This window comes from Neopsephotus bourkii, unplaced genomic scaffold (genome assembly GCF_033783945.1).
Source record: "Neopsephotus bourkii isolate Nb327-2 ecotype Australia unplaced genomic scaffold, CSIRO-AGI_Nbou_v1 NB_1189, whole genome shotgun sequence".
In the NCBI taxonomy this organism is placed as follows: domain Eukaryota; kingdom Metazoa; phylum Chordata; class Aves; order Psittaciformes; family Psittacidae; genus Neopsephotus; species Neopsephotus bourkii.
In genome coordinates, this window is record NW_026901674.1 from 2187857 (window position 1) to 2433226 (window position 245370).

The following is a 245370-nucleotide window of genomic DNA, read 5'->3' on the forward strand; positions in this document are numbered from 1 at the left end:
CACTGATAACATTTCCATTGGCGATAAGAAGCAGATGGACGGGGAAATGATGCTGTCAGCCCGTCCGCTGGTGGAAAGGGTAAAGCGATACATGCCTGCAAATGCCCTGCCGGGAATACAAAGTGATGCCGAGAAATTCCCCTTGGGAACACGCCTCAGGGACCCGAAGACACTGGGAGGCGTCTCCCGGCCCCCTTCACTGCACCCGAGGTGCTCGGAGCCGCAGGGTGAGGTGGGTACCAGCAATTAGCAGAAGGTTGATCAACCGAAGGGAGAAGAGAAAACAGCCTTCAGCCTTGCCCCGGGAGAGCTGAGCCGATTTATCTGTGCAACTGCCAGAGCTGGACAGAGGCCTCTGCGCCCGGTGCTCATCAGCACATAGAGGGTGGTTTGAAAAGCGGTTTAATTACACACAAATACTTTCCGAGGGGGGAAAAACCCATCATTTCCAAAGCTAACAGGGGAAAATGCAATAAGAACTAATAGCGGAAATCGAGCAGAGCCAATGTTTTAATTACAAGCCGACTGAATTCGTCAACCAACCAGCAACCTGTGATGATTTAAGTCAATCTTTACCAGGCACTTGATAACCAGGGGCCTGATGAACTTACATTAGGTGAGATGAAAGGCTGTTAACTGTTAAGTTGCCCCATTCCTGGCAGTGTTCAAGGCCAGGTTGGACACAGGGGCTTGGAGCAAGCTGCTCTAGTGGAAGGTGCCCCTGCCCATAGCAGGGGTTGGAACTGGATGAGCTTTAACCTCCCTTCCAACACAAACCAGTCTGGGATTCTATGAGCTGCCACTAAGAAATGGAGGATGCCAACAACTACAGTAACACAGACGAATACAAAGTCTTTTCTGCTACAGAACGTGGAATAACCTTTAATGAGGAGCCACATGAGCAGGCGGAAGCAGCTTCCCATGTGTCAGAATTCAAACCTAATTCTTCCAGGGAAGATTATAAAATCAAACTGGGGCCACAAAATCATTAATGTGGAAAACTGACTTAACTGCTTGGTTTGGACCTGAAGGAGGGAAACCATGTAGATACCAGTATTCCCAGTGAAAGCTCCACCATGAATCCCTCACGTCTGCTGTTTTCTGATAACTTCAGTGCTGCACAAGAAGGAGATGTCAGGAGAACTGCTTGATTTCAGAAGTGACAAAGTAGTAATCAGGAACAATTCACAGTAAATCTGCCTTAGTACTAACATCATGAATGTTAAAAAGTCAGAAAAAGGTTGAAAATATTTACAAGTTTAAATATTTTTAATGTGTATACATAAATAAAAACTTGTATATTTGGATAGATATATCTAAAAACATAGAATAGTTAGGGTTGGAAAGGACCTTAAGATCATCCAGTTCCAACCCCCCTGCCATGGGCAGGGGCACCTCACACTAAACCATCTCACCCAAGGCCTTGTCCAACCTGGCCTTGAACACTGCCATGGATGGAGCATTCACAACCTCCCTGGGCACCCATTCCAGTGCCTCATCACCCTAACAGGAAAGAATTTCCTCCTTCTACCCAATCTAAACTTCCCCTGTTCAAGTCTTAACCCATTACCCCTTGTCCTATCACTACAGTCCCTATATAATATAATATGTCTCTATATAATACAGATATATAACACTGGATAAATACCAGTGTATATATCAATTTATATATTTTATATTAGGTATCCATATTATACATATGTTTATATATTGTACATATTTAGATATATATTCTACACTGTTATGTATCCATATTCTATATACGTTTCTATAAACGTATAGAAATCTATAGTATATATAGATAAAAATATATAGAATATGGATTCATAACAGTATAGAATATATAAACATATATAAAATAACAATAGATAACTGTATTTATAAACATATAGTATGGATTTGTAACTATATATCTAATATATATATAAAATACGCATGCATAACAATATATCTAAACATGCATATATAATATGGATGAATATTATGGTAAAGCAGTTCCAAATTACTGTTTATCCATTACTTACTTGCTATTTTTAATAAGCTTCAGGGTTCATTTGGGGTCTTTTTTTTTTTTTGTCCTCCTTTACTTTTAAATAAAGACAAGTCTTTAAGGAAAGATGAGCAGTTTTCAGTAAAAATAAATATTCACAGGTTTGGCAAACCTCTTAAAAACTTAAAACTTTGGAAGCAGGAGCAAAATACCCAGAGACTGATGAACTGTTGTGAGGTTTGGTCCTACCCCACCAGAAAGGCTCTCAGCTTTTGTATCGTGTTACCTTTGTCAGGGAACTTGCTGTGAAGTGACGGGAGCCTTATCCTCATAGGTAGGAGCAAATTCCATGTGGTGGGAAAGCTCCCTGTTCCGTCATCCTCTCTCCATGGATGGCTGTGTCTTTTTTAGCTTGGCATCCTCTGATATGGGTCACTCTTGGGAGCAAAGGCAAGGCATGGATGAGGCTAACTTACACTGAACTCAGCTGTTCAGCTCATAAAGTCTACACATCTTACGCTAAATATTGAACTGGTTCAAGGACTACTTCAAATGTGGAGTGTTCTCACAGAAAGTTTGAAATACCCATTGTGTTTATGTGTCTTTTCCATGATGCAGGATTCTTTTTCCTGTATAATTCACCTTGCTTCAAGCTCCTTTACAGGCTACTAAAGACCTATAATGCACCAGCCAATATTTCTTCTTAAATAGCAGAGAAAAGGGATGTACATTTGTTGATAGTTAAACACTGCAAAGGGAATAAAATAACTCCCAAAGCGTTATCTGTGCAGAAATGCCTTACACTGAAAGGCACTATTAACACACAAGGAGAAGAGAAGGCTGCGTGGAGACCTCATAGCAGCCTTCCAGTATCTGAAGGGGGCTTATAGGGATGCTGGGGAGGGACTCTTCATTAGGGACTGTAGTGACAGGACAAGGGGTAATGGGTTAAAACTTAAACAGGGGAAGTTTAGATTGGATATAAGGAAGAAATTCTTTCCTGTGAGGGTGGTGAGGCACTGGAATGGGTTGTCCAGGGAGGTTGTGAATGCTCCATCCCTGGCAGTGTTCAAGGCCAGGCTGGACGACGCCTTGGGTAATATGGTTTAGGGTGAGGTCTCCCTGCCCATGGTAGGGGGTTGGAACTGGATGATCTTAAGGTCCTTTCCAACCCTAAGTATTCTATGATTCTATGATTCTAAGTTATTATACCTCTCCCATCGCAATGTATTCTCACAGAAGAGCTATCCAAGCTCATGGGCATTTATCAATAGCCAGAGAGGCCAAAAATGTGCTCTGACAAATACTTGCACTTGAAAGACTTGCTCATGAAATATTTCACCTCCTACTTTTCAAACAGAACTGGATGATGGGAGGCTCCATCTACAGATCACAGATACTCCTAAAGGTGGGAGCATTTCAATGGTGCCGCCAAGGCTCTGGAATTTGCCCTAATGTTCACAAACTGGTTTGTGTTGGAAGGGACCTTAAAGCTCCTCCAGCTCCAACCCCTGCCACGGGCAGGGACACCTTCCACTGGAGCAGCTTGCTCCAAGCCCCTGTGTCCAACCTGGCCTTGAACACTGCCAGGGATGGGGCAGCCACAGCTTCTCTGGGCACCCTGTGCCAGCGCCTCAGCACCCTCACAGGGAAGAGCTTCTGCCTAAGAGCTCAGCTCAGTCTCCCCTCTGGCAGGTTCAAGCCATTCCCCTTGGCCTGTCCCTACAGGCCCTTGTCCCAAGCCCCTCTCCAGGTTTCCTGCAGCCCCTTTAGGCAGTGGAGCTGTTCTAAGGTCTCCCCTTCAGGAGCCTTCTCTTCTCCAGGCTGCCCCAGCCCAGCTCTCTCAGCCTGGTTCCAGAGCAGAGCTGCTCCAGCCCTCGCAGCATCTCCATGGCCTCCTCTGGACAATCCTGAGCAGGTCCATCCCTCCTGCAATATGATGGTGTGCTACAGAAGTAAGCTTTCCTGGGTGCCACCTTACCTGAAACGTATCATGTGCAGCCTTCAGGATCTGGGTTTAGGCCAGCAGCAGAATGCTTCTTGGTAGGAGCTGCTGCCTTCAGTGGCTTCCTAGGCAAATAAGGACGTGAGGGAAGCTGGCAGCACTTGCCACAGGATCCTTGCATTCCTACTGTACATGGTGAGTAAGGAAATGGCTTTGGAGGGAGCATCTGGGCACACCTGGAAAGGGGTGGGAAGGAAGAAGCAAGGAAAGGGTGGTAAAAGATGACATTTGGCAGGAGAGAAAAGGGTTAACATTATAGTCTGGGACCAGAAGGATGTTGGCCAGAAAAGAGAGGATGGGGGAAGTTTGGGATGGCCAGAAAGCCGATGTTCTGAGCAAAGTAAGCAGCTTGGACTCTGTGGAAAGCTTCTCTAGGTTTATTATGCCTGTGTTATCATTTAGCTTCATTCGCTGATGGCTTTCTCCCAGTTTCTGGCCAGGATTTAACATCCTACCCCTACCTCCAAAACCCAGGACTTCTCTGTCTTGTTAAATACCAACCAAACTCAACCCATCAAACAACATAACCCCCAACCTTACTCCTTAAAACCCAGTGCTGGATTCATTGCAACACACCAAGGAAATGCTGTTACTTTGGAAAACGGCAGCAAACCAGGGGATTTAAACAGCATACTCTTCCAGATGTGAATTCAGCCCTGGTGCTTGACATGTGCAGCTGTTGGCATAGTGTACGGAATACAGCAAAGGTCGGAAGTGTCTTTTATGGATCCTCAGAGGAAACCAAGCAATGTGGCCTGATAAACTGATGCTCTGAAACAGTTAGATATGGAGTTGGATTTCCCTTGGTGTCAGAGGGCAACCCTTCAACCAGAAGTATTGCACTATGGGCAGGGACTGTAAAACAAGCATGGAAACTTCATAATGAACCTAATGTTAACTTACAGCAAACAAGTGGACTGCTATGGGAACCTGCAGCTGACACCCGCCTATTGAGAACAGGCATTTCTCTGGTGTCCCGCTCAGTTATCATTAAGAGAATGGGGACAACAGGAATGTCGTGCAGCAGAGTGGTTGAAATTCCTAAAAGCTGCGTTCACTCTGCAGATCTATGTGGAAGATTACAGTGCTGACAGTCATTTCAAATGCAAATCCCTAATTACAGTGCCAAAGGTGGCACTTTGAGGAGCGATATTCCACACTACTACAAACGAGTACCAGGTTCTGGTTCTTGGAGAGGCTGCACAGAAAATCTGCCATGAAGCACCACAGCACTGATGGACATGATTCAGTTGTGGAGCAGGATCCACACGTCATTGCTTCCATGGAGGTATCATCTCAGGAGTTCTTCAGCAGCTTACTGGCTTGGAGCATCGAATAGTCACAGAAGTTGTGCTCTAAAAATATGACGACATTAAATGGAACTGATGAAAGGTTAAAACTAAACAGCACAGAGGGCTTCAAATCGGTTTTATTTCATTTAACTTTTAAAGTAAAAATGCTCAAACCTCCTCTTTAATTTCTTCCCTTTTTCCCACCTCAAATTAATACAGAATCTTTACAGCAACAGTTCTGTTGCACACCTTCCGAGTGCACACTTTCAGTGTGCTCGCTGATTTCTCCATCTGTTGTAATACAGATTTCCTATAGAGCCTAAAACAAATTGGTCTTTAGACAGCAATATTTTCTACTAATAGAGCCTTTTTTTTGTGATAGGAAATACACACTGCATTGCTGTATGCACTTTTAACTTAGGTCTGTATAGAATTGCAATGTCTTAACCTAAATAAACAATGGCAAAACCTCAAAGTCCAAAAGTAAGATGATTAAAATGGCAGCTGAGTTAGTAAAGAATGAAGTTTCAAACTGGTTATGTCCTGTCCTTCAGTCTGGAGCTCTAATTACTCTGGTTTAGCTCCAAGTTTCTATCTTCGTGTTGCATTACCTTGCCTACTAGAGATGCTTCCTTCCCAGTCTGGTAGTTGAAGAGTCTGTACTCACCTGAGACAGTGTAAAGGTCCTTCTGACCAGCCGCATCACTCCGGATAACCAGTTTCCCAGGTACATCCTGGAAACTTTAAACTGCAGTGATTGAAAGTCAACAAGCTCAGCTCAGGGACTCGTAGTGCAGCAAGTTACTGCGTTATGCATCTCTTCCAAGCCATAATTCATGTTTTGAGCCTGCACATTAGGTACCAGATACCTGCTTCTCATTCAAAAAAGGCTATTTGCATCAGACTGAATTACTACCTAGCTGTTTCCACGAGGCTTCCCTTGCACTGGTTATCGCAGGGAAACATGGGATGCCACCTAGAGGAACATAGACAGGCTCAGGAACTGGGCTAACACACCCCCCACGCAGTCAACAAGGCCACCTACAAAGGTCCTGCATCTGGGTCAGGGCAGTCCCAAGCACACAGACTGGGCAGAACCTGGATGAAGCAGCCCTGAGGAGAAGGACTTGCGGGTGTTGGTCAATAAGAAGCTCCCCATGACCCGGCTTCAGTGTGTGCTTGAGCCCAGAACCCCCCCATGTCCTGGGCTGCACCCCCGGAGTGTGAGCAGCAGTCGAGGGAGGGGATCCTGCCCCTCTGCTGTGCTCTGGGGAGTCCCCCCCTGCAGCCCTGACCCAGCTCTGGGGCAGCAGCACAAGAGGGACATGGAGCTGTGGGAGCGAGGCCAGAGGAGCCCATGGAGATGCTGCGAGGGCTGGAGCAGCTCTGCTCTGGAGCCAGGCTGAGAGAGCTGGGCTGGGGCAGCCTGGAGAAGAGAAGGCTCCTGAAGGGGAGACCTTAGAGCAGCTCCAGTGCCTAAAGGGGCTGCAGGAAACCTGGAGAGGGGCTTGGGACAAGGGCCTGTAGGGACAGGCCAAGGGGAATGGCTTGAACCTGCCCGAGGGGAGACTGAGCTGAGCTCTTAGGCAGAAGCTCTTCCCTGTGAGGGTGCTGAGGCGCTGGCACAGGGTGCCCAGAGAAGCTGTGGCTGCCCCATCCCTGGCAGTGTTTAAGGCCAGGTTGGACACAGGGGCTTGGAGCAAGCTGCTCCAGTGGAAGGGGTCCCTGCCTGTGGCAGGGGTTGGAGCTGGATGAGCTTTAAGGTCCCTTCCAACACAAACCATTCTATGTAGGGGCAGTTCTTAAATTTCTTCTGTTCCAACTATCTTTTAGTATCCTCTCACTGACTCCAATTGCTTTCCAGTCAGTAGCATCATAAGAAACCCCCGACTTTCATTATGCATTGGACAAGTTAACAGATTATTCACTTTCTCCCTGTAACATCACAGCTTCCTCAGGAATAAACTGGTGTAAACAAAAACAGCAGGAGAAAGAGACGTTTTGATGTCTTCCATTTGCTTCCATTGCTATTCAAAGCTTACAAGGAGCAAGAGTTTAGAAGAAAACCACCACCAAACCCACAACAAAATAACTTGGAGTGGTCCAATGACTTAACTGGGGTTTCAGGATGGATTTCTAAGACTCAAGAGATGCACTTGAGAATTAAATGCCCGAGTTGAGTCATGTTTAAGGCTAGAGCATGACCTCTAGGTGGTGCTGACATCCTGTTATTCCATGAGGTTACGGCATATTCCAGCATAACAAAACTATATTCTGGACCATTGCCTTTTGGCAGTTACCTTCAGGCACGTGGATTGTAGATTTAGCAGAGTTTCTCTGAATTTCTTATTGCAACACAGTGGGTTTAAATCTATGACCAGAAAGAATAACTCAATTCCCTCTTCAGTAAAGGGGCAACAAGTACACAGTGAATGCAGACATGCGAGACAGCACGTAGTAAGACAGAGCATCCAAGTTGTTCCAGTGACCACAGCTCGAGTCTCAACAGGCTGGGAAAAGTAACAAAGGTTTTGATGAAAATAATAAGGAGGACCAAAAAAGCTGAAAGCTGAGCAGCAGAGATGCATGTGGTAGGGTAAGTGAACTAGAACCGGTGTTTTCAGCCTCTTTAACTGCATTTGAGTTGCAGCCACTGATTGTATTTTATTCTGGTTATTTATTACTGGGAACTATTAATTGTATTGCTGTACATGGATTAGTAGCTAACTTGGTGTACCAAGGACCTTACTGGAACATCAACTCTACAACCCTGCAGTCAAGCTGCTTTTGGAACTTGGTGATGTTATGCTAAAGCTGAAAACACCTAATTTAAATGGAGATGCACTACTGAAGGCACAATTAAATCCACATTCCACACCAGCTCTGGCCTGTGCCACTGGTGAAAATGGAAGCTTCAAGACACTCAGGGCAGCAACTCCTCTAGAAGACGCGTGTCAGGGAGCAAAATGTTTGGGGCAAGAGCACACACATTGATACAAGTGCAGCTGCAGATGTGCATGTACTTGGAGTAATTCACAGTCAGATGTCGCAGTGGAGCTGGAATTTGAGTAACTGCGTTCAGCCTGTATCTTACCTCAGTTCCTGTTCTTTAGCTGAAGCTTGTGTACTGTTGGGACAGACTGAGTGTGCTGCTTTACAACAGGGAAAAGGACTTGGGAAGTGCAGTCACTCAAGTAGGATGGCATCACACCGTCTACCATACAGAGAGGTGTTTCCAGATGTTATCCAGGTGGTGTTATTTCAGGAAAGCATTTTGGAGAGGGAACCTTTCCCATACAACACTATAAAGCCAGAAAAACACATTATATTTTGCTCTTCTGGGGCATTCTGGGTTTTTCCCCCTTTCAGATGGTGCCTGATAGTTTCTGAATGGTTAACTTGACATTACCTTGCCTCATCTCTTCCCTTCCACTGATGCAAAAGAAACCTGATTGATTTCCCTTGCATAACATGTAAAACTTCCACAGAAGACACCAAGAACAGTGTAAGAAAAACAGCGCATTCTGTTCAATTTCTCTTAGGCTACACAACCTGATCAGATTTGAGGAATTAAGACATTATAGCTGAATAAAGGATAATTTGAGCTTTTATATGCTACAAAGAAATACATTGTTCTGATATTTAACAAGGAAACTGAGCCAGATGTTAAGTTACCCAAACTGATTTATTGACAATTTCAATGTGACATATTTACAGCACTGTTTCTAAAATAATTTAACAATTTTCATAGATTTATAAAAGTACTGATAAATAGGAGACCCTGACAGTTACCAACCACAAATATTTCCCTATGCTACTGAACTACAACAGTAGTTCTTTTTTCCTCTTCTTTTCTTTGCCCCCCTCTTTTTGTAAGTCCCATAATGGAGCTGCTTTACCTCCACCCAATGTGTAAAATTGCCAATACCAAAATATAATAGAATGAACATGCAGTGTGAAAGCTGTACCAGAGCGGGTGATTTCAGATGTTAGACTACAGTAAAAAATATTTCAATGCAAAGTGTCTTCCACACAGAATGTACTTGTGAAAAAATAAGCTTTTAAAGAGCTATTATCTGTATAGAAGTTAAAACCTACAATACTAGTACAGACATTTACAGGAACTTCCAATTCTGTGCTAGTTTTCACATATATCTAAAGAGTCAAACAAAACCAGTCATTTACAAAGACCACTGCCTTAAGACAGCGGTTAGTTAGCTTATGGATAAACAAAAAGATGAAGGTGCTGATAGAATTTAAGGTTTTGAAGTTAGATATATTTCATTCTTCTATGACACCAATTAGTCTATCCTTGGATCAACAAATTATCATGGTAAAGCCATCCATATCTCTCAAGCAGGAAGTCAGTTTGGAAGCTGGAGAGAAGATGGACTTGTATGATATGCATCTTAGGTTCCAGGAGACCAAAAAACCCAAAGTATCACCAAGCTGGACAATCTGAATCACACTAAGCAGCAGCATGAGATATTTGTGGGGTTGGGATTAAAGCAAACATTTCTTTGTCAAAAATGATGAACAGGACACACTCCATCTAACCCAATACTTGAAATGTAAAGGTTCTTCCCATTTGCATCACTGAAGCCCTGTAACACAGTGTACACAAAGAACAAATACTCTCCTTTTAAACAAAACATATATTGCACAGCTAGCAGGTGCAATACCAGAACACTGGTATCCCTAGCGTAAGTTTCCTGCTTTAAATCCCTGTTTCAGACTATGCTACTCAGACCAACTCCCAGCCAACGTTCAAAACCATTAGGAATGGTTTGTGTACATAACTAATCCCAAAGTGTTTCAACAACGTGAGAAAAAACACAGGCACTTAAGATTCTTAGTGCACCGAAAGTTATAGGCCACAATTGCATGACTATGAACAGCTCAGTACCAACAATGACAAAACTAACCCAGGTCTTCCACTGATAATAGACAAGAACTGCTCACAAAGCACTGGTAAGAAAACCATTCTCAAAACAGTTATCAAACGATACATTTAGACATTTAAGAGAAATTAATTGCTGCAAAGCCTAATGTAACACAACAGAAACCCTACTTAGTTCAAAAGATCTAAAAAGTGTCCAAATTCCAAAGTCCAATTTCTCTTCTCCCCACCTCCAAAACACTGTGACATGCAGTCCTTTGAAAATCCAATGTGCAAAAGGTTATAACCCACCTTCAGGAGTGCATCAAAAATAGGCTGACTATTCAAAATATTATTTTAGTGGACATTTCACAGCACCATAACTAGAATTCCATAATTCAGAATTCTGGGTCTGATAACAAATCAGTTGACACTGTTGATCCTAAAGAACAGAAGACATTTTCTGTGCATTTCCTATCTGAAAGTCACGGAGAGAAACAATCCTCATCTATGCCTAAAGTCTTACTGCAGTTCAAAATGATATTAAATAATCACATTGTTGGCAATAAGTTCTCCACAATGTAGCATTAGTTGTGAATTTATTAAGTGTGCCAGATTAGGAATGAAGAGTTGCTGGTACCTTGCTTACTTGCACGAGTACATTTTGGTTTTGTCTTTTTTCTCCTAAACTGTGCAGTGTCCCCTCCCTAGTAAGTGATTTACTATCAGGCTTTGAGAAAACACCTCAGGTCCGTTTCTGACCCTCAGCTGAAAGGCAATATACTACACCTTATATATGCACATGTGTGCACACAAACACACACACATCCATATATATAAAAATCAGTGTTCCGGTTTTTGTGTTCTCATTTCCTATAATTTTCTTTGGTTCAAAGTCCGAGCAAGGAAATTAAGAGGACCAAACGAATGGATCATTCTCCAAACACTTCCATCACTACACATCACTAACTGGAAGGCTTGCATCATCCAGATCCACAAGGCCAGGATCCTGTTCCTGAGTGCCATTTTTACTTTGGGGTTCCAAGAAGCCCCGTTCAGTCACTTTGGAAGCTGATTCTCTTGGAGTGACAACCTGGATCTTGTAGCTCCCTGGCCTGGCCTTGGTAAAAGACTCGTGAAATCCTCGCTTCTCCAAGGCAGGGTATTTGGTGTGAGGGTTTGGGACCAGAGGGCTGCCGTGAGTGGCTGTGGAATGTGAGGAGGCTGGGGCTGGGATGGCAGAACGGAGAGCATGGTTGGGTTCGGAAGAAGACTCGGGATGCTCCTGGAAAAAGAAGAGCAGGTGTCAGATGAAGCCATCGATATCACCCTGGAAAGATGCAGAGTTTGCTCTCAGAGAAAACATTAAAATCAACACAGAAAATACACAAAGCGAAGCATCAGCCACAGCAGCAGGAGGCAGGTGCTTTCTCAAGGCAGTGTGTTATTAAATGTGAGCTTACAGCAGTATGTGACACAATGTCAGGTTCTTCATTTGAAGACATTACATTTCTTAAATCAAGTTCAGCAGCTCTTTAGACTGTATAACAGAGTCCAGCAAATTGAGGCTTCTCATTTTACTGTGTTAAGTAACCTTTTGAAGATACACATTTGAAAGTGACACCTTTCCAAGAGAAAAATGTATTCAAACATACCCATATACATCAGGCACTCCCATGCTAAATCCTAAAGTGATGCACATTTTACTGATCCCTCCTCATGGGGTTGCAATCTCCCCAGGGACCAAACAAAAATACTAACTACTTTATGCTATCAAGGTTGTGTAACAATTTCCAAAGTTAATGGAGCAAAAAACTGATTTTGAAGCTATTCCTTCTGATTGCCAAGTTATTTTCTTGTGTTTAATATTATTAACTGCCATTCTGTTGGCCTTTACATAACTGTTAGATTGACACTGAGGAAAAAATCATCCACCATTTACTTAACTGATAGAAACAAATTCCCAGACTACCTAGGAAGCATTTAGAGGCCTACAGCATAGGCACAGAGTGCCATTTTACATGTCTTACAGCTCCAGAACAAAACATTCCTTAGGATCTGCATCACATCTATCAGTTCTGTCAGGATGTCCCAGATACCTAGGGATACCTAAAGCAGTGCTGGATACAGTTTTAAGTGATGTGAGTAAGTGCTGTGTGTGATGATGCAGTGAATACTTCACTCTGCATGCCACAGGGGCTGCAGCTGCTGCCACTTCTGCCATCACCAGCATCAGGGCTTGCAAGTCACTTTTCAAGCACATATATTAGCAAAAAAACCCATCATAGATGCGTATCCAAGATGGAAATACGCATCCTAAAATGAAATACTTATTCTTTCACAGCAGTTTCCCAAGTTTTAGAATGCTATGACACAAGGTCATGAATGTAATCATATTTCATAAAAAGAAATACAGTAATCCTTGGCAGAATCCAGTAAGTAATAGTTCACTATTGGGTTCATTATAGTGAACAACAGTTCACCACTTGTGCAACTTGTTTTGGACTTCAGTTTTGTGCTGACTTTCAGTGAAGTCTTTCACATTATTTACATTGCCTTATTTCACACCTGACTTGATACTTCAATTCAACAAAAACATCATTCAGTGATTTACCTACTATCCTTATTTTCAATAACTTGAGTTCAACAAATAGCATAAAAGTAAGGCATGTGAGGACAAGATGTCTATAAATTGAGGTGATTTGGATACTCAGATTTTACTACCCACACTGACTGTAATTTCACAGTTAAGAGACTATGCTGCTGGATTACTCCTAAAATGGACTGCTTTGAACAGTGTACCAATTACATGGTGTAATGCTTCTACGCTGGAATGCATCATTTCATGCAGAGACTTAGAAGCCATGCAAATCAGGCTACAATATTATCCTTCCAATTGCCAGAGTTACAGCGTGCATGTTTTTCTGTGCACGCATCTGTATTAGTTTGTGGGTAGCTTAAATCTCATTTTGCTTTTGCGTAGTTTCATAAAACAAATGGAAAGTAAAATGGAAATATGAACTCTCATGCAAATTAGGTTTAATACTTTCCTGTTACAATGACATCACATAACTTATGTTTAAATATGCAATATGCTTTGAAGTATAATGACATGGTTTTGCCAGTTTTAATTCCCAATTATTTTAAAAGCAAGAAAAAAGTGAGAATCTGTAAGTGAATGAATGATATAATTTATTAGTTAAAGTAATGGGAATGACAACAGGTAGCCATACTTTTAGTTTTTTTTTTTATAGTGCAAATTAGCCTCTAGCCCTCTGTTAAGAAGGCAAGTTTACATGAGAGCCCACATACGTGCTGCATTCACCAGTTCTTGATGTATACCTCTGTATACAAGGATTCGACAGCCTTCTGGCCTGCCGCATCTGGAACACAGTGCAAAGCTAAGATTAGAGTAACCTATACTTGGGGAAAGAAGAGAAGAGAGGGAAAAAGAAAGAAGTGATGCAGACAGTAATAGCTAGATTGCTCAGTTAGCCCCATAAAAAAATAAGCAAACACAAAGAACAGTTATCTGCATATCTTCATTCCCCCCCAAAAGAAACAGAACTTATGATGGGGAGTTGTATTCCAAAGCGTGAAGCAGCTCCTGGCTGCAAAAACTAACTGAGAGCTTAGAGTTAAATGAAACACTGAATCAATGCAAATGTGCAATCAAAAGCCAGATTTACATTCTCAGATTTCAGATGATGGGAGTAATATGTTCAGTTTACTACAAAACATCCCATAGCCAGAAAGTGAAAACCACAGCTTGCAACATCTGAACTGTAAAGTACTCAATGTGTTAAATCTGCATATACTTGGAGACACTGTGACACCACAGAAACCTTTGCTGCTTATCACAAGCTCATGTACTTGTACTGAGCATCTCATGCAGTTTAAATGCATGAAGAGCTGGCATCCACATGGCTTCACAAATATTAAGCTTTGTCACAGTGTCTCAGTTCAGTAAAGCTCGGTGATGTTCACGCTACGTTTCCAACCGTAGAAACTAATTCATGCGAGCAGAGATCTCTTAGAGGAGTTGCTTTAAATTTGACTCTGTATCTGCATATACAATAGACTATCAACAACAGAAAATGACAATTTAGTAGTGAGAGTTCTTAAAAACAAATTAGGATTTTGTCAGTTGATCACAAAACTCAGCAATCAGCAGAAACACCTCGCAGGAATTAGAACGTTTCAATTTCACTTCCAAACTAGTAGTAGTGACAAAGATCCTACTGAACTCAGAAGCCTTTTTCTAGGTTAGCAGTTGCGTTATCTACACGTTCAAGACAATACAATGCACATAGTTATATATATAAAGTAAGACTTAGATATAAGTGCCCAATTAAAAAACACAACATATTCTATGCCAGTGTGTATGAAAGTTCATGCAAAGATGCCATGTTACTACAGGACAGGACAGAGAACAGGTGAGAGGGGAAAAAAAACAACAATTAGAACTTCATGTGCACAAGGGAACATCAATTAATCACATTTTCTCTGAGGTTCAGAGTAACATACGGAAGCCGCTGATCTTCCAGGTCCCCGCTGTGCTACAATGGCCCCAGAAATTGCTTTTATCCAACTGTGCATGTCTTCTGGACTGTCCGCCTGGATCAAACAACATGCATTGTATTTAACGTGATCAACCTGCAAATGTCCCAGTGTCCTGACCATCTGCATTACGACAGCCCTACTCTACTTCAGTAGTCCATGATTTAAGAAATGGAAGTCCCTGCGGCTTTAACCATGATTTCTTAAAATCTTACCCTGAATTTACTATACGTATATAGTTATGTACAATATTAAGCAAGAAGTATTTTTATACTATTTGCATACTGAACTCAAATCTTTACTTCCAGCAAACAAAAAAGTTAAAGCACCCACACAAATCGTTACAGATCTGACTGCTCTTAAGCAGTTTTTGGCCAGCAACATAACCTGTACTCCTCAGTCACTGCTGCACTTTACTTCTGCGAGGTATTTACTGAAGAGCTGCAGTCAAATAAAAGCCAGTCTCTGTTGGGGGTCAGCTGTACATTTACTCAGAATAACAATCCAACATAGATGAACACTGGATACGAAGGGTGCACATATCTGGGATACAGGCAGATCAAAAGCTAAAGCTATCTCCTAATTAGGTTTCTGCTTCATTAAACTAGCACATCCACCCAGCATTAAACATCTGCAACATGTCAGTTATATTCAGCTTGTAACTCAGCATCTGGCACAGCATAGTATTAGACTATACAGACCTTTCTGATCCTACAAGGGAAACTCCAACACTATTTCCAGTACTATGAGCATCACATTCCCACGTAGCTAGGAAAAGCAAGTCTTTGTGATTTTTAGATGACATGGAAAGGATGCAACGGATAAAGTACACATGGATCCATATTACTAAATAGGTATGGATATCTAAAGGTTGCTATGTTTTAATAGGTATTTTGAAGTGGAAACTAATTTGAATCTGAGAAACCTATTACTAGAGCTAAAAATTCAGTACTTCAAAATAAAAGACTTAATATACTGAGTTGATCCAACAGAGTCTGAAGATGCACATGCCGATAAAATCACATTAGGATTTATTGTTCAGTATTTTCATACACTACCAACACAACACTTGCTGTTATGTGGAAGATTTCTTATATGCATCTTTCTGAAACATAATAGAAATCACATTCCTTCTGAAAATCACAGCATGGTCAAGCACACCTTTAAAAGCAAAACAGCAGCACCTCTCTGCTTTGACTATGGTAGTCTTTGTTTTGCCCAAAGTATAAACCCCAGACATTACCTGTACATAAAAGGTTCGAGAAGTTGTTACAATTTCAAAGAGATTGTCTCTCATCATTATATCACTGCAAATGAAGCACAAAAATAGTTCAACAGCAAGTTCAACTTTCCCACTTTATTTCACAGAGACTCTAGGATGTGCAGAGATCACTTGCTGTCTGAAGATCTCTGCCTTTCCTTATTCCTCTACTGTTGTTTCTTTGGTAAATACTAAGTAAAAAAAAGCAAACCAGCATCCCTTGCTCACTTTACTCCTAAGACTCTTTAATCTACAGTGGCATGTGTGATACTATATCCATTTTTTCTTGGAACATTTTAAACCATATCATGTTATGTTGAAAAATATTGATTGTTCGAATTTCTGCAAGTTTCACATATATTTTATGTCTTCACAAAGTGTTAGTCCTAAACAGTAGCCTGGTTAAAAAAAAAAAACAAAATCCGTATCCATCATAACTACTACAAAGGCAATTCATTCCTTTGTATATTGCCATTTGGTGGGAGGGAAACAGCAGGAGGAAGAGTGTTCTCATCTAAATTTAGATGAGTTAATGGCCTCTAAAGGTTTAGAGATTACATAGCCAGAATAGAGAGACTCCTAAAATTGCTGCCCCAAATCAGACAGCACCTATGCATCTCCAACTCCTGACTGTCTGAAATTCTCTTTCACCCTTGTCCAATGTGTCTACACTCAACTGAATGTTACAAGTTTGAAACACATTAACAGAGCCATCAAAACCAGTTTGATGCACAAAACTGCCTGCTGTCCTAGAAATAATGTATCACACATGCATACAACAACTGAAGGAATCAAAGTTCTCTGTTGCTTCTAACTAGCAGTCTGGCCATGACAAAGCAGGATACTACATCCCACATAATGGCATCAGTGCTTCTCTACTCACCTTTGTTTGCATTCCTGAACTTTATGGACCTCCTTAAGTGGTATAACCCTGAGAGGTTCCTTTTCCTGAAAATAAGGCAAAGATACTTTAGTAGAGTATATCTAACAACTACATGACAGTCAGAAAACCAGAGGTCAGGACTAGCTGACAGCAGCAGAGTTAGATAAATGAGACTTTCAAGGCAGTATTTTATGCAAAAGGTGGTGTCAACCTAAATTGAAGTTACTTTTGTTAAGTATTAAACTAACAATGGCACTTGCAATGAAGAGGAAGCCAAATTAAGTAAAAAACCCCAAATCATTCATTCACCTTACTGTAAGGGAGACAATCACCTCTAAGCAGATCGTAAAACTGAATCTGGCCTCAAGCAGCTCATTTCAGTACAACTGTCACTAAATATATTTGCTATGAATTGCTACAATACAAGATACTTTGTTAATTGTACTGACATGGCTTTAAATAAGATTAACTGTATACTATACTCAATATAAATAGAAATAACACACAGAAATCAGTGATACCAAACCCTGTAACAGAGCAAGAATTCTTAAAGCATATGAAAATCCTGTTACTGCAGCAAAAATAAGTGCTACAATTCTGTCAAAGAGGGAAAAAAGTGAGAACATTCTAACAGAAATACTTTCACTTTTGCCATGACAACATGATGTCACACATACTATTATATTTTCCTGTGGTTGTCGCAGTCAAACACAAACCCAACTTATTTTACCTCCTACTGTGTTTTCTTTAAGCAACGTTACAATGAACAACTTCAGTTGGCTTCAGCTTATGAACAAAACAAAAGCTGTCAGCTCTGAATGACTTTCTCTATAATATCTATTACATATGTTTAAGAGATTTATGTTGTTATAGCAAACAGTTAATGTCACCTAAATATAACCAACCTCAAATGCCAGTTTTCATTAGATCACTTATCGCTATAGCAGATCAATGTACGGAGCTTAAAACTCAGTGTTTTCAGTTATTTTGCCCCTCTTTCCCTCTCTCCCCTCTCTGCTCCTTCCTAGGTTCACTCATCCATTACAATAGAGTTTTTAAAGTAATAAATCGATTGTGAACTGCAGGATCATGCCAGGAATACAGACACCTGATGCAGGGAGCACCTATTTTTCCTGTCTTAATAGAATCATTAGACAGTTTGGGTTCTTCCCTGTGAGGGTGCTGAGGCGCTGGCACAGGGTGCCCAGAGAAGCTGTGGCTGCCCCATCCCTGGCAGTGCTCAAGGCCAGGTTGGACACGGGCTCAGAGCAAGCTGCTCTAGTGGAAGGAGTCCCTGTCCATGGCAGGGGCTGGAACTGGATGAGCTTTAATGTCCCTTTGAACCCTAATCAATCTGTGTTTCTATAAAACACTAAGTGTATGTATTGCTACCATCTTTCTAGCATATTATCACACAGTACAATTCTTCACTAAAGGTTCTGTTTGCTTGTGAGCAATCTGCGCTCAGATATATATTTTTGTAAATAAAAATAGAAGGTTTATTATAGTCAATGAGTCAGAACTGTGTTATGCTGACACAACGATAATGATGCAAGACCAAACTTCTGCTACTGTTTACTCTCTCGCCAAAATAAAGCAAAAGTTCTCTTCAGAAACATCCTAAAATTTGGGTTCTTGACATTTTGCATCTTGCAGTTGGCCTCTAAACTCAAACTTCCATAATTCATAATACGCTACAACTCAAGAATTAATTCCTTAGCTACACATTTTTCCATGTTTAATAAGTGTGGGATTCCATTTCAGGGAAAACAGACTGATTCCAGCATCAGCCACTTAATGAAGCCTGAAGGCACGTAAGATTTGATCAAAACTGGTCAAAAGGTTGAAGAGTGATGAGCAGGGAAGAAAGATCATGAAACCAAAGCAAACTCTGTAAGTGCTGCTGCTGAACAGCAGTTTTTTGCCTGTCTTAGCTGCAATGGTGACATGAGTGAAGGGAAAAGATCCCATCATTTGTATGATAAACCACCCCACCATTCTAACTTGAAATTCAGAACAGTAAGATGATAGTTTTGTCTCTCTGCATAATGATCAGCTATTTCAGGAACACAGTGAGTACAAAGTGACATAAAATACTAATACAAAAATCAGGGTGATTGTAGAATACAGCCTATTCCTGTTCATCAGTGCCCATCAAAAAGATTCCCCAAACAGAAGACTGAAGTCCAAGTTAACAGCTACTCTATTAATTATTTTCCTCTTCCCAATCACAGGAAGTTATTTGAGTCCAGAGATGCAGGAGCAGCACAGCACATTTTTCAAATACAAATGTATTCCTTTTGATATTCTTGCAAGTATCACTGGAAAATAACACATATTGAAAAACTTACCAGTTCAGACTTAAAATACCCTATTGTGTTTTCATCTAACTGAAAGTATCTTCTCTTCCAGTTCTTCATCTGTTAAAGGAAAGAATAAACATGTATGTATTTTATGACAAGTAAATATATTTGTATCTTATGTATTATGCATCAATTTATAATTTCAACTTCTAGTTTATATTTCTAATATATGTTATTGCATAATTCCTATCTAGTTAAGTATTAATGTATAATGTTTATTTTTAATATATCACAGACTGGTTTGGGTTGGAAGTGACCTGAAAGCTCATCCAGTTCCAATCCCCTGCCACAGGCAGGGACACCTTCCAGTAGAGCAGCTTGCTCCAAGCCCTGTATGTGTGATGTTTACTAATATAGTGTCCCCAAAATAATTCTGCAAGATTCTGCCCTATTTAAACTGCTAAAATTAAAGATTCTGGAAGCTATTTCTGTTGTAAGAATTATTCAGCAATCTCCTTTGAAACTGTAGCAACTCAACGGCACAAATACCCACTGGGAATGTTAAAAGACATTAAAGGTTTTTAGTTTATTTTTTTAAATTTAAAAATAAGAAATGTTATAGAAGCAGCTTCATAATCCAAGATAAAATTAGCCTGAAAAGTCACGAAGCATCTTGCTTAATCTGAACTATCTGTTCCTTCTATTAGCAAGGCATCATGTGAATAGCTCCACTTGTGTTAGTCAGTCTGGCAGGTTGTATAATTCTTCCTCTGAGCTGCAACATCAGCTTTTTTTGAAGCATTTTAGTGATTTAAAAAGCATGCAGGCATTGCACTTCTGCCTTAATTTAGATGTTCTAATATGGATCTCTATATAACTGCAGGACAGAGTAATTCCTAGCTGCGTGCACTAACCATGATATGAAAGCCTCTGTGCACACACTTTTCCTCTCCAAACATCTCCAACAACATAACACTGAAGAATGTTATGAAAAGAAGTAACACAGTAATGAATTACATGCTACTGGAGGATGAGTTCTCTCTTAATAGTGTTGGTTGTGCTAAAGTTATCAGCAATTATGTCTTTTTTCTTTAAATCATCTATTCAGTAAGTAAAACTACCACCTTAGAACTTTTGTTATCAATTAATGAAACACACTGATCTCAAATACTTACCACTGCTCCTTGTTTTACACAGTAACCAGCTTTGATAATAGCGTTATCTGGGGGATGCTTAGCAGAAAAATAAGGAAGGTGACTTTGCGACCGTTTCAAGTAATTACTGTCACCCCCTTCACTGCACTCACTGGTTTCTTCTTTCTAGAAAAAACAGGAAAGTTCAGAATACTCTCAGTTTTTTCTCTAAAGGTCAAAGAATAACTGTACTAGTTGTAACAGGGGAGAACTGCATCAGCCCATGCTCACAAATCCCATTTCTAATTTGTCTGAAAGGCCAAAATACTTCAACTGATATCTAAAGACAAGTAATGAGACTTTCCAAAGGCTCTTGCCGAATACCTGGCAAGCTCCATTTAGAGACTAAGCCAAGAAAGTGCTGGGTATCCTCAAACAATATTGACAGACACTCAATGGAGAACATTACAGACATAAACCCAAGATATATCCATGTATTTAGTGCAAACACACAACACGACTAAGGGTAAAACACTAGAGGTGGCTACATTAGAGAAAAAGCTATGTCTAGGACCATACGACACATCAGAATTCACCCACTTAAAAATCAGTTCAGGTGTATACATGTAATTTACATGATATTGATCCAGCCTGTAACTTGTCAGCTCAGGGAACTTCCAGAAACAGATATAGGTCTGTATCTTTAACACTGCATACATTCTTCTTCCACAAGCTTGCCCACTCTCATACTCAGGCATCCATCCCATTTTTGGCAAGGAGTACCTTATGTTTTATTACTCACTGAAAGAAGAATGTCTTTCCTTTGTTTCACCTGGTTACACCATTAGCTTTAGTTTAAAAGCCCGTAGCTCTCATACTGGAACAGTTACACATGGACCAGTTATCCTTCAAATTTTACTCTGAACCTTTCCAGTTCTTGTTTTTAAGGCAAAACCAAAACTGCTCAAATATAGGATTTATACAGCAAGAAAAACATTTGCTGTTTTGCTCCTTCTTTTTCTAGCAACTCCTGGTATTTGTGGGGCTTCTCCTCCACTGTTAGTGAACATTAAGATGATGTTTTTTTAGAGTGTAACTGTAAATCTTACCTCTCAAATGGAAATGGTTATTTCACAATCGAGTATTTTCTATAACAATTAGGATTGTTTTCCCCAACATCCATTACATCATATATATTTTCACTGAATCTCACTTCCTATCTTATTTGCCCATGCAGGCCACCTCATAAGGCCCTTCTGCAACAGCTTAATTTGCTGTCATTCTTATTACCTCTAATAATACTGTGTACATATAAGCAGCTGACATAATCCATTGACATAATCATCTCCTTTTTTTGCACACTTTTCCTGGCAGTTAAATGAAGACAGAACTTTGGCACTGTTACCACCACCAGTTCATTTTACATACACAAGATGTTTTTAGCATCCTAACCAATATCTGAGCAAAACCACCCCAATACTCAAGCAATTATTTGTAGTCTTGTATAATTCTTGTGTAAAGGGAATAAAACCTTCTATAAAGGGAATAAAGTCCTCAAAAAACCCCAGCGAGTATCAGTAAGAGATGCACATCAAAATACAAGTCCTCAGAGCAAGCTATATTGTGATACATAACCTATTTGCCTGTCAAACAACAAAGCTTCCCCTGTCAAATAACAGCCCACTTGTTTTAAGGGTATTACCTGGGTAGGTGTAATGATAGGAACACCACCAACAATTTCTGTCCTATATGAGACTTGCTTCTTTCCACCTGGGCTTTCAGCTTGACGATTTGCATTATCCATCTGACACAGAGGATCGGACTGCTTTGGTACCTGAAAGTAGAAAATGACAATTAACATAAGCTGTATGAAGACTTAAAAAAGCTCTTACCATTATTCAAGAATGTTTCATTTGTCTTTAAGGAGGATTTAACAAATGTTCTGTAATTGTAAAAGGCTAGGAACAGCTTACATGAACACTTGTTGCCATGGCTTTCGCTCTTGGAAGATCTGGTGGCAATAAGGACATTTCACCATGTGCCTTGACATCTAAAAAATCTATTCCCAGCTTTGCCATAAGTGCTGTAGTTGATCTTCAAGAAGCACTGCTAATACACAGAAGAGCTAGTTCTTTATTTTTCACTTCCTTTCAGTTTTAGTAGCAATTGCTTTAGACTGGGGATGCCCCACTGCCTGCAGAGCCAGCACAGTAAGGCCATAAATATGGACTTACAGCACTGAGTCTTGTGTCAAATAGGATGCCTGACCAGTGTGACATATGCACTCATATTCCAAGACTTGGCATGATGACTGTGTGTACCCCCATGAATCCTGCATATATTGCTAAATTCTGTCCAAAATGAGCCTAACTAGCTTTAATTCTCTCAAACTTGGAACTAAAGCAATCAAAACACCACAGGAATTTAATTTCCCAATAAGTGTTTTGATCTAAAAAGTTTACTCAAATTTCTGAGTTTATGCAAGAAGTAAATATCTGCAACCCAAGAAATGCACTGGCTGGCCACCTATGACATTTTTATTTATCATCTCCTTTCACCCCTAATGTTAATATAGTAAATTTGAGTTCAACAAGTACAATGACTTCAACAAGAAGAGATCAAGAGTCTCACACCAGAATACCCTAGCCAGCAACCTGCTGGATATTTACACAGGACATCAGATTCCTTCAGAAAGAAGGGATATGCAAATTGTCTTTACACAGTGAATTACCATCCAGGAGTGTGGCACATTCAAAACTTGAAATTGAACTGCTCTAGACAAAAACAAAACTACTTTATAGTCTGCTGTGGTTCTAGTTCCTATGCCCAGGACTGCTTATTTTACAGAAAAACAGCCTGCAAAGAAGTACAAACAGTCCTGAGAGCACCAATGTCAGCCTGGGACAGCTTCCCCCTGGCCAAGTGAAGGTGGCACTCAGCAGCTTGCTCAGCTGTGGCACTGGGCTCATTCCTACTTCCACCCTCCCCATAGCCTTGCACAACACCCAGCTTTGCCAGCACAGGTGAAAGGACCTCATTCATAGCCAAGTTTGCTGCTTAAAGAGAAGATTTTCTACTCCACACAGATCATGGGCCTCAGCCTTTCAAGAGAAGATGGTTGTAGCCTCAGCTTTATGGGTTAAGTGCTTCAGTTGTCACAAACTCTTACTTAAAACTGTTACAGACCAACCCCACAACCACCTTCCGACAGGAATGCACTTTCAAACAGCACTCAAACAGGTACACAATGTGCTAGGCTGCAGAGGCTCATAGTTGTTTGGAAATTACCAGCACTCAGAATACTGAAAAATGCAAGAAATCTTGTAGGATTACAATCTACAGCAAGTACTGCTCTTGTGAAAATTCAAAACTGAATGATCTTGGTCCTTCAAAGACAAAAAATACTAATGACTTCACCAGCCATTTTGAATGCAAGTTAAACATATGACAACTAGGTTACATCTAAATTCTAACGTGATACCAATAATTCTTTATTCACCCTGTTTCTTGAGCTGGCAACAGCTCAAGCCTGGTTGTGGTTTGTCCTTATGAAAAACCCAAGTGAGAAGGCTCTGAGATTCCATTCTTTTTATTTATTACTAGTAGTAACATTTTTATACCTCAAAAGAAAGGGCTGCATTAAAACAATGCAAACAACTCACAGAAACATCCTTAGATAACCTAAAAATGAGAAAGTTGATGATAACAAACACGAGTGCGTGCATCCACGCTCAGAATCCCTTCTTTGTAAGGGAATGCTCTCAAAACAGTTGTCATCGCTTCCCAAAACTGACAGAAACAAAACCATTTCTTCTGCCTCCTGCAAAGACTGAGGTAGTATGTGGGGTTTTCTGTCATGTGATAACCAGCTGTCCTGATGCAAACCAGGAAAGTAACTTAATACTTATCAGAAGAATGCATTAATGTTTCCTTGACTGGATGTTACTTGAAATAAGGAAAGAGCCTTTGGAATGTGGCATGATGTGTTTGCTCAGTATTTTAGTGATACCTTAAGAAGCATTTTTGACAGCAGGCAAATGCATGTGTATCTTCTGCCTGCCTGAAAGTGTCTGCTGGATATTTCAGTTAATACTAAATGTGTAGTTAACTTTAAATTATTAAAACCATCATATGCTGTAATGAAAACAATAATCACATTTTTGTCCAATTTCCAAAGCAAAAAGTAAAATAAACTCAAGTTTGGGGGAGTTCTGCACAGTCTTCCAAGTCTTGGAAAGCCAAGCCAAGACTTGCTTGTAGGCACAAAAACTACTGTATCAAAAGAAAAATGGAGGCAGAGCACATTTAAGCATCTTGAAACAGTCACCATTTGAAAGCATTGCTAAAGCACTTACTGTGATTTTGGTAGCTTTGTTCAGAACATTCACCCATTCAACCAGGTCCTGCTGATCATTGGCTTGTAGAAAGTATTTTCTCATCCCTGCATTCATAACTGTTGAAAGCCATTGTGAAAAGTTAACAAACACTGACATTTAAGAGCAAACTTAAGAACTTCATAAAAGATTTGATTTCAGATGGAAGATCCACTTGTATTTCTTCCTAAAAAGTCATTTTAAGATATATCCACTTGACAGGTTTCCTTTATTCTAAAAGAACCCCTATTTTTCTTTTCTATTTTCTAAGCATCATACAGAATTTGTTCAAGTCTTTTTATTACATAAAAACAGCCTTGAATTTTATCAGAGCTTTCCACAGCTCCACTTCCCTTTTCTCAATTTCTGTAAGCAACAAAGTTTTATACTTGGGGACTTCTACAATTTTTCCTGTTAATCCTCTGACCAGTATCTGTTCTCCTTTGCAAGAAATTCAATGTTACGATGATCACTGACTGATTTTTTCTTTAAATGTGTGGAAAAATCAGTACTGATTACTAAGTATATGATGCTCAGGACCAAACAACTTTAAAATAGCCAGAACATAGTTTATTTTACTTGAGTAACTTGCCAGAGAAAGTGTATTCTTAGTAAGTTTATTTATCTACCTGGCAACACCTAGCATACCTTTATCCAAAAAGGATAAACATGTTTCTGTGTACCAGTGAAAACATCATGGTTAATTTTCTCATAAATTCTAAGGAATTCTGTTGAAATTAGTTTTAGGGTGAAAAGTGGCTAAAACCTTCCCAGAACTTTACAGTCTGCTCTACCTATAACATAACAGTTCTTCAGGTCATCGTTAACAGCAAACACATACCAGAAACATGCTTTTTACTCTTCTATCACCTTTCTGCCCCAAGTGGATGAACCACACATTATAAACTTAAAACACAGAACTGTATAATGAATTAACTGAAACAATTCCCAATATTTAAATAAAATGACAATAAATGTATTTTTTTCCTCTAAAAGGCATCAAAACCACTTTAATAAATCAGAACTATTCAAAGCTTTCAGCTAGCATCTTGCATCATTAAGGCTTTTTAGAGCTGGCCCACTGACAAGAGCAACTTTACGCCTGATGAAGACAAACACCTCTCCACATGCATGTGCAGAGGAATCTGTAGACGGCACTGAACTAACATGCTAGGCGCTAGTCTAGAATCCCTGAAGCCTTACACACAGGTGTGATTAGTATTTTATGGGCTTCAACACAGAGACTGCATAAGTCTGGTGGAGGTGCCTTCTCTCAGCCTGTACAACACTCCACATGGTAAAGGACACCTTAAGTAACTATCTTAAACCTTCAGGCATTTTTAGTACCTACACCTCAGCTAGAAGTCTTCCATGAATGCAGCCACAGAGAATGGCTATTCAGAAACAGAGCAGGGGGTGATTTCAGTCTCTACACATACTTTTGTGACTGCCAATTGCTTGTCAAAACCCATGGAATTATATTAAATTCTATACAAATTACGTATAAGGGGGTTTTATGATTCTCTAAAACTTTACTCAAGTTTAAACAAGTTTAAGTATCAAGAAACCTAGCAGGTACCCCAAAAGCAAATTATTCTTCTTCAGTGCAGCAACAGAGGCTGAAATTTAACTTAAGAGCACTGGCTGACTGGATTTTTAGACGGATTAACTCTTTTATGAGTAATACAGATTGAAATAGCTAAATTACTTGTCTTCAGAGCTGAAAGGCACGCCATGCTTCTGAAAGCACCCAGCATTTTCCATTAGCTTATTAATGCCTCAAAAATGTCAAGCATCTGAAAACCAGCTCTCACCTACTCCTCATTGAACTGCAACACAAAAAGCCACTAAAACACCTTATGAAGAAGCCAACCTCTCCCTCATGCTAAAGAAGAAACAGTGAATATAAGTAATTTTAAAACTATACACTACCAGCTGTACCTAGTGAATTACAGAACATTGTATTTGGTTTTGAAGAACATACTTGATGCACACGCTGTGTGCAAGAACTTACCAAAACAGAACTCTGCCTTTGGCCTTAGCTTAGTTGCATCGCTCACCTAGTAAGGAAATCCAGATTATAAATACCACTGTGCACACAAAATGTACATCAGATATCACGTTTTTCTCTTTCAAGTGGCTACATTTGAAGATTAGCAACATAGCAAGTTTGCAAGATATAAAGATACACAGACATAACAAAATATACTACATAAAATTTAGTTCAAGATGTGCAACCTATGGTAAGAGACAGCTTAAGCCATATGTTCCTGTTCCTTAAGTTGAAGGATTCATTACCAAATGCTAAAATCTGGAAACATAGCACTTCTACTTTTACCACTTGTATTTTGAAATTTTACATCTCAGCTGAACTAAAGATTCAAGGACATTTCATACTGTCAAGGACACCAGTTGTATTTTGGTTCATTAACATGAAAAGAATAGCAGCCACTTTCAGGAGTCTCTAAAACGTTGCAGTGTTGGGGTAGAAGAGAAGCTGAAGTCTTGTTTTGAGAGAGGCATTGGCATTTTTACGTTATAGAGCACTTCTATCAAGGGTGAGGGAAAAGGCAAAGCAGCCTCTCACATCAAACCCCTTTTGGGGGGCAGAAACAGGAAAAAACACATACAACATAACTACAAGAACTATGGGAAGTTAGAGCATCCACCCAGGAGGCACATTTGAGCTGTGGCAAAGGTGCACACAGGCACAGGCTCCCATTAAAAGTGAGACACAAGGGTACAGATTTCTGAAGGGAACAACAGTGAGGTGTGGGGCAAAGAAAGCCCAGAAGAAGGAAACCAGGAAGGACATAAACAGGTCTTCACAGACATTTCTGTACTCATGATATAAGCAGCATGTATATCTTTTACAAGAATAAGAAATAAAATGGAAGGTGGGAAGATTCAGTATGACAACATGAAAAGCAAAGGAAAGATGAGAAATGAGCAGAAAACCAAGAGGAGGTCAATTATTTTTCCTCGACTTATTTGTTAATACAGTTCCCACTGCAAATTTAATAATGGAGACTTTCTTAGTTTTCTTTCAGACATATTTGCATGTGAGTGTACATAAAGTGTAATGAACTAAGTAAAAGTTAGAAACCTTGCTGTTCTATTAAAGAACATTATTACTTGCAAATTATCACACCCAAAGACTTAATCTTCCACTTCATAAAGAGCCTGTCTTTTGTGGAGGACTAATTGGAATTCAAATACTCATAAAAGAACTGAAACATATGGTTCAGAAATATTAATACCATGCAGCACAAAGAGCTGCCATTTGGAACCACAAAACAGACACAGACAACAGGGTAATTAGTCTGCTCTTATTTTAACCTGGTAGCATTGAAGTGTCTGTAACACTTCTCTAGAATTCAGCAGCAGCAGACAAGCAAAAGTCTTCCCATGCGCTATGTAAAAGACATTTAAAGCTGTCTAAAGTTGAGGACTTCAGTAGTTCTCACTAATGATTTAGCACCAAGTGTCTTATGTATTAGCTTACCTTTGAAATATAGGTAAGTTTAATGACTCCCACAGGTGGAGATCCAGAGGGAAGATTCTGCAACAAATCATGTTACAAAGTGAAACTAGTTTATTCTCATCTCACAGTCAGTGTTTATGCATAAAAAGCAAGTAATTGCCCAAACAAAAAGAAAATCCTATGTGTTTTTATAGACAATACACAATGTATGCTTGGAACAGGATCTAAACTACTTGTTTATTGTACACACATCTGTTAATCAACTAAAAACAGAAAGACTGCTAGAAACAATACAAATAGTAATTGTTTCAGAAGTTTATGTATTTTATTGGAGGAAAAAGGATTCTTGCAGGTCTGCATCCAGGAAATCCGGAAAGGATACTTTTTCCTTAACAGATGGTGGAGTTTTATGTATTTTGACCAGGGCAGGCGGAAGGGACAAGAAGTGACATTCATCTATTATGTCAGATACTTCAAAGGCTGTCTCACATATTTTCCAAACAGATTGAAAAATCACATCTTTTCATTTAATCCTGAAGTCCTTGCAGGAAAAGACCATGACACTTCCCAAAGCTGCAGTAAAGCCTCAGTATATATATCCAAAAAAGGAGCTCTCTCGTTTTCACATCCTCGCTTAACATACTATTAGTCTTCACATTAGTGTTCACAATCAGCTAGTAGCTTACAAATACAAGAGTTAAAGAACTGAGTAACACAAAACATGGTTAATACTTTCATTCACTCTGATGGAACAGTCTTCCTTATTCCTTTAAATAGAGTGCTGTTTTCCATTTACTTTTTTCATTGAATCCTAGAATTTGGGTTGGGTTGGAAGGGACCTTAAAGCTCCTCCAGCTCCAACCCCTGCCATGGGCAGGGACCCCTTCCACTAGAGCAGCTTGCTCCAACCCCATGTGTCCAACCTGGCCTTGAACACTGCCAGGGATGGGGCAGCCACAGCTTCTCTGGGCACCCTGTGCCAGCGCCTCAGCACCCTCACAGGGAAGAGCTTCTATTATTTAATCTAAATCTCCCTTCTGTTACTTTAAAGCCATTCCCCTTTTCCTGTCATGGCGGCCCTTTATGCTGTAATATCATTCTTCCCACTACAGGCCTCCCTGGAAGCCCTAAGAATGATACTGCATCTGCTCGCTGATCCTTTCCCTAGCTGAAGTGCTCTTCCCTATTCCATAGCACCTAATGTGCATCCCAAAGAGGAGCCTTAATGCTACCTACAGTCAGAAAGACAGATGCATATTGGTTTATACTCCATGTGTATTTCAACAGTAAGAAGTAGGTTCTCACTATAGGCTTACCATACACTGGTACCACTGAAATTTATAAAAAATAATTCCTTTCATTCTGCCCAAATAAATTAAACTTTTACTTTATCCAACATATTTATACCCCAGCACATACCAGTTTTATATTAGGACAGTAGTGTGGCTATTGGTGGGCTTAAAACCATTATTTTCACAGCTACAAACAGAGCACTTCTATCACCAACAAAGAACCCAGTGAAGTTCTGCACACACTGTAGACTCACATGAAGAGTTTCATCATTTCAAGGATTGAGTTGTCTTCAATACAGTTGCTCTATAAAAACCCCGCTGCTCATCAAAACTAGAACAGTGGAAGAACATCAAGCAGCTTCAACGTGCCTCCTGCAAGGCACCCTTTCATTTGTATTTGGATGCTAATATTATAAAATACATAAGAAAGTTTACATCAAAACCTCTCTGAGGTGTGCAATGCAAATATTAGCGTTAAAACCCTGAAGAATTTCTATTTCTACAGCATTTCAAGTTTTTGCCCACATGCCCTGCTTAGATCACAGGAGAAAATGAAGAAAAGAACTGCTTCGTCTCATTTGCTGAGATCAAACATTTGATCTCAATGTTTTATCTCTTCTTTCCTGAAATTCTTTCTTCTTTCTCCTCAGTAAGAACTGCTGAATGCTTCAGTCACAAGTCACATCCATGGGGCTGCACGCTGTTTAAACGTCTTTTTTTGCTGTTTGGTTCCTCTGAGCAGTAGATTTCTACTGTGTTTTAACTCTGGTCTTCCTGGCAGAATGGTACACGAGTATTCTGGCAGAGTGACCCAGATCCTGTGCTTTCACTGTCTCTGTACCCAAACCTTAAGCTATTATCTGTTCTCCTCTGTGCTAGAAAACACACTGATGCATTTACACTGTAAAAGCAGCTTTTACATAAAGGATGCTTCATCATGATGGATACAAGCTTTCCTCATTCATCTATCATTCATGCTGTGCTGAAACTGGAACATCATTAGAAATTGCTTTTCAATGACTGGTTTTCTTGAGGTAATGTGAAACACATAACAGACCCATGTAAGGAAAACTGCATAGCTCCACAAAAGGTTACAGGTGAATTACAAGATATGTGTAGTGAAACAAGTATGTATCATACAGCACTAACTAGTGCCTGAGAGAACCTGTAATAAACAGTCAAAGCACTTAATATATAGTACATCAGGATTCAAAACTAATGACCGATTTCTACATGTGATCAAATTCAGATTCCTGTCTTATCCCTAAATCTCCTGTCAATATTTAGATTCCACATACTGGGAATTCACTGATGTTCATAGAATCATAGAATGGTTTGAGTTGGAAAGGCCCTTAAGATCACCCAGTTCCAATCCCTGCCATGGGCAGGGAAGCCTTACACTAGACCACGTTGCTCAAGGCAATGTCCAACCTGGCCCTGAACACTGCCAGGGATGGAGCATTCACGACTTCCTTGGGCAACCCATTCCAGTGCCTCACCACCCTCACAGGAAAAAACTTCTTTATATCTAACCTGAACTTCCCCTGTTTAAGTTTAAACCCATCACCCCTTGTCCTATTGCTACATTCCCTGATGAAGAGTCCCTCTCTCCTTGTAGCCCCTCTGCAGAAACTGGAAGGCTGAACTGAGGTCTCCACGCAGCCTTCTCTTCTCCAGGCTGAACAGCCCCAGCTTTCTCAGCCGATCTTCATATGGGAGGTAATTCACTGATGCTCAAGTTTCTGTTAATGTTTTACTACTAAGTGCAATTGGTAATGTTTTACATAGAAATATGAGCTGTACTTTTTCCTTAGAAGACTGCACATACAAGAAACACCAATTTACAACTATTTCATTTATGTTACATTTTCCCCCCTTGCTTCCAGGTCCATAAGACAATACTAAACCCCATTTTTCTTAAGTAAATTTGTTCATCTGAAAACATGGAAATGGGGAGAGAGAGCGAAGAAATTCCTGCCAAGAACACCTCACCTGTGGGTTATCCATGTACCACACCAGACTGTCTTCTCGTGTGTCCAGAATGAAGTACCGCCGCAGAAACTTCCCACTATTCTCATTTTCTTCAATATCCAGGAATCCACAGATGCGATTCTGGCGATCCACATAAGGCATTTCTAACCCTGGACATCACACTGCAGAACAAAAAGCGGAGAAATCAAGCAAAGTTCCTCCTTACTAATTTTAAGCCTGTTCTATGCCTACTCATGACATTTTGAGCAGTTTCAACTTGCAGTTAAAGGAGTTTCTACAGAAGAGTAAGTGAAGCGTAGCTGTTTCCCCCCCTGCTATTACCACTGAGTTTTCAGATAGGTCTCTCCTACTTCTTTGAAGCATATACTTAGGATATCTAATACCCTAAGTGCAAAGACACAAGTGGTAAGTAGTTGATAGGCATCAAGACTAGCTTCTAAAAGATCACTACAGAGTAATCAAACATTCTCCTGCACAACTTGCACAACGTTGAGCTAATGCTTGGTTTACACTTCCTTCTTCCACACTGCCTTTCATGGTCAAGAAAAGATCTTTGTCAGCAGCTCTACTGCCAGCGTTGATTTCTCTTATTTTGCTTAGGCAAATTCAACAAAAAGGCTTTTAGAAACATTGCTCACATTTTTCTCCTCTCCTACAAAGAGAACTTCATGGCTAACGATGTCTAGGAACAGCCAAGTTTTCATCCTCACACATTAAATAATAATCAAAGTGAAGTTGTACATGCAGAAGCAAAGATGTGAAGGCACTTGCTAGCTCAAAACTGAACTCCTCCATATCCATGTGGTACTAAGTTTGAGGGTTGTAGGCTTGGGTTTGATTTTATTTTGGGGTTTGGTGGGGGAGGTTTGCCTTTTTGGTCGTTTTCCTTTAAAAAATAAGAGCTATAAATTTATCCAGCTGACCACCTTCCCCCATTTTGCCTGCTTCACCTTTTATGGCTCTGTCTTGCTGCAGGCTATTGCATCATGGTTTCTTGCTTCCTTTTATTTTACAGGACAGTCATTTTACCTTCAGAGCCATGTAAGACCAAAGGGAAATTTGCATACTCAGCTAAAAATGGCAATAAGTCAACATTTAAATATGATAAAAATCAGGCTGGTGCCAATCTTTCTCAGGGCAGGGAAGAAACATTTCAGTCTTCTTTCCATTTTGTTACAAACCCCAGAAATACAGTACATAACTCAGAAATACTACAGGTCAAAAAATATTAAACATGAGCCATAGGTTTAAGTACTTCACGCTTTTCATAACAGCTTCCAGCTTGCAATGTGTAAGATGGAATTTCCTTTTTGATATTCCTTAAAATTGTCTACCTTTACTATTTCCTTAAAGTTATTTGGTTTAAATATAGTTATACACACACACACGAGGCAGACACCTGATAACTCTCTGTAGCTATTGATACACCACAGTAAAACATGATATATGGTTTATAAAGTGGCTGGGGGAATCAGGTACACAGATAAGCATACATTTATTTTGGGGGGATCAGATATACAAACATACAGATATACGCTTGTTTTTACAGCTCTCATTTTATACGACTATTTAAATCTATTATGATTTTGATACCATACTGCACAATTTTAAGTCATTTAACTCAATCTGTAAACTAAGCCTTTTTGTACCCAACACCAAACTAATCCTCTGATGCATCAGGGCATTAAGTTTGGCATAAGGGATCAGATCTACCAATCTCAATTCAGTAGCTGAAGAGATTATATTATCATGGTGATGGCAGACTATTAGAAACATTAGTGGTTTGAATATTTTTTAATATAAGCTGTTAAATTCTGAAGTTAAATACATTCTTGTGTATAACAAAGTTAACACACCTTGTATTGAGATGCAAGACATTTTCTATATAGCTACATTAGTTGTGTATAACCACTCCATTAAGTGCCTCACTGCTTTGTTTTTCTTTCTTTCTCCATAAGGTTGATCTCCATATTTAATGTCTGCATTTAGGTTTAAATCTTCAAAGGCATAGGGCTGTTCAATAAAGTAACAAAATCTTCTAAGCTAGTCTAAATTTTTACTGCTATGTTCCTCACAATTTAAACACTGCAGATCTAAGTTAAGTTCTGTAACCAAGTTGTAAGTAAACCAAACCAAAACACTTGAGCACTCTTAAGAAAATGGCATAATTATAATGAACATTCAACCGTAATCCACATGCTGGCTCTTGGGATCACTTCACACTGAAGCAACATCTCGCCATAAGCACATCTGTAGCTAGGGGCAAGCTTAAGGGTAGAGGTTCTCTAAATGATACGATACCTCTGAGCTGGCAGAACTTGGCATCTCACATTGTTTCCATTTAAATGACTATCTAAATTGTCACTTACCAGTATTGTCCTAAGCTGTGTCCGGTGGTCCCTCAACCAGATATACAGCCCTGCCAGGACACAATTTCAGCCTAATATCAACAGCTTCTGAAGCCCATAAAAGCACTGTGCCTAAAAAAAAGCCAATATTCATGGCTGGTTTCCTGTTTGAGCAGGCTCAAGCTGTGCTGTCTGCAGACGTGAAGAAAATGAAATAATGAAAACTTGGGTTTGAAGTAAGACACAAATTGATTTAGGAGTTCTTGGAGAAAACCAACTGAATTTTCAAAGCACTTTTCAGCTATAGAAGAACCTTAGTTTCAAAAAACCTTTTAAGATAATGAAAGGAGGATACTCATAATGCCCCATTTTAAGCATACACTTAGCTAAAGTTAAATTACTCCAATAGTTAATAGGACAAAAGACAAAAAACAAGATGCTTTCTCTTCTTGGTCAATAAATCAATTTTCATAGGAAAAATACCCCCAAATTCATACAGGCTTTCTATTTCAATAGAAACCACTTCTAGCCTACAAAACGACACTATTTGCAGTTCCTCTGTCCTCTAATGAAAATACAGGATAAACTATCATGAACTGCAAAATTTCAGTTGTATAATACTGTTTTCTTCAGATTAGTCTGAAATTCCCCATGGGATTACTGACCTCTACTGGACTGATGCTCTTGAAGAATAAGAGAGAAGAAAAAAACCTCTAGCTTTATTATGAAATTCAAACCAAACAAAATCCTGCAATTGTTTTCCAGTTTTAAAAGTCTGCTTCCACCACATCACACCTTGGCAGGATTCCACTGTAAATTAATACCAATTCCATTCAGCATTCATTAACCAACCACAAGCTGTAGTGCACATATAAGACAAATCAATTTGTCCCTTTCTTCCAGTTCCTAAAGCAACTGAACACCCATGACAAAACCACCACAATAAATGCCCTTCCTGGCAACTCCAGAGAGACCAAAAAAGTGGCAATGATGGAATTACCACGTTACTTCTAAAGATTCACAAAAGGAATTGCAGAACTCTAATGTTAATTCCTCAGGGTTGGAAATGTGGCTGGAACAGCACCAACCTAACAACTCACTTGAAAGGGTCTTCAGGATAAAGATCCTGTCTTACACAGAGATTTATTTTTAATGGAATTATTATTTCAGGTGATTATAAAGCTGAAATCTCCAAGTCTGTGGATGTTTTACAGCTCTTATCACATGCACAAGTAGTTATTTTCTGCAGCACAGAACAGCGCAGTAACTCTTCTGCCCACTTTTAAATCAAATATTATAAAATATCATGATTTCTTAGAAAGAAAAGCTGCAGGCATTGAACCTGTAACACATCACATACAATTTCATTGTATTTTGCCTTCCCTCCCCAGGGTGCAGGGGAGGGAGGAGATGTGGGTCAATGACATAGCGCTACTTCACAAGAAGTATCCCTGTGGCTCATTCCTTCTTGGTTCTTACCCTAATCCACCAGAAGCTAAAACATTGTGTGTATTGACACTGCTATGTAAGAATTCAGAGAACTCTCAGCTCCTTAAAATCCCTTCTTGGAGGGCTGTGCTCTAATCCAAACAGGTCTCATTTCTGAAGCCTTACCTCCCTCTTTCCAGCGGCAATGTATTAATATAAGTAGGTACATACCTCACCAGCCCAGCTTCTCTCCGATTTCCCCCTTCTTTTAATCTGAGAAAAGATTTCTCAACATTTCTATCACAAACTGAAGGCTGCCCAGCCTCCTGGGCACCACTCTAAATAAAACCCACAGCTCACCTTCTCCCTGTCTCTCGCTGTGAATGCATGACTGCACAAGCAGAACCTGCAGAGGCACACAAGCATCTCGCTTTCACCATTTATAACACACTGCTTCAGCTCTCTACATTAACTTCTATTTTTAGTTTCACACCAGCACCTGTTCTTGAGTTCACCTCCTTCACAGACTGCAGCCTCTATATCTCTTCAGTACAAAGTCTATACAAGGCTATTAAGTGGCATGCAAGGTAATATTTCTACAGCCCAATCTCTCCTTTGACAGCTAAGGCTCAACTGGGGCCTACAAGGATGCTGAAGAGGGACTCTTAATCAGGGACTGTAGTGATAGGACAAGGGGTGATGGGTTCAAACTGAAACAAGGGCAATTTAGGTTGGATACAAGGAAGAAGTTCTTCCCTGTGAGGGTAGTGAGGCGCTGGCACAGGTTGCCCAGAGAAGTGGTAAATGCTCCATCCCTGGCAGTGTTCAAGGCCAGGTTGGACAGAACCTTGAGCAATATGGTGTCCCTGCCCATGGCTGGGGGTCAGAACTGGATGGTCTTAAGGTCCTTTCCACCCTAACTATCCTAAGATTCTATGAATTCCCACAAGTAAGCATAACCCACAGACCACGAGCTTGCTAAAGAAAGTGGAACTTCATACAAATAAAAGACCATGCAATAGGTTTTGCACTACCCACCTGAAAGCTTAAGCAATAAAGCAAGATGAGCACTGCCCCTTAATACCTTTTAGCTTTATTTTACACTTGCTTTCCCCAAGCTTTGTGTGTAATTTTATCATCATTATTTTTTCTTTACAGTAACACTTCTACTTCCTGCTTTATTAGTGTATGGGCATCCTGAACTTTGGATTTAACCTACCACGGGATGTGACTTTGGGGTTCCTTTTCTATGAGCTAAAAAGATTAAGAAACATACATTACCTACTTAGTCATCTCTTTGAAATGATGAACAGCATTCATAAAACTATGACTTGATAAATATAAAATGATGCCATGAGTCATGCCCATCCCTCCTCCCCACCCCCTTTTTAAGCTCTGCTATTGACACTAGCTCCATGGCCCCAAAGGGAAGGCAAGCAGCATTCCAGCAATCCCCAGGCCTTCCTGCACTTCTAGGGACAGCTTCATTATTGAGTGCTCTTGGCTTTTGCCTAAGCAATTACTATCAGCTTCCTGCTGTAAATCAGCTACTCTCCAGTTGGTCATCTCATTTACTGGCCATTTACTCCATTTACTGACTCCCAAGGGTAAGGGATGAGTTCAGACTGTCCTGCTGATACCCTGAAGAGCACAGCAATGAAAGCTTTCTTCTTGCATGCATTCAGGACAACAAAGAAGGAAGGGAAAAAAATCCAACCCTGAGATAAGCAGCTCAGAACAGCCTCAGAAAACAAGTCATATAAATCTTCCAGGACAGTTGTTCAAACTCCTTCATTTTCAGCCCCTTGAAACCCTTTGAGGAGAGGCAGAACACTGCACAGATAATTTAAACTGAGAGACAATGTCTCTGTTCATCTTTCACAAACCCCTTAAAGACACAACCTGCTAAATACACAAAACATGACAGAAAAACACTAATCCAGGAGCTGGAGAGATGATTTGGGTGCATTTCTGATGACAACTAAAGATAATTTAGAATCATAGAATAGTTAGGGTTGGAAAGGACCATCAAGTTCGAACCCCCCTGCCATGGGCAGGGACACCTCACACTAAACCATATCACCCAAGGCCTTGTCCAACCTGGCCTTGAACACTGCCAGGGATGGAGCATTCACAACCTCCTTGGGCAACCCATTCCAGTGCCTCAGCACATTAACAGGAAAGAACTTCCTCCTTATATCCAATCTAAACTTCCCCTGTTTCAGTTTGAACCCATTACCCCTTGTCCTATCACTACAGTCCCTAATGAAGAGTCCATCCCCAGCATCCCTATAGGCCCCCTTCAGATACTGGAAGGCTGCTATGAGGTCTCCACGCAGCCTTCTCTTCTCCAGGCTGAACAGCCCCAACTTTCTCAGCCTGTCTTCACACAGGAAGTGCTCCAGTCCCCTGATCATCCTCTGGGCTGTGAGCACACAGTGCTGGCTCCTGTTCATTTTCTCATCAATCAACACCCCCAAGTCCTTCTCCGCAGGGTTGCTCTGAATCTCTTGTCTGCCCAGCCTGTAGCTGTGCCTGGGATTGCTCCAACCCACTAGGACTGACAGTTTTAAAAGTACCCAAAGATCCTTTACTAAATCATTTTTATTCTGGAGGGCACTACAGACACTGTGTGCTTCTGTTAAGCAGAGAAGACATGACTTTGATTCGCTAGAAGTGTATAAAACTATTAGTAATGATTTAACTACATCTACAAATGAGAACTGGAAGTCTCCAAATTTAGATTCCAAAGTGGTCAAGAAGAAGGAAAAAAGCAGCTGCAAAAGGCCAGTATTCACCCGGAAGAGAATTCCAAAGCATAAGAAGTTCACATCCAATACTAAACAACATGAAATAGGTACCAGTAGCACTAACCTCTCCTATCCCTGATCAAGCTATGAGGCATATCAAACAATGCATCCCTGTTCCAGCACCTGACACAACCTCCAGCCAGGCCACAACATAGAAGAATCATAGTTTGCACTGATGAATCATCTAACAAACTAGCAGCCTTTATCTTGCACTTAAGTCTGTGTAAGACATTACCTTGTCCTCAAAATGTATCCGATCTGATGTTTTCCTCAAAGACTTGCTAAATCAGGGTAAGCCAACTATTTCCTCTTTTTAAAGTGTACTTCTTCAAGTCAAAAGACTGTAATTTTATTCACAGAATCACTAAATGGTTGGGGTTGGAAGGGACATTAAAGCTCATCCAGTTCCAACTCCCTGTCACAGGCAGGGACACCTTCCTCTTGACCGGACTGCTTCAAGCCCCATCCAGCCTGGTCTTGAACACTGCCAGGGATGGGGCAGCCATATTCCATATTATCTACTACCTAAATTCCACAGCATTAATCCCAGCTGCTTTCACCATGCATATTTAACCAACTTTTATTAAAATATGCTTTTTACAACAGAAATGCATCAAACCATACAGCTGATACATCACTACACACTGAATCCAGTAAAACCTGCAACATCCCAAGACCCTTGGTATAATAATATGTCAATAAGAAACACTTGGCCCAAATTGAATTGAGATGAAGTTATTGTGCACAAAGAATACATTAACATAAAGCACCACCTCCTTTCCTAATGCACTGGCAGTTAAGGTTTTGCACAGTCTCCCAACTCCAGATGCTGCTCAGAGAGCCACAACCACTCACCACAGAAAATGACATCAAATCCATGCACAACCCTTTCATCCTCAGACTAAACTTCACTAAAGTTACCTTTGTCCAGGTAAAAATATCATTACGTTTTACCGGAAGATTGGAATTCAAAGGAAAACATTCTGAAGTTGCCCAAATCCATCATCTACTGGCCCATTTCAAATAGTGACCTGTAGGCTTCACAATGGAGCAGACGGGTACTTCCTCAAAAACATCTGCAGGAATTTCTGTAAGTGACGCTTCATGCTCTTAATTTAACTCTTTCCCTCCATTTTTAGGTATCTGCAATAGCAGCCAAATGCTCTGGGATATGGTGAAACGAGGAAATACACTGCACAGGATGCAAAATTCCTCTCTATCACTGATCTCTTAAGAGCAATAACAAAAACCTTATCTATTAATGTTTTCTTGCCTAGATAAACCAAGTATTGTAGCTGTCCCTCTAAACGCACTGAGCTAATGCAAATTAAAGGAAGCCTCCTGTGCACTGAGCCCATTATAAAAGACACTCTTGAAAATGTATCTATTAATAACTTATGAGTGATGACTCTAGCCTAGAAAGCAATAAAGTAAAATAGCAAAGTTAAAAGACAATGAAAAAGTATGTTCCATAAGGCAAAGGTTTTACAACAGTCAGAAGTACAGTTTCACCACTTTATATTGAGTTTAGGTAATCCAAAGTTACTCAAAATGAGATACGACCAGAGATGAGGAAAACAAAATACAGTTATGCTCATCCACTTGGACTTATATAATCCTCAAACCCAATTTCTAAAGCTTATTAATTTCAGTTACAGACTTAATGCTTAATAAAAAAGCAGGTTCAGAGTTCATTATTAGTTACAATTATTTCTAATGTTATTATGAGCCTTTTAAAGAAGTGCTGTATGTGAAACTCTAAATATGACAAATTAGATCCTTGTTCTTGAAAATGCTTACATGCATTAGTCTATAGAAATTATTCAATTCCTTACAACTAAAGCATATTAAAAATTAATCAGGGAATAAGCACATTACTTACTAGGATTACTTAGTATTATTACTAGTTACTCATTAGTAAAAAAACCTGTTTTATTTCAGCTGCTGGTAACTGCTTCATCTGGACCAACCACTCTGAGAAGTCAGATTCCACACAGTCAGTGCCAGCTATTTCAAATTCAACCCAAACTTGTCTTGAAATGTCAAAGGCCAAGAGTCTCAAAATCACTGCAATGAATTTGAAGCCCCAAAACTACCTCCATAAATCTACAACTCCCAATGAAGCTTGTTTTACTTGAGAAAGTTTAACACAAAAAGAAGGTGAGGCTGGTTAAAGAATAAGTTTGCTGTTTTTTGAGGCAGTGTTGAGGATTCTCACTCCAAATCCTGGCTACAGACTCACCAGCACAAACAAACACAGACCTTCTTCCTGTGAAGTATGCAAAAAAATGAAGAGGCCAGCTGGTTAGGAAATTCACAGGCTGGAAATATCTTCTTCAGTTTTCACAGCATACTCTTACATTGTTAAAGAAATAGCAGCGTGTGCATAAGAGCGTGTTCATACTGAAAGCACTACTTAGAAAATAAAAATCATCTGCCTCAGTAGCACCAAAACATTCTGCTGAAAGCACTGGATAGAAGCCAAACAGAGGGAAACTTGTGAGTGTTGCAGTAGTAAAAGATCACCTTTTACATACAGATCCAAAGGCAAGTTCCAAATTTAAACACCAAAATATAAGGAAGAAGCTCTTCCCTGTGAGGGTGCTGAGGCGCTGGCACAGGGTGCCCAGAGAAGCTGTGGCTGCCCCATCCCTGGCAGTGTTCAAGGCCAGGTTGGACACAGACTTGGAGCAAGCTGCTCTAGTGGAAGATGTCCCTGCCCATGGCAGGGGGTTGGAACTGGATGTTCTTAAAGTCCCTTTCAACCCAAACTGTTCTGTGATTCTATGAATATCATACTCAGACTAATTCCATTGAGCTGTACATATTTAAGACACTCTAAATCCAGCTCTGAATAGCTGAATACCTGTGAAGGGTGATTTCACATCACATACGTCTACTAGTAGCACAGCATATTAGAGGGGACCTGAACACATTTAACAGCAGTGAGCTCAGAACAAAGCAAGCAAGCAGGTATTTTAAACACTCCTAACCAAACTGTGGAGTCTAATAAAGCCTGTAAATAACTGATTTTTTTTTTTCACTTCATTCAAAGTATCAAATAATGAAAAGAACACTATCAGATGAATACCTGGTTTGACCTTTTTAAAGAATGTATAAGGATTTAATGAAACCAAAGCACACAAAGTAACTGAGTATTATCAAGTTTGATTTTACAGACCTAATTTAGCAAATTCAATGTATAAAAAAATAATTCAATGATTTGTTTACTTTAACACTTTGGGAAGGAAAAATTATTGCCATGAAGATTTCACCTGTGATTTTTACACTGTGGGACTTTACAACACAGATCACGTTCAGTTCACTGCATGCACCACTATGCTAGCCGGAATGCCCAGTACACCAAAGACTAGATGCCTCCTCCAGAACAGAGCTTATTTATCAACCATACCAGGATTCACAGTGATTAGGACCAATCTCAGAGCTCTTCAGTATGTGCAAGTTTAATGAAAGCTCTTTAGGAGGAAGAAGTCTTTGTCTGACTCATATAAGTGAACCAACACTCATTTACAACACATGCCAGCTCCTGCTTACCGTGGTGGGAGAAGAAAATTGAGCTCACATCAAATGGCAAGGTTTTGAGGTCATTACCTTCCCCCTCTGCTTTTTTATACTCCTTAAATTAAGAAAATGAAATCCCACTCTGGTATTTTTAATAAAAGTCTCACCTGACACAGAGAGAAACTCCATAACATAAAAGCTTATCTGCAGTGATAGGTTTTGAAATGTGGTTCCAGCACACGCTTGAAGCACATACTTCACTATGAATTCTCATGCAATTAACTTCCAGCAGCCTTCCTCCTTGGAAGCAAGCTGTGAGCACAGGGAATTGTCCTTGCATCAGGTATAGCCCATATCTAGTTGCTGATGTTCCTTACCTTCCTTCTTACTTGTTCAACGACACAAATACCAGTTTACAGCACAGCTGTTGTCCTACATGGACACTGGTGTTTCTCATAACATAAATTACAATGAAAATGGAGAATAACAATGCTCCACCTACAGAGTAATCCCAATATTAGCAGGAAGTCATCAGGCTCCTGGCGCTCGTCAGGATTGCTGCCTGACCTATACACAGAAAGGCGGAAATACTCCACAAGAATCACAAGTCCCGTGTATGTGTAACAACATGCCTGGAAATCCTGAATTTACCAGGAGTATGCAACAGGGTGGCTTTCAACATACTGTACTGCAGCCTTCCCCCAAGAAAGGAACAAATGGAACCCCCTAAAAAAGCCTGCTCCTCCACCTGAACATCAGGGCAAGGCAGTGTAAGTGAATTAAAGGAGGAAAAAAAGGTTAATGAGGAAAAATAAACATGACCAAATCCTGAAGTCCTGAATAAGGAGGAACACTTCTGAAGCAAGAACACAGAATCACAGAACAGTTTGGGTTGGAAAGGACCTTAAGATCATCCAGTTCCAACTCCCCAGCCATGGGCAGGGATACCCCAAACTAGATCATGTCACCCAAGGCTCTGTCCAACCTGGCCTTGAACACTGCCAGGGATGAAGCATTTACCACTTCTCTGGGCAACCTGTGCCAGCACCTCAGCACCCTCACAGGGAAGAACTTCTTCCTTGTATCCAACCTAAATAGCCCTTGTTTCAGTTTGAACCCATCACCCCTTGTCCTATCACTACAGTTCCCGATGAAGAGTCCCTCTCCAGCATCCTTATAGGCCCCTTCAGATACTGGAAGCTGCTCTGAAGTCTCCATGCAGCACTGCCTCCTCACTTTGCAGCACTACCACAGCCAGGCAGTAGAAACACTAGCTGTAGAAATAATTCACCAGATGAATTATTAGTATAGCCTAAGTTCCCATCTGTTGTTATACACCTCCCTAAGGAGTTAACCAATATATTTAACAACATCTTTTGAAGTGCAGTTTAAGAGGGCTGCTCGAACAAACCTGCCATGTAACTGTTTTAGTGCTTAACAGCAGAACACTTAATTAAGTCACTAGTCTGAACAAGCTCAAACACATTTTCTTGGACATGGGATGTAAATCTGGTGGGTACCAAAGCACACACATCAAAACAATTTCATACTAAACTAATGAATTTATCACCTATCTGTCAGTAGACAGAGATTGTTCTGGGAGTGTTGACTCTCAACAATGAAAACACATTTGCAAAGCTTGATAATAGCTGTCTAGTCTGAGTTTTAATTTTCAGTTTACAGCAATGACAATACCATTTAATATTTCCAACAGAAGGATTTTTAAACCCAAAATACTTTTAACTCTATCAAGTTACTAAAGAAACTACGCTTTAGAGGTGGCTGCAAACTCTTTTTCCCTTTGGGGGAGTGGGGAGGTAGAAATGATACCTTTTCTCAACCTTTTTCACGTGAAAAGTCAACAAATCAGACTGAATTAAAGAGATTCTGCCTATCATGACAGAAGAACAAATGAACAAAACTGATGTAATGGTTAGCTAGTATGGCATTAGATTTTAATGGAATTAAAAGCACTTTCTAAAGAGAACAGTCAAAAGAGGAACAGAGACAGCTTTGCTATTGTTTCCTGTGTGGCAGAATCATAATAGAAAAGATCTGCCTGGTTCATTCAGGTATTTAAACCCTGTTTTTATTCTCTGTTAAACAAACACAGCAATGCAGTGCACCAAAAAGTTCTAAGGATTTGCTATCTCTGATTTTAAGTGATCCATGAAATTTCCAAGGCAAAACTTTTTTCCCCTCCCTGTTTTTCTGATACTGCTCTTCCTCTATGGAGTTTACCCTGGCTTTTCCCTTGGGCAGTCTTTAACAGCCTCTCCCTTCTACCACAATGGAGCTGCATGCCCCATGTTACTACAGCACTTGAACACATCAAAACCTGACTGACATTCCTTGTCGCACTTGTTCGATGCAGAGAGCTGCTACTGCTCTGCAGTTTCAGTATGAGAACAGAGGGACAGAGAAGCAGCTTGTCCCAGGCCACACAGGAAGCTTTTGGCAACACAGTGAGCTGAACCTGTTTCCCAAGTCCCAGAGCAGCAACCTCACCATTGAACCACCTTTCTTCTACATAAAATACTTGAAACTATTCAGATTTTCAAGGCAAAGGCATATGTTCAAACCTGAAAACTGTTTAAACTGTTGAATGCCACAAATGTCTACCAGCCCTGCAACTCCCTACTAGTGCAGATAACATCTGTTAAAAGTAAGTGGCTCATACAGTTCTGCACCAGAAAGCTTAATAAGTTCCTTCTCCAAGATTAAAGAAACACCTACACATTCTAGATGCTTCTGCAAGTCCCTGGAGGGAGAAAATGCTGCTTAGTGCAGAGACAATGAACCAAGCTTCCTTCCTCAACAGCAACAAAACCCTGCTACTCTACCTAGTGCTGAGGAAAGAGTTATTTATAGAATTGAGCCATATATGAAATCATATCAGTGTTTCCCAAAGTTAGGCTGCAGCACAGATCAAGATGACCTTAGACATATACATTTTCAAAGTCCTAATTTGGGAGATCAGTGTAAAACAAATTTTGACACAGTTCAAATGTATCTCCCATTCCATTTCAGGCATCCTCTGCATTAAAGTGTGACTTCAAAACCTGAACTTGAGCCATATCCTGACCTCTTCAGCAGGCAACTTATTTTAAAGCAGCTACATTATTTCTGTGTGGCACAGAAGCACTCTAGAATTTTTATATTGATGTTTCTTATGTAATGTTCTAAAGCACTGAAAGCAATGCTTCCAGCCATGTGTTGCTGCATTTAGGCTCAAAACCAAAAGAATACATACACTGACTGTTGTATTTCTTGTATTGTTTGTTTCCTGACGACATATACAGCACTCGGTCCACTTCTTCAGCATTTTACGCTAAAGCCAGTTACTTACATTCCCATGTTTTGGCACTGAAGTTATCCTGTATTTTCACACAATTATGCACAAAGGTTCATTTGGCTCCAAACCTCATTAAGTATTTTCTAAGAATGTTTCTATTGTTCATAATTATCACAGGGGGGGAGGGGGGAGGAACTTGCAAGAATGATATGTGCTCGTGTATCCCACTGTTCAGACAAACACTGATGTATAGCTGGATAGGAGAAAGCGCACACCACAGCATGGAAGGAAACTTCTCACTTTAATATACACACTCACTTCCCAATTCTGCTGGCTTGCTGCATTCTGAAGGAACTACATTTACTGTGATAACTGTCAGCTTAAATAACCAGAAACATTTAGTTATAAAGACACTGATAGAATTCTAAATCTACTAAAATAGATTAAGAATTTTGCAGGCCTGGCAGTTTGGGCCAAGTCCAACATCACAGAGGAGGCTGCATTACAAGTGGAGATCTGTTCACATTTCAGTAATGTCCTCCAGTTCTTTCTAATCTCTTACAGTCAATAAAAACTGACTTTTGCATTTCCTCTCTTCTACACTAACTCTCTGACATCCAGTCAACCGTTATTATTTCTGCTGTTACAGCTCCCTTGTCATCTGAAATCAGCCACAGCTACCTGGAAAAACCAAGGCCTTTTCCTCCATTCAGATCTTTTCCTCATGTACGTGCCTTCCTTATTTCCCATATATCTGTCTGTCTCCTGTCACTCAGCTACTACTCCTAAGGAAGAATAAACACAGGGAGAGTATGAGCAAAGCATTAAGATGCTTCATTCACTAGTTGTTATTTGTCTGTTTTCTACTTTATATGAAAACCTCTGCTCCTCTGAAACATTTAAACACTGCAACATACATATCAGTGACCTACTGTGCATCTTTATTTCTGCCCTTGAAATGCACAGCTAAACAGTGGAACATAAAGTCAGTCATAGTTATAAGACACAGAAATAGCTTAGGAAAATAATCTACTAACTCCAAATTAGATTTCCTATACTAACAAAATAAAATCACCAATATTTAATAACTGCAAAAATAACACAAGAGGGTCATGCAAAGTTCTGCTTTACTGCTGTCTCCCAGTTTTGTATTCAGTGAACTCGGTGATACACAAATCCCCCATGTATTAGCTCTTCAGTTATCACTTTCTGCAGCATCAGCGCTTAAATTCATTCCTGAATGAAAAGGCTCTCCTCCAAATATCAACCAGGCTGAGAATCTCTCTCTACCATGAGAGATTTCAGCCCACTTTTTAACACTTACTCATGTGACAAACAGGAAAACAGCTCTGCCACACTCCTCTGCTTTACATACCCAGCAGTTTTATGTATTGTTACTTGTGTGACTCTCCCTAGTAAAAATAACAAGAAATAGAAGATGAGACTGAGGGACCTAAAAGGCAAGTCAATAGTTCCAAACCCACTGTTCTGACTTACTAGAATACAGCAAGTGTCCTGTAAATGTATCCAATGTGGGGCCTCATAAGAACCAGTGATAAAACTTAAAAAAGAAGTCTTCCTATGCATAACTGGAATTGGACCTTCTCAAGGACTACTGAATTTGCTTGTAAGTTGCACCTGTAACACAGTTGTGAAATAAGCTGATACAAGACTTCATCATACTTCATGTAAGCAGTTTCAAACCAAAAACATTTAAAATACAAAAGTATTTAAAAACTGCATCCTTAAAAACACAGTATAGTAAATCCATTAAGAGAGAATAAGTCATGTCAGAGCAACCAGCCAATGTTGCATGCACAGTTCCATTTCAGTAAGGACTGTATTTGTGCTGCATCATAATGAACACAGCCCAAATATAAGAAGGAAAAGGACAAATCAAAGTAAAAACCCAAACTCTGCTGGATTCAACAGTGAAAAGCTAGTCTTGGCACGTCCTAGGCCCAATCTGTGTGAACAACCATTGCTGTCTTCCAACCTCATACATGGAAATGGGGAATAGGAAGAGAACAGAAAATGTATCTTTACAGACATTATGGCCTCTTTTAGTAAAGTAAGTAACTTGCCAGAAGGCAACAAAAGAGCTGATGCCATTCAGCTTACTATATACAGGGTTGTCTCTGTAAAAGTACTGTGCTTTTATAAGAAGGTGAAGCATCGAGAGATCTAGCTTTTAAGGATCTAAAAAAACAACCCCAAATAAGTAATTTTCTCTCTCAGCTTTACTCAGATAAGCAGTGCTATTCTACTCATGCCTAATTCATCATGCTCAGCCTAACAAATTAATAACTGTTTCCCCACTTAAAGCCAGACTGTTCTATTTGCTTGTTTATAAACTGAAACAGTACACTGATTAGTGAAAAACAGACCTTTATTTAAGAAAGGCCTCAAAAGAGAAGCCTACTCCTCAAAGAGAAACTGCTGCCCTCTTGATGTTATTTTGCAAACACTTTATGCAAAAAGACAATGCCTTTTATGAAGGTTATGCATTAGTTACACCTAAGGGAACTGCACAATACATACAGCATATAAGTCTGTATTAGGTTAATAGCACATTAACTACCTATCTGGAATTTCACACCTCCTAAAAACTGCTAACATAACAGCATCAGTTACAGTTTAACATTCATTTATAGTCAAGTTATCCAGTTGAAGACACTGTTTCAGCAAACAACCAGCGCACTAAACTAAAACACCAACTCTGAGGCACAGGCTTGCACCGACAGCACAGGCAACAGCTTTGCAAAGCAGCCCTCTTCAGAACCAGCGCCTTTAAGAGGTAAAAACACAGTAGTAACGCTCAGTGTTAGCTGTCCCAGTCACACTCAGGTCTCCCTGAAGCTGCAGGTTGAGATTTCAACACCAAACGGGAGCACAACCGAGAGGCCCGGACTGGCAAACAGGGTGCTCGGGGAGCCCACACCCTCCCAGGCACCATCACTGCAGGGCTCTGCCCAGATAAGATCGCTCCTTCCCATCATGCTTAAAGACCGAAGTTGAGAAGAAGAGGGGAGAAGAAAATAGTATATGTATTTATTAGGGGTAATGAGATCATCCTCTTACCTCTGGGGATGTGACAGAGCCCGGACTGCATTACCAGGGCAATTATGCCACGGCCTCCTATACACTGCCCCGAGGTGAAGCCCCCACGCCAAGGCAACGTCGAAAGAAAACGAAAAGGAAGAAAAAGGAGCGGGAGAAGGGAAGGGAAAAGCACGAAGCGGTTACGGCCGGCGAGTTACACAAAGGCAGAGGCGTCGAGGGAACGGGACAGTGCCCTGCCCGGTCAACCACCAGGCAGCCGCGGAAGGAAGCGCATCAACCCACAGGGCCTGGCCGGGACGCCCCAGCCCCCTGGCCACCGCCTCAGCGTCTCCGCCGCTGCCGCCCCGGGCCCAGGCACTTACTGGAGTCCAGGGCAGTCCGGGAGTCCCCGTGGGGAGAGCCGGGCCCGCGGGGACCCGCCGCCTCCTGCCGCGCTCCCAGCCCGGCTTGGCTTGGCTTGGCTTGGCTTGGCTCAGTTCGGCCCGGCCCTTCCTCCGCCCGCCCCTTCTCCCTCCGAACAAACTTCGCCGCCGCCACTGACCGCGGCGACACGGCCGAAGCCCCCGCCCCGCCTCACCTCACCCCAGCGTGCGCATGCGTTGAGGCCCCGCCTCCAGGCGGTGCGGCGCCGCGGAGCCTTCTGGGAAATGTAGTGCGGGAGGCGCAATGCCTGATGGGAGTTGTAGTCATGCGGTCTCTCCCGCTCCCTTTCGCAGCTTGGAAAGCTATTACTTTGATTTTCATATTTCATTTCATGGAGAGGGACCAGCAGGAAAGGAATTAGCTGCTGGGATTAGTGGAGGCTCGTCCCCTACACTTCTCCCCTCACAGAAGGCTTGGCTATTGCTGCCTCAGAGCTTTTTGCCAGCAGTCACTGTGGTCCTGGTGGCAAACAGTGATTTCCAGTAATGACATTTAACCAGTTTTAATGGGAAAGCTGACTTCTTTTCTAAGCGTATACTAAGTTTATAGTTAGTAGTTTCTGAAATAGAGGGTTTTTTCCTAGTTTAAAACAGTGTTATGGGTGCTGAGGCGCTGGCACAGGGTGCCCAGAGAAGCTGTGGCTGCCCCATCCCTGGCAGTGCTCAAGGCCAGGTTGGACACAGGGGCTTGGAGCAAGCTGCTCCAGTGGAAGGGGTCCCTGCCCGTGGCAGGGGGTTGGAACTGGATGAGCTTTAAGGTCCCTTCCAACACAAACCATTCCTGGATTCTATGATATCCCTAAATATAAAAGCCGTTTGAACTCAGCCGTTGCCTGTCAATACCTCTTTGTTTCAAGCTGGCGTTTCACAACTGTACTTCACAACGAAACAAAAGCTGTAATCAGGGCACAACAATAAAAGCCAAAGTCAGCCGCAAACAATGCCTCACCATTCCCATGGCAACTTTTCCCTATCAAACCCTGGCGAGGTCACACGCTCCGCAGCTGCACGAGCCAGAAGCTTTTCAGCCTGCTCTCTATTCACAGTTATTCATACATTTCTATGATGATTTTCACTTAACAGTGTTATACTGGAGTTAATGTAACACAATCAACAGTAGCCTGCACCGCATCCTTCCCCGCTTAGGTCCCGAGCTGACATTTCTGACAGAACTAACTCACTGAGTGCCTGCAGGATGTGGCCTGCCCTTGCACTGAACAGGGAAGGGCCTCTTGGAGAAAGCAGATGTCCCTTTTGCAGTCAAAAAGCTGTGCAATCAAACGCCTTTTCATGATGAATGTGCAAAAGGTGGCACATGAAAACCACAGCAGTCTATGGTTTGCTATGCCTTGACTTTCTCCAGCCTCCCAGACAAGGTCTGAATTACCATGAGTTGTGATAATAGGGCTCAGAAAAGGAGGAAAAATAAGAGATTATTACATTTAAAAGGGGGAATATATCGATAGAATCATAGAATGGTTTGGGTTGAAAAGGACATTAACATCATCTATTTCCAACCTCCTGCCATGGGCAGGGACACCTCCCTCTAGACCTATTTCATTGGAATCAGCAGACATATTGTAGTTTACCATAGGTTCCATCATGGAAGACCAGTATGACCTTCCTTTTGGGGTGGCCTAATACTTCCTGTGTTTGCAATTTAGCAAGGAGACAATTCTGTATAGAATGCACTATATTTGCTTAAGATGACATGCAAACTTTTTAAAATAGCCAGATTCTGTAAGTTGCACTGTTGGCAAAAGTATACTTATGAACTATGCACGTGGTGAGCCAAAAGATGAAGAGCTCAACCACAAACCAATGTGAGATGGAGAGGTCAGCTGCCACCAACGTGGATTTTCCCCTATGAGTTACACAGAGAGTGTGGGTGAGCCCAACAGGGTACATCTCAGCTCTAAACCCTTTAGTTATCAATCTTTGTGCATAGAAACATAACTATAATCATGCCTAATGCCTTGATTTAAGGCAAAACTTACTTTCAGTAGGAAGATGCTAGTAGTTCTAGTGTTACACTGTTGTACGGGTACCCAGGTTACTTAAAGCTCAGCTGAGCTCACTGACTTTGAAGCAATTATGTATTTTCAGTATTCCTTTCTGTGGAGTGTGCAAATGTAGCAGTTGAAAGACACTGTGGTGACAAACAGGTACACTTCAGCTCTGAAGGGATGGGATCACGCGGCTGCTTTCCCGTTCTTCTGCAGTACAAACTAGGTGTGCAAAGCTTACAAAGGACAGAATCTATTTTTTGCCTACCCTGCAATGTCTCAAAGCTTTCAGGGAGAAAGTCTGCACTTCTGCCCCATGCAGTGCCGCTGCCTGCAATTTAGAGGTTGGCTCGGAGCCCAGGGTATTCCAGCAGAATTCTGAGACAGGCACTCATTTCCTCTCCAGTTGCCTCTATTCGTAGTTCTCAAAAGCTGGCAGGTATTCTCACACCATCTTCATGCCTGGCAAAAGTACTGGCAGGCCCCTTCTGTACTGATCCTTTACTCAGGAGCTACTTGTGATTCTCAGCACTGAAACGGGTGAGTTTGGACATTGATTCCTGCTGGGATTCCAGTTACTCAAAATATAGGCTGCAATGAATAACATTTGGTGGGTGACCTGCGGTGATACACACATTTAAGAGCAAGTGTTTATTTCACAAGGTATGGAAACTCTAACACACATGTGTGTAAAAGTAATACCCAAAGGAGTCATATATATCTCTATATGTGTGTATGCAAATACACAGATGTAAACATGCATATCACATATATACCCCATATATAATATCACATCTTGCATGTCATGGCAACAAAGCAGAAATACTCAACAATTCCAAAATATCCCAGTTCTTAACTTTTCTAGTTGTATTTTCATGATGGATAATTTTGCCCAGCAGAGGAAGTTCAGCAAATTTATACATAGGCAGAAATAAAGAGCTGTGAACAAAACCTCACTTCATTGCTCTAAAGAAATTAATTCTGCCTTAGACAAAACGGTTTTGTTAAAACTAATAGTTATGTTACAGTGGAAAACAGGAAAAAGCCTGGCCAGTGAATTACTAAGTGTAGAGCAAAATGCTTTCACTATATGCTCTTTTTTTATGGTTTCAATATTGCAAATTCCATCCACATGCAGTATGCCTCCTGTGCACTATTTTAAGAGGGGTGTTGCTGACTCAGTGGGACTGCTTTTCTTAAAGGCTATGAGCAGGCAAGGTCATCACTCTGCTGACACCTTCAGCATTAGCAACCAAGGAAAACTATTCAGTCATTAAACTTTATCCCAGAGGATGAATGTCTGAGTTTTCTGCAGTGATTGATTAGGTAATGTTAATTAATTAAATTATTTGCCATAATGCAGAGGTAGACAAAAGTTCTATGAGGTTCCTGTCAATAGGGCCTGGGGAAGAACCTCCCTTCATACTCCAGGGTTGCTGATTGCTGTGACTTCAAACACATGACTCTAGATAGACTCTAGGTAGACGCTAGGGTAGACTCTAAGAAATGAGGCTGTCTTCTCCACCTCAGGAGCACAACCTTCAGTTACAGACAGTTTCTGAAGCTTAAGAAGGTAACACTGATCCCTGAGCCATCAGTAGATAATGGGTAAACTCCATCCTCTCCATCCCTGCAGGTGATTAGCTAAAGTGCTGAAGAAGGAGGTTTCCCTACAGCCATTGCCTTATAGTGAAACCATGTGTGTAATGGGCATCTTGAGGGCAACACAGACAAACCTCTTCATACCTCCCAGAGGGAGGAGAGGAGCAGAAGCATTAAAATCCCTGCATATATAAGCACAGAGTTTAATTCAAAAGAGTATTTGCAATATGATTCTATGATTCTAATATGCAGCCTCTAAGTGAGAGCCAAAACTTCATCTCTTCTGCTGTAATTATGTTGACAGAGCCTGGAAATTTAATCTCACATGGAGGGTGAATTCATTCAGCTTCAGCTGTCAGTCACTGGATCTTGTTATTAATGTGATACTGAGGTAGAAAAGCACCCTGATGTAATTGCTGTGTTTAAGTGCTGATACACAATGATGAAGTAATTTCTCAGCCTTTTAAGTACTTCACTGCCCTGAAAGTCATAGTTAAACATTTGAAGTTTGTTAGCAGTAGGAATTTAATATTCTTATGTTGCAGTTGTTTTCCTCATTCCTATGTGCATAGCATTATGCTAAAATACATATGAAGATTCCTTATTTTCCATCAAACAATGAATTTTTATTTTCCTTTCCTCAGTTTTAGATATAAAGTTTATTACTGGAAAACAAAAAGCCCTTTCCCCCTTACTCTGTTTTAGCCCAAAGCCATTCCACAGCAAAAAAAAAAAAAAAAAGTGAATTGTCTTTAAAACACAGTGTCTTTGCAATAAAAAGTGTGAAATGTTTTCTTCAGTTGGGGACTATCTCTTTCATTGCAAAGCTTAAAAGAGGAGAGCTTAATCTTCTTCAGAAAAGGGCGTATTCTCCCCTGAAATATATGCAAACTGCCTGGAGGGCTTTCAGCTTGCATAGTGGTTGCAGCCACTTACTCGGCTCAGGATGGTGCTTTGCTTCTGTCTGTGGCCGGGCTTAGCAATATACACCTCTTGTCAAGGATCTGAGGTGTACGCATGAAGGTATACAACAGTGTAAAGATGATTTATTATTATTAGAAGTGATACCCTATTGAAGCATGCTGAATGTGAGACAGAGGTAATGAGATACACTATTAAATGAGTTCTTCACTGTGCATTATATTACAGAGATAATTTACATTTATATTATATAGTATAGTGCAGAGCAAAGCAGATGGTTCTACTTTCACCTGGAGCCATAACATTATACTTCACCGTAACAGCTCTGAGTCTCAGTCACAGTCACAGTCCAGGATGGGTGGAAGTAAGAAATATTTCATTCAGTTGTAGCAAGATCCCAAAGTACATTGCAATGCCCTGCCCTTGGCACACCCTTCTGACTTAACTGTGGCTAACACTTCCCATGCTGGGGAATTCCTTGGTGATGGCACTTTGGGTTTCTCCATCTGGCCGTGCCTGGTGGCAGGTTGAGGCAATGTGCCAGGCAGTGAAAACCCCACTGTTTGTGCCTCTTGTCAGTATCCACTTATGGATGTGCTCCTTCAGCATGGAGCAGTCCCCACCAGGATGCCCACATAAATGGCAGAGTCTTAGACCAAGGATCTGCAGATGGAGATCCAAGCAGCAACAATCTGAAAATCAGTAATCATAGAATCCTGGAATGATCTGGGTTGGAAAGGACCTGAAAACTCACACAATTCCAATCCCCTGCCATGGGCAGGGACACCTTCCACTAGAGCAGGGACATGCTGAGGCACTGCAGGAGCTGTTCTCCTTCGGGAGCAAAACTCAGCATTGCCTTCAGCATGGAGGACACAGCTTTTCCTGGTTCAAGATTGATGTGCCAGTTTTGTAAGCCTTTAAGGATATATGCTTGAAACAGTTTTACTTTGAAAAGCGAAGAGCTTTCTTCTTTTCTGTAGTCCGGGAGCAATTTGTAGGGCTGGGAAGTAACTGATATTGGTGGCTGTTAAGAAATGGACAAGAATTGATGTGTACTGAGCCCCTTGGCTAACAGTTAACATTGTAACTTTTAAGCTTATAAAACAAAATGAAAAGGCAATTATTAAAATGCTGTTAAAAGTTACAGATATCTCTGTAAAATCCACTGTATTACATTATACAACCACAGATAACGAGCACAACAACCCTGTGCCTAGATTTGAAAAGGAAAATAGAAACTTTGGTTGCCATTTCAGAGTATCTGGAAAGAATGCAAAATGTTTTTGATATTCAGATTTAGAAAATGTGTGAAATCATGAGGTTCTGGTGACATTCCCAAATTCTGGCTTTTTAGCCCATTGGTATCTCCTTCCCAGGTTGTTCCCTGAGCGCTGTTCTACATCTCCAGCAAAAACATTTTGTAATGTCTTAGGTTGGTTTCTGAGCAGAAGAACTGAGATCATTCCTAATCACTCTTCTAACTTACTTGGGTGATGCCTGTCATCCTTCTAGAACAGTCCCAGTTTTCCCACCTCATTGCTTCTGAGGAGCTCCCAGTATCACCCAGCATGATTTGCTTTTTATAACTCCTGTTGTGTCCTCCTGCAATTTCTGCTGCCTCAGTAATGCCACTTTCTATTTACATTGGAGGAAAGATTAAAATTGACCTTTGCAATTAAAGCAACCAGAAATTTGGTCCTGAACTCAACCGAACCTAAGTGCATTTAACTTTAAACTGCTCTAATTTTTAATATAGGAAGGCAAAGTCTTTGCACATTGCACACAGTGAGTTACTGATGTGAACTGAGAGCAAATATTTTGTCATCAAAAGCTGCCCAGCTGGAGTCTTAGCAATTTAAACTACTTGTATCTTTATTCCATTCTCTCTAGGATTTACACTTTCATTGAAGTCAGTGCAAGAATAAGGCTTTTTTATCATGTCCTCATGGTAACAATGCAGTTATGACACTACCCATAAAATCCCATTGCCAACAGTACATGTCCAGAAGCCACCCTGAACTGGCGATGTGGGGGACCTGGAGCCAGTGCCAGTTCCAAGGTGGGGAATGGGGTTTTGCACTGAGATATTAGCCCCTGTGCACGTGGCAGAGTGAGTACCTACCACAGGGGGTAATAGTGGCCTCTTCTTGGCCACCAAGGCCAAGGTTTTAGGAGATAGTTTTTCTCTGGAGCCCTTTTTCCAAGCCCTGTAGCCATCAACGTACACTCATAGCTGAACATGGATGAAGTTGGACCACTGCTAAAAATGATTTAACTGACAATGCACTCAGCACTGCTCCAGATACAGCTCTAGCTTGTCTGGCTTTTCAGCATTGCCTTTCTCTCCACTGATTTTCCACTCTTGCTAAAACCAGCTCCACAGGTTGTGGCAATAGCTTCAAGGGGTTGTGCAAACAGCAGCATTGCCAGGTCATCTGCAGCTCTGCTCAGCCAGTGGCAACGCCGGCATCTCTGCTAGCTGCAATCTGTCATCCTAAAGCAGACAGATGCTGACAGATGTTCTCATGCCTAATGCTACCTTTGCTGTCAAACTGCTGTGCTCATCCAGCCATAATTTATCTAAGTTAGCCAGGTAGCTTCATATTTCAAAGCTAGAGACCCTATTTCCATGGTAAGTGGATTGGAGTGGTTTTTTCCCCTGATACCTCCTGACAATTCCACAGGGTGCATTGGGATGCTCTGTGGTATTTTGAGCAATTGAGGACACTTGGTGTATTGAAATGTGTCCCTGCTTATGGCAGGGGGTTGGAACTGGATGAGCTTTAAGGTCCTTTCCAACACAAACCACTCTGGGGTTCTATGAGTCTATGTTTCTCATGGCACATGTTGGGAGAGAGCAGAGGTGAACCTAGGGAGCAGCCGCAAGCCACACTGGGACACAAACCTGCCCTGAAGGGAACAGCCCTGCGGGGTTGCCTGATGTAGTTGCAAGTAGTGGCACGCTTATCTACCAGCTTCCAAGCCTGGAACTTGTTTTACACTTTGAGGGTAGTGGATAAAAAAGTGTTTCATTCACTCAGCAAATGGATCCCTTGTTTGGAGTCATATGGTCATTTATCATTTTGCACCTCTTTCATCTGAGAAATTAGCAATGGACACAGGGGAGCTTCAACATTGCTTCTCCTGGGAGAAGCCTGGGATCATGTTATGGCTCTTTGATCTGCAGGAGCAGTGGTACTCACAGCCTGGACCTATGCCTGCCTGCTGGGGAAGCATCCGCCTCCTTTGAGGTTAGAGAGCCTTTGAGGTTAAGGACTCCTATGCCCTTCATTTAAGCTTTTTAAATGAAGACACTCCTGTTAATGCCATAAAAATGCTGTTTACTAAGAAATCAAGGACTAGCGGGCCATGATAGGAAGCCGGTTTAGTCCACAAAATGCAAGAGCCGCGATAAGGAAGAACAAAGGACAGAAGGAAAAAAGGCAGAAATCATGGCTAACAATTACATGACTAACCCACTCACTCCTCTGCAGCGATTAAATATTAAACTCCCACAAGCTAAGTAAACAACAAAAAAAGTACCCTCTGAATTTCCCCAAGGCTTTGTCTTTGCAGCAAGGTCTGAACCTGAGGGACGAGTGCAGTCGCATCCTCTGCTGAGCCCCCTTCTGCAATAGGGATGCCTGTACTGGGGGTGTCTCTAACGAGGGTGTCTGTACTTGGGGTGCCTGTAATGGAGGTGTGTGTAAAGGGGGTGTCTGTAATGGGGGCATCTGTGGCCAAGCTGGTTTCAGCCTGGGGTTGCAAGCGCTCTGTGCATATAGCTCCTATACCATACCTATAGATGCAGCAGGGTATCAAAAGCTCTGTCCCTCTGCAGAGCAAGGGGCTCTACCTTATCTGCATGGGTTCTAGCCCAAAGAGGCAAAATGGTACCTCTTTTTTCTTCATACAAAGCAATCACTTGAGTTTACACCTCCTTACCTGTTATAACCCCACTAGCTTGTCCTCCTTTAGCTTCATTTTATTCATCAGGCAGATCCCAGGCACATGCAGATTGCCTCTAGCCTGAAATTTGACTTTTGCTACATATATCACCTCTCTGTTTGCCAGCACCACTTTAATTATTCCAGCTTCAAAAAGCACAAAGAGATTTTAAATCACCCCAGATTACAAAGCAAGGAGCTGAATTTACAGAGCAGCCTTGCCAAAGCAAAGCCCGCAGAAGGGGTTCTCTCATAGGTGGACTCAAACCACCACTTTATCAAAGCAAAGAACGGAGCAGCCGGCTTCCCACGCGGCTCCCGTCCAGGCTCTGGCTCCTGTCCCCACAGGAACCCAGCTTCCCTCGGGAATGCAGTGCCTGCATGCACAGGCATGCCAGAGCGAGCAGCGTGCAAACAGATCTTTCTTTCCAGGGTCCCACAATGTGCTTGCTTAACGAAAAGCTCGGCTTCCCACCTCCGCTTTGGTCTGCCGCCCGTGTTTGTGTTGTGGGCTGTAAACGGGGTCAGCAGAAGTTGCTGAGATTGTGATTCAGTTTCTTCCTGGGGACAGCAGTGAGTCACTGCAAGGAGGGTAGGGGATGGATTACTGGCAGGGAAGGCTCTGAGGTGGTGTTATCCCCGAGGAAGGTGACTGGGGCAGCTGGAGAAATGGGACTGAAAGTCCCCAGTGGTGACAATGAAGACTTCCCCACTGGAGCATCTCCACTGTCATCTGAGCAGCAAAGCAGCAGGCAGGTACCCAGGGAATTCTGGCGTCATGATGAGACTCTGTGAAAGAGCTAGGATATGATCCCAAGTCACCACTTTTATGCATGTAGAGTAGGGAAACGGAAGTGTCCTGGCTGCACACCTGTTCACAAATACCCCAGCTTTGTTAAATCACCACGATAAAACCAGACACATGAAAAATCAGATGTGCAAAAAGGATTTCTGTTTGCAAAATCTCTATATATCCCACTTCCAAATCTCACCTCTGAACACCACCACTTGGAAAGAAACAAGGCATCTGAAATCAAAATGGAAAGTATGTTGTCAGAAATGTTTATTTCTTTGTGGCCAAATCCATGTGGCACTGACCAGGATGGGGCTGTAGCACAATGAGACTATTGCTCAGCAGAACTAAAAGCAAGACTAGCCAATTGCACCCAGTTGAGTTATGTCTAATAAGCTCATTCAACCACATGTAAGGCTATATTAAAACCTATATCATATTTTTCATGTTTGCAATAAACTATGGGCCTATTTGCAGCTGAGGAATATGATTCAGTTAATGAGAAGTGGTATATTAAGTTCAACTGCTTAAACAAATGTATGTGCAAACAACAGTGCTGGATTAAGGATTAGTTTTAAGGAGTGAAAATGTAGAGCTTTAAGGGATTTAGAGGCTGAACATAGAATCATAGAATCAACCAGGTTGGAAAAGACCTTTAAGATCATCCAGTCCAACCGTTCCTCAGCACTGCCAAGACCACCACTAACCCATGGCACTGAGGGCCTCGTGTACACGGTTTGTGAACACTTGCAGGGACGGTGACTCCAGCCCTGCCCTGGGCAGCCTGTTCCAATGCCTGAGCACCCTCTGGGGCATGAATTGTTCCTCAGCTCCATCTAAACCTGCCCTGGTGCAGACTGAGGCCGTTTTCTCTTGTCCTGTCTCCTGTTATGTGGGAGCAGAGACCGACCCCCACCTCTCTCCATCCTCCTGTCAGGCAGTTGTAGGCAGCGATCAGGTCTCCCCTGAGCCTTCTCTTCTCCAGACTGAACCCCCCAGGTCCCTCAGCCCTTCCCCATCACACTTGTGCTCCAGGCGCTGCACCAGCTCCGTTGCCCAGAGGAAAAGTAAACAGAAATTGAAGCTGTGGCTGCCCCATCCCTGGCAGTGCTCAAGGCCAGGTTGGACACAGGGGCTTGGAGCAAGCTGCTCTAGTGGAAGGTGTCCCTGCTCGTGGCAGAGGTTGGAACTGGATGAGCTTTAAGGTCCCTTCCAACACAAACCAGGCTGGGATTCTATGAAAAGGTAAAACAGGAGAGGAAAGGAAAAGGGCAGGGAGAAGTAAAAACAAATAAAATAAAGAAAAGGAACTTACAGAGCAGACATAAAGCCAGGAGTTTACCAGGAAGAAAACAAAAACAAATGGAGACTCGGTTGTCCCCTTTCAGATGGTGATGGTGAAACAGTAAAACCTCACTGGAACCCAGCACGGTCACTTCAGTTCATCTCCCCTGGAGAGCCTCATAAAACCAGCACTATGTACCCAAAGATACGGAAAACGGCGAGTACCAGTGAGTGTAATCTGTTTTCTGTCATCGGATGGAGGTCATGACTTTGATATTTTCCACCAGACTGGCCCAGTTTGAGTGTCAGGCTGTTTGTTTGTTTACAAATAGAGAACTGTCTCCGACATCTGTCTGCATTCTCCTAGCAGCTACCTCATGTTTCTTGCAACTTCCCACCCTTGCCCACAGACCTTTCTTGGAAGGTTAGTTTAGCTTGTGTTCATTAGAACACCCTTCAGCTGAGCTCACTTAACACAACACCAGCATGACAGAACTGCAAGGGGTGAAAACTGCCTTAGCCTTTATGTAATGTTTTGCTAATTTTAACAAACAGGTTGAGTGGTAGGAGCTGGTGGGGATGCTGAAAAGCCATGAAGAGATTAGTTATTCGTTAGATTATGACATAGTCAGATATTTCTGGAAACGTCTGGATTTCTAGAAATACAGATGAAATCATAACCAGATCAGAGCGCAGCTGTGCAGAGAAGAGGAAGCTCTGTTTTCACCTCCATCGTCAGGCCCAAATTAGTCCAACACTAGTTGGAGAAGTGATGTGTTCACTTGGCTTTACACCAGCTAGAGCAGAAACCTGTGAAATGGCCACAGGCTGGGGCTGGGTACTGAGTCCTTGGAGCACCTCCTAGCTCGTCCCTGTGTGCATCCCACAGCAGGGTCAACCTGCAGCTCCCCTCCTGGGGCATCCCTTGGGGTTACCTAGTGCTGCAGCAGGAAGGAAAATTAACTTGGGAAATACACAGAAACCACCAGGTCAAAGCCTTGAGTGGAAACTTTGCAAAGAAACAAGTTGTTCTCTACATGGCCAAGTAATCCAGCTTACGTATTTGTGTCTGACCCTTACCCTCACCCACTGTGGGGTTCCCATGTCCTCCTGGCTGTCCCCTGGGGCGGGCAGCCAAGGACCACATGTCCTCACCACCAGCATCCCAACACACATCTCTTCTCACCATCCCCTGCCAACTTTTATCCTATAGGCAGGGATGTCATTATCTTTGGGATGTCTTGGGCTCTTGCAAATTTGATCTTAATTAGCTAGCAGGTTCTGATAAAAGGTATTTTAGCCTTAATTCTGCTTCAAAATTGGCTTCTGTGTAAGAGCACGTGAAAAATTGTGTGTGAGCTTGGGAGCTTACTGCCTAGACAAATATCTACTGCTATCCCTAAATGGTTTACATTTCCTACAACATGTCAATGTTGTAACTGTATGACAAATTGAACAGGGGGTTTATCGAACTGTCTCTAGGCACAATTTACACGTAAATACTCAGCCAACTGCTAAAGCCTCTATAGAAATGATTGCCTTAAATTTCCTTTCAAAATTGTGATTTAGTGCAAACACACTGCTATTATTTTTAATTTAGCAAGCAAAAAATAAACTTTAAGCTGCAGAAATGTGCACATGCTCTTGGGCTGACTGTTTTCCTGACCTCAGAATTACTATGAAACATGTATTTTCAATACTAAGAATCTTGAGACTAGATGTATTTAGAGGAATGAAAGCCTGACCAGAATGATAAATGAATCAGGCTTAATCAGAAATAAACAGTGACCTATTCATAGCAGTTTCAAAAAGGCAAGAATTTTGCAGATGTTGTTAGGTCAAGTTATATAAAAAGACAGTTTACAACGGGCAGAATGTGTGTGCTAGAGTCAAGGGAAGTCTTCACAGACACATGTTTTTCCCATAGCTACGTGACTTTATTCCCCAGTAGCCTGGCTTCATTTGGATACATGCTCCTTTTCATCTCTGACCATTGCACCATCCCCTTAGTGGTGGGATTGCTGGAGAGCACAGTGAGTACTTGGAGGGACACAGGGAGTTGACATTTAAGCTTAAATCCCTTAAGACACCCCAATCCATATTTATGGGAGGGGTGCCCAGTGCGGAGTAAAACCTGCCCCAGGAACCCTTGTGATGGCCAGCACAGGGGTGATGGTTGCAGTGCCCTGATTTTGAGCAATGTCAAACATTGTTCTGATGTTTCCATCAATGCCTCCATGGTGCCTGCTCCTTGTGTGTGGGAAACACTTTCCCAGAAGGAAGCTCTGGCTCCCATGGGCAAGGCCTGGAAATGAAATGTTGAGAGCCCTGTGTCTGGAGTCCAGCAGGAATGAAAGCTCATCTAGAGCTGGAGCCCAGTTTTCTCCCATCTCAAGCGATGGGAGAGTCAGGCAAAGGACTGCAGTTCAAGCAGCTGGGGTAAAGCCAAGATGAGCTTTTAAAGTGCCCATGAATCGACATGGGTTTTCATTTGAAAACTCTGATTATAGAGCATCTGCACCGAAGCCCAGAACACCAGAACCTGTCCACTGGCTTGGAGCCCAACACATGCTCCATTAAACCCCATTTAATTTATTCTAAATAAATAAGTGGCATCCTTTATGGCACCATAATATATCTCAGGTAGTGTCTCTGCTGTTTTTAAAGTAAAAGAAGAAGGGAGGGAGATTGATAGCTGATGTTTCATGCGCTGAAAGGCAGAATTAATCATAACCCAGGTACAGGATGGCACTGCTGCATCACTTCTGGCTGAGCCTGCCTTTATGTATATCATGTGTTGCACAATATTTCAGCTGCAACACCAACACTTTGGAATACACTTACCCTGCAAAGAACAATCTATACCCAAGGTGTGGATCTAATGGCATTAAACAAGATCCCTGGCTCTGAAACAGGCTGTGTTTTGTCCCCTCTGGAGCCAGAAGGGTTGCATGGGTGGCTGCAAAAGTCAGACCTGCAAGGACCAGAGACAGCCAAGAGTTGTGCACTGAAGTTCAAAGTGTAGGAGTGGGGTAGGAGGACGGGACATAGGCTGGAGGGTCAGAAAGGGTAAAGATTATCATGCAAACTCATAAGGATTTACAAGAACAGTTACACAAATGATCTACATTAGGCTCATTCATGGGTTTTGTCAAGTTAGAGCCCACTTGCAAAATCCTCAGTCAAAAAGAAATTAGCAAACTGTGGCCCTGTGCTAGAGCTGAGTCATGAAAAACACCCCCAAACTTTCTCTTCCTACAATCTAGAGCCAGGTTTTGTCATCCAAGCCCAGGACTTAATGCAGAGGAAATTGCCAATTTTCAGCAAGAGCCTACAGGTAATGGAAATGGACTGGTGATCAAATTGACCTTTCAAACGAGTGTGACACAAGGATAAGCTGCAGTTGCTTATTTTCAGTCTGTGACAAACATGATTAGTGACTAAACTGATAGCTCCCACCTTACCGACCGCACCAGGTGCTAAAATCAGTTCTCGTTCAAGAGAGGAAACAATAGGACAGACTCAAGGAGATGGAAGAAGGTGAGCATGGCTGGAATGGATGGATGGGAGCCACGCTTCACCGGCTGCACCCAAACCAGGTGGTATTAGAGGAATTTATCTAACTGTAGCTGTATTAGAGGAATTTATCTAACTTATTAGTAATTTAAAATTCTCAGATCTAACTTATTAGTAATTTAAAATTCTCAGATGACTTCTGGCTATGCATTTGCTTTGGCAAAACAGCTGCAATCTCATTGCTTTGAACTTGAAGCAAAAAGACGGGTTTGGGTTTTCTTAAATGAGGATGGGGTAGCTCTAGGCACTTTGTTTTCCTGCCATGAAGCAGACAGGGTCTAATCTGTACCTGACATCTGAGTTTTGCAGACAAGGTGAAAAGAAACACATCTGACTTCTGAGTAACTGTTCAAAAGTCCTGACGCAGACACACACACAGAGGAACCACAGACAATGTCTCTGAGAGAGCCCTTTGCAAAAGCTACGCAAGCAATTCACAGGTCTTCACAGGAACTTGGTATTTTGCTGGGGAGCATAATCTTTTCTAATACTGTTAATTTTTATAAGCCTTTTCTTGTCTGGTGGTTAGACCACAGGTCTACAAGTCATAACACAGGCATACCAGCCCCCCTCTTCGTTAGCCTCGTGTCTCACCTCAAGCAAGACACTTACATCGTTACATTTCTCTGACCCTTCAGCTCTAAAACTATAATATATTTGCCTATCTCTGTTGCCCAACTGAATTAACATCTGCAGAGTGCTTTGGGCTGTCAGAGGAGAGACATCATTTATTAGTGTAATTTCTGATTCGGTTACACCCACACAACCTGCTTGTTCATGTGGAACGGCGTCATTTCTCTGACTTCCTCTCTGTGCAAAGGCTTGGTGTTATCTGCGTTAGGAAGTACGATTAAGGAAAGAAGTGTGCCTCTTTTTAAAGTCTTTTTTTGAAGATATATCTACTTATCGTGTGCTTTCCCTTTCACAGAAGTCGTTCTAATTTAGTCTAGGCTGAAACCCTTTTTTCAGTGAGTTACCTTCCTGAGACAGCCAATCAACATTTTCCATGAGGCCTGGAGTCCATGTGCCACCAATATCTTCTCTGAAGTGCAAAGCATCTCATTTTGACACCAATGGCAGTAAAAATTAAGGGAACTCAAATACTCCAAATTGGACCTTGGGTGGAACGATTCTTGTGGAAGTTGTCTATGCTCTGGCATCCCTTGTAGAAAGCACTGGTGTTGATGTTCAAAGTGTTTTATTTACAGAATCCGTGTTTATCAACCTATCAGTCTAGCTAATAGTGACCATTGGAATACTCTGTATCTTCTAGAAAGAACCAAGTTAATTTAATGGTCATCTGCAGACATGAGGATCAATGGAAAATGACCGAAGAACTAAGTTTAGCAAAGAAACATGTCAGCAGTCTGTTGAATCAGCTCTGTAAAACAAACTTCTGGATGTTGATATAAGGTTTTGAAGTCTTACGTGCTGACAGGCCCTGGTGTTTGCCTACTAATGGCAAAAGCATTGTATTTGTCATCAACTGAAGAGCAATAATTGGAGACAGCATTTTTGTCATGGACTCCATAAGTGTTGCAACAAGGCTGATGTTTCTCTGGTACTCCGTGTCTGCCATCACATTTTAAAACTCATGGACTATGACAGTTTTTATGTCATATCACAGCCCAAGTAATTTCACATGCAATAAGCATTTACTTGCCACAAATTCCATCAGTGTTTAGATACAGCAAGAATAACTGTGGGAGAGTTCATCCTTTTCCAAATGCCTTTTGCAAGAGGGCTGTCTCACTGGATTTTGGGTGAGCTGATCAGTACCTGTCTGTGTGGCTGACTCTCTGAAGAGGCAATGAATAAAATTCAGGCAAAAATCTGTAATGCATATGGGAAAACTGACTGCCAAATATTGTGTGAACTGGTAACTGCAATTTAGGTAGGGAGATTGTATCCCCTAGTTACACGTGGCTTTTTTCAAGTATAAACAGAGATAAAGTTCTCCACAGTGTTTTCAGTGGGAGTGAAAATACTAAGTGCCATGCCAAGGTTTGCAAAATGCATTTGATTTCCCTACCATTTTTGCTGCTAGTTCAAATTAATGAGATGCTGTAGATTTTGACCCAGGATCATGGCATTCTGCAAGCCTGTTGTGTGCAGGGTAAAGTAGACTGTGTTTCTGTGAAAAGCAAAAAGATTCTCTGATAGGGATTTCCATCCCTGCCAGCAATGCTGGAAAACACATTGGTGAGGACCAGGCAAACATTTTCTCTACCATTCTGAATGAGAGATGCACATTCCAAATCTGGACACCTCACTGGTGTTTCCAGGGCTCGTACCACACCTAAACTTGGCTCTGCAAATGCAAATTATCAGATGCTTGGGTAAGAAGGAAGATCACTTTTGGTTGAAAACGTATCTCTTCCATGCTGCTTTGGTGTTCAGCCTCCTTTTGAACTACTCCTGTGCCAGCCCAGCCCTGTAAGCACAGTTTCTCTTGGTGAGCATTGACACTGAGCCTAAGTACCAAGACGTCTGGAAACCCCCGAGCAGCAGCAGGCTGGCAGCTCAACCCATGTGCTGCAAAGGAAACCTATTCACCACCATCACCAATATTATTAATCAGCCCACGTTTGCTCAGACAGGAAATTGTTACTGACCACTTTAATTTTACTAAACAAATGAAACCACCCCATTACTCATTCAAATCTAATAAACCACAGAACGCAGAGGAGGAAGCGAGCACTTGAAAACGGCTTGGAGAAAAGTTCTCACTTTGTTTTGCCATTTAATTAAAGCCAGGCTCTTTACAGGAAAGGGAATAATTAAACGGCAGCAACATGTGTGCTTGGATAATCTTCTCCATCGGCATCTCAACATGCCACTTGCTATCGAAGGCAGAGGGGCTTTTCCTGCTGATCTTTACATTCCCATAGTGTTACCTGCTCTTCAGGAAGAAAAGAATTAGAAAGTACATTGAGTACCAGAACAGATCTCTTCTGTCATGCCCTGTTAGGTGGTATGGGGCTTTCTTAAGAAGAAACTTAATGCCTACAGATGTTCAAAAGGCAACTTCCCAAAGATGGGCCCTGGAAAACACCTGGCATCCAGCTGTTTCATCAATGCTTTGGCATTTCCTGACCATCAACCGTTTAAAACATCAACAAAATATCATTGCAGTTTTAATATTTGCAGTTCTAGCACTAGTTCAATATGTGATATGATTTGTATGCTTATGTAAATATTGCCTTTGCAGACAGAAGGCAGAAAAAGCATGAATGTACTTGCACCACAGAGAGCGACTGCTGTAATTGTTTGCCTTTCTTCTCAACATCAAATTACTACTTTAAATGAAAGTAATTTCACAAACAGGCAGAAATGCTGTTTTTTGCTATGGGAATTCTTACTTCAGCATAAAAGCTGTGTGATGAAGCTTCATGTTTAACTGATTCTACCTGAAAGAAGACATCATGAATGGGAATTATTCCTTTGTGGGGTTTTTTCTGCTCCTAAAAGATTAAAGAAATAAAACCCTGGTACCAGATAATCTCAATAAAGGGCAAATACCATAGAATCATACAATCCTGGAGTGGTTTGTGTTGGAAGAGGCCTTAAAGCTCATTCAGTTCCAACCCCCTGCCATGGGCAGGGGCACCTTCCACTAGAGCAGCTTGCTCCAAGCCCCTGTGTCCAACCTGGCCTTGAACACTGCCAGGGATGGGGCAGCCACAGCTTCTCTGGGCACCCTGTGCCAGCGCCTCAGCACCCTCACAGGGAAGAACTTCTTCCTAACATATAATCTAGATCTACCCTCTTGGAAGTTTACAGCCATTCCCCTTGTCCGGTCATTAAATGCCCTTGTAAAATTCCCTCTTCAAAATAGCACAATGAAACTACCAAGCCACATGTATTTGTAGTGCTGCAAAGGCCATGAAGGCATTTCCAAGTAGATACAAGTTTGTTCCTGTCTGTACAACACGTCCTCTTTGGGATTGCTGGTGTTTGGCTTCTTCATGCTCAGGGGGACAGACAGTCCTTGCCAATTTGGAGCTGGCATCTCACCTGGTTTGCTGTACACAATCTACTGCAGTCTTAATCCAACACCCACGGGAAGGAAGTCAGCAGGAAGATGTATTAATTGCATTGCATATGAAAGAAGCCCACGTATTTGGTCCAGGATGAAGTGGTGTCTGATAAGAGAAATCATTTCTGCTACCATGCATGGGCCATGTTATCCACACAATGCAAGTATGGAGGCCTCTTTCCTTCCCCACCATGAATATGCAGCAAAATGGGATGCGATCTGCTCTACTTCCCATTCTTCAAAATATTGTCCCTACCACTTCAGTTAGTCTTACTTAATTTGTTTTGCTCTTTGGAAGGAATTACAGATTTGACATCCTAGAAAACAGCTGTCATTTTTACAGGAAGAAAAAGTATGTGATTCATAATTTTCCAGAAATATGCACATTACACATGTAGCATATTGGCACCTCCTGAAAACCACGCTAAATCTTGAAACTTGGACCGTATTGTTTCTGTTTCTCGGCTTTACGTACCTGTTCAAACACACACCAAATCTCCCAGATCACAATGAAAAAGTCTTTGTTCTCTCTCGTCCCATCACCATTCGTGGGCTGAAAGGAATGTGGTGCACCTCACAAAGAAAAGGGTTTAAAACAGTGCCATTTTGTGATGGCATTTTCCAGTGGCACAGAAGGTCCAAGCTGATGGAGTGTCAGGAGCTGCAGGACAGATTTTTTGCTAAGCCAGAACATGCAAACGAAGTTCATAAAGTAATTCTAATTCAGTGCTTAAGTTCAGTAATAACTTTCTTCTTGTTTGGTTTTGTTTCTTTTACGTATTTAAAAGCAGCATCCTCAGCTCACCTCACCAGAAGCCATTGGATAAAACACTCTGGTAAAACCTGTACGTTGTGACCCTTAGGAAGGATGGTGAAGAACAGCAATGGTTCTTTGTCATGGCCAAGACGACGCTCGGCTCCATCTTTGTTCTTGTCAATTTGGGAAGAGAACTTGCACATGTTGTACAGCGTGAAAAAACCCTCACAAATACTGGAAAAAAAGCATTAATAATTAAATACAGTGAGTGTTTCATAAGGTGCCAGTGGACACACTCAGTCTCAGAAGAAATAGCTGGATGCTTTGAATAATGCATTCTTCAGAACCTTCAAAATTATTTATGAAGTGCATGTAAGGACAGCAGTAGTCTATCCACTAAGCTAAAAATGGCTTGCTGTCTGTCCTCTACTTTTTAGCATCATTTGCAGGATACCCTGTACCATCAGGTGTATCACCAGAGCTATTTTGTACATGCAATAGGGAAGTAAAAGCTTTGCAGTTCAGAGGTTGTTTAGAAACTTCTTCTGGCACAAATTTCACCAGCACTTCAAGGCACTTTGGAAGGATGAAATGCAAAAAGCAGTAATCACAGAACCCCAGACTGGTTTGCGTTGGAAGGGACCTTAGAACTCCTCCAGTTCCAACCCCTGCCACAGGCAGGGACACCTTCCACTAGAGCAGCTTGCTCCAAGCCCCTGTGTCCAACCTGGCCTTGAGCACTGCCAGGGATGGGGCAGCCACAGCTTCTCTGGGCACCCTGTGCCAGCGCCTCAGCACCCTCACAGGGAAGAGCTTCTGCCTAAGGGCTCATCTCAGTCTCCCCTCTGGGAGGTTCAAGCCATTCCCCTTGGCCTGTCCCTACAGGCCCTTGTCCCAAGCCCCTCTCCAGGTTTCCTGCAGCCCCTTTAGGCACTGGAGCTGCTCTAAGGTCTCCCCTTCAGGAGCCTTCTCTTCTCCAGGCTGCCCCAGCCCAGCTCTCTCAGCCTGGCTCCAGAGCAGAGCTGCTCCAGCCCTTGACTGTATTTGTGTTTCAAGGAATAACCTCCAACATCTGCTATTTCTGTTCTGCAAATGATTCTCCCATCTCACTGTCTAGCTCGATGCCACCCTGACATCCTGTGTTACTACGTATTATTAAGACAGTGGCATTTCCTTGATCTGAAACTGTATGTTCCTATCACTTCTTGCTGAAGAGTAACTTTGGTGCAAGTAAATAGCAGCCTTCAAAGGGAGATTTCACTGCTGAGCTGTTTAACCTGGCTTGCTGCAGCTCTGGAAGTCCCTGAACACTCAGTGCCAACAAAGCAGTTTCTCACCTATTTTTCCCTACAGATCCTTACCCAGCCATGCTTTCAGTGAAGGGGACAAGGGAGCCCCATCTAGGCCTGGTTTCCCTCTGTAAATGCTTTTTTGCCACCCCTGGGCTGCAGGAGCCTGTGAGGGCACTCCAGCAGCACAGGTAACAGATTTACCAACACGAGAACCTCTTTATGCAAGTGCTGAGGCTCCTCTTCCTCTCGCACCACCTCCATAGCAGTTACAAGGAGTGATGGTATGATGGTGTGTAGCCTTTAAACAAAGAAAAACCACCAAGCCCCAACTTTCAGAGCATTTTTGGAATCCTTTCCAGTGAACCTCATCCTTCATGTTTGCTTTAACAATTGTTTAAGCAGTTTTTGCTTGCTTAAGCAACTAGATTTATATCCTGGATCTGTAAATAAAACTGTAACTGTGCGCTTTCCTATAGCTACTTCTACCATGATTACTGCAACATAAAACAAGTAGGGGAAAAATCACATGAGCACAAAGAAAGCTTGTGTCTTTAATGAGAAAGATCAGAAATTACAGATCTGGCTTGATGGACACATGCTTAGCTCCAAGATTTACGTTTAGAAGCATCTCTTTAAGCAAAATGATATCCAAGTGAGAATGTAGATGATAAAATATGAACCCAGAAAGTCTGTGGGTTAGATTTCACAGAGATTTGGCTGGAGCTCCTGGATCGAGGAGCTCTGTCTCCTCTGGTTTAGACATTACACAGCAGAGCTTGTGATTTTTCCTCTGTTCTGGAATGCAACTTTGCCATAAATACTGGTTCTAACTACAAGGTGCAAAGGGATCTTTGAAAATACACTTTTACACTGTCCACCTGTGTCCAGAGCAGGCAAGAGTCTGGATGGAAAGTGCCCCCCTGCCCAGGAAGGAGGCTGCAATAGGAGCTGTGCTGCACACAGACCTGGAACTGGCACTTCAAATCTTTCCATCTGAAAATAGGCGCTGGTAAGGTTTAAATCACGAACACACAATAAAACGTACTTGAAATGAGGCCATGTAAATGAAGGGATTGAAAAACAGCTCTGTATCTCTCTCCTATTTCCCTTTCCAGGAAGGAACATCTCTTGGGTAATCTAAAAACAAAACAAAGTAGCAGAAAAACTTTACTTAACCTCAAGGTAATTTCCTATCCAGCCTAAATTTAGCTGTTTAGATCTTGTTTGGTGTGTGTGCCTCCCAATGTACCGACTTTGAGGGATGTTTGCCTAAAGCAACTGTTACAGCACCCTGGTTAAAGCTGCCTGGTTGAATTTCACATCTTAGCATTAATTTCTGACACAAAATGTCACTGTGTGTCTGGAGACAGCAGAGCTGATGGCTGGAATTGCGCTCACTGGAAACCCCAACCACCCACATAGCAAACAGCTGCTGGGAGCTGCCTTCCAGTGACTCCTATCTCTCAACAAGGAGGCAAGAGCGTAAAAACGTTATCATAAAAGCTTCTCCACGCTTATTTTGACACAGACAGTCATTAATTGAAGGAAGATCAAGTCCGGGACCAGCCCAGAACACTTGGATTATTTTTCCATGAGTCAAGAGTTATACTCAAAACAAAAATCAGCCTACAAATACCAAGGCCACGCTGGTGCAGTGAGCATTTCCCAGCACAGGTCACTGCTGCCAGCCTCCCACTGCAGGAGAAGACGTGATCTGACAAATGGTTTGGAAAGCGTTTGAAACTTTATTCATTCCATCTGTTGCAGTCTTTCTAGAACCTTTAATTTTAAGGGCAGAAGTTATTTGTACTGCTGTAAGCTCAAGGTCTATCAATTCTGGAAGGAGGATAAAAGAGTAACAAGTACATTTAGAAACTCAAATTGAGAGCAAGAGGTCCTTCTGGATGTAAGGATATGGAGAAGATGGAGATCACAGCAAAGTACTTCTTGTACCTGACTGAGGATCACATGGTCTTCATGGTGTGAGTCTTTCCAGGGTAAGGAGGTACCAGGGTACCAAACTATCACTGTAACGATGACTAGGTAGTGCTGCTGCTCACCTCAGTTCAGTGACACTGGACGAAGAAGAGAAGATAAGAAACTATTTTTAAGCATGTGAATTAGAAAATAAAAATAAATCACAAGTAAAAGGTAATGCCTTTATTAAAGCACTGCTTGAAGATAATAGTAGAACAAACACTGTCGTTGACCCTGTCCAAGTAAAGTGATTGAACTGGAATGAGAAATGCATCCACAGCCTGACTAGAAAAGGTCATTTCGGGCACGTTACTGCAGCACGTCCCCAACAAATACCCTTTGGGCTGCCCTGCCACATCCCTCTGTGGCACAGGTTCACAGGTCAGCACTGCTGCACTTCTGTGGCTGGCTTGGTCTTCCAGCTTTCCAGCCCAACATCCAAGGTCCCTGTTTTGCTACAAACCAGAATCTGAATACTTGAAATGAAACAGCAAATAAACTGAGAGGTACAGATGTCTTTTCCTGTTGTGCTGGAAGGAGCACTGTGAGGCGCTGGCACAGGGTGCCCGGAGAAGCTGTGGCTGCCACATCCCTGGCAGTGCTCAAGGCCAGGTTGGACACAGGGGCTTGGAGCAAGCTGCTCCAGTGGAAGGTGTCCCTTTCTGTGGTGTGAGGGTTGGAACTGGATGAGCTTTAAGGTCCCTTCCAACCCAAACCAGTCTGGGGTTCTATGAGCAGCACTTGGCACAGACACATGCACACTGATACTGAGTATCCCACTATTGTCAGAGAAATCATTTTTTCTTGTTCTTTTTTTTTCTTATTTATAGGTAGAAAACAATAGAATCAAAGATTAAATTGCATAAACCACCCTTGTTAAATTGGACCTTTATTTTCTTCATGAATTGAAAAATACATTTAAGATTTTGCTATTCATAGATCCTTAAAGCTCATCCAGTTCCAACCCCTGCCATGGGCAGGGACACCTTCCACTAGAGGAGGCTGCTCCAAGCCACATCCAGCCTGGCCTTGAGCACTACCAGGGATGAATTGTCTGGGCTGTAAATGAAAGGAAATCTGTACTACACATAATGCCAGCAATTTTGCCTTCTGTAATCATTAACACTCTTTTCTAAGTCCTTAGTTGATTTACTTTGCTCTTTTGTTGTTATGAGAACGTAGGGCCTTGTCTGATTTACATACGTGTATAGCCTCTGTTAGATGAATGGGACTGTGCCAGATGCAAGTCAGGACTGAAGATGATTTAAGATTGTTTCCACTCTTACAGCAGTCGCTTCTCTTTCTCTCTCTGTCATTAACAAATAAACACAATTATAGGCAGGACAAGGAGCAGCAGCTTGTTACTAGTACAAAACAAAGTGATAAATAATTAAAACAGCTCTAGGAAGGAAAGAAGTAAAACATTGTTTTACTGCAATAGTTACATTTTCAATCTGGCAGGGATTTGTGGAAGTTGATTCAGGACTGGGTTTGGAGTTAAGTGCAGGTGGTGTCAATGACTTAAAAGAAAAGCTATGAATAATGCATAACTAAACTTTTGTCTAGTAGTTATTAATAGGAAACATGATTCGAGATAAAGAAGTCTCTCAGCTGGCAGAAAGTGGTAGAGATCACAGTAACACTGAAGTTATCAACCCATGGTGCTTAGATGGCACTCAGCAAAAAAGGAAATGTATTTTCTCTGCTATTTCCCCAAGTAATTGTGAGCAGAGCAAATCAACATCCACACAAAGCAAACCCAACTCTTTCTGATGCAACTTCCCATATGTTTTCAATCAGAGTTTTCCATATGGCGCCTTTTGCTGGTGCATTTTAAAGCTATTTAAATGCTCTGATTACAAAGAATGATTATCTATATATGTATTTATGGGTCAGCTGAACACCGCCACTGCTGCAGCTGCTGAAGGAAATGAAAGAGGAAGGCTGATCATTTGGTTGTCCACGTGGCTCTGCATCCGTGGGTCCTGGAAACACAGGTAGTATTTTGCAAAGGGCTCATTACAAATGAGGAACAAGCTGTAGTTCCATCGTATCTCCTCCTCCCCTGCGTTCTGAAAGGTCACCGTTGGCTGGGCCCCATTGCAGCTCTGCTCAGAAAGTGGTAAAGGAACTCAGATGTTATTTTTCCCACCAAAAGAAGCAAAAAGAACAATAGTGCACCACTTCCATTTTCTGAAGAGGAAACACTGATGTGTCTCAGCCGTGCTACTCCCTGGGAACTCAGCAGCCTTTGGTAATAAAGGAGTTAAACAACAAGTTCATCTTAACGCTGGAGGAAAACATGTTGTTGAATTGCTCCTTTCCAGGGTAAATAAGCATTAATGCTTCCAAGCACCTTTTCTCTTTGAGGTGTGCTGTGGCTTGGCTGGTTTTTATTGACTCCCACCTCAGGTCTCACACAAATCAAGTGCCACACCTGAAAGATGCAGCCACGCCGGAAAATCTCAGCCGAAGGAAAACAAGAACCGCACTGAAACGCTCTGAAATTCAGCCTCCTGAGCAGACGTGGATCCCAAAGCACAACTTAATTGCATTATGTGGGCTTGGCCATCCAGTGAGCTGTGGAAACCCAGACGAGCATCCAGCAACTGGGTTTTTCACTGTGACCTTTTAAAATCTTGCAACAGTGAAAGTGTCACTGGAAGAGCCCCAGATCCTCTTTTTCTCTTTTGTTCTGAGCCAGCTCCTCCAAACCATACTGCTAAATAGCACTCCAGGTCTAAACACAGATCTGTTCTGTCTCCTCAGCACGAAATTCTATGCAAAAGCTGTGATTTTGACGAGTCTTTGCCATTATTTACTCTTTTCCACCCAGAACCTCAGACCCGCATATCTCAGACAGTAATGGTACATGTGCTGATGATGGCCTGGTCCCTCTGGATAGCATCGCCTCTCCTCGTGTGGTTATCGCAACTAGACATAAGGGAAGATACGCACAAAGGCACATTAAAATATGGAAATGGGTTAAGAATACTCCAAAAGGGCACTTGTTCAGCCTTAGATCAGCCTTGCATCAATCAGCCCAATAAAGTGCAACTCCATGATGCTACTTTTCCTTTGTCCTATGTGGCACCTGCCTGTTTCCCTGCAATGGGTGGACCTTGTCTGGGCATGGACCTTACTTAAGCTTGCTTAGGATTACCTGTAACAGTTGGTGCCTTACATAGTTTGAGTTAACCAGTTCCCTGCAGATTCACCACTTATTAATGGTCATCTTCATGCAGACCTCTGATTCAGAACTCCAGAGCTGTCATTAACTTGTTCTACCTAGGGTTAGCTGAAGTTGTCAAACAAACAAAATGCTCCATACCTCTAAATCCTCTGACAGAGCTCCACATCCGAGGCAGCATCTAAGCAGAGGAGGTGGACACTTCTGATTCATTTCTGTCCTTGTTACCCTGAGGAGCTGAATCTTCACACCTCAAATTGGTGTGAAAGTACGTTATTGATAGACATCTGCGATGTTCACTGGGCAGGACTGAGATGAGAAGTATCATTAACTTGATAGTGACAGTAAGTATCACAATCTTGAAAAAGTGCTTAACAGCATATTGCAAGATGCAGTAGGCAACGAGAAGACAGAAAGTGCAAACACCTCATTTTTGAGCTCTTTTCAGCTCTGCCACAGGGGTGTAATGACAAAATGGTTCTTCAATTACTTATTATAAGGCTTTATTATAATGTTTATGCCTGATTTAAGACTGCTTAGGAAGTTTTAATCATGTCATTTCATTGTTTTTGTGGACCTGACTTTGCCAGTCCAGTAAATTCTTCCCTGTAATGTGCATCCTGTACTCACAGAGCATTTGATTGGAGCCAACTGTTGGCTTTACAAAGCAAACTGTGTGAAAAGTCTGTATTTATCACTGCAGTAACAATGAACAAAACCCCAGCTCGCAGGTAGCAATATATACACTGTTCTACACATTGTTCGTGTTCTGAAAAGGAAGAGGAACGGGGCTGGGCTGCTTCAGAAATGAGACAGAAATGCCATTGAGATCTCATTTCCTGTGCAGGGGCTTGTGAGAGCTTCTGTTGCTGCAGTCCTACGTGGGTTTGAATCACAGAATGGTTTGGATTGGAAGGGACCTTAAAGCTCATCCAGTTCCAACCCCTGCCACAGGCAAGGACACCTTCCACTAGAGCAGCTTGCTCCAAAGCCCCTCCAACCTGGCCCTGAGTACTGTTGTGATTTGTATGGTCTTATACATCTTCCCAAAATCACTCAGTCAGGAGCAAGAATACTAAAAATGGGCTTGCTTTTAATTAGAAAGAGCCCTAACAGCTCAAGGAGATAGAGCTGAGAACAGTCCCTTTGAATGGGGAGCAGAGATTTTAGCACTCCTGATGAGTGGGAGAGACCTCAGGACACTTCAGCAGCTAGAGCAGCCTCAGTAATTAGGAGATTGTCCCTGATGCATCCAATGATGGTCAACAGGCCCCTGGTCTCCTTGCCACAAGCAGCTCAGCATATGCCCAGTTGGACATCAAACCCTTCTGAAGAAACTGTTTAAAGCAGTCTCAGCCAAGCAGACATAGGAAAATGTTAGATGCTGTTTGCCTGCTGGTTGTACACACTGCCTTCAGGATCATTAATCAGACTCCAAAACCAGTGGGATGGCTTAAGATGTTGTTTGTAAATTACAGTCCAGGGCCTCTGCTAGTTTAACTCTGGCTTCCTGTGTTTCGAGGTATTTTAGGATGGTACATGGCGATCTTGCTGCTTTCAGGGTGCGAGGCTTTAAAACCCATTCTTCCTCCCAACCAGAAATCATACATCTTTTGCTGAAATTACAACTTGGCAACAATGCACAGATATTGAGTGGCTTTTATGGGATGTCATTGATAGCTTCTACTTCCCTCCATCTGCTTGCATCCAGCATAGAAAGACAGTCTCATTGCACAGAGTCTTATGGTTACAAGACTATTAGTTACATCAGAAATGCCACCTGCACTGCAGAAACACATCTTCAAATGCAGAAGCCCTCCTGAAAGCATAAACAGATAATGTTCACTTCAACAAAGAGAAACTATTCTGAGCAATATTTTAGTTTATAGATTCCTAACTATATTATGGCCTCCTCTGGGAAATTAATCTTCTCTTCCTCCCTTCCCACCAGAAGTGATGGCCACCATAAAAGAGACCTTCTTGATCCCAGATGTGTTCCATTTCCTGCAGTAAAAATTAAAGTCATTGCCCTTTTCATCTGTCTCTGCCAAGGATGGAGATGCACTGCCTTACTTAGGAACTTTCTGCAACTGCTTTAGTTCCAAATGAATAAATCATTAGGATTTGATGAGCTAGCCAGCATTTTCTAATTTGTTTCTACTGGCAGAAGCGCTGCAGTGAGTTACATCCAAACAAACTCGGTGGCAGCATCGGCTTTATTATGACCTAAATGTCTAAATCTAATTTTAGAATGTGACTTGCAAAGGGTTCAAGCAAGGCTTTCAGAGCTTGGTCCCAGTTTTATTTTCACTCCTTTAAGTGAAAAGCTGATTCATGGCATTTACATAGTCTTTATATTCTGTTAATGTACGGATCCACAGCTGAGTCCTAACTCGAGCAGAGCTGAGACCCATATACAGTCATGCATGGGGCAAGACCCCCACATGTTTAGGGAAGCTGCTTGTGATGGAGATGGAGGAGGATCAACCCCTCAAAGCCACAAACGGTTTAACATGGTGGGAGGAAAGCCTGTAGGGAGAAAGACACATTTCAATATCTCACCTGAAAGCATTGAATAAAAAAGGACAAACCTTCAGCAGTTGTATAGCTCAAGAAATCCTGTCTCCAAGCAGCCTTTGATCCCAGGACTAACCTTTCCAGGTACATTGTACAGGTAGCAGTGGTTATGTTTCAGCTTCTGGGCTTCCAAGAGGATTTTGGTGGATTTTGCTGGGCTGCTTTCAGGGTCCATCCATTGGGCTTTAGCTCAGGCAAATGGCACTGCTGGAATTGTCTGGCAGCTGCAAATGCTTATATAGAATAAAGAAAGCCTGGCTCCAGAGCAGAACTGCTCCAGCCCTCGCAGCATCTCCATGGCCCTCCTCACCTGCAGTTAATATCCTTTAAAACACCACTAACGAGAAGACCTCCATATGATCCTTCTTAACCTTTTTGCTGGGGCTCTTCCAGCTGTCCCTGATGGAAGTGGTACCTGGGGCTCTGCCCCTGGCAATTGGATCAGATTTTGGTTGCCAGGTTTTGGTCTGATTTGCTCTTTTATCATCTGGAATTGGTTTATTCCAAATTTGGGTTTCTGAGCTTAGGTGGGCTTTAGTGCCCAGGACTGCTTTGTTTATGTATATCCATATGTTTTCCACATCCAGACTATATAGGTATTTAAAAAGTGCCTTATTATGTTGTATTGTACACACATTAAAGAATATAAATTCACAGACAATACCATGTTTCTGAGTCATATGAGAAAATACACTCCTGAAGAGTCTTTTAAATAACTAAGATACCATTCTAGAATAAAATTAAATGCATTAATAATCCTGATAAAATGTAAAATCAGTGTCAAAAGGGACTGTTACTGTATATAATGTAAAGAAGCCATAAAAGAGCAAGTTTAGTATCTTGGATCACATTGTAGCTTTGGTCTTGTGTTTTAGGGATTTCACTGTATGATTTTCTCTTCTTTTAAAACTAGCGGTAAAAACACATCTCGGGTCAAAATAGTAAATAATGAATCACCCACAAATTCAGCTCATTTCCTATCTCTCGCTGCAAAAATGTTGATTCCAGGCATGGGAGCAGAGCTTGGAGCCAAACAGTAATTTCTTTATGGTGTGCGTGACTCATAGGAAAGAACGCCTCATGGGGATAGCAGCAGAAAAAACCAAATAGCAAGAATAAAAAACCAGAAGTAAACTTGCTTTAAAGGAACAAGCATCAAGTAAAGGGCAAAAGGTCAGAAAGGGCCCTCTCAGCTGCTTTTGCATTGCTTCTGTGGTCTTCACAATGTCCTCCAGTTCCTATGCCCTGAAATGAGCTCACCTTTCCCTCATTGCTCCCCACTATCAGAAGGGGCAGCAGCCCAAGGAGGAAAGGTGTGTGTCTCCATGGGATACCTCACGGTCAGCCTAAGCTCCTCAGCTGGCTAAAGAAGCCCAGAATCAGACTTATGGATTCATTTACAAGATACTGGGAAGAGATGTTTTGTTTTCAGTGCATGTCCATAGGTTGTCCATGGTGTGAAACCCTGGGACCTGACCCCATGAGTTACAGAATCATAGAATCATGGGTTGGAAAAGACCTTAAGATCATCCAGTTCCCACGGGCAGGGACACCTCACATTAAACCATGGCATCCAAGGCTCTGCCCAACCTGGCCTTAGGCACTGCCAGGGATGGAGCATTCACAGCTTACGTGGCAGTGCTCCATGGTGGCGTGCAGGGCCAGCAGATAGCCTTTATTCCTTTGGGGTCTTTAACATCCAATACCTTTTTAGTAACCTTAAGTGTCTCTTTTACATTAGTCTTTCCTTACTCACAAATGTGAATGAGAGCATTTTATCCTCCTCCGTAGTTGCTTTGTGATCTCTTGATGGGCCTTTAATTATTACAAATATACCGTGCCCCCTCTGGGACATGTCTCCTCCCTCAGGCAGATTTATTCAGCAGGGTAGATCGATATTCATACACCCTATTTCATGAACTGATTGTGAAATGAAACAGAATCAACTCAGCTTTCAGCAGCAATATCTCACCTGATTTCCATCCCTTTTCCATGTATTTTTTGTTCCCAGACTGCTAATGGATGATTAACTCCAACAAGTATTGCCCTGTACATTTGCATAATTATTTATGAGTGATTAAAACATCTTGCCTCCTGTTCCAGAGTCAGTATCACGGGGCCAGGAATGCAAAACGAGACAGTGATGCAATGTTAAAATGTAGGGTAGCTTGTTCCTGTAGGGTAACTACATGCTTCTTTAATGTCACGTAGTTAAAGCTGTGCTCAGGACCAATTAATTTCAGCCTATGAAGACTAAGAAAATGATTTGTATTATCTCAGTGCAGATCGCTCCCGTCTCCCACGCATTGTAGGAGCTCTCAAAAAAATGCAGTTCAGGGTCCAGCAAGATATAATTTGGGGCCTGAGGCTTATTTCCTGTTGAGCACCTCTCCTTCATAGGGATGCTCCAGCAATGGACATCTCTATGCTGTGATTGCTATAAGAAATAAACCTGTTTTCTCTGGTTCTCTGTGAATACTTGAAAGATGAAATAAAAATGTGCGCTTTTGAGCACTTATTTGAGAGGTAGTTGTTGATGATGTAGGAAAACATAGTACAAAATTAAAATCTGTATTTTAAAAACAGCTTGAATTGGAATTGAATTAATTTCTTTCCACTCAAATTCACTTTCTTACCTGCTGAAATACAGCAGAAGTGTTTCATAAGCTGGAATTATCTGGACAGATATTCCACCAGAGAGTTGTTTTCAGTAGGTGTAATTCACAGAGTAAATAACCTGTGGGAAGAAAAGATTTGTTAATAAAAGATTGGCATAAATGATCTATTCCATATTACTATGCAGGGAGAGATAAGCCATAAGCCACCATTTCCAACCATGATACATTCAGAAATGGTAGGAGGGGAGTCATAGGCTGGATATTTGGGAAATCCTAAGACTGTATATCCACCGTGCCTCTTGCCCTGGGAGGTGTAATATGGATCAAAGGACTGATGTCTCGCCACACGTCTGCTTATTGAAGGTTCCATCTAAAATACACTTCCTGTTGGACACCAAACTCTCCAGCACCAAGGAGCTTCTCACAGACCACAAGTGACAGCCACGTGTTATCCTGGTTCTGGGTTGTCTTGCTTTTACTTGGCTGCAGGGGTGACAATGCCACCTAGAAGACACTGAAAGAGCAAGGGTAACAAACCTTTAGTTTCAGACAGAACTGCAGCAGCAGCACTTGTACCACCCCCTTGGTGCCCATGGCAGCACTAGAAACTCATTGATCGCTCACCAGCCTTAAAGCTTGTTGAGCCCAGAAGGCTATTTCATAGACACACAGAATGGTTTGGATTAGAAGGGACCTTAAAGTTCCAACCCCTTGCCATGGGCAGGGCCACCTTCCACTAGAACACGTTGTTCCAAGCCCTGTCCAACCTGGCCTTGAGCACTGCCAGGGATGGGACAGCCACAGTTTAATCAGGTGTCCTGATCAAAATGATAAATACAATAGATTTCTACTGTGCCTTCATAGATACTAGAGACATATGGCCTTGCTTGCTTATTAAATTGTGTTTTCCTTCAGTATAAGAAATAATTTCAATTTTATATATGGCTGCCTGATTAACAGGGAGAAGAAAAGCGATAGATGATTTACACATTAGAAGGCAAAGGAAAGCAGCTAGAATAGTGAGACTTACACCATGAGTTGCCAAGGGTGAGAGGATTCCAGATTAGCCAGGAAGGAAGAGTGCAGACTATGGGTGATGCATTTTGGCATCAGAAGGATACTGGGAACTGCAGGAGAGAGGTTCTGACACAAGCTCAGGCTGCAGGTGATGAAGTGCTAGGAGCCTTGAGCTAACTCAAGAGGTAGAAACCAGGGAACTCATCTGATCTGGAGCAAGCAGATTCTCTGTGTGAGCAGTCTCAAGCCAGAAGACAGAAAATATCCCTGGATGAGCACAGGGAAACCAGGCCTGGCCAGAGAAACCCTATGTGCCAAGGAGACTGCTCCAAAGGTGAGTGTGTGTGTGGAGGACTCCAGTGGCCGCGGGTGTTTGTGATGACAGCTGGTGTCAAGGAAGAAGAACTGATTTTTCCAGTGGAAAAGGCGACGTCAGGATGAGTTACATCAGAAGCTGGGAAAAGCACACTTTGTAGTGGAGGAACCTAACAGGAACAGCCATGTATTTATGGGTTTGCTTAACACTTGGTGTTAAAATTGGAGCATTTGGGCTGGGGAGGAGAAGATAATCGATATAACTGGTAACTGTCACCTTAAGAGTCTGAAAGAAATGGTAACCTCTGCAAAAGGAGGTAAAGGGGGGTGCACAGCATCCGCAGACAATATATAGGTGTTGGGTCCTTTTGAATTAAACAGCTGAACTGTATTTGCCTGTGACTGCAGTAACCCACGCTTGCTGCCTTGAGTGGATCATGGGATGGCAGGAGACCCACAGCCCTCATTACAGTGAAGGAGCAGAGGGGCTGGTAAATGACATAGGTGGACTTTAGCATCAGTCTTTACTTGGGTATCACTGAGATCAATGAGGATGCTGCATTGCACTTTTGATAAAGTTTGACTGCCTACCCTTTCATTTCAAGTTTATTAACATGCATGTGAATATTACATGGATTAGGGGGTGGCTCTTGTTTACCAGAACTTGGGCTCTGTTTATCTGTCAAGACCATTCTCATTTTACTTACTTTCAGATCCTCATTAGATATTAAAAGGAGGAACCTGAGGGGAAAAAAAAGCCCTTTATGATATGTATCTTGTGATGGAGATGGAGGTAACATGTACCTTAACTCAACATTTGTGATGAGCAGGCTATAGCACTCTGTAATCACTGCTAACTTTCATTAAATGTTTCTTTCCTATTAGAGCAGAATTAACCAGATGGGATTTCATTAGAAACAACCCTTAATACCAAAACAGTGCAGCTGCAGGTGGAAGAGCTTAGAAACAACAGCTGAGGACTCTGACTGTCAATATTTTGAACCTTCTACAAACCGGTTCATTTTAAAAGGGCAGCAACAACAAACCTCCCAGAAGATTTTGCTTTCATGTTTCCATGCCCATCGTCATTTCTTTGCTGTTTGTTTGTTTTCAAAGGCTCCACTGGTGGCCGTGGTATGCTCTGTTACAACACAGCCTTTCCAGACATGGAGGAATGTTTACAAATCCATGGGGAAAGATTTAGCTATCTTTTATAAAGAAGCTATTTCTGTACCTGGGTGTCAAAGACAATGTTCCGTTCAGAGCCTTGTCCCCTCTGCTCCCGGTCACTGCGGTCATGTTTACAGGGGAGATCTGGAACTGTTATTTTATGGTGGCCCCTGTTAGCTGGAAGACATGACCATGAACTTCAAAGCTTTCATAACAAGTAAACTCTTAGCGGTGCCAACAGCACATGGAATAGTTGTAGGAGATTGAAATACTGCTGGGTGAAACAGCTGAACAGAAAGGTTTTACATACGTACTTATTGAGGTAAGATATTACAATCAGTGCAGTGTAAGGGTTATGACTTTGAGCACAATCCATTACACCTGTCTTACATATTGATGTTTTATTTTGGCCATTCAACAATGTATTTGCCTGATTCAACTTTATTGCACTGGCATAAAGACAGAGTCATTTTGCGTAAGTGAAAAACCACAGTATAACTGGTCCAGACACCAGCCTGGCATCTCTGCTGAAAGCATAAGCTCTAAAGAAGAGAAGGAGAAAGCCACAAACCAGTCCTCACCCCATGAAGAAAGGCTGGTGCATGTTTGCATCCCCAGGGCAATGCCATCCTGTCTGTCCTAGAGCTGAACTGGGACTCGATGTCTACCAGATCTCATATTTGCACACATTGGCAAGGAACAGGTAATAAAAGCAGGCACCTGATTTGGGAAACAGGTCTTCTGATTTAACTTTTGAGGGAGTGCTTGCAAGGTCAGGCAAGGACAGAAAGAAATGGGTTGCTTTATGATGTAGCCCATCATTATCACCCTCCTAAAGAACCTTGAACACCTGCAAATGTAGTTTAGGGTTTTTGGGTAGTAATGCAACTCATGACCTCAGGGTGCACCAGGGGACATTTAGATTGGAGATCAGGGAACATTTCTTCCCTTTAAGCACTGGAACAGGCTGCCTGGGGCAGTCAGTGGTGGAGTCACCATCCCAGGAGGTATTTAACAGAAGTGTAGATGTGGCACTTAGGGACATGGTTTAGTGGTGACTTGGCAGTGATGGGTTAATGACTGGATTTTAAGGGTCTGTTCCAACATAAAAGGTTCTGTAATTCCTTGATTTTATGTGGGGAACTAGCTCCTGAGTTCAGCCCAGGGTCCTATTGGAGACAGCTCCATCCCTTACACTTGTACAGCACTAAGCACATCAAGGCTTGGCTGTGCCTGGCTTGGCTCAGGCTGGTGATGGCTACCATGAGGGTGATGCGTGTTCAGCAGATGATTGCTTTCACAGGATGCAGTAGAAATGGCCAACACACAATGTATTTACCATGAAGCATTACTTCTGAGCACAGTAAAATAACGTCACACCTGAAGAAGACGGACCTACAAGCTAGTCTGTGCTAGGGGATACAGCACGCAGGGCATTAAATACTAGGGCAGGTTTCTCAGTCTGGTTTCCAGGGTTGCTGAGGAGCAGGGTTCATTTTAAGCAGCCTTTTGAGGTCTGCTGTGTTTGCTGGATGAATAACTAACAGAGAGCGCAGGCCCCTGGGAAGAGGTTTATTTGCAAACCCCGGGTACCATCTGCTGGCGGGTGATGGGAGCGCTGCCTCTGCCCCATCGCAAGAAGCATCATTTACTGCCGAGTTGATCTCATCACATCGGTGATGCTCATAAAATTCAAACTCCATAGAAAACAAATTCATCGACCGAAAAGGTCTCACCCCGGATAGACATCAACTGATGGGCGAATTATTCAGCATCTTAAATTGGGGGAGATACCATAGTTAACAGATTTCAAGCCTGAGTTTTGTCAAGTAACATAATACAAAGTCACATAAAGTGGTGTTATATGCAAGTCAATGCATGTAAAAGGATTTCCCGAAGAGCTTCGAGGCATCTAACAGCAGTTTGATGCTGGTCAAAGCATCAAACGATCCCAAGTGAAATGATCCCAAGCCAGTCCCTGGTTTTGTCACCTTGGCAATACCCACCCCAAGGAGTGCTTGCAGACCACAGCAGCACCTCTATATCTCGTCTATCCAGCAGCTACAGATGCAGCTGAGCAAACTCCTCACTTCTTCATCATAGGCTGACACCTGTGATGCAGAGGAAAAAGCAATACTTTTAAAGCTTATAGAATCATAGAATAGTTAGGGTTGGAAAGGACCTTAAGATCATCAAGTTCCAACCCCCCTGCCATGGGCAGGGACACCTCACTCTAAACCATATCACCCAAGGCCTTGTCCAACCTGGCCTTGAACACTGCCAGGGATGGAGCATTCACAAACTCCCTGGGCAACCCATTCCAGTGCCTCACCACCCTAACAGGAAAGAATTTCCTCCTTATATCCAATCTAAACTTCCCTTGTTTAAGTTTGAACCCATTACCCCTTGTCCTATCACTACAGTCCCTAATGAAGAGTCTCTCCCCAGCATCCCTATAGGCCCCCTTCAGATAATGGAAGGCTGCTATGAGGTTTCCACGCAGCCTTCTCTTCTCCAGGCTGAACAGTCCTAACTTTCTCAGCCTGTCTTCATACGGGAGGTGCTCCAGTCCCCTGATCATCCTCGTGGCCTCCTCTGGACTTGTTCCAACAGATTCATGTCCTTTTTATGTTGAGGACACCAGAAATGCTTCTATTTTATAACCAGAAATCATGAGTTTAGAAGGTAATTGTAATAGTTAAATTGGAATGGGGGAGGACTCTGGTTACTAACACCTGTTTGCCAATAAAACATTCCCTGGCATTTGGAAAACCATTTTGAGGAAACCTCAAAAGATCTTTTCCCATTACCAGCCTCCAGAATGGGTGTTAGGTTTCCTATTATTGTAAGCAAAGCATGGGAAGCTTGATACCCTGCGTGGGAGCCAGATGCCAGGCCAAGCCCTGGCAGCAGCTGAGGAACAGTTGAGCAGTGACCAAGCACTGTTGCCAGTTGGAAGAAAGAAGGAATTCCTGAGAAAAAGGCGTTTTCATAAGGAATTTGAAGAGGAGTTGGGGTGACAGGAATATAAATGAGTGGTGCCCTGATTATTTTAGTATATGGCAGGGAAAAATGGGGAGGGGGGAAAATGTTTTAATGATACTGAAGATACCAAAGAGACTGGGAGTAACAAGAGAGGGGCTGAGGAGAGGGAAGAGATGCTCTCCAGAACAAGTGCCCCCAGTAATCCTAGGGAAAACAGAGAAAGGGGGAAGAAAGATGTGTGAGATGGTCTGAGCTGGAAGCGAGGTGTTTGCCTGAGGAGTTTCCAAATCCTTGGATGAAAGGTGCTTCTTTAACCTTGTTTCTAAAACATAGTATTCCATTCCCAGGACCAAACACATGACCCCGTATAAAAAGTCTGTCCCATTTTCTGATATCATCAGCATTTATTTCCTCTATTTAAATGTCATCAGTATGAAAAGGGAACACAAATCCTCCAGTTCTTCAGCCTCTTGGATGGTATCAGTGGGTACCTATATTTATGTTACCTTGGGTGCCATGGTTTAATGTGAGGTGTCCCTGCCCATGGCAGGGGGGTTGGAACTGGATGATCTTAAGGTCCTTTCCAACCCAAACTATTCTATGATTTGTCCATATATTCCTCATGTTTATATATGATTTTCCAGAAGGATTGATCTCTTTTTACTTAACTTGAGCCTGAAAGCTCCTCTAATACCCCTCCTGTCTGGGAAGCATCAGGCAGCTGTGAGGTAATGTAATGAGCCAAAAAGAACTGATTGCTGATGATCCTAGTCACTCAGTCCTCTCTTGCTGTTTGGTATCTTGCTCCGTCAAAGGAACAAATCATGAATGTGCAAATTAAGTGTGATTTAAGGACATTTAAATCTTAACAGAATGGGACTGCAGATGGGATTGTGGTGCCTTTGATTCTTAATTTTCAAACTTCCTGTCATTCCTTGTCATTGGTGCCATGAATTGGATGTGCAAAATGAGGCTTCCAAACCAGACAGCTGAATAAAGCAAACAAGGCAAATGCAGATATATGAGACGCTGATAGTCACTGTCTGTAAAAGAAGTCAGGCTGGTCGCTGCTTGCCAAGAAGTTTTTGTACGCTGATAATACAAGAAAAACATTAAAACTTGAAATATTTATGTGTTACCTCTAGGTTAAATATTGGAAACCTGGAGAGGGGCTTGGGACAAGGGCCTGTAGGGCCAGGCCAAGGGGAATGGCTTGAACCTGCCCGAGGGGAGACTGAGCTGAGCTCTTAGGCAGAAGCTCTTCCCTGTGAGGGTGCTGAGGCGCTGGCACAGGGTGCCCAGAGAAGCTGTGGCTGCCCCATCCCTGGCAGTGTTCAAGGCCAGGTTGGACACAGGGGCTTGGAGCAAGCTGCTCCAGTGGAAGGGGTCCCTGCCTGTGGCAGGGGTTGGAACTGGGTGAGCTTTAAGCTCCCTTCCAACACAAACCAGTCTGGGGTTCTATGATCCTAGGAAATATCAAGCCAAGAGGACTTGCTTCATGCCTGCTATCAATATTTGTTTTCTTGTGCTGCAGCAAGGCAATAGAGACAATCATTTTTTGTGGTTCTCTCACTCTGGAGATGCTGTGGGTGAGGCTGTCCTGCAGAGAGACCCAGAAAATAACCCCCTGAACAGGAAAGTAAAGTAAGATCTGGTCTGTGGGTCAAAATGCCTTTCAGTTATCAAGGTCCCTACAGTAGTACAGAGGTGTTAGCACAAGTGAAGTAGCAGCAGCCTAATTTGTATCTCAGGGACAGCAACATCTATAAAGTACCATGTGTATGATGGTGACCAAATCTGCCAGGTGGAAGAACCATATCAGTTCAAATGTTATACAGATGCTGTTCATACTCACTCGGGTTTAGCGTGGTCATGTGGAAGAGTGCTCCCAAGAAGGATGCCCACACGTATGTGATAGACATCTTCATCCTCCACAGCAGAGCTGTAAAATGGCCTAACTGCTCTTCAGCCCAGCAAGAGGTTTTGCAGATTCTCTGATGATAACCTATGCAAAAAATAGGCTCATACTCACACTAATTCAGTCATTAGAATAAGATGAAGGTTTATCTGAATTTGGTGTCTGGATTTAAAGTGTTTCCATTGATAACTTCACACTATAAATCAGATCATTCCTTCCTTGTAACGAGGTAATTGATGAAGATTGTTTCACAACATGCAGATTTTCTTTCTGCTGCTGCTTATTCTTCTTTTTAATTCAATCATTTTTTAACTCAAAATATCCCCAGCTTTCAGAAACAAGACGTTGCATCCCTTTTAGTCAGGACATAAGATGCTGGGAGAAAGGCAGGGATTCCTTTTCCAGCCTGGGATGTAGATTTGTAGCCTGCTTTCATTCCTGGGCTAGCTTTAAACCATAACAGAGCTATACTATATCATTGCATATATGAAATTATATGCCTCGGCTATCTTAAGAGAACAGCTTGGCTGCAGGATTGGAGGTATTGCTGGGAACTGGTCCAGCTAAAAGCGTTCACGGATGCTGAGCACAAATGACTGGCTAGCACAGCTCCTGCTGCCTGCCAGCCCTGCTGCGGTGATGGGTAAGTGAAAACTGGTTATTGCTGCCATAAATGTCCCTCTGTGTCATTGTGGTCGGTTTTGCTGTGTGCAGTTCCCTTGCCATTAGTGAGATCATTGGGCTTCGCATGGGTTAACGCATTGCTTTGTGTATGCTGCTATGTTTAAAAGCAATTAAAAAGCTGAGTGGTAACACGCAGCACGCTCCTGTGGGCCTCTGCTAATCAAGGTGGTACCTTCAGCTAACTGCAGCAGTTTTGATTCCACGGAGATACACAGTTCCAGTTCAAGTAAGTGTATTATTTGAATGACATTTTACAGTCAAAAAATACTACAGGGCAAATATCTCTTCCTGAGAACCACCTCAGTTCAGTGGCTGAAAGCTCTTTTCATTTTGTCCTGGCTGGAAGCCCGGATTATATTCTGTAAAGGCTCCAGCTTCCGTGCCCATCCTCCTCCTTCTTAGCCCTATTTCTCCTGGGTTTTGTCACAGCCCAGTGCTGAGGATTAGCAAATCAAGCATGCAGCTAACACCTCTGGAGGTCTGTTAATGTATCCTGCCCTTCTGCAGGTGTGAGAAGCTGGGCTGCTCCCATTTCATAGAATCATAAAATTGCATAGTGATTCAGGTTAAAGGGACCTTACAGCTCATCCAGTTCCAACCCCCTGCCACAGGCAGGGACACCTTCCACTAGAGCAGCTTGCTCCAAGCCCCATTCACTTGAAGATAATGCAGTAAGTTGAGCAACAGCCAGTCTTTGACATGACTTGCAGCCAATATTCCAGAGTAAGTTGCATCACAACCCACCACAGCCAAACCTCCACCAAACTCATGCTTGAATGGGCCTTCCCTAACAGCTGGTTCTATGATAAAAGGAAAAAAGCGCATTAAAGTCCTGCTACTTGGATCAGGGAAAATAAAGTGCAATTTCCATGGATCATCTTCTCTCAGGTCACTGTTTCTGACGTGGATCAAGGTCTTCTGTGATCTGCGTGTGGGTAAAGAAGAGTTCCTTTGGATGGGATTTCTGAGTACATGACCTTAGAGAAGAAAAAAAGAGGAGGAAAACTTATACATTAAGAGCTTTCAGATCTGCAGAAGGACTTATGTGCCTGTTTCCTTTTCCAGTTTTCTTAGGTGGCATCAGTATAGACTCACACTGAACCCTAAACCCCAAACCTTGCCTCACCTCTGCCTTTATTCTGTCATTGCTTTAAGAGTGTTACCCAAAGCTAACCAGTTATATTTCTTTTCCATTGCAAATTTCTATTGTTTCAATATGCAATTCTTCTATTTTTCCACAAACAGCAAAACCATAAGGTATATTTGTGTTACCTGGCCAGCCTGGAGGCCACAGTAGTACCTGCAACTGAAGAGCTCATCCTGTGTGTGCCAGCCTCACCATACTCCCTGGAGACACCACTGTGCCTAACCTAAAGGGCTGGAGATGAGTTTTCTGTTGACTAAGTGGAAGTCTATTGATTAAGTGACACCCTGAGGAGTTTCTCTTGTGAACTATGCAGCAATGCAATGAAGGTGATCTCACACAGGAAGAATAAAGAATGGGCGCGCTGATGCTCAACAACTCCCTCAATGAGCCCCTGATTTGTCACTGCAATGTCTTCGGTCTTCTCATGCAGAACTAGCAGAGCCTAATCTGATTTAAAATGAATCCAGATTCCCAGCAGCATCCGGCAGGGAAGCAGGACAAAGCTGACATCCAGACGGCCAGCTCTGAGAGGGAACCTGGAGCAGAGACAGGGCTGAGACTCCTGAGGGTTGGTGTCTGTCTGCAGGCACCTTGCTTCAACCAGGGCAAACTTCCAATGGCACCAGCACCGCAAAACCTCGACCCAATTCCAGCCATCGGCTCCAATCCTGTTTCCTCTGCCTGGCTGGGGCTTGTGGCCACCTTGACCTCAGTTTCCCAGTTATGAAAACAGCATGAATGAAAACGCTCCTGTAGTTGCTGGGTGAAACTAGAGCAGAAGTGTTTAAGGGAAAAAAAGAGAGAACTATTTTAAGAGCTATTTTAAGCTCTGTGGCTGACTCTGCATTGCTGGAGAGCAGAGCAGCCCGCAGGCCATCTGTCTCCTAGTAAACTGGGCTCTGAGTCTGGGCACAGAAAGATCCTCGAGCACGCCATGACTTAGAAACTAGCTCCTGGTTGGGGAGGACCGTTCCATTTGCTGGCTCAAGACAGCCTGTCCATGGGCTCATAATCCTCTCTTCATCCTCCAAGCTGAAAGAGAGGATTTGCCCCAGATAGCTCGGGTTTGTTGTGCACTCTGGAGCCAAGGTTTGGATAAGCATAAAAAGCTTTGGATAAGCCGTGTTAAAGTGAAGGTCAGATGAGATCACTGCACTGCTGATCCTTCATGAGCAAGGGATCATTGCCAGTTTCCACAAGGGATCCTGACTTTTGAGGGGACAGAAAATGGCTTTTTCAGGGACTGCTTCTCTCCAGTGTTAACAGAAAGTGTCAAACCAATGTTTTCTTTCCATCCCCTACCTGTCAGCATCCCCAGAAGAGTCTCATCGAGGCCAGCTCTAAAAGCCTTCTTGGCTTGCACAGCACCTAAAGTATCACAGCTGAAATCACCAGCAACTGGAGAAAACTGCTTTGACTGCAAAACCACCCTCATCTCAAGAGCTCTGCACCCGCAACACACATGGGTATTTCTCACACACATACCCATCTTGGGTTTTGACCCTGTGGCTGTGAAGGGATTCAAAGGAAGATCTACTAAATGTAGAGCTGCATCGGGAAGAGTCTTTAGCAGAAGCTCCTCCCTGTCCTAAACCTTGGGGAGAGCTATAACCAAACCAATGGGACAAACCATTGGGTTTCATCTGCTGCTCAAATACAAAGCAGCCTGGTAGAGCTCTCTTTTCCATGAGCTTCTCTTACACTGGATCACAGGAATGCTAATAAACCCTCTGCCAGTGCCCCATGGGCACAGCCCTGCTCAGATGACTTCCCAATGTGCATTTTTCCTGGCTCAGTTAACTGCCCCACTCAGGGATTTGGTTCGTCCTGCTAACTGGTTTGCTCTTTCCAAACTCATATTCAATGAAACTGAATATGTAACAGAACCAGACATGTTTATCCAATACGAGGAGTCATAGCTGGCTGGGAGAATGTGGAAACTTCAGGGATGGAGACTGCCAAATCCTCATAAGCAGCGTTAATGGTACAGTGCAAAGGAAATGTTCAGAAAGACAGCTCTCAGAAGTAAATCTTAACCCTTAGAAGGACTAAATGAGGGAAGAGATGAAGGCAGAGGTTGTCACTAGCTGCTCTTACCTGCATATGTACAGCTGGTGGTGGCAGCTTTCACAGATGCAGTGCATTAGAGATGAGATCAATCGAAGCACCAAGGCCATTTCACACTGCAGAGGTGCTCATTCCTCTTCTATGACAGTGCATTGCTTTATAAGTGTGCTCTAACCTTGCTCCTGCAGCCCCAGCGAGGCTCAGCTCTCACAGCTGACTGTGATTTAAATGCATCCTGCTTTAAACAGAGCTTCTGGGTCTCTGGCTTGTCTGGTGGTGGGGTGGGAGCTTTCCTACTGATGGCTGATACGGGAATTAGCCATTAAGTTTTCATCTGCTCAGCATAAAATAAAGTAAAATATGCCATGCTGATAAAGGCTGAAACTAGTAATCATCATAGAGGGGCAATTTAGGGATTATTGTGCTATTAGAAATGTCATTTCAGAGACATCCATGTGAGAACTTGAAACTAATAAATACACACTTTTGGAGATCTTCTTGTTTGGTGAAAAGCTGAAAAATGGCTTAAAAACAAGCTGCTAAAGGGAGATGAACATCCTCAGGATAAAAAGAACAAATCTCAAAGACAGTTCTGTAGACATGGACCCATTTGCACTGAAAATCAGAATCTGAGGGTGAGTGGCATTGCCTGAAATCAGATGACAGACGTGTCAAATGAAAGCAATGGGAATCAGTGACCGCACTTGAACACTTGATCTTTGGCCAAGTCTCTGCCAGTGTTCGAACGCCTCCCTCCCTTGAGTGTTTTAAGCAAAAAATGGAAACCATTTTGGTGAGGATAAAGGGCAGGAAGTCTTCAGAAAAGGGAAATGACTTCAAGTGAGAAATTCCCCTTCACCTTTAAACATCATCTCATGCTTATGAGTCTTCTGAGCTAGCAGCTAGGTTTTTGACAGAAATGTTGCTTGCTGGGCTAGGTACGGTTGCAAGAAGAGGTGCAAGCAATTTCAGCAATAGAGAGCTCCTTCACAGTGCTAAGTATGCAGCAAAGCTGCCCAGAGAAGCTGTGGCTGCCCCATCCCTGGCAGTGCTCAAGGCCAGGCTGGACAAAGGGGCTTGGAGCAAGCTGCTCTAGTGGAAGGGGTCCCTGCCCATGGCAGGGGTTGAAGCTGGATGAGCTTTAAGGTCCCTTCCAACCCAAACCAGTCTGGGATTCTGGGATTCTATGGAAATGCTCAGCCCCATCCTCCCACTCTCATTCCTATGCTTTAGTTTTGCTCCAGAGAAGTAAATTATGTGTTTCCCATGGAAACCTGTCCCTATGGCAACGCATGGGACTATCTTGATGCAGACATGCCAGCACTTTGACAGCCCCTTCTTTTTGCGACACTTCTGATAACACCCTGAGGTTGTCAGAGAGATGATGGGAGACCAACTGTGTCCAACATACCGAGAACTTGGGTTTGCAGGCTGCAGTTTTTAGCTCTTCCAGCCCCTGAACTCTCAGCCTGTGTATCACGACTGCAATTCTGTCTGAGACGTGTTGCAAAATCGGTGTATTTGCCTTCCTCAGCAAAAATCCACAACTCAAATGAGATGTTTTTAACAAGACCTACTTTCCATAAAGCCCTGTGCCAAGCACTGCAGGCTGCTCCTGCGGTTTGTGCCGAGCTGAATCCCCGAGTGCCTTTTCCCTTGTTTTGTTCGGATGCTGATGAAGTTTACTTGTACCTGCTCCCCCAGCATGATGAATTTCTAGCTAAGCTCTTCATACACACTGCTACTTGTATTAACAGTTATTTCTTTCCACTCTGTTGTGAGTAAATATCCTACATGGAAGCACATCATAAATTCACCAATTTAAAATGCCCTGCATGCTGCTGGCTCCTGATGATAAGGAGTGCGTTTGTATGTGGGTGATAACCTCAAGCACCATGAACTGCAGTCAGGACTTCTGATTTCAAAAGCATAAAACTACCTCCAAGGGCAGTCACCAGCCACAGCCTACAGCCCCAGGCAACACCCTATACTATAGGGTCCAGAAAGGGTGAGAGCCTTTGGGGTGATGCTGACAGTGAAATCTGTCATGGCAGGGCTTTGACTAAGACATGAGGGCACAAGATACAAGGGTGTTCTTTGGCTTAATCCCTGCAGAACAGAGCCACACGACTATATCTTCACATGAAAAGAAAGGTTAAAAAGAAACCGTGGTCTGTGACCCCAAAATGTAACACTTCTTTCATTAAATAGCACAGCCAGCATTGAGGTAAATCTTCTCCAATGCAGATTTTAAAGCTAATAAGCTTCCAGAATTGCCTATTCCTTAACAAGAACAAGAGACAACTAGAAACTTTGCTCTCCCTATGGGAAAGGCAGGCCTGGATGAATATTGACACAAATTACATGATACACTTGCATGTACGCTCTTTGAGAAAGAGCAGGGGCACTTCCTCAGATCTGCCCTCCTGGTAGGTCCCAGAGGCTATTGCTGCCTCTGAGAAGACTAGGAAAGTAAGGGAATGCTGTCTGCACTGCCAAAACCAAGAGGATATAATGAGAAACCATGGAAAATATGATTGGGGCTGCCTGTGGGCCCAAGTTATAACAGAGACAAGGGGGAACAGCTTTAAACTGAGAGGGGAGACTGAGATGAGCTCTTAGGCAGAAGCTCTTCCCTGTGAAGGTGCTGAGGCGCTGGCACAGGGTGCCCAGAGGAGCTGTGGCTGCCCCATCCCTGGCAGTGTTCAAGGCCAGGTTGGACACAGGGGCTTGGAGCAAGCTGCTCCAGTGGAAGGGGTCCCTGCCTGTGGCAGGGGGTTGGAACTGGATGAGCTTTAAGGTCCTTTCCAACCCAAACCAGTCTGGGATTCTATGATGATTCTATGATTTTCTTGCTTATAAATCAGAAATTACAAACCTGTTGCTTTCAGATCCTTTCCTGAAGGTGAGAGAGTAACATTAAACTCAAACCCAACTGATGCACTACAGTGATTTGACTCAAGATAAAGAAGTCCTGTCATTTTCTGTTGCAGCAGAAGGCATTTCATTATTGGTTTCTGCTCCTTTTGTCCCAACTGTCTGTCAGCATTAAGGAAGGCAGATTACACCACTGTTGCAGGAATAATTATATTTCAGAACAATCAAACTAAATGCAATCACTTTCTACTCACATATGACTGGGAGTCGCTCTGCCCAGCCATGGCAATGGAAACTTCATATTTTTAGTAGAATTTAAAACATATTCCTTCTTTTTTGTCCCATTTTCTTCTGAGCTTGTCTTCCTGATAGGGTTTATGCCAAGAACCATTGTGGAAGCCCTCTGATATCATCCATCCATAAATACGGTTTATTATTTCTAGGTCTATACATGCACACTTCAAGTCCATCATTAGGCAGGAAGAATGTCAGCCTGTAAAGGCAAACATTACATTATGCTGGGTGGCAGAATCAACCCAAGGCAGTGGGAGGCTGAAGATCCAAGTCCTGGCTGCAGTCAGGAGCGACAGATGGTGTTTGTCAAGAGGATAGAGCCTCACCTTCGTGGTTCATCAGGAAATATCACAGTAAGAAAACCATCAACAGTCACTATTTTGTCAAACAGATTTAAGAAATACATCTCACAGAAAAAGAAGCTGGAATTCCTGCTGGAAAATGGGATGCAGTGGGAAAGCCCAAATAGAAGATGCAGTTTTGTCTATCAAGAGACATTGTCAGCTGTTGCATGTATTTTATTTTCTCCTTAAGGAAGTGCGCTGAGCATATACAGGGATGACATTCAATATGGGTTTATCATTACAGAGCAGTCAGAATATAAGGACATAATCCTGCAGCAGAACAGATTGAAGGAACTGGTTCAAGCTGAGATGAAATGAAATGAAAAACACTCAAATCAACTTAAGTGGGTTTTACACAGATACTTAGTCTAAATTAACATTCTGAGCCAAGATCTGCTGCATTACTGCAATTTCTGTATTCAACAGATTTATCAGACTTGTGCCTAAGTACTACAGAGAGACCAGAAGTGCCTCGTCTGAGAGCCCATTGAACAAAACCCCAGAGTAACAGTCCCAGTCTGAAGCCATGATCTATGTGGGATGATGGAAGGATCCCTGGAGAGGAACAGGTACAGTGAAGCAAGGACAGTTTGGTCCATGTGACAGGCAACAGCTAAGGCAGGCTGGAGTTATGCTCTACGTGGAGGTTTCACTGATTTCACTTGAAGAAGCTCTCTAGAGTTTGCAGCCTTCGTGACATCTCTGTGAACGTGCAGGATTCTATGACACACTGAATTTTCAAAGAATCGTACCCCCAAAAAAGTCACAACACAAAATCTAGGAGAAAAACCCTACTTTGCCACAGATTTTGTGAGTTCCTTAAACTTGACAACCAAATATTTCCCCAAATGGACACTTAAAACTAGAACTCGAAAGACTACCTCTACTTCAATTACACCGGCTGGACTTTAGCCCGTTCTATGCATGTTTGGTGTCAGAGGTAAGACCAGATCATTACTTTTTGACATTAAAATCTACAAATTTCATTCATCTGCTTGCCTGTCTCCCTGAGTTTTGAATGAAAGGAGGTACCACCCTGCTCTCCAGCATCACAGAGGCAAACCCCTGCTAAGTGCTATCACATTGTGTGGCATGTCACTTCCAGTTTTGCCTTTTCAACATAACTACCTCAGAGGACCACCTGCCTACTAGCTAGTGATGCACTTTGTGCTGGAAGATTTTAGCTTGTTTTGAATGTCTGCCAACAGTAAGCAGCATTTGGAAGATTGGTCCTTTGCCCTACTACAAGGGTACTTGCAGCTAAGATTTCTCCTTCCCTAAAGAGTAGGAAAACGTGAGATTTTCATAGAATCGACCCCTTACTTTAAACAAGAAGAGGGCAGTGTTTCTTACATATAGAAGACAATTTAGCAGATGGAGCAACTTCTATCTGGACATCTGTCAGGTCTGCCTACTGCTTTTTGCCTACTGAGAAATGGACATGGAGTAACATGGAGTACACAGAGTAAGTGATTAGGAAATATAATCATTCCTTTCTAAGAAGGCAGACTTGTTGCTTCAGGATACTCTTTCCCCCCACCTCATGTCAGCTTCAACAATGGGTGCCACAGCAATGTGAAGATGAGGAGAGAGAAGTAGCTCATGGAGGTGGTGACCCTTGAAGCCAGGCTCCTTGCATTGCAGTTGTTCGAGTAGCAGCACTGAACGCTCACTCCAGGCGCTTTGGATCCATCCCTCTTTGCCCGTTCGCAGAAGGACCTGAACGAACAGGACTTCATAATGCCACCTAAAACAGAGACACAGTGAACCAAAAGGACCTTCATGGTCATGGTCACCCTCTCTCTGCATCCCCTCAGCAGGAACCTGATCATCCAACACCGAGCAACAATATTAGGTTTGGCCATTCCTTAGAAGTAAATTAATACAGTTGCATCAGTTTACAGCACACTAACCAGCTCTCACTTAAGTTAAATAACTAATTTATCTTAGATGCAAATACTGCAGCTTACATATACTTGAACGTGCTCAAGTGCAGTGCCTCATTAGTTTCTTTTCCTTCCTGATTTCCAGGCAAGTCCTTTAACTTATAAAGTCCTTATAAACAACAGACTTAAGTGAGAAGTGAGTAATACTTAAACTGCTTTTTTACAGCTTTCACATAGCGTGGTTACAGCTCATCATGGCACATCATACTCAGTGGTTTTATATGATTTCTGCTAAACCAATAAAATTATGGATTGAGATTTATTAATAGGGTTTCATAGATTCCTAGAATGGTTTGAGTTGGAAGGAACCTTAAAGGTCATTCAGTTCCAATTCCCTGCCACGGGCAGGGACACCTTCCACTAGAGCAGGCTGTTTAGTTAAGAGAAACATTTCTCTCTGTTTTTCTCCTTAGATTACTGTAAACTCTTCCCTTTCCAACACTGATTGCTTATTTCTACTATGAAATATGTAATGAGTCTGAACCTACTTACTTGCTTGTCCTCTAATGACCGCACATGCATCTGAATGCCCTGGACATTGCTGAATTCCTTGTCTGTTACAGTCTTCATCACTAGAACCTACACAGGTGTAACACTGCAGCGCTTCGCCTGGCATTAAGGAGAAAAAGACCACTTGTAACAGTAGGGTTTAGAGTTTGCAGAATGTATTCTAAATTATAAGCTATACAATCTTCCTAATTTTGTATGAGTAATACAGAAAAAGTTGCAAAAAGGTTTAAAAAATATAAAGAATTGCAAATTCTATCAATATTATTTTTTTATAAGTGGTCTAGATACTGATTTTAAAGATTAAAATAAAATTAGCCATATATTACTTAGCTGTTACAATTCAAATAACCTGAGAACACCTGATGTTCTGTAATTGCATCCACACCTTCTTGTAACATCTTTAGAGCAGAGGCCACTGTAAGAAGTTGGAGCATCATGTTTTTCCTCCCTCCTTCATGATCTTTGGTCCACAGTACCATAAAATAGGACATTTTAAACACAAAAAAATATAACTATGATCCAGATTTCATTTTCTCCTAAAGTATAAGAGCTCAGCTGGAAGGCACACTGCACATTACGTTTTGCTTTTGCCTAAACATTACAACCATAACGTAATCCTCTTTCTTTCCTTGGTTCCAGCTACACAGTAGTTTCAAAGACAAGCATGAATTTGAAACCCATTTCAAATACCATACTTGCAACTTGCAGAGCAGAAGGCATACTTGCTACTGTTAACATAGATACTGATGCTTATAATTCACAGCAGAGGTGACATTCTGAGCTGCTAACCACATCCACAAACTAATCTCAAACCAAGCAAAGCCGGGAGAGAAAGCCCAGAACAGCAAAGATGCTCAGCCATGCTTGAAGTAGGAAATGAAAAAGAATTAAGGGAGGAAAGAAAAGGGAGTTGACTTACTTTTGAGTACAAAAAGGGAGGTGACAAGAACCAGGCTGAAGACTGTCCACATCATGGAAATGCAAGAGATGCACCATTAAGCAAAGAAAGCAGTTTGTTTGCTATTAAAGCCTTAATGCTTCTCTTACATACCTAATCCTCTGCAGAGGATAACTCACAGGATAAAGAGGTGTCCAAGAATGCTACTTATCGAGCTTATTCTGGTTGTACTGCTAAGCACACGTACTTCATCTCCACAAACCCGGCAGGCAAGTGCTTCCAGGGGCAGGAAGAAGAAAATGCATCCACCTTTCAGTGATAGATGTGCTTAAAAACCACTGTTCCACCACCGTGTGTCACTGCCTTTGAGTTGTGCAAAGAGCCTCGTCACATCTCCCTATGGGATTTGTTGGATCAGCGTCAGAGCATTAAACATTTTGGAGGATTAAGTCTGTGCTTGAGACCTGAGTGGTCCAAATCTAGTGCATACATATATATATATTTATAGAGACAGCAAGATACAGGCACAGATATGTGCACATAAGTGGTATATCCTCATGCCCCACGGAGTGCTCCAAGTACTGAATGGCCCCCAAAATGCTTTCTGCAAAGGAATTCATTAGTAAGAGCTGCACAAGAAGTAAGCCACTGAAGTCCATAAACCAGAACCATTCTCATCTTCAACTTTCAACGAAAAAATTTATTTACAATAGAGAATTTCATTTCAGTGACATGCATTTCCTTTTTTTTCTTCCATTTTTCATTTTATTTTACAAATCAGCAAATGCAGATAAAGTTTATGCTCCTTAAGGCAAGAGTCCCCATGCAAGTAATACATGTTTATATTAAATCCAAAAGACATCCAACATGGGAACTCATGTACAAAGGGAAGGCTAGGATCAGCAATTTGTAATTAGAGAACTTGACAATCTCCCTGATACAGGAACTTTGAGATCAACTTGCTATGAATTATACTATGAAAATGCAAACAATAGCAAGAAATTCTGATAGTCATCTGAGTACTGCATACAATTAAATCAACTTTATTTAGAAAGAAAATACAGTAGTGCATACGAAAAAGTGAAAATATAACCTGTCCACATAAATGTATGGACATCAGTGTGCCAATGGTCATATTGCACTCAATATGGAAGTCCAGAAATTTGGTTAGAAGTTAGCTTTTCCCCATTTTGGCAATCAGTTCATCACAAATCTTTGTTAATTCTTCTATCTCTTTATTCTGGAAAATAAAAGGCATTAGTAAGTGTTATGAAAAATAATTGTTGCATTAAGATTAGGTTTTGGTTTAATTATCTAACCTTTGAAAAAAGTTGGGAAAATGAAGTTTTCTCCAGTGCTGAATATCTCTACATATGTGTGTGTGCATACACATTATGTGTGTGTGCATATATATTCTTCTCTACATGTATATATATTCTGTATTGATTGTCTGTAGATATATGTATAGCTATTAAGTACAGAATATCTATGCATATAAACATACATATGTATAGATATATACATATAGAGATATATATGCATACGTAGTACAGATACCTATACTTCATTTAAATACTATTATTACCTTATTTCCATATACAGCTCCTCTGACTTCAGTAACAACTTAGCTCTAGAGCAGACAGCTTTACAGAAGTCACTTCTAGCACACGATAATAATACATAGCATAAATGTGTTTCTAGGCTGCACTTCTACAGCATTACTTTCACCCTGTTTTCCAAGGGCTCTAAGCAAGTACAAGCTGTACTGTACTAAAAGCAAGCTCCTTTGCTGTGCTGGAGAACAGGAGGTATAAACAGGGATATAAACTGGAGATATAAACTACATCCCTTTTTGCCTTAAACTGTACAGATAGATGTATCTGACCATTTTGTCTGTTAACGGTGGAGTAACGTAAGTCAGCACTGAAATTACAGTGTTTACTTAATTACAAAATTAAGCAAATTACACTTGAGTTTGGTCATCCCATTGACGTCTGTATTAAAGGAGCTGAATGGCTGCTTACCTTTTGTTCCAGTGTTCTTTCCAATGCGTCCACTTTGAGCTGCTCTTTACGAAGGCTGGCCTGGTACGCTGCCTGCTCTTGCTGAGCCTTGCCTCTCACTTGTGCAATTTCAGCATTGGCTCTAGAAAAGCAGAGGTTTGTGTCACGTCAGGCTCCCTACAAGGAACGACAGGGGGTACTTTGGTACCCCTTTGGGATGGACCACCTCTTAACTGATGCCTGCCTTTCGAAGTATTGAGAGACTTGTCTCTAGAGGCTTTTCATGACTCCCTCTCTTGTTTAGTGTAGGCTGCAGAGCCTTTTCTTAATGCTTCTCTCAGGTATCTGTTGGGGTGACATCACTTATGTAGAAGTATTTTATGGCAGCTTCTAAACATGATCTCTAGTTCTTATTAGAACTAGACTTACTAGTCTAATTCTAGTTCAGTCTAGTCTAGACTCACAGCTGGGACAACAGCTGGAAAGCAAATCCAAGTTTTACTTTGTTTTAGGCACTGATCAATCCTTTGGGAGCATCTTCTGGGTCTACGGGATTGTATATGAGTCCTGACTGGAATTCCTACAAATGCTTAATTGGCCATTACATGGAAGCATATAGAAATAGATCAACCAGAGCTGCCTCTTTCTGGCACTGTTCTCTTTCTCTAAATGACTATTCCTCATCACCCTCTGCCCAAGTCAGGCTGATCCAACTCAGATAACTGATGTTACTGGGTAGAGACTAATTCTGCATTGAAAGGGCTGAGCTGCACTTACATGTTCTGTTCTGCTGATTGATGCAGGGGCACTAATACAGCACGGGGGCAATAGCAAATCTCTGGGGGCAGGAATACTGGCTGCAGGTGCAGGCATCTGAGCACAGCCCTCCACAGCTGCACAAACCTAGCTAACGGCTTCCTTCTCCATCTTCCCTGGAAAATAGGATCATAGAACAGTTAGGGTTGGAAAGGACCTTAAGATCATCCAGCTCCAACCCCCTGCCATGGGCAAGGACACCTCACACTAAACCATATCACCCAAGGCCTCGTCCAACCTGGCCTTGAACACTGCCGGGGATGGAGCATTCACAACCTCCCTGGGCAACCCATTCCAGTGCCTCACCACCCTTACAGTAAAGAACTTCTTCCTTATATCCAATCTAAACTTCCCTTGTTTAGGTTTTAATCCGTTACCTCTTGTCCTATCGCTACAGTCCCTATATAAATAAGTTAAAGAAACATGAAGACATTTGTTGAAGACAAAAATTTAAGGTGTTCAGTATGGTCAGGAGCTGGTAGAAACACCAGCACATCACAGGAATCCTCATTATGGTGTTTCATTCCACCCTTCATCCCAGAGCAGCCTGTGCTCTGTGTACTGAGGGAGCAGGTTTGGGATACAAGGTCCAGCTGCAAGAATACTCCTGAAGAGAGATGTGTACAGTCCCTTACCTGTCCAGTTTTTCCTCAGCGTGAATTTTGAGTGCTTGATACCTCTGCTCTTCCTTCTTTACTCGTGACAAATACTCCTGCGCACATTTCTTTAACACTTCTTCATTCTAAAATGAGAAGATTACATTCAATGTAATCTAATACGAGAGGCTGAAGTGAAGGACAGACACCTACCTGTGGGAGTTACACTCAGGGCTGCAGTCTAACTCTGACACCCCCCATGGAACAGCTATCTGATGCACTATTACACAGCGCAAAAAGCTTTACAACTCTGCATTGATACATGGCTGCAATCCTTCACTGGAGGATAATGTTGTATCACACACTTTAGACATAACCTCTACCTGAGGAATTCACATCTGAGGTTTGAACAGAATGCTCAGACCAGAAGCCAGCCCTGGCATGGGCTCAAGTCATAGAATCCCAAATTGGTTTGTGTTGGAAAGGACCTTAAAGCTCATCCAGCTTCAACCCCTGCCATGGGCAGGGACACCTTCCACTAGAGCAGCTTGCTCCAAGCCCCTGTGTCCAACCTGGCCATGAACACTGCCAGGGATGGGGCAGCCACAGCTTCTCTGGGCACCCTGTGCCAGCGCCTCAGCACCCTCACAGGGAAGAGCTTCTGCCTAAGAGCTCAGCTCAGTCTCCCCTCGGGCAGGTTCAAGCCATTCCCCTTGGCCTGTCCCCTTGTCAAAAGCCCCCCTCCAGATTATGGGTCACCTACTGCAATCACAGTGTCACAGACGGAAGCAAGTTGCTCTTATGGAAAATCTCCATCTTTTTAAAGCTGTTCCAAAGGGAAAGCACAAATGAGCAGTCATGTTCTCCCTTCCCAAGCACACTGCCCTCTAAAGTACATCAGATTCAACTGGAAACGAAGTCCTGCCTTCCATTAAGCAGAACTGGTCCACATGAGACCCTGCTCCACGTTGCTCTTTGAAGGAGGGGGCTTTAACAGGACTCACCTTCCGAAACCCCTCCAATACTTCTTTCATTTTCTCGTATCTCCTGAAAAGATCTGCCAGTGACTTCTCCACTGAGTTCAGATCTGCCAACGCTTGTTCCTTCTCCACTATCAGCTGCTGAACAGTGTGATGGGAGACAGATTTCTCTCTCTGTTCATCCTCTGTTAGAAAGAAGAGGGGGGAGGGAAAACAGTGATCTTCAGAAGGGTAATAGTAGTAAGAGAACACTGATTTCACTGTCATCTATAGTTTCAACTCTACTGTGCTCTGTGTTGTGGATTAGTAAGTTTGGAGGATCCAAATAAAAGTCACTTTTATAAAAACACACAATCCTGTTTTGGAAAAAGGCTGCTAAATACATTATATCTAAATGTTTTGATGGTGGGGAAAAATGTGACTGTAACTCTGTACTGTTGATTTACTGCACTCTGAACTCCGCTGTTCCCATGAGAAAGGCTGATGCTGGATTTCCCTCACTGGCCTGAAGATGCACTAGCTGAAGGAAAGGACATTTATGCATATTACTAGCTCTGGCAATAAATTATGGGCCATTGCTGACAGGTGCTTCTCACCTCCTGGCATCTCTCCTAATCTTTACAAACAAGGCACTTTGTTTAACGGAACTCAATTCTTCCCTTGGAAAAACAGTGTTTTGCAAACTCATTCTGTAGCAAGTGGCAGGAAGGAAATCTAACACTAGACAGACTTCCTAAGTTCTGGTCTGCACAAAGCATCTTCCAAGCCTCTCCTGTGTATGGTTAAATTTGAGTCAGGGAGAGAGGGAACAGGAATCCAAATCCATAAGGAGGAGAACTTTTCAAAGGAATTGACCTAGTAGTAAATTGGAATACCCATATGACACTGGAAGAAAAGGTCTGGCCTTGTCTTCCAAAACGCATGTTTGTTTCATACCCTTAAAAGTGACACTTGTGTCCATCTTTTAAGGGCTACTTTAAATGATACTGAAATGAAATCCCACCCGCAAAACACAGCAGCTTCATATTAACATTTTCCTTTGTCTGTGATGGAAACTAAAATAAGTTCTCCCGTGTAAAAATCACAGGGCATTTCAGAGGCTACAACTGTTCATTCAGGCCTTTATATTCTGAAATATAAAGAACTAACCAAGAGTTTATATTCTTATTTGAATGGAAATCTTAATCTGAGTTAAGTATTTCACAGTGCTGCTCAGCTCTGAAATCTCAGAGTTGATGCTGTCAATTCCCAAACTGAGATTAATCTCTTCCTTTTGCATATTTACCCCTTTTATACACCTTTTTCCTAGCCTAACCCATCCCAGAGCAGTGGCAATGCTCACGTTGGCCACGTTCTGTGCTCCTCTGCACACTCTCCACAGCATCTTGCTTGGATAGAGCCTGACCTGAGCTTATTTTGCTCTCTGTGACATAGGAGACCAGAAGGACCATAGCAGCTCTCAGGGTGCACTGAGTCTGCAGCACTGGAAATCGTAACACCTTTATTTTACTGGTGAACAAACACCCTGAACAGACAAACCCAGAGCCCTGTAATGCTGTGTCAGTTCGATAACGTTCAACATTTCATAGTAAATAAACATTCTTTTCTCTGTTGCTTTCTTAGAGGCACCCTGTAACTATAATGTTAGAGACATGTAACTATAATGTCAAAATTAAGGTATTCTCAATGAAAATGTGAAAACCATTTGTCATCCCTTCATTCCTCTAAACCTGAGAAGTCGTCACCTTGTGTGTGCCAGCACGAGATTTGGTTAATCACGCTGGAGATTACACACTCTCTAGCTTAATTCCCAAACGCTTCCTGGCAGGATCCTGCTCTCTGGCAAGACCTCTGCTGTCACAGATCCCTGCAGAAGGGATCCATTTGCATGATCACGTAATGTACTTAAATGCCTTTAATGTCACAGCTTCCCTTTTTCTGCTGTCTGTGGTATTTTAGCAACTTCCTTCTTTTTTGTTTCTAGGACAAGTGACACGTCCATGACTCCCTCAGAACTACCAAGCTCTTCCTGTTCCTCCCAGTGCATCCTTCTTGCTCCTCAAATACTCATCCCAGCCCCATTTCCACATGGGAATTAGGGGCAGGTAGCATGCAACGCTCCCTTTCTCCTCTCCCTTTCACTGCATCCTAAAGGTGTCCATGGAGAGAGATGAGGCCCTTATTAAAACTTAAGGAGAAAACTGGAATTTATATTGGGGACATATAAACTGAAAAGAGGGAAACTTTCATATAAATTGGAAGTTTCCAGTGAGCCTTAGGAAAGGGGCATCTGATAAACACAGTTAAGAAACATTTAAACCCAAAGTGGTTAAATACTACAGAAAACAGAAGCTGGCATCCAGCTGGATGGGGACAGGAAAATCTATGTGATATTTTCTAAGCTATAGTTCAGCTTTAATGAGAACGCTGCTTAGTGGAGCAGCACTGATTAGATTCTGCCAGTCAAATCTTAGTTAAGCAGTTACAGATACTTATTTATAAAGATATTTATGAGGTTATGTGCTTAAAATAGTTCAGTTCAATAGCTCTGACATCTGCAACACACACTGTCCACTGCTCACCAACAATAACAACAGGGTGCTCAGGACTAACACTATCCAAACTGACAGAATCAGAGCACCACCGCAGCAGATCCGCTTTCAGGCTCAGCTCAGAATTACTTACATTACTTAATGGGAATGAAGCAAACAGAGAACAAAAGCAAAACAAATGAAAAATGCCAAATGCAGGTGTGAAAGTTGGTGAAAAGCTTTACTTACCAGGCTTGCCTGTTTTGTTTTTGCAAGCAAATAGCAAGAAGCAACAGAAACGGAAGCAAAACAGAAAATCAGGAATTGTTAGGAAAGCAGAAAGTAATGCAACAATTTGTAATGCACAAAGCATAACATCTGTTTGGTTTTCATAATGGGAATTTAATTGTATATTTCAATGTACAAGGAGAAGGACACGTTTTTAACAGGAAAAAAACAACCCCAACATTACAAATCCATCAAGGAAAGTGATTTTGGAAGGGAACTGTGACTGGCTGTGACCCAGGTGTGTGCAGCATGGGGTGCAGTGAACACTGGGGTTCCACAGGCTCTGGTCCACGGGGCTGTCAGTGCCACGCAGCAGTGAGGGCAAACCTTGGGCAACAGTCAGCAAAGCAGTAGCACAAGCAGCAACAGCCTGCAAAGCCTGTTGTTTTCAATACCCAGTCGTGAGTAGAAACAAGAATGTGTTGGGGGTTGGGGCAGTGTAAGAAAAAAAGGAAAACCAGTGAAAGCACCAGTACAAGACTATGCAAAGAGCCACTAACAGCGGTGTATACACCGATAGCTTGCAAGTGCTGGCTGTAGAGAGTGGCATCAAACTAATTGCATAGGCTAAGTCAGGTAATATGGGGTTCTATAGGTGTATGACAGCAAATACTAGACCTTCTATGGCCCTTGAAATCAAAGGGAAATGGTTTGCAATGCACACTTTCGTGCCTTTTTAGGCAAACATACACAATCATATCACAATAATTACCTTTTAGCAGGCTTCTAATACCTAAACGGGCTGCAGGAAAGCTGGAGAGGGGCTTGGGACAAGGGCCTGTAGGGACAGGCCAAGGGGAATGTCTTGAACCTGCCAGAGGGGAGACTGAGCTGAGCTCTTAGGCAGAAGCTCTTCCCTGTGAGGGTGCTGAGGCGCTGGCACAGGGTGCCCAGAGAAGCTGTGGCTGCCCCATCCCTGGCAGTGCTCAAGGCCAGGTTGGACACAGGGGCTTGGAGCAAGCTGCTCCAGTGGAAGGGGTCCCTGCCCATGGCAGGGGTTGGAACTGGAGGAGCTTTAGGGTCACTTCCAACCCAAACCAGGCTGGGGTTCTATATATTGTTAATATGGAATATTTTTAATAGCCATTACATATACCCATGGCAACCTATCAACCACCCTGAATATTCATTAAAGGGCTTTGTGAAATGGGTTCACTCTGTAATGCCCTCCTAACAGGGCTGTAGAAACAGCTCAGGAGGGTTAAATGATAAATAAACAGCACAAGCATTTCTTTTGTTAAAATGCATATCTGCTTTAGCAGTAAGGCATTATTGTGATAATAGTTCAGTGAATATATGCAAATAGCACACAGACAATCACTGTCCTCCACAACGTGGCATTTGGATGAACAAATCCCTTTAGCAGAAGTGACAGTAGTTTACAACAAATGAGAGGAGAAAGTGGGACAATTAGATCAAAAGTTTACATTAAATGCAGGGAGAAGAGGCCTCACATTTAATGTAGAATTTGCATATGGCTCTAATTAACACATGCTTTCTGTGTCACTGGTGTTGCTTCAGTTCCTTTGCAAAGGGCAGCAAATCACAGTATTTATAGCCACAGCTCTTAAAACCTTGCCCTAGATCATTTGAAAGTCTCTGACTGATAGTCTGAATTTGAAGTTTAAAGATTTTTCTATTGCCTTATTGATCAATGCCCCAAGGCTTTAATTATCTTTGATTTCTTTGCACCAAGAGGAAACAGTAATGGTCAAATTTACTATGTATGCCTTGGCCTTAGGACCCCTAATCTACACCTTCTTATCACACTGTGTCCTCACAACCTGATTGTTTTCTTTTTAATCTGTTTCTCAAAACCAGACTCCGAATTGTTATCAAAACCCCTTCTGCTGCTATATGCATATGCTTGGGAAAAAAGGAGACCTCCTGTGTTTGCCCATATGAATGGCCAGCCTCAGGGATGAAGCCATAGTAGCGTACATTGAGTGTAAACCAAAATGAGTTAAGTTCTTTGCATACTCTGGATGCTCCTTCTTTAACACTTGCATGATGAGAACGACAGACACTACGTCAGAAGGCAGGCAAGTTGGCTCAGTTGTACATAGAGAAAGCAGCAGAGGCATATAACACCATAAAGAATGAAGCCAGGCATACTATTATTATATACCATACATTACTATGATTATTGGTATTGCTGCTATTATGATTATTAAATTGTTTTATTTATTTATTTATAGACCCATTTTTCCCTTCACTTAAAAAGAGACTGAGATGTCTACCATCATCCAACAGATGCAGGAAGGCAACAAAAGCACCAGATATTAAACTACTTTCCCCCCTTTCTTTATATAAATATAAGCAAATGTGCTACAAACATAAATACAACTCAAGTATTAATTAAAGAAAAAAAAACCCAATTTAAAAGAAACAACAAATTTGGGGGTCACATTGTACTGACTGCAGATGAGGGGACCACCAAATCTAAAAGGGGCAAACCAATAGGGTACACTGAGAGCTGTACTAAAAATCCTTCCTGTTCAAAAGCTTTCAGACAGATGCAGGTGTGCCCATTGGGCTCCTGGCGTATTGTACCCTCAGTGACAGCTCTCTCAAGGGGAATAGGAGGAATCACATCTTTCTGTTTGCCAATAGACACAGTGCAAACAAGCTGCATTCATCACACTCCCTGCCCATGGGTGCAATTCGCTTTTCTCCTGCATCTCACAGCTCAGGTTTAACTCTGAGGACCCTCCCAATGGCTTTTAATGTTTCACAGCTCTTTGCTGCCTTACTGGAATTTGTCCAGATGAGCTCAGTCCTGCTTTCTCCTCAGCCACTGCTTCTTTTCCTGCTTTTCCCATCAATTTTGGCCATAGAGAACTCATGACCCCACTCAGCTGGGAGACAGCTGGAGCTGAAGCAGCACAGGGCAGCACAAGTCACTGGTGCTTTCCATAGCCAGGCTAAGGAAAAGAGCTTTGGAAATCTTATGAGGAGGCTTTAAAATCACATCCCAATGGCCCGACTTCCTGTGCCAAGGAAGCACGAGTCCTGCAACAGTTGGTTTTGAAAAGCTACTTCACGTAGTGTTTTTATTGGTGGGGTATGCTGTTAACAAAGGTGTTTTCTAATTATTGTGAGGCCACATATGTCATAAAATAGACCTTAAAGGAGACCCCTATGTCAGTAAGTAAGTGGGGAGGTGGATTGGCCTTTCATAATCTCTCAACTGGGATTTGAGTTAATCTAGGTTTTGGTTTGACCAATGCACTTAGCACAGATAATCCTGGTTGTTGTAAAGAGCTAAGTTAGTATCTCCCATTAAACAGCCAGGATGACTAAAGGGTTTTTAGGTCACTGACAGTCTCCCCCTGAGATACCCATGAATTCTGGGTAAAGCATTTGTAATGTTTCTTATGGGACTGTTTGCTTTGACGCAGAAGAGAAAGCCCTGACCTTTCTGTATTACCTGGACTGCCTCGGGGCATACTTCCTATAAAACAAAGCCCTGGCTTTCCATCACACCCTGGCAGCACACACTGGTGTCCTCAGATGCATTCCCAATTCCCAGCAGCACCGGCAGATGTAGCCAGCATCAGAATGAAGCCCACAGACTGCAACCACATCTCTAGGCTCTCTTCAGAAAATCAGAGTGGAGGATAGCATGTTTCAGAGCAGAAACACGTACCTATCATCTGAGCAATCGTCTTCTCGTATTCTGAAACTATTTTCCTGTAAGAGGAGAAAAACAAAAAGCTTTTAGCAAACATCACAGAGTTCATAAACATCACAGAACACCGGAACTGCTAATGCTTACTTAGAAAATAATGCTGCTCAGCAACTGAACTACAGTACTTTAAGAGGAGCGTATAAAAGTTAGACTTTAATACCTGAATAACAAATAAAACTAGCAGTTCAAACATTGAACCTGATTTTTAATTCTCCATGTAAATCAATACAGTTTGGGGCAGAATAAGCGATTGCTTTGAAACGAATCGCGTTACTTGAAGCATGCCCATTACCAATCATGACTTTGATATAAACATAAGCACACTGGTCTAATCCAAGAGTTGCAGAGTCTGAGTTTTCCATCACTCTCTCCCCACTTCTCCATGCTTGCGTTTGCTTATTTCAAAAGTAAATGTTAAGCAAAGTTATAATCTGTAGCAAGTAAACCCAACAGAAATATAACTGGACCTCATCCAACATATATCTAATCTTCCACTCTCCAAAAGTAACTACACGATCCATTAGCACTTCAAAGAACAAGACCAAAATACCCAATTATGTAGGACACGATGGATTTTGTGCTATTTCCCAAATCTGTTTCTGAAACAGAAGTGGCAAAGTGTAACTTTTGAGACTATTTTATTTCGTATACTCACGGCAAGCTTTGAATTTCCTTCTTGAAAAGAGGTTAGCCAAAATAAGCAGATTAAATGTGATTTAGAAAGATGATCCATCCCTTCCCAGAGCCAAATAAAGCTAATGAAATGAGACTAGCTTGATCCGTGCTTTGATTCATGAGCCACACAGGACTATGAAAAACAAAATTACCCTACACTTCATCTGAAGTGGATATTCAAAATAGCTCACTGGTATTTGAATACGTCTCTTTTGAAGTCTTAGCTTGCGTTCACTTGCTCCATTTTAGAGAACTTGGTGGGGTTACAGAAAGGATGTGGTAAAAAGCTGAGACAAGTCAGTAAGGAAAGGAGAAACCTGTGGAGCTCCCAGATAACTGATGCAGTAACTCCAGCACGGCACGAATATGAACCACAGTCAGTCAAGAAGCCCCCTGGGAAGGGCACTTGACCCAAAGGTCAGTAGGGTCTCACTTGCCCTGGTTCTGCAGAACACTCAGCAGAGCAAGGGCCTTACACCTGCACATCCCCTGACCTTGCTCAGGCTTCAGGTAGAAACCATTTCTGGTACTAGCGCAAGAACCCATCTCTGCACAGCTACAGCCATTGCCTCCACTGGGATCTTCTTGGATGCTGTTCTCCCTGCTGTTGGTCCTGTTGTTGTAACTTGCTTTTTTCTATTTTTTACCATAAATGACACTTTTGAGAGCAAAGATAGCTGCAAGGGTTTTTCCCCTAAAAGGTAGGGATTGGTTTCATGTCCAAAGAGGATTACCTCAAAAGCCTGCTGTAAGCAGCAAGATTTTAAAGCCATGTCATATCCTTGTAACACCAGACACTTTTAGGATGTTTTATCATGTTAGAAAATGGAGCCAAGGACTCAGGGCAATGAACATGACATTAAACACTTTCCTCACTACAGCACTTCCCAGCCTAGATTGAACTATGGCAGTCAGCATCGAAGTGAAATAACATCATGTTTCTAGCTTCTTGTCACCCAAGTCCTTCTCCCCAGGACTGCTGCATCTAGTCTCCCTCAGCCTGTATTTGTGCTTGGAATTGCCCCAACTCAGGGCAGGACCTTGCACTTGGGCTTGTTGGTCTTCATGACATTCACACAGGCCCACCTCTCCAGCCTGTCCGGGTCCCTCTGGATGCTATTGCTTCCCTCCCGCGTGTCGACAGCAACCACACAGCTTGGTGTTGTTGGCAAACTCGCTGAGTGTGCACTTAATTCAACACCAGCCTCTGAGGGAACCACCGGTCTCCACTTGGATGGTGAGCCATCGACCACAACTCTTGGAGTGCCACCATCCAGGCAATTCTTTATCCAATGGGTGGACCATCTATCAACTTCATATTTCTCTAATACAGAGACAAGGATGTCATGCAGGACAATGTTGCATACTTTGCACAAGTCCAGATAGATCCCTTCACTCCTTGCTTATCATTATGTGATATCTAATTGCTACATCTCTAATAGCCCACATGTGGACAGTTTCAACATTTAATCTTCCAAGAGAAATCTTTCTTTATGCACACATGCATATTTTAGCATTTTGTGACAATATTACTCAGGGTTTTTTCACCCATGTGTTCCAGGGATGCACCTGTGGGAAATTTGTCTTAGATAATCTGTTTTTTCCAAATCAAAAGTTATGGAGGGTTTAGACACACAAGCAAATTGCTGTGAGGAAGAGGAAGGCACACATCTACATTGTGCCAGCCACTCTTTGTCAGCCCCTGCTCTCCTTTCATTAAGGAATAAGCAACCCCTGTCAGTGCCCACTGACAGCCAGCAGACACGTGCACCCAGAGAACAGACCAAATACTGCACTCAAGTGTGTAGTGAGCGCCGAGACATTCCTTACACAGCTCCTAATGTTGTTCATTCCTTGTTTTGCTTCCTCGGTTTGAGTGCTTGCAGCAGCTCCCTTCCGCTCGGCCTCATTATGCATTTGAGGGCAATGCCAGGGTTTTGTTTCCTTGCCCAAACAGAGCACAAGAGGGGAGAGAGCTCAGCAGGGTGCTGAGATGCTTTCTGAAAGAACTAAAGCCCTTGCCTTCTGCAGATGCTTCTCTTAAGTTCTGGCTCCAAGCCCTGTGCCGCACTATTCAAATCTGCCATGTGCCACTCTTGGCATCCATGCTGGTGTTCGCTGAGTTCTGCACCACAGCTCCCTTTTACCCTTACTCCCTAAGGGCAGTTTTCCTGGATATAAGCAGGAATTACATATGCAGGTCATCACTTGGCACGGCTCATTTGCTTTAGCTTTAAACCTCCAAGATATTAAATTTTAGGTGCTAGAAGTGATGTTGAAGAAAATTCTGTCTCAGAAGCAATTGCAGACATTATTACTGAAAAGAAGGATGCTAAAATATTCTAACAGTTTCCTTTTATTTATGAATTAAGAAGGGGATGGCTTTTCTGTTTGTCTGAAAGTAGAAAATAATAGGCTTTAAAGACCCTGTGAAATACTTTTATACATTCCCTTTTGCAAGTGATGATTTTCTCCAATTCACATTGATGAGCAGGTCAAGCTCATTGGTAAAATGAGCAAAATCCAAGGTAACTATTGCTTAACTAAAATCAAGCTTTGTGTGTGCAGGAACTGAAAAATGAACTCAGTTCGAAGAAAAGGGTGCAGAATCTCCTTGAAAGTCAAGACTTGGACGCCAGTGTGGTTCCTTTGCAAGAAATGGTTTTCTACAGGCAACTGGGTTCTTGTTAATATCCTCATACCTATCTTTAGACCTTCACAGTTTTTCTCTGTTGGCAAAACTATTTGCGGAGAGTGGATTTTAAATTAGCATGTGCATACCTCTGCCAGTCCTGTAGGTGGATTCATCCACACAGGAAACAGAAACATCCCCGTGTATCCATGAGAGAATTCACAGCACAAAGTGGAGGCAATTCTTTGCTATTGTTAGATTAAGACCTCTCCTATCTCAGTATTCTGATGACGTAAATGAGATTAGGAACATAGAAGTTTGCAATGACAACCCTAAACACTGGTGCCCACCATGCCACATAATGGGTGCCCACCATGCAGAGCAAAGATGAAGTTATCAGTTTAGGATCATCCCAAAGCCTGCAGGTAAAAACAGCTGAACAAATTCAGCTAACCCAAACAGTTGTACAATCATGGTACTCTGTGTGCTGTCTGCAGGCTGAAAGGAGACTCAGTGTCAGTGTGTGATCAGTGACAAGTTAATAACCCACCTCATTTCCATCACTTCCCTTCTGCTTTCTTCGTATTTCTCTTTCCACTCAGATACTTCCCTTTCCTTGGACACAATCTGAAACAAAGAAAGCAAAGGGGAAAAAAAACCCACAGTAAAATCAAGTGATCTGTTAAAGGGGAAATTAAATAGCTGTACAATATTTGATTTAGTATCAAATCCTCATTAACACACGTACAGTTTCAAAGTGCATAATGGGTTCAAATATAAGCATCCCAATGGTTTTTTGCTCTTTTAAGGGTGCAATTAAATAAGTTTGGATGTGAAATCACACTCAAGTTTTGAAAAGCTAACTCAATGTTCTTGTTTCATATTTCATTCCTGATTATAACAAGGACACGTGTCAAGAAATACTATGCCACACTACACTGTGTCTGCTTTGACCTCGTGCTAAACCTTAATCATTTCTGTTACAGGGGTTTGGAACATCTCCCCTGGTTTGTCCTCCAAGAGGGCTCTACTGCTTCCGTGTGTGTATTTAGGGCTAATAGCCCATGACATTTTATACCCAACGGTCTGTGTTTCTTTATGCTCCTTTCACACAATCTATCATAAAATTTGGAATACTCTAACATTAGATTGCACCCATTTTTAAATTGCTACTATTAGCCAGAATAATCTCATATGTAGCTTTGTAAAATACACTATTTTACACCTATTTCTAGTGCCTGACTATTTTCATATAATTACACAGCAATATCAAGATTCACAGAGTACACATGAGGTTAAGCCCAATACAGATTTATATTCATATAGTGTCTGCTTTTCACTAATATCCCATAAAGTAAAACCTACAGCACAGTGCCTTCTGCCTCTAGCGTGGCTTTAGCATGGCGGAGAATGGCTTCAAGAATAGAACAAGCGTCCATAATACAATCGAACTGGGAGAACACAGGAAAGAAGAAAACCACAAGGGGCACATATTTCCTCTCCCTTTCCAAATTGGGAAGAAAATTACCTCTGCTCTGGCGAGTCGTAGTGCAGAGTCTAAGTCTTGCTGTGGGTAGAGGAGACCCGTGGTGCTTTCTGCATCCGTGGTGCCGATCCGGGAGTACAGAGCGCTCTTAGAGATGGAAACATCTGCTGGGATAGCAGGTTCTCTCTGTGTGTTTGTTTTTTCAAATACAAAGAAATGAACCATTAAATACGTGTTTAGCTCATGTGTTCTCTGCCTGTGGTGCCAGGTACCAGGGTCCTGGGCTTAGGACTGGACACCTGCGCACTACTAAGTTTTATCAGCAATAAAACTGACAAGGAACTTTGAATTTAGCAATCATAAAATACACATTTAAGAGGCATAGTAAGCACCAAGAAAGCCATATTATCCTTATAGAGGGGAAATAAAGGCAGCACCTTGCCACCAATATTTTAAAGTCCTGTATTAAAAAACTTACTACTTTCTGATGTGGAAATGTCACTGAAGCTTCCACAAGGAATGCATGACAGCAGAGGGAGTTAGAATTGGAGGCAAAGAGCTTGTTAAGAGGAATTCTGCATCCATGTAGGTAGAGTAAGAAACCAGAAGCAAGAGGAGAGCTCTATTACATCTGACCTGCCAATATACTGTATCTATCATAAACAGTATTACATTAAAAGTGTGAATATACAAGTGACATTGCTGCACCACTGGTATTTACCATGCAATTAGTAAGTTAAAGGAGGTTTTATTTGCAGCTGCCAATTTTGCTCATGTCCAGATTAATACAGTAAGAGAGCAGCATGTGAAATGAAAAAGAGAGCAGAAAAGAGTTATGTGATGCACGAGATGTCTTGCCAACAACTCTAGATGCAACCAATCCGAGTTATAACACATTCAACTCAAGGAGACTATAAAAGACACTTAGGAAGATACTAAACAAAAAAACCCCACATTTTAGACCCCATCCATAGCAAACCCCTCTGCAGCAGAGGCCCCACCACAGCTGTATGTTCCCATCTCTCCTGCCTATGCTTTGCATGACACCATCAACCAGCTAACCCAGGTGCTTGTCTGGGTATTGCCATCGGAAGCTGTATTAAAAACTACATACAATGCTCATTTGAGATAAACATAGGAGTAGATATTCCAGATACCACATCTGTGGACAACATGGAGAAACCACACCAGCAACATTAAAAGACTAGGCAAGCAAAGTTAATTAGAGCAAGAATAAACTAAACAGTGCTTAAACCCCATCACACTGTGTCTATATAAGAGGCTTTCACTAATTTGCTTTGTATTTTTTGTTCATTTTTAAACCTGGGGGGGAATTGACTATTGCTTCTCCTCTTTATGGAGCAGGCCATCCCTTCTTTGCTACATTTAGCCATGAACACACAATATAATGATCGACTCCAGTGTAATTATCCAGTGGATTTTCCTGCACAAGATCTATCAAAGTTATGATAGATAACTGTATAATAACAGCCTGTATTCTTGAAAGTGTCTCCCAATATACAACAACTGTACAGGAAAAAACACAGCTGGGACACAAGCTCAGACATCTGTGTAAATGCATAAATACAAAGACACATGGTGCTGTCCACAGATCTGAGTAAAGGTAAAAGGGTCAATAAATAAGACTACTGATGGCTCAACTCAGTGCCCCAACTTTCAAGAAATGTACTTTGTTTCCTTCTCAAACATAAGGCAAGAATAACTGAGAGATAAAAAAAGAGCCATTAGATCATCAAAGCTGTCCTTAAAAGAAAGGCCATCCTGAAAAGTAATCTGTTGGACTGGGTGTATCCTATTTCAAAAGCCTCCTGCAGCTCCATTTGCTGGACCTCATAAAGAGATTGATGGGAAATATTAATTGTGGCAAAAGAAACACGAATTTCCTCAAGTTCATGTTAAAATGTGTCAAAGTAATGCCAGGATGATGGACATTTTTAAAGAAAACAGAATATTTAAAGCACTGAATACATATTTATATGGTGCTCAAAGCATCTCTAATATTTCTTTAATTCTCTCTTGCATTTGAGTGAATTGCACAAAATAATAGCAATAATGACATGCAAAACTACTTAAAATTTACACAGATGACTGCAAAAACTCTTGGAATGTAACCACTGAGCAGAAATGCTTGTGGCCGTGACCCAACCAGGGTTGTCCTAATGCTGGAAACGCTTCACACAAGGAGGAACCAGTAAAAGACCTCGTGGTTTCGCTTCTAAAACCAATTTTACACAGCTCCAAACCAATGCACGATTCAGGGGCTGTTGTTTGCTGCCTCCAAATATTCTTATCCTGAGAAAATAAAGTAACCTGATCAACAGGATGATGTTATTACGCAAAATAACTGTCAATGCTTCAAGCTGAACACTTAATTGCTGAGAAGGTAAGCAGTTAACTGGTGTAATAATGAGAATAGGGATTTATAAGTCACTGAACCTCACACAGAAAGATTAAATTCTGCAGGGGAATTGCTACTAAATGTAGGTCACTGCAATCTTAGTGTAAATATATGAGAGCCCAACACGATGCTGCTTCTCTTCCCAGCATCTTTCACTGAAACCAGATATCTGGCCCGAAAGGGAATAAATGCACATTGATGAACCAGCTGCAGTTACCTCAATTCCAGAAGGTCAAATGCAAAGAAAATAGGGAAAAGCACTAGAATGAAAATGAAAACTCATTTTTATCATACAGTTCATAGGAATATGTATTTAGCCCTGAGGAAAACTGGCTTGCTGTTTACAAGAACTCGGTGCTGGGTGCATATAAAGTGATCTACTCGTTTAACTAATTGATGTGTGTGCAGACAGGTCAAGGGAGGCAACACAAGACCTATTTGTGCTTGCAAATATGTTGAGGAGCAAGCAAAGTACAAGCATAAAATTCTCTGCCTGCAAAGTTTCCCTATGAAGAATGATATCCCTCTTTGAAGGAAATACTCTTCCTTCACTACCACAAGAGCCCCCAGAGCTGTGATGCACTAATTACATTTGTGTCAATCCCTTTCCCTTCAGTTTCTCTCCTTTCCTTAGATCACATTTCACCACCCAACTCTACATCACCTCAGCACTTGTAGAGTGGTGGACACAAACACTATCACCTTTCTGTTCTGTTTCTGTTTTCTTTCCTTTCCCATCCCTGGCAGTGTTCAAAGCCAGGTTGGATGGGGCTTTGGGCAACCTGCTCTAGTGGAAGGTGTCCCCCTCACGGCAGGGGTTGGAACTGAATGAGTTTTAAGGTCCTTCCAACACGAACCAGGCTGGGATTCTGTGATTCTCTGATTCAAGTTGCATCGATAAAAAATTGGCCATGGGATGTCCTAATGGAGAGTGTTTAATATAGAAGTGTCAAATAGTCTCAGCGCTGGAAGAAAGAAATCTGTCGAGTGGCCAAATAACTTCCCTCTGCCTCAGAACAACAAACTGCACATCCTTATTCTCAGCCCTAATCCTAGCAGAAAATGCTTGCATTTTGCATTGACCTAACTTTCCATAAACAACTGCTTGTGTCCTTATTTAGCATCCTATTCTTGTTACCCGTCCCGTAATGGTTTAGCAAATGTTAAATGTAATTATACAACATTAAGAAAAGAACTGAGGGCAGCCAACCAAAGGGAACTCTGCCAGTTAGCATCCAAATTTAAATCACCGTCATCATCTGGTGGGTTCTGCTAACCTTAATCCAGGCCATTGGCTCCTGCAGGTCACAAGGGCTGTCATCACAGGTTAATTTAACATTAGCAACCACCCACTGAAACAGTAAAGTTATACAAGGACAGGAGTCCTTCCCAGCCCAGCATGACACCCACAGCACCCAGCTAAAAGCATTCCTATGACTGGACCAACATGGGGCTTCATGAACATTCAGATGCTGCTGATTCCCCTTCAGAGGGTGAAGTTTTGCTCGTTCTTCTCTCCTTATCTCTGCTTATCATTTTTGCTATCTTTGTTAAGCATTTTAATGGCACTTCCTAAAACATACAATCCAGTCCCTGTTTCTAAGTTATATGCAGTTCATAAGCTTGTTCTAGATAAAAGAAAATGCTTTAATGATGTTAAAAAGCATCTTTAAAATATAACTGCACCAAATCAAATACACATTATAACATTTTTGCAGCTCAGAATCTTCCCTAGGTAACACACAGGAATTCACAAACACCCAGACCTACTCTTTTCAGTCTAAAATTGTACAGTTTGTGAGTTTCTAAACTGCTGCCCAGTAGCAAAAATGCAGATGTCTAAAAAGAAGTATAGCGTATAACCTTTAAAGAGCATCTAGGTATTATTGTGTGTCTCATCTCGAGTGTTTCCTGGTGCTGGAGGTGCTGCTGCAGCACAGCTCAGGGAGGACAAAGAGTAAAGAGAGAATAGGGAGGTAGAGAGGTTCCTCCCTCACCCTCTTCTGACAGCCAGGGTGATGGAGCAAGGGAATGCACTCACAGAGTGGCTAGTCCTCACACAGGAATATGGTACTTAGTTCTTACTCCTTTGTTTTTTCTGTTCCTAACTAATGAAGTTTGGTTTCTAATGGAGACAATGGCACTTTTTTCTTGATTAAATAAAAGATTCTAGCCACATACTTTAAAACACCCATTAATCTGCAAGGAATTGGATGCCCCATCCCTGGCAGTGTTCAAGGCCAGGTTGGACACAGGGGCTTGGAGCAAGCTGCTCTAGCAGAAGGTGTCCCCCCCTGGCAAGGAGTTGGAACTGGATGAGCTTTAAGGTCCTTCCCACACAAACCATTCTCTGATTCTGTGATTCATGAACACAGACACATTGTGTTGGGAGGCCTTTTTTTTCCCTTGGGAGCTCTATGGCCCTTTAAAACATACTGTAGTCCCTTTCTTCAGATGCCTGAAGGCAGAGATGATTGAGTTTCTCACTTCTAGGCTCTGAGGGGTCAAAGGGTCTGATTTCAAGCTGAAAATACCAACAAAAGGCAAAATATCCCTACGGGCAAAATCTGTATAAGCTCTATGAGAAGCAGGTTTGGTATTGCTTTGCCATCAAACATCTTAGGACAGATCTTGCTGTAGACAAAAGACAAACAGCCACCTGGATTGCAGAATCTGTCTCCTGCAAAAGGTATGGGCCTGCTTCTTGCCTTCAGATTTGCTTTTGGTTAACCTGGCGGTAGCAGTACTGTGTGAGCAGAGCAGGTGACAGCATTTCTGTGTGCAGCACTGCTTTCAGCATGCTCTTTGGTGTCACACTGGGGTGCGCACAGCTTAGCACTGCACTCAGAGAGCCTGAGTTACCTTGTTAAAGACAAAGCAGCACTCGGTTTCTTAGTCTGTGCACACTCACACACACATGGCAGGCACAAACCAGATACCTTGGAGCAGAAAGAAGACGGGGCAATCTGCCTGGCTAGTTTCAATGCTTCTATCCTCATTGCAGCAAACTCTAACTCCTCCTGTCAAGTGTTTGGTTGTGAGCAATCGTAGAAGAAAAAGTATTAAGAACATAGCAAAAATGTTTTAACACATCTGAAAATGGAATATTTTAATGTAAAATTCTGACAATTCCTGGGTGACAAACATATCCCATATTTCTTTCATGACTGGAACATTGATACAAAACTCCAGTTGCTGGCTAATTTTGAGGTAGCTGAATAGACAAACAGCATTAGGGTAAGTATGAACAAAACTTCGGGTAAAATAAATGTTTTCCAAAGGCAGAGCTGTTTTTCACAGACTCCTCACCTTTCATTTTCATTTTGTGTGGATTTATACCAGCTGCTGCTCTCAATTCAACCTTTGCTGTCTTAAAATTTCACCATATATACGCTAGAAAATACACCCTGACATACAAGTCTGCAGATCAATTTGCTTTTCCTAAAAGAAGCCATGCCAAATTCTGCATTAGATTACTAGGAAAATAAAGCCTAATTTTCACTTCAGCAGAATTAGGGCCTGAACTCTGCATACAGACCCACTAAGGCCAGGTTGCAAGGCAACCCTCCACATACCAAGTCCTGCATTCAAGCTTAAAAGATGTGCTTTATAAAGACTTCTGCAAAATAGACACATCAATGGTATAGCTGAAAATGTGGATGAAATTTAGGATTATGTATTATATGAATGAAATCAAATATCTCTGCTCCTTCCATTCCTGAAAGGCCAAAGTTACTTTGGAAAGAATTAAACCACTGTTCTGCTTCTATCCCACCTCCCCTCCAAGCCTCCCCCCACCCCTTTCTATAGCAGTGAATAGAGAAACTTAAAGACAAGTGACACTTATATTTCTGCTACAAACCTGAAGTTTCTGAGCAAATACTGGGGGGTTCTTTTCTGCTAAGTCAGGATCTAGATACTCAGGCTGCTCACAGATTGAGGTTTTCTTAGATATCCTATTGAGAAGAGCATCAGCAGAGACAAAGGAGTCTTCAGGAGATGCCTGAAGGGTAAGGAGGATATAGAATAAGCAACAGAGACTTTGCCCAAGTAGTTCAGGCCACAAGCAACATAGGTGTTTGCAAACCTTTGATTCCTAGTAATTTCATGCCCCACTGAAGATTACTTTTGAATACATCATTCATAGGTAACAGATGAACATCAAGAACAATTCTTCCTAATTAAAAAACTGAGTAAAATTTCCAAGACTACCATGAAATAAGCAATATTAGGACCTCTAAAGCAATGGCTCTCAAACCATGGACCACAGCCCACTCTTGACACATCAAGTTCTCAAAATTACCATAGGTTTTATTCATAAATCAGCTTATGTTCAGCTCAGGCATCTCTAAAGCAGTCCAAAAGCTTTGAAGACCACCAGAACTGAGGGGATCCTCAGTCTTCACAAAGTCTTCTGCTGCTTACTGGGGATAAACTAAGTTATGTTCACAATCATAATGTGATCAGGATAAATATACAATAAGAGACTGGAATTAGAATGACACAACCAAGAGTAGTGGGATTTGAGTACCCAAAACTCCCTGCAGTGAGGAAAGTGCTCGAAGCTCATAAAAATTGTTTTGTGAGATGGTATCAACCGCATCATTAATACAAATTAAGCACAGTATTTAAGTCAGCTTCTTCTTGTTTTGACTCCCCAGTAAATATATTGTCATGTAGCTTGGCATGCCTAGTGCTGTAGGCATTTGTAAAACAAGTTTGCCTGGAAAAGTGGAAGCCTGGAGGGAACCTTCCTGGATTTGAGAACCAATGCTCTGAAATCCGTACACAGCACAGGTGGGAAGCAAGGAAGAGCTCACCACTAATTCAAGTCCAACCCAGAGAAAAAAAGTGAATCCAACCACTGAAAAAAAGTGATTTAACTGGAAACTGGAATGAGTTCTGATGATCAAAAAAGTGAATTTTACGTTATCGGATGACAGCAATACAGTTAACAGTTCATAGGAAAATGTGAAAGGGTACCTGTCCTTTACCAACAAAATCTTGCAATTTCACACTACATGCAACAATCATGTCTCTATGTTCATATCAATCAACCCCTTTATTTTATATACGAAATATTGCTTCAAATATTGGGTTAAAGCACATTGTAGAAAGGCCTGTGTGAGAAAAAACCCCAACACTTCAAAGTACCAACTTGGAATCAGTTATCACAAGAACATGTTGACTTACAGTAAGAATTCAGAAAGTTGTTTTGAATTCCTCCAGTTCCATCAGCTGGACTCATTTGAGTCCCACCACATTCTGCTACCAAAATCTTTAAGCATCACATTGGGTTTCACTCTGCTTTCAAGATCCACCTTGACATGACATGAGAAATTTCTGTAGGAAAATGATTCACAAACCCTTATCATGAATTACTTACTATTTCAATAGCCTCTGGAGTCGTTCCTAGGGTCATAGGCTCTAGGTCTTTCTGCTTTGACTTGTCAGGTGACTGTAAGTGTGCCTCTTGGCTGGCAGCTAGGACTCGGGAAGCTGGATGTTGTATTTTCATCCCAGAGGATTGCTGGGCTTCAGGGTCTTCAAAACTTGACCTGGAAGAAGATTGTGTATGTGTTTTCAGGGTGGAGCACAAGGCTCTTACAATTCCACCCTGGTAACAACCAAGCGAGTCTTCTTCATGACTTACATGTGTATATCTATATATATACTCACACTGCTTCAACTCAACTTCATATCATATCTCATAACACTCTGCAACACCCTTTCCAAGCATTGCACCAGAGTCATCTAAATAAAGCCAGTTCCATCAGAAAGGTTACACACATTCCTTACATATTTCTCACTTGCCTTTTCACCCTTTCCTCACTGTGCCCTACCCCCCTCCCAACAAACAACTTGTACGAACAAGAACAGATGTCCTTAACAAGCAACATTTTTGGAAGTAAACACAGCCCCCACATCCTGTTCTTATGAACCAGGCTCCTTGTTCAGAAAACATATCTAGGAAAGGCCAAGGGAAAAGTTGCAATTAGGAGATTTCTTGATTGATAGAGAAATGACCTCAGTATCTGGAATAAAGCTGTGAGTAGGAAGCCATTGTCTAGTGAAACAGTCGCCCCTGTGAGTCTATTTAATAAGAATATTAAGTAGAAATACATGCCCTTATTCCTTCCCATTATAAAACTTCTGTACGTTTGCCCTCTATTCTCTGTCACATATGAACACAGATGGAAATCTATTTTTAAACAAACAAGTCAGCAACACAGAGGCAGAGAGAGGAAGGATTGCCTGTGTATGTGCTGTGGTGTTAGCCCATTTCCCTTCCATCCTTTTCCAGTGCTCAATTTGCTTGCAGAGACATACCCTGAGCATGGTGTTGTGGAATCAGACAGCCTGATGGGAGGTGATTTGACTGGGCTCTCCTGCTGGGCATCAAACATTAGGTATAAAGACTGCTTCTTCGGGGTGCTGTCATCCTGCTGGCAACAAGAAAAGAAAGAGTCATTAAGCAACTCAACCAATCTCCATTAAAGCTAATTCAGGTCAGTGAAGCCCTAGGTGACCAAAAGACTTGACAGACAACTAATAACACAGGGGTGTAATACAGTCTATGCTAACTGACACTGAGATGATCCCTTTAAGGAAGAAACCATTAAAGAACAACACCTAAACACTTCACTCTTCGTAATAGCTTTTCTTCTCCCACTTTGGGGTTAATCAGACTTCTGGTCCTGTCAGGCAGGAGGCATCCCCTGACTGAAGTGTTACTAAAATATTCATTGAAACTTCTCATCAGTTTAAGCACCTGACATGCACGCTTGACTTTCTAACTTCCCCTGTGGATATAGCCCCATTGGACGTAGTCAAGCTGTCAAGCCCATGATTTAAATAGAAGGCAAAACAGCTGATAACACATAGAACTGCATTCCACAGTCCACATTCATTCTGTATTTTCTCCTTCTTTCAAGTTTTACTCTCATTTTCTTGAGACAGTTCAATAGCTGCTGTAGACAGCTCTGCACTCTACACTGCTGGAAATGCTGATCTGCTTTTCATCTCCAGGAAGAACTACTATGATGCTAACTTAAAATTAAATAACAAACTGGAACAAGCTCTACAGGACACAGGACAACAAAGCACATGCAATTTACCCCAGTTACGCCAATTCAAGGGAACTGGTTTGGCAAATCTGCTGCAGGCACATTATAATTAAAGAGGTAGTGAGGCTGGTGGCACTATCAGGATAGTATATTATGACATGGGAATGCAAATGAGAGTGAGAACTTACAGGCACAGAGGAGCCTATTTTCTCCATATATTCTATTTCATATGAGTTGCCATATTCCAAGTCTGCAACAGAAACAAAAAAGAGCCATTAAATATGTGAAATTACTTTTGCAGAAATAAATGAGATCTCCTCTCATTCACAAGGACCACCTCCATCCCGCTCCATACTCTGCCATGAGGTATTAAAAATAGCATGTACAGAGAAAAAGCAGAAGAGGCACTGATCTTCAACAATGAGCCTGGGACATGTTTTAGGCAAATTCATTTGCCTGGAAAATTTCAGCTTTCTCAATTTGCTGAAGATTCTACCCCAGGGGCCAGAATATTAAGAAAGTTGCAGGGTGCTTTCAGAGCACAGATAACTTGGCACAGATAACTTTCTTCTATGACGCTATCTCATCACAGAAACCACAGTTTTCAGTAACTGGTGATGCTGATACCAGTTTCCTTTGATGTACACAGAAAGATTCAAAAAGCTGTTGAGAAATTAAATCATTTCTATTTCTTAACGCTTATCACCCATTTCTTAATTAAGAAGAACTACTGTGGTATCGCTTAAGATCCAAAGATACGTAAAATACCTGCATGCTCATTGAAGGGGTGAGACAACAGCACAGCTTTACTGGGCTGTTTCCATGTTTTACATTCCAAGGAAAAGCCTAAGGCAGCAAGATTTACAAAGAACCCCAGATCTAAACCCTAATGAAAATGCAAATCTTTATTGCTTCTCTACTACTATCTCCTAATTACACTGGAGGGAATAACCAGTGTTTCTTTCCAATCCATGGTCACCCGGTAGCTGATACAGAGGCAGATGGCACAGGGAAATGGGAAAGAGAGCAGACCTTCCTGCACCCAAAGAAATGCAAAGACTTTGGTCAAATACAACTTGATTTAAAAATTAAAGACATAACTGGTTTGTCCTAATGCTCTATATAATGTTTCCCTGAGTTAAGTTCATAAACCACTGCATGCGTTCATTTCCATTGTAGAGAAGTTCCAGTGAATGGCACACTAACATTTACTTTATGACAAAAGTTAAGTGCTCAAATTCTGCTAGATTTGGGCAGCTTTTCAAAAGTAGGGCTTGTATCAGAAAGGCATCATTAAAACGTTTGCTTTCTAAAGACAAACCAAACCTAAGGACAATCTCTCACCTGTTTTGTTAAGAAAAGGAGAAAGTTTAGAAGGGCACAATGTGAGGTTATAACGCTCAATATTTTTTTACAGTACATTCCACAAGTCTATCTATTTTGTCAAACAACCACTGAAGAGGAACAGCCACAAACTCTTAGTACTTGACATGTGGGAGGTAAAACATCCAAGTGAAGAGAATGCAATAATAGCAGCCTCCTCATGTTTAAATTCCTAGCACCACGTTTTTGATGGTAACAGGGAGTCAAGAAAGATGGACAACCTTCTGGTATCATATACAAGCTCCTTCCTAGCAAGAGCCAAACCAAACCTGAAACCATGAGATTTAAACCACCTACTAAATGCAGAATTGCAGGAGAAAGCATGAAATACCAGATAACAGCATCCAGGCTTTAGTAACTGCCTTTCTCTATTTCATTTACCTACATATAAACCCAATGAGGTGCATCACGAATGTATGTGGGGCAGCTTTACAACCCCAGAGATCAAGTGGCGAGTGAGGGCACAGGTATGCTCATTAGGCAGGAGATGTACCGGCACTGTCCTCTGCTGGCACAGAAGTTCCAACCGCCTGCAGGGCTGGTAGCAGCTTTGCAATTGCAACCTAAGCTGCTGTTTTGGGACAACACATACTTAACTTTGCTGATTTAAAAGTCCCCAGCAGGACACAGATGGAAATACTTCAGCTAGAAACAAAGGGAATAATGCGGCTCGCTAAACGCGGACTGCTCTCAGAACTTGCCAGCATACTTAGACTCTACCTCCTCTCCTAGGTTTCTGCTCTAAGACATTATCTCCCCTCCAAAATCTTAGGATCTCTGGTTATCTCTATACATTCATAATAACAAATGCCCAGGACACCCCATGAATAAGATAATTACCTTTTAGAAATACATACAACAGACTTACTAAGTGATGTCCTCCAACTCCTCCTACAAATAGCTGCAAGATTGCATCAGCATTTTCTGCTAATAATTACTGCTTATTTCTGGTCTCTGCACCCGAAAATGGCAGCAGTTACAAGCAGCGTACGCAACAGATGAGAGCTGGATGGAGTGGCTGACTCAGTAGTTGGGCTGTATCCGTGTAAAAGTCGTGTTAGGTTACAGGGTAACACTCATACTGGTGTCTGGGAGGGGTAAAAATACCCACACGGAGGAACAGCCCTGGAATTACTCAAGGATTTCTCAATGCCTCAGGAGCAAGACTGTCAAGGGTGTATGGGGGGGGAATTATTATTTGTAAGAGATGTGAAAAGCTGAAGTGCTGTTGATTATAATTAGGCAGTAATCTGAAACTTGCCTGCACCATGCAGCACACAGGAGACAAGACAATTAGCATTTAATTAGGAGCTTTGCTCACTTTCTTCTACCCACTTTGATAGCTAAAATGATTCCCTTAGAGTATCTCTCGCTAGTCTTTTGTTCCATTTCCTTCCATAGCATTTCCTTTTTCCCAGATTTGGGTGACTTTCCTTGTTGTTTGTTTTTAATACAAATTAAATGAATTTGTTACCTAATATTCATGATTTGACAGCAAAGCCAAATGGATTTATTCAGACTGAAATACTCCTCTGTACACAGATAAGTAACACATTTCCACAAAGCCCAGGCTATGCAAACACACAAGGACGTGCATGCGAACACATGCCGTCCCGTTAAAACCAGTGTGATTATTCCTGCCTTTTAACGTCAAACACATTTGACCTAGGAGTCCAGCACTTCTTCATTAGGCAAAAACTCCTCAGACCCAGTGTAAAATGGCATCAAGTAGCTTCAATGGCAGACTGGGACATGGGTTGAAAGGTTGGGCAGGGAATAAATCGTGATCATGAAGAACGTTTCAGCCAAGTTGAAGTCATACATTCTTCCCACCCACAAAGCTGAAAAGCTGCCCTTGGAGCAGAGCAGATGTTGCAAAGCTGTATTCCCCCGGGGAACCCTAAGGAAGGCCACACACAAGTTTCCTAAGTTCTAAGTTCTCTCTTTCCACATTTCACAGACCTGCAGTGACAGTTCTCGTAACAGGAACCTCCAGCTTTAGCTCACCACTGCTCATAGGAAGGTACAACAGGAGAAATCTGAACCAGCTGATTCACAAGGAAATCTTATCTGGCATGTGAATGATAACTATCTTACGCAAGGGATATCCTGGGCATTTTTGTGCATAAAGATACCTGGATCCTAGGAACCTGGAGGAGAGATGGCATGAGAAAGGCTTTAAAGCAATACGTAAGCTTTGAGCAGGGACTGTCTCCTGAGACCTTCTCCTGTTCAGGTTAGAGGAACAGGCTCAAGCAAAACCAGTAGTTCAGTGACTCTGGATCCAAGAGCACTAACTGAGGGCAATATCAGACCACAGTCTCCTGTGAGGGCACAGAGAGAACAAGTAGCACGTGCAGAAGAACACAGCATGTCTACAGTTAACCATACAAAGGAAGCGAAAACCTTTCTTTGAAGACTCCTTTCATTTTCCTTCGATCTTCCTCTCTGCTCTTCCTTGAGAATTCAAGATCAGACTATTGGGGTCTTACACTCAGCTCCCCATAACTAACAAATTCCCTGGATTGATCCAAAGAGCATAATTTTTTGGGTTCCCAAATAATACAGTTTCTATTCAGCAAAGTACATAGAATCATAGAATAGTCAGGGTTGGAAAGGACCTTAAGATCATCCAGTTCCAACCCCCCTGCCATGGGCAAGGACACCTCGCACTAAACCATGGCACCCAAGGCTCTGTCCAACCTGGCCTTGAACACTGCCAGGGATGAAGCATTCACAACCTCCCTGGGCAACCCATTCCAGTGCCTCACCACCCTTACAGGAAATAATTTCCTCCTTATATCCAATCTAAACTTCCTCTGTTTAAGTTTTAACCCATTACCCCTTGTCCTATCACTACAGTCCCTAATGAAGAGTCCATCCCCAGCACCCCTATAGGCCCCCTTCATGCCACCATTCTCGAACAACCCAGACCTTCTCAATAAATACAGCATCAGCTGGATGCAGACAGTCCTTTATAAAGCATACCCTCTGTAGGAGAGCTGAACTTGGTCTCATTCACAAATGTAGACAGATCAGAAGGCTGTGGATAATCCTGCTTATCCGTGTTCAGGTCCACGGTCATGCAGGTCCACTTCTGGCTGGTCACTGAAGATGCCAGCTTCTCCTCATCTGTCGCATGAACCACTGTGGATATGACGGGAGGTGTTTCTGGAGTAGGCAGTGGAGTGGGATCCTGCAGAAAGCAAGTGCCAATTAATTCTATTACCTTTTATTAATGTGTTGAACTCTCAGAATCCCTTTGCCTGACCACAATCATCTTTTTAATTCCATACTCTTTGCTGCAGCTCTGTATATCTAATACTTAACAGAAAATATGCAAGTACTTCATTTGGAACTCTACTAGCAGCAAGTTTTCCAAGCATAACTAAACTCTTTGATGATACACACTTGCATTGCAAAGGTTCCTTGAGAACAGGGAAGAAAGAGAAACCAGAGCTGTTTAAAGCTGTTAGGTGCTTGACATAAGTGGCACACATCACCCATGACTGAAGTCTTTGACTGCCAAAACTGACTTTTTAGGCTTCCCTCACAGGGGCAAACCTTCACAGGTCTGCGAGGTCACAAGCCCTTTCTTCACTTCTGCGCTGCCGAGCAGCACAAAGAAAAGCATAACAGGATAGATGGATAACAGGAAGATGAACAGCAGCATGGAAGGAGCTGTGGCACATCAAAGCAGTGAGGCCTTTGTAAGGCAGAACAGCTTTTGTTAACTTCTCTTCCAAGAAAACCACCTGCAGGTAGTTTACAACAAGGAATAAAACCATCCAAGCACACGTTCCTGGTGGATCAGCCCACTTGGTTTATTTCTATTTCCCATCCAGCCCACCAATTTGAAGCATTTAGTTTCTTACTTTCTGATGTAAAAGTTCCAGGATTCAGAGCTATGTCTGTTTTTCAGACAACTGAAGATATTTATTCATATCATCACTCTATCGTAACATAGGGCCTTCTGAAGTGTATTTACTAATACTCTAACTGGAATTCCCAGGGCAAATATTAGATCTAATATACATCGTACACACAATTCTAGAGACTAAAATGCTAATACCTTATGATTATAGCCCAATGCGCTATACTTGAACATTAAAATGCTCATATTCTTGACAAAAGACTTTTCTATTATTAAATGCAAAACTCTACAATTAAATAAATCAAGTTTCCCTTTATTTACCCTACAAGAACACACATTACATGCATCAGAATAAGGCAGTGCTTTACCTGAGAAGGAGGATCAGATAGTGGGGATCTTTTTGGTGATTTTTTCACCCTAAATGTATCACTGAAAATAAAGTTAAAACCGTTAATATGGTAACACCAGCGGGAATCAGGTCATTTCACACTCAGCACGAGAGCCACAGACAATGCAACCTCTATAAGCCCATCTGCTTTAAAATCCCATCCATTAGGCAGCAGCAGCACAGAGAAACATGCCACAGGTACATATTATTGTCATGCATTTGGAACAGGCCTCCATTCCCCAGAAGCTGAGAAAAGCAGGATTGCCATATTTTTCATGCTAAGCACCGACACATTTACAGAACAGACTTGCTGCTTGATTGCAATTCAAATCCCTGCTCCAGCACAGACATCCTCAGCGCCCTTAAGCAAGTTATTTAGCTTCTGTCTGCTTCAGTTTCCCATCTGAAAATTAGGTCTAAAGCACATCTTAACCTAAGAAATACAGTTGTGATGAAGTTGAGCAGTTAGTATCAATGATCCCATAAACCGCTGAGAAAAAAATTGGAATGTTCTGGATGCACTGCATGAAACCAGCCAAGGGAGATGCTGTTCTGATCAGAACAAAGCTCTATCGTTATAAATGTGCACAACAGAGCCTTTTTAAAACAAATACAACAACAAATATGGCAATTTTGCTTCCAGTTCCCTTGACAGCTCAACGTGCAGACTGGGAGCACAGACACTGGAGCCCTTCAAACCCCACAGGTTTCAATCAGGCAAAAGGAATGAACATACATTATGTCCTGGTGTATAATTATGAATTTTGCCTTTATGCTCATTCACAATTGGCTTAAAATATTTTCTAACCAGGAAATAAACCAGTTATCTGCTTCTTCTTTTGATGCATTTTGCCAGAGTTATTTAGATACATTTTATGTTACTAACTAGGAAAAGGGAGTAAAATATCACAGCAAACTCACTGATAAAGACTTTATGTTTGAACTGAGATGCAGTGGCAAAAATTTCTGCCCACCAGCCTATGCCTGGTCAATGACAGCAAGATCAACACTAGAAATGATAATGGCGGGTTTCAATCAGCAGAGAGTAAATCAATACCACATCTAAAGGGGAGAATAAATTGGACAGCGCAATATTGGTGTGTTCAATGCTACTCATTATCCAGTTTTGATGCTAGAATTATTCTTTATTATTCCTTTAATCAGGAGAAACAGTTTATACAGTATTTACAAAAGACCAATTGTACAGGGATGTTGTACAATGGTAGAAATACAACTATCATATTTTAGCTAAAGATACAAAATCTATACAGTTCTTAAAAGAGGACCTTCTTTGACAGACAAACAGATAAAGAGCCAATAGCTTCCTCAAAATCATTCACAGCCAGGCATCTTACTGAAAACAGCTTTCACATGTGCCAGTGAAAAGGAATAGTTAACATAAAAGCTTCATGCTCAATAGCAACTGATCATGCTGCAAATTAAATAAGTAAAATTAAAAAGCCCATAAATCAAAGAGGAAACTTGAATTGTTAGCTTAGAATTACTTACAACAGAGAACATACAGACATCACATCTTCTACCATCCTAAGACAAATAAGACAAAGAAAAGAGAGACAGACAGAAGGAACTGACAAAAAAGATAAACCTACAAATACTTGGTTAATGTTAATGTGTTAAGGCAATCTGATCATGCATATTTTCTACCTGTATAACCTTAACCTCTACTTTTATTGTGAAATACATGGGGAGAAAAAAAACATTCAAGTCCTTCATTGTTCCCAAATTCAATGTTACACTTTTGACCCGCTTTCATCTTACAAAGCACATTATTCAAAGCTGTCGCCTCCAAGTTCCTTTCAACATACTAACCATCCCTGCCTTCCCTGATGGAAGCCACCTGCTTTCATTTCAAACCACAGTATTTGTTATCATAAGGGATGTAGAACTATTTTTCAATGGTAGCTAAGCTTAAGGAAAGCACATAGTTAGGCAAGGGCTTCTTCATGCTTGCTGATTTGTTATGACAGTACAGATAAAGCTACTTGACCACTTCAAATCTGATTCAAGAAAGAAAAAGACATTTCAAAGAATCATAGAATCCCAGACTGGTTTGTATTGGAAGGGACCTTAAAGCTCACCCAGCTCCAACCCCTGCCATGGGCAGGGACACCTTCCACTAGAGCAGCTTGCTCTAAGCCCCTGTGTCCAACCTGGCCTTGAACACTGCCAGGGATGGGGCAGCCACAGCTTCTCTGGGCACCCTGTGCCAGCGCCTCAGCACCCTCACAGGGAAGAGCTTCTGCCTAAGAGCTCAGCTCAGTCTCCCCTTGGGCAGGTTCAAGCCATTCCCCTTGGCCTGTCCCTACTTGCTCTTATAAAAATTTCTTTAAACCCCATCTATTTTAGCTCTCACTGAATCCTAACGGTGTGCTGTGACAGAACAAATGGATTGCTTCAAAGCCAGAAGCAAACCTTGTCAAACAGTTAAGGCTAAGAAAAGTTTTCTTCTACTTATAAGCTTGGCAGCTTCTGTTCAGTTCTTCTCACGTGCAAAGCTCTTGAAAGCTGGCACCTTGTGCTTCTAAACACAGCCTCCAGTCATCCAGCAGCTTCGAGAGCAACGTCTATACAAGTCACTATTTTTACCCTTCACTATAAACAGGCGCTCAGGAGGCATCAGCTGCTCTTTGTTCAGAATCATCTGAGCAACATGATCTATCTCAGAGCAGCTCAGCACTTAGGTATACAGCTAGAGAGTAATTTGTGTTGAGCTGTTCTCTTCGAAAAACCTCATCTTTTCACATGGAGGTCAATGCTTAAACTGCTGCAGGTTGCATTCAAGAATAAAACCTGGTTATTTTTCTTGATTTAACACAGGTAAGACCTAGCATATGTCACAGAATCCAAACAGTAAAAACTTAGCATTGCTATTCTCATTATTTATGCCTGGCTTCTTTGCCTCCTACAGCTCTGGTCTAGGAATTGCTGTATTTCCATATGAGACACAGATTTTCAAACTGGTCCACAGCGTTTTCTTTCTGCACCTCCCAACCATACTAATAAAAACTCCTGGCTTTGTAAATTTAGGTTTTAAGTTCCCTTAATCAGGGTTTAGGAGTCCTGGTGTATTACAGTTCCATTTCCTAATTCAAACACCTTCCTTTCTGCCCCCTGGATCTGAAGTGGTTTGCAGTGCCTTCTCTCCCCTGTCCTACCATGGGAGCATTGCCAAGGGTCTTCCACCCCAACTCCCTGCCTGGCATGGTGTTCTCCTGCACTGGACCCTCCCCCCCGAGAAGAAATGCTGAGGCCCCTTTTGAAGGAGAAGAGACACCAGAGAGAGGCAAAGATAAATAAAAGCCACTGCTTCCCCTGGCATCCCCCAACATGCTTTAGGGTAATTTCCTTCTAGAACGTATTATGGCTGCAGGCTGCCCTGTGTATTAACATGCAGATTCTCTCCCTTTGAGAAACCACTTGTAGAAGTAGGTTACGGGGCTGCATTAAGCAGACACACAACATGATGCAGTGAAAGCAGTCCCAGGGAAGGGCTGGGAATCCCTGCAAGCCCCCTGACCTAAGACCCTGCAAGCCCTGCTCTAGGGTAATTTCACTTCTTCCACCACAGTAAAGCCCAGCAGTGAGCTTTGTAGAACAGGGTTCTCTCAAGGACAAACGTGTTTTAGCAAACCTCTTGTAAAAACTCATGTTTCCCCTAAATTAACAACTTGGGAATTCATTCTAATGTTCAAAGAGGATGGGGGGACACAAGAAGTTTACACCGAGGGTCTGTCAACTCCCCTGCAGCTACTGGAAGGCACAAGGAGACTTTGGCTGCCTGCAAGTATCAGACCTAAGGACCTGGTCATACTAAAATTACCCTCTCTCCATCTGCTCTTGCCCAGTCAGGATTCAAATAGTTCCTTTCTTGCAGGCAGACTTTGAAGTCTTCTTGGTTTGGAGCAAGCTAGCTTGGAGTGGAGGCTTGAAAAACATGTCAGCCTAGCATGCGTCTCAATTCCTGCCTTAACTTCCACTAAATTTCAGGCATACCTGAAAATCACAGAATCATAGAATAGTTAGGGTTGGAAAGGACCTTAAGATCATCAAGTTCCAACCCCCCTGCCATGGGCAGGGACACCTCACACTAAACCATGCCACCTAAGGTTTCATCCAACCTGGCCTTGAACACTGCCAGGGATGGAGCATTCACAACCTCCCCGGGCAACCCATTCCAGCGCCTCACCACTCTAACAGGAAAGAATTTCTTCCCAATATCCAATCTAAATGAAGAAAAAATCACAAAAACCAACATTCTTCCACAAAAACCAACTCAACCATACTGTGGTCTATACTTCCCCTACGTCAGAAATGCCCCTAGAAAGTTAAAAATGGCACAAGCTTCCTCAAATCTGGCAAGAGAGGTGAATTAGAAGCCTAGAGGTCAGCAAACTGTTCAGAAACAACTGAATAATCTTCACCTCACTCCGTAAAGGAGGTCATATTTTACACAGACTCATAGAATGGTTAGGGTTGGAAAGGACCTTAAGACCATCTAGTTCCAACCCCCCCTGCCATGGGCCAGGACACTAAACTTCTTCCTTATATCCGATCTAAACTTCCCCTGTTTAAGTTTTAACCTTTCACCCCTTGTCCTCAACCATGTTATCATCTTCAAATTGTCAGGCTTTTTACTTTTCTAATTCACATTCTTGTTAGGTAGCTGAAACACACTATAAGGGGACATGCACTGAGATACTTCCTTACACGTATACACAGGATTCCGATTTCAGAGAAATGGGACATAAACTTACTAACTACCAGCTAGAAATAACCATGTCTGAACAGAGAAACCAACAGGCACAGCAACAAGTTAACCATGGAACCAATGCAACTAGCCATTGAGGTTTTTAACCAAATATCTAAACACAGCAAGCTAGAGAATTTATCCTGCAGTTTGTGTCTAAAAGCTGGATGTTTCCGTAACACGTAATACTGATGATTTAAACCCTTCTGCAAACTGTAAGCTCCTTCACAGAAAGGAAATTTTTCACATGATTAGTCTTGTATGTAAAAAACCAGAATCCAATCCTGCATTTTCCTGTTTCAGGTGGTTTTCTTTTAAATGCCATAAGTGACTGCATAAAGCCATCTTCCTGCTGTGTATAATAGATCTGTCATTGCCTTGCTACTTCACATCCCACTCTCAAAAACTACGATTCATAAAATGGTCTTTACTGAAGACTCTGATCATCTTAAACAGTATCAAATCCCCAAGATGAGGTCACAGAAAATTTGGCACAAAACTGATAGAATTAGCAATTGATCCAATTCAGAGTTTAAGGTCCCTTCCAATCCAAACCATTCTATGATTGTATGAAAGATACACTGAGCCACAAGACTTCTAAAATCCAATCTCCAGACCAATGTCTTCATCTGGTCTGATGTTGCCCTGGTTCTCTGCTTTGGTCTGGAAACATCAAGCTATTGAGGAAGGGAATATACAGACCCCCAGCATGAGTCCGCTTGTGTGGCCATCAACACTCAACATCACCTTCCTTTTTCTATTCAAATATAACCAGAGTGTACCTGTGCTAAGGGGGAGGAATATGCTTCTTCTAATCTAGAAATAAGAGTGCCCTTTAACTTACGTTTTTAATGGTGTCTTCTTCTTCTTTGCAGGTTTATTCAAGTTGTCTCCTTCTGTTCCATTTGTTTCATTGGCACTGGCTGGTATCTCAAAGGAAGCTGGAGATTTAGAGGGCGAGCTGGCTATCTTAGAAGAAGACTTGAAAGGGTCAATAGAGTCCTCGCACATGTCTGGCTCAAAACTGTACGTTTGCTGAGGCAGTTTGGGTGATTCTTGCATTTTTGTACTAGATGAGAAAGGGTTAAAATTGGGATCATCCCACTTGTCAATATCAAAAGTGTAAGAGCCTTTTGTGATAGGGATTTCGTTTGGATCAGTGGGTGACTTAGTTGGTGTGGTAGGAGCATTGTCAAGCTTTTCCACTGACTTTTTAGTCTTTGGCCTCCTTAGTGGCATTTTAGCACCAGGCTTTTTACCTGCTTTTTTGGGAGGAGGAGTACTCTCCTGCTGGTCTTCACTCACCCCTTTCTCTTCAGAGTAATCAAACTCCAGCCTCACTGCAACACCTTTGACTGGAGGGTCTTCTTGTCCTCCAGTATCTGGTGGAGTCACCTCCTCAGCCTCCGGTGCCGTTGTAAGAGGTAGTGGTTTCTTATTGGCAGGGGGAGAGTTTTGTACCTTGCTGCCTCCAGTGCTAAATGCACTAATCCCTTCCAAACTGTCTGGATCCACAGGGTGGGATCCTTCAGGCACAGGTGGAGCCTCCTGTTTCTCAGCAGAGATTTTAGAAGGTTCAGTACATTCAGGCCTTACTGAATCAGCCTTAGCTTCAGATGCTGTTTTATCCTCACCTGGGTCACAGTCAGCTTGGCCAAGGTCAGGTGGTTCTTGAGGTGTTTCCTTCACCAGAGGAGCATCCAGAGGTTTTTTGGCTGGCTGCTTCTTTTTTAAGGAAGCTGGTCTGGATTTCTTTGTTCTCTTAAGGGTACTAGAAGCACTGCTTGAACCAGTACCATACACATCTGCTGCCGGTGCTAATGTCTCACTGTTGCCAAGATAAGATGCTCCATCAAAATCACTAGCTTGCAAGCTAAGAGATCGAGACAACGTAGATTTGGAAACTGGGAGTGAATCAGTAGATTTTCTTCGCACATTTGCTTTGGGGTCACGATTCTTTGATTCTGGAGAGCTTGGTCCTAAGGCATGGAGAGAATCAACCAACTCAATGTTATCGAAGTCCAAGTTGTAAGTTCCACTGCTGGCTATTGGCTTGTCCTCATCGAAGACGGTGGAAAAAGAGTGGGAAGGGGGACGGAAAGGGCTTTCTTCAACTGATTCACTGTGTGACACATCAGTTACAGGTACAGTTTCTGAACATGATCCTGTGGAAATAAACAGAAAACTGTGAATTTTAAACACGTTTTTAAAACTGGAGCTTAGTAAGTTTTACTAAAATCTAATATTACTACAAGTAAAAAGGAAAAAAAGGGTTAAAATCATACAAATGGACTAAGCAATGATTACAGGACACACAAACTAAGGTGACGTTTCCAACATATGAACTAGATGAAGGGAAAAAGTAGTTCTGTTCTCCCCAGAAAAGGATTCAAGGCAAGTTTCATGGAAACACAAAATATGCATCTGCAACAGCCTCTACAGCATCTCTGCTAAACTAATTATCAATTAGTTAAAGAGATGGGGATTACCATAACATGCTAAATATGCCAAATACCAGAAAAAATTAATATCAAGCAATTTATTACTCACATTTTCTGCTGTTACAAAGAGTTCTCACAACTGTGCCAGAGCTCTAATGCAGTACATTCCCTGTAAATCAACGGGTGCTTCAGCAACTACATGTTGATCTTAAGATTTGTTTCCCATGTGCTATTTTCACCAGTTTTCCCAGAGGAACATGGCTTCCTCTCCACAACCCATCAATGCTGCTCCCAAGGAGTCAATACACTCTACTTAGCCCTCATCATTCCAAGCTCATAATGAGACATGACTCATTGAGAACTTCACATGAAATAAATGATGGTAACGGTAAAAAAAGTCAATTAGACTTTTTTTTTTAGTCAATTAGTACCGTAGAAAGGGTCTCAATTTAAAATCTTCCTTTAAGAAGACCACAGGAAGCTCCCTCCAGATATTTATAACAGATTTCTCCAAGTGTAGTTCTAACTCACTGGTGAAAGGAATTTTTTATAGAGGGAATTACATGCTGAAACTGTTAATTCAAGCAGCTTTTCATTGTAATTAAAGGTCTGCTTGGTGAATGGGATCATAAAATTATTTACAGGAGCCTCCTGACTTGGGATATAACAAGTATATTGAAAAAAGTAGAAAAAGATACAATGCATATAAAAAAAGTAACAGAAAATATACAGGTAGGAAAGGATTAAGATTATGGTCTTTGCTGCCTTCCAGCTCATTAAAGTTGACTGATCAAGTGTTTTATAAGCTCTGAACGTGGTTTCCTCCTGTCACTACTACTATCTGAACGTCACACAGTCATCTCTGTTTTTGTGTGTGACCCAGTCAGAGTATAAGAGATGTGGGAACTCTCTCTCTAGCTCATAGTTCAAGCTGGAGAGCTCAAGCCAGCTCCTCTGAGCTCTTACTCCTGCCCCCTGGAGCAAAATGCCCCCCTGTTTCCTACTGAAGCAACACAGCATTCTTCATGTTGTCATTTTTATAAATTATGCAATTATAAAGAAAATCAGCCAAACAAAACTGAATGCTTTGCTTATCCTTAAATGATTTCAGGGAAATTTCTATGCATCTTTTTCTTTCCAGTTCTGACATGTTTTGCAGAATAATTCCCATTTTGCCCAACTATCTTCATCAACATTGTTCATAAAAGCTTTACAGTCAATCACTGATTTTAGTCAGAAGCCATGAATGGATTAAGAACAGGAAAGAAACCACGTTTTTCCTTTGTTTCAGAAGAAATTATGTCTCCATAGAGATTGCAAGGATTATTATTTATGGACGTAGAGGACAGAGAGGATTTAAGGAAATCGGACACAATTCCCAAAGCAACACCTTCAAGCAGTTGAATGTATTTCCAGAGACTGTCAAAGAATGACAGCTACACAATTTCTCTTTTAAGACCGTGGAAGTTTACTAAGTCACATCAATTAAAATGATCTTTTAATGTGCTTTTTTCTGCTAAATGAATGCCAAAAAATGTGGCAGGACTTCACGAGAGTTTCTTTTTCTCCTTAATTACCACTGGGTCAAGCTTGGGTTTAGCCAGGCTGGGAGGACATTAATTAGACTTGATTTGGCAGCTGAGCTGGTGCTCACTTCCCACACACATCACTTTCTGACACTGACAGGTCTTCTACAAGGGGGCTGCTCAAAGAGTGTCATAAAACTCCAGCATTAGGATAATCTTACATTGTACAATGAAATGGGAATGGAAGGTGTTTTACAGGAGTACATGACAATAAACACTGGCGTAGCTCTAATACATCGGTGGAGTACAAAAGTAGGTCAGCATGAAATGAAAGGGGGATCTGAACAATAACTTGTCTGCAATTACTCGTTGTTTTCATTCCAGTGCGCACCAAAGGCCTCAACAGGACTGAGGCCCCTCGTTCAAAGTCAGTACAAACACGCATTTAAACAAAGTAAAATCAAACAAACCAAAGCAGTGCCCTGCAGGACTTGGACTGTAAATAACAGGCATGGCAGCGCTGAGGTAGGGAATGCATCACAGCAGCAGAGGCTGCTGTACAAGGCTTTCTAGTTACTCAAGGCAAAGTAGGACTCAAATTTGGTGTGCTCCACATAGTGCAGAGCTTTAATCTTAATTGCTTATTTCACAACTTCCTCCTAATCAAATCCTTTACTTAAGAATACACATTGCTGCAGAGCATCACTTCACTCCCCACAGTGATATTTTTATTGTTTCTTTATGAAACAATATGTGAAATTGGCCCATAAAACACAGCTTTTGGTAGGAGGGAAATGCTGCTGTTAGACTCTTCTGGCATTAAAGCAGAACTGGCTCAGTACTAGTAAGAGCAGCAAGTCTGGTGAGGAAGATATGAATGGTACTCACAACTGCAAAGCAGCACGGCTTTACTACTACAAAGAGGCATGTAGTCCATTCTTCACTGGCATTAACAGCACTGCCATTTGTCCTTTTACATCACAGTTTTTGAGCTATTTAAAAATATTTTTGTCTTTAAATTATAATAAATTTCCTTAATGGTGGAGTGCAGAGATATTGTTCAAGTATCTCTAACACAAGGGGAAATCCAAGAGGCTTGAAAATGGAAGCTGCTCCGAGGTCTCCCCTTAAGGAGCCTTCTCTTCTCCAGGCTGAACCAGCCCAGCTCTCTCAGCCTGTCAAGAGAAGCTTCTGAATTTACAAAATCATTTAGTAGTGCTTTGTAAAACACTCCTTTAAAAATACTTCTGTCATTTATTCTGAAAGAAAACTGCCATATAAAGGTTATTTTCAATTCTTCTCTGTCAGGATTCAAGAGCATAAACACTGAAGAAAGATTTCCATACCAAAAAATCAGTTTGTTTATGTCTCGATCATCATCTCTCTCTGTTGGAAAGCCTGACCTCATTTTCCATTGGCACAAGAAGGACTGAACATAGTCCCCTGTATCCTGACTAGCAGGCTGTAATGCATAGAGGGGACTCCAGCTTTCACATCTCCCCTGTGTATACAACCTGAATTCATTAATCAATTGGATAAGGTGTTAGGGGGAAAGAGGCAAAAGAGATGCCCCTGCTTAGGCAGGAATTCCTGGCTAGAAACAGGGAATATTTGGGAGAAAGGGCATGGGGCACTTTCTGGTGCTCAGATAGCTGGAACAAGGAACAGAAGAGACTGCTATGAGAAGCTAAGACAGACAATGATAGTTTAAAATACCACCAAAATATTAATAATACCTAAAAAAACCCTCAAAGTCATTTGTCTTAAGAATATAACCCACATTCCCACAACTAACAAACAAGTTATGAAGGAATGGAAGGCACTAGTGACACTTTGGGGTTCAGAGGCAGCTTCTATATATGCTCCGTTACTCATCTTCCCCTCCAGACTTGCCTACAGACCAAGTCCCCCCTCCTGCTCTGCTGCTGCTGGACTGGAGCCATGCAGCAGGTTTTACCCCACCAGGAGCTGGCACAGCCCCAGGATGAGCCTAGCTGTATTTCCCTTTCATCATATTTACTAAGCCTGTGTTGAAGACAACCTAATTAAAAACTCTTCTCTTGCCTTTCCAGCAGTGGGGTCCAGCTGCTGCGTTAATGATATTGCACAGCACAACTGCAGCCGTCTGCATGAGTAATTATTATCAGATATAGATGAAACAACCCTTTAAACACTTCCTATGGTCCCTCCTTCCACGCAAACACGCTCTCTGTCACCAGCCCCATGCAGAAGACAGAGCCATGTAGCTGGTGAACCAGAAACCCAGCTGGACATCCCTGCCTCTCCCTGTGTGTGCCAGGCTCTCCAGTTGCCCATATTCCTAACTCTTCTTTTATTAAACCCTATTTATTTAGCTGTATGGTATCAATGAGGAACTTTACTCCCACTACCCATAACCACAAGGAGGGGACTTATTCTCTCTGTGTGCAGCCACACATATAACCTATGAGGTAAATAAACTACAAGATAACTGCCACTCGAGCAGCTTATCAAGCAGAAACTGCTTAATTCTTTCCTTGAAGAAGCATGCAAACACCTAAGCTATAGTGTTAGTACCAGTCATTTCTTCCCAATATTTCCCAAATGAATGCTTTGTGTTGCACTCCTACAGCTGAATTTCTTCTGTATTACTTGACTTCTTTCCCTCAAGTCACCCTGTTGTATAACTGCATTTTGCAACGCTGAACATAGCTCAGTTTGTGGCAATTGGCCTCCCATGGACATACCTTATTTCCAAGTGAAATGTTTTCATCTCTGCCACGCAGTGGCCTTCAGTATAGCTCACATCAGCTAAGAACAGATATATTCAGTTCCCTACCTTTGTCCAGAAATAGGTCAAAGAAAGGAGGGGAGATATGGGATATAGGGAGACAAGAGGTACGTGTGCCAGGGAAGCACATGTGTAATCAAGGGTTTAAGGATAATCTATTGCAGTAATTAAAACCACACTCCAGTCCTGTTTAGCATATGCGCTCTTTTGTTCTCTTAGCGCTTATTTTGTGATCATTAGATTGCAAAAGATTAGGAAAGGGAAAGAAGATGGAGAATGAGAAATGCTGACGCAATGAAGAGGGAACTGCAGCAGCAAGAAGGAAGTGTCAGGATGTCTCAGTATTTAATGCCTGTTTGTGGAGCCAGCTTGTTGAAGATCTTTCCAGCTTCTTATAAACTTGTCTCATAAATCATGCTCTTAAAATGGGTTCCTCAATGCATAACTCCCAGAGATGCTTTAGGTGGCTCAAGACACTTGCAACGCTTGTTTGTCCTGAAGGTTTCAATCAAAGCTGGACAGCCTTTATAACACACACACACCAGCCCTGGACATTGCTCAGCTGCTTCTGGAGTGGAAATGGAAGCGTTAAAACGCGACCTGGCAGCGCTGTACAACTTCCCAAATGAAACACAAGCAAGCTTCAGTCTGCTGGGAGGAAAATTACCTTTATAGGATTTAGCCAGGTGGTCATTGACTTTCGGATAGGAAAGAAGACAGCACAATGGGGAACTCGATGTTAAACTGCTGAGCTGTCATCTGACAGCCCAAACAAAACTGGTTTGGGCTAAGGGAGTGCTTTCTACTCCCTCATATTCCATTACTCAATTTGGAGAACAAAGAATACTTTTTTGGGGAAAGGATTTCTTTGGGTTTTTAAACATGATATTCACATTTGAAAGGTCATTTTCCCAGTGTGTACCAATTTTATGTACGTATATTATATGCATATTCACACATACTCCCACGTTCCTCCTATAAATCTAATATCAATATTTCTATCATTCTAATGGGCTTTTTGTTCATCTTCTGCTTCAGGTGACAATGCATTTGAAAATAACATTATTAACTGTGCTAGTTAACAGTGCTCACCCAGATACCTCCATCTGTAGCTCATATCTCTTTTTTTCTACTCATCTGACTCTGTAAAGATCCTATGGACTGAAGTGTGATTCAAAAGGAAGAAACATTTTTCTACAAAGTGCCCTTTTTCTTTAATACCTGTCAAATGGAGAGATTCTTTATCCCAGGAGGTGACAGGGTTGTTCCTCACAGCATGGATAATGCCCAGCATACACTACCTAATCCTCTAGAAGATATTTTATCAGCATCAGTCCTTTGCCTGTGCTCCCACAAACACCTCCCTGCACCTTCGCCCACCTCAGTAACCTGTCCCATACACTACACGCTCCTTACCTGTGTCTTCCAAGGGCAGCTGGGGCTTGAGTTCTTGTTCTGCTATGTCAGCTACAACTGCTGCTGCTTCAGGGGGTGGCTGTGGAGGTGACGGTGGTGCCTTTACCGGTGTAGTGGACTCCGGGGTCTCAAATGCTTCTTCAGAGTCCGAGCTCCTGGGGAAAGGCAAATGAGAGACTCATGAGCAGGGTGAAGATGAATGTTCATCACACTTACAAATGCAGGGCTGTCCAGCGGATGGCACAGACCTCAGCTATCAGGCTAGTTCTGCATTTCCCAAAGGAGATTTCACGTTGCAGTATGGCTTCCAGAGCAGAGTATCATGGCTATCACCTTCCTCATATACCAGTATTTATGTCGTGTTGCAAAAGGGAACACACACTTGGAAATAAATCTGTTCTGCAAGCCTGATTTCCAGTGTGAAGGTGGCTCAACCACACAGACACCACCACCAACTGCCCTGTGGTACTGTCCACAACTTCCCCTGGCACAAAAAGAAGAGAATATCACAGGTTCATCAAAACCCCCATCCAAAATAGCATCACATTTCTGTGTGTGCTCCTACAGGTGAGAAAGCAAACATGGAGATACCTGAGGTGCAGCAAATCCTTGTGCATTCTTCCCCATGGAAATACCGCATTCTATTTTTAGCAGTATTTTACCATAGCCCTTCTCAAACAGTAATTGTATGGCTTTGTTACACAAGGTGAGACAACCTGTAAAATGCACAGAGCCCTGGTATCATCAATAACCCTTTTGTAGCACTGTGTGCTCACAAAGGCACAAACCCCATAGGGACCGCAATAGGTTGGTGAAAACCCAGCAAGGAAACAGCAGCACAGAAAATGGAGCCATTCAAATGAAATACAAGGTTGAGAGGAAGCAACTATACAAAACGATGGGTAACCTAAACATTAAGTGAACACTGAAACCATACAAGGACAAAGCATTTACTCTTACTGAAGAGCAGTATTAGAAAATGTACTTCTACATCTGAAAGTCATAGAATCATAGAACACTTTGCATTGGAAGGGCCCTTAAATCTCATCCATCTCCAACCCCTGCCATGGCCAGGGACACCTTCCACTAGAGCAGCTTGCTCCAAGCCCCTGTGTCCAACCTGGCCTTGAACACTGCCAGGGATGGGGCAGCCACAGCTTCTCTGGGCACCCTGTGCCAGCGCCTCAGCACCCTCACACGGAAGAAAACTATTGACCTTATTTGTTCTTAAATGAAACTAAGACCAAATTTTAGCTTTTAAACATTTCTTCTTGAAGCCTATTTTTGGGAGCAAGCAGTGCAGTAACAATGGTATCATATTCAATATGAGCTGAACATATAGTGAGTATACATTCAATCAGTTTGTCAACTGGGTGCAGACTTTTACTACAGGTGTGTAACAGAGTGAATTGAACACGGCAGTGCCCCAAAGGACAGGACTGATTTGCTTATTTCCAGCAATTCTGTGCATGGCTGCAAGTCTCCACTGCCCCAGCACAAAGGGGACAAAATCTGCCATGAAATGAAAAGCCATTTCATCCCCCAGCAGCACTGTCTGAGCCATCCTGAATCAGGGACTCCTCTCCTTCTGTTCAAGTTAAAAGATAACTCTGAGCTGACAGACTCCGCTTGGTTTCCTGAAGCTCATGGTTATTTTAAGCAGCAGAAGCACAAGTACAGGGTTTGCATTTGATTACACTTGCCTAAATCGACCTTAGCACGAAGCAAGCTGGGGAAGAAAAGACCTTGGTGTCACCCCTGACAGCTTGAGGAGCACAGTGGACGTGATTCTTACTGCTGCCTCTGCAAACTCCCAGTGAGAGCTCCCACCTCTTCACACATCATCAGGGCACACACTGCAACCCAGCCCTGAGCCCTGTCTCATCACCTCTGCTCCTGTGCAAAGCAAAAGGATTCCTACCAGCAAATAGCTTTGGATGTTTGCTTTACTTGGGGATACTGGGGGCTTTTCTTCTCACCAAACGTATGACAAAGTACCTCCTGTATGAAGGGAGGCTAAAAAAGCTGCGGCTGTTCAGCCTGGAGAACAGAAGCTGCATGGAGATCTCAGAGAAGCTTCAATGCCTGAAGGGGGCTACAGGGATGCTGGAGAGGGACTCTTCATCAGGGACTGCACTGATAGGACAAGGGGTGATGGGCTCAAACTGAAACAGGGGGGATTTAAGTTGGACATAGGGCAGAAGCTCTTCCCTGTGAGGGTGCTGAGGCGCAGACACAGGGTGCCCAGAGAAGCTGTGGCTGCCCCATCCCTGGCAGTGCTCAAGGCCAGGTTGGACACAGGGGCTTGGAGCAAGCTGCTCTAGTGGAAGGTGTCCCTGCCCGTGGCAGGGGATGAGACTGGATGAGCTTTAAGGTCCCTTCCAACCCAGACCAGTCTGGGATTGTGTGATTCTATGTCACTGGAGGACCTGTTCAGAAACAGCGTGTCTGGCTTTCGATTACATCTGTTGCTGCAGCTCCTCAAAATACCATCTTTGTGTCATTGTTTCAACCATAACGTTCAGCAGGTCCCAGAACAATCAAATTGGAAGAAGCAGCCTGCAGCATTTTCAATTATATCCTTTCAAAGATGCACCGTGGTTGAAGCTCTATATATTTTAAGTTAGGAACAGCTACAAATAAAAAGCTTCTGTAAACAAAGCTGCACAGCAGGTATTCAACAAAATAATGCTTTCTCCTCCTTCCAGAGCTGGTTCAGGAAACGTCCAAGTTAGAGAATCAAAGAAAACCGGGGTTGTGTGATATTTTCCCAGTAAAGAAATGTTTCTTGTGTCATAAAAATAAACCTAGAAAGTTATCATCTAAACCAGCAAAACAAAAGGTAATTCATACCGCTCAGGCGTTCACATAAGGCGTCATTGTGCTATACTTAGTTAATGTTTTACTCTCTTCATTTTGAACTCAAAGTGTTGCTCTGTAATACTAAAACAATAATGTTTAGACTCCTTTGTTCCAACCTGCCTGTATATAGCAGAGGTTACTCACAGTAAATATCTAAATATATGAAATATAAAGGAAAGGGGGAAAAAAACTCTGTTTTCATGTCCTATTCCTATTTGCAACTGCTTTGTTAAACTGCCTTGATAGAGCAGTCCTCCTTTATGCAAAGGATGGAAAGACTGCACACGTTTATCTCCCTTTTAAACAAGCTACCTTTACTTGCTCTCTTTTTCAGTTGAGTTGGGCATAAGCATTTGAAGTAAAGAGAAATGTCTGTTCTTTTTTGCTCACTGTATGAGCTTCCCCTCTGGAGAACCTCCTGAGTCCATGCCCAGATTGCTGTGGTGCCTGAGCTCCAGCACACGGCTTCATTTGGCTAATATTTAATAATTCCCCAAAGACTCTGATTAAACACTCCTAATTTTCAGCAGCACCCCTCTATAAGCAGCACTGTAATCAAGTCAGGCCTGCCTTAACCATAACCCAAATGCTGCTGAATTTGTTAGGGGTAGCAACTGTGCTGGCAAAATATGGTATTTAACAAAGAAATAGAAAGGGAAGCTCAATAATAGACCAACATTGTCATAGCCTGGAATCTGGGAGAGAGCATAAAGCCTGGAAGCACGTACCAGGACTACGCTCCAAGGTTTATGTTACATATATCCTGGAAAAATCAGATCCTGTGTTCTGATTTCCTTAGTGAAAGCACCGATGGTCTCACTTGCGTAGGGTATTTTCTAAAGACTACTTCTAAGACTACTTTAAACTGCAAGAAAAGTTTTTCCCAGAACAACAGGATTTCCTGTGAAAAGGAAACTACATATTTGAGCCAGTTCTATTCATAATGTGTTTTCTCTGAGAAATACAGGGAATACACAGAACAAGAAAGTTGTAAAGTTCATGGGGCAAAACAGATTGCCAACTTGTGATACGCCGTGAGAATCAGCAGCAATTCAAAGCTACGCAAGGAGCAGCCACCACGGATCCAGCTGTTGATCCAGCAGTGGGCACATACTACAGATCCAGCTGTGGGCAGATGATAACAAGGGCTCTCACAAAAGGAAGAGCTCTTGTACCATCTACAGTATTATTCTGAAGCTCCAGCCAAGGATGCAGCAAGTTGAGACAGGAAAGGTGGGTTTTAGAGACTGAGAACTCATCTGATGGCCCCAGCTCATGATGTTGTGGAGGTGGGGATGCATGTGTGGAGTCTGAGTCTGTAGGACCAATCTGTGGGCCAGTGATGGAGTAAAAGCTACAGGAAGGAACACACGTTTATGCATCTCTTCAGCCAGCTTGGGGAATTAGCATGAGCCTGCCTTCATAAAGTGGCACATCTTTCTATTCTCCTCCCCACCACCCCACCCCAGCACAGATATTGGGCCCAAAGATGTTCAGTGTCTTCATAAGCAATCTTGATGATGGAATCATCCAGATCCCTTTATCCCCATCAGTGTTCAAGGTCAGGTTGGACAGGACTTTGAGCAACCTGGTCTAGTGTGAGGTGTCCCTGCCCATGGCAGGGGTGTTGGGAATAGATGACCTTAAGGTCCTTTCTAACCTAAACCATTCTGTGATTCTATCAAATGCAGCCTGATTAAGTTTGTGGACGATACCAAGCTGAGTGAGGAAGTGGATACTTTGGAAGGGAAAGCCACCCTGCAGGATGACTTGGATAGGGTGGAGGAGTGGGCTACCAAGAACCTTATGAAGTTCAACAAGTGCAAGCTCTTACACCTCGGTTAACACAGTCCTGGAGTGCAGCACAAGATGGGATCTACCTGGGGAGAGCAGCTCTGTGGGAAGGGACCTTGAAGTTCTGGTGGACACAAGCTCCACAGGAGTGAATAGTGTGCAGCTGTGGCAAAGAAAGTCAACAGGATGCTGGGGAACATCAACAAGGGCATCACCAGCAGAGAAAGATGTCATTATCCCATGTACTCAGTGCTTGTCAGGCCACAACTGGAATACTGTGTTCAGTTTTAGTCCCTGCTGTACAAAAAAGATGCAGAAAGGCTGGAAAGAGTCAAAGAAGGGCCACAAAGAGAATCAAAGGACTGGGAAGACGTATGTGGAAAGGCTGAGAGAGCTGGGTTTGTTCAGCCTAGAGCAAAGGCAGCTTAAAGGAGATGTTATCACTGCGTTCCAGTATTTAAAGGGTGGCTACACAGAAGATGGAGACTCCCTTTTCCAAGGACTCGCATGGAAAGCATGGTGATGGGCACAAGTTACTCCTGGGGAGATTCCTACTGGACACAGGAGGAAAATTTCTCACAGTGAGAACAATCAGCCATTGGAATAATCTCCTCCCCAAATAATGACCTCCCCAAAGCTGGACATTTTGAAGATGTGGGTGGTCAGAGTGCTGGGACATGCAGCCGGTCATGCTTTGCCTGAAAAGGTTAAACCAGATGATCCCTGCGGTCCCTTCCAACCTGGGATTCTAGGATCCTATGATCTGTATTCTTTGTTTTTTGTAAACAGGCACAAAAGTTATAGATTGTAGAAGCTACAAAATGATTAGTTGGTAGCAATAGAGTACAAAATATTCTTTCAGCCCATCTCTTTCACCTCCCTTCTCAAAAGACAGCCAGTAAACAGCAAATGTAACACACACAGATGGGGGTTGAGAAGCAAGGGAGAGCTGAGAAGCCAAGATCGATACCAGACCAATACAAATCTGGCACCACCGCATCAGCTTGTGGAGCAGGAGCACTCCCACTCTCAGCTGGACACTTTGAGGTCTTGTCCAGCCTGTTCAATAAATCTCCAGAAGAAATACAGACAGGAATCACTAGGGTTGACTTCTCTTCTTCACCTTGCAGAAGTACAGCCTCATAAGTTACACAGGCCTTTTTTGTAAGCCCCAGATGCTTATAATTTTATGTCCTGATTTCAGAGTGAAAAATTGCCCTTTGGTCACTGTAGCTGGAAGCACACAGTGGGCAAGAATGGGATTTCTTCATTCCACATCCACACTGCTTGCCCTCTTTAGCCACCGGAGTGAGGTCATTCCAGTTGTCACTTGGAAACCTGATTCATTAAGTAGTTTACAACAGAGCTGTGGCCTTCAGCAGCATCAGGAACCCTGCCATCTGTCTCAGGTTGTTCTGGTATTCACACTACAGCAGCGCAACCAGCGCGAGTGTGCACATCAGATTTACTTCACAGGAATGAGTCTTTAGACCTCATAGCAGCATTCCAGTATCTGAAGGGGGCTGGGGATGGACTCCTCATTAGGGACTGTAGTGATAGGACAAGGAGTAATGGGTTCAAACTTAAACAGGGGAAGTTTAGATTGAATATAAGGAGGAAATTCTTTCTGGTTAGGGTGGTGAGGCACTGGAATGGGTTGCCCAGGGAGGTTGTGAATGCTCCATCCCTGGCAGCGTTCAAGACCAGGTTGGACGAGGCCTTGGGTGCCATGGTTTAGTGTGAGGTGTCCCTGCCCATGGCAGGGGGGTTGGAACTGAATGAACTTAAGGTCCTTTCCAACCCTAACTATTCTATGATATATAAAATTAATGTAAGAGCAAGGCACTGAAACAAGGGCTGAGGTTCATCAGCATCACTTCCTATGGAGGGACACAGGGGAACAAACCTGGAAGTGGTATGTACCAAGGGACCTCGGCAGGATTTTGTGGAATTATTTCACTTACAGTCAGATCTATAGAGTTTTTATTTACATATAGCTTCAGAAGAACACCCAGAACATAGAATCACAGAACAGTTAGGGTTGGAAAGGACCTTAAGATCATCCAGTTCCAACCCCCTGCCACGGGCAGGGACATCCCATGCCTAGCTACTTCATGGAGCACTGACATATTGATGTGCAATATGGATAGTCTGGAGAGGAATGGGTATGTGGTATCATGAATTTTTCGGGCCAGGAGCTGGAACTGCATTATGGAGAAGAGCTTCCTGTGCTGGGAGTGGGGAATGGGCAATGGAGTCAAAAGAGCAGCTTTCCCCAAGGTGGGGTTGTGAAATCATGAGTAACAGCATAAAGAGCAGCTTAAGGGGAATTTACTTCATCAGAGCTAAGGTGAACACTGCTGTTCACCTGTATTTAAATTTGTATACATTCTTCCAAGCTTTGCACTTGGAAAGAATTGTGTTACATCTGTCTTATTAGTGGAATATGTCTCAGAGTAATTGAGGTCTCTCATACCTGCCACTGATGCCCAGGTAGCAATCCATAAGCTCATCCTTCTCACTGGTACTAAGAAACTCTACCCACTAATTAGAATCCCAGAATCCCAGCCTGGTTTGTATTGGAAGGGACCTTAAAGCTCATCCAGTTACAACCCCTGCCACAGGCAGGGACCCCTTCCACTAGAGCAGCTTGCTCCAAGCCGCTGTGTCCAGCCTGGCCTTGAGCACTGCCAGGGATGGGGCAGCCACAGCTTCTCTGGGCACCCTGTGCCAGCGCCTCAGCACCCTCACAGGGAAGAGCTTCTGCCTAAGAGCTCAGCTCAGTCTCCCCTCTGGCAGGTTCAAGCCATTCCCCTTGGCCTGTCCCTACAGGCCCTTGTCCCAAGCACCTCTCCAGGTTTCCTGCAGCCCCTTTAGGCACTGGAGCTGCTCTAAGGTCTCCCCTTCAGGAGCCTTCTCTTCTCCAGGCTGCCCCAGCCCAGCTCTCTCAGCCTGGCTCCAGAGCAGAGCTGCTCCAGCCCTCGCACCATCTCCATGGCCCTATGGCCATAAAATATCCACTAAATGGATATTTTGTCTTCCTTTCCACCTCATCTTCAGCACAAGGGAAAAGGGCTGCCCAAGCACATCCATCACCTCTCACCATCATCATGGCCACATAAAACCACACTCGAGTTATCCGCAGATGTGTTTCCCTGGGCCTTAAGAGCCCAATGACAAATAAGGGCACATGAGGCATCTGCTCCCAGGAGGCCACCACACAATGCTCAGTTCCCATAATGAGATTTCAGTGCATCAGAGGTACAAGCAGGGCTCTGAGGCAAACACGGATTCCAAAGCCATGCTTTGGAAAGACCCAAATGAGCAAACACTGCTCTGTTGGTACATAAGCACCACCTATGGCAACACCTAAAGGTGACGCACAGATTCCATCAACCTGGCCCTCCAAAGCATCTGTAGCTGTTGTATCGTAAAGGTAAGGTATAAATTTCACATGAGCATGTACTGAACAAGTTATCATATACAGTAAGATGAATCTAAATCAGGGAGGAACAAATCCAAGCCTCTTAAAACGTTCAATTTAGTACTGAAGATGAATTATGATTTTCATTCTTGTAAATCCCATGGGGAGATGAGCTGGAAACAAAAAGGAGGAACAAGTTCTGTAGTCGCACCTCCATCGATCCTTTTCAGAGCCGATCCTCATAAAACCTGCATGAATAATTCAGGTCTGGTTTACTGATGAGATCAGAACCAAGGACGCAGGACATCCTTCCATTACTTCTGAGGTCAATCTGGTTTGCGTGTTACTTAAGCAGGCACATAAACTGCCCCGGGAAGAGCCACACTGGCTGATAGATTTTAATAGACACTCGGTACCATTACAGTTTCTAAAGACAGAGAAGCAAGGCACTCAGAAATGCACATTAATTTCAGTCTAAGCTCTTTCACTGTACACAGTCTGATATAACCTTTTCAGATATCCTAGTGCTATTTTCAATGGTTAAACTGATTTTTCCATATAGTTCTTTAAAAACCCAAAACCAAATAAACAACAACAAAGAGAACACCGAGGCAGGATGTTTCAGCAATACATCTCTCCTGATGAAGATCAATCCTACTCTCAACTCTGCCACTCATCTGCTGCACATACATACTCTTGGTCTGTTCAGTTCTGTCTTACTCACTCAGCCTGGGATCTCTTAATGGCATGAATGGCCTCTTGCTATGGATGTGTGTAGACTCCAGAGTAGGGGAAAAATACTGCTCAGCACATATTACATTTGAGGGTTTTCTCCTTCGTTTATATAAAATTTAATAACTGACAACCTCATAATTCATCTTGTGGCAACACTCACATTGCAGGTGCACAGTACGGTAATACACAGATAAAACCAATCTTTCCTCCTTTCTCCCCCCCTTATTTCTCCCGACTCTTACAAATACAGCTCTGGATCATAACTCAGAATCAGCAATACAGCCTGAATGGTAACTCCTTTCCTGTAGACCCCATTACCCGTTCAGGCCAGCAGCCATTAGCTGACCCAAGGGCCGACTCACAAGTACCACGGATATTCTATAACTACAAGAAAAGGTCATATTTTCATCCCAGCACTAGGTTAGGATCATTTCAAAGATGTGTCTGCTTTGCATGCTATCGTTTTTCTACAGTATTTGCCTACTCAGTGACTTCCACCTAACATGACATCCCACAGTAATTAGCTTCTTTTAACATGGTTGTTACTCGTGTCATTGCTCACCTACATGGCTTGAATATAAAACATCCCTACAGATGTTTTATATTCAATTTTACAGACTTAAAGTCTTAATATTAAACCTGTACAGTGACATACAGAAAGCAGGGATGCGATGGTAGATTCATCAGGTTATTTTGGGTATTAAATATTAATATTTGGTGACTGAATTAGCCTACCTATCACACCCAGCATCCAAGCATCTGCTAAATGTATGGTATTAAAAACCAACAAAAATACAGTGAGAGGCATAACCCTCACAATCAGTACTGCCCCTCTCTAACAAAATACACCACTGAAACGACAAAACTTCTCCACAGAATCCAACAGTACAGAAAACATTTTGCCCAGCATAGAGCAAAGGCAGTAACCTCAGCCCAGCCTATCAAAGCTCAAGGGTAATGACTTCTCAAGGACCACTGAAAGCCATCTGCCTTGCGCCTGTCCTCCCATAGGGAGTGTTCTCAGTGCTGGATCTGATGCTTACATTTAGTCAAGAGCCAGGGGAGGTACAAACGTGTCACTTACATGTTACCAGACTCCATTAACAAGACAGTGCCTTTAGGGACGTATTTCTGACCATTAACTATTAATGGACTTCTCTCGCACTGTTGTATGTGTGTGGAGTGACAAGATCATCTACCCTGTAATTACATAAACTCACAAAACTGCTGTACTGTAAGGAGACAAACCACAGAAGAGGTCACAGGAAGAGGATGCGGAGATAGAAACAGATCACCAACCCTGTCTTCAGCTCACAGCCTAACCCAGCTGTCCCACTGGAGCATTACTACCGATTTGCACCACAAGATGAGAATCAAGCCTTGTAGATAGAATAAAATCATGTTTGGTAGCCCCAAGGTGGCCACAGAGTGACTACCAGAGTGTAACCAGACTGCACTGGTCTCTGAGGTCTGGTCCAGTTAAATGCTAAATGCTCCAGACTACATCAAAAGTCAGTGGGAATTCACAGTTTTGTAGTGCTGAGTCTGTACTAAGCAAGTCCATCACCTTACGGGGGAATACTTTTGCCTGCTATGAGATTGGTACAGCAATGTACAGAACATGTATCCTATGTGTACCAGAAAAGGCAATTACACCTTGTGCTGCTCACCTGCACTGCAACACCAGGCCCATGCATTATAGATTTCTGACTTGGAAAGTCTGATCATCAAAACAAACCCACAGTTTCATCACAGGATTGTTTCAGGTTAAACTGAAATGATGGAGAATAATTTTAGTCTTTCTTTAGAACATTCACCATTGTTGGCCTATAGAATTCTCCATTTTTACTTGAAAACTGGAGATGGCTCAATGAAAAAATACATACAACTCCAGCTTCTTTAATCCCAACAATTTAAAACCATTGTATGGACTAAGTTAATTTCCCAGGTACCTTCATTCTTTACCCTGTTATCTTTCTGATGCATTAAAGCCCTAATAAATATGGTATTGCAGGGCAGAAAAACAGATAGCAATTTAAGAACACATCCAATCAAAGATGGGAGGTTTAAATAGGAAGTGTGTTTTCTATTCATGGGTTTCCGAGGCAAAAGCAATATTCCACAGATTCACCACAGTTTGTTCCTCAGCAGAGGCATTCCCAAGATAAGAGCAGGATGAATGTCACATGCTCATTTGATGGCCTGAGCTACGATGCAGCAGAGAAGCATCTTTTGCAGTTCTCACTTAAGAATAAAGCTTTTATCAACTAAAACCCATTCCACCGAAACAACAAAGAGCTACTTTAGTGCAATGCAATTACAGAAGAATTCACATTGACATTGATGTGTGCAGAAAGCAGGGCAGGCACTCCTCTCCAGAGAAGGAATTTAATATTATTTCAGCATAAATAGTCCTACAAGACCCATGGAAAACATGGCTCCCTGGGAAAATAATTGCTGCCACATTGAAGGTGACACTTCCTAGTCCACAAGTGATGTGTCATGACAGGCACGATGTTTAATATAGAGACACAAGGGAGGAAGATCATTCTGCATCATGTGCAGAAGCATCCAGAGCCCTTCTCCTGCTTTGTGCAGCTTTCTGCTTCTCCTCCATGCTGTGAGCCCAAGGGTGCAACATCCTCTGCTGCCCCAGCACATCTGAGACAGTCCAGCTGAAGGGTTGATGATTTACACCAGTGTAAATGTGGTGTGACTGGGGGAATATGGCTCAGTTAGTGCTGCTGTTCACTGCTCTTCAAAAGCATTCAACCTTCAACATCAAGCCCATGGAGAACTTAGTGTCTGAGCCGAGATACAGGAATCCTTCTTTACATAGGTGAGGTAACAGAAATAAAACACTCTGGCTCCCCTTCTTACATCATAATGTGGGACTTGAACAATGGAAAATACCACCTCGCATGTTATCCAAACCACACGGATCTGTTTAGAAATGTGTCTCCCAGAATGGATTGCAAAAAGCAATTTGTGAATCCCCAAAACATTAATCACTTCCTCTAAAAAGGCCAATTTTTCCTCACAGGATGGTTATATTTAGAGAACAGGATTAGAACTGCAAGCGGAGAAGAATTAAAACAGCCTGATCATCTTAAACATAACGTTGATTTTTGGGTTGCAGCCTATTGTATTCCAAGTAATCTTCCTACCATAACTGATATGGGAAGAAGGAATTATTTTTTTCCTGCTTTTTCTGCTTGTTTATTCAGCGATTTTGAAAGCATTTTGTGCAGAAGCCAAATTCACACTCCCCCAACAAAAGCCATTTCCTGCTTTCACACAGCAACCAGAAAGAAATGTCTTGAGCTGTGGGAAACCACATCTGAAGGGAAAAGAGGCTGCGGGATATAACATGCCATACTTACAGCAGCACTTCAAACTACTTAAATCATTTTTTTAACTGGTTAGCAAGAAGTTCCCCACATTGCTTTAAATCACGTTCAGTTTTTCTTCTCTAGTGCTTTTCCTGGGTGTGGTTTTCAACACTACTGATAAAAATGAATAATGAAACAAACCCCCATCCTTTCTGGCCTGCCTGCTCTTGCCTTTTACTGGCTTCAGCCTCCATAATGACAACATCGATGTTACAGAAACAGGGCTCAGCACGGAAGATCTTTTTAATCCCTTCTGCTCTTTCCAGGCAGATGCTTTGTTCTCAGAGGACCAACAAGAAAACACCACTTAATTAAAGGCACTCATCTTCAGACACCACAATAGCAAATACATTAATGTGTCCCTAAGTCACCAGAGGCTGCTGCATATTTGAACACAAAATCTCTGAGGGAATGAGAAGGAACAGTAAGGATGCAGGATACCCCAATATCCAAGGCAGAAAAGACCACAAATTGGAGCAGGTTGCCCAGAGAAGCTGTTGCTGCCCCATCCCTGGCAGTGTTCAAGGCCAGGTTGGACACAGGGGCTTGGAGCAAGCTGCTCCAGTGGAAGGTGTCCTTGCCCGTGGCAGGGGTTGGAACTGGATGAGCTTTAAGGGCCCTTCCAACACAAGCCAGTATGGGGTTCTATGATTCAATGATAAATATAGCTATAACCAGTTAATACATAATAATCCCAGTCAGTACCACACTGTTCACCTTAGTAGGTTAGGGACTGGCATTTGAATCAGTAGTCAATGTGCAGTATTTAATACCCATGGCAAATACCTTTCCTCTGCCATTAGTACCAAGCTCTGAAGTTTTAATCCAGGAAGCAAAATCCTGTTAACTGTCTCCTCAGAAAGCATCCAGGGGCCTGTGCTCACTGCTTTATAGCATCCTGCAATGGCTTCAAGGGGAAACAATCAATAATTCATTGGGAGCCAGAGCCATAGGTTTGAAATTGCTTTGTTTGTTAGAACAACATTTTAAATGCAACAAGGCTTTCCAGAGCCACATCTCTGCCCTGTCACACTGCTCAAAAGCAAGACCAGGGAACAAAACAGCAGCTATGAAGTGCAAAGATGAGTATATGACACCTGTAATGCCTGAGAGACAGGCTTATCTTGAGAGGCACGGAGATATGTGAATATAGTGAGATGTGGCAATCAGAATGTGTTCTTGTAATGCTTGTGGTCCTTCCTTTCAGCAAAGAGATAAGGATTACATGGAGGGTGGAAAAGGGAGGCAGGGAGTCCCTTTGCAAAAAGGGGAAGAATGGAGAAAAGAGTCCCCCTGTCCCCAACCTGACCCACATTCTGCATATTTTACCCTGCATGTGAAGACCCTCACTAAGCTTTAGTCCTCTCCTTCAACACGTGAAGCAGCTGCATGGATAGAAACACAGCCAGGAAGCAATAGGAGCAAAGGACAAAACAAATCGCAGTCTCTTAACAACAATAACAACATAAACCTCCTACAGGGCTATGATAATTCATCTGCTGACCGAGGGGTGGGCATGAGCCTTCTGCTGTAGCTCTGGGAGGTTTCTCCTTGACTTCAGCAGAGCTGCAGCTTCCCCTCTCCCAAGGGCACGCTTGGTGCTGCTCCAGCTCCCAGCGCAACCAAAGCATCCCCTTGGGTAGGTGCTTTGTGAACATTGAGCCCCGGGAAGTGCTGACACAGCACAAGAGCGTGTTGGACAAAGCAACCCCTGCTGTGCAGTGGCACCTCACCAGCTGGCACCCAGCTGGACTGCCACAGCTCAGCTAGGTGAGGAACCACGAGCTAAACCTTCCCTTCCCTGCGCTGGAAGGAGACAGGAGCGCACTTGGGAAGTTAAACAAAGGGGATCAAATTCCTTGCTCATCCTCCCTCTCATTTAGCAGCCAAACTCTTTTCCTAGCACAACCCAGGACTCGTTTCTAATGAGAGCAATGAACTGTCATTAACAAGACCAATAAACGCAGGTTTCTACACTGATGGAAATCAAAACTCAAAAGCAGGAGCTTCCGTGATTCTGACTACTGCTAGGTTTCAGATGCAATCTGGTCCATTTTTAGCCCTAGAAACAAGCTTCTTTTGTTTAGGAACACTCTATCTCATAAATTTAAACATCATTCTAACGATTCTGTTTAATCAAAATCAAATAAACTCGAAATGGAAAGCCCCAGATTTTCCCAAAGTTTGCTTTTCATCCCAACAGAGCCAACAGCCCCAGGGTCTTCCTCCAGAATGCAAGAGGCTTCCCAAGCACCCATTCATCTCCTTGGTCAGTCCTCATAGCAGAGGAAGAGGAGCTGTAGCAAACAGCACTGTGGGGCGCAAGAAACAAAATCAAGAGAGCTCTACAATGACCCTGAGCTCTGTCTCAGAGGTATCTATGGTTGTTTAAACCAATATTAAGCACACATGCTATGTGTTTAGACAGTCTACGTTGCAAACTCTGCTTTGGTTTCTACAGCTATGGAGGGATCTTACTATCTTGTCTCGTATCACCACCAATGAAGGCTCTCAGGCCAAAACATGCCCTAAAAGAAACTCAGACTCTGGTGGGAAAAGGAAACTAATTCAATTCTTCCCCATTAAGCTGGCTCTCTGGTGATAATGGAAGTACAAAACATGAGACCCAGTGTCTGCTACTAAATCCAGGTGGCCATTTCTGCACATTTAATGATCCGAAGGGAAATTACACCTTTTTTCTTAGTTTTTCCATAGTAAAAAATACATTTCTTTGTTTCTTGCAGCAAACACACCCATCTTCTCAAAGAAAATGCAAACTGCATTGAAATTGTAGCTATAATTAAAACTCTGCCTTTTGCCACTGAAAAGCCTGCTTACTTGGGCTAAATACGAAGTTTGTTACATAGCTAAATCCTTACAAAGCAGCAGAGATGGGCAAGGAAATAGTATCTAAGACACCAGCAAACACAAAAACTCTACAGGTGTAAGGTCTTAACACAGAGGAAATGAGCTTGTAACAGACAGAACCACTTCCTATGCCCTATAATCATGTTAGAGAAACATTAAAAGCACCCAGACTATTACCTCTTGGAACACACAGGACTGAAAAGCACCTTTGATTTCAGTTTAACAAGCGGTTACTTGGACTGCTGGGTCAAGCATGACAAAAGCAGAAGCAGGCAGTGAAACAGTTCTGACTGGAAGTGACAGCCACAATGCATGTGCAGGAGTGCCTCTTCATTCATGGTTTTACTACCCCACATCAGTTTGTATTTTTCAATTTGCCCATATGTCATAACATGTAATAGATGGCAGAAGCTCTGTTATGCAAGGCACACTGTTGAGTAGAGAGAGCTTTACAGCATACATGGATTTGCCGGATGTGTGGCTTGCCTTGCTGATAGAAGAGCAAGTGATTCTAGGGTCTTCTTATTTCATTTTCAAGTCTAAACGTGACCTGCCTACTTACAGTGGCAGATATTGCAGCTGATGTAATAACCCCTCATATCAAAGGAAGCGCTGTCATTGACTTCAGAGATGAGATCCTCTGGAATCAAATAAGGGAGGCTGGAATAAAAGGCAGGGGAGCTTGACAGAAGAATCTGCTTGTTACTTCTGGTCTGTTTTCTCTTAAGCAACAGACAAGTGCCACAGAGATGCTGCGAGGGCTGGAGCAGCTCTGCTCTGGAGCCAGGCTGAGAGAGCTGGGCTGGGGCAGCCTGGAGAAGAGAAGGCTCCTGAAGGGGAGACCTTAGAGCAGCTCCAGTGCCTAAAGGGGCTGCAGGAAAGCTGGAGAGGGGCTTGGGACAAGGGCCTGTAAGGACAGGGCAAGGGGGAATGGCTTCAAGATGAAGGAGGGGAGATCCTACATCTTCCAGCAATTCACCCAGTTTAGTAGACAAATCTAGTAGACAGAGGATGCTCTACTTATTTTGGGGATGCTTACTGATGGCTGTCAATAACAGGAAGAAGAGAACAAATTTACGCAGAATGCTGACAACAGGCAGAAACCTCTGTCAAGGGATTAACCCTGACTAAACACCAATTCAGTAACAGAAGCCTCCCCTTCTCACAAGACCCAAATTCTTTTCAGTACTTTGAGCATGTATATATCCCACCACTGGATGGGGCTTGGAGCAACGTGGTCCAGTGGAAGGTGTCCCTGCCCATGGCAGGGGGTTGGAACTGGATGAGCTTTAAGCTTCCTTCCTACCAAAACCATTTGATGATTCTATGATAGTCTTTAAGATGATTTTCCTATGTGTGAGCATTCAGAACTGTGCAAATATTTTACCAGATTAATTTCTTTCATACTTTTAAGAACCATTTGGTGGATTCTTTTAAGTTTAGGAGATAGAAAAATGAACAATGTAGTGGCAAGCAAGGGCTGTGTTTCTGTATATATGCACATATAACTTGATATATACACGCGTATATACACACGTTCATACAGCTGCTCACATCCCTGATGCACAAGGCTGAGTCAATTCAGTTTACATTTTCCTGAGTCTTTCCAGCAACCAACACACAAATGGAAAAGCCACAGGGCAGAAGAAACACTGAAAAGCAACCCAGAAGGGCACCAACATCTTGGCCTGCTACCAGTGATCAGTAACATTCAATTTCTTTCTTGGAGCCTGGTCCAGCCCCCACTGAAGTCAGCGGGCATTTCACCATCAGCTTCAGTGGGAGCTGGCTCAGTCTTCAGTCATTTTCCTCTTGGATTGGCAGGGGATGAAAATGTTAGTGATGCAGCATGGAGAGCTCCTGATGGGAGGAAATGACACATCATCAGCCCTTTGGCTGATCAAGTAATGGGCACTGAATGTAAACCCTGCCCAGCTGCCGCAAGGACAGCAACCACAATGGTCCACAAAAGGAAGGTGTGGTTCATGCTCATAGAAAGGAACCCTTTCCATCAGGGAAAGAAAATGACATGAAGATGACAACTGGGCAAGAGCTCCAAACTGAGCAACATTTCCTGGTTTAGAATACTTAAAAAGTATTGCCAAGAGATAGAAATTCATTATTACTGAAAAGAAAACCATTGGTGTACAGGTGATAGCACTTGTCAAGCTGAATAGTGTTCACAACCTCAAAGCTGGTATGTTGGTATAGCACAAAGCGAGCACGTGAGGGTACGGTCACAAGTGCACTCAATGCAAGTGTGGACTCCCAGAACCACTTCACACAAGCTAAACTTCATCACGCTGACATCTGCTTTTACTTCAACCAGTCCTGTGATCTGATTGAGATGTGCCCTTGATTTAGCTCAATCTGTGACCACAGGGTGCCCACTGCAAATTGCAAAGCACATGACAGTGCTCAGAATGTCAATGGTGAGGTCTGAACCCACACCACTTTTATCTACAGTTAACTTTTATTGTCACGGGCTTCCCTTGGGCTTTCCCCTTTTTCATCATTCAAAATTGACTCTTTTTTTTTCACCCTTTCAATAAAAGGACAATTGTCTACTGCCGGTGTCTGAGTCACTGACATTCGACAATGAACAAGAGAACACCCCAGGCTGTCAGTATCGATAGTGGGTTTGTTACAAATACTTCTATCCCGGCTGAAACAAATCACATTAAAATTGGGAATTTGGCATATACTTGCAAAAAGAGCACACTGAATCACCAATAAACCTTAAAATCTTAACCCAGACCATTTTCAGCATCAATTTCTTCCTGTCCTTCCCTAATGTTTAGCAAAGAAGTTAATCACAGGACACTGTGGTGTCCTAAAGCAGCAGCTACTTAGGAACTCGTTTGTGTCTCTACCTTTTCTTGATGCTAACATAAATCTATTCCAGTAATGACTTCTGATTCACATTCCTCTAAACTGGTGAACTCAAGGCAGCCAAATCCAAACCTGTTAAGAGGCTTCCTCCATGATCATAGCATCACACAATCACAGAATGGTTTGGGTTGGAAGGGACCTTAAAGCTCATCCAGTTCCAACCCTCACACCACCGGCAGGGACACCTTCCCCTAGAGCAGCTTGCTCCAAGCCCCTGTGTCCAACCTGGCCTTGAACACTGCCAGGGATGGGGCAGCCACAGCTTCTCTGGGCACCCTGTGCCAGCGCCTCAGCACCCTCACAGGGAAGAGCTTCTGCCTAAGAGCTCAGCTCAGTCTCCCCTCGGGCAGGTTCAAGCCATTCCCCTTGGCCTGTCCCTACAGGCCCTTGTCCCAAGCCCCTCTCCATGTTTCCTGCAGCCCCTTTAGGCACTGGAGCTGCTCTAAGGTCTCCCCTTCAGGAGCCTTCTCTTCTCCAGGCTGCCCCAGCCCAGCTCTCTCAGCCTGGCTCCAGAGCAGAGCTGCTCCAGCCCTCGCAGCAGCCCCCAGCATCCCCGTGGCCTCCTCTGGACATTGGGCTGTCAGTCTCTGCTGACAACCAAAACAATGACTTCAGGGATGCTGTAACTGCACAGGCAGCCACCCAGCTTGCCTGGGTCACAACCAGATGTTTTTGCCTCTCAACTGCCATTAAGGAATTTGCTTGTCCATGCAAAGTGATTTAAATGTAACCTCATTAAAGAAGTGCTGGTAAAAGTTACAGTGCTGAGGGTATAAACTCAAAGCCTCAGACCAGAACCTATTACCACAACATCCATGAGGATGCTCTTGTTTTTGGCAAACAGGCCCATACTTTCTCAAGGAAAAAGAAACATCTCCATTCTTATCTCATTTTAGTGTATTTAGCTAGAGTGAAGAAACCAGCACATTCCTTAATGCTTTATTTAATACAAGATTAATAATACCTTTCACAAACTCTTCCCAAGGACATCAACAGTTACTGAATGAGGCTTGTGCTAAAAGTGTATCTGTTGATTATGTCGGGCCTTAAAAGATGATACTGAAACCCCACAGGAATGACTAACTGACTAACTGCAAAAGATGAGTGTATTTATGTATATAAGGAGTCACTGAAAGAGCTGACAATATAATTTACTCATGTGCCCCCCAAACAGATACACATATATATATATATAATTCAATCAATATGTTTTTCAACAGAATGCATTCTCAAAAGGCTGTGAAAATTGTGACTAAAAGCCACTGAACCCTGCTATAGCTACAGCTCTTCTTGCCCAGTCCTTGGCTTGCTGTTAAAAACCAACACCAATTGGTGCAGATGAAAATGTAATTTACAGTACTTGAAAGATAATGAGGCATCTTTTTCTTCCATCATACCCTTAAAACAGAGGTATACCAGTATAGAGGGATGTCAGTACTGTGTACAGTAGAACTATACAGAAAAAAACTTAATTGGGGAGCTATACATCAAAGGAACAAAGGATGCAGAAATGCTGTTAGGCCTATCTCTTACAAATGTAAGACAACTGTATCAAGCAAAGCTCTCTGCTGATATACTGGAATATGACAAAGGGGAGTATATACCTCCTTGTAAGGCCTATTAGAGAGGCAGAACTCTCAGTTACTGCTCTATCATTCCCTCCATAAGACTCTGAAGCACTTAAATATACAAAGGATGTCTCAACTATAATCACATCTACCTTAACAAGCAGGCATTCCATTAAAAATATTTAAGAAGTTGGTTTACAGACTATTCCTAGTGCATAAATACCTAAAACTGACCAAAATCCATGATCAGAAATGAACTCAAGTGTTCAGACATGTTAGACAAATGTGATTTGTGGAACTGAAATAACAATAGGAGACAAGGCAATTCTTCTAAAACCCATTCAGAGGCAAGGTCCATGCTCTAGCATGTCAGCTTAGGAGTTTGGGGTGGAGGGTTAGGAATAAAAGACTGTTGCTAAGTAAACTGACCAATCCTCAACCAGTAAATGACAAAGTCCTATTTAGAAGTGGGAAATGACTCTGCTCTTTCTGCATGCACATACATGTTTGTGCCCTTCCATATGCGATTTAGCCATCTGAAAAAGTGGTAACTTGTTCTGAACAAGCACTGATTGTTTGCTTTTTCTTCCCTTCCCCCCTACTGAATCTTTCAGAGTTGGCCTTTAGTGGAAAGAGGTATAAGGACACCTTGCTTATGATTCATCAGAGGATATAATACCATGACAGGGACGGATGCTGACAAGAACAATGTGACCTGAAAAAAACACTATCTATATAGAGAAAAGCCAAAAGAAGCTCTGAAACCCACCCCCAGTGAAACGCAGCTCCATGCTGTGCATTGTGAATAGAAAACACCGAGGTGGTGGGTTTGGGAGGGGGGAAGGGGTTGGGTTTTTGTTTGCTGGAAATGGTCATTGTGTTTGATTGATTATGCACCCAAAACATAAAAAGACAAAACATATGGTACCCAGCTATAGCCCAACAGTGATGAAGGGAGGCAGTCATCCCAAGCGAGGTGCCTTCATAGTGGGAAAGCATCATTAAATACAACCTGTAATATGCAGCAAACCCATAACTATGTCTCCAGCTGAATGCAGTCAGCACTAAACAAAGGCCTCATACACAAAAGTCAGCTCCTTAATGCACAGGTTAAGTGCAGAAAGGGCTGCAGACCCAGGGGTACAGAGGAAGAAAAGAGGAGAGCAAAGGGAATGCACACTTACATGGCCTCTGATGGTTCCCGGTGCAGGCTACCTGTCTGTGCCTGCTGCAGAGACTGCGAGCCTCCCATCCTCAGCGTGCCCTTGGGTTGGAGCTAGAGGCGAGCAAGGCCAGCTTCCTCCGTAATTCCACCAGCAAGGAGCCCCGGGAGCTCTGGCTGTATAGAGGCTGCAATACTGCAGTGCAGATGGAAACAGCTGCTTGCATCAGTGGCAGTATAAGCAGAAACACTTCAGCAGCAGCTTCTCTTCTCTGAACTGTTGCCAGTTTTGCCTTTTGCTGCTTTTTTTCCTTCCCCTCCTTTCTGTCCAGATGAACACTATTTATAATAGAAAATAGAATCCCAGCCACCGTGACAGGCTGATCATCTGCTAAACATCAATGGTCCAAGCCGCTATGGCGTGCAAGTGCCTCCGACACGGGACTAGCGGCGATTGAAGCTGGCTTCAAAAACAAAACCATAAAATAAATAAATAAAGAAGAAAACCAGACCCTCCCTTTAAGCACACATTGTCAGCTACCGTGGCTCTCCAAGGACCTACAGGCAGGACCATTATATTGTGTTGACTCAGCTGATTTGAAATGCAAATGCACGTGTGCACTGGATGCCGCGCATATATTTCCCTCTAATAACAGGCACGTTGTGCACATGGGGGTGACTGCAGGGAGCGTTAACAAGCGGAACGGCTGCTTTCATTTGGATCCTTCAAACAAATGAGCTCATCCCTCTGCAAAAAATGGAATCTTCCATGAGGAACGTAGGGAGAATCTCATGAGCAGCCAAGGTAAACAAGGCAATGTGGGAGCAGACCCTGCCCGGCACTGCTCCATCCCACAGATCCCTGCTCTTAACTGCTTTGCTTCTGCCTCCACGGACCTCCTCGCTGGATGATGAGGTGGAGAACCGGGGGAGGCTCATCATCTAATACAGATCCGTAAGCCCACAGAGTCAAGCAAACAGCATTCCAAAGCCTATGAATTAAGCTTATCCTTCTGCCACGGTGGGGTATCAGGGGACTGGGAATTCATATGCATAACGAGCTGAAAGGGCTGGGCACCATCCCTCTCCACATCACTGCCTTCAGGAAATAACAGATGCTTCACTTACAAGTTATGATTCACATCATTAAAGGAGCAAAAAAAAAACCAAACCAACACAACAACCCATCAGTTGCACTATCATCTACACTACGAATTAAACTCTAGGGACACAAATGGCCTGAAGTTATGTACCAATTCTGGGCATGTGACAGGGCAGAGAGGTCAAAATGATCAGAGAAACCTAATGGAAATATTAGAAAATACTGACTTCCAAGCATTTATCACAGCATGGCTTTAATGTTTTAGTGGAGGCCTCACTAGGCTCACACCTTAAACAGCTTTTGGGGTTTTCCTCTATTTCCAAAAAGGGGAATCCAGCAGTATTTGCTTATCCTACAGAAACAAGGACTGCTGCGTACATGTGCAAGGTTCTGTCTCTCTGGGTGCACCCACATTAAGTCGTTCAAGAAACAAAGATGCTTAGTGAACATGAAGCACTAAACAGAGACTGCCTAAAACAAAGTCTGGTTTACAAACACCAGCAAAATAAATGTGCCTTTTTCCTCTATTTCTTTTAAACTAAGGGGAAGAGCTTGTGAGCCAGCACTTTGTGTAGCCACAAACTTCCAAGCAACTTATAATATTGGGGTTGTTTCATTTCTGGTGAAAGCCAAACCCTCAGTTTTAGTGTCTCAGTGCTCAATGCTCATCTCGAGACCCCCAGAGAAGCAGGGACTGAGCTTCAGCACTTCTGGTGCCCACTGGGTGCTTGAGCCACGGTTCACCCCCAAGTTCTGATGCCACCTTGTCAAACCATATCCAGTCATCACTGGGCTGAACCAACCCAGTTCTCTCAGCCTGTCTCCAGAGCAGAGCTGCTCCAGCCCTTCAAATACCTTTGTGGCCCTTCTCTAGAGTCACTTTAACACTTCCATATCAACAGGACCCAATGAGGAAAACTAAGATTAGGAATACAAAAATCAACTGTTACCTGGAAATTTCTAACAGTGAGTACCGTTACCTCGTGGGGATGGAACCCATTTAACAGCTTGAAAATTCCAGGCTGTGATGGTCTTTCAAAAACAGATGTGCTGTAGCTGAGCCTTGGACGTGCACGTGTTTGTTGACCAAGGGATGCAAGTGTCACAAATACCAGGCTGCAGGCTCTGGCCAACACTCCGCAAGAGGCCATTCTGATTTGGCCACAAAGCTGTTTGTGGACCAACCCTAGGCTGGGATATGGAGAGGATCCCTCATTTTGCTTGTTGCTATATCCACCTAAATCCACCTCTTCTTTAAACTACTTGAGATGCTCATAGGATTACATCACTGATTTCACTCCTTGCACTTCAGAGAGAGGGGACATGTAATGAAGCACCATGAAACTACAGCATCATGCAAAGCTGCTCTGACCTTTGATTTCTTTATGGGGCAGAAGCAGGGTCCAGAAGACCTCGAATTGAGCACAAACATTGCATGATCAGCAGCACGGGAAGGCTTTCCCTGCAGCCTACCCAGATCAGTATGAAATACCTCGGATGAGAAAGGAGCTCTCCTGCTCCTGCCTGGCCCCAGTCCATCCTCTCTGGGCCTGCCAAGGAGCATCAATTTAGTACTAAATTTAGTGCTGGCTCTTAAAAATATAAGAACTGTGTTGACACTAAAGTACATTTTGTAAGAACTTCTCTGGAACCTGTAAAAGCCACAGATGTAGTTCAAAAAGAAAAAGAACCATTAAAAATAAATCCCACTGTGGCTTCAAAGGACTTAAGGACGCCCCAGGCATTTCAGCCTTGGTATGAACAGCCACATACAACTTAGTGTGATCCCACAGTTGAAAAGGACTATTTAAGTATTCAGTCCCATCCCTTGAAATTTATCATTTTCTCTTTCTACCCATTTCATCCATTTGAGGAAGAGCCATATTTTGGCCTATACTATGTTAATGTTCTATTGAAACCTGATGTCTATTGGTTAGCTGTTTAAACCGCTGTATAGGCTCCTAAATATTTGGTCTTACTACATTTCATGTTTATATGTAAATTCAGACTTGGGTCACTTACACCCAATTTGAAATTTTTGGCTTCCATCAGAAAACAGAGCTGGACACGACTGGGATAAGGTTTATGATATACTGAGATTTATGTTCTGCTTCTTTCACTCTTGGCTTCACTGCCCATGGTGTGAGGCATTTACACTAGATATAAACACACACACAAAGAAACATCAAAGAACCTATTGAAAGAAAGCCTCCCTCACACATCCATCCCCCTTGGGAAGGAGAGGGTGAATATTAAGCTGTGCCTCCTAGCTGCAATGCATTACTGACGTACTGAGCAGAAATGAGCACCATATAAAGCCAACTGCATAGACAGAGCAAAACCAAACATCCTGATAACAGAAAGCAGTTTCTTTGGTACCCTAAAGGCTGCTGCCAAAGCTCTGAGGAACAGAACTGACCACAACAAACAAAAAAGATGGAAAAATGTAAAAAAAAAAGGATAATTATTGTTTAAACATAATCTCCCCCAGTATATATTTAGGTGATATTGCCTTTGGATCCCAAAGCCTTGAATGCAGCCTGGAAAGACGATTTTCATAGAATCACAAAATGGTTTGGGTTGGAAAGGACTTTAAAGCTCATCCAGTTCCAGCCCCCTGCCACAGGCAGGGACACCTTCCACTAGAGCAGCTTGCTCCAAGCCCTGTCCACATACAACGCACCACAAAACAACACAAGGAGATCCTAGGTGTAAAGCTTCACAGATTTAACCTGCTCTTATAGATCAAATGCTTTGATAAACACATTGTCTGCTCCACCACTTATCTAGATTAATGCAGTATGAGTTATTTGCATTGAAACCCTGTTCATGAACAAACACAATGTCTCAGGATATTAAGCCTGAGCACACAGAATACTCCCATCAGCCAAGCCAAAGAAAAATGGAGTGACAAGTGACGATACAACCAGGATAAACAGAAGATCACAGGAAACAACTGCTAAAATGGGTTTCTAAACAAATTAAAATGATAATAAAAATCATTTAAATAAAGTAAATAACATTGCCCTCCAGCCTCATTGATCACTGGTTGGTTGCTAAGGTCACTGCTTAATCTAAATTGCAAGTGAGATTACTGGCATTGAGTTATGAATAACCAAGATGCCTGCTTAAGTTATTGAAAGGTCCTGCATGGGAAACCCACTGCAAAGATAACAAAAGGGGCCCCTGCACAGTGCTATTCAGGATGCCGGGGGGGGTTACAGGCTTTCAGAGGTCGGCAGTGAATTACCATCAGTAACGTGAGAACTAAACGCACCACAGGATTCCACATACAAAAGTGCTCTATGAAATTAAGAAGCCACACAAACAGGGAGATGAGGTTTCCAAGGGCTGAGCGCACCCTCAAGTGTGGGAGCCTCCACGGAGCCTGTGCTGAGATGTCAGAGAATCCCAGACTGGTTTGTGTTGGAAGGGACCTTAAAGCTCATCCAGCTCCAACCCCTGCCATGAGCAGGGACCCCTTCCACTGGAGCAGCTTGCTCCAAGCCCCTGTGTCCAACCTGGCCTTGAACACTGCCAGGGATGGGGCAGCCACAGCTTCTCTGGGCACCCTGTGCCAGCGCCTCAGCACCCTCACAGGGAAGAGCTTCTGCCTAAGAGCTCAGCTCAGTCTCCCCTCTGGCAGGTTCAAGCCATTCCTCTTGGCCTGTCCCTGCAGGCCCTTGTCCCAAGCCCCTCTCCAGGTTTCCTGCAGCCCCTTTAGGCACTGGAGCTGCTCTAAGGTCTCCCCTTCAGGAGCCTTCTCTTCTCCAGCCTGACCCAGCCCAGCTCTTGCAGCTTTTCACCAAAGGAGCAAGGGGCTCTGCCTTCCATACAGATCTACAGAGGAGACACAATTTAAGGCTCAAATGCAGCCAAACCCCTGTGGAAAGCTCTTCATCCCACATCATTTTAAGCAGCCTCTGGCCTGTCATTTGCTCTTTGCTTTCCCCTCCTGCCAAGGCACACATACATTAATCTGGGATTTCATTTGTACCACGCTACTTTATGAACCAGGCCTGAATTCACTGGGTCACAAGGAAAACTTTAAACCTATTTCCCTAATTTCTGGCTGAGCCTTTGGACTGGGACCACAAGCATAGCCACACCAAAGGAGGGAATTTGTTTTACTGCCGAGTGTGCCTCTGCAGACCACAACCATGAACCAAACACCAAAGCTCTGCTGACATTTCCATGCAACAGAGCTGCAGAACCATCACCACAGACTATGGGATCTCTTGCTTCCTAGTTCTTCCTAAGCCTTTAAATGTCCCGAGATCCCCAAGAGAGCTGGAGCGAGGCTTCTTAAGAGAGAACATGACTAATATCCAGGAGGTGACTGACATTTTTAAGGGCTTTCATGTACCTGCACTCATCCGACAAGATCAGTGTGAACAATGCTCCATGGGGGCATCTTGCAGCAGATCTCAAGAGGCAGAATTCAAAGGTCTCTTGCCCTCAGGGCTTGAATGGAGGAATTTGATAATGAAAATGCAGGATGAAGACACTGGGTGAGGACAGGATTCCTGCCTGGTGCGAGTCGTACCTGTGACTGATGGGTGCTCAAATGATGCTTGGGCATCTTCTGAAGGATTTTAGCTTGCGGGCAACCTGAGTTCAAAAGGTGTAACAGAAAACTGGTTTGGGGCATTTTTGGTACTTTCCAATGGTTCTTTCTGCTTCTGTCCACAGAATATTCACCATTAGGGGTAGCGTGACCCAAAAACCAAGTCCAAAGGAGGCCATGAGGATGATCAGGGGACTGGAGCACCTCCTGTATGAAGATTAGCTGAGAAAGTTGGGGCTGTTCAGCCTGGAGAAGAGGAGGCTGCGTGGAGACCTCAGAGCAGCCTTCCAGTATCTGAAGGGGGGCTATAGGGATGCTGGGGATGGACTCTTCATTAGGGACTGTAGTGATAGAACAAGGGGTAATGGGTTAAAACTTAAACAGGGGAAGTTTAGATTGGATATAAGGAGGAAATTCTTTCCTGTAAGGGTGGTGAGGCACTGGAATGGGTTGCCCAGGGAGGTTGTGAATGCTCCATCCCTGGCAGTGCTCAAGGCCAGGTTGGACAGAGCCTTGGGTGCCATGGTTTAGTGTGAGGTGTCCCTGCCCATGGCAGGGGGTTGGAACTGGATAATCTTAAGGTCCTTTCCAACCCTAACTATTCTATGAAAAGCACAGGCTAAATGGAAGCATAACACTGATTACTGAAAAAATACAAAATGCACCTGACTGAGCAGCTTTAGCCCAGCTGTTACATGGGATAACGCCCTTCAAGACTGCCAGGCTCCTGTGGTGTCCAGAGAGCAGTCCCCTACGTGCCATAGTGCCAAGGAACAGCAACCCAAGCCTGGTGTATTACAGAGTTGTAGAATGGGTTGGGAAGGGACCTTAAAGCTCATCCAGCTCCAACCCCTGCCACAGGCAGGGACACCTTCCACTGGAGCACCTTGCTCCAAGCCCCTGTGTCCAACCTGGCCTTGAACACTGCCAGGGATGGGGCAGCCACAGCTTCTCTGGGCACCCTGTGCCAGCGCCTCAGCACCCTCACAGGGAAGAATCCCTTTTGAAATCCTGGAATGGAGGGAATGAATGAAGAGCAGGACTGTGGCTCGTTCCTGTCCGTTTGTTACAGATTGGCTCATTACACAGAAGATATCTATTTTTATGTTGTGTTTCATAAGACAGTGAATGCTTTTTGGGCTATCAGCCACAAAGCCTCGTGACAAACTCCTGGGATTTAGTTTCCAAGACCTAAGTAACTTCATTCCAATGCTTTCATTCTGTTGCTATTACAAAATAACATCACTTCACTTGTGCACTAGAGCCCAGACACACGTTAGAGGTATACCACTATCCTGTTCATCATATGTGTGTAAAAAACCCCAACACCTCAACCCAGCCCCCCAAAAAGGGAGTTTGCATCCCTCACTTGTATTTCCCATCTATTCCTTGCTCAATGCACTAGTAAACTTACCATAACAACACATCCCTTTCAAAAGGGTTAAACTAACTCAAGTTAAAAAGCCTCTGTGTTTTTGAATCCTGTTTAATCCCTTCTTGGGTTTGATTACATCACTCAAAGCAACTCAGTCCAGGATTATCAGTATTGGTCACAAACCAAGGCAATCCATAGGTCGTGATTTACTTTGTTTTACACCAAACCTCTCCAAAGGTGGGCAAAAGGAGAACCCTCTCTTTCAACACATGATCACACAAATAAAACCCACAAGTCATAAAGCTTATCCTGTTTTTCTGTGCAACACCAAACATTCAGCTTCCTCCCTGGGAAGTATTATGAAAGCACCTTGTGGAAGCCAACAGTGCAGAAAGCAGAGCTTGCCCTGAAGACTGCTGTGACTTTCTGCTTTGGGATAGCAAGATTTGTTGCTGGGCACCAACTGGTTCCAGGCTTATTTCAGGAAAATTAAATATGGCAGAGATGGCTTCTTCCAACCCAAACCACTCCATGGTTCTGTGATTTCATTTCAGAGATTAGAGATCAGCAGAACTCCTCCATCCATTCAGACTCTCTCAAAATCATCTGACTCCATTCTGGTTTAGCTTTTGAAAGAAAATTGCTCCCATATCCCACAACAAGGAGGACCCACTCAATCCCATCAGCCACATGTAGCATCACATGTGTAGCATTCAAGGCAGGTAGTGAGGCTACAGATGAGAACACTGGTGAGGGTGCTGAGGCACTGGCACAGGGTGCCCAGAGAAGCTGTGGCTGCCCCATCCCTGAGAGTGCTCAAGGCCAGGTTGGACACAGGGGCTTGGAGCAAGCTGCTCTAGTGGAAGGTGTCCCTGCCCGTGGCAGGGGTTGGAGCTGGATGAGCTTTAAGGTCCCTTCCAACCCAGACCAGGCTGGGATTCTATGACATGCACAAACACAACATCTGCTTTTTGCTCTGCAGAACAGATTACACCCATCTCTCTCCCTCACAGCACAGCTAAGAGGGATGGGTCAGAGGTTTTCCAGCTCTATCTGCAGTTTCCATAAAGGATAAGTTACACTCACTAACAATATTTCAGCACTTCTCCCAAATCATGAAGTGTCTGTGACACAGTCCATACTGTGCCCATCATAATCACAGAGGAGACTGAGGAAATGCCTCAAGGGTCCATCCAGCAGAACACTGAGCAGTGGCACAGCATTTGCAGAAGTTTAGAACCCTGACGCCCAGGCACTTGCCATAAATGTGACAAAGTGAAACATCACCCAATTTGCATGCTATTATTTCCCATGGCTGATTTGCCTTAATACACATGAATACCATAAAAACATGAGATAGTCCAAGTAGTATTTACAAAAGGGACTGATTATAACAGCAAAGAGCTGTTTGGACAGGAATATATTTGCTTTTCAAGAGGATGCAAGAACTACACTTTATCCCACAGATCTCTCCAATTCTCACTTCTGGGTGCATCTTACTTTCTATTAAGGTCTGGCAAAGTCAGTTTTCATGCAACAAATAGATCAAGCACCCAAGTTCAGGTTCAAAGAAGGCTCTGGGTGACAAGACTGCTGGTCTCAAGGCACAAGGATGTTTGACAGTGTACATTTTGGTTACTGAGGCTGGGTTTTGATTCTGCATTAAGCAATTCTCCTAACATCACTTAATTACATCATTCTTTACCCCATCCGGGAGATTCTTATGCACACACAGACACACTATTAAACACACTACATCATTATCAAAACCAAACAGAGGCACAAGTCAACCTAAATGCCTGAGCCCAGCAGCTCAGTTATAAACTTATTTCTCTTCTCTTCCATGCTGAACTGTAGTGAAAGGGGGAAAGAGATCACCGTGTGTTTTAGTGGTTTCTATTTGGATTTGTAAACAACAGGCATCAGGGACTATGCTAATGCACACACAGAATGTGAAATTCAGAGCAGTGTATCCATAAACTTCAAACAATTTTGGATGATGCTCTGGAAAGAGACAACATCTTGGGGTGTTTTCTAATTTACAACCTCCTGTGACCATTTCTTCCCATTTTTAGGGAATGGCCGTGGCATTTAACCTTCATTTAGAAAAATCTCTGTGGATTACAGAACTTGCATAGTGGTGCAGAACAGACCTTCGAGCACTTCTGCTCCTCACCAACTACACACAGGTTAAAATGTATGGGTCCAGTACAGTTCCATGGAGGAACATTACACAGAAAACTTGGCCCAACTGTATTACAACAAGCACATACACTACTAATAGGGAAGACGCCATTCTCTGATCAGAATAATCAGAGCTTTAGAACAAATAATTAACCAACGTGTTATAATTAACCAATTAAATCTATTAAATTGGTTATCATTAACCAATATGTTATAGATATTATTCTATGGATGAATTTTTCATAGAATCCCAGCCTGGTTTGTGTTGGAAGGGACCTTAAAGCTCATCCAGTTCCAACCCCTGCCATGGGCAGGGACACTATCCACTACAGCAGCTTGCTCCAAGCCCCTGTGTCCAACCTGGCCTTGAACACTGCCAGGGATGGGGCAGCCACAACTATTAATTCACTGTTCCACAGCAGAACATGTCTATTGTGTATGTTTTCATTCATGATTGAGAGCATCCTCCTGCTCACAGTGGCATCTTCTGACGTTTCTGAACAGAGCTTCAGTGCAGTAACTGTATTTCCCGTGGTGTCTCCTGCCTTGAATGCATTTGTCACCAGCTGCCATTCTGTATCTGTGGGGTGGAGAACACTATTCTCCAAGGAGTGCCTGTTTGATATTCTCAGCTGTGCTGTGACCTTTTCCATTAATAGGAGTCACAGTAAGGGCATGCCTTTATTGCCAAGCCACAACAGCAGACTGGTTAATCACACACGAGACAGGCATCATCTGAAGCTCTGACATGAATATCCAAGCACATGTCTTGTCTTGACTGTATTTGAGGTGGGAGGACTCAGTTTGGGGGTTTTCTAAGCCAAAGTGCCCTAGGCCATCTATCAAACACTATAGCACTCATCAATGCATATCTGAAGGAAACAACTTGGAAATTAAGATAACTCAACATTTCTTCAGCAAGAGCAAAACTAAGCTGAACTTCTTCCTTCAGTACTGACAACTACAATGCAAACAGTAGCATGGGGTGGGAAAGGCACTGGCAGCATCTGGAGGGGAATGAGTACAACAGTCCTCTTGAATATGACCTCCACTAGCAAAATTTCATCGGAACAATAACAAAACCCACAACACAGACACAAAACAAGGCCAAACCAAACCAAGCAACAAAAAAAACTCCCAAAACTTGAAACTTAAGAAAGGAAAATATTTGGGAAAAAACACCTAAAGAAATATTAATTTAATTAATTTCCTATATAGGAAAGATCAGTATAGTAATAACCAGCATAGTCCAAGCTCCCTCTTCTGGCCTTTTGCAGTAAATATACTGGAACACACAGGTATTGATAGCCTACAATTTGGTTTCAAAACATAGCAACAAAGTGTTCATATAACATAGACAAAACAACTGTTACTCAGCCTCTTCCACACTGGTTATGTTTTCTCTAGCCAAGGATACACAGACATGGAAGTGTATTGTAATGTATGAAATAACACTGCACAATACCTCTTTTTATCCCTCGTGAAGCCTTTGGTTTCTTCAGCAGGCAGCTCTACACCATCACCAGGGGCTGCAGGCAAAGGTACATCCCCAGACACAAGGGTATCAGCTTCTCTGCAGTTACCAGGCGTGGAAGCACTGCAAAAGGGTTATTAAAAACAAGCTGATGAGTATCAGAACTGCCCATGAAGCTTTAATGGAGTCTCCTTAAAAGATGAACTTTGACTGGATCTAAACTGAGCTCTAAGGAGTGCATCAATGCAGCTTGCCCAGAGAAGCTGTGGCTGCCCCATCCCTGGCAGTGTTCAAGGCCAGGTTGGACCCAGGGGCTTGGAGCAAGCTGCTCTAGTGGAAGGGGTCCCTGCCCATGCCAAGGGTTGGAGCCGGATGAGCTTTAAGGTCCCTTTCAACCCAAACCAGTCTGGGGTTCTATGGTTCATCCCCTCCAAATTCCATCATTGTCCTCCCACCTCCCACAGATTACTTCTTCCTACAAGCCCAATTTCACTGTAGTGCTCAGATGACCACATAGCCAGTAATACTGCAAAATTCTGATAGCTCTTATGGAGCACAACATTAACTGCCAGAGGAATTGAACTGCAGATGAAATTAGTAAAATAAATAAGTCACTAATAACTACTTTGCACTTCATAGAATGGTTTGGCTTTACAAGGACCTTAAGATCATCTAGTTCCAACCCCCAGCCATTCTCACTTGCTGTACAACACATTCGACTAAGTGACTTGCCTTTTAGGAAACAACCTCTATAAAGTCTATGTAGGACCAGAAAGTTCTCTTAGTTTAAAAGCTCTCCCTGTGTTAAAAGCACAATAATCCCTGAGCCCATGACATGAATGTTAACATTACCATACTGTGATATGGCTGCGTTTGTTAATTCCTACAAGTCCCTCCGCTCAGCACAGCCCCACAGGCCCCAACCTCAGAAGCAGAACAGTCCTGTCATGATTTCCAGAGCATGCAAATACAGACTGGAAAGACCAATTTGCTTCCCAGGCCCTGTGGGGCACTATAAGCAGCCATTCCTGCTCTTGTTCTCAGCAGAAGGGTTCTGGCACATAGACACCAACCGGGATACGGGAGGAAACAGGCATCCAGGGCATGCAGGGGAGGGTTGTCTTGCCATTCCCTCTCCTCAAGGCAGACCAGAACATAATGCACTCTTAGAGCTCCATTAACTTGGTTTCCTTAAGCAAAACCCAAGGTAGAAAAAAAAGCAGCACAAAGAAAACACTTCTGAGCCTACTCATGCTCTTTAAGAGTAGGTTTAAAGAGCCTGCTCTTCACTCAGGTACCATTCATGGATACATCACCCATGTATCCAAAACATCACCCAGTGAGAAACTCACTTGCATCATCCATCCTTTTAAGCACACTGGTAACCACACTGCTCCCCTGCCCTTGGCCACACTCATTAAACTAATGACAGAAAAGGAACTAAATAACCCATGACTTCATGTCTCAAAAGCAGGAGCGGTGCAGGGTCTTGTCACGCCACACTGTCCTTTCCTGAGCACCTCCGACATACCAGAGGGACACTGATGTTGGAACAGCACCCACAACAACCTCTCCTTGTGCCAGCTCCTGCTTCCAGAGATCCAGACACAAAGGTTTAAGGAAGCATTCATGGAATCAGGCCTTGGCTGAGAAGTTTGGTTTATGTTTCCTGAACCAAATATAAGCAGTTATCTTTGCCATTCCTGTCAAAATTTCCTCTCCGCTTCCCCCAGTAACTACACTGTAATTGCAGAAGGGAGATTAAACTGTGGGACTAAGAGTTAGCAAGGTTCAGGGACAGATTGTGCCCTTAGAAACATGTATACAGAGGACAAACATAAATAGCATCCCTGACTTTAGGTACAATACATAGCAGCACAAGGACAGTTATTCTCCAAAGAGCGGCTCCATTAACTTAATACGATCACGAAAGCTCATTCTGAGAGTGGTTTACCTTGATTAGCTCATATCCATGAAGTTGCTTTGTGCCATAAGGGATAACCACTCACTTACTTCTCATCAGAAATTCTCTCTCCTTTATGCATGCCTTCCTGTTTCTTTCCTTCCTTCTTTCCTTCCCTTTCCTTCCCAGTTTGTCCAAACTGGTCTGACAGTGACATAAACTTCCTATATTTTTAGTCACATGGAGTTAAAGAAATAAATATATGAATAAACAAAAAGCTGTTTCTGTTTTCATGCAGAGGACTTTGCCCTTTGCTACAAATGTCCTTATTCTAATACAGCAATGGCATCAAACACATACAAAGGCCATGTGCCACTATAGGGGCCCAGGGAGGCTGGGAAAAGTAACATTTTAAAGCAAAAAGTAAACTGCTGACAATAAGCAAACGCTGAACATCAGGTTGGAGAGTATAGCGAGAACTGCAAAACCCAAACAACTCACAAGAGGGCCCAGCCAAGCAAGGATACCGAAGGCACATAGGATGATGGACCTTATATTATGCACACATAAACCCTTCCCTGTTAACTGCTTTCAGTAGCACCAGCTTCCCTCTCACCCACAGGCCCCACTGCCCATCTACAGCCCTTCAGTGTCCCCCCTTAGGTCCTTCCACTTAAAATGAGACTATTTTCAGGGATATGCTTTCATTAATGTCATTCCTAACATTCTGCAGAGCAAAACTAGCTATCAAAATACAGGCGTTTTTGGAAGAGCTCTGCTCCCTGGCCTGCACAAAGCATAGGGCTTATTTTTAAGAGGTATGTGGTAGAATCCACAAATTATTTCTCTTCACCTTTCCAAGCTTCATCAAACCAGTCAAATAGTTGATTCCCATACAAACAGCTCCTGCCAAGTGCTGGCTGCCTTACTTGTGCAAGTAGACTTTGTTAAAGGTTGGATGGAGCTTGGAGCAACCTGCTCTAGTGGAAGATGTCCCTACCCGTGGCAGGGGCTGAGCTTTATCCTTCACCTCTTGCTGATCATCTTGTATAGGGATAACCTGGGTATTCCTGCCTGCTTGTGCTGCTGACACCAAGGGGCACACTGAGAGCATCACAGCCCCCAAGCTGTCAGCTACAGGACTGGGAAAGGTCCATTTGCAGAGAAAGCAGCACAGCTTTTAGTGCATCTGACATCACCTATCATAAATTCCCTTAGGACAGCTTAATGTCCCCTCTACAAAACAGGAGCTGGGAGAGAGGCCAGTGCCAGCTGGGGTCTAGAACATGCTTTCATCCCCTTTTCATTCACAACAGAGCTGCGGCAGCTCTACCTAGCCTGGACTAAACATGGTGCTGCAGCAGCTCCACAACCTCAGCTGGAGACTAAACCCAAGAGGAGAATCTTTCCTTCGCTGTGGAAATGATCAGATGGGTTTCCCTGCCTCTTACCTCAAAACAACTCATGCAGCAGCAAGTGCTTTCTAAGCTGCCACCTTTTCCTGGCCATTTGGAGGCCTTTTCTGCCCGCAAGACAGGCTGCAAGGCGCAGGGAACAGACAGACACTGCTCAGAAACGTTTAGCACCTCTACCATAGAGCCCAGCTAAGCTGTGGTCTCATACAGCCACTTCTGTGCCTGCTCTGCCTTTCCAATCCAAACATTTCTCCTACAGAAGTCCTATAGCAGGGCTCTGCACCTGCAGCATGGAAAGAAAGATGTGTCTAGCCAAAATCTGCTGGCGCAACCTGTACAGGCAAATCAGAGTGAACTTGGCCTTTCAGTTTCACTGCTAAACAAAAAAGCTTGGCAGAGCAGGCAGTGAACTTCTTACCTCATCCTTTTCAGGGCACTCCCCTATAGATGCACTACATAAAATCTCCTTACTGAGCAGATGATACCGTGTTGTCATTGATCAATCTGTTATCAGCAGGGGAAGAGAAAGGCAGACAGTCATCCTCAAGGAGCAAAACAAAGATACAGTTTCTTGACTGGACAGATGGAGGGACAACCTGATCTCCTATTATGCACTGCCATCTGGAAGACATTTAGCACAAGCCGACCCCTACCTTATATGCACCATTATTTTTCCCTGTCAAAGCACACACCATCTGCACTATGTGACACTCCTGGTGGGGAAATCCATGGAAACAAAAGGAACTTATCTGTAAATAACTAAATATATTAGGAGGAAAACAAGAATTCGAGTTTACTGCAGACAGACTGCATTGTGCCATCAAGTAGCCCTAGTAAACAAGTACAGCGCAGAGGTACAATCAGTAAGCATTGACACACAAACATTGCATGAGATCCTTTTCTGGAGTCACATTGAAAAGCTGTGGTGCAGCATTTCTGCATAAAACACCAAAAAAGCAGAAGCTCTACCCTACCTGCTCTGGGGCAGCAGCACAAGAGGGATGTGGAGCTGTTGGAGCGAGCACAGAGGAGGCCATGGAGATGCTGCGAGGGGTGGAGCAGCTCTGCCCTGGAGCCAGGCTGAGAGAGCTGGGCTGGGGCAGCCTGGAGAAGAGAAGGCTCCTGAAGGGGAGACCTTAGAGCAGCTCCAGTGCCTAAAGGGGCTGCAGGAAACCTGGAGAGGGGCTTGGGACAAGGGCCTGTAGGGACAGGCCAAGGGGAATGGCTTGAACCTGCCCGAGGGGAGACTGAGCTGAGCTCTTAGGCAGAAGCTCTTCCCTGTGAGGGTGCTGAGGCGCTGGCACAGGGTGCCCAGAGAAGCTGTGGCTGCCCCATCCCTGGCAGTGTTCAAGGCCAGGTTGGACACAGGGGCTTGGAGCAAGCTGCTCCAGTGGAAGGGGTCCCTGCCCGTGGCAGGGGTTGGAGCTGGATGAGCTTTAAGGTCCCTTCCAACACATTCCATGATTCTATGATAAAAACCACGGGGCAGTCAGCAGTGTTTGTTACTACTGGAGGAGAGTTGCACCATGCCTGTTCCAGACAGGAGCTAAATCAGGGTCCAGCTGCATTGACATTAACCCGTTTTCTGCCAACCAATTGCATTTGCAGGTGGGCATAAATGGGAGCTACCACATTTCTGCTGCTGGGGCACCAGGGAACACCTCTAGGGAGAAAAGCATCTGGCAAGCAACAGCAGCCTGGACAGGAAAGACAAGTGCATGGAGAACAGCTCTGCTCTTATGTCTAAAGCTGAGCAAGGGTGCAAAACAAAGGGGGAAGGAAAACAAACAATCCTGACCAGAGTTAACTTGTGCAGCTTTGTATAATAAACACAAAAACTAAACCCAACAAACACAGTACTGCTTCCAGCCAGATTCACTCCAGTGGATTTCTCTCTCTTTCAGGAGCTGAAAAACTCCCTCCTTCCATGCTGAATATCCCTAGTTTGCAACTTTTTAGCACTGAACCCTTGGGAAAATCCCTGCACCTTCCTTAAGGTCAGGATACCGGAATGAGAGCCAAATCCCGTGGTTGCAGCACAGTCCATGTGCCCTCATCTCTACTGGGCTCAGTCATCCTGTGTGGGTAACTGCAGCTCAGCACCAGCATTCCCAGCCTATGCAACTGGGATGGAGCAAGGAACACCCAGATGAACTTTTGGACACTAAAAAAAGCATTTTAAAAGACAGAAGTTATGAAGTAGATCAAAAGAAAGGATATATTATAATTAACTTGAAATCCCAATGTGAACAGTGTGAATTCATGAGGTTTACAAGCAGTAAATTAGAACACTCTAAGACTGCTCATCCTAAGTGTTTCCTAAGGTGACATTTAATCCTAGACAGCTTGAGTGCCTTTTTCCCTGCAAACAGCAAACTCTTACCCCAAGGGCAACCGAATCTTCTATTTCAGCCTGTAATCCAGAGACCATATATAAATCTCCATGGCAGTTCTGTATTCCCCTGCATTCATAAAGCAGCTCAGAGCTCCACCTCGGTTCCTGCTCACTCCTTTCTAACAGCCTCGCTATTACGGGCAGCAATCCATTAGCAGGAAAACACAGAATCCACAAACCCCCATCGTAACCCAGTTACATTTGGTAAAACCAATGAAACACAACTCTGAGCAAGAACTTACAAGAACTGGACGAAATCCACGTTGTTGGCTTCCCACTGGAAGCGTCTCTAGATCATCTTACCCTGACTGTAGGAAAAAGTGTGTTTCTCACACAGTCTCTCCACCAGCATTAGGGAATAACCAGCTTGGGGACCAGTGGAAGACCAGTACCGGCCAACCAGCGAAGTCACCCAGCTTTTAAGGTGGATTGAGCAAACCACACCAGCTCCTTTCCACCTTTGATAGCCTGGTATTGCTACTTCAGCTAACTGATTTAATGCTAGCTTAAATATACTGTGTATGTTTACACTCCCCTGAATTCACAATGACTGAAAGTCAAACACACCCTACAAGGCTTCCTCTGCTGTTGGCAGTTAAGACAAATCCATGTGTTCAAAGAACCTGATGACCCAACTGCCACCAGCACAAATAACGCAATAGTGTCCCTTCTCAGCACCAGTAAAAGCAGGCAATAAACTCAGTGTCCAACAGGGAGATACCTGAAAGCTTTATAACCAAGAGAACTTCTCAGACTTAAAGAAAATGCCCAAAGGATCAATTACCTTGAAATAATAACTTAAAAAACAGACTATAAGCACCTAAAAAAATACAAGGTCTATGTTACACCTTCACATGGCATGACTACATGGCAGATTCAATCTCAGCGGGAGGCAAATAGCACTTTCCTCTGAAGGGTCTGATAGAGGGAGATTTAAATGATAGTCAAGATTTCCACTGACAGATGCTCCACTGCCTACAGTCAGAGTGAGCCAGCCCATCAGCAACTGGCCATACCAGACATACATCCAGCCAAGAAGAGGGATAGCAATGTCTCTGCTCATGCTGACCTCTGTGGTCCTCAACCCACCCACAGCATGGAGTGGTGTGCAGCTGCCCCCCGTGGCTCTATAACCGTACCTTACTGCAGTCAGCTCAGCAGCATCCAGGGGCTCAACATTTCCAAACGCTGTAGTAACAGGTAAGGGTTGCTCAGAAGGATCAAGGGGAGAGGCCAACTGTATAGCATCACCTGGCCCAGGAGGGCTGTGGAGAGAAAAGACATGGAAAAACAGCCTTAGAGCTCAGAGTTATTGCAGAACTACTGTCACTTGCCTGTCTGAAGGCCTCTAGCACAAATATGATTACATTTGTGTTAGGAAATGCAGCAAAAGTTGGGGTTCTTTATGTAAGCTGCTCTTATGTAAGCTCTACTCTTCCCACTGGACCAAAGCCACAGCGTTACAGCTGCAGCAGTGACAAGATAGTACAACCCATCAGCAAATTAACTCCATTTTGATTCTGATTTTAAAAAGCAAATGAAAAAACAAGCTACTGCTTGAACAAGAGAAATTGCAAGACTTGTTGCTCAGAACCACATAACAACACATAGGGAGCAGAATCAGGCTTTCCCCTACCATGGAGCTGTGTGGGACTCCTCAGTGGGAGCACAGAGTCAAAGGTGCCCTGGGTGAGAGGATGCAGTCAGTGCAAGCACTATATGGCTAAAGGAAGACAACTTGGAAACACCCTTGAATCAATTAGGAAAGGAGCTTGGCTGAAGAAGTGGGCTTTCTTTGTTTTTAACAGACGCCAAACCATGGGAACCCCCTGAAAACAACATTTTTGTTGCCTCCTTCAAATTGACTCACAGAATCCCAGCCTGGTTTGCATTGGAAGGGACCTTAAAGCTCATCCAGCTCCAACCCCTGTCACAGGCAGGGACCCCTTCCACTAGAGCAGCTTGCTCCAAGCCCCTGTGTCCAACCTGGCCTTGAACACTGCCAGGGATGGGGCAGCCACAGCTTCTCTGGGCACCCTGTGCCAGCGCCTCAGCACCCTCACAGGGAAGAGCTTCTGCCTAAGAGCTCAGCTCAGTCTCCCCTCGGGCAGGTTCAAGCCATTCCCCTTGGCCTGTCCCTACAGGCCCTTGTCCCAAGCCCCTCTCCAGCTTTCCTGCAGCCCCTTTAGGCACTGGAGCTGCTCTAAGGTCTCCCCAGATGATGTTATTCTGGTAACAACTGCAGGCCACCATCTGAATATACTCACATATCACATATTTATCTAAAGCATTCTGTTCATATGGGGAAATGATGTGTCAAGCTTGTTTTCTCATTTTTTAATTTCACTTTTAATTAATTACACATTGTGATCCTCTGAAAGCCAGGGTTTCTGCTCTTCATTTCCAGAGCTCCCACAGCATCACTCTGCACTCGGTGCAGTCAGTTTGTCTGTGGTGTCCCTAACAGGCCAACAGCCATTCTCCCCAACAACTACAGAGAGCAGGGCTAAGCCATTGCATCAAGTGAGGTTCTCAAATGACAGCCTAGAACGTTCAACTACTTTTTAAACCTGTAATATTCTACCTAATTACAACACTACACAATTAACCATCCACTGGTTTAACCACACCTGAGGGCTCAGCCTGGTGTGGGAAGCTTTGAGCTACGATGTTTACAAGTTCTGAAGTCCTCTAACCTAGTAGCATGACAGGACTCATCACTAAGAGTTGTACACACTTACAGCACCAACTGGGCTATCCCCCTCTACTCCACCTTAAAATGAGTGTTTAGAAAGTAGATCTTGACAACAGGACATTGAAGCTTCTTTCTTATATATATAAGGAGGATGTATGACCTTAAGGTCCTTTCCAACCCTAACTATTCTATGATTCCATATGGGCTGGTCTCATTCTGGGTACTGACAGAGCACAAAGGGTCTTTCCTGTGAACATATAGAAAGTACAGCACAAGCCAAACCTGCAACTGAAGCTGTTGCGCTGGTGTGCCCCAACCTGGTGAAGAGGGAAGAGTTTGCTCACCACCACTTCATGTCTGCTGCATTACGAATCCCCAGACATCTATTTTCATACAGTCTATAGACAAGGTAACTTGAACCACGGGCTCGGGGAGGTGATGGAAGCTGCTCATTGCCAAGCCACCCTGTTCTGTGCAGCACAAACAATGAAGCCATCCAAAAGCTGCTCAAACGAGTTCCACAAGTGACATTCCTGGGCATCACAACTGCCTTCGCCTCCCAGGCATCGGTCACCAAGTCCTTGCTGTAAGGCATCTGCAGCAACCGGGCCTTTTAAGCCAATTTGTCTCCAGAATCAAGTTCTGTAAGAAGGCCACAAGCTTTTTCCATTCCATTGCCTGGGTCAAGTGTGGAGGTGGATCTACTTAAAATCACTTCCAAATTCTGCTTATGGCAGGCATGACTGAAATTCCTCTCGAAGGAAAATACCTCACAGTTTAACACACAGTTGCTTACTAACAGCTGCAGCGAGCAGCACTAAATCCAGCCCAAAGACCAAGGGCTTCAGTCTGTTATTAGCGTGTCGCAAGTGAAAGAGGCTGCCCATCCAGTGTCCTTAGGCTCCTGAGTGCCATGATTTCACTTTCGAGGCCTCTACTTATCCGTGAAAAGAGTTTCCAAGTCACTGTTAGACAGGTACACACACAGCAAGTTCCAGACAAAGCCTGACCCACAGTAGTCATTAAATACCAACGAATGAATGAGAAATAACTGCATAAACCCACATAATTTCTTCTGTTTAAACATAGAAAACCTATGCAGGAAGCTTTCAAACCAAGTCAGGAGACCTTGTGGTGGCCTTTCAGTAATTAAAAAGGGCCTGTAAGAAAGATGGGCAGAGTTTTTAGCAGGGCCTGCTGTGATAGGATGAGGGGTGATGGTTTTAAACTGAAAGGGGGGAGATTCAGGCTGGATGTGAGGAAGAAATTCTTCACAATGAAGGTGGTGAGGCACTGGCACAGCTTGCCCGGAGAGGTGGTGGATACCTCATCCCTGGAGACACTCAGTGCCAGGCTGGATGTGGTTCTGAGCAACCTGATCTAGTTGGAGATGCCCCTACGCATTGCAGGGGGTTGGACTGAAGGAGCTTTTAGCTCCCTTCCAAGCCAGTCTATTCTATGACTCTATGCGTAAAATACACTTAAAAGCGCAGTTTACACACGTAGACACAGCACTAAGTAGAGTCCCGCCGCTCAGTGCCAATCCCATGAGGGCTATGTGCTCTGCTGGGTGCATCTGCTGTTCTCCATTAAATAGAAACATAGAATAGTTGGGGCTGGAAAGCACCTTAAGATCACCAAGTTCCAACCCCCCTGCCATGGGCAGGGACACCGCACACTAAACCATGGCACCCAAGGCCTTGTCCAACCTGGCCTTGAACACTGCCAGGGATAGAGAATTCACAACTTCCCTGGGCAACCCATTCCAGTGCCTCACCACCCTCACAGGAAAGAATTTCTTCCTTATATCCAATCTAAACTTCCCCTGTTTCAGTTTTAACCCATTACCCCTTGTCCTATCACTACAGTCCCTAATGAAGAGTCCCTCCCCAGCATCCCTATAGGCCACCTTCAGATACTGGAAGGCTGCTATGAGGTCTCCACGCAGCCTTCTCTTCTCCAGGCTGAACAGTCTCAACTTTCTCAGCCTATCTTCATACAGGAGGTGCTCCGGTCCCCTGATCATCCTCGTGGCCCTTCTCTGGACTTGTTCCAACAGTTCCATGTCCTTTTTACATCAGTGAGATGCAAACCTTAACTCCTAATTCCATACTGAATTTTTTAACACTTTGACACTGGTGCTAGAGACAGAAGGCAGCTATGGGATTGGCATTTTCTCCCTCTCATGTTTTTCCAATCAGGAGAGCTGGATGTGGCTCCCTTTGAACAGTCAACAACAGCTCCAAGTTTACTCCAATAAGCATTTCAAGCCCTGCTATCTCCTAGTCCTAAACATATGGTTGCTTATAATGAGATAACAGTAAGATTTATAGATCCTGCTCTTACTCCAGAAATCTCTGGCACCAACAACGTCAAGCGAAGACTGAGAACTCTCATCACCTGACATTCTGTCTTCAAGAAACACTAAGTTGCTCACTGGGTACAGCAAGACCACGTTGGACAGGGCTTGGAGCAAGCTGCTCTAGTGGAAGGTGTCCCTGCCTGTGGCAGGGGTTGGAACTGGATGCGCTTTAAGGTCCCTTCCAACCCAAACCAGTCTGTGACTCTATGAAGACAAAACCCTCTAGATTTCATCATGGCTTTCTAATAGCTTGGATTAAAGAGTACATTTTCAGAGCCTCACTTTACACATGTGTAAGAAAAAATAGCGTGAGGTTTTGCTACTTCTGGTATGCTCTTACACTGCAATTCTTTGTAAGGGTAAGAGATCAAGCAGCATCTACACCAGTTCAAATTCATTCATTCAAACACATCATACCTCACAGAATTTCATCCACTTTATGAAGTAATTCCCACAGAATGTTCATTTTTACCTTCTCATCCTTTACTTTGCAGCTTATCTCATACATTCATTGAAATAAACTTCACGCATCAAAAATCCTGCAATAACCTGCTGGGGTAGCTCTACCCAATGTTGATATTCTGGAACTGTAGTGATAGGACAAGGGGCAATGGGTTCAAACTTAAACAGGGGAAGTTTAGATTGGATATAAGGAAGAAGTTCTTTCCTGTGAGGGTGGTGAGGCACTGGAATGGGTTGTCCAGGGAAGCTGTGAATGCTTCATCCCTGGCAGTGTTCAAGGCCAGGTTGGACAGAGCCTTGGGTGCCATGGTTTAGTGTGAGGTGTCCCTGCCCATGGCAGGGGGGTTAGAACTGGATGATCTTAAGGTCCTTTCCAACCCTAACTATTCTGTGATATTCATGATTATTTGGGCTCCTCTCAATAGGATTCAGCAGGAGTAGGGGGTGAGCAACTCTTACTCAGATTAGACATCAACATTACCAGTAAATTAAAACTATGTTGCTCAGGAAACAACTCCGAAATACTGCATAAGGTACCAGCAGAGGATTAAAATCAGACAAAACATTCCTTCCTCCCCACCCCGTGCTACTTCTTATGAGGTGATTTAAAATCCATTTAAATTATAACAGAATTTTAGGGAAAATATGAGATGCTGTGATAGAAATGGGAAGTCTGGCTTTATTTCCCAGTGAACTCAAGGAACGCATACTAACAAATGATGTCCCCACTAGGCAAGTCCATACACCAGCAAGAGATTTACAAGCTCAGACACAGGGATGACTGGGGATCACTGGTTACTTTTGCTGGTCACTGTGCACAGATAATACTGAAGCTTTACTTTTCCCAGCTAAACACACACACAGTCAAAAGCTTTGAGTTTGGCCTTTTGTAAACCCAACAAAGACTTCCTTATGCATTTAAATAGGTGATCTGGGAAAAATCTTCCAAATTCCTTCTAGACTCTAAAGGAGTAACTATGCTTTAAGTGCCTCACATCAGCGCTTTGTATTTACAAGGAGGGAGCTGGGTGCTGTGCAAACACAGTAATGAAGGTATCCAAGAGATGAACTGGCATGTGTTAAATAAAGCCAACCTTGTACAGACAACAGGAGTTAAATGTACAGCACTGTGCATGGTGGCATTGCTGCACTCGGGCAGAAAAGACATAGAATCAATAGAATCCCAGACTGGTTTGCGTTCAAGGGACCTTAAAGCTCACCCAGTTCCAAGCCCTGCCACAGGCAGGGACACCTTCCACTAGAGCAGCTTGCTCCAAGCCCCTGTATCCAACCTGGCCTTGAACACTCATTGCCACCAAGTACCAGAACTGGCTCCTGGGAGATGTATTCCAGTGCCTACGGTTTACATGCTCTTCCTCTGAGCGATGAGCAGAACAGGTCTGGATGCTGAGTGATGGTGCTCAGAGCATCCAGGGAGAGCCAGCCCAGCCCATAGTGGCTCAGGCAGCCCCTGAGTCACACCTGTGTATCCCAAGGGAGGGAATGCCACCACCCTGGCTGAGCAACAGGAACGGGATACAAGGCTGTGCTTCCAGCAGCAAGGGAGTCCCTTCTGACTGCAAATTTCCATAGTGATAAAGCAAAGACAGAAAACAAAGTGCATTTAGGAGAAATTAAAGCACCTTTAAAAGACTTCCTGAAGGCAATACCCCACCTGGGAAGCACATCGCTGCACGGAGCAGGCAATCCCTACAAGTAACCCCAAACTACCTGGCCAAAACAGGATGAGAGCACGGATGCTGCCAGGCACTCCATGCACGTGATGGCAGTGAGGAATCCTCAGAAGCAATAGTTTTCTGGCAGTGCTTGTGGAAACCCTGACAAGATAGAGCAGTTATCTTGGCAGGGGATGGGGTTTAGTCACTCGTTACCTGAGGGCCTGCACTTCCTCTCTCACCCAACCCTTCTTGCTTAGAAATCCCTTAATTCTCAGAGCACGTGTATTCAGATTGATGAGTGATGGGATCAGTCATAGCCATAAAATAGAACAAAAACTAGATTCTTTTTCTGTGTACCCCACGTTACTGTGGTCACATTAAAACCTAAACCTATGGTGAGTTATTACATGAAACAAATACAATTATTACAGATTAAAAGACTTCAGGGGACTGAAACACGCGTTCCAGCGTTACTTCCTTCGCAAACTGAAAGGACAACAGAAAGCCACATGAAAGCGTGAGGAGTATAAATCACGCCTGCACGGGATGAATAAGCACATTTGCTGTAATAACTGTCAACCATTATAAAAAGCCCATCCCGTCCCCACTTTTAGAGCCTCTGAAGGGCTCTCAGTCACGTCCTGATGTCATTGCTGCCGCATTTAAAGCTTCCAAATCGCAGCTTAGGAAACCTGAACCAGAAGTTTCGCAGTGCGATCAAACTCCCCCTTAAAAACGTCTCCTCACCCTCGGACACTCCGGCAGAGCACAAACCCAACCACAAGCCATGGTAGGAGCCACAGACCCATCACCCGAGCAATTTGGGGGAGGTCAGGAGGGTTAATCCCCTCGCAGAGAGATTTGTGAGCGTTCTGTGTTAGTTTTCCGAAGTTGCTCCAAAGGGAAAATAAAGGAGGAAGGGGGAAGAAGCGCAATGAAGTTCCCCGGGGGAGAAAAGCGGTGCTAAACCAAGAGCTAGCTTTTAATTCGCGATACAGGCTTTAACAGCACGTTGCTTTAGTTATTTCCTTGCCTAACTTTATCCCCCCCTTCACCAAGCCGTCTTACTTACCAAAGCCAGGAAACAACCACCACCTTCCCTCTTCTCAGTCATCCTCGATTCCAACACAACAACCCGCAACAGGCTTTCGGTGCAACACCCATTCCCTCCGCTTCCACCATCCCTAGGGTGTGTGTGTGTGTGTAAAGAGGGGTAAGGAAGCGCCGATCCCGGCTGCTTTAGGACGAGAAGCGGAGCTTACAGAAAGGCCGGGGAGTGAAAAGAACTGGAGCTGCTGAGAGGAGGCTCCTCCCCATGAGGCTCCCCGAGGAAGGGCCGTAGCCACCAGCGAGCTCTGCCGCGCCCCGACGCTACCCACGATGGGGTCGGATGCCTCCGGGGCGGCGATGCGCCGCCCCGGAGGCATCCGACCCCATCGTGGGTAGCGTCGGGGCGCTTCCGAAGCCTGGGGATGCAAGGAAGACTGAAGGGAAACACAACCCCCATCCCCAAGGAGCTGAATCTGAGGCTCCCACGTGGGTTTTGTCCTTTTTTTCCCTACTGGAATTCCTGGCCGGAGTTTTTCAATCACTGCAGCTCACTCATCTGCTGCGGGAGTGAGTGAGTGAAGGAGGGAGGGGGGGGGATGCGGCCGGATGCTTGCGGGTGTACACAGATAGCTCCTCAGGTTTTACACATCACAGTTTAATTGGGGGGTGTTTGGATACTTGGTGAAGCTTCAGGAAGGTGTTTGGCCCAAGTTTAAAGATAACCTCTTAAAAGGAAACTTTTACAACTCCTTAACTACTCCCACTGAAACTTTATTTCTTTACAGCTATAAATCCACCCCAATCCTTTTCATTCCTAGTCTAAATCTAATTTCTAATGGCTTGGAGCAAACTGCTCTAGTGGAAGGTGTCCCTGCCCAACTGGATGAGCTTTAAAGTCCCTTCCAACACAAACCATTCTAATTCTTCAGTTAAATCCCAGCTCCTAAAGTCACACAGGTTTGCCTTACCTATAAGAAAATGGAGTGGTTCTAATTAGCTGCCTGCCCTTATTAATCTCTTTGGTTTCCTAGGGGTTTATCACAACACAAAAGAGTGGCTTCACAGGTAATCAAGCCTTTGCATTGAGGTGTACACCCAATTGCATGTACAAGCTCCCAGTGCCCAAGGAATTAATTGGGTCTCTACACAGGGAGATCACTATCATGTTTATAACATGTCATACACTAACTGGCTATGCCATCTATCCCACAGCAAGATACTTGGTAGATTCATTGCTACCAAATACCCAAATGAGATACTTCAGATAAAATGCAGGGGCTACAGGGGCTGAATTTAGCTGACTCAGTGCCCCAGCTGACCCCATGTGCACACTGCCCAAGCTCTGGACACTCAACTGTGGTGGCAGCTACACCTGCCTCGGTGATAGAAGGGAGATTTAGGTTGGATCTAAGGAAGAAGCTCTTCCTTGTGAAGGTGCAGAGGCGCTGGCACAGGGTGCCCAGAGGAGCTGTGGCTGCCCCATCCCTGGCAGTGCTCAAGGCCAGGTTGGACACAGGGACTTGGAGCAAGCTGGTCTGAAAGCCAGGGGCAGGGATTTCCCCTGGATGTGCTCATTGCTGCTTTTAACAATTCAGATATCTGTGCAGACAATAGAAGGATACACCAAATAGCCCTTGGAGACCAAATCACATACTGTAATGGGTGAAGATACTGAAAAAGAGAGTACCAGCATCGCCTGGGCTGTGGGGTACAGCCTATCGAGGGGCACACCGTGCATGGTACAGGGAGACTTCATCTTATCACACCACCAGCAAGCAGCACTGACATCCATCCATCCACACTGACAGCAAGAATTAAGATCAAGCTGAGTTAACGTTTCTGGGGAGAGCAGCCCTCTCATATCCTGCCTCCCAAGCAGCAGGAAACCAGGCACGGAAAAAGTGACTGTGATTTGTGATACAGGTACAAGCATTCAGCCACCCTCTCCTTTTGGGGGGAACTCAAAACACTTTTGTCATCTGGAAACCATTTCACAAATCGCTTCTGCAGGTACAGCAGCCCTGGGTGGGGTGAGGCAGACCCACAGAGTAATGTTCATTAAAATACGTGTTGACTTGCCTTGCAAGCAGCACTTGAGTCTGGCACAAGGCTGTGGACATAAGACGAGCTACGTTCCTGCTAACAACAGCAAATAGAGCAGTTTTGGCATAAAATGGTCATTTTGCTCAAATAATGTGCTTCTCCCTGTTTATCCATTCACCTCTTGCTGTTCCAAACCCCTTTCACCCACTGTTAAGCAATCTCAACCCACCTTTGCCACAAGAAACATTCCCACTTCCCTCCCAATGTCCTCTGCTATTTAAATACAGGGAAACTGATAGGCAGCAACTCCAGAGCATGGTGCTGAGGTGTGCTTGGTCTATATTAGGAGAAGGCTTGGGGGTGGCAAGGGAAAACAAGCTGTAAATCAACAGCAGAAGCAGAGATAAGCAGCCTCCCAGCAAGGCTGGGGAGACAATTACAGGGCAGGGGCTGAGGCTGAGGCTGCAGCCTGCAGTACCAGGTCTGGGAGCCCCAGATCAAAGAGCTCCAAAGGAAAGCATTGCAAAAGAGCTCTCCAGAGCTGGATCCGAGCAGTGAGAATGATGATGAGGACTCGGAGGCAGGAGACATCCTGGATGATGGCTCTGCTGGAGTACAACCCTTCCCTAGCTCCCAGGGAACAGTTAGCCTCAAGGAAAGGCCAGAAGGCAGCAGGATGGCTTATACTAGGGGGGACTGTTGGGTTATTTCAATATGGATCCCAAATGTTTGTCAAGAACACCAGGATTTTGCATTTGAGTGAAGGATTTTCTCTTTGCTAGATCCCCACTTTTTCCTTTTCTATATATGCACGTGTCCATTTACCAAGCTATACGTGAGAAATTTGGTTGCTATTTTAGAAGTGGAGGAAACCTTACAAGAAGTAATCCTCTTTTTACCTTGGCAATGCCAAGTAGTTCATGACACAGGTACAACAAAGCTCCCGCAGTGACACTACAGTTGCCTGACATTACCTAGGCACATGCTGCTGGCAGGCAGCTCCTAACTGCAGACCAACACATGGATATTCTCCTCGGGCATGCAATGCTTCTACCCTGCACTCAGGGAAATGGGAATCTGAATTGCAGAAAGACAAAAGGTACTTAGGTAGAGTACGTCCAGAAGTGCTGGATTCCAGGACATCCTTTGGGGTGGTGTTTCAGAAATCTGGACAATGGCTTGAGAAATGTTCATAGAATCCTATAATGGTTTGGGTTGGAAGGGACCTTAAAGCTCATCCAGTTCCAACCCCTGCCACGGTCAGGGACCCCTTCCACTGGAGCAGCTTGCTCCAAGCCCCTGTGTCCAACCTGGCCTTGAACACTGCCAGGGATGGGGCAGCCACAGCTTCTCTGGGCACCCTGTGCCAGCGCCTCAGCACCCTCACAGTCATCAGATGCCATCGCAGACACCATCACTCAGGCTGTGCTCCACAGTTTGGGTGCTTTAAGACTGTGGGTGAAAGCTTCTGATGGACACTGTACTGCTAGAGGTGACCCACTCTGCCCAGCGCCTGGGAATTCAGTCCGAGGGTTTTCCCCATCAACCACGTCGGTTTTGCCAAACCAAAGCATCTGGAGGGGAGGAAATGACTCTGCCCTCAAACAAACCTAGGAAAACCCCGTGAAATTGGCTTGGAAAGAATGTTACATTAAATAAATATGAAAAACAAAAACCTACACAGTTTTTCATTCAAATTTGCATTGTTTTCTGAGAATACAGGATGAACTCGGACCAGATTGCCAAGCTTTTCCTTGTAAGCATGAAAACAAGGCTCACTCTTCTCCAGCTCTTAAATGGAGGTCATGACTAGTCTATAAGCAAATACAAATGCTACAGTATTTGTGCTACACTTGCAAGAGAGGCAAACCAGCAGTGCCTATACTTGTTCTGAGCCATAAAGCTGCATCATGTGCCTAATCTTTAAGATATGTGTGTGTGTGTTTTAAGTTGTTCTTTGTGAAAACTCAGTGCCCATTTTCAGGCCATTGAAAACAAAGAGAACCGTATACATAGACTTCAGTCTGGTTACAATTAAAGAGCAGTTTCTCTTTTGCATCTCCTAATCAGAGGTTCCCAGTCAGACACTGCAAAACCACAGACCCGGTTAGCTGCAGAGCAGCCTGGCTGGGGTAGCCAAGCTGCTGCTGTAACAAACACCTGAACTCAGATTTCCACTGCTTTCCACAGGCAAATTGCCAACAGCCGTCATTTGTGGTGGTTGGATATTAGGTTGTGTGCTTCCCAGTGAGTTTTATTGGCAAGGGATGGCTTGCCAAGGTTTGGGATGGCTGCCTCTGTAACTTCCCAAGCAGAACTTTACCTTCAGCTTTGGAAAACAGGAAAGTTTAAGGTTAACCCATCACGTTTTGGAGGACCAAAGCGATGGGAAAGTGCCATTTTGCACATCTCCTAATGAAGAGGATTGATTTCTAGGAAACCCCAGGCTAGACTTAAAGCCTCACAAATTCCAGTGGTAACTTCCCAAGCAAACCAAGTTTATGTGGAGCTCCTAGCAGAAGAATAGCAATTGGAAACTGCTGCGTGCAACACGAGTTTCATGCACCGTCACAGCATTCAGAATAAGAACAAGAGAGATGTTAAAGATCTTGGAGCCATTTAAATGTTCAGCAAAACTCACTGTGTTTTGACTCATTAAATGCCACTGTTGAGAGGGGGAGATTGGAGTTTGAAGTGTCCATTTATTTCTATGACGGGTACTTTTTCCCCTTAGTTGTCAGAACCTGTATGCAATGCATACATGCTTTTTCTTTGCATTCATTCCAGGAAACAAATCTCTGTCTGCTGCAGAGTTATTCTTAGCTGGCTTTGATATTTCTATCAGCAAGGAGAGCATAACAATGTTATCATGCTAACAAATTCCAAAGATTTTACATAAGCTCTCGAGTGCCTTAAATGAGAAAAGGAGGCTTCATTGATTACACTGTTTGTGTTTCCTTAGCCAAAGGAGCTAGGGAAAACAGGCTGGAAAAGAATAAAAAGCAGCTTGATGAGGTTCAGCCTCACGAAGCAAGTGCTTTCCAGAGCATCCTGGACAAAGAGAAACCAAACTGCAGGTTGGGAAAACAGCAGGTAGTTCAGGGCAGTGAATCACTTCAATCCTACTTGTCTACCTGCAGCCTGTTTTCCTAATTGGATTTATCAGGTGAAACAAGAAGACACACCCCCCCTTGTTTAAGCAAAGCTGGATAACCGGGAGCACAGTGCTTGTAGGATGGTCTGGGTACAATAAGATCACAGCATTCTCCCTAGCTGATGTGTTAGAGGCTCGGGTCCAAGTTCTTTGCTGATATCACTGCTCTGGAGCAGAGATTTCAGCCCAGCATTTGCTGACTTTTAAGGGTAGGCTGTGGCTGTAGCCTTCTCTCACACAGCTGTTAGAAAGGAATGTACCAAGAGGTGAAGAAAGTAAATGAGTGAAATCAAATGGGGAACAACTTTGTCTTAGGGCACTTTTGGGGCAGCTGGTTATTTTACTGAGGGCCACGGGTAAATGGAGCAGGTACCAACAGGGAAGAGGAAGGGTGAACAAAGAGTTTGTCAGGAAATGCTTAGTCTGGGAGGAGATCCTAAGGACATTTCAGCAAGAACAAGATTAACATAACATACTGGGGCTGGTTCTTGACAGCAGAATGGTGACAGTCAGCATGTCACAGGGACCTTGGAATTCAGAACAACTGAGCCCTTTGTTGGAGCAAATAGCATTTCTGCTCTTAATGCAAACTGAGAGGCAGAGCTTCTTATCAGCCAAAGGGAGTCTACTATCAGAATTAAGCTGTCAAGGTGAATGGAGATGAACGGACCTGAACAGATCCATAAAACAACTGGAATGGAGACATCTAAATAAGCCCCACTTGTTACTGGCAATGCACATGTGCTCTCCCATGGATCTGAACCAATACTGATAAGTCAGGCTCTAAGGACACCAACATAAAAGACAGCAGGAAGGAAAACAGGATGCAAAGGCCAAACACTACAGAGTTCTGGCTCCTCAGACGTGTTTCCAGAGGAGTCTGTTGTGGAGCAGCACTGGTGCGATGCAAGCATGCCAGGACACAGAGGAACTGGAAGGAAGCCACATCCAAGTCATGGAGAACACGCCTGCGTCTGTAATTGCTGTTCTCAGAGCTGCCCTCACTGGGTTCAAAGCTGGGGCTGATCCTGCTTTGCATATTCTATTAGAAACAGGGACAGTGGAAGTGGTTCCGTGGTATCCGAGCTTGAAAGAGGCCAGAAGTTAGAGGTGGAACAGGGAAAATACAGGGATCTGTAGGGTATGCAAAAGCCATTTTGAGAAAATAGGCAGCTTATGTGGAAGAAGCCAGGTTGAAAAATACATCTGGGGAAAGCTGAGCAGAGAAAAAGGTAATCTGAAAGTAATTTTTAACTTAATGAGAAAAGAAGACAAAAATTGATGCTAAACTACCTGGCTAGATATTGGACGAAGTATTACAGTCCCCATGCTGGATTCCTTTAGCAAACGCCTGTACTTGATTGAATAACTTTAATTTCTTGAGAAACACAGAAGGATGTGTTGAAACAGCAGCTCGTGTATCATCCACCCATGTCAATGCCTCCCTCATGAGCAAGTGGCTATAGTTCTCATGAGTGGTACCGAATGCTTTCAATGCAGCAAGAAGTGTCAGCAATTTGGCAGGACCAGAGATGATTTAATTCTGTACTTTTGTATACCAGAGGCATATGTAAATAGAATTAGAAGGTAACAGGCAGGGTATCACAGACCTAGTTTTCCATTGGTGTGTGCTTTGAGTACAACAGGGTGTACTATCAAATCAGCACTCAAATCAGCTTGCTCCAAGTCAGGGATGGGGCAGCCACAGCTGCTTTACACTAATAGCTTACACACTGCCTACAACAGCATCAGTTCAGTCAATGGCAGCCCTTAGAGTAGGTGATAAAACTCCCTTTAACTCCTTAGAAAGCGATGCGAGATGTCTGCTGGGTAAGAGTGAAATTATCCTCAATTTACTCTTCCATGAGCAGAAAAGTAACAAAACATCACAGATTTCACACACTGAGCTCCCCATCCTGTTAATGGAGTCAGGGGCGGCAGGCTGAGCTGCTTGTGTCTCCAAAAGCACAACTGTACTAACTTGCACCTACTGAGGACAGCAGGGACAAGTAAGATGGGAGGGAAATAAAGAGACAGAATTCAGATGCAAAGGGAGAAGGGCAGGAGAGACAAATAGCCTGATGAATTTTATGCATGTCATTGATGTGTGAATCACCTTCAGCTGTTTTCCCCTTTGTTTTGTGATCCTGAGATGCTGCACACCTGAGTTAATTTGGAAGTTAAAGGATAAATAAAGCTGTATAATCACTGTTTAGGTAAGTTTCCTTTTAACTCCAAACTCTTGTTTTCAGACATTAACAACACAAAGCCTTAGTGCTCAAAACCCACTTGACTGATCTGAAAAGCAGTTCTATGTTCCATACCTCATCCAGCAAGGCTGTTAAAATATTTAATACCGTGTTTGTTAAGCAGACCAAAAAGACCGAGCCTGTATTTGCTAAGGAGTGAACATTCTTTTCTGACTTACTGAACTGGCCAATTTTTGATGGCAAGAACAAAGCATGAAGCAAATCCAGAAGTACATCTGGACCCACATTAGAGATCTCATCTGACCTATGCACAGCGCATTAGTGCATTAGGCAGAAGTTCCTCCCTGTTAGGGTGCTGAGGCGCTGGCACAGGGTGCCCAGAGAAGCTGTGGCTGCCCCATCCCTGGCAGTGTTCAAGGCCAGGTTGGACACAGGGGCTTGGAGCAAGCTGCTCTAGTGCAAGGGGTCCCTGCCTGTGGCAGGGGTTGGAGCTGGATGAACTTTAAGGTCCCTTTAACCTGAACAATTCCAGGATACAACGAGAGTGCCTACAATACTTTGCTATAGTGGGAAAGGACCCTCCTGGTGTTTTTTATGGTGCTGAAACTGTTAGGAAACCCTTGTCCCCCGAACAGCTCAGTGCCACATCCTCCTCTCCCTGTACAGGTAGCTTTATGTGTCACTCATATAGTGAGGAGCAGGTCAAAGTACAGACAGGGAATAAGGTTCAAGCACTATAGAACAAGAATGAGCACCTGCATGAGTACAGATGTGAAAGCGCTGCATTGTGTGTCTTCATTTACACGGACAGGCCGGAATAAGAATTGCTTCTGCAGCATAAGCTCCAGCAGGTCAGCTTGCTCCGCAGGAGCACCAGGACCTCTGCTAATGCCAAATCTGTGCAGTGCCCTCCTGCATTTGAGGCATGTGAAGGGCATATTGCTTAGCACAGTGAGCACAGCACCTTCTGCTGAGGGTTGCAGAGCACCTCACCTTACTGCAGAGTGAGTGTCACTGCTTGCAGTGTGCTTACTGCTCCCTGTGCTCCTCCCTTGCTAGCACACCCAGCCCAAGCAGCCTCTATGAACATCTCTTCAACACCCAAAGGCCTGTTGATAACCCGAACCTTTTGCCAAGCCAACAAATCAGCGCATGATGCAATCTGTTCTATGAACCTTACAGATACACATCTGGGAATGACTTCACAGCCTCCACTTCAAAAAGCTCTCTCGGCACTTTTCCCGAGAGATGATGGCATTCCACATGTACCAGCTGGATGAACTGCAGGAAGTTATCAGGAAACTCAACGCCACCTCTAAACATCCCTGAAAATTTGCCATCACTGCCAGTTGTGCTCCATGATCTGCTCAATACCTGCCATAGCCATGATGCAAACAGGAGCATTTCAGTGGTATAAGGACTCCCTGTACATACATTAACCTCTTTTGCCGCTCCATAAGAGAATGAAGACATATGGGTGTATACATTACAATAGGAGAAAAGAAATCAAGTCCTTGTCTTCCTTTCTAAGCAAAAGGGAGCAGCTGGATGCCCAACAGTAAGTGGGAAGGATGACATTTTGATGCCCATATGTGGCCATCACAAGCACAAGTTTTCAGTCACAGAGTCAGTAAAGAGAAATGTCAGAACCATCAAAGAAAGGGTTATTTTTCACTCCTTTTCAGTGCACAACATCCTTGCCAAAAATAATTGTCCTTTGCACTGCAGGTTAAAGGGAAGTTATTGGTGCTGTTCTTACTAGTGACCACTGTCCCACTCCTGAAGGAGGTAGGGGCAGGAGTTACCACAGACAGTTCTTGGGTCTGCTCTTCACCACTGTCCTCTCAGTGGCACAGCCACAAAGGGAAGAAATTCTCCTGTTCCCTCTACAGGAAGAAATCCTAACAAGGATTTAGAGTCAGGTCACACAGCTTTGCTCCCTCACCCACCATTCAATGGGGTTCCAATGTGAAAGATCTCACAAGAGATGAAGCTATACAGAAGCACTGGAGGGGATGGAAAACAATGCTGAAATAATGCAGAACGTGTAATTTCAATCTTCTAAGTAAAACATACTTCTTACTGCTATTTATTTTGAGAGCTGGGGAAGATTCATTCTCCCTCCCTGGGATTCTTTCCATCAGGCACAAATCCCCACAGCCTCTCAGAAACACGCATCTCGTTTTGCATGGCTATAGGAATTTGTTGTCTGCAAGGATTATAGGGCAATAAACAATTGGAAACCACTCTGCAGTAATAAGTGTTGTGACTGGAATACACAGGGTATGGAATACAGCTTGAATTTCAACTATACAAACTCAGTTTTAAGCTCAGACCTGCCAGTGTGTTGGAGCCAATGAAGAAGACAGAGCAGCCAGCTCAACTAATGCTGTTATATATATATATTATATATATATAATATATATAATATAAATGATGCTCTTTTGTATTATAAATACCTATTCCTTTAAGAAACAAGCCTGATCAAAAGCAGAGACTCCCCTGCACCTCAGAGGGTCCCCATTGTGTAAGTCTACAGAGCTGCAATCACATTTGGCTCTGCCTGCAGCACCTCCTGCGTGTATATGCACACTGGGTATGTGTGTGACACCCAGAGGAGCAGCTGCCTGTTGATACAAACCCTCATGCTGCAGAAACAGGTGATAATGAATTCCTAAGGCATACGCAAGCATTAAGCAACCACTCCATGGATTGCCAGCAGCTGTTTCAAGAGCCCTGCCCTGCTTGCCACAGGTATTTATATAAAGGATGATACCCACCCTGATAGCAAACACATGTGTAGACACATGCATGTACTGCCCTGTAGTCCTTGAAGGGTTCTGAACCAGGCCTGGCCAGTGATTTGGTTGGTAATTTCAATTCTGCCCACTGCGAAGCTTCCCATCATAGAAAGGGAAACAGAAAGAAAGGAGCTAGAGAGAAGTAATAGGGTCTAATTTCCTTGTTGTTCCATAGGTAGATCCTTAAAGAGAAAGTCAGAGAGCTGTTCAGACTCCCAACACTTCTAATGGTCTTCTAATATACACTGTGGTCACACAATTAGGTCATATTCAGTCTCCATCCCTGATACAGAACAAGAAGAACCCCCCCATTTTCACAACAGAAACACTTCAGTTATTTTCACTTAGAACAGTTTTATCACTTGAACCTTGAAGGAATGCAGCACTCAGATATTTCCCCTCCTTATTCAGCTAATATCATCCAGTTTTTTGGTAGTACTTAGATTCCATCTACACATACCATTCATTGAGGCTGTCTGGAACAGTTTAGGTTTCACTGCACCTTTCTCTCTGCTGTTGTCTCTTAGTAGCTGTGGCTGCCTCCTCCTAGAAGGAGGAGAGGGACAGCCTGCAAGAAGGCAGCTGAGGTTACAGAGGAAGCAGTGCTGTGGTCAGATAAAGGGGAGTCACCTGCTCTGAGATCAGAATGCTTTGAATTAACTCCGTATCGAACTGAGAATGCAGACAGCCAAGTGAAAACTCACCCCAAAAGTGCCTGAACTTTATTAAAGCAGTTACTGCTAGGTTTGGGAAATAGACACTCCATTACTCATAGGCCCCACAAATCCCTGCTCAGAAGAATTCACATCTGAAACAACTCCGTGTCATTAGGAACACTGAATAACACAGGGATCAAAGGCGCTGTCAATACAATTATATTATATGGGAGGATAAGAGGGCGGCCCAGACAACTAACAGTGTGAGTAATTAGGTTGTACTGCAGGCTTGAGTTTAAATACTCCCCTCCACCATGTGAATGCGGCAGGTCTCATTTAACTGGGTCACCAAAAACTTTGGCAAAAGCCTACTGACTTAAGGCTAGGAAGTGCTATTTGTTTGCCTAACTTTAGGCTATGAGATGTGAACACTGGGAAGCGTTAAGCAAAGCCACACAGGTAAGGGCAGGAACTGGACCAGCAGATGGAACAGGTAAGGATTGTGCTCCTTGGCTTTTAGGACCCCTCTGCCACCCGGATGATGGGTATCTGCCTTGATAACTGCATCCCTCTCAAGCCCCAGGGTCCTGACAACCATTCCACATAGTAATTTAAAGTAAATACCTTTCAGTAGGTAATCCTGCCACAGCGGTTTCTTGCAGTTCAGTGAAGTCAAGGTTCTTAGGCTCAGCCAAGGCAAGCGGGGATAGCTTTCTTGTGGCATCCTGAAGTGAGCTTTCATCTTCTGGATTCGTCCTGCTCGCCTGATTTTCAGCATCAGTGAGATCTGTGTGTGCAGAACCCTCACTCTGCTCCATCACAGGAGTGGCTGGGGAGTGCTTTTTGTGCAGGTCTGTGTCCTGCTCCTCAGTGCTCGTGTTTATGGCCAAGTCACCTTCACCAGTGACTAACATCCTTGCAGTACCTGTTCCAGGGATGTCTCCAGTTTTTATGTTACCTGCCTTTGTTGTGCTCAGCACCGTGTCACTGTTCTCTTTCACATCTCCCTCAGTTATATCGCTAGGTTCTACTGTAGAGTCAGTTTGCAAGCAATCATCCTGGCTTACTTCGGTTTTTAAGTAATCTATTAACCCATGCACGGTCCCTTTCTTTTCTTGCTGTGCATCTTGTGGATTTTCCAACGTTTCCAAGCATTTCCTATTCACAGGATCATCCTGTATCCCCTGCACGGCATTCTGAGACTTACTATCATGCACGAAACTGCTGCGAACGTGGGTCTCCTGATTTCCCCCAGGTGATGCATTAAAATTGCCTGGCAATTTGTCATGATTGTAAGAGCCTCCTGGGACAAGTGTTGAAGCTGCCATATCAGAGATGCTCTTGGCAACATCCACATCACCGTATTCGCTTTGCTCCTGCTCGTTTGCCTTAGGATCCTGGCACTGTTCAGTAGGAAGATTTACATCCTCTTCAGATGAAACTGGTTCTGTGTTACACTCTGTAATAAAGTTATTTCCCTCTGCGGTAGCAGCATCTTCTAAGTCCCTCTTCTGCGCATTGCCTGTCGAGGTGGCAGCTCCAGTGGGTTGTTGCTTACTGTCAGAACATGCAAGGAAGTTCTCAGCTGCTGCCCCACCACATGAAGCTGGTCCTTGCTTCTTTATCCCTAAGCTTATTAGCGGTTCGGGATCAGCACCACTCGCACACGCGCCTTCCTCTCCTTCCATCTTGCCGCTCTCTGGATGCTCAGTGGTTTGCTCTGGCTTTCGCTGATGTTCCAGAGGGCATTCAGCAGGTGTGCTGCCATCCAATGCAGGAACCACTTCTAAACACCTACCGGGCTGCTTGCTTTCCTCAGCATCCTGGAGACCTGCCGTTGGCAGCTCTGCCGCTGCGTTTCCTCCTTGCAGAGATTCCCCTTTGCCAGCTCTGCAGGAAGCCTCAGGAGCTAAAGGCAGCTCTTGCCCCTCTGCTTCTGAGGTGCCCTCGGGAGCTCGTTCGCCCACCTTGTTTGATCCTGAACAGTTCTCAGCACCGCACACTCCTCCTGTATCCGTGGCCACCGGCCTCTGCTTGAAGCCTGCATGGTTTTCAGGCAGCCGTTGGGGTAACTCAGCACTCAGTGTGCTGTGCACGGTGCTTTTAAATATCTGGCTGATGTGCTGCCTAAAGTCTGGGAAGCTGGAGCCGATGTCCAGGGAGTGGCAAGTCAGAGCCTCATGCTCCCTTCCAGAGCTCCCTGCAGCCTGCTCGGGAGCGCTGAGCTCTGCCCCAGTTATGTTATTATTCTCTTTTGAAAGCTCTTCCATTTCTCCTGGATTCCCAGGTTTCTCTAAGATCTCACCGTGCCTGTCATCTACGCCCATGCTGGATGCAATTTCCTCATTACGGCTTTCTTGTGATGATGAAAGGCTCAGCAGCTTCCCTTCTAGAGTGGGGAGCGCGCGCAGAGGCTCTGCTGAACTGTCACTTTGCTGGGCTTTGAAGTTTACCTCACTTTTTGTTTGGGGGGATTTAATTGCAGAGATTTCTTCCTTCAGCTTCTCAGAATTGAACTGCGATAAGTTTGCAGTCCTCTGCCCCACATTTACAGTCTCTGGCAGGGCTGAACTCCTGTCTCCATCGCCCTGAAAACCTCGGTCTGGAACATCTATTTCATTCACACACCTACCCCCTTCAGAGCTGTCTGGATTTGCTGGTCTACCTGTGCCTACACTAGGTGAGGGACCTGCATGCACAGACCCCTGAGAACCTGCATCAATCTCTAGATTGGGGTTCCCTTCTAAGGCATTTTGGCATGCTACAACTTCCAGCTCGTTATTCAGTGCTTCCCCCCCGGTACCACTGGCTGCGTGGTTTCCAGGTTGCTGGCCAGGATGGCCGAGTGCAGAGAGGGCTATAAAATCTGCTTGACAAGAACCAGGCTCCTCTGCTGTGTTTTGAAGGCAGCTGGGTTTATACAACTTATCGGTGGGAATTGCTTCCCTGTGTGCCTGCAGTGGTGAAGGACCTCCCTGTGCCCCTGGTCTTTTATCACCCTTCACATTGCTTGTTTCTGTGGCAGCAGCACTTTCCTCCATGTCTCCATCACTCTGGGTGACTCCCCCATCACCAGTAAGAGTCTTTTTGAGGTTCTTTGCCATGAATGGCATTTTCCCTTGAGTTTCTGTATGAGATATTTGAGGATCATTTTTCCCGGGATTATCAGAGGTATGCGCTAGTTCCATACCACTTGGCAAAGCCTGTGACGTGTTAGTGGCACTTGCTGAATTCCCTGTCCCTGGAAGAGCCTTTACAGCAGCAGCAGCAGCATGGCTTTCACCACTATTCTCCTCTATCCTGCCTGGCTGCTCACTCTTGTCAGACCCTTTAGCAGACGTATCGCTCTGACATGCTGCTTCATGCTGACTAGCTGAGATCAAAGAGTGATTACCCTGCTCGGGCTCGTTGGGGTTGTGCTGACTGCAGCAGTTTTCTTCTGCCTTGAGATCAGTTTTGCTTTGCTCATTGCAATCTTGCAAATCAAGCATGGCCACACCAGAAATACTTTGCCCGTGTTCACACATCTCCGACACCACACCGCTGCTGTCATCCTTGTCCTTTCCTGTCGCTGTGTCCGGAGTCACTGGATCACCTTTATTAAGGTTGTTTGAAACATCTAGAGGTGTTTCTGGTGTGCTGCTGTGATTATTAAGTTCTAATGGCAATTCAGGTTTTACTGCCCTTTCTTTGTGTTCCTCATCATCTGCTCTTGTGACAGTTGTCAAACTGCTTTGGTGCTGCTGTTGTTCAAGTCCTGTGTTTGAAATCCAGCCACTGTCCCCAGCAGCAGGCACTGACCTCTCCACTTGGTCTGCATGGGGAAGAGCGCTTGGAACATCTGCATGGTCCTGCAGTTCTCCAACACTGCACTCCAAGGCCTCCAAAGAGCCACATGTGCCACCCTCTGAGGGACAGTAGTTATCACTGACACAGCTGTCACCCCCTTCCTCCATGTGAGGAGTTAGTCCTGAAGTGCCAACATCAGCTTGGGTGGCTTCCGAGCAAGCCACTTGCTCCAGCTGAGCTGGCACCAGCGCATCCCATTTGCATTTCCCTTTCAGTGCCAAATCTTTGTCCTCCACCAAGCCTTCCCCCCCAGCCTGGTGCTTCTCTTGTCGAATACCCTCATTTTCATTACCACCCACAGCACCACGCTGCGCAGCTGCAGGTCCCTGCTCTGAATCACTGCAAGGCACTGCTGTGGTGTGACTGTGGTGTTCTTTGCTGTCTGAAACCCATGAGCTCTCCTTGGCTTGTAGAGCCACGCGGTCCACAGGCCCTGCCAACTCTTTTAAGCCCTGGAGCTTGGGTTTTGATTTGGAGTCAGATTCCAGCACAGTTTCTCCAGCAAGAGCCTTTTCCCAGGGCTCACCCTGCTTACTCTGCTTAATATGATTGTTCTCAGAGCGGAGGGGCAGTGAACTGCATGCACTGGCTAAACAAACTTGGTCAGTCCCATTACAGCCTGGCTGGCCTGAAGTTTTGTCTTCTGTCTCAGTGTTAAAGCAATCAAACCCCAGTGGGCATTCCTGCCTTGGAAACTGTGGGGAAGCCACAGGCTTCTTCTCCGGGTCTGTGGCATCTGTTTTCCCTTTACTCATTTGTTGGTCAGGTTCACAACCAAGAGGCTGTGAATTGTCATTGGGTGATTTAAAGCCTAAATTCAGAGGCTTTGCCCCAGCTTCTTCCCTTGGGTCACTTGTTGAAGTCTTTTCACAAAGACCCGATACTTGAGGATTGTGTCCCAACAGGGTATTTTCCATTTCCTGGTGGTCGCTACTACCAGGGTTCAACAGCTGTCCTTGTGCCCCACTCAACCCCTCAGGTAACACATTGCTCTCTGTCACGTCTGTTGTGATTTCATCTCTCTCTCCCGTTACATTCGCCTTGGTTTCCTTTTGACTCAGCTCTGTGGATCTGTTCAAAGAAGCGCTTAATGCATATTCCTCCAGCAATAACCTGTGATCTACAGTGGTGGGATTGATAACAAGTTCTGCTTCAGAAAGAGCGGTGCTTTCTCTAGACACAGCCTCAGCTTTTATAATTTCATTGCTACTGGCTTCATCTTTTGGGCTTTCAGTTGTGACGGCTGAGTTTTGTTCTCCCTCTCGCTGAAATGATAAAGGCAGAATGGAATGCTCAGCACTAATAAGCTCGTCCTCCTTTTGAAGCTCTCTTTGACAAGGGGGTTTGTTTTTGTCAGAGGCTGTTTTCACCACTTCGCTCCTCACTGCATCTTGAGAGCCATTTCCAGGCACATATTCCCTCGAAGGCTCTTCAGGCTTTGGTACCAGGAGGACAGGGTTAGGAGGCAACATGAAAGTACAGGCTTCTGGTTGCTGTTGCTCCCCTTTGCTTGCAGACAGAGCTGGATTTGCCTCATTCTCTTTAGCTGTGGTTTCAACCCCTATCTGTAGATTACAGACTTCACTGATGTCTGTGAAGCCTTGAGCGTTCACAATTGCTCCACATTTTTCACTGTCTGAGCCTCCTGTTGCTGGATAATTTAGGATTAAGGTTTCTTCTTTCATTAGCAGACCCTCCCCACCATCTGGGTCCTGTCTACCTTGCTGCATCACAGCCTGCGGCTGACCTGCTTCCAAACCTCCTGGCTCCTGCTTGGCCTCCTGAGCAGGGATATAATCCCCTGCTTCTGTACCCTGGGGACACGTGCTGACATGTGGGTCCCTCCTGCCACCCAGCTGCTCGCACTGACAGAGCCCTCTTAATTCACTCAGACTCATTTGTGAGGCTCCTTGCATTGCTGTGATTACTGCAGGAGGGCTGGACCTCAGGCTTGGCTTGCTGGGGTCATTCTCACTGGTTTCCATACAAGTGGCAGCAATAGTGTCACATTTAGGGCCTCTGTTCATGGATTTGGAAGGTGTTATCCCCTCTTCTTTGTCATTGACTGGACCTGGTGGCATCACTGCTTCATTGCAGGTTGAGGTTGGTAACTTATTGCTGCTTGTAAGATGTGTTGTGGCACGTTCTTTGGCACCTGTGAAAGGCAGACTTCTCTCCCTTGCTCCTGCAGCCTGCTTTAAGCATTGAGAGTCTGTTTGTCCTCCTTGCTCTTCTGAGGTAGTGTTCTCCCCCGTCACCTCGGAAGACACCAGGCTTGAATTTGGGTTCGTTAGGTCTTCAGCACTGTAGCTACTGATGCCTTCGTTACTGATGCTGCCAACAATGGAAATGTTTGTTTCATGTCAATAAAGGAGCAAAGACTATGAAGCAAAGAATAAGAACAGTCTGTGCCACCGTTGTTTCAAAGCCATGCAGTACATGCACTGAGAAGCTGATAATCTGCTTGCAGGAGCTAAACCATCAGGCACACATTACAGTGATTTAAATGCTCATACACTGAAAAATATGTCCCAAATCCACGATGCTCATGGCATGCATTTCAACCATCCCAAACTCTTAGTTAAATGAAGGGAGAGGGGACACACATCTAACAGGGTAAGGGGACTACATGGAAAAAAGGCTGGAAAAAACACCAGTACCTCAAAGGTAGGTTTATATATTCTGCCTCTATGAAACTACCTTATGCAAAGCTGAAGGCCCTACAGCCCACAGTAACTGCTGCTATTGGGCTCTGCTTTTATCGTGTAGCAGATTAGGGCCCATCTGTTGAATGTTTTCTCCAACTAATGAGCACAGTTGCTTCTCACTGAGAGGTCAAAGTTCTCACCCTGCCAACCGAAGACATTGCCATACAATGATACACACCCTATGAGGTCATTTTATTGCAGGGTTTGATTGCAGTGCATATAAGCTATAGTGTATACAGCTATTTGTATGATCTCCCTCCCCACCCCATTAAAGATAAGAGAAGGGAAAAATGGCAGCAGAGATGATGGGGGTGCACTAACTGCAAGAAGGAGAAGTTATGTTAACGTTTTCCACGTGCACTGTGTGGACACCAAGGTTTGGAGGTGACAAAATAGGTTACCCTTGTTCTCTCCCTGACCTCTCCTGGGAAGCCTGGGCATGTTTTCACCACCTTAGTGAACACGGAATGAAATACCAACTCTAAACTGGTGCAGGATTGCACCTAGGAGCACGGAGCATCATTTACTTGCGGTAGTAAATCTCCCCCACATACACACCCCAACCAACCAAAGCAAGACACACAGACAAGACACTGCCAAATGCCTGGAGGTCAGTGGGATGGCAGCACACTCTAGCTCCATAGCTGCACAGGGAGAGGTGGTTCATCATCATCATCATCATCATCATCATCATCATCATCATCATCATCATCGGGGCTTAGCCACAGCTTAGCAGGAACAGCTTGTGTTTCAGATACACAAAGTACCCTATAAACTGGAGCTATCAAAGGTGCTTAAAACCCCTTCTGGAAGCATAGATTGGGTTTTAAGTCATCTCCAGAAATCTGTGAAACCTTTCTTGCCTAAGTTTTATACACAAAGACTTGCTGGAGGTGAAGTGAGTTAGTGACCGGCTCTCATATCACATGCTCTGGTGCTGTGCTACAGCACACAAAATACACTTCCAGGAGGGTCAGAACCCCTCTTTATATTGAGGACTGCCCAAAGCAATGAAGAATTTCTTTATGAATGTAAAATGGACCTTCAATCCATCTTAGGTCCTAAAACCCTTCAGCAGAGTCACTGCAATGGAAAATAAACTCAGCTTTAAAGAGCTACTGAAATTTGCCTATGTTAAGGATAAGCCTCAAATCTAAGGTAAAAATATCTATAACATACAATTCATATTGGAAGTTTTCCATATTGTAAGTATTCGTATCCCAGGGGAGACCTTAGAGCAGCTCCAGTGCCTAAAGGGGCTGCAGGAAACCTGGAGAGGGGCTTGGGACAAGGGCCTGTAGGGACAGGCCAAGGGGAATGGCTTGAACCTGCCAGAGGGGAGACTGAGCTGAGCTCTTAGGCAGAAGCTCTTCCCTGTGAGGGTGCTGAGGCGCTGGTACAGGGTGCCCAGAGAAGCTGTGGCTGCCCCATCCCTGGCAGTGTTCAAGGCCAGGTTGGACACAGGGGCTTGGAGCAAGCTGCTCTAGTGGAAGGGGTCCCTGCCTGTGGCAGGGGTTGGAACTGGATGAGCTGTAAGGTCCCTATCTAGTGCCATTGTGGTAGCAACACTGTGAAGAGTTGTAGTAGTAAACCTGTGATTTAGGAGGTTCAAGGGCTGGTGACAATCCTAGGAACTATTCAGCATTATGGATCAACTGAATATTTTTTTCTGGAGCTGGATAATGCTGAAAACAGATTCATTTTACTCAGGAGTAGATGAAGGAATTGGGACAACTTTGCAATGAATGTATGCTGAATAGAATTAAAGTGACAGTGCTGTGACAGCAACTTAAGATATCACTTTCAGAATGAAGTAGTACATATTCATCATACATGCTACTGGAGCTTGCTTCAATGTTTTATTCAGGACAGAGTATAGAATTGAAAGATTTGAGTTTTCATTCATAATAAGATACGTCCAGACTGACCTGTTTGGATAGCTCCTGATGTAGGTAACAAGGAAAACTACAGGGACATATCCTGCATTTTCCTTTCCATCTTCTGTAATCTTGCTTTTCTGTCTCAAGACACTGCTGGGGTTAGATCAACGTCTGTTGGGAATGGCTTAAGCACATTGATCCTGCTTTAGGGCGGAAGGATGGAGTAGATGACCTCCCAAGGTCACACTGAGCCCCATTATCCTCCACTCTTTTTTAAGGGGAATAAAGCTACAGGGAAATGACACCACACACTGGAGATAATTCCCCTGAGTAAATCCCAATCTCCATGAAAATACAGCAACAATCAATAATTACCTGCAGGGAGCATATATTTTCAGACAGCCCATTCAATACAAGCAATATAAAGCTGTGACCCTCAAAGTTCTGCTTTTCTAAACACAGGACAATAAAAACGTGTTCTGTTTTGTGGTCACTTGATCCCTTTTGTTTGTAATCTGAACGAGCCTGCGATTATTGAGGGGAAAATTCATTCATATTTAAAACAAACCATGCAAACAGCAAAGCATGAAAGAACATCAGGGGTTCTCATAACTCGTGTGCAGCTCAGGGCAGAAAGAGTAATTTTGCCAGGCATAATCACTGCTTATAGGTGATGACATGTTTAAAACAAAAGAAAAAGCAGGCACACAAAGACCTAGGTGCATGTGTAACAGATATGAAGGTGTCCCACTGCTCTCAAGTGTTATCAAAGGGAACTTTTCCCTTGTCTTAGAGCTTAGGCACACAATTAAGCATTTGCAGGTTCAAGGTCCTAGCCATATGAATGTTAGCCTTCCACTGACAACATCAAATAACAATGAGTTAAAGCCTAATATGCCTAAAACTTTTGTTTTGAATGAATAATTGCTGAGAAATTGCTCCTGCAGAGGCACATTTCAAATGTTATAATGAATTTTTAATCATAGAATCATAGAATAGTTAGGGTTGGAAAGGACCTTAAGATCATCCAGTTCCAACCCCCCTACCATGGGCAGGGACACCTCACACTAAACCATGGCACCCAAGGCCTCGTCCAGCCTGGCCTTGAACACTGCCATGGATGGAGCATTCACAGCCTCCCTGGGCAACCCATTCCAGTGCCTCACCACCCTAACACGAAAGAATTTCTTCCTTATATCCAATCTAAACTTCCCCTGTTTCAGTTTTAACCCATTACCCCTTGTCCTATCACTACAGTCCCTAATGAAGAGTCCATCCCCAGCATCCCTATAGGCCCCCTTCAGATACTGGAAGGCTGCTCTGAGGTCTCCAGGCAGCCCTCTCTTCTCCAGGCTGAACAGCCCCAGTGAATACCTGTAGTTAACCTCTTCCACCTTCACAATATACTGTGGCAAGTTTGAATTAACCTCCAACAGTTTAAGAGCACTGCCCAGTCACTAAGGTGTTTATTAGGACAGGGCTGCCTGGTTTGTGTTTAGTGTGTGAAGCTGTAAAGGATGTTAAGAAATCGATGACTTAAATAGGTCTTAACTGATTAAGAGCAATACCCAATCTACCAGCCAGTAACACTTGAAATCACATTGCTCTGTTTTGCAATCCACAGCAAAAATAAGGGGACAGAAGACAAAAGCAGCAGAAGGCAGCAAAGCTGCCTGGCACTTGCTATCTGAGGGGGCTGTGGAGGGGTAGGGATGCTCAAATACGTTACATCTATTTGATAAACAAGGAGAAATGTTGATCTAACAACAGAAAATCACAGCTAATTTAGATTTTCCCTTTCTTATGCCTTTGCTCCCCTCTAAACCACGCAGCAGTTGTTGAAAGGACAGGCAGCCTTTCAACCTAGTCACACTTGGGAGGGAAAAACACCAAGTGCTGAAGCCTGTGAAACCCAGAGGTCACATACGGTTGCCATCCACACTGATGTAACTCAGAGCCCGAGTGATTCTATTCCCAGGAGCGTGAAGAGCATGAAATTTGAGGATGAATTTAGAAAGCACCAAAGGGCACCAATGCACAGGCAGCTCTGAGGCCATGGCACATGTACAGCTGCTTCTCAAGCATTCCTGCTTCCCCCGATACACCACATTTGGAGTTCACACATTTGGACACACTGTACTAGAGGGCCTGAGTTCAAGAACCCCGCGTTTCAATCTGTCCCTAAGAGGTACTGCAAGTTAATGAGGAGCATGGAAATCACTTCCACATCCCCTTTAATAACAATAAGGAAGAAGTCAGGGTTTCAGAGGCAGAGCAAGTCGCTATTTGAACTCTTCAGTGTAAACAACCACATGAGAAATCCATCACGGCTAAAGGGCTGCTAACAGCAGCCAGCTTCCCCCACCCTCCCCGTACATCTAAGCTTTCAGGAAAACTTGAAGCTGGAATAATGATCCATATGATCCCCCTGGGAACTGCCCTTCCCTTCTCCCCCCGCCCCCAGCCACTTTTCACCTCCTTGTTCCATACAAAACGCAGGGCCTGCAGTATTTTAAGCATGACCCAAATGAATGATTCTAACACTAAAAAAGCCAGGCTGAACTACTGCAGCAGCGAGCAAATGTGGGCCCACCATAGGATCATAGAATGGTTTGGGTTGGAAAGGACCTTAACATCATCTAGTTCCAACCCCCCGCCACTGATCTTCAGTTCCAGTTCCACAGCCAGCTCCTGGTCTCCATCTAAGGTACCCGGACAGTCAGCAGGAAGCACGGCACCAAATGGACGGTCCCACAGGATGTGGGGCAGCTTCTGCTTGCCATTCTGCAGTGGTTCTGTGGGTCCCACAGGATCTAAGCGCAGCATTCCGGATGGGAGAACAGCCAAATCCATCCAAGAATAGTGCTTATTCCCTGGACTACTTTTATACTGCTTCTTCCTAAACCTGCTGGAAAAGCCTCTCTGGGGTGGAGTTGTCCAGCTATGGATTCCCCAGTTTTCCTCTCTGTGCCCCAGGATAAGGGATGGTTACATCCCATGCAGACACCATGCAAAGCCTGAGCCTTGCTGACTATTCTACTTCTTCAGCACTTTGTTTCATGTGGGAAGCTGCCAGATAGAGTAACTGTTGGTGGTGTTGCTTATCAGCCTGAAGGACTAATGAGGTGAGAACAGGTAAAAAAATGGACTGAAACAGAGTGTTTTAAAGTAAAAAATCACAGATATATTAAATTCTAAAACATAAGAACTTAAAAGTGACTGAAACAATTGCTGGGAATCTGTGGAGGGTGGAAAAAAGCCACCCAGAAGACCGGAAGAAAGCAATCACGGTAGTTTTCCACACAGAGATACTCCATCCTAATGACGGGTCATACGCCGTTAAGACTATAAGAGTTCACGTCAGGGTGGAAAAGGCACAATTCAAAGCAGCATAAGGGAGGGAGTTAAAAATAAACAGCCTGGAATGGGAAACTTCAAAGATTTTCCGTTTATTGTCTTTGTTTCTATTTTGGCAGGATATAAGACAGAAGCCACCCAACGCCGACGTGTGCCAGCAGCTTCAGGAGTAAGGCTACATAGAGAGTGATCGCCTGAGCTCCTGTCCATCTAATATGTTTCCTGGAACAGGAATCTGATGAATCTCTTCGAGTTGACTCACCCATGTAACATTCCTCTCACGCAAGTCATGATTTTGCATGGGGAAGTGTAAAGCTCTTTTAGCCAGCTACAGCACGACTCTAAGTGTTCTCAGTACTCACGTTTTGAAAAGGAATAAAAAAAAGCCATTTTTGAGCAATGCATTAAAATAAAAGACAAATTAGTTATAGAACATTATAGTATCACAGAATCCCAGACTGGTTTCTGTTGGAAGGTTCCTTAAAGCTCATCCAGCTCCAACCCCTGACATGGGCAGGGACCCCTTCCACTGGAGCAGCTTGCTCCAAGCCCCTGTGTCCAACCTGGCCCTGTGTCCACAGCCACAGCTTCTCTGGGCACCCTGTGCCAGCGCCTCAGCACCCTCACAGGGAAGAGCTTCTGCCTAAGAGCTCAGCTCAGTCTCCCCTCGGGCAGGTTCAAGCCATTCCCCTTGGCCTGTCCCTACAGGCCCTTGTCCCAAGCCCCTCTCCAGGTTTCCTGCAGCCCCTTTAGGCACTGGAGCTGCTCTAAGGTCTCCCCTTCAGGAGCCTTCTCTTCTCCAGGCTGCCCCAGCCCAGCTCTCTCAGCCTGGCTCCAGAGCAGAGCTGCTCCAGCCCTCGCAGCATCTCCATGGCCTCCTCTGGCCTCGCTCCAACAGCTCCACATCTAAAAATGACTGTGCTAGTGTAAAGAATGCATAAATGCTAAAGCAACACTGCACTTGCTGCAGCCAAACCGCAGATACTCAAACCCCAAGATAAGAGACCCCACCCCACATCTCTATTACTACGCTGGCCCATTCTAAGATCAGTCTGGGCAGTGTAATGTGCTGGGTGGGTGACAGATGCACTCAGTCCCATTGTTTCAAACCACATCAGTGTGCAGCTACTTCTTCAGCCAACACAGTCTTCCAAAAGGCCCCATGCAAGTACTGCTGATGCTGATGTAAACCATCACACCCCACACCTCAGCTCCAGCATCTGTTATCTTTCTGTTCGTGCTTACTGCTCCTACACCTGCTTATAGCTGGATCCTGGATGTGTGCCTCTACTAAACTCCAGACCCACAGAGAGAAAGTTATCTGGCCCAGTTCCTTGTCAGACAGTGTCTGGCTTCAGATCAGACTCTATTAACCGGTTATCTCTACCATCGCTACGGTAGGAAGAAGAGAGATACTTGCTACTTGGAGATTAAGGAGTAACTGTTTTGGAAAGCTGCTGTTCTGAGCCCTGCATTATGCTAATTTCCACACTATTTCTTTATGAGGAATAGCTGGTTTTGGAAAAGAGTAGCATGGAATCAATAATTTGAGGGTTAAATTCTGCTGCACCGAAGTCACCAAACAAACAAAAGAAGGGATCTTGCTTATAAGTTTAGTACACATTTAGTAGATTTCTGTGTTCTCAATGGTGACTCCACCAGCAGGACAGGCTGTTCCTTGTTGTGTTAAGAGCCATGGTGGGGTCTTCAGCCAAGACCTTGTAGTTCTGTTTCTCACAGTGGCCATTTTCGCCAGCACACAGGATGAAGATACAAAGCTCTACCCATACGAAGACACAAGGCAGTTGAGCAATTCTACGAGTCTCAAGTCAAATATTCAGGTGATGAGGCTCTGAGATGTTTGCCATCTCCTTCTAGTACTCACAGTGATAGAGGTCTGTCTGTGGGCTGCATTAACTGGTTACCCATGTCTGAGTAACTAGAGAAATGTGAAGCTGACGCTTTCTCCTTCCCACCACCAGAAGACCCCAACAGTTTTCACCCCTCTTCGGTCCCAGCTGTGCCTGCACACACATCTCATCAAGGACTGTTTTCACCAGCTGGCTGGGTGAGAGCAACAGAGTCCTGCTGCATGGATGAACACAGCTTCATTCCTGGCTGCTTGATACCCTTTTGACACCTATCTCTTGGAGGCAGAAGTAGAGGAAGGGTGACCAGTTGCTCACCAGGGTAAACCAAACTGCTCTCTCCCAAACTTCCCTCCTTGATGTTATACATTTTGAACTTTAGGAATGAACCAAATATCACAGGAGTGATGCAGAGCTATTTCCTCAGGGCTCTGAGGCTGGTCCCTGCTGGTTTTGTGCACCTGAGTTCTTTACATTTCCACAGATGAGTGGAGCAGGAATGTCAGAAGCATTAAGTCTCTGCATGCTTCTTGCTGCTTTCTGGCAACATCTTAGCATCTCTTACTCTTACTACACAGTGCCCATCCTGTCCCTACCAGTCTTCTGGTAGCAGTTAGAAGGGTCTTTATAGGCATCTATTGGAGAAAGTTGTGTATAGATCTTCCTTGAAATACGGGCAAGCAAGTAACTGTACAGAGATGCTTCCTGAGAAATGGGAAGAAAACACACAGTTTCAGCCCCTAGAGGTGAGTTCTGCTGCTTCATTCACAGTATAGAGGCAGGACAGGAGGCAGGCCCCAGCAGATGGCACGAACACTGCGTTAGGTGGATGCTGGTACTAATGCTGTCACTGAGAGGGTGTATGGGTGTTGCGGTTCCAAGAACACAGTTTAATACCTGTCATTTTGCAGCTTCACAAACAACTCTAATTTACAGGAATGTTACTCATGATAGGCCCACTATACAATTCAGCAGTTAATAATACTCATTATTTTACCCCTTCCCATAATATAACCTGTATACTGAGAAAAATAGCAGAAAATGACTATTTTACTGTCACAAGTCAGAATGCATCACATTTGAAGTAGCTTACAAGAAATGTATATTTTCTTCAGCTAGGACAACATGGTTATGCATCACTACACTCCCATACAATAGTTTATGCACAATACCATTGAAAGAAACTAGAAACTGGAGGATACATGTAGCATTTGTTAACTGAATTAAGGGAGGGAAGGGAATACTAGAAGGGACCAACCATGATCCAACTGCCTGACCAAGTCAGGGCTACCTAAAGTCTAACCATGCTTTTAAGGGCATTGTTCAAATATCTCTTTAAATACTGGCAGGCTTGGAGCATGGACCACTTCTCTAGGAAGCCTATTCCAGCTGCCAACCACCTTCTTGGTAAAGAAATCCTTAATCTTCATGATTTTTTATGAAAAAGGTGGAAGAATAGTTTATTGCCTGGAATAGCATTAACTTACAAGCATTTGAAGTATTTTTCTTGCTACCATATTTTCTTGTTGTTCAGTTCTCAAGTTTACATCTTTCAGGGACAGTGGCAACCAGAAATGGTACCCATGAAACAGGAAAAGGCCCACATCACACATACTCCACTTGAAAAGGTTTCAGCAAATCCTTCTGCAGTGAATTCTCCAAGCTGACAGAAATTTGTGAAAACAGCCTAAAAATCCTATATATTTATCAGCAAGTTACTGCTATTCCTTCTAAGTTGTATTTATTGTTCTATCCCAGGTAACACTCATTATCTGGAACGTATTCACCCCTATGTTAAAATCATGCTAGTATTAGACAATGCCTTCACTTGCAGCAGATGGAAACCCAGGTAGCATGGAAAAATTCAAGCGTTCAAGTATTAATGCTTCAGAGAAAATACTCCCTTTGGGATATTTAACACAATCCAGATCATGTTACCTTCTGCCGTCCTTAATAGCACTGAAGAATAGCTTAACTCTGAGAGCAGTCCTATGTATTTAATCGGGTGAATTTTAAGGCATTTTAAGGAGTGCGATGCTAATGAACATTAGCTGGGTTGGTACCTTTTGGTAGGTTTGTTATACAGAGCTGAGCACGGCGTTTCACAACGGTTACAATTACACCTTACTTCACAATTATATATGACTACATAAGACTCTCCAGTGTTTGTCTCAGAGGAGTTTATTAGTGTGAGCAAAGGCATAGAAAGCTTAGGTCAAGGGTTACTACGACAGCTGGAGTCTTGTTTATAGATACACAGTAAGGCAAGAAAGTGGGTTTGGTAACCAGTAAGCAGTCTTGTTTTGTCAGGTTATTTTGAAGGCTGTGTTACCATCATCCATCAGGATGATAGAGCTTGAATATCAGCTACACAAGAACAGAACCCTAACAAACAGTGCCCAGCCATCAACAACAGCAGTGCTTCAACTCTATGCACAGGGTGAAACTTGTCTTACCTTGTAGGCCTTGGAATTGATGGAGATACGCTCTCAGCCAGCTGCACAGCAGCTGGAAGATCTGACGTGTCCTGACCTCCAGGTCTTTCAGGGCTGTTTTCCTGAGGGCTCCTTTTTAAACCATGCCCATTCCCAGGAGGTTGGCCTAATTCTGAGTCTTGTGGAGCACCCTAGGATGAAAAAAAGAACAATTTAAACAACTACTGCTGTTTTGGAGAGCACAAAAGTGTTTGTTCTGCCCATTGACGGACAACCTCTGGGGAAGTTTTCATTACTTTGATGGAACTTGCAGGTTCCAAAGCCAAGCCATTTTTTTACTGAATGACAGAAAAACAGAAGGAAGTGGTTGAGCCAAAAATAAGCACTAGGAAAAGAAGAAGGAGAGAAGAATGCAACAATTGTTCTGAAGCAGCCAGAGCCTTTACTGACCCAAGGAGGGTATCGTCTTCTCTTTTTCCAAGCCTGGCAAATGCTTCCTTGCTAAGCAAGTTTAAAATGAGAAAGGATGGAAACAGGTCATGAACTTTGTCACTCATAATATCAGCAGTATCTTTGGAGTCAAGTTAAAGTCAATGTCACTGAAGACCCAGCACTTGAATCCAAGTCCAGATTCTTCCCCTCCCACTTCAGCAAAGCTCTGAACTGAAATGGAGGGCCTGATTCCTCATCATGCTGCCTTTTGATAATAACAGCCACAGGAAATGCTGCAGTTTCTTCAGTAAAAGTTATAAAAGTGCTATTACACGAATGTGACACCTTCTTTTGGCAGAAGTACCTTTAGAAGGCAAAGAAGATCTGGTAAGAGCTACTTTGAATAGTACTTGAATATGCTCTTCAAGTGCAACAAAAGTGGAGAGAAACAAGTGTAGAGCAAAAATCATGTTTGAATGAAGAAGCTCCATTTTAAATCCTCAAGAAGTAGTGAAATAGAAGGAAAACTGCTTCATCAGGTCATGTTCATCATACAGTCACTGTTGTTTTATGTCATTGCTGTAATTGTAAGAAGCCTGAAGCACAGTCAGCATAAAGATACCTAAGTGTATGGACTGATGACAGAAGCACTTCTGAGTGATGTTATAGATGGAAAGCACAGCTCACAATTCCAACTATCCTCTTGGGGTGCTTTTACTGTCAGTTTTAGGTTTATTTTGTTCCAGAAGCAGCCAATAAACAGCAGTGATTCACACTCCTCTGTGTGAACACGGTGTGCGCTCACACAACCAAAGGCTTCTTGTGATCAGAGCCAGGAGGGAGAGACACCCAGTGGACGAGGAAAGCCCGTGTAATGAGCAACGGGAAAGGTCAGGGCACACTGAAAGCACAAAAAGACTTCCTTTAGACTTAGGGCAGCTTTGATTAACTCTCATATCCTCTGCCTTTCCCCGGAGGAACCCCCTCACTGCAGCTTTGTTTGCAGAAGTCTCCTTTATCATAATACTTTCCTCTGGGATCGACCAAGGGCTCCCGGTTTCATGACCGTTAAGCACTTACCCAGCATGTGCTGACATCTGGCATTTGGAATATTTATCTAAGTATATGTGTTGGCCCCAAATCCACAATATAAGGCAGAAAACGCCTAGAACATCCAGATTTATATAGGGAAATTTGTTTCCTCCAGCCAGAAAAAGAAATATAAAAATAGAGCTTAGCTTACAGAGCTCTGTTCTGCTTTTGGTGCTATGATTTGGGCAGCCTTGGTTTTTGCTTGCATGAGAAAGTTTGCATGGAGTAGATTTCAGCATATATACATGTGTGCAGAGAGGCAGAACTAGGGGAAAAAAATGCATTATTAAACTAATTATTAGGGAAAATAAAACCAGCCAACCAAACCAGTGAATTCTGGGATGCAGCTGTGATGATGCTGGAGCACATCCATGGCCAACTGTCACACACAGACCACCACTACACCCCAGAGCCTACCCCACTTGCCAGTTAAATGTAGAAAACAGAAGGCCAAGGTTAGGTTGTTGAGCCTGGTGAAGGATCCAAGGAGACCCTAGAGCAGCTCCAGTGCCTAAAGGGGCTACAGGAAGCCTGGAGAGAGGCTCTGGACAAGGGCCTGTAGGGACAGGCCAAGGGGAATGGCTTGAACTTGCCAGAGGGGAGACTGAGCTGAGCTCTTAGGCAGAAGCTCTTCCCTGGGAGGGTGCTGAGGCGCTGGCACAGGGTGCCCAGAGAAGCTGTGGCTGCCCCATCCCTGGCAGTGTTCAAGGCCAGGTTGGACACAGGGGCTTGGAGCAAGCTGCTCCAGTGGAAGGTGTCCCTGCCCATGGCAGGGGTTGGAGCTGGATGAGCTTTAAGGTCCCTTCCAACACAAACCAGTCTGGGGTTCTCTGAAGTGGTCATACTTATACCTTGGCAGAAGAGGAACTCCTTCAACTCCATCAGCTCAACCCCACAGACAGTCAGCCTTTGGAGCATGCACTGGCCTTGACCCACCAGGGAAGGAGGACAAGAGTATGGCAACAAATAGGTAAGCTCACAGTAAGGCAGCCCCGGTGCTGCACTCTTACTGAGTCAATGCATCATGTCTTATTATGAGAGCTATGGTTGGGTCATTCTGGGGGGTGGGCCACAAATGAATGCCTCATAGTACCAGCCAAATGAAGAGCAGATTTCAGGCCAATTGTAGACAAAAATGACCTCCTTCCCTTTCCCAGCAGGGCAGGGAAGGGAGGGGGAACCACATGAAGAACCTGAAGAAATTATCCCAATTTGCCCAAATGCCTCCAGCAGTTGGCAAGAACGAAAGTGAGAATTAATTCATTATTACTCCTCCTCTCTACTGCTGCCATCTCAGATTTTCATGGGCTGGTTTGGGTGCTAGGCAGGAGGAATACCCCACAGGTGTCTTCAGAAGATGAGGAGCTGCATGTTCTGTCGCCTTCTAAAGCCCCTGTCATCTCCCACAGCAGAAGGGCGCACAGCAAGGAATTAAGTCATTAATTTAGTGCATTTGCATACTGCACTCCTAGTACCCACACCCTGCTTACAATTAATCTGTCATTCACAACATCAGCCACTTAACCCAAAGGGCTCCTTTAGGTTAAATCTCTGTTCTACTGACCTACCGTCATCCCACTTTTGAACCCACAGCATAACAGGGATGTCTCCTGCACACAAATCTCTAAAGTGAGACTCCCTTCTGTGCAGAGAACCAGTATCTTTTGGATTGCATCCAGAGCCATAAATCCCACAAGACACATAATAACTAATAGCAATATGGGCTCGGTTATGGCATTAGAAAGAAACACTGCTCATCAGCCTGTCATATCATAAATCCAACAGCTCATTGCTATCAAAGCTCTAATAGCACCAACAAAGACAAAGAGACCTAACTCAGGTGTTACAGCTGCTGGATTTTACTTTTGCTATTCATATGCCTAATTCACAACTAAACACAGACATCTATGTGCCTGCTATACCTGAACACCTCATCCCATCAAAACTAGGATGTTTCCATATTAGACACAGAGAAGGGCCCATGTCCCAGTGATTTTATCAGCTGTTACACCCAGCCTTCATGCCCAAACAAAAACACACTGGGAGAGGCAGATTGACAAGGTAAGGAGAATCACAGAATGATCACAACCAAACAGGATCCATATATGCACTGTTTGGAAGAATCCCATTAACATTTCCCATAGGCTGATTGACTGGGGGTTTTGGTTGAATAGTTGGGTTTGACTGTTTTGGTTTTAAATAGTTTTGTGCTTTTGGAGATCTAACAGTTAAGAAGTTACAGTTCATCTCCCAGCTATCCCTAAGCACTTGTCATTGGCTACAGAAGAATATGATTCTTCTCCCATATCTGAGCATGACCAGATTTAACATACGTTTGTAGATCCCAGGTTTTAAGCGTAAAAGGAGCTATGAATGTTACAAGGTATAGGAAAGCTTTATCTATTGGTCTTCTGCATTGAATGTATTCATTCAGTCATCACAAAAGAACATCTTTGGTGATGTTCTGTGAATCGATGCCAGCCAGCAGAAAAACAGCGTTCATCTTTCTAGCAAGCTTTTCAATTTAAGCTGGTTTTACAAATCAGGTGCTGAGCCAGCTCTGCAGAGCATGGGTTTTATTTGTAATTAATATCTGTGGAAACAATTAACGACTGTTTTGTTCACAAGCATCATCAGAAAGCTCTTACATAAATTGCTTTGGAGCTTTCAACACATACGCAAAGTGATTTACCGCAGGAGCTTGCAGCGAAGTTTGCTCTATATTCGTTTCAAATGCAGTATACTCCTTTTTGAAAGGATTCTGACTTTATACAAGCTCCTTAATTGAAAGACTGAACAAAGTAATGATATTAATAGTCAGAATACAGAGGTTCTCAGCAGTTTTAAGCCCAAGATAATTAAAAATACCTAACAACATGAAAACCCTAAGTCTGACACACAGAGTCCAGAAGCCAGCGTGCTATTTAAATGAATAAAACTGATTCTCCTGCAATATGCAATGTTATTTGCATTAAACCCTTCCACAAGCGCTGGAGTCTGCAAGAACACAAAGTAAATCTGCAGGATCGCTTTATTGCCCTGATGACTTTGAACAGGAGCTTAAAAGTTAAACAGTAAAAAGCAAAAGGACTCTATTAAGGCTGCAGCCAAAGGATTATGTGTGCTGCTGTACTCTGGCTGGAGTTACCATACCAGAGAGAAATTCCTTTAGTGCTACATGGGAGCCTGTTCTCAGCTCAGCTCCCAAAACACTGACACTCCCTGCCTGGTTTAAAGCCATAGCAGCAGCATTAGGCACTGCCACGGCCTCATCCCATAGCTGTTTCGGGAGCCTCGTGTTTCTCAACACACTCCTGATCACAAAGCACAAAGCTGGGTCTGGTTTTAAGCCCAGCATCCACACTCAACATCCTCCCCACAAGTGAACTTGGTTTGATTGCCCTTTCTCCTTTCCCTCAATAAAAGCTGCTTCCTTTTCCATCTGCCCTCTGCGACATTCCTCCATTTAACACACATCCTTTTATAGCAGTTGCTGGAACATGCCATAGCTCTGACTAGCTGAAAGTAATCTTTGAAGAGTTACATTAAGTTTCCATTCCCATTAACTCCCTCTGGTTATTGAGGGGGAAGCTGGAGCGAGCCTTTACAAGTCTCTATCAATAAAGCAGAACTTACCCTTTATTTTAATCTGTGTCTTCCACTGCAAGGTGGGGTTTTCAATAACTTGTTTAAAAGCTAGCCTGCTACAAGTGCTGGTTGGTTGCTCTCAGCCACCACCTCCTGCACAGGGACAGGAGTGCAGGGGGCACAGACACATCATCCCTGGTCCCCATCGGGGACAGCAGGTAACACAAATCTTCAGCCAAACACCTTGCTTGTGTGGTTGTGCAGGGCAGCACCAAGCAGAACAGCTTGGTGTTCTGTCATAGAATAGGTAATGGTTTGTGTTGGAAGGGACCTTAAAGCTCATCCAGCTCCAACCCCTGTCACGGGCAGGGACACCTTCCACGAGAGCAGCTTGCTCCAAGCCCCTGTGTCCAACCTGGCCTTGAACACTGCCAGGGATGGGGCAGCCACAGCTTCTCTGGGTACCCTGTGCCAGCGCCTCAGCACCCTCACAGGGAAGAGCTTCTGCCTAAGAGCTCAGCTCAGTCTCCCCTCTGGCAGGTTCAAGCCATTAGTTGGAATTAGTTATGATCAGATGTGAGCAGCAGACTCTTTCCTTAAGGGAGATTCCCTATAGAATTTTGCAGTTACAGCAGATTGTTTCCTTTAATCAGTAATGGTGCAGGTTGTGATTGCTGCTGGCTTCGTTTATTTGTCTCTTGCAGGAGTAGAATTTTAAGTTCATGCCTTTTCTAACTAAAACCCTCAGAGGGACAGGGATGCAAAACTTGGCATTTGGTGAAGTCTCATTTAATCTATCGCTTAGAAATAGCAAGAAGCAAAGCAAAGTGTGATATGGTAACAATGGCATTTGAAGCATTCTGGTTACAGAATACTATTGTAAGTATATACCTACGGCCTTTTCTTAGCCAAAAACGGGTTGTTTCCCCTCCTGAAATGACTCTGGCTATGAACGTGAAAATAAGCACTGGTGTGTGTACATTTATATACAGACACCATCTTACCCTTGGTTTAGCATTCCTCATGGAATACACAACTTCCTCTCAGGTACAGCAACAGCCAGTCAAACCTTCGGGCTTCATCACTGGCGTTTATGACCCTTCCAATCCACTGAGGGCACCAAACTCTTTCTCTTCAGATCCTTGTAATGTCGACCTAAGTGTCTTAACAGCTGGCTGCTATGGGTTAGCTTAGTCTGAATGTACACAGCATGGGTCTGCAGTGGGCTGAATGAAGCACAGCTATGTAAGGGGTTCCAGGGTTCCTGTTATCCTGGTCTTCTCATCTGTTTATGTGACCTATCTTCAGCAGGCAAAGGGGTATTCCTTGTAACTCCACTAGTCTTGCTGCAGCTTCTTATTTTCCTTTGTCCCTTTCCTGACAGTTGGATAAAGGCCTGATGGGTATCTACATTATTTTTTTAAGGGTGGCAGGTATATGAGATATAGAAGGAGAGAATAATGTTGGTGATCTTGGGGACATTCATCACAAACTTGCCATTTTCAGTCAGTAACACTTTAGCTAAAGCAGCTTTCAGATGAGTGGCTCTTAGCAGCCTAGCGATAAAATGGTTGGACTTGATGATCTTTAAGGTCTTTTCCAAACTAGTTGATTCTATGATTCTATTTTATTCTAAAACATAAAAAAGAAGATGCTGTTGGATAATATGAAGTATTATTGGGAAAATCATCTCCAATTTGAGTTCTAAGCTCTGCTGCACTTCCCAGCCAACAGTATTTGCTTGCCTAGTTATTTCTAACTACCCATAGCTGTGGAAAATGTAGATCTAACATTTTCACACTGTTTCTAAATGGAGAAATGCAGTAAATAATTATAGAGGTTCTTTATAATATATTTTTCCTTTTCATCTGTACCCATAAATGTACATTTCCCATTAGAAATGGGGGTGGCTTTACAGATGTAAAGGAAGCTTTAAGCATTAATTCAGAAGAGAAGGAAAAGTCTTCCAACTTCCTTTTCACTATGCTTTCAAATGAAGAACCCTGTCACTACTTTGACTATTTATTCCTCTTTCATCCCTCCTCCTTCATTCACAAGGGAGATGAGAACAAGTAAAATAATTATTCATTGCAGTGAGAAGTGTCCCAGGATTTGCTGCATTTGCATAAATGGAATGTTCTTTCTTGTGTAAACTCCAATGTTCTTTTTGTGTAAATTCAAACAAATACTTGGAATTATTCACCATAGAATATTGGACCAGCAGAAATTATCCTTGGAAGTAAGCATTAATGAATATGGTGACTGGAGGTGTGCTAGAGTGATGTAAGCATCAGTAATGGGCATGATGGCCCATAGCCATCAACACCCTGTTGTGGGCAAGCGTGCACTGTAAGGATGAAGAACAGTTCTGTGCTGGAAGATAAGGAACAGTTCCCTGTGCATGTCCGATGTGCAATGGATGAAATGGAAGGAAAAATGAAAGCAAATAATAACTTAAAGAGTAAAAGTGGTGAATCAAGTGGAGGATACAGCAAACTCAAAGCAAAGCCCATGCAGGGTGATAGCATTTCCTCATTGAAGAGCTACGGGCAGAAGTATCATGCAGAAAATTTGGGATGTATTTCTGTTCCCAATGGAATATAAACAATGGAATGCACACAGATGTTATTGCGCTATTCCAAAAGTATGTAAACACACAGTATGAGCACCAGAGCTCAGAGGAATTTGCCCAGTTATTATCTGTGGGAATGGAGACTGAAGGCTGGGAAGCTGGTAATGTGCCCAGTGCATTCTCAGTTGATCCCCGTAGCACTGGGATCTGAAAGGAGATCCATGCCAACTAACTAGATCCATCATTGCACACAGGCATAAGGAAGCTGAAGTCTGGGAAAAGTAATAATGCGGAGAGGAAAATCCCAGCAGGAACACAGCAGGACGCTTCAGACAAACAAATAGACTCTTCAGAAGTCCTGCCCCCTCTGGCATGTGTTGCCTGTCTTACCCATTCCACAGCATAGAACAAGAACAAACAAGATGATAACCACACATTAAGATACATGGTTAAAGAGAAACGGACAACAACATAGATGTGGAATAACCAGATTTGTTTGACTCTTTACTTAGCAGAACACAAAGAAGAAAGGCTAAAGTGAAATACAGAGAAATAACTTCTGTGGAACTGACTGAAATGCCCTCTTCAACTATGGAGCAAAACACACGCTGCTAGAAATACAGGTCAGCAGAATTGTTCACCTTTAAAGAGCTTTACAATTACTTGGGAACTTTGACTTATTTGCAACCATGAGAAGGGCAGTGAAATGGGACAATGTTACAAAATGCAGCTTGTTCAGACTTCAGAAAATGTTGTGTTTGTGTTTCCAATGATGGAGAGCTCTGGTTTTCACATCCTCCACCCACCCATTTTAAATGAAAGCAAAAAATGTCCTGGCAATAGCATAATTCTAGTAGATGAGTGGCCATGACAAAAACCAGACATGGAAGTCAGTGCTAACCCTTCACTCTGGGAGCTGGTCCCTGAGTCAACTGCACAAGCCCCTGGAGCAGCATGGACAAGGCTGGGTTGCAGAGCTCACACACTGTGCTCATACTTCTTCACACAGACCATATCCCTGTCCTCCTTCACACATTTTACATAGCAGATGTGTTGGCCCTACTGCGCTTGGGTTTGTTTGCAAGTGTGGATTTACTAGGCGGAATCTGAGCCCAGACTACCAAGAGATCTAGGGCTGAAAAGTGCACAGATACATCACTATCCATGAAACTATGAGTGATTTCTTTTTATTACAGACACATAGATGATTCTTGAGTATCTGGCTGTCCAGAAAAGTCAGGGAAAAGCCTGGGGATGGAGCTTGCCATTCCCCTGTCCTACCCAGTGCATCTGGATTTTGCCGTTCCAATAGGGCAGGCACAAACTTAAGATTTCTTGGCAGTTTGGACTTCGTGTTACAAACCAGCATGATTAGTATAGATTTAAAATAACTTTGTTAAATCATAGAATCCCAGACTAGTTTGGGTTGGAAGGGACCTTAAAGCTCATCCAGTTCCAACCCCTGCCACAGGCAGGGACCCCTTCCACTAGAGCCGCTTGCTCCAAGCCCCTGTGTCCAACCTGGCCTTGAACACTGCCAGGGATGGGGCAGCCACAGCTTCTCTGGGCACCCTGTGCCAGCGCCTCAGCACCCTCACAGGGAAGAGCTTCTGCCTAAGAGCTCAGCTCAGTCTCCCCTCGGGTAGGTTCAAGCCATTCCCCTTGGCCTGTCCCTACAGGCCCTTGTCCCAAGCCCCTCTCCAGCTTTCCTGCAGCCCCTCTAGGCACTGGAGCTGCTCTAAGGTCTCCCCTTCAGGAGCCTTCACTTCTCCAGGCTGACCCAGCCCAGCTCTCTCAGCCTGGCTCCAGAGCAGAGCTGCTCCAGCCCTCACAGCATCTTCATGGCTTCCTCTGGACTTGCTCATGCAGGTCCAGATATTCCCGTGGCCCCAGCTTTGTGTTATCCAAGCATTCTCTTTGCTCATTTCTACTACATTTGGATTACGTTTTCCTCAGAGGCCAGTCTTTACAACACAATTTGGGTATTTACTTTTCCTGTGTCTCCTACACTCTTCATTGTAGCACATCTATTCCACAGATCTTCCTTCTTACTAAGTGCGTTCTAAACTTAGCTCAGGCTCTCCCATCTTTAACACAAACCACGTGTACAGCTTCCAAATGACTCAGCAGAGAGCTGGAGCTGGGCAGTGGTGTTCCTTGATAAATGCATAAACAAAAGCAACAACTCATGTCAATAGGTTCTGAGTTTAGCACCCACTGAGCTGTTTTAATTGTGTTAGAGCTGGAAAGCAAGGCAGCAGGCAGATGGGGTCAAGTAGAGGCTGTTTCTCTAAAGCAGAGATTGCTCCCATAGAAAAGAGTTAAAAGAGAACAGATTTTTTTTTACAACTTGCTGAAAACTGAAATGAAGCTGCCTTGAGAATCTGCAGCCAGTGTCAAAGAGCCAAAAGCCAAAGCAGATGCACAAGGAAAAGAAGAGCCAAGCCTGATGCTAACATTTCGAAACGCAAACCATGCGAACCAGTTTCATCATCCACTACCTGCTGTGCTGTTTGGCTTGGTGGTAGAAGGATGTCTTTAGTGGCATTGGGAACTTTGGACTAAAAATGAACTCATTTATACACATCAATGGCTGTATGAGTGTCCACTGTTCATTAAGTGCTACTTTTTCAGGGGCTGTTCAGCAGCCTAAGAGGCTTTTAGGATTTTGTTGCTACAGCCGTCCGGTATCTGAAGGGGGCCTCTAAGGATGCTGGGGATGGACTCTTCATTAGGAACTGTAGTGACAGAACAAGGGGTAATGGGTTCAAACTTAAACAGGGGAAGTTTAGATTGGATATAAGGAGGAAATTCTTTTCTGTGAGGGTGGTGAGGCACTGGAATGGGTTGCCCAGGGAGGTTGTGAATGCTCCATCCCTGGCAGTGTTCAAGGCCAGGTTGGATGAGGCCTTGGGTGCCATGGTTTAGTGTGAGGTGTCTCTGCCCATAGCTGGGGGGTTGGAACTGGATGATCTTAAGGTCCTTTCCAACCCTAACTATTCTATGATTCTATGATTCTTGTTATTTCACAGTTAAAAGTGACTTTCACAGTAAGTTGGATGTTTAACATTTATTTTGATTTGCTTTGGGCTTTTGTCTTGATCTTTCTGTTTCTGAGGGGAAGGGTTGGGGCGGGTTGGTTTGTTTCGTTTTTTTACAGTCTGAAAAGGAGGCCAGAAGCTTACTTTCCTTATCAGAAAAAAAAAAAAAAAGAAGGAAAAAAGACCTTTTTATTAAGCTTAACAATCACAGAACCCCAGACTGGTTTGCGTTGGAAGGGACCTTAAAGCTCATCCAGTTCCAACCCCTGACACAGGCAGGGACACCTTCCACTAGAGCAGCTTGCTCCAAGCCCCTGTGTCCAACCTGGCCTTGAACACTGCCAGGGATGGGGCAGCCACAGCTTCTCTGGGCACCCTGTGCCAGCGCCTCAGCACCCTCACAGGGAAGAGCTTCTGCCTAAGAGCTCAGCTCAGTCTCCCCTCAGGCAGGTTAAAGCCATTCTCCCTGCTGGTTCCCTTTAGAGAGTCCACTTTGCAATGCACAGTGTACAGCAGATCTGCTGAGATTGGAAGTGGAAGCAAAATGAACCCTAAGGCATTTTATCATCTACCATAACATGGAAAAAGAGAGGATGAAACATGCCCTCATACCTTGACTGTTGAAATTAAAGAATTACAACTTTTCTTCAAACTGTTATCAACGTAGTAGCTTCCAGTGTATCTGTACACCCATAGCCACAGCATGAGCTCTTTTCATGTCAAGAATTAAGAAACAAATCACCAAACACCAACATCAGTAACACTATACTCTTCTAAAATGAGCCTAAATTCCTGGATCAGCACATACACCTTGCTAGGTCATTTCTAAACAAGGAGGAGCTGCCCTGTGTCAGGGTTCTGAAGGCACCACAGGTATCACCTGGCTCTCAGGGTCAATCCCCACCCTACCCTTTACCCTATTTTAGCTCCCCCAGGGATGTCATCTGCAGTGATGCTGTAGGATGTTGGTCTCCTGCTCCACCACAGCCCTACCCTGTCTGGATCTCTGCTCACTGACATCCTGGTTCTATCTTGGCCTGTCCATCTCCTCAAGGATGCTCCTGATGCCCAGGGCTGGGAGTTTCCCTGGCTGCTCCCAGTCTGGGGAGGAGGGATGAGCACATCCCATGGGACTCCTCCATGACTCTCCTGTTCCCCAAGGAGCAACCACCCGCAGAGTGCCCTGATGCTATGTAGCAGTGTCATTGCCAGAGAAATAACAAACAGGGAATTGCCTTCAGTTACCATTAATGACTGAATTAATGTCTGAATTAATGTAAATGACACTTCAGGATAAGTGTAACCGGGAGCAGAAGGTAAATGTGGGGTGAGCTGCCTGTGAAACCAATGTTTGTGAGGTTTGCTCTAGGCTAGTAGGGAGAGGAAATGCAGTCACACTGTTACACTCACCTGGTTTTCTGCACTACTGTTCTCATTGCCCATTTCGATGCTGATGTCCAGTTTCACACAGCAGTTAAAGGAAGATCACTGGAAGAAAAGAAAAAGCTCTAAATCTTCCATAAAAACCCCAAACCATAGGAATTTTGGAGGAATTTCACCCCAGCCCCATCAGCTGCCCCTCCTGATGTTCAGTCTCACAATGATTTTAAGTCGTAGTTCAGTGAAAGAGACCTCCTAATGCTTTAACTTTGTAATGTCTTTCCCTACACTTACTCTGAAGGACACTCCTTGAAACTCAGCTTTGCTGCTCTGTTTCTGGATTAGCTCATGTCATCTGAACAGAAAGGCATTTTTGTCGCCAAACTTACTTTGGATGGACAGCCCATATGAAAACCTTATTAACTGTATTCAAACCACTTGTATTTCCTGGAGATGTTGGACTGAGCTCTGCGCTCACTTTGTCAGAACCACAATGTTGAACCTGCAACAGGAACAATTTCTATGGATGTAGAAAGAGTAAATGCTTTAACAAAGGGTAAATGGATTTTGTTATCCTCATCAGTGGGGTCTTTCCCTGCTTTTCTTAGGCATTATTCAGTTTACAATGTTATGACTTAAACACATTTTCTTTACATATAACAGGATTTGCCCACCTTAATTACTGTTGGTTTTACTATTGCTCTACTCTGAGCATTAGAACTGTAACCAGCAGCTCTAGAATTAGTGTCTCTCCCCAGAAACCATTAATTTCTGTGTTTTTTGGAAAGGATATACTCTATAACAGAGTACATAATAGAAATTCACTCTATTTTACATTTACTTCTTCTAGACGTTTTGGTTTGGGGCTCAGGCATTTAAATTCCCTGCATTTGTTTTATTACCGGATAGGTGAAAAATACACACTCTCTTTTTCCCCCCAAAGAATGTGAGATTGGTCTGCAGCTTATGTCAAGAAAAACTCCATGCAATTCAGGCTGTGAAAGAAAGATTGCGTTTTGTTAGCCAAGGAAACCATAGAAGCTCTTAAGGAATGTTATTACTTATTATTACAGCACACTTTTTTAAACTTGAAAGGTTATTTTTCTTCACAGGAGGCCTGGAGAGAGGGAGAAGTTTGGTGGTGTGCTTTCAAGCTATGCTCTGTTTAAACTTGAGTGTCTTCGGGGGATATACTGATGCTTGAACTTGCTCCTGTTGAAATCACTGCACTTTCAGTGATTAATTAGCGACACTAGGGTTTATCTGCTGAGGTTACTGCCAAATCCTCTCTGCTTTTAAAACAGCACTGAACTAAGTTGGAGACTGTATTTAGGACTCTCAAAATCCCTATTCCCCAGGTATGAAGTACTCCATCATGAAGCAGTGCGCACGCACAAATCTCTGCAGGCCCAGCTCAGGGAAATATTTCAAGACAATAGATAAAGATTATAATATTTTAAGTATTATTGATATTAAGAGTATACTTGCACTGTTAGAGCAGTTAACCATGGGTTGAATGCACAGAAGATAAGTAATAACTTTGTTATAGCAATGTGCTCCCCTCAGCAGCCAGCACATCTCCCTAGGAGTGAATATATTTCTGTGCCCCTGACCTAAGGAGCTTTTCTCTTCCCAGCTCTTTTCCTGGTTCCACAGACATCATGTGAAAACAGCAGGAATTCGAAGCTCTCTAAACTGTCCCCTCACAAGCACTTGCAGGAATAACATGAACTGGGGAATGAATGAAACTCTCCGAGTCCCCCATGGTGTTGGTTGTTAATCGAGGAGCGTCTTGTGCATCAGTTGTGCCAAATGCAAACTTTGCTTATGGAGTTCTTACATGGATTAGCCAGTGTATGACATAATGTTGCTCTCTTTGTTTTAGTGTAAATTCACCCTAGTGCATCATATACTCTCAATGCTTCTGCATCAACTCAGCAATGTACAGCCTGTTAAGAACAGCAGCTGCTAATAGAGGGCAAATGTGTAATATTCAGTTGAAAGAGAAAATACTTTCTTTAGGTTTTTTTATTAAAATGTACAGGAATCAAAGGCAAAAATGACAAAACCATCACAAATACCCACTAACAGATTACCTCATGCTGTCTACTTACTCTTTTCTTTCCCTAAAATATAAAATTTCACAATTGTCACCCAATTTGCACATTACCATCTGCTTAGTAATGAAGATAAAAGGCATAAATAGGGAAGAAAGTCATTATAGGTTCTCCAGTAATGAGACAAGTGATAATAAGAACACATGAATTACACTGCAGAGTAACTGAGATAATTCTTCAGATTGCAATGTTATTGTAATCCTTTTTACATGCAGGATTTCGAAGGCATTTGCTCAACGCACAGGCATCACTTAGGTTGCAAACTACAAGTGTTTTACCATACGTATAGAATTTCAAATAACAATCAAACACATGTTAAAAATCCATTCATTAAATAAACATAGGTTAAGCAAAAGAACACTTTTATCATCTTCTATACTATCTGTGACAATTTACATGTCATTATTAAAATTACAACGCTATATATCTCAAAAATTGCTCCACTAGTATCAAAGGGTCTGATAAGCCCATAAAACAGTAAAACAACTGCTTTCCTGAAGGCAAGCAAGAGAACATTTAACTTTACACTTACATTGCAGGATTACTCTGCAGCTATGGATTCACTGGTGCTTTCAGAGCACGTCTTCAAACCGTTCCTTCCATCTTCACCTCCCAGGTTTTCACCTGGTTTTCCTCCTACTTCTCCTCAGCCTGACATGAAATGTAGGCTTTCTGTCAGGGACCCACCTTCATAACCTGCTGAACAACCAACTTGCCTCCACCCCAGGCGAAAGAAGAAAACAAGTTATACTTCCTCCACCCGGGCCTCCCCCTGCTCCTGGGAGACTCCTATGGCTCCGCACGTCACAAACTGAGAGCTGACGTTTTCCACAAGAGAGCGTGGATTTTGGTTAAAACATATTTCACTTCTCCTGTTTCTTGGCTTCTGGTGTAAGCAGCACTTCCTGCACGGCCAAGGCTGTTCAGTGAAACAGCACCAACAACACCTTGAGGTTTATGCACAGGTTTTCAAGGGAAAATCAGCAGTGAGGGGAATTTCTGTTCATTTTGTGTTCCAGTTTATGTGTTTCAGTTCTTTCATTTTCTCCTGTTACTCTTGAAAGCTCTCAGAAAGACAAGCAAACAGATGTTGATGTTCCTGTTCAGGTTATGCTGAAACCATTTCCCACTTAATCATCCTAAAGGGTGGGGCCATGACAAAAACCCTTTGAAATGTGATGTTGCAAGAAGTACTGGTTTATGGGCGAGCTGATTGTTAATACTAACACTCACAGTCCGCTCCAGCAATGCTTCCACCAATGGGTGCTCAAAACTGTTGATAACAAAAGACTGTGTTTATCATTAGTGGCAGCTCCAAGTGATTAACAAGTCCCTGTAAACACGCTGTTGATGCCACACAGCACCTTGAAGAGGTGTTAGGCAGCATTACTGACTCCAGCATGGAAAATTCCTATCTAACATGAACAAGAGGCAGGATTTCACTGGGTAGCTCTATGTTGTCTGCTGTTTTCCCTGTGGTTGTTCTCTGTTCCACCAAGTCTTGATCTACAAACATCTGGCTTGAAAACATGAAGTGTGTGAAGAGGTAGAATGAACAGTTCTGAGGGGAGGTGACCATAGAATCATAGAATGGTTTGGTTTGGAAAGGACCTTGTGGTCATCCAATTCAGTGCCCTGCCATGGGCAGTGACACCTTGCTCTAGACCATGTCACCCAAGGCTCTGTCCAAGACTGCCAGGAATGGAGCATTTACCACATTTTTGGGCAACCCATTCCAGTGCCTCACCACCCTCACAGTAAAGAATTTCTTCCTTAGATCCAGTCTAAACTTCCCGTGTTTCAGTTTGAACCCATTACCCCTTGTCTTATCACTACAGTCCCTAATGAAGAGACCCTTTCCAGCATGCGGTTGGTGATCCAGCAAGCCAAGCCTCCAGCATTATTATGCCACCTTAAACCGTTGTTACTGATCAAAGAATTCCATAGATCAGAAATAAATTACCGGCACTCCCTTAGCATTTTCAGGTTATAAAGTGCATATGAGTGGGTTTGGTGGCATGTGGGTAATACAATATGCGAAATAAATCCGTGCTATACCTCTAAGAATTAAAAGTGGAAAAGTCAGGATTTACAGTGAAGCTCAAAATCTGACAGATGTGGAAGTGGTTCTCATGTCCCCTTTTTTTTGCTCTTCACAGAGTCCTTCAGAATCCAGAAAAGCTGAAGTTCATCAAATCGAAGTTTTAGTGTGCCTCTGCCTTAGAAAACAGAATAGGGCCATTGTAAAATTCGTTGCCTATAGACAACATATTATGCAATGTTTTTGTGTAGGCTCTCTGCCAGGAGTGTAAGAACACAGGTCCTGTGGGAGCTCAGGAAAACACAAACCTGGTAATATATGCACACTTCTGCTAGCCGCATTATTTCCTCCTAAACAGAAACCAAACTTACACTTGGTGCTATTCCATTTCTAAAGCTAAGGGCAGAGCACACCTCAAAGTGAAAGCAAAGAAGCTGCCTCACAAAACAACTGTCTGGAACAAATACTGGGGGAAATGACCTTTTGGTACAGGATTTCCGATTGTGTATTTCTATCAAGAGGGGCAAAGGAGAACCCCTCTGGTTGTCTAAAACTGTGTAAGGTTTGCAAAGACACGCAGACAACCTCACTGCTGCCAGAACCATGAGTCATGTAAAATGAGGGGCGCAACAGACGTGCTAGCAGACGGGAACCACACTGGACCTATAACAACCCCGTCTCACAACACTGGCACTGTATCTTCAGGTCAGTTTTCTGACCCACTCTTGTGTATCTTAGGATACACTCAGGTCCTGTCCCAAGTATCCCAAGTAGTATTTACACACTGCAGATTGTTCCAACCCACGCAGATGATGCTCTTCCATTAAGTTAAATCAGTTTGTGTTAAGCCAATGCAAGAGCATTCTTCATCCTCTTTGTCTTGATTAATTCTCTTTGATTTTATGATAGAACTGGTGGGAGAAGGAGTACTCACGTGGGCTGCTTTCTGTTATCAGCTGGAATTCCCTGTGGCTCCTAATCCACTCTTTGTGCTCACCCAGGAGAGACAGTCTTCTCTTGATCAGAAGAGGTTCTAACCCAGGAGGACTGGGAGACTCTAATTAGGGGAAAAACCAGCTCAGACTTAAAGGTAAGCTATGTAGCAGGTTAAGGAGTTAGGCATTCCAGTAAGATCCAAATAACCTGTTACAAGTTTAAGCCTAGTATATGCAGTATTTGTTATACTTACCAACCATGCACTACTCAGCCATGTTAGCTTCTCAACACTGAATACATGCTACCTTAGGTATTTATATGAGACAGTTTAGTTTGAACTCCTTTTATTTTATGGTATAAAGACTGCCAAAAAAATACAAAATGTTTTTATGTTCCTTACTTTCATATGATTAATAGTGCACATAAAGTGTTGCAAAGCTCTGCTGGAGCACTGAGCACACCATTACATACCAGTTAGTCTTGTGGGGGGCATTAAGAGTTTCACTCTTCTGTGATCTTGATGGAACTAATGCAAAATCATTCTTTGTTTCTGCATATTAGAACAGTATCATATTCTCACAGACTGGTTTGAGTTGGAAGGGACCTTAAAGCTCATCCAGTTCCAACCCCTGCCATGAGCAGGGACACCTTCCACTGGAGCAGCTTGCTCCAAGCCCCTGTGTCCAACCTGGCCTTGAGCACTGCCAGGGATGGGGCAGCCACAGCTTCTCTGGGCACCCTGTGCCAGCGCCTCAGCACCCTCACAGGGAAGAGCTTCTGCCTAAGAGCTCATCTCAGTCATCTCCCGTTTCACTTTAAAGCCATTACAAGTATCATAAGATAACAAGAATGACTGACTTATGACCTTCATCCCTTGTCTTGTCACAGATAAAAAAGAGCAAATATCATGATCTGGGAGGGAAAACATAAACCGATAATGAGAATTGGTAAAGATGTGATGAATTAAAAGTGCACAACTCGATGGGAAAGATGTCACTTGGCAACATCTGCAGCTGGATCTGCCGTGAAATCGTGATGTTGCCTGGCAACAAAAAGCTGAGCTGGCCTTCTGTGAGAGCTGTGGAATGGTATTTCACTGCCCTGCCCCCAGGATAACCCGAAATTGCCTACTGGGGTTGCACCACTGAATACAGAGTAGTGCTGAGGATTTAAAAGACAGCACATGAAGCAGCTTCCTAAGAGCTCATCTCAGTCTCCCCTCTGGCAGGTTCAAGCCATTCCCCTTGGCCTGTCCCTACAGGCCCTTGTCCCAAGCCCCTCTCCAGGTTTCCTGCAGCCCTTTAGGCACTGGAGCTGCTCTAAGGTCTCCCCTTCAGGAGCCTTCTCTTCTCCAGGCTGCCCCAGCCCAGCTCTCTCAGCCTGGCTCCAGAGCAGAGCTGCTCCAGCCCTCGCAGCATCTCCATGGCCTCCTCTGCACTCGCTCCAGCAGCTCCACGTCCTTTCTGCTCTCACCTAAATATGGTGATCCAGAAGTATTCTGTCTTTTGATGGGGTTCAACCTCCTCATATAGCTAAGGAATATGGAAAAGTTTTGCTCATGTTCATGGTAATGAAGTACTTGGATATGGTAATGGTAACAGTAATAGAAAGATGTGATCAACCTTTTACACATAGTACCCTTAGAAGTGATTTTAGAAAGCAGTGACAGACATGAAGTGCCTGCAAGACTTTACCTCTTATTTTGGTCTGTGTACATAGTTCATCTTCCATCCTTCAGCTCTTTTAGCCATTCATGGCACAAAAGGTGTAGAAGAAGATTCATATTTCTTTAGAGATTAACTGATTTGCCCAAGGTAAAAAACCCCAAACCACCAAGTGGCAGCACTAGGATGTCAGCACTGGCTTCCTCAGCACGCTCCAGTTGCCAGCCTATGCTGGAACTGAAACTTCCATTAGCAGGTGTCTTTCCTAAAGCAACATGGGGGTGCAAGGTAATTTTGTCACATTCTATCTAGGAACATGTTCCCAGCTGAAAAAAAAAGAAGTCTGTGATTTCAGCTTTTACCATAGCTTCCATAATACTATATAGGGATTAAGAGTGATTTTGGATGTTTTAGGTGTGATTGTGTTACCTGAAAGAGATCTATAGTGGCACCCTGGACACTCTGGGGTACCCTGCTTAATCCCTGAGCTCCTCTCTGGAAGACATGGGTCTCAGATCACTCTTGCGGTTCATCTGTCAGACCCATTAGGATGTCAGGGCAACCTCAGGGTGTCTGAAATGGTGCTCAGTGCCTCTGTGGATATGAACGATCTTTTTCTCATGCATTGAGCATTAAATGCTTTGGGCACACATACATTCCCTTTCGTTTGCACTGATTGCAGATGTCAAAGTAGTGCAGAGGATCTAGTCTTTACAAGTGATGCCAAAGTATTTCATAAAACATATATGATCCAAGAAATAAAATGCACGTATTGGGAGCATTTCTCTTTCCAAACCCCACTGATACCAGCAGTTTTTCACCAGATTCCATATGCAGCACTGAAGTCAGTGGGAAGGCTGTTGCTCCAGGTGGAACACAAACCTCAGTGCAGTGGCACTGGCTCTCTGTCCACATGCAGTATATGGATAAAGGCTTGGAAATGCAGTTCCTAACACCACAACCAGCTAACAGGGCTCAGGGACTGTAGGACAGGCTGACCTATGTCCCTCAGTCTGTGCCTAGCATTGGGCAGGACTGCAAATGGTTTCCTTGGTATTACTGCCTGCCTTTTATAAGCAGCTGATTATGATTTATGAACAGTATCTCCTCCTTACTCGCATTACAGCACATATTCAACTGTGTAATTCAGGTTCAGAGCCAACTTGGCAGAGTGCATGTGTGTTTTGACACTAAATGCACACAGTGATTCACTCAAAGTGAAGGATCCCCGTACCTAAAAGTTAAAGCAGAGGCAGGAAGAACATTCCTGACTTGGGGCAGTGTTGGAAGCAGTGGTGAGAGGGCTGGGGTGAAGGGTGGGTTTCAGAGCCTGTCAGTTCTCTGTTCCCTGCTGTGGTGTCCAGTCACAGCACTGGGGATGGTGGAACATGACTCAGAGAGACAAAAATCCATTGTGTCGAGGCACAAAAGGAAACAGAAGCAAGGTGGAGACCAGCTGATTTAACGCGTCTCTAGAGGCATATAAAGCCCAGGAAGAATACATCATGGAGTGAATTATTTCTTGCCTCTTTTCAGGTCCTTCCTCCTTCAAACTGTTTTTCTTGCTTTTCCTTCTGTAGACTTCACCTCTTTCTTCTCTCCACATACTTCCAGACTGGTTTGTGTTGGAAGGGACCTTAAAGCTCATCCAGTTCCAACCCCTGCCACAGGCAGGGACCCCTTCCACTAGAGCAGCTTGCTCCAAGCCCCTGTGTCCAACCTGGCCTTGAACACTGCCAGGGATGGGGCAGCCACAGCTTCTCTGGGCACCCTGTGCCAGCGCCTCAGCACCCTCACAGGGAAGAGCTTCTGCCTAAGAACTCAGCTCAGTCTCCCCTCGGGCAGGTTCAAGCCATTCCCCTTGGCCTGTCCCTACAGGCCCTTGTCCCAAGCCCCTCTCCAGCTTTCCTGCAGCCCCTTTAGGCACTGGAGCTGCTCTAAGGTCTCCCCTTCAGGAGCCTTCTCTTCTCCAGGCTGCCCCAGCCCAGCTCTCTCAGCCTGGCTCCAGAGCAGAGCTGCTCCAGCCCTCACAGCATCTCCATGACCTCCTCTGGACTCGCTCCAACAGCTCCACATCCTTCTTGTGCTGCTGTCCCAGAGCTGGATCAGGGCTGCAGGGGGGATCTCCTCAGAGCGCAGCAGAGAATCCCCCCCGCTCGACTGCTGCTCACGCTCCGAGGGTGCAGCCCAGCACATGACTGGCATAAGGCTTTCTCCTCCCTTTGGACAAGGGACCCAATTGAAACACAAGGGAGAGCGAAGAGCTGCCAATAAGGTCTGGTTTTCTGAGAACGGCAGAGCAGAGGCAGGGCATAAAGCCGCTCAGAAGGTAACAGCCTCCTTCCTCCTTGTTCTCCTGGAGCTGTGGAGCCTGAACCAGCTGTCAGCAACTGTCTCTCCCTAATTGCCTTGGCAGCAGTGTTTAATCTCCCGGTTGCCTGGCCCGAGGTGTGTGTTGACGTGTCAGAGTCGGCAGGTTGCAGCTGCTTTCTGTGCCGTGCTAACACACTCCTCATGCCCACACAAATGTCACAGGAGAGGAGGGCTCATTCCTGACCTTCTGGACAGGCTCCAACACTCAGGGACGTTCCCTGAGCTGAGGGGAGGATGCTTATTGATCTTTTGTGCTGGCCCAATGCATGTATGTAATCATGTATACACACACTCACATGCATACATACACATGTATATATATTATGGATATAGAAATGCACATATACTATACATATATCATAGAGTCATAGAATAATTAGGGTTGGAAAGGACCTCAAGATCATCAAGCTCCAACCCCCCTGCTATGGGCAGGGACACCTCACTCTAAACCATATTACCCAAGGCCTCATCCAACCTGGCCTTAAACACTGCCAGGGATGGAGCATTCACAATCCCTCATCCTTAGCTTGTGACCACTTGGCCTGAAGCTGTTTTTCATAATTTCATGATATTTTTTGATCACCAGGTGAGAATAAATTAGGTTCTAAACTCGGCTACAGAATATTTAAGAATGAACAATATTCACTGTGTTTTATCAGTAGGGAGGGCAGGCTGTGCAAATAAGTCTCTCAGAAGACTTGCACGTCAAGACAACTTAGTAGTCAGACCAGGGTTGGGTTTAAACGCTAGTCCAAGCAAATAGACTGGACCTTTGCAGGACTAACTCTGGGAACTGAGACACCGGCCTCTGAGATAATATTGTAATGAAGATAGTGTTCATAAAGCCATGAATCCTTGTTTCAGCAATCCATGCTGAAGTTGGCTGAGGAAAACACCTTGAAATGAAACTTGCCCAGTTTCTTCAATTTCTGCACCTTGAAAATCACATTAAGCAAGCACAATACTTACATTATGTGCTGTAAGCAGTTAGATAGGATTACTTCTGCAAGCTCCTCACTGATTCACAAAGCAGGATAACACTGCGGACATCCTACAGAAGTAGGAATTGAGACTCAGGGGTTGAGTGATTATGCCATTGATATATTGTGCAATCCTGGACTAAGCAGGAACCTAGAGCTAGTGTTCGGCCCTCAGAACATCAGTACAGAATGAAAATGGTTACTGCTTTAATGTGGCATTGCTGTTCTAAAAGAATATATGTTACATGGAATATGTACTGGATGAAGGACTTTTCTCAAGGAAGGTACCCTGATTTAGCCCTGCACAAAAAAGACCTGATCACATTTTAAGGCCAATCAGAACTGTAATACTACTTCCTCAGCTGGTTTGGAAGGGCCAGCCAATAACAATTTTGTACTTAGTAAAATCACAGCTGAAGATCACAGCTGTATCATTAAAGAAGGAAAGAAGATGCTAAAATCATTTTTGTATTTGTTTTCAAAGGATAACAATTGCATCATAACAAGAATGCTTCTTTACTGAGATTACCATTATTCCAATGTTTAAATTGAATGTAATAAATGAATGTTTAAGATGAATGTAAGATATAAACCCATTTTCCCCTTGACTCCTTTCATTCAACTAAGCAGGAATGAAAAACAAGATCGAGAAATCACTTAAAGACAGTCCTTAAGGTTTTTATGACGATCTGGTGACAATGAATGGTGCCTAAACTGCATTATCCTACTTTAAATTGTAGCTCTTGATGTTTGCCTTTGTGCTAGTGGCTTTTTTAAAGATGATCTAATGTTGTGTTGGTGCGAAGTGATCCATGGGCGGTGGAGATGCAGTTAAATAAGCTGCTCACTGTTGTTACAGATGGCACAAGTCTTCATCCTTTTGACAGCCATAAACTCAATCATCTTCCCCTAATGACAGATTTAAACTCATGTAGCATGGTGCCTTGTCTGTCTGGGTCTACACTATTTATATGTGTGTTATCATTTCCAGTAATATAAACAATATCCAGTTTCAGAAGCTCACTCTTAATTTACAGGTGATGTTTTCCATTAGCATTTCTTCACCATTACGGAATACTTTAGTCACAGGCTTTGCAGTACTTTAACTCAATCTCAGTTTTCATTTGGGGAAGGTTCTCAGGTTCTCACAAATATATCTTACTAAACGAATGTTGCTACGCATAACTAGACACTATATTGATATTTTTAAGCAAGCATTATGACACTGAATGAAAATTTGGGCAGGAAATCTCCAGAAATCATCTATAAATGGCTGTAATGCTGTTTTTCTGAGTTTGCAAACAGCCTGGTTCTTAAAGATGGGAATTTCCCCTTTCATCTCAGTCAGATTTTACCATCTTAACATTTTAACTGAGAGTATCAACTCTAGTTATTTTGGTTTGGTCATTACAATAGATGGAACTTGACAGATGAACAGATGAAATCGGATTTTGCAGTTCATCTCTATTGATCTACTATTTATCTACTGTCATTGAGTGGTATTTTTCACCCCTAAGAAAATAACAAAAGGCAATAAAGTGAATGGAAATAAGCACCAATGCCCTAATTCTTCTCCAGCTGCACCTGTGCCTATAACCTTAGCACACAGAGCTACCACTGTAATCCAGTGACTGGATTCGTATTTGGATGTGGACTCAAAAGTGAAAATGGTAACTCACTGGGGCACAAAGTCCCATTAATCAGTACTGGTATCTTAAGTGATGGCATGAGACCAGAGCAATGTGAAATCAGCACTTGAGTATTTTAGCTTGACAGATTTTTGTTCAGATTTCATCTCTGAGATGGAACTATGAAGTGTTTATGCAAGGCTTATGACTGTTACATGTTTATGCAAGCCTTAAGACTGTTTCTTTTGGATATTAAAGAGCCACGTGCCTTTTTGCATTGCACGTCCTTGACTTGCTGGCAAAAAGGCCTTTTCTTGTTAGAGCAAGAGCTAATGCTCAAAATAGAGCCTAGGCTAATGATATATGCAGGTTCACAGGTGGAACTTTTGCCTCACAATTGTTTTTAACTCACCACAAAACACTTTGTCATATTAGTAAATGGAAAAATAGAAAACTTCTACTGTTCACATGAAACCATGACAGAATGTAGGGATCTAAATATCAGTTCCCAAAAAGTGGATGCCAACCATATTTCAAGTCAGTGGAATGAGCACAAACTGTCCAGTTTGGATTTAGTATATGACTGGAGTACATACCGTCCTACCTTCTGTTATGAAAGGGCTGAAAGTGAATCAAGATTGGCATCTTCTTGTATCTAGATGTGATCCTTTTTCCTTGTATGAGCAAACTCTTACATGGGGAAGTCCTGCACAGCTAGAAGGGAGTAAAATTCTTCTCTAAATTGTGGTAGCCTATAGGTCGAATCAAACCTCTTTAAGCTTCAGATGTAAGAATACAACTTGCTATAGGAAGTTATGATGAGACTTTAGGATATGTTGATGCAAAAGGCTTATTAACTGCAATTTCCAAAACTCTTGACATCATTTTACCACTAGAAATGGTTTAATAGTGCATGGTTCCCATACTGGTTTGGGGTTGGTAAATCTTCATGCAGGGACTAAATACGGCATGTATGACAATGAAGAAATGTTAAGGCTTGTTTATTAGAATGCAAGAATATCACCCTGCTCAATGCTCCAGACACACATCACCTTGTGATATGAACATTGCGATGATTTAAGATTGCATGAGAGAAACTGAATAAAACCCCTTGACACTTTGTGTAGACCATGAATTTAAACCTCCTGCCCCATTGCATCATGCAGATATTTTCATATGGATCCAATAAAACTATGCAATGCTCCAGATTTGTGGGTAAAATCAGCTCTTTCTCATAAAGAAAGTGGTTAAGTATAATTTTCAGTTTACAGTTGGAAGTGGCATGGAAACTGTGAGTAATAAACAATGCAACAAGTAGGCATGCAACTTATTCCAATAGTTAGTAATAATTACTGTTGTTTCAATCATATCAATATGCTGTGTACATAATACATACACATATAGAGAAATATAAACCAAAATCTTTATAGTCTAATCACAAGCTTTCTTGTGAGGATAAAAGATAGGGCAACAGCTCACATTATAGGAGGCTAATAGTACCAGAAGTGAAAGACAACTATGCGTAATACATCACATATGTATCCCCCCAAAGGGTTGAATAATTCAGTCTAACCACACTAAACCAAAATAGAGCACATTAAAACCTAGGCATGTCCACTTGAAACCTGCAGATTTTATTAAGCTGTGCTGTAAAAGCTGAGATTTAGATAATCATGAACTGCTTTTTTGTACTTTCCCCCCTTCCCTTACACAGCAATCTTTGTCTTTCTGGCTTCAACCAGTAGCTGCTCATAACATCAGTTTGTTAAGATCAAAAGTGGTTTGTGCTCCAGAAGATCTAGACACATCCTCTGTGTCATTTGGAAGGTGACTGAAAACCTGACCCTGAACCTTGAGCACATGGAAATGGGGCTCTTTGGATGACGCTTCATAGAATAACAGAAAATAGGGCTGAGGGAGTATCCCTCCTCTATTTTACTGTGTACCTCCCCAGATTAACTCTATTTTTATAGGTCTGCTGGAAGAAGCATGTTTTGGGAATGGTAGAAAATGTTCTGAAAACATATTTCCCAAAGAATTCCTTTGAAAATATATGCCATTTAGGCTGACTTGATCAATTCCTCAGTCAGATCTACCCTGCAGAAACAGCTAGAGTGTTGGCTTACTGATAAAGTTTCCTGTTCTCTTTCATTGTCTCTAAGGAGATTATCTCGTGGCCCTGCTTTTTTCCTTACAATTACACTGGTCCTGTTCCCTTCTAAAATGTTTCTGTTACAGATATTGCAACTGTTGGTATACAAAACCAATATTAGCATGCCATCTATCACATTCTGCTTGACAGCAAGGAATGTTTACACTATACACACAATCAGGTTGCCATGAACTAGCAAATCTTTTCTGATTACTTAGATTCAGAAAAGCAGATTTCATCTAACAAAAGAAATAATTCTTACCTTGGATTTATGCACAGTCCTATCACAGTCCTGTAAAATCCTCCTCAGCACACAACAGTTTACCCATGAAGCGAATGAACATACCCTAATCCATTTGCGAGGACTCAGAGCTGGCTGAGTCCTGGGTCTGACCAAGAACCAAGAGTTCTAGCTGGATCATATGCTTGCTGTGAAACCAGAGATGGAAATGAGTCTGTCAAGTCCTAACTAGCATTTTATGACAAATTTAATTCAGCAAGAATATATTGTTCAGTATGCCGTCAGGCTTGCTCAGGCTTGTGTATTGTGTGTACGCATCTTGACCAACTGATACATTTTCATAGTATGCTGCATTGAAGAGCTTCTAATGAAAGCATATAAAAATTAAAGCAAACTTTGTTTCACCATGTGATTTTTAGAAGCCACTACTTAAAAAGGATTATGTCAAGAAAAACGAAAGCTATAACCTGTGATGGCTCTACTTTCATACTGGCTGTCAGCAGTATATAAAACATTAATTTCTCCAACTGAATGTAGAGTCAAATAACTGAATTTAAACTCTTTATTAAGCCTTAAGCCCCAAACACACATGTAGGGTAAAATTTTACTCTTTTCAGACTTGTTATGGACTTAAGGGGCTTCTATGAATGTTGTTCCACTGGCATCAGAAAACATAAAAGCTGATCTGAATGTTTTTTGTAGCCTGTGTAGTGGTTCCCACCTCCGCCAGAATGAAAGTCCATCAAACCAAGCTTTCATACTGACCACACTGAGAAAAGGGCAGTGATTGGTATGAAAGCTTGGTTTGACTTCCCTCACTGACAGCAGCAGCACAGCATTCATTAAAAGCTGCCCAGTGTTACATGTCAATTATTCTCTGATACTGCCATTCTCTACTACTGCCATAAAAGATGATGGATATAAAAGAATCTTAAAAGAAGCTTCAGGTGGTAGGAAAACCCTCAATATTCTTCAAAAACATCTTCCTCCCATCCAGCTGAATGGATGTTGCCAATGGAGACAGGGACACTACCACAGTCTGCAGGAGATTGACAACCTGAACCTTCACAAGGATGTTCCCCCTCATCCCCCTTCCACTGCCTACTCTGCAAGCTCTCCAAACCATTGCTTCCATTTCTATTTCTATCCTGCTTGGTTTGTATCAAGCCCCTCAAAAGAACTATTAATCCATCTGAAATGTAAATTATATTTTGTATAAGGGGAAACAGTCTGCAGACATACCTGTGAGTATGATTTATAACATCGAAACCAGAGGCTCTTTGACTGGCTTTGAGCAGGTGTCCTTTCTGATGAGCCCCACAGAGCAGCACCCATGGGACAATCCAAGAACATCCAGTCACTGACAACTTGCTTTACTGATAACCAAGCTATAGTATGACTTAAATCAGCTTAGATCAGCTTTTTCCTAGGCCAGGTTGCTTTCCAAGCTTGCCCTGGAATTGTCAAAATGCTTGATGAAGAATACTAACTAGGTATTTCTGGACCATGTGCCAACTGGTTACTGTGCTCCTTAAGCCAAGGGTATCCAAGCCTGACATTGTCAGATCTCTGCTTTAAAGATGGAAAGAAGCATGAACTTAAATGCAGAGGCAGATATAGACGTAGATGGCAGCTTACTGAAAACCAAGCCAGTTGAGGATTAGACCTTCCATTCATAGGCCCAATAGACTTTTCTGGCCAACTACCACCCCTTCTACTTTTCTCCTTTCCAAAATCCCTTTAAAATGAAACTTATGGATATATGCATTAGCATCTAATTAGTTAATCTTTGAATCTATATTTAAAAGGTTTTGACATGAAGGGATGGAAACTTTTTTCTTAACTCTTACATGTACAGCAGGCTCCTAACACATCTTTTGGGCTGTGTAATGGGAAAAAGGTTCATTCCAAGTAATTAGAAGCTTGATACTGAATAGCTGATTCACGAGAAACCAATTCAAGCTCTAAACATTCTATTCTAGAATACAATCAGATTTTGTAGGAAATACCAACTATACAAAAGAGGAGCATGTTTGCCATGTCTGTCAATATGATAAACCTATCTTTTAAAAGGCAATTATTTGAAAAATAGTTGCCAAAACATGCCAAACCGTTGTGGTAACATAAGCCCTGTTCATTGAAAATATTAACTGAAATGGCCATGGGCTTGCATGTTGACAGCACATTTCACTATAATGTCATCCATGCTCAAAATAACATAATCAAATTCTTGTTAATCTCAAACTACTGAAGTATTATTTTAATCTGATTAGTTCATCTAGTGGGAAAGGCAAGAAGTAACTTCAACCACCTGAAGATCTATAAAAGGTTTGGATCAGCAGAGCCAATAGTTATAGGATCCCAGACTGGTTTGGGTTGGAAGGGACCTTAAAGCTCATCCAGTCCCAACCCTCACACCACGGGCAGGGACCCCTTCCACTAGAGCAGCTTGCTCCAAGCCCCTGTGTCCAACCTGGCCTTGAACACTGCCAGGGATGGGGCAGCCACAGCTTCTCTGGGCACCCTGTGCCAGCGCCTCAGCACCCTCACAGGGAAGAGCTTCTGCCTAAGAGCTCAGCTCAGTCTCCCCTCAGGCAGGTTCAAGCCATTCCCCTTGGCCTGGCCCTACAGGACCTTCTAAAACGTCCATCTCTAGAATTCTTGTCCTGGAAGCAGCTCCAAGTTCTGTTCAGTGTTGTGATTTACAGCCCGAAGCAAACTTTACTATGCATGAAAGGACAAAAACATTATAGTGAGATCTCAAACATCTGCATAAGCTTTCTAGTGTCTAGCCAGCTAATTTTATCTCTGAAATTCTGCATGAGAAACACACATTCTTCTCGTTACATGGCAACTTGAAATCAACAAGCAATCCTTTCTGAAACAAAGCCTCAGAGCTATCTCTGCAAAAAGAACAGCAGTGGAAAAGAGACATCTTAAAAAACTCCAGCATTTCCAAATAGCTATTGCAGTCTGTAATGTTGTAACATGTTTTCAAACAGTTATTTTAGGACACGCACACTTAAGGATCAGTCTCTTGGTCTTAGAAAGATCTGGACTAAGTAGACATTAACCTGTAGACTACTGTATAGGTTATGTGGATTGTAAAACAAGCCAGACGAGATCAGGAAACTATAGAACCTCAAAGGAACCATTGTTTTTTTCTGGTAAGGAGAAAAGTTCCCTTTTACTTGTAAGACATTCCCTTTGCCTTTCTGTAATGTCTAAACATGATTAGTAAGCTGGTTTGAGTCTAGGCATTTTTAAACGTAAAGAACTAATAAAAAATTACTTACCCAGTTTTCCTCTAGACTAAAACTGAAAATGTACCACTTTGTCCCTGATTTTATAACCTTCTGCACTCCTTCACTCCTAGCTGGTGTATGGATCCCCTTTCTCCCTGGATCACATGAAAGTGTTCTATTAATGTGAATTGGCTTATGCTTGAGAACACTATGCTGGACAGCTATGAAGTGTAAGGAATCCGAGCCAGGGAGCTGTAGGGCTATGACACATCAGTTCTTCACAGGAATTCTCAGTTGCTGGATGAGAACAACATGAGATAGGTCCCGTACACTGAGTGCAGACTGTTGTTGTTGTTAGCATACTGTTTGCTTAAGGCAGTGAGGCAAGTTCCAAGGTACACCAATGTAACTGGGATTTTACCCTCTTGGTTTTCACTCCAGCACTCTAAGTGTTGGGCTGTCCCCCTCACCTGAATAACTTAGTCAGCAAAGTTTGGGATAATTAATCAGTTTAGCAAGTGGCAAATATATATATCCACAGCATGGCTAAGAGTGACAGAAAACCGCTGCAAGTCGGCACTGCTGCACATTATTTATAGAATCATAGAATAGTTTGGGTTGGAAAGGACCTAAAGATCATCCAGTTCCAACCCCCTGCCATGGGCAGGGACACCTCACACTAAACCATGGCACCCAAGGCTCTGTGCAACCTGGCCTTGAACACCACCAGGGATAGAGCATTCACAGCTTCTTCGGGCAACCCATTTCAGTGCCTCACCACCCTCACAGGAAAGAATTTCCTCTTTATATCCAATCTAAACTTCCCCTGTTTTAAGTTTTAACCCATTACCCCTTGTCCTATCACTACAGTCCCTAAAGAATAGTCTCTCCCCAGAATTCCTATAGGCCCCCTTCAGATACTGGAAGGCTGCTCTGAGGTCTCCAGGCAGCCTTCTCTTCTCCAGGCTGAACAGCCCCAACTTCCTCAGCCTATCTTCATACAGGAGGTGCTCCAGTCCCCTGATCATCCTCATGGCCTCCTCTGGACTTGTTCCAACAGTTCCATGTCCTTTTTATGTTGAGCACACCAGAACTGCACACAATACTCCAAGTGAGGTCTCACGAGAGCAGAATAAAGGGGCAGGATCACCTCCTTCGACCTGCTGGTCACACTCCTTTTGATGCAGCCCAGGATACAGTTGCTTTCTGGGCTGCAAGCGCACGCTGAAGCCAGCTCATGTTCATTTTCTCATAGACCAACACCCCCAAGTCCTTCTCCGCAGGGCTGCTCTGAATCTCTTCTCTGCCCAGCCTGTAGCTGTGCCTGGGAATTTTCATGAGGAATGCCTTCCTGGAGTTCAGAATAAACACCCAAAGTTTGGGAATGCTAGTACATTACCTGGCAGGAGGGAGGGAATGAAAAAGATCTCCTGCCTCCGTTCCATTCTTCATCCTTTTGCGTGTGTTCAGTCTTCTCTTGCCCCCATGGTCAGAAAAGAGAGAAAGCAGCTTGGTTCTTCTTTGGATGGACTAGATGGAACTTTTAGCCCACTCATTTGAGTGTTGTGGTTGAAGTTAGAGCATTACATCTGCGAGCCTTTAAGGGACAAAACCCATGAGGCCACTTCAGTACAGAGTTGTCTTAACTACAACCCCCTGAAGCACATGTCACTGGAATAGGAAAAGCCACACCACTCATAATTTACTTTCAAGCAGAGCATGTTTTCAGTTACATGGTACTTTTGGAAAATCCTCCCTTGGAATATATTATTTCAGAGAGGAAAACATTATTTCTTTCCCAATAGTTTGTGAGTTACAGGCCTTTAAACACATGTAATAAATACATATTCCCATCAGCACAAGATGTGAAGAAATGATTGCTGTGGTGGAATTAAGCCTGTCACAGAAGCGCTTAGGTTTAAGTCAGTTGTTTGCATGGTGTTGGCAACGTCTAATAGAGGATAACTTCTAGAGACTGATATAAGGAAAAACGAATCCCTCTGACTTTTCTGGAAATACAGAAGTTATTGGCATATTAATATTTCAACAGCTAAAAAACTGCCATTCAGTTATGCAAAATACGGGCACAACTTGGCTTTTCCTTCTGCAAAAAATCTGGCGTCATGCTGCATTTGCTTTTAATTCCTTTGTTCCTCCATTAGAGATGGACCACCAAGGCAACAGTGGTCTGGCTATTCTCTGCTCCGAGGCATCACTGATGTATGTATATATTTCCTCCTTCTTCTTGCATTATTTTCCTAAACTAAACTGCTGTTTGATTCTAGGGACAAAATAGACAGTTTTGAGCATTTCAGTCTCCACCACCTATGACTTCCATATGTTGTTGTAGCCACCTTGTGTCAAACATCCACTTGATAGAATAGAATCATAGAATAGTTAGGGTTGGAAAGGACCTTAAGATCATCCAGTTCCAACCCCCCTGCCATGGGCAGGGACACCTCACACTAAACCATGGCACCCAAGGCCTCGTCCAACCTGGCCTTGAACACTGCCAGGGATGGAGCATTCACAACCTCCCTGGGCAACCCATTCCAGTGCCTCACCACCCTCACAGGAAGGAATTTCCTCCTTATATCCAATCTAAACTTCCCCTGTTTCAGTTTTAACCCCTTACCCCTTGTCCTATCACTACAGTCCCTAATGAAGAGTTCAACCCCACCATCCCTATAGGCCCCCTTCAGATACTGGAAGGCTGCTATGAGGTCTC

General features: G+C 43.3%; 3 protein-coding genes and 2 long non-coding RNA genes across 22 annotated transcripts; 1 reads left to right on the forward strand and 4 right to left on the reverse strand.

Moving 5' to 3' along the window:
- Positions 1-8953: 8953 nt before the first annotated feature.
- Positions 8954-48379, reverse strand: PLEKHA1 (pleckstrin homology domain containing A1). 10 transcript variants are annotated; one of them, XM_061364190.1, is made up of 13 exons: positions 48276-48379; positions 31448-31608; positions 28185-28241; positions 26694-26739; positions 24662-24759; positions 22009-22140; positions 20349-20492; positions 19222-19290; positions 16871-16935; positions 15970-16033; positions 14694-14783; positions 13509-13549; positions 8954-11451 (listed from the first exon to the last, which is right to left on the reverse strand). In XM_061364190.1, the coding sequence occupies exons 2-13, from the start codon at positions 31586-31588 to the stop codon at positions 11226-11228; spliced, it is 1173 nt and encodes a 390-aa protein (XP_061220174.1). In that variant the 5' UTR covers positions 31589-31608; positions 48276-48379; the 3' UTR covers positions 8954-11225. The 10 variants fall into 10 exon arrangements, with proteins under 10 accessions (XP_061220174.1, XP_061220173.1, XP_061220169.1 ...); XM_061364189.1 differs by having other exon boundaries at positions 13479-13549; XM_061364185.1 differs by having other exon boundaries at positions 13509-13583.
- Positions 41826-203029, reverse strand: LOC133218118 (uncharacterized). Its single transcript, XM_061364251.1, has 2 exons — positions 202037-203029; positions 41826-41888 (listed from the first exon to the last, which is right to left on the reverse strand). The coding sequence occupies exons 1-2, from the start codon at positions 202991-202993 to the stop codon at positions 41826-41828; spliced, it is 1020 nt and encodes a 339-aa protein (XP_061220235.1). The 5' UTR covers positions 202994-203029.
- LOC133218123 (uncharacterized) lies at positions 50809-52742 on the forward strand. Its single transcript, XR_009727055.1, has 2 exons — positions 50809-50881; positions 51978-52742. It is a non-coding gene; the product is annotated as an uncharacterized LOC133218123 (long non-coding RNA).
- LOC133218124 (uncharacterized) lies at positions 69172-76391 on the reverse strand. Of its 2 annotated transcripts, XR_009727057.1 has the most exons (4): positions 76314-76391; positions 71736-71841; positions 70509-70630; positions 69172-69692 (listed from the first exon to the last, which is right to left on the reverse strand). It is a non-coding gene; the product is annotated as an uncharacterized LOC133218124 (long non-coding RNA). The 2 variants fall into 2 exon arrangements; XR_009727056.1 differs by lacking the exon at positions 76314-76391 and having other exon boundaries at positions 71736-72450.
- Positions 97769-200624, reverse strand: TACC2 (transforming acidic coiled-coil containing protein 2). 8 transcript variants are annotated; one of them, XM_061364157.1, is made up of 21 exons: positions 186222-186530; positions 185202-185308; positions 179091-179216; positions 172230-172361; positions 140840-140994; positions 133531-134851; positions 129428-129463; positions 127899-127959; positions 126645-126852; positions 122462-122523; positions 121537-121652; positions 120593-120764; positions 119069-119209; positions 118146-118226; positions 112830-112973; positions 111852-111928; positions 107953-107996; positions 101509-101669; positions 100544-100650; positions 99114-99234; positions 97769-98329 (listed from the first exon to the last, which is right to left on the reverse strand). In XM_061364157.1, the coding sequence occupies exons 1-21, from the start codon at positions 186261-186263 to the stop codon at positions 98264-98266; spliced, it is 3480 nt and encodes a 1159-aa protein (XP_061220141.1). In that variant the 5' UTR covers positions 186264-186530; the 3' UTR covers positions 97769-98263. The 8 variants fall into 8 exon arrangements, with proteins under 8 accessions (XP_061220141.1, XP_061220133.1, XP_061220136.1 ...); XM_061364149.1 differs by lacking the exons at positions 185202-185308; positions 186222-186530 and adding an exon at positions 197688-200624 and having other exon boundaries at positions 121537-121649; XM_061364152.1 differs by lacking the exons at positions 129428-129463; positions 185202-185308; positions 186222-186530 and adding an exon at positions 197688-199666 and having other exon boundaries at positions 127899-127947.
- Positions 203030-245370: the final 42341 nt, after the last annotated feature.

Bases quoted from the DNA above. Each gene is read 5' to 3' on its own strand.
- PLEKHA1 (XM_061364185.1), bottom strand. From the start codon at position 31,588: ATGCCTTATGTGGATCGCCAGAATCGCATCTGTGGATTCCTGGATATT. The intron at 24,760-26,693 runs GTAAGTTCTTGC...GGCTTTCAACAG, and splicing joins AAAGGCAGAGTTCTGTTTTG to TTATGAATGCAGGGATGAGA. The intron at 16,936-19,221 runs GTAAGTTTTTCA...CCTTATTTTCAG, and splicing joins GGTATTTTAAGTCTGAACTG to GAAAAGGAACCTCTCAGGGT.
- TACC2 (XM_061364149.1), bottom strand. From the start codon at position 200,590: ATGTGTGAACACGGGCAAAGTATTTCTGGTGTGGCCATGCTTGATTTG. The intron at 140,995-172,229 runs GTATTGTGCAGT...GCCTTTCCCCAG, and splicing joins TTCACGAGGGATAAAAAGAG to GAGCTCGGACTCTGAAGAAG. The intron at 119,210-120,592 runs GTAAGTAATTCA...CTTACCCTTCAG, and splicing joins CTCCAGAGGCTATTGAAATA to GCATCTCCTGAAGACTCCTT.
- LOC133218118 (XM_061364251.1), bottom strand. From the start codon at position 202,993: ATGCCACCAGGTCCAGTCAATGACAAAGAAGAGGGGATAACACCTTCC. The intron at 41,889-202,036 runs GTAGATCACAGG...ACCTGATGCAAG, and splicing joins TTGTTATCAATCCCACCACT to GACAATTCCCTGTGCTCACA.